This window comes from Rattus rattus, chromosome 2 (assembly GCF_011064425.1).
Source record: "Rattus rattus isolate New Zealand chromosome 2, Rrattus_CSIRO_v1, whole genome shotgun sequence".
Classification (NCBI taxonomy): domain Eukaryota; kingdom Metazoa; phylum Chordata; class Mammalia; order Rodentia; family Muridae; genus Rattus; species Rattus rattus.
In genome coordinates, this window is record NC_046155.1 from 164,295,542 (window position 1) to 164,579,835 (window position 284,294).

General features: G+C 45.8%; 6 protein-coding genes and 1 non-coding gene across 15 annotated transcripts in view; all 7 read left to right on the forward strand.

Annotated features, from left to right (window-relative positions):
- The first annotated feature begins 4,290 nt into the window (after positions 1-4,290).
- Lsm14a (LSM14A mRNA processing body assembly factor) lies at positions 4,291-48,781 on the forward strand. Of its 6 annotated transcripts, none has more exons than XM_032893872.1 (11): positions 4,291-4,599; positions 19,300-19,463; positions 22,891-23,020; positions 28,997-29,119; positions 34,833-35,009; positions 35,341-35,406; positions 39,812-39,994; positions 40,104-40,272; positions 41,924-42,155; positions 45,416-45,472; positions 47,394-48,781. In XM_032893872.1, exons 1-10 carry the CDS (start codon positions 4,479-4,481, stop codon positions 45,437-45,439), a joined length of 1,389 nt encoding a protein of 462 aa, XP_032749763.1. In that variant the 5' UTR covers positions 4,291-4,478; the 3' UTR covers positions 45,440-45,472; positions 47,394-48,781. The 6 variants fall into 6 exon arrangements, with proteins under 6 accessions (XP_032749763.1, XP_032749762.1, XP_032749761.1 ...); XM_032893870.1 differs by having other exon boundaries at positions 4,294-4,599; positions 40,101-40,272; XM_032893871.1 differs by lacking the exon at positions 45,416-45,472 and having other exon boundaries at positions 4,292-4,599.
- Positions 48,782-74,799: 26,018 nt separating this feature from the next.
- On the forward strand, positions 74,800-152,991 carry Garre1 (granule associated Rac and RHOG effector 1). 3 transcript variants are annotated; one of them, XM_032893875.1, is made up of 14 exons: positions 74,800-74,860; positions 100,556-101,801; positions 123,148-123,348; positions 129,363-129,503; positions 129,806-129,901; positions 130,026-130,187; positions 131,102-131,260; positions 133,489-133,586; positions 142,579-142,704; positions 144,768-145,780; positions 147,527-147,692; positions 149,047-149,184; positions 149,850-149,928; positions 150,444-152,991. In XM_032893875.1, the coding sequence occupies exons 2-14, from the start codon at positions 101,307-101,309 to the stop codon at positions 150,750-150,752; spliced, it is 3,183 nt and encodes a 1,060-aa protein (XP_032749766.1). In that variant the 5' UTR covers positions 74,800-74,860; positions 100,556-101,306; the 3' UTR covers positions 150,753-152,991. The 3 variants fall into 3 exon arrangements, with proteins under 3 accessions (XP_032749766.1, XP_032749769.1, XP_032749768.1); XM_032893878.1 differs by having other exon boundaries at positions 74,844-74,865; XM_032893877.1 differs by lacking the exon at positions 74,800-74,860 and adding an exon at positions 99,406-99,638.
- Positions 152,992-158,889: 5,898 nt separating this feature from the next.
- Positions 158,890-187,452, forward strand: Gpi (glucose-6-phosphate isomerase). Its single transcript, XM_032893879.1, has 18 exons — positions 158,890-159,120; positions 159,868-159,958; positions 160,216-160,284; positions 162,294-162,413; positions 168,598-168,681; positions 168,764-168,910; positions 170,455-170,526; positions 171,227-171,271; positions 172,987-173,040; positions 180,724-180,784; positions 181,091-181,134; positions 181,228-181,380; positions 183,458-183,587; positions 183,748-183,824; positions 185,226-185,354; positions 186,656-186,731; positions 186,890-186,956; positions 187,041-187,452. Exons 1-18 carry the CDS (start codon positions 158,999-159,001, stop codon positions 187,174-187,176), a joined length of 1,677 nt encoding a protein of 558 aa, XP_032749770.1. The 5' UTR covers positions 158,890-158,998; the 3' UTR covers positions 187,177-187,452.
- Positions 187,453-193,210: 5,758 nt separating this feature from the next.
- On the forward strand, positions 193,211-206,183 carry Pdcd2l (programmed cell death 2 like). Its single transcript, XM_032893880.1, has 8 exons — positions 193,211-193,353; positions 193,468-193,634; positions 193,790-193,850; positions 197,370-197,738; positions 198,653-198,660; positions 199,246-199,353; positions 203,424-203,572; positions 206,005-206,183. The coding sequence occupies exons 1-8, from the start codon at positions 193,246-193,248 to the stop codon at positions 206,133-206,135; spliced, it is 1,101 nt and encodes a 366-aa protein (XP_032749771.1). The 5' UTR covers positions 193,211-193,245; the 3' UTR covers positions 206,136-206,183.
- Positions 206,184-213,618: 7,435 nt separating this feature from the next.
- Positions 213,619-241,101, forward strand: Uba2 (ubiquitin like modifier activating enzyme 2). 2 transcript variants are annotated; one of them, XM_032893882.1, is made up of 18 exons: positions 213,621-213,818; positions 216,555-216,638; positions 217,599-217,669; positions 218,769-218,833; positions 220,000-220,100; positions 223,895-224,016; positions 224,776-224,843; positions 225,555-225,676; positions 226,760-226,859; positions 227,804-227,967; positions 231,191-231,284; positions 231,376-231,488; positions 234,267-234,422; positions 235,722-235,818; positions 237,525-237,630; positions 239,102-239,238; positions 239,884-239,931; positions 240,290-240,375. In XM_032893882.1, the coding sequence occupies exons 1-17, from the start codon at positions 213,681-213,683 to the stop codon at positions 239,895-239,897; spliced, it is 1,752 nt and encodes a 583-aa protein (XP_032749773.1). In that variant the 5' UTR covers positions 213,621-213,680; the 3' UTR covers positions 239,898-239,931; positions 240,290-240,375. The 2 variants fall into 2 exon arrangements, with proteins under 2 accessions (XP_032749772.1, XP_032749773.1); XM_032893881.1 differs by lacking the exon at positions 239,884-239,931 and having other exon boundaries at positions 213,619-213,818; positions 240,290-241,101.
- A 10,204-nt stretch (positions 241,102-251,305) lies between these two features.
- The window catches only part of Wtip (WT1 interacting protein), a 34,111-nt gene continuing 1,122 nt past the window's right edge, over positions 251,306-284,294 (forward strand). The window contains exons 1-7 of the mRNA XM_032893883.1: positions 251,306-252,048; positions 259,978-260,079; positions 277,140-277,207; positions 277,347-277,409; positions 277,657-277,787; positions 278,781-278,832; positions 279,481-279,549. Coding sequence (XP_032749774.1) covers positions 251,412-252,048; positions 259,978-260,079; positions 277,140-277,207; positions 277,347-277,409; positions 277,657-277,787; positions 278,781-278,832; positions 279,481-279,549 — 1,122 coding nt within the window. The 5' untranslated portion in view covers positions 251,306-251,411. The remainder of the gene's footprint in view (positions 252,049-259,977; positions 260,080-277,139; positions 277,208-277,346; positions 277,410-277,656; positions 277,788-278,780; positions 278,833-279,480; positions 279,550-284,294) is intronic.
- Positions 257,304-257,426, forward strand: LOC116895088. Its single transcript, XR_004387255.1, has one exon. It is a non-coding gene; the product is annotated as a small nucleolar RNA SNORA11 (small nucleolar RNA).

Consider the following 284,294-nt stretch of genomic DNA (forward strand, 5'->3'; position numbering starts at 1 on the left):
CTAGGTAACACTCTGTCACTGAGGGAAGTCAGAGTGGAACCTGGAGGCAGACTCTGATACAGAGGCCATGGAGGAGTGCTGCTTACTTGCTTGCTCTCCATGGCTTGCTCAGCCTGCAAGACAACCAGCCCAGAGATGGCTCCACCCACAGTGGGCTGGTTCTTCCCCCATCAATCACTAATTAAGGAAATGTCCAACAGATCATATGGAAGCATTTTCTCTACTGCTGTTCCCACCTTTCTCTAGCTTGAATCAAGCTGACATAAAACTAGTCAGCACAGTGTGTATGCATGTTACCTCTCTTCCCAAATATTTACTAAGAGAAAAGAAACAACAAAAAAAAAGGAGTTAGATGTGAAGAAATTACTAGTCAGGATCAGAACTTATCAACTTGAACAAAAATACAAAGTTGGGTTGTGGAGATGACTTAGTAAAGTACTTGCTACACAAGTGTGAGGGCATGAGTTCAATTCCCAAGACCCATACCAAAAAGAAGAGAGTTGGTGAAAAACGCTATAATCTAGTACTTGGAGAGGTGGAGACAGGAATACAAACACGGAATTTGCTCGTCAGGCAGTTTAATCAAACCAACAAGTTCCAAGTCGCAATGAGACACCCTGTCTCGTAAAATAAGGTAGAGAACAACTTAAAAGAAAGCCACCTTTGATCTCTGCTCTCCACGTACAAGCATACATGCTCACACCCATGTGAGCATACTTTCAAATACAAGTGTGCACACCATGAACACATACACGAAAAATGCAAAACTTAATTATGTTATTACCAGACACACATCATACACAAAGTTGACTTCACAAAAGGATCATAAAGACCAACCATAATGATAAATTGTGAACTCACAGAATTAACAAGATTGATTACTCAGTAGGTATACCCAGGTAAGAGCCCGGTTTCAGGACTGGACACTGTATTGGCCCATTTTTTCCTTTATGTTGGGTTTTAAGATAGGTTTACATGTAGCATAACCTGGATTTGAACTTGCTATGTGACTGAGGCTGGCCTTGAACACTTGATCTACCTGCCTACACCTCTAAATACAGGGCTACAGGTGAGAGCCACCATACCCCATCATTTCTGCTGTTGTAACAGAATACCCACAACTAGGTACTTTCTAAGCGGAAGAGGATTTGTTTAGCTCACTTTTGAAGACTGCAAACCCAAGATCAGTTGTCTTATTTGTCTGTGAACTCCACTGAGTCACACATAATGCTATCATAGATGAGAGTATACAGCATGTTCAAGAGGGAGAAATGATGAGACAGGAAGCCAGACCACAAGTAAAGGAAGGTCAGCCTTGCTCTGTGTATAACACTTTGCCCCTAGAAGAATTCAATTCTCAGGACCAGCACTCATTTGTCTCTAACAACCCAAGGACGAGATACTAGGCCACACCCCAAAAAGTTCTCCGAGTGCCTTTCGTGCCAGCTTTTGGGAGGCAGAGGCAGGCAGATCTCTGTGAGTCCAAGGTCTACATGGTCTACAGGTCTAGGCCAGAGCAACAGAGTGAGACCTAGCCTTGAAACAAGCAAACAATGACAAAGGGTTCTATTTGTCACCTGGTGAGTTGGCTGTGATGGGTAGAAGCTGCCTGCTGCCAAGCTTGATGACTTGAGTCTGAATCCCAGGATCTATGTGGCGAAGGATAGAATGGATTCTTCCACTGCGGCATGCTCTTACCTCTGCTTGGGTGCAACAACACATGTGTGTGTACACATAAAACATACACACACGCCACTTTTCAATATTGCCCCAGTGAGGATTAAACTTTACATGAATTCTTGGGAGACACATTCAAACCAAAACAGACACAAACCTGGGGCCACTGAAGACCCTAGGAACCATGGATAAAGGCAGTTTATTTGGGGAGGGTAGATACGGTACAGGAGAAGTTATCAAATTGGCAATTAAAGGTACTATAGAATTAGGGCAGGGGTATAGCTCAGGAGTGGAGCACTTAACTAATATGCATGAGGCCCCGAGTTCCATCACCGGCTAGCACTATGGAAGAAAAACCAAGAGAAATGGCAGCCGGGAGATGTGGGAGATGTAAATTTGAGTGTTGGATATCATCAGTTTATAGAAACTGACAGGGGAAAGAATGTGTTCACTGTGGAAGCAAGAGAAGGCAACTTTGGTCTGAGACCTACAGTGAATCCTACAAAGGGAAGGAGAGTCCAAACGTAAATTTGCACACCGAGGTTATGACTTTATGCTGAAGCAGGGACCCCCTTGAAGCCACTGTGCACCAGTCACAGCACAGCTCATCAATCTTTTCTCCTGCTTCCCAGAACACCCAGAGAATCACCGTGCATTTGCTCAGCTCGCCAGACATCCTACTTGCTGCTTGTGCTCAGTTCTTATCCCAGTTGTTCACTCTTGCAGCAAATGTCTACGGAGCAGCTGTCCTGGGATGGTTGCTACACTTGGCCCCAAGGATGATGCAAACAGTGACCAAAACCAAAAACCCTTCCTTAAAATATTTGCATTCTAGCCAACAAGGTAGACAGACACCTATGGCTAGATAGACATACTAGGAGAGATAAATGGTATGTGGGATAGGAGGAAGCAAGCCAAGTAGAGGGGTGTAAATTGAGATCTACCATAGTATTTTGTGGAGAGCTTTTGAAGGAGCCTGTGGGAGGGCCCTGCTCTCCTTTTACAGGCAAGGAAGTGGGCTGGGGTCAGAGGAAAGAGACCTGGCTGAGGTCCCTTGAGGCCAGCCTACCAAGAAGGGAGATGGATGAGAAGTCCCCCGGAAAATTTATGCAGGGCTATGGCCTGGGTTAGAGGTGAGTCAGGACTGCCACCCTACTGGGCTGCCAGAGAGGACACAGGGAAACTGGCTAGGCTGAGACTGAACCTGCCAGATCTCTGGGGTTCCTGAAGAACCAAGTGGCCTTTGGATGTTAGTCTTGTGTTTCTACGGAGGTGATGCATTTTGTCCTAGGCTAACCTGGTTTAGCAGGACTGGGACACCCCAAAGAAGCCAGTTTCCCCTAGAGCTTCCACATCAGGAAGTGAGGGGTTCCCCCAGCCTACTTCTTTGCCTGTAAAAGGAGAGCAGGACCCTCCCACAGGCTTCTTCAAAAGCTCCTCACAGTATTTTAAATAAATCATCTCTTAGGGCGGCTTTGTGTATAATGAACTGTGAAAGCTGTGTGAAGAAGGGATGCTTGGAACAGCATGGAGCTGTGTAGCGAGAAGCTAAATCATAAGCCAAACTAGCAAGTCTGGTTTTCACTTTGTGTAACACGTAATCTGTGGGGAGTAGTGAGTAGAGGGATTTGAACAAGAGTCCACCATCTCTTGCTACTTGGACATGATTCCCCCGACTGCTGTGTTAAGAAAAACGAAGTAGGGCTAAGAGAAGTAGAGAGAATTCTAAGGAAGCTACTGCCAACACTTCTGGCACTGAATTCGTAACTGAAAGAGTAACTGAGACGTCTTGTAGAGCTGTACCGATGGAGATGATCCAGAAGATTTACAGTTAGGACAGGTGTGGAGGTGAAGACAATCCAGGGGTCTTAGTAATTAAGTAAACGGTCCCGGCTCATAGTTAACTCAGAGAACAAGCTAGAGGGATGAGTTTGGAGTAAAACCGAGTACAGTTACACCTCTGGATGCAAAGTTTTAGGATGCCAATTTGGCACCCGATCGGAGAGACGATCGTTAAGAAAGTGGAGTTGACTTTAAGTGGTCAAAGCTGCAGAGAAACATTTGGACTGATGTTTCTTGCATAACTAGCGGCCAGGAGCATCTTGAAAGCTAGAAACCGGGATCAAACCGTATAAAAGGGGTTGGACTCAGCAGGAAGGAAAAAGAGTTTTGGGAACAGAGTCCCAGCGCCGCCTGGAGCAGCAGCCCTGGGGGTGTGAAATTCCTTTGGCGAAGATGGCTGTTCTGGCATTGACAGTGAGAGCTCCATGACCCGCGGAAACCGGCAGCTGGTCAGGGAGCTAGGAAGCGACCGCTTACAAAGACTCTGGGATCGTAACAAAGTACAGCCCGCCTAGAGATGGCGGAGGCCGCAGTCAGCTTCACCAGGCGGGATGAACCCTCATCCAGTTTTCACGCAAGGTCTAGGTGCTGTGAAACATTTCCGTCTCTCCGAAACGCCTACGGAGCGCAAGCTGGCGAGCCAGTCCCATCAACTGGTCTTCGGGCCGCCGTGGAAAGAGCCAGGAACCGTCGGTGAGCTCACCGAGTCTCGCGAGAGAGTGCGCGGCCTCGCCCTCCCGGCATGCCTCGCGCCGCCGCCGCTGCCGCCGCCGCCGCCGCCGCGCCGCGGTTTGAGGGCGGGAGGCTGGGGGGAGGGTAAGCGGAGCCGGCGCAGCCGCCATGTTGGTTCTGAAGAAGCTGCTGTGAGGCGCCGACGGAGCGAGCGGGCGGGCGTGCGGAGCGGCGGGCGCAGCGCGGGATCTGCCTGAGTGCGAGCGGCGGGCGACGGCGGCGGCGCCATGAGCGGGGGCACCCCTTACATCGGCAGCAAGATCAGCCTCATCTCCAAGGCGGAGATCCGCTACGAGGGCATCCTCTACACCATCGACACCGAGAACTCCACTGTAGCCCTCGCCAAAGGTACGGCGGGACGGGCCTCGGGGTTGGGGGGCGCGGGACGGGCGCCCCGCCGCCCTCGCGCTCTTCTCTCTCAGCAGTCCTCACGGGAGGCCGCTCCCTCGGTCCCGGCTCCCGAGCGACAAGGGCCGGGCTGCGGCCTCCCCGGATTCCCCGGGCTTCTTCCCCCGGAGCTCCGCGCCTTCCATCCAGGGAACGAGTGCGCGGCTCCCGGGGCGGGGCGATCTCAAAGTCCCGGGAACCAGCCAGAGAACACACCCAGGTTCGTGTCTTCCAAGACCGAAATTCGGTCGTTCCGTCTTCTGAAGCGCCGAACAAAGCCGGAGGAGTCGAAGAATCTTGACGCCTACCTAGAGTTGAATGCGGATGTGTTGATTCCCCGGGCACCCATTTTCTCAGCGTTCTTCATCTGGGTCGGTGGCGACAGTTCTCGAGTGAACTCCTAAGGAGTGTGCTCCAAACTTTGGGTTTGCGCCGCCGACTTGTGATCTCGAAAGGCCATTTGGTGCCGTCGAGCCGATCGCATCTCGTTTGTCTCCTCTGTGATTGTTACCTGTTAAGCCGGAATTCTTATGCAACCAAAGGGTGCACGTTAAAGTGCTTGCTTGCTGTCCCCACGGGCCTCTTTTCTGGAACCCTGGTAGAAAGGAAAGTTCAAGTTTTGATGATCCGGGACTCTTGTACACTGTTCAGATCAAGTACTGTCTGGCCGCCGACCGACTCCGCTGTACTTGGCGTTCCATGGGGAGAGGAAGTTGTGTTGAAGGGGATCACCCTACCTGCCCCATAGTCTGTACTGTCGATACAGTCAGTTTGTGGGTTTTGTTTCCGTTCACGCGTGCTAGACCTTTGCTGTGCCAGGAAGGCAGAAAGAAAATAAACTTGAGCTTCTGATCTTAGAGGATTTTATCAGTTTTTGATACCAGGGAGGGCTATTTTCCCACCACACCTAGTGGGATTGTTAAGAACTGCGTACATACGCTAGGAAAAGAGGTCCCAGGCATAGCAAGATTCTAAATCTAAAAGTGTCAAATGTTAACTGAATGGAAGAGTCGCTTTACATTACCCAACTAGTTTTAATGACCCCTTTTAAAAACAAAAAAATAAACGGTTCCTTTTAACAGTTTCAGTTTTGGGCCAAGTCGACCTGGATAAGAAAACCTTTTTTAGGGTGTTGAATTGTACCTAATAAGGGTTAAAGGTGTGGCCTGATTGACAGCTCTACCCTAGCAAGTGGGAGATCTGGGTTCCCTCCCCGGAACCACAAAAACAAAGCTTAAAAAAGGTACACTATAAAAGAGTAGGGTGATATTTTCCTTGGTTGCATTGTGATGATACTTATGTAAGTTTTGAGAGTTTACTTTAAAAAAGAAATCCTTGAATCAAATACTGAAAAAGTCAAGGAGTCTGCTTTTTAAAGAGCAGTTTGAGGCCTGGTGCTGTGACACTCCCCTGTAGTCCCAGATATGCAAAAGGCATCTGGAACTAGGGACCTGCTGGACTGCTAAAGCAATACAGCCAGGTCTTCTCAGTTGATATAGTGCTTTCTTAAATGCAGAAAACCCTGCTTGGCTCCCCAGTGAGAAAAACCGGGTGTGGGTGGTGCATGCCTGTGATTCCACCAGGGAGGTGGAGGCAGGTCAGGCATTCAAGATCTGCTTGGTACACATGAAACCCTCAAAAAAGACAAAAACTGAGAAGCCAAGGGCTACGCCATAACTTACTCTTTGCCTTATTGAGTGTTGTGACACATTGCCTGTTAGAGAACCTGCTTTCATCTTTGTGGATGCTCACGGTACTTAAGGGTGTATGATTCTCTTTAGTATTAAAGCCTTGACTAATGGTGTGAGGCTGAGCTTGGTGGCACAGGTGCCACTGCCAGTCAGGAGGTTAGTGACAGGTGGACCTGAGTTCCAGGCAAGCCCCATCAATTTAGGGAGTTCAACTTCAGAGTGAGACACAAGTTAGTTTTGCTTGCCTTTTTTTAATCTGTTCTACAGAGGGAGATTTTGCTTCATGGTGTTAGTTTTAATGACTTTATTAAAGGGTGGATAAAACTCTCTAAGGTTCTTAGTGCTCTCACCAGGTATTCTACACACTGGTTGAGAACAGATTTCTCATTAAAGTGTTTTGTAGAGGCTTGGGGATTATTATTTGCATGGTCTCATGTAGCTTGGGCTGGCTTCAAACTGGATAGGTAGTCAAGGATGACTTTGAAGTATTGCAATGCCAGCTTCCACTTTGAATTCCTAGTCCTCTGGCCACCACCTGTGTGCTAGCCTTATAAGGCATGAGCCAGGCTTAGTAACTTTTTTTAAAATATTTTTTATTTATATGTATGTGGTGCTAAGTGCATGTGAGTAGAGGTACTGGCAGAAGCCACAGGTGTGGACACAGACACAATTACTCTTTAACAGCTGAAATTTCTGTTTTCTTGGGCTGGTCTGTTGGTCATTTGGTTTGTTGGTTATTTGGTCTGCCTGTAACCCAGGCAGTCCTAGAACTCACTATATAAGTAGACTGGCCTTAAATTGTCAGTTGTTCCTTTTACCTCTGCCCTCCAAGTACTGGTACTGCAGGTGTAAGCCCATGCCGGCCTCTGGGTTTCTGAGGTAGGGGTCTCACTGTGTCTTACTGAGGCCTTGGATGAAATTAGACTGCTTGCATCTCCAGGATTACAGACTTGAGCTATCACAGCCCATTTTTAAGATTTTGAATGTATTAAATATTTCTTGATAGTAAACCTATCCTTTTATATCTTAACCAAAAAAAAATTTATGACTCAAAGTTTTTAAAAATGTTTTATTAGAGTAAAATTTTGGGCATCTTATTAGTTTGTAATAAACTATGGTCATTTAATTTATATTTATAACATTGTTATTTAATCCATGTATCAATATATAATTTTTCCCCTTAATGTCTAATACTTAACACTTCATTTTTCTTTTTTTTTTTTTTTTTTTTATGCTACAATAATACACTTTTAATGGTAAAATTCTTGACAGCACAATATCTGGCAAATCTTCTATTCAAGCATCCATCCAGGCACCTCTGGAAAAGGTGCACCCACTGTACTGTCCACTTATCAGAGGAGCCCTTGAAATTCAGAAATGAAGGACCTGTTTGGAAATTTAAAAACTTCATTAGTGCAGTCATTCACCCTCCATTACATTTACACTATTCTTTGGATCTTCTGTTCACTTGTCTCTATGGGGCTCATCTCAATTCCCTTGCTAAGAGGCCTAAGAAAAATTGGTTGCTCACCATACCTAGGGAACTGTATTTTTCACTAAGTGGCACAGGACATGAAACAGTGGATTTGGCCTCAATCACTAGGACCAGCTTTCCATATGCTTCCTAATACTATACAATTCATGGAACACATGACAGCCAGATACATCAGATAGGAACACTTCATTTTTCAAAATTAGAAGTTGGGGACTAGAGGGATAAATAAAGCCTATAACATTTCTGCCACCAAGCCTGGCAGCTTGAGTTCAATTCTAGGATCCATATGGTGGAAAGAGAGAACCAACTTCAGCAAATTGTCCTCAGGCCTTTACAAATGCACACAAAATAACTAATTTTTTTAACCTTTATTTTTATTTTATGTGTATGGATGTTTTGCTTGCATGTCTGTCTGTGTACCACATGTGTGTCTGGTGCCCATGGAAAGGGCGTCAGATCCTCTGGGACTAGAATTACAAGTTGTAGTGAGTACTGGAAGAACAACTACTACTCTTAACCCTGAGACATTTCCCCAGCCCCCGAAATAATTTTTTTAAGTTATCAAAGAGCTGGAGAAATGGTTCAGTTGTTATGAGCACAACAGTTTGAACTTTGTATAAATAGGATGCACTGATGTGTTGAAATCGTTTTGGGGGAGGGCACATACTTTGAATTTGAGTTGCAGGAGCATAGAGAGTATGTGTCTTTACTAAGTAATGCAAAGTAATTTTCTCTAGTAGATGTTTCTGAGTGTTTATTTCAACAGTAAGGATTCTATTTGTTCCATATGTCTCACCAGCAATAGTACTGGGTGCCATATATTTTAATTTTTGTCAGTTTGATGGGTAGGTGGTTCAGTGGGATTTTATTTATTTTTGTTATTAATTGGGTGTGTGGAGGAAGGTGTGTTCACTTGAGTGCAGGTGCCCACAGAGGGCAAAGGTGTGGATACTTCCGGAGCAGGACTTACAGGTGGTTCTGAGCCACCTAATGTGGGTGCTGAGAGTCAGATGTGCCCTTAACTGCTTCAGCCTCTTGAATGTGATTTTAGTCCCTATTTCCCCATCAGCTAATGAGTTTTGGAGATATTTCCATGTCTAAGCCATATGATGTTCATCTTTCCTTAAGTGCCTTTGAAATTATCACTTATTTTCCCACATTTTCTGGAGTTTTAGATTCTAATAACGCATCCTTTGGATGTTTTTATTGCAAGTATCTTTTCCTGCATAGTGGTTTCTTATTGTAGATCTTTATTTTAATTTAGATGTGTTTATTAGGCTTTTCTTTTAGGGCTAGGTGGATAGTGTTTTTCTTTATCCCTGATAATAACATACCTTTTCCTTAATCCAATACTGTGGAAATACTTTATCTTTTGAGAATGCATTTTATTTTGTTTTTTCACATTTAGGTCTATAGTTCATCTAAAACTGGTTTTATATATGGCACAACATATTTAATATCTAATTTAAGGAAAGGATTCACTTGGCTTTTATGGTTTGCATTAGAATTTAGGTCTTTTACATGCTATCACATATAATTATATATGCCTGAAACTATATAATTCATTTGATATTTTGGCTAGTTAACATTTGTATGGTATAGAATTAGGGTGACCATACCTGTAACATTACCTATAGAAAGTCATCATTTATGCTTGCTTTAATGTCAATATTAAAAACATTGCTCTTTTAATATTGCAGTTTGGGCAATAAGTTTTATCGGTCCACAACAATAAAGTAAAAGCCTTATGGGGTGGGACTGGTAATGAATGGTTGGTTTCCCATATATTCTGCTAGAGATAAAAATTAACTCCCTTCTAGAAGGTGAAACCCAGATAAGCTTCATGGCCTTTGACCCTAACAACCTAAGTAAATGTCAAGAAGTCTTAACAGGGCAATCTGAAAAGACATTGACAGCCACCATTTAAGTGTGTTTGTGGATAATCTGGGTCATGGTGTTTTCAGCAGCTGTTTTTAGCAGCTCTTCCAGTTTGCAGTCCTGTGTTATTTTTTTAAAATTAAAATGTCTGGGACTGGAGAGATAGTTCAGAGAGTAAGAGCACTGGCTGTTCTCCCAAAGGACCTGGGTTCCCATCTCAGCACTCACATGGCAGTTAACAGCCATCTGTAACTCCAGTCTCTGGGGATCTGACTGTATCTTCTGGCCTAACATAACATACATACCTCAGGCAAAGTATCCATACACATGTTTTTTCTTTTAAATTAAAGCATAATGATCCCCTAAATGAGAGTATTGTTTAATTTTCATGAGTGGGTATGTAAAAGAAGTTTTATAACAAAGTAGACATTATTAGGAAGGTAAAGCTTTACTCTGTGACTTTCATTTTCACTTAGAAGAATGAGATTCGGATGCTGAAGAAAATTGTAAAGTAAGGGATAGGCCCAATTTTGTGAAATAGTTCTGGTATGTTTGCACTTCACATATGGATGAATACATTTAATAAGCCCAAAGTGCTAAAATGAGAGAAATTCTTACATGAATGGAAAAGTTTTGTATGTTTAGTTAGCTGTCCTGGGGAATCATTCAGGTTGCCATTGCAAAGGGAAAACCTGGAAAAAGAGTGTCAAGTCAGTAGCTTTTAAATGAGTTGCCCTTAAACTGCAGGGGATTTGTGTCAGATACAAAAGTGGTAAACTGTTAACAGAGTCTTTCATTATCTTGAGTCTTGTCAGTTGGCTTAGCTTATCCTCCTGATTGTTTGTTGGCCCCGTAGTCATAAACCACTGTCCCAGTGGAGTGAGCAGGAACGCATCGCATCGGAAGTTCCTGTGAGATATTTTACTGACCTTTTGAGACCGGGTCTTTTTTTTTTTTTTTTTTGTTTTTTTTTTTGGAGCTGGGGACCGAACCCAGGGCCTTGCGCTTCCTAGGTAAGCGCTCTACCCCTGAGCTAAATCCCCAGCCCCGAGACCGGGTCTTTTTATGTAGGCTAGTCTCGAGTTCATGAGATCTACTTGCCTCTGCCTCACAGTGCTGAGATTACAGGCATGTAACCACCACGCTTGGCAGCAACTTGCATGATGGGAAAATATAAATCTAAACTCACAAAATTGCCACCTCAAACAGCAAAGATCTCATGAAATTTAAAGCCCAGATTTCTTTCATTTGCCCTATTTAGAGAAGTTGCCTGAACTAAGGCTTCAAAGTATTTTTGTTGTTGCTCCTATACAAGCTACAGGAATACTGGGTATTTCTAAGAGTCTGAATTCAGGTGCTGTTTTTCTTGAAAGGTGGGTAAGATGAGCCATGACTTTCCGTATGATAATACTGAAAAAACAGTGCACACCAGAAAATAATAGCGGAGAAACATGAAAGCAGAGAAACAGCAAGAGCTGTATTTAACTCAGTGCTGCAGTGATAACAGCAGTAAGCACAGTTGGTTAACCTGAACTTAGTTGTTCTCCAGGAACACTCTGCCCATTCTTTCACAGTACTATAAAGTAATACTTCAGCTATGTTAAAGCATGATTATATTAACATATTCCATGTAAAGTGTGAGTTGGTCAGACTTATTCTAGTTTTATGTGTTTCTAGAAGAGCATGGGACCCAACAGGTTGATTGCCACACAGAGTAAGTACTCCTTGACCATGGACGAGGGTCTTAGCATCTTTTCCATGAGGATGTAGTGCCTCCCTTTTACTCATCCTGATAATTACATAAAGTGTTGCATAAAAAGTAATCAGCTACTTAATGAAATATTAAAGCATTTTTAAGTGCTTAGTGGCTAAAACCCTGACTTTTATCATTTGTTCAGCTTTTCTCACTCATTGCTTTACTATCTTAATTCTGTTTACCTTTCAAGATCAGTCATTAGAGTCAGAGAATTGTACCCTCCTCGTTCCACACCCCCACGCCTCTCTTGTACTCTTATACATATGAGTTTGCAGAAATCACAGCTCTCATTATATAACCATCTTCACTTTTCCTTACTTGGATTCACACACCTCAGCAGTCTTAGCCACTTCGCAGGAGTCATGCTGTATTTCCATCCGCTACTCTTTTCTGTGAGGCTCCTCCTGTGTTCCTGCTCTTCAGACCTTCAACATGTATACCCCATTTTTACTTTCAGTCTCTTGGTTTTTTTTAAACTCAGCAAAGAATAGCAGGCAGTGTGCAGCAGAGAACAGTAATGTGCTATAAATTTCAAAAGACTGGAAACAAGTATTTCGGAAGTTTGACAATAAAGAAAAGTGAAAAAGTCGTTATGTTTAACCTAACATAAACATTACACAATTAGGATCCATGTAACAAAACAGTACATGATACCCCGTTGATATATACAATATCTGTGTTCTTATGTATCAGCTTAAGAATAAACAGTAGAGCCAGGGAGGTGGGTCAGTGCTTAAAGGCACTTGGCTGGGTGACTTGAATACATATAACCTGGGACCAGCGTGAATGAAGGAGAGAACCAGCTTCTGCTCGAGGTCCTCTGACTTCATGCAGTGCGTATGTGTATACACACATAATATACCTGCTGGTCAGTAAGAACAAACCATACCTCCACCCTTCTACCCAAGCACTTTGATCCATTCAGCTCTCCCTATTGTTTTCTTCTCTAATTGCACTTCCAGTTTCCTTGGTTGTATCATTGGGAAATTCAAATACAGTACCAAGCACAAGAAAGAATGCCCAATTGAATTGCAGATTCAATATAAGGCCGGTGTGGCAAACACCTCCCAGCACTGGGGAGGCTGAGGCAAGCAGATTTCTATGAGTTCAGGAGGATAAACAACAAGTAAATGAGTTTAAAGAACAAATTCTTAGTAGAATTGAGCCTTTAAGCTAAGTAGGTAGAAGGTAAAGCTAAGAGGTAACCTGAGCTGTACCCCTGAAAGGCACCCAAAAGGCTCAGAATTGGCATTGGCAAATACAGAGGAAACTAGAATGCTATGAAGTAATCGAGGGTGTCAACAGAGCTAATAACTAAAGGGTTAGCCCAGTTTGTTCAGATAGTGCTTAGACCAGCAAGTTCCTTCTTCATTTATATAACTGGTTACTTTCTCGTTCTCTAGAGACAATAAAGTAAATAATAAAACTGGTTCCAGAGAAACTAGCATTTGAGAGCAGATGGAATGGAGTGAAGATAGCCAACACTGGATGCTGAGAAAACCATGCTCAGTGTGTTCCTCTCCTAAGTTAGGCTTTGCGCTAGTGGGAATTAATGCCTGTGTCCTTTTTGTCCTTTTTGTTTGTTTTTTGAAGGGTCTCATTATAAAGCCCTGGCTGGCTGGGAACTCTGCAGACCAGGCTGGTTTTGAACTTGCCTTAATCAGCCTCTTCCTGAATGCTGGGATTATAAGTATTAACCACCATACCCAACTACAATTAAGTGCTATTCATCAGCTATAATTTTTCTATTATTTTTTAAGAAAATTATTGGATGGAATGTAGTGAATATTACATTACATACATAGTATATAGTTTCCATATATAGTATAAAATTCACCCATTTTAAGTATACAAAGCAGAAAGAGTTATACAGCTATCACCTCTTCTTTTCTACTTCTTTTTTTAGGAGGGTTGATTGACTTACAGTTCAGGGAAAGGTGACGTGGCACGTGTCTGCATAATAGCAGGAGTGTACAGCCGAGACTCCTACCTTGGTAGAATAGGAAGCAGAACTGGAATCTGACTTTGCAACAGTTCTATCAACCTAAAGTTTCTTTGTGTCTGGTTAGTCATATCTACTCTCCTTGAACTCTGCCACTACCACAGAGATACAGTTCCTTTGTTTTTAATATGTAAATTATACTGATGGGTTTTCTAATTCAAATAATTACACTAGAGTCCCCAACTTATTGCCTGTATGTATGTATGTATGTATGTATGTGCATCACACATGTATCTGGTGCTAAAATCAGAAAATATTGGGTTCTCTGGAACTCTAGTTATAGATGTCATGAGTCACCATTTGCTTGGAACCCAGCAACAAGTGCTCTTAACCACTGAGCTATCTCTCCAGCCCTATCTAATAGGATAATCTTAACATGGAGTTATTGAGTAGATTTCATGGGATCTTTGGTCCCCTGAAGTTATAAAATGAATCTTGTTTTGTGTCAGGAAGAGAATTCATAAATTTTTGTAGTTTTCTGAGACAAAAGGAGTAAGACCTTTGCCTAAAAATTTGTTTCGCAGAAATTTTTTCAAAAAAGAGGGGAGAGAAATTTTTCGTGGACTCGAGGTATATGTCTGCCTATGTCTTATTACTGTTCCTACATATGTAGTAACCTGCCTTACCAGCTCTCTTGTCTCTTTGTTCTGCTCCCTTCCCCAGTGCTGGGGATAGGATTTAGGGCTTCACACAAGTTAGGCAAGCATTGTACCACCAAGCTGTCTCTCTAGGTGCCCCTCTTCCCATATACTTTTAAACATTGCTCTGTTGTTTTTCTAGCATTTACTTTTTCAAATAAATTTGGTGCCATTCTGGTTCTTATTTCTGTGTAGAAAACATCTTTCTTTCTTTTTTTTTTAATTTATTTATTTGTTATATATGAGCATACTGTAGCTATCTTCAGACACACCAGAAGAGGGCATAAATCCTGTTACAGATGGTTGTGAGCCAGCATGTGGTTGCTGGGATTTGAACTCAGAACCTGTGGAAGAGCAGTCAGTGCTCCAAACTGCTGAGCTGTCTCTCCAGCACTGGAGAAGCAGATCCTGAAGGATCACCACAAACTGAAGTCTAGCCAGTGGTGTAGATACTGTCTCCAAAAAAAACCCAAAAAACACAAACACATATTATTGGTGAGCTTTCTGGCAGCTTCTATTGGAGCTCTTGGGACTTTTTTTCAACAGTGTATCTTGTACTACAACTTCATGTTGATCCAAGGAAATTAGCCTTTCTAGACCAGGAAAATGTTTGCTCCTTTTCCAGTTGTTGATTTTCATTGTAGATCTCTGCTTTACAAATATTTAGTTTTAAATATTTTTCCTCTGTGTAGTTCTGGCTGGCTGGGTACTTTCTGCATAGTCCAGTCTGTCCTTGAGCTCAGAGAAATCTATCTTGTCTCTGTTGAGTGCTGGGATTAAAGTAAAGGTGAGCATAGCCTTGTAAGTACTTGAAGCTAGGAGAGCATACTGAAGTTTTTTTCAGAGTCGGCTTTCCTGTCCTTGAATAAACAATGAGTGTAATATAACAGCACCTAAAATTTGCCCCTTCCTCAAGGTTGCATGTTGGTGGAACCTTTTTATTTAAAAGAAGATGATTTAGAGGTCTCAGTCTATGGTCAGCTTGCCCCTTTATTGAGGCCGCTGACAGTACAAATGCCTCAGCACCAGGATCCTGTGGCAAACAGGAAGCAAATAGAGAAGAACAAGGAACAAAATAGATCTTCGCAGGGCGTGTTCTTAGGGATCTCCCCCCCAACAGATTTCCAAATAGTGTTGTCATGCTGTGACTCCGTGGAGGGAGGGAGGGATTCATCCATTATTTATGTCGGAGCTCTTAAGATCCGCTCACCTCCCAGAGATAATCATCTGCAGCCATAACCTACTGAGATGTCTTTGACTGACTGCATCTCTACAGTAGCCGGCTTATCCAAGACCCTGCCGCCTTTTACCAGGCCCACTGTGGTCCCTGTTCTGCATGTACTGTGCTAAAGCACGGGAAACCTCAAGTCACATGACTCTGGGAGACAAGTCTTACTGTGATCTTTACTCTTTTGTTCATTATGTTTCTTATCCCATTTTTCATTTCATAACGCGTATCTCTGCCCCAGGGAATTCACCCCTTTACCCCAGAATCATCTTGGAATCTCAGTTCAGATGTTGCACAGTCAAAGCTGCTCTTTGATCTTCATGTGATTTCCTTTAATCCTCATTTTTCTCATTCTTGTCATTCTTTATGAGAGGAGTAGCCACTTCCAGTACGGTCTTTGTGTGGAGTAGTTAAATTAAAATTGGGGAAGGAAAGGCTCAAAACTCTATTAGTTAGTGCTCGCTGTTAAGTTGCTCCCTGTTAAGTTATTGTAAACCCATGGCTTTCCTGGGTTTCCCTCGGATATATTTTTAAGCTCCGTTGATTCTGATTTGTCCTCACACATAATTGGAGTCTACAGCTGTGAACGGCTTGAGTTCCAGCTTATCCATTGTTCTTGGCTTCCATGTCTACATCTGCTTCATTTATCATTTGAGTGGCAGGTTAATGTTTTTTCCTGGTATGCTATAGGGAGCCTTAAAAAGTATTCACCATGCCAAGCAACCAGAGCTTCCAGGGACTAAGCCACTACCTAAAGACTATACATGGACTGACCCTGGACTCTGACCTCATAGGTAGCAATGAATATCCTAGTAAGAGCACCAGTGGAAGAGGAAGCCCTGGGTCCTGCTAAGACTGAACCCCAGTGAACTAGACAGTTGGGGGAGGGCGGCAATAGGGGAGGGTGGGGAGGGGAACACCCATAAGGAAGGGGAGGGGGAGGGGATGTTTGCCCGAAACCGGGAAAGGGAATAACACTCAATGTATATAAGAAATATTCAAGTTAATAATAAAAAAAATAAAAAAAATTAAAAAAAAAGTATTCACCAATAATGACTTATCAGGGTTTAATATAGGAAGTTCATACTGACAGCATTTTGTAAAAGCTGATAGTCTGAATCGGGGAACTGTGCTGTGAGATCAGTTGCACTGTTTTAAGAGGTTGGATTAAACCTAGCTTTGTACTTACCAAGCTTCGTCTTTCCATTTCCCTACAAGACGTCATAGGGGCTATTTATTGATCACATGAGAGGTACTCTTTTGAAAAGTTTTGCCTGGTTGGCATAAGTATGGTTCAAATCTTGATGAGTATGTATGTAGAAGACAGTAGAATGACAATGGCGGGTGTGTGGTCTCACTGTGTAACCCCACTGGCCTCAAATTTCAAATCTTGCCTCAGCTTCCAGAGTGCTGGGGTTACCATCACATCTAACCTGAAGACAATATGGGGGATAATTTTTTCCTCAGATATGCTTACATCAGCTTCCTTTGACTATCCTGTGCCATTTAGAAATGTTTTGAGGTCTCTTAACTGGCAGATCCTTGTAAAAGTTTTACCTTATTATATCACCATGTAAAAACCTCAAGTGTTTGGTTGGGTTTTAACATTTTTGTGTTGTTACTCTAGAACTTTTTATCTATAACAGAATCAGCTCAGTATCTGTCCTGCAACTTTTTTTTTTTTTTTTTTTTTGGTTCTTTTTTTTTGGAGCTGAACCAACCCAGGGCCCTTGCGCTTCCTAGGCAAGCGCTCTACCACTGAGCTAAATCCCAACCCCAAGAACCTTTTTTTTTAAACTTTTCTCCATACCTTCAGTATGTTTTCCTTTATAAACAAGGAAAAGAAGTTTGGGGTTTCTTGTTTTTTTTTGTTTTTTTTTTCTTTGTTCATTCTGTAATTCACCATAGATTCACCTGAATACAGGTTGAAAGGAGGCCTAATTGAGCTCTGGTTTTATAGAAGGGCCTTTGATTTACCACTGTACTTCAGAACAAGCTAATGGCAACTGAGAAACCTGGGATATTATTCGTCGTGGTGGTGATGAAGATGGATTTTGCTTTCTGTTCTTCATCCTTTCATATAGAAAAGGTTGAAGTGGGAACTGGAGAGAGAGCAGTACAGCTTCTGCAGAGGACCCAAGTTTGCTGTCTGCACTCATATCAGGTAGTTTACAACCACCTGTAACTTCATCTCCAAGGCATCCATCTGATGCCCTCTGCTCTCCTCCATGGGCATTTGTCCTCATATGCACATACTTAGGCACGAACATATACAAATACACATAATTTAAAATAAAGCAAATCTTTTTTTTAAGGTCAGAGTCTAAACCTTCTTACTTTTATTACTTTGTGGGGAGGACATGCACCATGCTTCCTGCCTCCTGGCGTATCGTTTGACCATGAGCAAGTGGGCTGAAGAGCGCTGCTCAGCTAATGCTGCTCAGCTAAAGCCTTGTGCATGCGTTTCTTACCGCCTTTGTGTCCTAGCCTCATTTACCTACTTGGTCTGCTGGTGAGATGGTCTTTGGAGGAAGAGTGGGCACGGGATTCTACCTGAGCGTTCTACCCTTGTTCTTCCAGTTGAGACTAAGTCTGCATCCAGAAGATTGTCATCTTTGAGACTAGGTCTCCTTCATTGTATCTAAGGTTGCTCCCCTGAACATAGAGTAAAGGAACATGGAGTATACCACCATGCCTGGGTGTTTAGGTGTTTGGTGTGGTTTGGTTCTGCTGTTGTTTTGTTGTAAGTCTTCTGAGACAGGGTCTCATCATAATCCTGGCCAACCTTGAATTTATGGTCAATCCTTCTGCCTCAACCTCCTAACTGCTAGGATTATAGGTGAGAGCTGGTGGGGTTTGTTTGTTTGTTTGTTTGTTTGTTTGTTTTAGCAATTTTCGGTTTTTTGTTTGTTTGCTTGTTTGTTTTTGTCTGGGGGGGGAGAGAGAGAGAGAGAGAGAGAGAGTGTGTGTGTGTTTTGTTTTGAGCTTCCCTTTGATTTTCATTTCTTTACATTTTAGAGAAGGGCATTCTGCAAACCTAATAATGATGCCATAGTTTTTCTTGAAACATACGTATTAGGAATCTTTAGAGTATGGAAGCAAGACATTAAACTGAAAAAGCATTCATTCTCAATCTAGCTGTGGATCACTTCTATGAAAAATTGACTGCAGACCCATTTCTGACCGCATGCACTCTTGCCATGAACAGTATGTGATCTTTCAAGCTTTCTTATTTGGAACATCACATGGATGCTGACATTTTCAGTAGTTTCTTAAGGTAGTAATCATAAAATAGTATAAGAGACTCAGGAGTGGCTTCAAATGCAGATTCTGAACACTGTTCTCAGAGAGTAATTCAGTGAAGTTCTTCATTTATACCCAACTTACTCTATTGCATGTAAAACATAGTTTAACTTTGATTAATTCCATCTTCAGTGTTAAATATTGAGAGTTAATTGAGCACAACTATTTTAGGTGACAGGCATTTTAATCTTGCCCATGGAAACTTAGCTTCTGGAAGACTTACTGTTCACCAAAGGAAATGTTACCTTCGTTGGTTTCTCCTTGCCTCAAAACTTAAACTTTGGGTTTTGTATACCAGAAAATTGATTGTTGTCACCCCTTCCCAACCAGAAACTATGATGTAAGTTATCAGATCTTTATTTTGCTGAATGGAAACACCAAAAAATAAATAGCAATGAAAAAAGGTCATTTTCATACCTTACCACAGCCACCAAAAATAGAAGTAAAATTGTGAGAACACAGCCTCATGACACTAGGCTTCTAAGTGGAATACATTCTGCTTTGAGCAAAATGTGTTCTATTTTACTCTTTTAAAAATGTTTGACTACATGGTAATAAATATGAATGGTGTTTGAGAACTGATGCTTGGTATTTGGAACAGAATCCTCAGGCCCTTCCTAAATATAATGAGTAGCAAGCATACATCTCATCTCTTCTATTTTCTTACCAGTTCGATCCTTCGGTACAGAAGACAGACCAACAGATCGTCCAATACCGCCTCGAGATGAAGTCTTTGAATATATTATATTCCGGGGGAGTGACATTAAAGACCTCACTGTTTGTGAGCCGCCCAAACCACAGTGTTCTTTGCCTCAGGACCCAGCTATTGTTCAGGTAACTGAAGCAAATTGCCTTTCAGAGGTACAGTTACACCTCAATAGGCTTGCCTTTTTTTTTTTTTTTGGCTTTCTTGAACCTTCATGTAACTTACTAATTAGAAGTTAACTTGAATACATAAAATTACTTGAATAATGTTCTATAGGTCTCTTTAAGGATCTTAAGTTGAAACTGAGAAATAGCTAAGAATTTAAATACATTTTATAATATTTTCTAGTTTCAACACTATGTTGTTACAATGGCTAGCATTTATTGAAAGTTAATTGCATAAGACTTTTTTTTTTTTTTTTTAAATAAAATGCATAGACACTACACTTAAAAGTTGGTCCTCCTGGTACTCTTTCCGCTTGCTATTCAATTCTCTTTTTCTTTTTTAAGTGAGGAATCACAATTTCAATGGATTCAGGTAGTAAGACTCCAGAATCAGGACCCATGCCTCTACACTATACGGATAATGGTTCATATCACAAACCAGGGTACAAATAGCTACTCAGGAATAAAATAATTTTTAAATGGAGGAGGTGCTAAATTATAGTGTGCATTATACAATATACAATGGTATATAGTAAGATATCACAAGCATAGAAGGGTTTTAACATAAATTCTTTAAAGTGACAGGTTAAAAATTAGCCAAAGTATTCTCTTTTAACTTTTTATTGATTCTTTATATTTGTCACATTATGCACCCCAATCCTATTCGTTCCCTTTGTATTCTCCCTCTGCCCTTGCAATATCCCTTCCTCAAAGAAAATAAAATAAGATAGAATAAAAAATAAAAACCATTATCACGGAAGCTGTAATGTGTCACACAGTATATCCTTTTGTTAACACATCTTTACTTGCAAATGAGCATTGCAAGGAGTCCTCAGTCTGCTTTAAGGCCTCTGGTTTCTGATACACTATTAGTACTGAATTCTTATCGGAACTCCTCTTGGACATCCTTTTGTTGCCCTGTGTCGTGGAGATCCTACAGCTTTGGATCTGCAGGACTGGCCTTTTCTCACACAATCCAGCAATTCATAGATGTAGTAGACTTGGTAACTCAAAGCCCTGTATCTGGGAGGTAGCTGAGTTGGTCAGCCCACCAGCTCTTCCTCATACACCACCAGGGCAGGCTCTCCAGCACTGCCCCAGCTAGGCCACCCAATGCTACAGCCAACAAAGGACAGGGCCAGCTCTCTTGGTCTCATATCCCCAGTGCTGGCTCACCTATACCTACTCCACCAGGGGCAGCTCTACTGTACTGCCAGGCAAGCTGCAGGGCCTGCTCTCCCCAGTGCTGCAGCCAATGAGGGGCAGGGCCAGCTCTCTGCTCTCTCACCTGTCTTGGAAGTAGTGAGAGGCTAGGTGGGCATCTCTCCCTTGCCAAAGCCACCCTATGGCAAACTAGTAAGCCAAAGTAGTCTTAGAATTGAATGTTTGCATCTTTTATTAAAAACAGATGTGTGAGCAAGGGTGCCTATACCTGCAACTCCCCAGTTCTTCAGAGGTGCGGGTAGTGTGCACAGCAGGAAACAGGCTTTTCTCCCCTACAGAGTGACCTGTAGGCTATACAGATCTTACCTAGAAACTAAAATAAGCAAAGGTGAGGGAGAAAGCAGGAGATGAGGATTGTAGTCCTCACAGGATTTTTCTCTTGGATACATCTTACAAATTACTTTTAAAATATATATCTTTCCTAAGGTTTTTCTTCTGCCTACTAAAGGAAGATACCTACATAGTCCGTCTAAGTGAAATGAGGCAAAGAGCGTAGCTCAGTAGAGTGTTTGCCTAGCATAAACAAAGTCCTAGGTCTACTCTTTAGTACCAGGGTTAGAAAAAAGAAATATGAAATATTTATTAAAGTGACATTTTTAATAAAAGTACCTTAATAATTTTTCTGAATATAAAAGAAGCTTTTTGATTAGAAATTGGAACTTTCATCTTTGCAAACTAGATCTTTGTCTTTTAATTTTTATTGTGAGGCAACAAAATATAAAGTAACCTTACCAAAACATGAGTCTTTTTTTTTTTTTTTTTTTCTTTTTTTTTTTTTCGGAGCTGGGGACCGAACCCAGGGCCTTGCGCTTCCTAGGCAAGCGCCTACCACTGAGCTAAATCCCCAACCCCAAAACATGAGTCTTTTAAGCTGAGAAAGAAGAGACAATGCTGTACCAGAGGTGGCTCCCATGCCAGATGTGGCTGTTAATTTAGTGTCTTTTACATCTGTCATTCAGTTACCAGTTACTTTGAATATGAGCTTTGTGGAAACAGAAAAGCGTAGGTGAACATAAATCAGATGGTGTTAAGGGACAACTTCAACCATAAATCTTCACTTATGCAACCATGCATATCGAGTCCCTGGAATGTGCTCTTATTAGCAGAGAAGGAAAGGTAAGGTCTGAACTAGCAAGATAGCTAGGTAAATAAATGATCTGATGATGTGAGTTCTATCCCTAGGACAAACAAGGTAGAAGAGGACTGGCTCCCACAAGTTATCCTCCATTCCTCTATTTGCACATCAAAGCATCTCCCCCACACAGCAATACATTTTTTTTTTTTTTTTCTTTTTTTCGGAGCTGGGGACCAAACCCAGGGCCTTGCGTTTGCTAGGCAAGTGCTCTACCACTGAGCTAAATCCCCAACCCCGCAATACATTTTTTTTAAACTTACGATCTTGCCATAAATTAGTAGTCTTCAACAGAAATCACATTTCTATTGTAGGATGTTTTATAAGATCATTTAACACTATATATGTATTATAAATTGTGTGCGTATAAGTTTGGTTTTTTGTTTTGTTTTGTTTTGTTTTTTTTAAATTTAGTAAGTTGATCACTCTATTAGCCTGAAAAATACAGTAAAAGGAGGAAAGGTTTTTATCTTGGCTTATAATTTCAGAATCTTTAGTTCACTTTGTTAGGTCTGTTGAGATCTGAGAGTAGGCACATTTGTCGTTCAACAGGAATATGTAACTGAGGGTGCTCTCCTTGGAATGGCCAAGAAGGAGGGAAAGCGTGTCGATGGTAGAGAGCAGTCATCCTTCATTCTCTTTTGCTCCATCTGGATTTGAGCCTATTGGTGGCAGCCAATTCAGGACAGTTGTCTTCCTTTAGTCACTCAGCTCTGGAGAAGGCTTTCAGAAGATGCTTTACTGATCGTCTGAGTACATCTCAGTACAGTCAAGTTGACTAAGTAAACCACCATGTTACAGTTTATTATAAAATGTTTCTTGACTTAATCTAGAGATCTTAAACCATGAATAGTTTTATGTAGGATGTTGTTTCTGCATCCTTTTCTGTGAATTCGGTATGTACTGTAAGTCATTATAATTAATTGCCTTTTTGTCTAACAGTTAAACTCAGCATGTTTTTAAGAAAGCTTTAAAAATACCTGATCTTTGTTATGAAGCTTTGAACAGAATAACTAACCTGTGGTTTTCTTTCAGTCTTCACTAGGTTCGTCATCTTCCTCGTTCCAGTCAGTGGGTTCCTATGGACCTTTTGGCAGGATGCCAGCATACAGTCAGTTCAGTCCAAGTACATTAGTTGGGCAACAGTTTGGTGCTGTTGGTTTTGGTATGTAGTGATTTTTTTTTTTTTTTTTTCTTTTTTTTTTTCTTTTTTCTTTTTTTCGGAGCTGGGGACCGAACCCAGGGCCTTGCGCTTGCTAGGCAAGCGCTCTACCACTGAGCTAAATCCCCAACCCCCTTCTTTTCTTTTTTTTTTTTTTTTTTTTCTTTCTGTCTCAGTTTCTTAACTACAAAGGTATACAAAACTTTTGAAAATGTTATTTTATCTTTGCTTTAAGATTATAAACACTTGGGGTTGGGGATTTAGTTCAGTGGTAGAGCGCTTGCCTAGCAAGCGCAAGGCCCTGGGTTCAGTCCCCAGCTCCGAAAAAAAAGAAAAAAAAAGAAAAAAAAAAAGACTATAAACACTTAGGTTGTAATGTTGTAAACTGGGCAGCATCTCTATGATCCTAGCACTTGGGAAATGGAGGCAGGAGGATTAGAAGTTCAAGCTCAGGGGTTGGGGATTTAGCTCAGTGGTAGAGCGCTTGCTAGGCAAGGCCCTGGGTTTGGTCCCCAGCTCCGAAAAAAAGAACAACAACAACAAAAAAAAAGAAGTTCAAGCTCACTCTCAGAAACAGCAAGTTTGAGGCTTGTCTAAGATAGAAAATATATGGGACCTTGCTTCGAAAACATACATTATAGTAAATATGTCAAAATACATTTAAGGAGCTGGAGAGATGGTTTAGCGGTTAGAGTACATACTGCTCTTATACAAAACCCAGGTTTGATACCCAGCGCCCCATATAGTATAACCATTTGTAACTCCAGTTCAGGCAATTCAGTGCTCTCTTCAGGCATCCTAGGGTTCTTGCACACATGTGTACCCATCCTCTCAGGCACATACATCTAAACATTTAGTAGATAAAGGAGCAACAAATAAGTGTTTAATCCTCCTAACCCACCAAACATGTTAATGCAGAGTAACGCATTGGTCCAGTTTTAAAAAATGAGTGTAGCCCAAAACCCACTTTCCGTGAAGTACAGAATCTCTTGTATAAATACAGATGACATTTGCAGGCACGATAGGGGTGTGGGAATCTGAAGTATCTTATCACCTGCTAGCTTGGCTGCATATCACATGGTAAAATGGGCACTGTCTGCTCCTCCAATCACATGGCTGACCAAGAGCTTTGGCTTTCTGCATATGACTAGCTAACCTAGGAGATAACTTAAAGAATAATTTCTACTAAATCACCATGCTTTCCAGTTACTATGAAGTAGATTAATTGTAATCAACCATCTTAAGTTTGGAGCTGTTTTAGTATTAGTATTCCTTCATAATAGTTTTATTTACCATTGATTTTACTCCATTGTTACATTATTTAATTTTTATAATGAAAGCTTCTAAAAAATAGTGGAGAAGATCAGCAGTTCAACACAGTTAAGAGTTTGTAACTCACTACAACAAATGTCTAGGGCTGGAGAGTTAACTTAGCCATTAAGGACTGTGAGTTAGCTAATGAGTTCAGATCCCTATTACTTATGTAAAAGCCAGGCACAGCAGTGGAGAAGGGTAGAGAGGCCAAGGGCAGAGATAAATGAATCCCTGGAGCTTGCTGCCAGCCAGCCTAGATGAATTGGTGATTTCAGTTCAAAAAAGAAGATGAGAAACAACTAAGAAAGATACCCAATGTTGACCTCCGGCCTTGACACACACATACTTTGCATATATATGCCTCCTATACACAACATTCATACCTATTAAAAAAAAAAAAAAAAAAAGTCATAGTGACACATTTTATTCCAGCAAGCAGATTTCTGAGTTCAAGGCTAGCCTGGTCAGGGTTGGAGATTTAACTCAGTGGTAGAGCGCTTGCCTAGCAAGTGCAAGGCCCTGGGTTCGGTCCCCAGTTCCGGGGGGGGGGGGAGAACTAAGAGAAAGGCTAGCCTGGTCTATAAAGCCAATTCTAGGACAGCCAGGACTATACAAAAAAAAAAAAACCCTGTTTCCCCGACTCCCTTTACCCCCTGCCACCTCCCAAAAAGAAAAAATGCATAGGTCCCATAAACATGTAAAAAAGGGTGTTTTACCCTTGTGCCCAATTAAAAAAAGTAATACAAAGCCAGAATCTTGGGGTGCAGCACAGTGCTTGCCTTGCATGCAGGAGGCCCTGGGTCTGATGCTCGCACCACATTAACTGGGTGGGCTGGTGCATACTTGAGTGCCCAGCACTGAGGTAGAGGCAAAGGATCTAAAGATTGATTGATTTTTAAATTTATTTATTTAAATTTCGTGTGTGTGTCTGTCTTTCTGCTTGCTTGAATGCATTTATGTACACACATGTGTGCAGGAGCCTATACCATCATGAGAAGCATCACATGCCCTAGGACTGTGGGTGCTGGGGACCAAACCCAGAGCCTCTGCATAAGCAATCATGTTCTCCACTGCTGAGCCATCTATCTAACACTAAGGCAGAGGACGTGGAAAGTGAATAGCTGCCTTCAAAAATAGATAAATCACGCTGAGGCACCCTTTTTTTTGATATCAGTTTGTTTATCCCAGTCGATAAGTTCAACAGGAATAATTAACACAGGTTTGTTTGCTGGTGTGCCATGCTGTGCTGAAGTTCAGTGCTCTTACAGACAGAATGGCAGAATATTGACCCAAATAGACAGACGCTTGCATTTTAGTTGGTTAATCAACCAGCTGTTTGATGGTTCTCTTAGGTTTCTGGTGTTAAATAATATTTTAAAGATTTATTCTATTTGGAAAGGGTGGGGGTGTTCAGAAAAGGATCAAATGCCCTAGAATTGGAGTTACAGGCAGTTGTGAGCCACCTGACATGAGGACTGGGAGCTGAACTCAGGTCTTCTACAGGAGTAATACATATTCTTAACTGCTGGGCCATCTCTCCAGTCCCTTGTATAGATTAATTTTTAATTGGCAAGAGTGGAAAAAGGCACCAAGACAGTGAGAAAGAACAGTCACACACATTGTAACAAAGCTCATAAAGGTCACTACTGCCGTCAGCCTTCATATTGATACAGAGGTCAGTTCATTAGAATTCTGTAACAATCCCAAATAATGGCTGGACATAGCACACCTTTAATTCTAGAAGGAGAAGACAGACAGGCAGGTATCTGAGATTGAGTCCAGCCTGGTCTACATAGTGAGTTCTAGGTCGGCCCATACTACATAGTGAGACCCTGCCTCAAAAAACAAAACTAAATAAAATGCAACCCTAAATGTATGTTAGCTTTTAGAGCCCTCACAGTTGGTGAATATTGGTTCTCTGCAATTAGAAAGCATTGATCCTGTCAGGGGCTACAGACAAGTTCCGTAAGCCACAAAAAATAAATTTGGAATTATAAAGGTAGTTTGAATGAATAAATAATTTGAAATAGTGCAAGCTAGTTGATCGGTAACAGATGAAAGATGGATTCACAAAGACCACCTGCAGAGCACGTTTGCTGGCACCTGATCTGAACAGAGTGTCGGGATATGTGACACAGCACTGCTTCCGGCAGTAGGGCAGTAAGGAGTGCCACATAACCAGGAGTGGAAGACGAAGGGGACTTCTGCAATGGTTTTCCTCATTGGAGATGGACCAAACTGCCCACGTTCTCCACAGGACATTTGACAGTGAAGGGCCAGGACTCCATTTGGGCTTTTAAAAGTAGAGCTGCATTGGCACGTGGTGGGTAGAGAGTCTAGGGTGTGGGACAACTCCTAATAACAAAGCATTGTCTGACCCAGAGTGCAGTGAGTGCTCAAGTTGAGGTCACCCTGCTCCACAGAGAACCACACAACTTCTGAGAGACTAACGCTCTATCTACATAATCCATGCTTACGGTTTGAGAGTCAAAACATGTCAGGTGACACACTCTCCTGAATTGATTCACAGATTCAAGATTCAAGTCAAAAATCTCGGGGCTGGAGAGATGTCTCAGCGGTTAAGAGCACCCGACTGCTCTTCCAGAGGTCCTGAGTTCAATTCCCAGCAACCACATGGTGGCTCACAACCATCTGTGAAGAGATCCGATGCCCTCTTCTGGTGTGTCTGAAGACAGCTACAGTGTACTTATATATAATAAAATGAATAAATCTTAAAAAAAAAAAAAAAAAATCTCATCAGTGGGGTTAGGGATTTAGCTCAGTGGTTAGAGCGCTTGCCTAGGAAGCGCAAGGCCCTGGGTTCGGTCCCCAGCTCCGAAAAAAAGAACCAAAAAAAAAAAAAAAAACAAAACTCATCAGTGTTTTTAAAATGGAAGTTTGAAGTCTATACCATCCAGTTTCAAGAATTACAAAGAATATTAAGAGCTCTGAATTATTAGCATAAAGATAGACAAATATGAATAATTAAAAATAGAGAATAGAAGAAGACCCACCCAAATACTGATTTTTTTTTTTTTCCATAAAGGTATCTATCAGTGGAAAGAAAAATCACCATTTTAACAGATAGTGCTGTAGCAGCTGGGTATCTCCATAGAGAATACAAACCTTAATTGACTCTTCTTAAGCCATGGATAAAAAGTGATTGGGAGGCTCATGCTTATTATTACCCCAGTACTTGGAAAGCTGAGGCAAAAGACTTTGAATTTGAGGCTAGCCTGGCCTACATAGCAAATAATGATTATTGTTTGAGGAGGGAATCAGTAGCAGAGTTGAGTCAAGGACCAGGGGGCAGGTGAGAGGATTACAAGATAGTTTGCTGTCATTGATTGGCACTCCAGCCAGCAGCAAGAGGATTAGAGCTCACACCCTCCAGAGTAAGTGCCTTGATGTTCATCTTGCCTAGCAACACAAGATCTTTAAATATGCTCACTACTTTCCCAGGGTTATGGGCGTGATAGTTGGTTTCTTCCAGAGCTGACCAGCACAGACACCTGACTGGAATGTGCCTGTGTGGGTGAGAATGCGCCCATATGTGAGACTGCTACATTCTGATGGTCCGTTTTTAGGGGGTTGATGAGTAGAGTTTATCAAATTGGAGGGTTCTGGGAGCAACAAAGTGTTTTAAACAGCATGGCTGAAAGTGGTTAGAAGTAGTTGAAAAACTGGAGTTGACTACTATGGAAATGAATAGATTGCATTAAAAGAGCAAAGTGTAGGGGTTGGGGATTTAGCTCAGTGGTAGAGCGCTTGCCTAGCAACCACAAGGCCCTGGGTTCGGTCCCCAGCTCCGAAAAAAAAGAAAAAAAAAATAGAAAAAAGAAAAAAAAATAAGAGCAAAGTGTAAATAAACACTTTACGGTTTACAGGGATTCAAATACACAAAGTGATGTAAGAGGGGCAGGGAACCAGGGCTTTATAAACAGAGGTAGTAGTTTATAAGAGGGGTAATCAAATTTGTACTTTGTAAGAGCTCATTTTAACTGCCATTGTAGAGTGGTATTCAAATGAGAGATGAGATAGAGGTTGCTCAATACAGGAGCAACCTTCCTGGATTGAGTGCTGTCTATATTTGATTCCCACTCTTTGTATCTGCTTTGGGCAGAATGCAGCAGCACAGTTCCTTCAGAGTGGGAAGCATTACAGAGTCTGTTGTCTACTGACTTAAATGGTGGAAAGCTCTAGCAGAAGGATCTGCAGGTTCACCTGTTGGTACAATAATTGAAATTAGTATGTGTCTAATGTATTGTTTCTGCTATTCACCATTTCATTATGTCATTATTTTTGGCAAGTTCCTAAGACAGTGCTACATGTGTTCCAAAAACTGTTTGCTTGAAGGCTATAGGACTACATAGTCCTTTTTTTCCCACTACACTGCTATAGATTTCCCAAATTGTTTTGTATAATTTTAAGGATTATTAATGTTTTTTAAGGTTTATTTATAGTGTTCTGCCTGCATGTATGCCTACAGGCCAGAAGAGGGCACCAGATCTCATTATAGATGAGCTGTGACTTGAACTCAGGACCTCTAGAAGAAAGCCAGTGCTCTTAACCTCTGATCCATCTCAGGATTATTAGTTTTTATAAAGTGCAGAGTGGGTACCTAAACAATCAGGAAAATGCTGATCTTTTAAAAATCTTTTCAAGCTGGGAGCTCCTTGACATCCTTTGGAACAGAAGCATCAAATAGTGGTACCTTATCCCAGAGCAATGCAGTTGGTTCAGCCTTCACGCAGGACACAAGATCTGTAAAACCACAGCTGGCCCAAGGTAAGCTGCTGTGCCCGTTGAGTGCTTGCCACACTTCTGTAGTGGTCTTTGCCTTGCTCTGAAGGTCTGTAAATAGCATGTATCATTGGTGTAAGACAGGGGTTTCATTGCTTATCTTAGGCTAACTCGGTATGACTCGGTATATTCCTGCTTCAGCCTTCTGAGTAGTAGGATTACCTGGCTGGTTCAGGATTTTATTCTTCCTACTTACTGTATTACAATAAATGTTTTGCTGGATGGCTTCCACTATTTTTTTTTTTAAGTTTTACACATTGAAATTGAAATAATATGCAGTTTAACATTTGTTTACAAAGTTTATCAGATTAGTCCCAGATTTGCCACTGAAGGTTGAACTCTGTACTAGGCTAACTTGATAACCCATCAAAAGAAATAAACTGTTGATATGCGTGGTTTTAATCTTACTGAACACCCCACAGACTGTAAAACCATCTGTCTGTGTAATCACAAAAGTGATCTTGTGGTGCCTCTGAAGATGCAAGTCATGATTGAGATCTGGACTGGCAGACACCCTGAAGCCTAGACATTTTAACAATTTAATAAGCTTAAAGGACCCTGTTTTCATTTTGAAAAAGTCTGTCTTTCTACCAGTCTCATAATCTTTAATCACGCAGCCCTGTTTGTGCTGTGTCCATGGCTGCCTTCAGTGTGATAAGGCCATTGTTTTATGTTCAGGATTGAAGTAGATTCACTTCATAAAGGTGGAGCAGTCGCAGAGCAAAGATGAAAAATACCAAAATCAGGCAGTGCTAATAAAGACAGCGCTAATAAAGACAGTCCTGTATGTTTTGTTGTTGTGCATTAAAGTCACTGTAGTCAATGTTGTCCATGCAGCTGACTTACTGATTGTGGAGCTGGAGAAATGGCTCCAGTTAAGAGGACTTAAATTAGTCTTGCCGAGGATCTGAGTTTAGTTCTCAGCACCCACAAGGGACAGCTCAGAACTGTCCATGACCCTCCCCAGTGGGATCTAAACCCATAATCTCTGGTTTCCATGGGCACTGAAATATACCCTCACAAACATAATTAAAAGTAAAAATTTAAATATATATGTGTGTATTATTTTCAAGATTTTCTGTAAATGACTTGGAAATAGAAACATAAGGAATGAAGCAAAGCCATAATCTTGCTTCCTATAAATGAGGATATTTTACATTTTGCTAGTTTTTTCCAGACTTTTCTAGGCTAATATAAATACATATTTATTCTTTATGAAAAAAAAAATAAGCCTTAATTTTCTGAATTATGAAATGGGACTTTTCCTTGGAATAAAGGGAAACATTTAATTTAGGCTGGCTTGTAATTTCAGTTTAGTCCATTATCACCGTGGCAGAACACATGGTGTTATGCAGACAGTCATGATGCTGAAGAAGGAGCTGAGAGGTCTGCATCTTAATCTGCAGGCAGCAGGAGACTGTGTGCTACACTGGGCACAGCTTAAGCATATAAGACCTCAAAGCCTGCCCCAACAGTGACACACTTCCTTCAACAAGGCCACACTTCATAATAGTGCCATTCCCTCTGGCCAAGAATTTAAACACTTGAGAATCTGTGGGGGCCAAACCTATTCAAACTACCACACCTTGTCTTATAAAAAAACAAAAAGAATACGATTTCTTTCCATCTATGCAGTGTTGCTGGCATTAGTTTCTTCCATAGAACATGCTTAGTAAATGGTAGCTTTCTTAATTAATAGCCAATATCAGACTTAATATTAAAGTTCAACAAGAATTTTTGCTAACTTCATAAATATAGATACCTATTCACTGCTACTCATTTAAAGCATCTCTTGCAGAAGACCTAGGTTCAGTTCCCAACATCCCCATTGTGCCTCAATCATCTATAACTTCATTTTCAGGGGAAATCTCATGCCCTCCTCTGGCCTCTGAGGGCATTGCACATGTAGTGCACTTAGGTACACACAGGCAAACACTCCTAACACATAAGTATAAATAAAAAATTTAAGTCTTTAGTTGTCTTAATACAGTCTATATGCTATATTGGAGATAAAAGAAACCGCTCTCAATAATGAGAAATCAAAATTATGTATGAAATATGTTAAGAAATGTAAATCTTCTTTTGAGAAAAGTTTGATGTAATGAGAGAAACCTACCTTGTTCATGAATAAGAATCAGTATTGAGAAGTCTTCTTGTGATATTTAAATGGAATAGTAGAATTTAATATATTTAAAATAAAAATAGGGGGTTGGGGATTTAGCTCAGTGGTAGAGCGCTTGCCTAGGAAGTGCAAGGCCCTGGGTTCGGTCCCCAGCTCCGAAAAAAAGAAGGAAAAAAAAAATAAAAATAAAAATAGAAGTGAGAGGGAGAGGAGAGAATAATAATAAATAGAAATTTGAGAAATAGCTTGGGGGGCGGTGGTTAGAAACATTTGCTGCTTTTTTCCAAGGACCCAGGTTTAATTCCCAACACCCATGTAGAGGTTCACAGTAATGCATAACTCCAACCTCAGGCGTCCAACTCCGTCTTCTATCCTCTGTGGACACTGAGTGTACACGGTACGTACATGCAAGCAGGCAAAACACTAAATACATGAAAATCACAAATAAATTGCTGCAAAAAAATAAATAAACCTGGACATACATCAGAACATAGTTGAAAGATGCAAGTAACAAGCTTACCTACTTGGTATAATAAAACTGTAAGACTTGATTTAGAGACGACTAAAAAGTGGAGTGTTGGAAACAGCTCTGCTCTAAGTGTAAGTGTGATGGCTGGTGGTGCAGTCTAGTGGTAGAGCACTCCCTGGCCTCAGCACAGCTCGGGTGGGGAAGGAGTAGGATTAAGTGGATGATTAGTATTTCTAGGTTAGGTTGGCCAGTGGTGATGCACGCCTTTAATCCTAACACTTGGGAGGCAGCAGCAAGCTGCTCTCTGAGTTTGAGGCTAGCCTGGTCTACATAACCCACAACAGCCAAGGCTACACAGAGAAATTCTGTCTCAAACAAAACAAAACAAGATTTCTAGATTAAATTATAGCGGAGAAAGGTTGGTTATTTCTGTAAGTGATGATGACTTATAGTTTAAAAAAGTAAGGCTGGATTCCTTCACTCATACTAAAGACTTGAAAACAGAAGTATTTATATTAAATTTTGATTGGATATTTACATAAATCTGTGTTACAGAAAGCCTAAGAAACTTCACCAACTAAAATGTTTGGATTTCAGAGGCAGACAGGTGGCTGAGCAAGAGCCCTTGGTGCTCTGGCACAATACCCTTATCTGGTATCAGCCCCACAGGGGACTTCTCCAGGCCACCTGACATCTTCTGGCCTTATGAAGTACTCACTTTTAAGTGCACAACACAAACACATTACAGAATAAAAATAAAATCCATCTTTTTCCAAAAAGTAATAAAGCTGGGAGTGGTAGCACACACCTTTAATCCCAGCACTTGGGGTGCAGAGGCAATGGATCTTAGTTCCAGGCTAGCCAGGGCTACACAATAAGACGCTGTCTCCAAAAAGTTTCTAAATTCACACAAAATACATTAAATTTTCTTTTAACTATGATAAGAATGTGATCTCCACTCAAGGAGGTTGTGCATTTTCTGAAGTTATTTTTGGATTCATTACTAGTCATATACACCACATTTTGTTATTTGTAGCAGAATTAACACCATGATCAGTAAGATGTTAGGAAAGGGGGAGTGTAATGTGCAGCTAATGAGTCAGTAACTGCTCTGTGAGCCCCTTTGTGCCTATTGCTGTACTGCTTCAGAGGCACAGGCCTTCTTCTCAGAAGAGCAGTGATGAAAAAAATGGTATAGATTTGAAAGTCACTTGGTAGAATATTATGAAATGAACTGCAGCAGTAGGCTTTCCTCAATCTTAACACTTCAAACTGCTTGTGATTTCACCAGTAATCTCAGTGTATGGAAAGCGAGGCAGGAATATTGTGGGCTCAAGGACAGCTTTATCTGTTTAACAAGGACTTGGTCTAAAGGGGAAAAAAGAAAATAAACTTAACTCTTTAAAACTGCACTATGACATGTGCCTGTGACCTCTGTTGCATAGGCAAATACATTGGAAGTGGAGGCAGAAGGATCCTTTGAGTCCAGATGTTCAATGCAGCCTGAGCAGCTTAGTCTTCCCCTGTCTCAAACAGAACTTAACCCTCCCTTTATAAGTACTGTACACCGTCTCTTGTGAGCCAAAATATTATAACCAGAAAGAATGAAAACTTAGTGTTTCTATTAATAGTACCTTATGTTTTCAGTATTCTTTGGTAACTAAACTTGTCATTAAAGTAACTTGCCATTAATGTCTGGAAGTGTGTAAACACTGTTACTGCATACTTAGAGCACCTGGGGAATTACCCCGGGTTCTGAGTACTCCACAACCAGAGGTGGGTCAGCACTCACCCTCTTCCCCGGTGAATAGCCTGCACCGCAGCGTAGCTCAGGATTTTCTTTCTTTTTTTTTTTTTTTTAAATTTTATTAATTTACCTCATGTATGGGAGTACACTGTAGCTGTCTTCAGACACACCAGAAGAGGGCGTCAGATCCCATTACAGATGGTTGGAGCCACCATGTGGTTGCTGGGAATCAAAATCAGGACCTCTGGAAGAGCAGTCGGTGCTCTTAACCACTGGGCCATCTCTCCAACCCCCGGGATTTTCTTTTTAAAAAATGAAGAAGGTGATTTTTTAAGCAAAACTCACTATTCTGGTACAACATCATGGAATCTAAGAGCTTCTTTAGAAGTTTAGAGCAAGCATTATAGGAACAAAAACATGAGTAGAGTATTTAATGTCATTCTGACCTCATAGAAAGAAAAATGGAATTTGGTAAGTCAAAGCCATGCTAAGCAGAAACAAGGCACGAGAACGACTAAGAAATGAGGTCACACTGCTCTGCAATTCTCAGAAGCCTTTTTTTTTTCTTCTTTTTTTCTTTTTGCTGGCTTCTTAAATTCTGACGTTTAATTAAATGTCATGTAAACCAAACATGTAAAGCTTCTAAAACCCATCTACTGGGCTGCAGAGGTAGCTCAGTGGTTAAGAGCACTGACTGCTCTCCCAGAAGTCCAGTTCCCAGCAACCACATGGTGGCTCACAGCCATCTGTAATGGGATCTGATGCCCTCTTCTGGTGTGTCTGAAGAGAGTGAGTGTACGTACTCATATATAAAATAAATCTTTAAAAAAAAAAAAATAATATAATTTTTTTTTTTTTTTAAAAAAAGGTACCTGCCATGCTTTTACTGTTCTTTACATTCTTGTAACATACTTTTCCTGCTTTAGTCATTTACATGAACACACACCTAGAATCCTAGCACCAGGTTTTGGAGGCAGGGAGATCAGGAGTTTAAGGCCAGCCTGCGCTGTATGAGATTCTGTCTCCAAAAAGGAAAAGAAAAGGAAACCTCCATTTGGCATGCCTACACTCTGATCTTTGCTGATATTCCTATACTAGATGCAAACATGTAGATAAAGTCATGGCAATAGTGTTACCTTGGGGGTTTTGTTGTTGTTCGGGGGGTTTTGTTTTGTTTCATTAGCTGAATAACCAGCCCACTGAAGATAACCAGGTTTAAACACTGGTTTAATAAAATTAATTCAGTCTTATGCTAAGGATTTAAATTGACAGAATAAAATTCAGTGCGTATTTTAATGAGGTCTAGATGGTTTTGAAATCCCAGGTTAGGGTAGTTTATTATCTTTTGGTTACATTTTAGGTCGATCAAGCCCTCAGTTAGACCCTTTGAGAAAAAGTCCAACCATGGAACAAGCAGTGCAGACCGCCTCGGCCCACTTACCTGCTCCAGCACCTGTTGGGAGAAGGAGCCCTGTACCTGCCAGGCCTTTGCCACCTACCAGCCAGAAAGCAATAGACAACCAAGAGCACAGGCGAGGTAGAGCTGAGCTGCTCCCTGTTCTGCACTGTGACCACTCTCCATCTCCTCATGGCACCAGGACTGTTACTTTATGTGAATGGCGCTAGCAGGCTGAAGCTGACTTGATTGTAATAGTGTTCAGTCTTTCAAATTTGATTCAAAGTGGTGTGTGTGTGTGCGTGTGCGTGTGCGTGTGTGTGTGTGTGTGTGTGTGTGTGTGTGTGTGTGCGCGTGCGTGCGTGCGTGCACGGTGGGTATTGCATGTGTTGTCATCTCCCCCATTCTAACTTACACAAGTTTTTGGTTGTATATTTGGAGTTGATTTGTTACTTTGCATGTCTTTCTGTAGCTGAAGTTCACAAAGTCCCAAGGCCAGAAAATGAGCAACTCAGAAATGACAGCAAGAGGCAAGTAGGTAAGTTACCTGGGTCTAATTGGTTTGGGTTTGCTTGATTTGAAGGGTTTTGTTGTTGGTTGATTGGTTATGACAGGTCCTCGCTGGATAGAGCTAGCTGTCTTGGAACTTGGCCTCCCAAGGGCTGGGATTTAAAGATATGTGCCACCATAGCCAGCAGCAGCTACGGGGTTCTGAAAGCCCTGTGCCATGGTTCTCAATAGGAGATACCATTTCAAAGGACTGATCACAGGGGGAGTGATTTGTTAAGTCTGTACATGTGGCAAACTGTTCCTGGCCTCTACATAAATATGTGTCAGAGATGCTTGTCAGAAATTAATGACATCTGAGTAAGATCCATAGTTTGATTAATTAACTCTGCCAGTGTCTGCTTTCTAGTTTCCTAGTGTGCATTAGTTCAAACGTTACTGTTGGGAATGAAGCTGGAAAATGAACTGTAACCCCACATTGTACTTTTCTTTTCTTCTATCTGTATTTAATTTAATTTTTCTGAAGTACTATTTTTCTGGAAAGGATTGTACTTGACGATGCACAGTTGTCTTTGAGTTTGGGGTGGATGTGCATGTTCTCATGGATGTGTGCAAGCAGGTACATAATGCATATGTGTGCACATGGGGGTCAAGGTCTGAAGACAGTATTAGGTGTCTTGGTCACCCTCCACCTCATTTTTAGAGTCTCTCACTGAACCTGGAATCATTAACTTGCCTGGGATGACTGTCAGCTTCCACCTGTCTTCAGAGCTGGGTCCTCATGCCCATCTGTACATGGGTATGTGCAATTGGAGGCCAGAGGTTGACATTGGCTGTCCTCCTCAGCTACTCTTCATCTTATATATTGGGGGAAGTTTTCTTACTTGAACCTTGAGCTTGCTAAGTTTGCAAGTTTAGCTAGCCAGCTTGCTCCAGGGATCCCCTGTTTCTGCCTCCTGAGAGCTGGGATCACAGGTGTGGGCAGCTTTGTCCTCTCAGCACTTATGTGGGTGCTAGGACTCTGGACTGCAGTCTTCCCTCGTGGTTGTATGGTAAGAGCTTTACCCCAGGAATGCTTCCTCAGCCCTTTTAAGTGTATTGAGTATTTGCCTTCTTGTATGTATACCTGGTGCCCACAGAGGTCAGAAGAGGACGTCAAATCACTTGGAATTGGAGCTACAGAGAGTTGTGGAGTGCCCTGTGAATAGTGGGAACCCTAGGTTTTTTGTTTGTTTGTTTGTTTGTTTGTTTTTGTTTTGTTTTGTTTTTTGTTTTTTCTTTCTTTTTTTCGGAGCTGGGGACCGAACCCAGAGCCTCTACCACTGAGCTAAATCCCCAACCCCGGAACCCCAGGTTTTCTGGAAGGGCAGCCACTATCCGCTTCATTGCTGAGCAATTTCCAGCCCTCAAAATAAAATCTCCTTAGCAATAAATAAATATTTAAGGCACCAGCAAGATAGTTCATCAGATAAAGGTGCTTGCTGCTAAATCTGATGAAATGAGTGTTTCTTTGTTTAAAGGCAATCTTATGAAGCTCAGGCTACCCTGGGAATTATCACACAATCAGGGCTGACAGTGCTGGCCTGCAACTCCTGATTCTGTCTCCCAAGTGCACCACCAGACACAGACCAACAATTTTTGCCTCTTTGTTTTTTAATTTATGTTATGTGTATGAATAGTTTGCATGTATGCATATATGTGTGCCACATGCTCATTGGATCTCCTAGAACTGAAGTTACAGATGTTGGGAACCAAGCATGAGTCATATCTTCAGAGTTCTTAACCCCTGAGCTATTCCCCCAACCCTTTATTATTTTTTTAAGAATTATTTATGTATGTGAGTACACTGTAGCTGTCTTCAGACACACCAAAAGAGGGCATCAGATCCCATTACAGATGCTTGTCCGTCACCATGTGGCTGCTGGGATTTGAAGTCAGGACCTCTGGAAGAGCAGTCAGTGCTCCTAACTGCTGAGCCATCTCTCCAGGCCCCCTTTCTGCTTTTTTTTTTTTTTTTTTTTTTTTTTTTTTCCCCCCAATTTTGTTATTAGAAAAAAGCTCTGGTGGTGTATTAGAGAGCATCCCAAAACCTCCGACAACCCCCAACCCCCCCTTTTTTTTTTTAAATGAAGTATTTATTTAAGAACTTTCCATTTTCTTTCATGATTTTTGATTTAATAAAGTTTTACATTTTTGACAATATTTAGTATGTTTTTGTTAATTTCCAATCTATTAATGGGAAACAAAATGTAGGGGTTGGGGATTTGGCTCAGTGGTAGAGCGCTTACCTAGGAAGGGCAAGGTCCTGGGTTCGGTCCCCAGCCCCAGGAAAAAAAAAAAAAAAAAAACAAAATGTAAAACTTCCAAGTTAAAAACATAACTTAGATGGTGATTAAAAAGTAATCTTTGTATTTATTGTTAGACACCTTAATATGCTTTGGGGGTAGGTTTTGTTTGTTTGTTTGTTTTGAGACAGGGTTATTCTATGTATCCCTGTCTGTCCTGGAACTCACTATGTAGACCAGGTTGGCCTCAAACTCAGAGATCCCCCTGCCTCTCCTAGGGATTAAAGGTAAACACCACCACCAGCCATCTTCAGTGTGCCATTTTTAAGTGTATAAGCATTCTTACTTTTCCTGTACATGTTTGTGAGTGCCATGTGGCCTGGGCTGGCGTGGACCTCCTGAGCTGAAAAGGGCCTTCTTCCTTCACCTCCTGAGTACTTGTTGCTTTCCATGTAGTTTCAGGTGTGTGGCAGGTGAATCTCTTCAGCTGCCCTATTCTTACCATGCAGAGGTTGTACAAAGAGCTGGACAAAGGCCTCCGCAGTTAGAAGCTCTTGCTTCTCTTACAGAGGAGCAGGGCTTGGTTCCTAGTACCACACCTGGTGCTCTCCTAACAGGGAATCCAGCACCCTCCTCTGACTCTGCAGGCTCATAGACATCATACACACATATAAAAACAATACATCTTTTAATAATAGTATGTGAAATAGTAAGTTTATCTTAACAGTATCCTCCAAAACTCACTATATGTGTTAAGAGATAAAACTTAATGGTGGGGGCTGGAGAGATGGCTCAGTGGTTAAGAGCACCGACTGCTCTTCCTGAGGTCCTGAGTTCAAATCCCAGCAACCACATGGTGGCTCACAACCATCTGTAAGAAGTTCTGATGCCCTCTTCTGGTGTATCTGAGGACAGCTACAGTGTACTTATATATAATAAAATAAAATCTTTTAAAAAAAAAACCAAAAACTTAATGGTGGAATGCTTGCCTAATATCCAGAAGGGCTTAGGTCTCCAGTATCACAAAAACAAAAGATAAGCTAAAAGCTTCACTACCGTCCTCCACCACTAAGGGTCACTAACAGAATAGTGAATTTTCTTGCAGTTTCTCCTTGGATTTTACACACATGGATTTTTTTTTTAGAACTTTAAGGTGAATCAGGCCCTGTTTCCTGGCATGTAACTGAGTTACTTTTGATAATAAAATTGAGTGTGTTTCAGACCTGCTCATCGAGACTGGACATGCCTGGGTGTGCTGCTCTGTGGGTTCATGCTCAAACTCAGGCAGTTGGCCATCTTCACCAAACAATGAACACAGACCTGGCACCCTGTAGTCACTTCTTATTTTTGTCAGTATGCTACTCAGCTCACATAACTGTTCAATTTGTACTTCATGAAATTATTAATCCTGCTTTGTGTTCTCCATGGTTTTGAGTTAGACTCACACCCAGATTCTGGGTTGTTTTTTTTTTTTTTTTTTTTTTTTTTTTTTTTTTGGTTCTTTTTTTTTCGAGCTGGGGACCGAACCCAGGGCCTTGCTTCCTAGGCAAGCGCTCTACCACTGAGCTAAATCCCCAACCCCTGGGTTGTTTTTTCTTAGTCATACATGTGTTGGATATTTGTGGTCATAAGTTTTCGCTATGTATTTTGCTACTTTATATTGTTTATTATATCTCAGATAATTGACTACAATCCAGTGGTGATGGTGGTAGAGGTGGGGGGCGCTATGGTGGATGTGGGGGTGAAGGAGGTAGAGGTGGGGGTGAAGGAGGTAGAGGTGGGGATGGAGGTGGGGATGGGGCTGTAGAAAGAGAACACAGAATCAGGAAGACTTGACTACATGGAGTCATCAATCACTCCCTGATTGATGGAGGCATCAATCATTCTCTGGAACTGGGGTTTTGAATGTGAGCCACCATGTGAGTGCTGAGAATTAAACCCAGGTTCTCTGTAAGAACAGCCAGTGTTCTTAACCACAAACCCTTTCTCCAAACCACCCCCATTCCTTATTTTATAGAAATACATATATACTGACATATAGAGACCTTTAAACATTTATATTATAGATTGTTTCATACAAAGACCGCAGTACCGTTCTAAGCCAGCTAATACATACTGAATGTTTATTATAAATATTCTTTATTAACATAGTTCCTGGAGTTCCTTCTGCTCCAAGAAGAGGACGCGGGGGTCATCGAGGTGGCAGGGGAAGATTTGGTATTCGTCGAGATGGTCCAATGAAATTTGAGAAAGACTTTGACTTTGAAAGTGCAAATGCACAGTTTAACAAGGAGGAAATCGACAGAGAGTTTCATAATAAACTTAAATTAAAAGGTAAATTTTTATTTTTCTATTCAAAAAACGATTAACTTAATCTGTAAGTTAAAGGTGGTTTACAGCTTAGATGTGTAGAGTCATAACTTGTGTGTTTTTTCCTTAGAAGATAAACTTGAGAAACAAGAGAAACCTGTAAACGGTGAAGACAAAGGAGACTCGGGAGTCGATACCCAGAACAGTGAGGGGAATGCTGATGAGGAAGACCCGCTTGGGCCCAACTGCTACTACGACAAAACCAAGTCCTTCTTCGACAACATCTCTTGTGATGATAATAGGTACTGGATGGATTCTATAAGATTTATTCAGTTTTATCTTACATATATTGTTTTGGTATTTTGTCTGCATGTGTGTCCATGTACAACACTTTCATGCAGTGCCCACAAGGGCAGCAAAAGGCATCAGATCCCTTGAAATTGGAGTTGGAGATGGTTGTGATCCACCAGCTAGGAGCTTGTTTAACCTAGGTCCTCTGGAAGAGCAGCCAGTGCTCTTCATTAACTATTGAGCCATCTTACCAGCCCCCACAGTTAGGGGGCGTGCGTGCGTGCGTGCGTGCGCACGAGAGTGTGTTTCTTTTCCTAAAGAATGTACTATTTAAAGGTTTTTGATTCTTTTTTTTTTTTTCCCCTATTCTTTTTTTCAGAGCTGGGGTCCGAACCCAGGGCCTTGTGCTTGCTAGGCAAGCGCTCTACCACTGAGCCCAATCCCCAACCCCAAGGTTTTTGATTCTTTGTATGTATGTCTGCATTTGTGCACATTCTATGGAGTAGGTGCAGTAGTCAGAGAACAACTTAGAGAAATCAGTCTCTCCTCCTACCATGTGATTTTTTTCCAGGAATGAAACTCAGATGTTAAGCTTGAATCTTTATCCACAGAGCCATCCCAAAAGTTTATCACCAGCCGAAAAGTTTTAAATTATAATCCTTTTTTTTAAAAAGTAAAAGCTACATGGAGGAATACTTGCCTAGCATATTGCAAGGCCCTGGGTTTTATCCTAGTAACAGAGAAAAGAAAAAGAATCATAGACTTTAACCGGTAATCCCAGCACTTGGGTGAGAGGTGGAGCCAGGAGGATGGGGGTTTAGGGTCACCCTTAGCTATGCCTAGAGCCAGCCTACGTTATGGGAGATCCTGTCCTAAAAACACCTTACACTATTGTTTAAAAATGCAGTCACACCTAGATAAACAAGTGTTTGTGTAGCATAAACCTTTCTGTTACCTGTCTACATTGTAATTCAAGTGAAACCAGACCCAAATGGAAAATACTTCTTCAGAATTAACCCATACAGTAAGACTGACGTATTATAGTAAAAGAAGATCCAGAAAATTTCTAATTGTCAAAAAGAAATGACCTAGAACATTAATCTAAAAGCTGCAGACCTCTGCTGCCCACATCCATCACATTGCCTTTGTCCTGCCTGTAGCTTGGTGTCACCTAGAAGCAACTGCTGGCTTCTGTGTAAGCATGGATAGGGAGGCCTGAGCCCTACTAGGCTTCAGGATTGGCAAAACAGTGTAGACACTTGCTGGGTTAATTTCATCAGGCCCAGAGATTGAGCTAAGATACTAGGACCTCCATCTCCCAGCTTTTCTAAGCCAAGGCTTTCCCTACCAGCTCTGCCCTCTTTTCTATGGCTTGAATGAAATCAATCACAAGCCCTTTTGGGTCTTAATTCTCTTCATAGGAAAGCTTTTAGTAAATTGTATTTGTATGAAACTAGCCTCTGTGTCATGTGAAAACATATTTTAGGAATGTACAGAGTTTGCATGCCATGAGAGCTGGGAAAGTCTAGATTGACTGCTCTGTTTTCTTCAATCGAGCTTGAGAAATCAATTAAGTTTATCAGGAAATGGGGCTGCATAGATTTTCTGGAAGATGCACTTTTTGAGTTGACATATTAATGTTCCTCTGCTGTTACATAACAGAGAAAGGAGACCAACTTGGGCTGAAGAAAGAAGGTTAAATGCTGAAACTTTTGGAATCCCACTTCGTCCAAATCGTGGCCGTGGGGGTTACCGAGGCAGAGGAGGCCTTGGCTTCCGTGGTGGCAGAGGACGTGGTAGTGGCCGAGGAGGAACCTTCACTGCCCCTCGAGGGTTTCGTGCTGGATTCAGAGGCGCTCGTGGGGGTAGGGAGTTTGCAGATTTTGAATATAGGGTAAGTATGGCTGAGTGCTGTGGTGATAGCATTCAGAATGTTTTACTTGTATCTAATTTGGCAGAATTATTCTTAAAACACTAGAATAACTTTTAGTTTAACTTCTTGGAGAACATACATAATTAGATTATTTATTTTAATTTAAAGGACCGTGACTTTTTGGCTAATAAATAGAAAAGAGTTGGGCATGGGTGATGCATATCTTTAACCCCAGCACTGGAGGATCTGTGAATTCCAAGACAACCAGAGCTACACAGTGAGACTTGTCTCAAAGAAAAAGAATACTTTATTGAGTACTTAGTACATCATATTGGACAAAGCAGTAGCTGGAGTGCTGCCTGAAGTCTAACTGCTCTTTCAGACAAAGAAAGGAAGGTGATGAGTTTTGTCTTTTTATTAGAGCCGTGAGTTCAGATATCATGAACCAATAAAATCTCTGAAACACTCCCCTCCCCACAAAAAAAAGGAGTAATCTGCCAGCGGTTAAGTTAGTGTTACCTTTTTTCTGTCTTTCTTTAAAAGAGAAAAGCAAATTTATAGGCTGCACACTGAGGATCACTAAAGCTGTGTGATAACAGGTGACTGTAGTATCACCTGCATTTCCTGTTACTGAATTTCTACACTTTAACACCAAAGGACGCAAAGGACACCTGTACATCTGAAAGCACTGGTGTTGGAATAGTAGTTATGGAGTAGCAGGCATGGTGCTGAATGTTTTCACACTAACTCACTTAAGCCTCATGTCAGCTCTGTGAGATGGGTTCTATTATTATCTAACTTTTACAAAGAAAACAGATACAGAGATATTAAGTAGCTTGTCCAAGGTCACAACCAGAGGGTGATGATGATACTGGGTATTGAGCCGAGTAAGTTGGCCCTTGAGTCACTGCTCTTAATATAGGTTTGTAGAGAACTCACTCGGCTCCTGTTTTCTAATTAAGGCCTGCTCTCCAGAACCGGCTGGTATATTAGCACTCACCAGCAGATGTGAGAGATTCTGTGACTCTGTGTAGCATGTTTTTGTGTATAGTTTTTCCAGTGAAAGGGGCCAGTCAGTTAAGGCAGGCATTGCAGCTAACTTATTAAAGGATCCTAGTTTATTGTCAATGAAAGGAAATAGAAAAGGGCAAGGTCCTATTATACAGAGAGCCACTGATAATAACAAAAGACAGCAAAAATTTGCTGGTGGGAGTTTTGTTGTCTGGTTTTTATAACCAGCCATTGTGGAGGGTCTCTGTGGAAGGACATTGGCAGGCTTTGGGACCAGCTATGTTGATTGTAATATCTTGGATATTGTGCCCAGCCACGCAGTTACAAGACCTTCCAGCTCAGAGCTCCTCACATCATGGAGTGCCTGCCCTTGCTTACCTGATGTCTCAGTTACCAGCGACCCCATCACAGCTCAGTAGCTCTTCCTCGAGTGTTCAACCTCTGGAATGCTTGACACTGATTAGCCACTGACTGTAGGTCTCACTGTCCATCTGTCTAGCTTTCTTCCTTCCTTCTCTTTTTTTTTTTTTTTTTTTCCTTTTGAGACAGGGTGTAACTCTGTAGCCCTGACTGTCCTGAAATTCACTGTGTGGACCAGGCTGACCTCAAGCTCACAGACCCCCAACTCTGGAACTAAAGATGTTTGACCTCTGCCTAGCCTTAATTCCTAATGTGCTTGGGTTTTGTCTAAAACAGCCTGTATGTTGTTTCATGATCTGTTTCTCTCTCCTGGTCAGAAATCTAGCGTTCTGTCTAGTCCTGTTGCCAGTGGGGCTACCCTCTCTGCAGCCTCATGTTTTGAGTGCCCAGAATATTCCTGTCCTAGGGTCTTTCTTGTTTATGGCTTCTTCCTTCCTTCCTTTTTCTTTTTTTTAACCTAATGCCTAGAATGTTTAGATTGGTAGAGGGTATCTTACACGGAGTCAGAAAGAATCTCAGTAGCCAAGGCTGGCCTCAAATTCCTGTGTAGTTGAAGGTGATCATGAACTTGTGATCCTCTTGCCTCTGCCTCCCAAGTGCTGGAATTACAGGCATGGGCCACCGTACTGGATTTTGTGTGGTAGAGATTGAGCTCAGGGCCTCACGAACACTAGGCAAGCACTCCCAACTGAGCTACACCCCCGTCCTCAGTTTTCTTGAGAGAGGAATGAGAGTGAGCTTCTGTGTATGCCAGTTTGCTCAGTCACCCACATTGGCTTTCTTTCTCAGATACTTTCACTCCCTCTTTTGTGAGCTTGTCTGCTTGTGCTTTATAATTTGTTTTTTTGTCTTACACATTGCTTCTGCCATATATTTCTTGGGTTCCACCTACTTTGTAGTCTTAGGCTGACCTTGCCCCTTCTCTGGGTTAGTAAAGCATACACATGGTGAAAGGATGTGACCACCTCACTACATCCATTCGTTTGGAATGTCCCTGCCAACTATACGATGGCCCACGGACAAAAGCAGTGTTTGGCAGGAAGGTTTCTTTAGGCTCACTGTTCAGAGACCACACCGGGAGGGAAGGCGTGGCAGTGGGTGCCTGAGGAGGCCGCTCACACAGCACCTGCAGCTGGGAATTAAAGACAGATGAGCGCCGCTGCTCAGGTCTTCCTCCTTTCAATCCAGGACCCTAGGCCTGTGCAGCCTCAATCCTGTTAAATAGACCATCAGGATTAGCCATCACACCTAAGCTCCGATCATCTGTCACCTTAAACATTTACAGTGATTCTCGTTGTATAACAAGAAGCTTTGCCCCTGAACATGAACTCATTTCTAAAGCATCTTGTCCTGCCCCTTGCCCAGGATGGAAGTTGCTGCTCTAGGCAGCCTTACTGAGATCAGCCCGTATAGTGTGTGAGCACTGACTGATGAGGGGGCTGGATTACGATGTAATGTAGTCCGCTTCTCTCTCATGTGCTACTGTGGCGGGTGAGACTGTACATTTGAGTCTTATATTCTGTCAGAGGGTCCTAAGGCAATGAAGAATTTGGAGGTGACTCACTTTCTGAGGCCCCATGTTTGGTTGCTAGCACCCATGTCATAGCTGCCTGTAACTCCAGTGTCAGGCAGTCTTCTGGCTTCCACAGGAATGCACACAGAAAGACAGATTACATATATATATATATATATATATATATATATATATATATATAAATTTTTTTTTATTTGGGCAGGTGGGGGAAGAATCTAAAATGACTCAGTCTCTTTCCTTCCCCTTTTATTTTCTCCTCCCTCCCTTACCCCCTTTCTCTCCCTCTCTTTCTCCTATCTTTTTTTTAACCTTTCAGAAAACCACGGCTTTTGGACCCTAAAAGGTCTGGATTGGTCATACTGCTTTCTGAAAGGTAAAAAAAGAAAGAAAGAAACTGGGAGGTGTGAAGGTTGGTTTGGTGGGGACAGAGGGCATCTTTAGTTTACTTGTTTGTGCGTCAGTGTAAAGTAACACTGCACACGGTTTGGTGCCGTGCCCTCAGAGGAAGTCTTTCAGCCAGGAAGTAGCTGACCTACTGTGAGTGAGATGTGCATCTGTAAAAGTCCCAGCACTTAGGAGTGGAGGAAGGAGAATCTCTGAATTTCAGGTCAGCCAGGGCTGTTACACAGAAAAAAAAAATAGGTATGGCCGTCATTCTGTGTATAAGGGGAATTGCCTCCAAGATCCCCATGAATCCCCAAATCCGTACATGCTCAAGTGCCTTAAGAATAACATTGTAGTAAATACATAAAATATCCAATAAAAATTGTTTAAAAAGAGCGTTGTATTTACATAGAGCCCATCGTATCCTCTTACCTGTTTTTTTTTTTTTGGTTCTTTTTTTTTTTTTTTTTTTTTCGGAGCTGGGGACCAACCCAGGGCCTTGCGCTTCCTAGGCAAGCGATCTACCACTGAGCTAAATCCCCAACCCCTCCTCTTACCTGTTTATGGGGGCTCGGGACTGAACATGGAGGTTCACTTACGCTACACAGGTGCTTTCTGCTGGGCCTCACTGCCAGCTCCTTGTATTTTAGCCTGCAGGTTACTTGTAATTCAGTCACGCAGTGTGACTGCAGATAGTTATACTCTGCTGGTTAGACCCTAGAGCGTGTAAGTACAAAGAAAGAGATTTCTACATGTTTTCTACCAATGTATACAGATAACACACATGCGTAGTTTTTATCCATACCTGAAAAGATATAGGGAGTGGACTGCGTAGTAACTGCTTGTCTGAGAGGAAATAAAAGCCCCTGACTACAAGTAAGCCTTGAGTTTAGGGTTGATCTCACTGGAACCTTCTTCAGAGCTAGTTTGCGTTTCTTACTGGGTAATTACTGTATAATTTTCCCAGTTAAATTTGTTTTTCAAACTTATTTCAATTTTAAGAGTTTTGTTAATTTTTATTAGCTTACAAAGATTTCTTTAGACCTGATCTTATATGACTTAAAATGGCGGAGAGCCTACTGTGTAACCAAGGATGACTGGATTTTTTCCTGGCTTCACGTCCATAGTGCTGTGACTAGAGGCATGTGCCACCACAGGTTGTTTACATGATGGCGGAGGCAAAGCCTAGGGCTTTCTGCATGCCAGCTGACGCTCTGCTGAGTGAGGGACATCTTAACCCTTTAGGAAGGGGGATTTCAGGGGGCTAGAGAGATAACCTAATAGTTCCGTGTGCCTGCCACTCTTGCAGAAGACTCAAGTGTGGGTTCTAAAACCTTACACCCACCCAAAACTCCAGCTCCAGGGATCCAGTACCACCTTCTGGCCTCTCTGTGAAAACACAGGCATACACACAGATAATAAAAACAAATATATATTTTTTTAAGTTACTTTTTAAAAATCTATTTCAAGACCAATACTGCTTTCCCCTAGCATGCAATTTTAGAGAAATACTGCTTTACCTTCTGGATTATTGTATTGCTTGGTAAAAGATGTCAAAAATTAGGAATTTTATGAAACTTGTTTCAAAAGAGTTTTATGAGTGGCCATGTGAAAGTTCACATAGTTGTTGTGTTTAAGTTGTTAGGGCAACCAAAGGTAGTGGGGTCCCGCTGAATTGCAGAGAGGCGTCCCGCATGTCAGGTCTGCTGAGGGGACGTGCAGCGAGCAGACAGTTGGATGTGGACATTAGAGCAATGCTTCCCAAGAACCAGTGGGACAGAACTTTTCTCTGTGAAAATAAGAGGAAGGGTTTATTTAAGGTAACCTAAAAAAACTTAAGCAGACTAGGAAAAGGTCTTACTAAGGAGCCATGGCTTGGAACATGAACTAATATTGCTTTTCCTTTTCAGAAAGACAACAAAGTTGCTGCATAGTCTACAAACAAGTCTCTGAACATAGGTGACTCCTAGCTCTTCATGGTCCTGGAAAGTGGTTCAGTCTTTGTGAAGAATGAAGAAGTGAAGTTGCTGTCTGTCTGTCACCAGCACTGGGTTTTGTCTGTTTTCTGCTTCATGTCAAAGCTATACTGCAGTTGCTTTGGGGCAGGAAGGCTCGTCTTAAAACACAAGCATAAGTGTGTGTGGAGTAGCAGGTTATGATTCCTTGCTTAGGGTTGAACTAAAGCCAGCTAAATGGAATTGCTAAGTATTTTTTCTTCAATGAAAGGATTTTTCTTATCACTAATTAATTGTATTCGGCAATTACTTTGAGTTGCCTGCAGATAGGCCGTGATACTGTGTTTTGAGCCACAGAAGGTTTTGTTTGTGCGTGCGTGCGTGCGTGTGTGTGTGTGTGTGTGTGTGTGTGTGTGCGCGTGCGTGCGTGTGTGCGTGTGTGTACGTGTGTGTCCCATAATATGAGGTAGCTTATTTCGACACTTAATTAGGGTGCTGGATGGTAGAGAATTTTGTCAGTCAACTATGTACACACAGGTAAATACTGTTTCTTAGGCAAAGGTAACTTTTTTATATAGTTGTAAAATTCCATTATATTCCATTGCCAAAGAAACATTAAGAACTTTGTATAGCTGTATAAAAAGCAACTAATTTTTTAAAGAATAAACGTTTTAAAGTCAGCAAACATACGTGTCCTTGCAGAAGTCAGTGTGCTGAGGAGCAGGGATATGGGTGGGTCTTTTTCCCCTTGCTTTCCAGGCTTAAGGTTTTTGATTTCCTTTGTAATGTTTGGAACACAAATGAAGATTTGATAACTTTATTCCATTATCTAAAAAGCATAAATTATTCATGCATAGTGTATGGACTTCATTTTGTAGCAAATCACAGGATTTGTTCAAATAACAGATATTTTAAGTGAATGTAAATAATCATAGATGAGAATGTACCTTGCTGTATTTTCAAATAAGTAACCTTCTCCTTTTTAAGACATTAAGACTCGTTGATCTATCAGTTGACCCGCTCCTCCTGCTATGCCTGGAATTCTGTTGTGGTAATGCTGACTCCTGTTTTCCGTCAAAAAGATGGAGTTTTCAGAATCATCTGGCACCTGTAAAACATCACTAACATAGTGTGTAGGCCTGCGGCCTACCGATGACTCTGTACACGTTTGTTGCTAACTGTAAATTACTAATAAATCTTTTTTGATATTTAAGCTATAGTGGAAAAAGATCTGGCCACTTTGTGTTTTTAATAAAGGCCATGGAATAAAGGGATCCAAAGATTTCAATATTTTTAACTATATTGGTTTTTGTTAACTTTCTCAATAAAACATTGAGTAGTGATAGACGTGTAGGAAACTGCACTGTAGGAGAATTGGGCTACTTAAGGGTGTCTGATTATTTTTTAATTTTATATCTTTTGTATAGATCAACAAGAAAATGTCTTGTAATTTGGTTTCGTTGTTGAGATCCAGAACTTGACAGCAGTAGTTTGCTGCTCCTGCATGTGAACAACTAGCCCTTTTATAGGGTCCACAAATCGTGAGATAGAACACATGTTTAGACACACTAAGCATCAGAGCACGTGCTGTGGTAATGCTTGCAGACTGAGATGTCCCAACCCAGTTCTCCACGCTCACGCAGAGTGAGCTCACACAGAGCTCACAGCCCCTGGGTCACTGACTGGAGCATTCGTTGTCCAATAATAACCAGCAGCATGGTAACCCCACAGTGCATCTTCCAATGGCAAGGCTTTTAACCTACAGCAGAATAAAACTGTCGATAAAAACTCTTCTCAGAGTTCTTTCACATAGGTAGTGACGTTCTCTTCATGGGAAGAGAATGAAAAGCATCTTGAGTGTGAGATGCTGCCATGGTAATGCTTGCCCTGGAACAGCTAAGCCTTTGTCTAACCACTTGCAACATTTATCTCTTGTCTGTGGTCTAGGAAAGCTAGAATTCCCTTTCTGTCTGAGCATGTGGCACTCACTGATTAAGATCTGTGACATGAGGAGAAAAGATCAGCCACACATAAACGACCCTGGAACACCCTGTCCATAGGGCACCTCTGTGGGCAGATAGGTGTAGGAGGTACCAGTTGTGGGTTGCAGATGTAGCTCAAGTGAGTGGTAGGCAGCTCACCCAGAAGCATAAGGCCTGCACCTCGACACCCAGTTAATGTAGCAGTAAGGATAGGCCCCAAGGTTCCATGCATGCTACGGGAACTCTGCACCAACTAAGCCACTAACTTGTCCCGGCTGAGCATCATTTTGACCATAGGCTCCAATGTGCTGCTCTAAATACCTCAGAGGTTGTCTAGCCTAGGAATCACGCCTCCCAGGCCACTGATGAGCTGACCATCAACGTTGGCTCCTCTGATGGTCCTCTGAAAGCCTTGGTAGAGTCCACACTAGAAAAACTACAATCCCCCCACCCACTTCTGATTCCAAATCCCACTTACCCACGTTGAAGCTGATTAACAAAGCACAAAGAACAGGTTCTCACTGGACTCTCTGCTGGCCATCATACCTCAGCCTTCTTGGGATCACAAATGTTAGCCACCACACCTGGCAAAACAGAAACATGGCTCTACTTTCCTTTGGGGTTTTTTCCCTTTCTCTCTGAGCATGCAACACTCATTAATTAAGATCTGTGACATGAGATCTTTGCATGCAAACTTGTTTGTTCCTAGGAGGTAGCAAATGAGTGTATTTTGTAATCTATCAGAAAGGTGGCTGCCTTTCTCAGCATACAGTGAATGAGAAGCAACTTCTTTTTCTAAGAAGCATTATTTTAAGCTCTTTAATTGTCTCTCCAGGTGCCTTGTCTGCATTTACTGTTATGGGTGCCTGGGCCATACTCAGTATTTAAAGTTTACTGACATTGGGGTGTGTCATGGTGGTGGTAATCAGAGTATTTCTTACAGGAGCCTAGGTGGCACTGCTTGGTGTACCGGTTACAGTGAGCTTTAAAGCCAGGAGTCAGGGCACATACATACCTTTAATCCCAGCATTTGGGAGACAGAGGCAGAAGAACTCTCTGAGTTAGGGGCCAGCCTGGTCTACAGAGCAAGTTCCAGGACAGCCGGGGCTATCCAGAAAGACCCTGTCTTGGAAAAGAGCTAGAAGTATGTACTTTGGTGGCAGAGCACTTGACTAATTCCTACAAAGCTGTGAATTTGAGCCCAGCACCACACAAAAGGTAGAAATCAAAGTCCTGGAATTAACACTATTTACCTCTTGAATCAGGGTGATAAGTGGGGACTTGCCACATAGCCTTGTGGTGACAACTTCCTGGAGGAGGTATCTGAGAAGATGGCAACAAAGGAAGTCATAGTTCTGAGTGTCAGGTGGCCAGCTGTTGATGCCACTGGAACACTAGACAAGCTCCTGTGGCAGTGGCCCTCTGAGGTCTTAGTCCTGTTTGCCAGGTCCACAGTTAGGAAAGGGCCTTGTGGTTTTGAGGTTCCACCAGCTCAGGGCCAGACCTGTGAGCCTGAGCCAGGGTCTCCTAAGTCCCAGCTCAGTCCATATTTAATAAATGTGGCTTACCGATAAAAAATACTTTCATATTAAGTCATAAACCTATCACTAACAGACCCAAAGCTAACTCCAGGGCAGGATGAGGTTGATTTTTAAGGAAATGCCTTAAAATGTGCTGATGCCGTGTTGTGGCTTTTAAGTCCTGGGCTTTCAGGGAAACAAGACGACTGTCTGAGGCAAGAGCATGTTTTGAGTCAGGAGTGAGGCTTTCTTGGGGTGACTCACAGTCACTGGTGCTTTTAGGGGCATAAATCTGCCTAGAGCCACTCAGCCCAGAAAGTTACTTCTCGAAGACTGGCAGTCTGGAAGCGAACAGTGCCAAGGTTGTGTGGAGCCTGGGCCTAGGCAGGGGATGATGAGTCCCAAGTGCCGGCTTTGTACATGTTCTAGAACCAGGGAGAGGGAGGAGCATGTTTACTAGGTGTCTGAAGGGCACCTCTACCATCCTGGTGCTCCCTAATCCAGGTAATCTTCAGCTGCCAGCCTCCCTGGCCTGTCATTGAAAGAGCAGATCCTGGCCGTAGTGCAGGAAACTGCTAAAGGCATTGTGTGGACTCTGGGTTAGCTGGGCAGTGGTGCGCTCTCTCACTCTAGATTTAATAGCATTTCCTTACCCCGTATTAAGTACAGGGAGCACTGCAGGTGGCGGTTTATAAAGTGGAATTAATAGGTGTCCCTTTCCTTGAAGGCACCACATGTAAAAGAGATGTGCATGCTATAGAATTTGTGGGGATTTTGTGGTGGAAACAAGACTCCCATGAAGTCCAGGCTGGCCTTAAATTCGCCACCTTCTTGGCTTAGCTTCCCAGATACTGGAATGCATTTGTACTGTGCAGCCAGAGCTGACCTTGAACTTTAAAAAGTCTGCCTCTACCTCCTAACTCCTAGAATGACCGGTATGCACCAACCTTACTGATTTTGGTATTTTAAGATGGTGTCAACTATGTGGACCTGGCTGGCCTGGAACTTATGTAGGCTGACTTTGAACTTGTAACAGTCGCTCTGCCTCTGCTTCCCAGTTGCTGGGACTGCAAGCATGGCCACCACACCTAACCAGAAGACAGGCTTATAGAAAGGAGAGGAAGAGAAAATGGCATGCTACAGCATCACCTAGAGGTGGGTTAGCTCTGTGAAGCTCACCTTTTTCTTTTAAACTTTATTCTTTGTGAGTTTCACATCTTGCACCCCAGCCCATCTCATGGCCCAGTGCCCTCATATCTACTTTGTGCCCTTGAAGCCTCCCCCCAAAAAACACATAAAGCATTGGACACACCGTGGAAGCTGTAGGGTGTCCCACAGTCTATCTCTCTGTCCACACAGCTTCACTTGCAAATGCTCATTGCAATGTGTCATTGGTCTGGTTCAAGAACTCCGGCTTCTGTGACACCATCAATACTGGATCCTCACCAGATCTCCTGGTTATCCTGTTGTTGCCCTGCGTCATGGAGATCCTGCAACTTTGGATCAGCAGAACTGACCCTTTTACGGGTCAGAGGTCAACAATTGGCATAGGCAGATTGCCAGGCCATCTGTCCCACTCCCAGGAGCCTTCTTTCAAGGCTCACTCCTAATCCTTCCCAACACAGATTTCTTGTTTCTATCCATAGAAATAGGAATGTGCCAGGGGGGGTGTTTTCTGGTGCATGGAACCAGAGGACAACTTGATGAATTCACTGTCCTGCTTTCACCAGTCAATCCCAGGGGTCAAACTCAGGTCATCAGGCCTGGAGGCAACAAGTACCCTTACCCACTGAGCAATTTTGCCACCCTCCCAGATAGTGTGTGCGTGTCTCTCCCTCCATCTCTCCCTCTCCCTCTCCCTCTCTCTCTCCCTCTCCCTCTCCCTCCCTCCCTCCCTCCCTCTGTCTCTGTCTCTCTCCATCTCCCTCTCTTCTGCCCCCCCTTGCTGTGTAGCCCTGGCTGGCCTAGAACTCACTGTAAACAAGCAATAGTGACCTCAAACCTGAAAACTCCCCCCCCACCCCCTGTCTCTATCTCATGCTGAGGTTCCACAGTGTGGGGCTCCCCTGTATTATTACCATCTGGCTTGCAGGCACTTGATTTCTCATTGGAGCACGTTCGATATGTGAACAGACTAGCCCACCTACTCACAGACAATGCCACACCGGATAATGTCTAGCTTCTAGTAACTAAAGTGTGGCTGGGGCAGCCTGTGCCTAAACCAGAGAAGGCTGGATGGGAAGAGAAAACTGACTTGAGCCCTGAGGACCTGAGAAGTCTAGCTGTGTGCATGCCATGTTAGTTTTCTACCCTCAGTCATGTGTCTTTAACCCGATGAACCAGAAACCCTGAGAATGTAGGTCAGGAATGAACTCTGTGTGACCGACTTTCTTTCATATAATATCACTCCGCCTGTCATTTGTCCCCATGGTAGCAGTGAGCTAGGTCTTGCCCTGGAAACACATTCAGTAAGCAGTATGGTAGTCTTGTGTCCTCTCCTGCTTCGAAATACAAAACAAAAACTTTTGGGAGAGGCCTGGTGACACAGGACTTGAATCCCTACGTTCAAGAGGCAGATCTCTGTGAGTTTGAGACCAGCCTGGTCTACATGGTGAGTTCCAGGACAGCCCAGGAGTATACAGTATGACCATCTCAAAAAAGAAACTTGAGTTACCTGATCTTTTTTCACTCTGGGTCATGACTGTCTACTCATGACCACCCTCATCTTATGAAATCCAGTGTCCTCCACTCCCTTCTTTTATTAAGTATGTGGTTATTTTTATTTTGGGGACAGATCCAGGCTGGCATTGAAGTTAAGACACTCACTCTCCCTTCTAAGTGCGGAGCTCAAAGATATATACCACCACCACCCCGAACTCCTCTCTGCCTTTGGGCTGTCTTTGGCTTCTGGCCGGGAGTCCAGGAGATCATTTTTGTGGCCATGGTGTGTTCCTCTGAAAGAATTCAAAGCAGAGGGGAGAGGCCCAGGAGCAGAGTATAAGGCACCAGGCCCAAGCGTTGAAGGGGACTTAGGAAGTAGAGCGTCTCAGGATGTGCCCAGTTCTCCAACATGAAGTATGAGGGTGGAAGGAATGCTGTCTGCCAACAAGGCTTAAGACTCGGTACCCATGGCTTCCACAGTGGGGTGGGGAGGACCGGCTATGTAAGCACCCTCTGCCTGCCTTACACCCAAACGCCACACTTTCAGCAGTAACCACAAGTAAACCACACTGTTTGTGCAGACGGTGTAGAGACAGTGAGCCATTCTTAGCAGTTCTGGAATTGGGGCGCGGGAGGGGCTATCTGGCAGTACACACTTCCAGATGCCGGGCCAGAGGCAGACTTGTGACAGTCCTCCTGAAGCCACAGCAGTCCGACCTGCTGAGTGACCTCAGCCCATCACTGCACTCCCTGACTCCGTCCCTCGCCCGGTGACCTTTTCCTCTCATCCCCTCCTACGCAACAGTGTAGGTACACCTGTCCATCCTCCCCAACCTAAGGAGCTCTGAGTCTTGGCTGTCACTTGTTTTGGTCTTGAGGTGAGGCACCGGGAATGTAACTCCGGGTCTGGGATCTTTCTCGGCTTCATGAGCCTCTTCCTTTCTGTTCCTCCCCCATCGGATCTCCAGCCAGCTTAGACGCCATAACCCATCCTTTATCTTGCAGGTACCCGGAAGTCCCCAGCTCCTCTTGTGAGCTTCTTGTGCTTTTCGCCTGGCAGAAGCCTCAGCTCTGAAAGGATCCACTTGTCTACACAGTCATTCTTCACCAGGAAGAGACTCGTAGTCGAAGGGCAGGGCATGCAGCTTAATGGTGGAACGCTTGCCCAGTGTGCCTGGGTTCCACTCCCAGCAACAAATAGTTGGAGAGTGCGCACTGCTGGAACGGGAGCCTTCCTCTCCTAGGCCGGAACTTGACCAGCAAAGCATGTTTGTGTAATCACCTCTCTGCAGACACCAAGTGATCCGACCAGCTACTTCAAAGAGACCTGGAAGCTGCCGGACAGACTGCTCCCACCATCTAAACCACCCTTGTCTGCCTCCGGCCTTCCCCGGGGACCCAACTTTAAAAAAGACCTGTCAACAGTTTTGCCTGTGCCCTGGCACTGTACCGGCCTCGCAGCCTTAAATTACAGGCTCACCCAGCTTCTTTCGTGAGACGCCTTCCCATTATTACTTAATTACTGTGCTAGCGTACTAGTTTATGTTGCGTACAGAATTATTTTTATACTGTAGTAGATAACGTGGAACATTTGGCTTCGTGCACTTTTTTTTTTTTTTTTTTTTTTTTTTTTTTTGGGCGCTGGGGTTTGAACTCACCATTGTGCTTAGCGGCCAGGCCCTTTACTGCCGAGCTTCACTCCCAGACTGTTCTAGAAAGGGCCCCATTAGGTAGCCTTGGCTGACTTTAAACTTGGAAGTCCCAAATGTGGTAGCTCACAGCCCCCGGTGACTACAGCTCCAGAGGTCTTGTGCTCTCTTCTAGCCTCAGCAGGCACTCAGGCATGTGACACACAGACACAGATACATGAATAAAAAAATTTTTTTTAAGATTTATTTTGTGTGTGAGAATGTTTTGTCTGTAGATATGCATGCCCGGTGCCCATGGAATTGAGAACAAGGTGTTGGATCCCTTGGAACTGGAGTTACGCACGGTTGGGAGCCACGTGGGTGCTGGGACTCGCGCCTGAGGCCTCTGGAAGTGCTTTTCATCACCGAGCCAGCTCTTTAGTTCCCAAAAATAAAAATTAGTCTTTAGAAATTGTATTTTTTTTTAAACTGGGCATGGTGGTGCATGCTTTGAATGAGGAAGCAGAGGCAGATGGATATCTATGAGCTGGAAGCCGGCTTGTTCCGCACGGGAAGTTCCAGATCAGCCACAGATACATAGTGAGACCCGTCTCAAAAAACAAACAACAAACAAACAGCAGAGAGAGACTTCTAAGCTATTGTTATAGGAAAGGTGGGTGTGCCACATGTCTGATTTACATACTTTAGAAGGTCTTGTACCATCACTTGGGGAGGCTAAAGCAGGGGAATAGTGACCTTGGGGCCAGCCTAGGCTACAGAGCAAGACCCTGTATTAAACACCTGGTGAAGGAGAACGTGGGGGAAGGGAGGAGATGCAGCATTGGGGAGGCCGGCATCACCCCACCCCCTGCCTTCAGATTCTGTTTTTGGTCTGTTACTGACTTTGTATGAAAGAGGGAAAAACCTTTATTCAGCAAACATTAAGTTCTTTTATTTTTAAGGTTTTTAAGATTTATATATATATAGCATTCTGCCTGCATGTATGCCAGTGTGCCAGCAGAGGGCACCAGATCTCATTATAAATGGTCATGAGCCACCATGTGGTTGCTGGGAATTGAACTCAGGACCTCTGGAAGAGCAGCCGGTGCTCTTAACCGCTGAGCCATCTCTCTCCAGCCCCAGAGGTTAAGTCCTTATTGTGTAACAACTCTAGTTCTCATTGCAGAGGAAGCAGCAGCAAAAGGAACCAAGCCAGCCCTGGAGGAGACTAACTGAGCACTTACTACACATAAGAGGCTTAAGAGATGGAGAAAGCAGGAAGTGGGCAAGAACGAGAGTGGTACCAGGAGGGGGCTGCTGCCTCCAGCTTTAAGTAGGTGAGGGATGCGTGCGTTTAAAAAGTGACTGCATGGTGCCACACACATTTAATCCCAGCATTTGGAGGCAGTGCCAGGTGAGACCAACCTGGTCTACTTCGTGAGTTCCAGGATGGCCAGGGCTACATAGCGAGACCCTGTTGAGAGGCGGGTGGGGTTGACCTCAAGGGCTGGAGAGACAGCTCAGCAGATCCGTTCACTAGCCGCTCTTCCAGAGGATGTGGGTTAGATTCCCAACATCCACAGGCAAGCTAATTCTTGTCCCAGGGGATCTGAGGCTCATTCCGGCGGAACCCACGTACACAGCACAGACATAGTACACAGACATACATGCAGACAACACACCCATACACATATTTTTTTTTCTTTTAATACTTACGGGAAGAAGGGCATTCAAGCAGAAACAAGAGCAGCTGAAAAGCCCTTGTGGCGGGGGCAACCCTGAACAGCAGCCGTGGAAGTTGGGGTGCAGAACAGGACATTTGAAAGTAGAATGGAGCTGTGGGAAGGATGTGGGGGGGAAGCAGGGCACTCTACCTCAATACTGGCAGGTAGGCTGAACTCTGTCAAGAAAAAAGCTAGGGCTGGGGATTTAGCTCAGTGGTAGAGCGCTTGCCTAGAAAGCGCAAGCCCCTGGGTTCGGGCCCCAGCTCCGAAAAAAAAAAAAAAAAGCTAGCAGGCCAAGAAGCGCGAAGTCCCCTATTATAACCCCAGGTGTCCCTGCTCCCTGTAGTTGGGAGCACGTGGCTTGAATCTATGTTACAATGGCCTTTGTCATAGACCCCAACGTCGAGCAGAGACCCGTGTGACACGCGGTTGAACTAAGGGAACAGTGTTCAGAATCAGACCCCTTCCCATGGGTTAGGCCTGTGTTTACCCAAAGCTAAATTGTTCTCCCCGGTTTTTTTTTTTGTAATCCAGGGAACCCTGTGGTGAAAGACCTTCATTATCATTTCCCGTGTGGGTTTATCTGGAAGAGAAATTCTAAGAACTGGAAATTCTTGGGAACAGCCTGGCTTTGTAATCATAGTAAATACCTGCTCTGTCATCCTCAGAAGACACTGTAGCAGGGACCGCCTCAGTTAGGGTGGGGTTGTGTATTCATATGCTAAAATTCTGTACCCCAAGACCTGGCTGCCCCAAGAGAAGCAAATTCCCATGTACACTAGCCTTTGTCGTATAGGCCTTACCCTCCCCCACCCCCACCCCAATTTAAAACTGGCAAGAGCCAGTTACTGGGGGGAACGGAGAGAGGCTGAGTTTGAGTTACTGGGCTGGGAGTTGCAGGTAGAGACCAGGAAGAGAAGGGGGAGGAGCTCAGAGGAGGAGAACAACGTGCCTGTAGCTGAGTGAAATGGCTCCCCGGGACGCCAGACTGCTGGAGCATAAATAACCCAGGAAGATTCAAACAACAAGTATTGAGGCACACAATTGGGGAAGTAGCCAGTCTAGCATTAGAGAATTAGATGAGGCGTTACCCCCCCCCCCGTAATTGTGCAGAGCCTAATAAATAAATCACAGTTTGAGTCTCATTCAATTGAAGGCAGGTGGGGGCTGAGTATAATTCTCTTATTTTACAGAATTGAACCACATGATCATCAATACGGTGTGAACCAGCTTTGCAAAATCTGTGCTCTGCTGGTGGTGCACACCTTTCATGCCAGCACTTGGGAAGCAGAGGCAGGCAGTTCTCTATGAGTTTGAATTCTAGGGCGGTCCCTACCCTGTCTCAAAAAAAGGGGGTGGAGGGGCTAGTGTCCAGTTCAGTAGTAGTAGAATACTGCCCAGCATGTAACGTGAGTGAGCCTAGGTTCAGTCACCAGTACCACATCGTACCAGACGTGCTCTCGTATACCTGGTCTTTCCCCTGCGCATGCGCATGTCCACAGTATGTCGGTATCATGCATTGGTCTTTGTGAGGTAGGCATTGTTTTATCTTGTAAGCTGCTCGCACTTCCCCTTCTATGAGCTATTTATAAATACTCTGTATTAGGGGAAAGATTTTAATTTTTTAGGATTTATTTTATGTATGTGAGTACACTGTAGCTGTTCAGTCACATCAGAAGAGGGAGGGCATCGGATCCCATTACAGATGTTGTGAGCCACCATGTGGTTGCTAGGAATTGAACTCAGGACCTCTGGAAGAGCAGTCAGTGCTCTTAACCGCTGAGCCATCTCTCCAGCCTGGAAAAGAAAAAAATTTTAACGTGAATATGGTTAACACAAATGAAAAAGTAACGTACAGTTTTGACCCTCACTGGATAAGGAACTGCAAGCCTGAGATCCAGCACCAGAGAGGAAATCAGGAGATGCACAGGAAGTAGAAGGGCAGGACATTCCACTTGGAGGCGGGTTTTTTTTTTGGGGGGGGGGCTTTCCTGCTGGGATGAGAAAAGAACTCATCACACATCTAGTTTCCTTTGTCTTTTTGGACACGCTGATTTTTTTTTTTTTTTTTTTCAGAGCTGAGGACCGAACCCAGGGCCTTGCGCTTGCTAGGCAAACGCTCTACCACTGAGCTAAATCCCCAACCCCACGCTGATTTTTGCATTCATTATCAATGACTGCATTTAGCTCTTGAGGTACAGGAGTTCAAGGCAGGCCATGAGCTTGCTGTAGTAGGTGGAAGGTCTTACTCTGACACTTAACATGAAAGCAGGACTGAGCCTCCAGGGTGCCCTTGAGCTGGTGACAGAGGCTATTCTGCAATCGGGAAAGGTCTCAAAGGGGAGTTATCAATCTCCACAGGGAATTCATGTCTTCATTTATAAGTGTAGGCCAAGTTCAAGGTCTTGATTCTCAGCCGGGGGAACATTCCTTTAGAAAAGGCACCATGGACAAAACACAGCAGCCTCGGGAAGGAGAACAAGCCTTGGATCCAACTAGTGCTCAGAAATCAGAGCCCACGCCCCTTCTTTTAAGACACATGCTATTTGTTGTGTGACCTCAGTTCTTCCAGAAAGCATCTCTGTCTAAGTTGAGGCACGTGTGCACATGCGTGAGAGGTGAGTGTGTGTGTGTGTGTGTGTGTGTGTGTCTCTGCTGGTGTGTACAGAGGAAGGTATTGGATCCCCTGGAGCAGGAGTTATAGGTGGTTGTGAGTCACCTGACATGGAAACTGGGAATCAAACTCAGGTCCTCTCCATAGCAGCACAGACCTGTAATTATTAGGCCAACTCCCCTGCCATGTCCGATGCCTTATTTTGGCTTCTGCAGGCACCCATATATACGTGGCATACACACATATGCACACATACACATAAGAAAAGTTTAGGTGCAGAAGATCCAGGGCTCTATGCTAACCAGGTTAACAGCCTTACGGCGGCGATTAGGTCCCAGGATCACCAAAGACTCAGTTCTAGGGCTGTCGGTATCTCTACAGAAAACAACCGTTGACTCAGTGTTACTGCTGGTCTGGCTTTCCTGCCTCAGCCTCCCCAGGACTCAGATGATGGGTAGGCGACAGCACTCCCAAGCTGCTTTTCCTCTGTTAAAGTCTCCTCATTCTTGCCTGCCACATTGCCTGCCAGATGCCAGGCAGTTGGTCCTTCCTGCACTCCCTGTAATCCTGGTCATAGTTCAAACATCCATCCCCTACCTGGGTCAGCATCCCTCCGAGGGCTTTGGTCAGTCTAGAAAGTCTTGTTAAGAAGTCCTTTCCAGGGCTGGAGAGATGGCTCAGGGGTTAAGAGCACTGACTGCTCTTTCAAAGGTCCTGAGTTCAATTCCCAGCAAACAACATGGTGGCTCACAACCATCTGTAATGGGATCCGATGCCCTCTTCTGGTACATCTAAAGACTACAGTGTACCATGTAAATATAAATCTTAAAAAAAAGTCCTTTCCAAAATAGGAGGAAGAACTAGGAATAGGAACTCCACAGGAAATCCAACAGAATCAAGTAACCTGGACACTTGGGGCTCTCAGAGACTGAACCAACAACCAAAGAACATACTCTGACTGGACCTAGGCCTCCCCACATGTATGCAGCTTGGTCTTCACGTGGGTCCTGAACAACTGGAGTGAGGGCTATCCCAAAAGCTGCTGCCTGTCTGTGGGATGTTCTTCTAGCTGGGCTGCCTTGTCTGGCCTCAGTGGGAAGTGCCTAGCCTCGCAGAAACTTTAAGTGCCAGGGTTGGGGGATACCCAGAGAGGCCCCCACCTGCTCAGAGGCAAAGGAGAGGCTGGGAGAAGGATTGTGGGAGGGGGTGGTAAGGAGTGGGACAATGAGTGGGATATAAAGAGAATAATTAAAATAAATAATAAGTAAGTAAATAAAAGAAGTCCTGGGGCTGGGGATTTGGCTCAGTGGTAGAGTGCTTGCCTAGCAAGCACAAGGCCCTGGGTTCGGTCCCCAGCTCCGAAAAAAAAGAAAAGAAAAGAAAAAAACAAAGAAGTCCTTCCCAGATTTTCCCTGCTTGATTCTACTCAGAAATACCACCTCCTCAGTGTAGTTTTAGGCGGGGAGGGTCTGGTCTGCTCCCGTACATTGGCATGCTTGAGAGGAGGTAGCAGGAGAATCCCAAAGGCCAGTCTGGGCTACCTAGTAAGTTCCGAGCTAGCCTGAGCTACATCGTGAGACTGTCTCAGAAAGAGATATTCTGTTGCCGCAAGTGCCTCTGGGTCGTATGAATGTGATCGTTGTGTGACAGTCAGTGGTGTCCCTAAGAGCCGGTTCTTAGCCAGACAAGATGGTCGTCCCAATGCTCAGAAGGCAGAGCAGGTGGACGTCAGTGAGTCACCAGGCCGCCCTGGTCACATAATAAATTCCAGGAAAGCCAGGGCTACATGGTAAAATCCCTTCCTTAAAACAAAGAAAACAAACAGGCAAACAAGCAGAACCAGTTCCCAGGCATGGATTTCTCTGTGCTGGTCCGAGCCTCTGAGTCACAGACCTAAAAATACACCACAGGGCTGTGACCTAAGCCTCGTTACTGCTCCCCTCTGGGTCTGGGGCTAGCCTGTGATCGCTAGCAGGGAGCCCACACCAGCTCTGCTGCTGCCTCTTGCTCTGAGCATTTCTTTTCTTCTGTTTGTTAATTTTCTTTTTTTTTTTTTTTTTTTTTTTTTTTTTTGGGCTGGGGACCGAACCCAGGGCCTTTCTTTTTTTTGGCAAGCGCTCTACCACTGAGCCAAATCCCAACCCCGTTTGTTAATTTTCTTTTAATTAATTATTTAATTAATTAAATATGGTTATGGTTTTCTTTTAATTAATTATGTAATTAGTTAATGCATATGGGTGTTTTGCCTGCATGTATGTATGTGTACCACATGTGTGCCCCGGTGCCTGTGGAAACCAGAAAAGAGCATCAGGTCCCCTGGGGACTGGAGAGGTAGCTATCAAATGGGAGTCAATTGTAGGGCCTATGGAAGAGCCCCTTCCACCAGCCCCTTCTCATTAAATAGAAGATTGACATAGAGTCTCACCCTGTGGCCCAGCTTGGCTTACAACTCCCTATGAAATCAAGACTCATCCTCCTCCTGCCTCAGCCTCTGGAGTTTGGATATTGTAGACAGGCATTACCAAACCTGGCTCTTGTCTCAATCATCCATTACTGGGATGAATCTCACTGTGTAGGCCAGGCTGGCCTAGAATTTAGGATCCTTCTGACCAACCGTTTTTTTTTTTTTTTTTTTTTTTTTAAGATTTATTTATTTATTATATATAAGTACACTGTTGCTGTCTTCAGACACACCAGAAGAAGGCATCAGCTCCCATGACAGATGGTTGTGAGCCACCATGTGGTCCTGGTTGAACTCAGGACCTCTAGAAGGGCAGTCAGTGCTCTTAACCGCTGAGCCATCTCTCCAGCCCGAACCTTTTTTTTTTTTTTGGTTCTTTTTTTCGGAGCTGGGGACCGAACCCAGGGCCTTGCGCTTCCTAGGCAAGCGCTCTACCACTGAGCTAAATCCCCAACCCCCCGGAACCTTTTTTTTAAAGTTAATTAATTTAGTTACTTACTCATTTTACATCTTGAACACCGCCCCCCCCCTCCTTCAGCTCCTCCCAGTCCTATCCTTACAAACTGCTCCCCACCCGCCATTACTCCCTGCCCTCCTCAGAGAAGGGGAAATCTCCCTTGGGTACCACTCCACCAGAACTAAGTGTTTCCTCTCCCACTGAGGCCAGATCAGGCAGTCTGGCTAGGGGAAAGGGATCCAATGGCAAACAACAGAGTCAGAGACAGCCTCCGCTCCAATTGTTAGAGGATCCCCAAGAAGACCAAACTGCACATCTGCTACAAATGTGTAGGGGGCCCAAGTCCAGCCCCTGCATGCTCTTTGGTTGGTGGTTCCGTTTCTTTGAGCCCCCATGGGTGAGCCCAGGTTAGCTGACTCTGTAGGTCTTTTTTTTTTCCCCCCGGAGCTGGGGACTGAACCCAGGGCCTTGAGCTTGCTAGGCAAGTGCTCTACCACTGAGCTAAATCCCCAACCCCTCTGTAGGTCTTCTTATGGTGTCCTTGAGCCCTCCAGTTGGCTCAAGAACTCAAGCGACAGCACATCCTCAACCTTTTAACTGTTGGGATTCCAGATGTGCAGCCACACCTGGCCTCCGTGCCTTCCTGACAGACAGCACCACGATGAAAGAGAGCAGCCTTCACCTAAGCCAGCCTCTCTTTGGGTCAGACACCTCTCCCCTTGGCCTTCGAGACGGACACAGGACCTGTTCTGCAGCGTTGGCTTTTTTCAACCCAGAGGATGACTTGTGCTTAAGAGATGCCCAGTGCTGGGAACGGTGGCACATGCCTGTAATCCCCTAATCCCAAAGCTGGGGAGGCTGAGGTAGGAAGATTACAAGTTTGAAGCCAGTCTCAGACTTGACGGGGGCTTAGAATACATATGGTGGTGCACACCTTTAATCCCAGCGTGAGGGGAGGCAGAGGTCGCTGGATCTCTGTGAGTTCGAGGCCAGCCTGGTAGTAATAGTCCAGGACACCCAGGGCTATGGAGAGAGACTTGGTCTCAAAATAGGTAAGTAAATAAATATATAAGCATATAAAAAAGAATCTGCTGTAGACCAAGACAAACGAGTCATTCAAACCATCCCTGGTGTCTAGACCGGTTTGTTTCTTCTTCCGGTTATGACCTGCTTTCAACCTGGAAACTGGACTCTTCCTCAGCCGAGTTAAGGTGGACTGCCGAGCCCATAATGTCTGTCTCTAGCACAGTCAGAGAGAGCTGCTGTTCTCGGCTCTTGCCAGGAAGGGAAGTACCTCCCAGACACATCCGCTGCTGACTTATCCCAACTTGAACTTGCCTCGTGCTCACCTAACTGAAGGAGGAATGGAAATTTAGAAGCAAATATTGATGGGTACAACTAAGGTTTGCCACAGCCAACTGCTGGGAAGGATGGCCAGCTAGACAGCTGGCAGAAGTGGCGGGCTGTGGGGGTGTGGCTGGCAGAGGTGGCAGACCTGAGCCCCAGGCTGCCTGCTGGAGCAGGCTAGCAGCTCCTCAAACTAAACTAGGTGGAGGGGGGCAGGTCTCAGAACCTCTCTCCCTGCCTGCGGGTGAGATGTAAGCTCCCCACCTCAATAGTCGTGGACTTACCCTCCGAAACTGTAAGAAGCTCCCAACTAAATGTTTTCTAAAGAAGAAAGAAAGAGAGCAGTGGGGGAAGGAAGGAAGAAAGAAAGGAAGAAATAAAGAAAGAAGGAAGGAAGAAGAAAGAAAGAAAGGAAGGAAGGAAGGAAGAAAGGAAGGAAGAAAGGAAGAAAGAAAGAAAGAAAGAAAGAAAGGAAGAAAGAAAGAAAAAGCAAGCAAGCAAGCAAAGAGAAGAAAAGAAAAAGAACTTTAGATTCAGGTATGGTGGCCAAGTGTATAGTTCTAGAACTTGAGAGGGTCAGGCAAGTCCAAGACTAACCTGGGCTACAAAGAGAGACCTTGTCTCATAAACAAGCCAGCAGAAACCTTAGAGCATTGTGTGCACTGATGATACATAGAATTCTTTGACCTTGACATTGGAAAAAAGCTATGCATCTCAACCCCCATGGCTTCAATTCCATGCTGCATTAGTAGCTGTCTACTGCAGCTGGGCAGGAAAACTAGACCTTACAGTCTTACAATCTTCAGTACAACTGAAAAGATAGAAAAGGGTGGGGAAGCTGGATGTGGTGTCTGTGGTCTTACCACTTCAGAGGGAGAGACAGGAGGATCAAGGCCAGTCTGGGCTATTAGTGAATTCTAGGCTATCCTTAAAAAAAAAAGTAAAGATTGGGAAAGAATGATTTAGAGTATAAAACCTGAACCTGGAAGTCAGGCAGTGTTGGCGCACACCTTTGATTCTGGTACTCAGGAAGCAGAGGCAGGCAGGTCTCTATGAGTTCAAGGCCAACCTGGTCTATAGAGTGAGTTCCAAAACAATCAAGGCTACACAGAGAAAGCCTGTCTCAAAACAAACAAACAAACAACACACACACACACACACACACACACACACACAGAAAGAGACAGAGACAGAGACAGAGAGACAGAGAAAGAGAGAGAGAGTTCATGCTATGTGACTCCATTTACATGAAATTTATAACAGGAAAAACTCATCTATAGTGGTAATGATTGGACTAATAGTCACTGAACCAGTGAGATAGCTCATCTGGTTAAGATAGGTACTCATGGGGTTGGGGATTTAGCTCAGCGGTAGAGCGCTTGCCTAGTGAGCGCAAGGCCCTGGGTTTGGTCCCCAGCTCCGGAGGAAGATAGGTACTCATGGGCTGGAGAGATGGCTCAGCGGTTAAGAGCACCCGACTGCTCTTCCAGAGGTCATGAGTTCAATTCCCAGCAACCACATGGTGGCTCACAACCATCTGTAAAGAGATCCGATGCCCTCTTCTGGTGGGTATGAAGACAACTACAGTGTACTTATATATAATAAATGACTAAATCTTTAAAAAAAAAAAAAAAAAAGATAGGTACTCATGAAGGGGGGAGGGGAAAAAAAAGATAGGTGCTCACAACCCTGACACCCCAAGTTCAATTCGGAGGACCCAATGGTAAGAGGAGACTGTTACAGGTTTCTTCCAACTGCCACAGGTGCACACACAAAGTAAATGCACTGGGGCTGGAGAGATGGCTGAGTGCTTAAAAGCACTGGCTGCTTTCCCAGAGGATGAGCGTTCAGTTCCCAGCACTCACTGAGTTCACACAGCAGCTCACAGCTGTCTGCCACTCCAGTCTCAAGGGCTCTGACGCCCTCTGCTGGCCTCTTCAGGCACTGCATGCACACGATGCACATACAAGCAGGGAAATGCTCAGACAATATAAAATGAAGTAAATAGTAAAAATAAAAGCAAAAGAATTTTTTTAAAGCAGTAGTAATTGTTGGCCCGTGAATTTAGTGACTTTACCTTCTCTCCCTTGTTCTGCCCTCTGATAACACAGAGTCCCGAGTACCCTGCTAACTCCCCAGGGTCCCCATGCTCTCTGCTCTGTCTAACTCTCCGTGGAATTCTTGTTTCTCTTCAAACTGTTCTTCCCAGCCTGCCAAGTATAATCTGGTCCCAGGAGAACTCCCATGGCCTCACATCCTCACAGGAGCCAAATTCCTTGCTTCAGATGCTTCTTACAGGCAGCCCCCTCTGCCTGGAGGCCTCGTCTTCCTCAGCCAATGTCTTCTCATTTTTCCAGTGACAATTTAAATGCTGCACTTCCAGCCTACCTGCAGAACATGGAAGAAGAAGGCATTATGGTTTGCTTGTGACAGGCTTCCAGCACATGTTCTTTTGCTTCATGGCATCATGTCTTAATTGTGCCCACAAGTTTAGGTTATATATTTGTGTTCAAGTCTCCTTTCTTCACCGTGAGTGTAAATACCACCTTTGTCAGCCATGATGACAGCCACAGGAGTCCCTGGCACCCAGGAGGCTGGTGCGGGAGAATTAATAGTTCAAGGCTACCCTGAGCTAAAAGCAAGAGCCTTTACCCAGCACTCAGGAAGCAGACTTAGAAGCCGGCCTTGTCCACAAAGCAAATTCTAAGCCAGCCAGGACTAAATAGTAAGCCTTGTCTCCAAACAAAAAGACAGAGAACAGGGGCTGGAGAGATGGCTCGGCGGTTAAGAGCACTGACTGCTCTTCCAGAGGTCCGGAGTTCAAATCCCAGCAACCACATGGCGGCTCACAACCATCTGTAATGGGATCCGACGCCCCCTTCTGGTGTGTCTGAAGAGAGTAATCCTTACAGAGTGAGTCCCAGGACAGCCAGGGCTACGTGATGAGCTCCTACCTCAAAACAAAACACTAAAAAGACAACCTTATTTTCTTAAAAACAACAACCACCAACTTTACTGTTATTGTGGGTGTGAGTGGAAGCATGTTCTCACCAGTGTGCATGTGTGAAGGTCAGAGGTCAGTTTTGTTTTTTTTTTTTGTTTTGTTTTGTTTTGTTTTTTTTTTTTTTGGTTCTTTTTTTTTGAGCTGGGGACCGAACCCAGGGCCTTGCGCTTCCTAGGCAAGCGCCTACCACTGAGCTAAATCCCCAACCCCTAGAGGTCAGTTTTGTGAAGTCAGCCTTCTCCTTCCGCAGCAAGTGCCTTACCTCCTGAGTAATCTCGCCAACCCTTACCTTTTCCTTTCCCCAATACCTAACACAGTACTGGGGTGCTCGGAAATGTGTTGAATGACTGCATGAGTCGCTTGGTGAACCCCTATGGCTTGCTGGGTGCAGCAGTTACTAGAGACCCAGTGGGATATGAAATGAACGTTACCTATCCTCGTGGAGCACAGGGGCCTTTCCACTACAGTTCTGCGTGATAAATACTATGATTGCAAACTCAGAGTAGGGGACTTGGGGAAGCCTTTTACAGTGGGAGCCCCACGAGTGCATGCCTTCAAGAGGCCATAGCCAGAGACCTGTTTGTAGGGGCAAACAAATTATGAAAACTTTTTAGACTTGGGTCTCTCTAAGGTGCTTTAGTGTGTGTGTGTGTGTGTGTGTGTGTGTGTGTGTGTGTGTGTGTGTGTACATGTCATGTGTATGTCAATCAAAGGATAACTGGCAGGAGTTAGTTTTCTTCTTATACGATATGGGTCCCAGGGCTCTGACGAAGGTCTTCAGGCTCAGTGACCAGTGCCTTTCCCCCCGGCCCTCCTTATTTATAAACATTAGTTGGAAGGAAGCTCAGAGCCACAGTGATTTTAAGGTGGCTTTAGGTTTCACCAGTTCACCGTGAGCCCTTCGCAGAGCCAAATGGTGTCACCCAGACTCATTCCTAACAGTGTGGAGACCGATGGTAGATGGTAGTTAATTATTTTGGACTCTAACAGCAGAGTCAAACCATTGCAGGCTAAGAGTCACTTTTTTGTTTACAAACTTCGCCTTTTCCCAGCTATTTCTCATAACTTGGCTGTGCTCAGCCTTGCCCCTAAAGCAGAACGAATTCCCCTAGCAGCCATGTAGGTTAGAGTTAAGGTTAGGCCCAGCCTTGCCAGGCAGTTCGAGACGCTGGAAGTTCGGCCCCGAATCAATCCCTGCAGAGCACTGGAGGGAGGACGCCCTTCCCCCTTCCCACTCACTGCACTGCCTCGAAGACTGCAGGACCTGCTCCCAATACTGTGTGGGAGGCAGCCAGCTGCCCAGCGCAGGGTATCTGCTGTTGCATAATCCTGCCCTCTAGTACCTACCTCTGAGCTGCTGGATAGAGCTGGGGATGTGGCTACGTTGGTGGACGTGCTTGACGGGCTGCATGAGGCCCTAGGCTGAGGAAGAGGCATGAGGTCACCTGTAATTCCAGTACTTATGAAGTAAATGCAGGAGAGTCAGGGGTTCATGCTATCTTCACCTACATAGTAATTGGTCGGCTTGGGCTACATGATTCCAAAAGAGGGGCTAGGACTTGGTTTGGGAAGGAATTGATGGTTCCAGTCCAGGCTTTGTAACCAGCACCCAAAGTACAGCTAGGGTCACATTGCCACCAGCAACTCAGCCAGTGGCAGTGTTCTTATCCCTTGTTTGCTAGTGATTCAATTGCCATGTGTAGGCTGGCTGTCCTAAGAGCTAATGCATATATCAAGGGTGGGTAGATCAGAGGTAAAACATTTTCCTAGCACATCTAAGGCTCTGGGTTTCATTCTTAGCAACACACACACACACACACACACACACACACACACACACACACACACACACACACCCCTCAATGACTGACTGGAGCCTCCTAGTGACCTCTGAGTTCCTCTGGATGTATGTATGTGGAAGGGATGAAGACTGACCCCTGGAGGCCTCCTCCCTGCTCTGCCCAGAGAGAACTGATAGGCTGTGGGGGAGCCTGCGTGTGAGTTACCCCCAGGCATCAGGACTGTTGCCAAGGACAGTTGTTCCGGTGGCCACAGTGCCTTTTTGTTTGAGCTAATGAATCCCCTGTTGTTCCAGTGACAAGGAGGTGGGGGTTATTACATTTTGACAACCAAAAAGAAAGTCCACCCACAGCCAGGGAAGGCGGGGACAGAGTTCTGGCTATACAACCAGATGGATCTTGTATCCCTCATCCTTAGCCCCTGGGTGGGAAGCTCCAGAAGGTGTTTGACCAAGAACTATTTTTCATTCTGTTTTGAGATAAGGTCTCCTTATGTGGCTTGGGCTGGCCTTGAACTTAAGATCCTCTTGTCTCCAGTTCCCAAATTCTGGAAGTGTAAGTGAATGTCTCCACACTCAACTTCCATCCTGACCTTTTCTTTTCTTTTCTTTTCTTTTTTTTTCTCTGTGTAGCCCTGGCTGTTCTGGAACTCAGTCTGTAGACCAAGCTGACCTCAAACTAAAAAAAAAAAATAAATAAAAAAAAAATCTTCCTGCCTCTGCTTCTCAAGTGCTAGGATAGAAAGAGAAGGAAGAGGAGACACCTAACTCTGGGAGGGCGTGGCTCAGTGGTAGAGCACTTCATCTCTCGTGGACCAGGCTCTGAGTTCAGTCCCTACACCACAAACATAAACAAGCACCACCACCACACGGCTCCATCCTGAACTCTTCCAATGCCGCATCTCCTAGGACCAACAGCATGGATGTCCTTGGTGGTCTTACTGGCCAGGTCCATGCATCATAGGACCTGGGCTCTGTTGGCTCTGAAATAGACAAACTGGAGTCATCCTTGACTTTCAGGAGACCCTCACTCAAGGGCAGAGGCCAAAACACATTTCATTCCTTTTCCTGAACCCCTGGGAGTTTGAAGGGGTTTGAAAAAAAAAATCTCTTTGCTCACTGTGCACCTTTTTTTTTTCTCCATGTGTCTCATTGGCTGTCCTGGAACTTCCTGCATAGTTCAAGGGCTATCCCTGAACTCCCAGAGATCTGCCTCAGGAGTGTTGGGATTAAAGGCATGCATCACCACACATGGCTTTTCTTTTTCTTGTGGGACCTGGTCTCTTGCCTGCAGCCTGGCATGTGCTAAACAAATATGTCATGGCTGCTTGTTTCCCACACCCCCAGCCATCTTCCCACTCTTTACTGTAAAATGGGTCTCACTAAGTTGTTCAGGCTGATCTTGAACTCACTCTGCAGTCCACGCTGACTTTGGTCTTGTGCTCGGCATCCAGACTAGCTGGATTAGAGACACAGAGCCTCAACCTTGGATCAGATTTTCTTTTAGAAAGGTCGGCCTCTTGTCTTAGCTTTAGTCAAAGGAGCTTGGAATCTTGGGGCCAGCCCAGACATTAGGAATTTCCTAGGCTCTTGGCCAGCTCCAAATCCCTACAACAATAAAGCCATCCAGGATCTCAGAAGAGAGGATGAGACAGGAGCCAGACATTCCACTGGATGTGGTGAGATGCACGTGATCCCAGCACTCAGGAGGCTGAGGCCAAGGAATCTGGAGTTCAAGAGCAGCTTGACCTAGACAGTGAGGGTGCCTCAGAGAAAGACAGATCTGGGGCTGGAGAGATGGCTGGGTGGTGAAGAGTGCTGTCTGCTCTTGCAGAGGACCTAGGTTCAGTTCCTAGCGCCAAGATGGTGGCTCACAACCATCTGTAACTCCAGTTCTAGGGGATCTGGTGTCCTCTTCTACAGCCACTAGGCATGCACAAAGTATACATACACATACACATACACACATACATACATACATACATACATACATACATACATACATACAGGCAAAGCACCTATTCGCATTAAATAAGTAAATTTTCATTTTAAAGAAGCCAAGTTCTGTCAGGCAGTGGTGGCAGAGCCTTTAACCTGAGCACTTGGGAGGCAGAGGCAGGCAGAGCTTTGAGTTCGAGGACAGCCAGGGCTACACAGAAAAGCTGAGTCTTGGAAAAAGGAGGAGGAGGAGGAGGAGGACAAGGAAGAAGAGGAAGAAGAGGAGGAGGAAACTCTGGGAGGGTGTGGCTTAGTGGTAGAACACTATCATGGACCAGAATCTGAGTTCGATCCCTACACCAGGAGCATAAACAAGTGCACACACAAATGGCTGTTTGGTTTGAGCCTCTTGGCCTCAACCCCAGCCTGTGGTCAGGGTTGGGACTATTGATCGCTCAGATAGTTATGGGTAGGGGAAAGGCAGTGAAGGCGAGCCTTCCTCAGGGGGAGCAATCTGGAGACTAGGGGAGAGGTTTCCCCATCTGCACACAGCTCACACTGCCCTCAACTCCATCGTAGCCTGTCATGCTGTCTGAGCTAGTGCCTTGGCCTGGCCCCAACTCCCATCCATACTCAGCAGATGCAGCCAGTTGCTCTGTGCCCAGAATGTCTGGCCAGCTCCCTCCAGACCAGCTCCCAAATCCTGTGTTCTCTGGAATGCAGCAACCCACCCGGGAGGGAGCTCGCAATCCATCCTGCAGTGTTCACATCCTGCCCAAGGGAGGCCCCCCAAATACTTCCCTCTCCAGATTTACTCCACTGCTGCCCAGCCCCACCAAGAAGACTTGGCTGTGAAAACCCCTTCCCTGAAGGTTTTTCTTTCAGATGTTCCCACTAAAACTAACACGGAAGAGGCCAGCCTAGAAGCCTGGCTCCCACTGTCTCGAACAAGCTCGGCCAACAGTAATAGCCTCATCTGCTTAGGGAAATCAGCTCTGGAATCCCACAGGCGCCCCTGGATGTGAGACGTTCTCATTTTTCGGTTTCTCTGACATGAGGAATGCGAGGCCCTTATAAAAGCCAGCAAAGCTGCTTTTCCTCTCAGCAGCTCCAGCCAAGGTTGAGGTGCGTGTCTGTGGTCTATCTCACTAAGGCAGGTTCTGGTCCTGCCTGACCCGTTCAGTGTAGAAGCGCTTCTGAATTGAATCCTGTTCAGTTCTCATAGGTGGCAACGACCTCAGAGACAGTCCTGTCACCACATCCAGCTAGAGCTGTTTTCATCTAGACATACAGTAGGCTGCTCGGATGGCACAGTAAGAAAAGACAGACAGACAGACAGAACAATAGACAGAGACAAAGACTGTCATTCTGAGACTGTAGGAGCCAAAAGTGGCCAACCAAATCCTGTTGCCTTCAACCCTGGTGCCTTTCCTGGGCACACCAGTATGATGGCATCGGTATCCAGGAAGCAGCTGCCCGCTTGCTCAGGCTCTACATGCAATCGCCCCTCCCCCAAAGAATCTTGGCTCCCCCTCTGCTTTACCCAGAACTGAGGAGGAAGGTTCCATTCTGAAGCGCTGTCCTGCAGCCTGCCCCGGGATCTCAGGGCTATTGCTCTGTTTCTCCTGTCTGTTCACTTTTCTGTTTTGGTGCCTTTACCGTGAGGCATCACTACGTATTTTTAGAGACTCTGCTCCAGCCTTTGTATTTATTCACGTTTGGTTTCTTGATACAGGGTCTCCTGAAGCCTAGGCTGGCCTCAAACTCCCATATAGCCTAGGATGACTTCTTTTTTGTTTTGTTTTGTTTTGTTTTTTTCTTTTTTTTTTTCTGGAGCTGGGGACCGAACCCAGGGCCTTGCGTTTGCTAGGCAAGCGCTCTACCACTGAGCTAAATCCCCAACCCCGCCTAGGATGACTTTTAATTTTTAAAAATTTGTGTGTAGGGATGTTTTGCCTGTATGTATGTGTACCGTGTGTGTGCAGGGCCCATGGAGGAAAGAAGAAAGGGGTGGATCCCTTGACATTGGAATTAGAGACAGCTTTGGCAGACATGTTAGTGCTGGGAGCTGAACCTTTATCTTCAGAAAAGATGGCTAGTATTTTTTTTTAACCACTTATTTATTTTATGTGTACGAGTACACTGTACCCATCCTCAGACACACCAGAAGAGGGCATCGTAGCCCATTACAGATGGTTGTGAGCCACCATGTGGTTGCTGGGAATTGAACTCAGATCCTCTGGAAGAGCAGTCAGTGTTCTTAACCACCGAACCATCTTTTCAGCCTTGTTTGTTTGTTTGTTTGTTTGTTTAAGACAGGGTTTTTCCGTGTGGTCCTGACTGTCTCAGAACTCAGTGTGTATAGAATATGGTCTTATTTTGTTGACTGGATTTATTTTCTTCTTCTTTTTTTCTTTTTTTTTTCTTTTTTTCGGAGCTGGGGACAGAACCCAGGGCCTTGCGCTTGCTAGGCAAGTGCTCTACCACTGAGCCAAATCCCCAACCCCTGGATTTATTTTCTTTTATGTGTATGAGTGCTTTACTTTCCTGTATGAACGCTGCGAGGGTGCCCGATGCCTGAGGAGGTCAGAAGAGGGCATCAAACCACCTGGAGTTGGAGAAATAGATGATTGTGAACCAGATGTGCCAGAAGCAAATCAAGGTCCTCTGCAGGGGTCCAGGCGCTCTTAACCGCTGAGCCATTGCCAGGCCCAGAATATGGTAAATATGGTACTTTTTCTGCGTGTACCTCCACTACCACCACCCGTTTTTAACTTTTATTTCTCTTTAATAAAGTTTGCCTTCATTTCAGTTGCCCCTGCAAGTGTTTATGTCTTTAATCTTTATCAGCATGAGAAAGTTAACTTTGTAGCCCCTGACCTAGGTGGATCTTTAATAACCACTGAGTATTTTTTTCTTTTTTTCTTTTTTTCGGAGCTGGGGACCGAACCCAGGGCCTTGCGCTTGCTAGGCAGGCGCAATCCCCAACCCCCCCCCCTTTTTTTTAAAGATTTATTTATTTATATATGAGTACACTATAGCTGTTTTCAGACACACCAGAAGAGGGCATCTGATCCCATTACAGATGGTTGTGAGCCACCATGTGGTTGTTGGGAATTGAACTCACGACCTCTGGGAGAGCAGTCAGTTCTCTTAACCGCCGAGCCATCTCTCTAGCCCCAACCACTGAGTCTTTAGCACCCTAGGACCTTGGGCCTAGCATAACCCAGTCCTGATTTTGTTGCTTTCAAAACCTGCATCAAATTCTATGTCCATACTTTCCCCCAATGCTGAGGGTGAACCCAGGGCCTCTCCTGTGTGAGGTAAATGCTCTACTACTAAACTGAACAGCAGTCCCATACATCCATTCTTGCCTCCGGGTTTCAGACCTCCATGTTACAGCAGGAGCAATCATCCCTTGCTTAAAACAGGGAGTTTGGAATGCACTCAGGTAAGTCCTAACTTCTCTGGCTTTCTGACAATGAAACATTTGATAACTAACCTCCATTGTGTTGTCTTGGCTGGCCCTGAATTTGCTATGTAGACCAGGTAGGACTCAAATTCATAGAGATCTGCTTGCTTCTGTCTTTGAGTGGGATTTAAAGGTATGCACCACCACTCCCAGCCTAAAACATTTGTTTCTTAATCTCCCAAACTCTCTTTGCAGAACCCTGGGGCTTTAATACATGTCCCTGACAAGTTGTACTCTATCTCCGAGCTATACCTCGGATCCCTTTCGCTGTGTGCTGTCATGAAGTCTTCCTCAAGGTGTTTAAAATTCCTTTTTCTCTTTTTAGGATCTCAGCTCTTGATCTAACCCTGAGGGTAATTACCTGGACACCCACTTCCACTGGGTCAGGGTACTCTCTCCTTCCCTCTTTTACTTTCCCCTCCTACCATCTGCCACAACTGACACTACATCATCATACTGATTTGTGACAGTAGTAGTCTGTTGCCACCACTCGCGAAGCAATCCGAGGGTGTTAGTACTATACCGCTCCTACACCGTCTGTCAGGTATGATGTCTAGCGATCAATGTTTCAGTCATTAATTTCAACGATAAATCTATGAGGACGCAAGCGAGCTCTCCAGCAGGGTATGGGCTAGGTTTTGAAGCATGGAGGAAAGGCCGAGCTTCGCCGCCGCCCATTCAGCACGAGGGGAGGGTGGGCTCTGGCCGGGGAAACCGCAGCGGCCGCCTGGGGCGGGGGCGGGGCCGACAGCAGACGTCACTTCCGGTGTACACAGCCGGTCCGGGCGGTGCGCCGGGAGCCGGGGCGCGTCGCAGGTGAGGTACGGGCGCCCGCCGGCGCGGGTCGGCGGGCACTGGCTGAGGGTGGCGGGCGGCGAGTCGCAAGAGCGACTGGCATCGAGGCGAGCTCGCGGGGTGCCGCTTTCCTCGGCGCCGTCCCTCTCCCGCCTGCTGTGGAGGACGCCGGGCTCGGCGGGCGCTGGCCGGGCGGACGGAAGCCTGGAGGGGCCTCTCGGCGCGCGCCCGGGACTGAGACCCTGAGGGGCGCGTCGGCTCTGAAGGACGCGGCTGCCTTGGGCCGCCGCGGGGGATCCGTTCCCGGAAGCTCGCGGCACCGTGCGCCAAGGGCTAGCGGCCTGTGGGCGACCTGGGTCCACGGGCACAGGCGGGCGCCGCTGCCCTCAGGCCGCCCCGCGACTGCCCGGCCCGCCGCGCGCCCCTTCCTAGCTCTCGTTGAGCCCGTGGGCGCGGCGGGGGTCAGTGGAGGGCCCAAGCTGGGCTAAGGCTGAGGAAGGACCCACACCCGTAGGGCGAGCGCAGGGGTCAGGGGTGTGTCTTCCTGCTCCGCGTGGAGCAGGGGAAAAAGAGCATGCCTGTTTGGCATGATAAGAATTTTGTTTATACTTTAACCAAAATTGCCTGGGAAACGCTCAGCCCGGGGAGCCCCCAATTTGAAAATGGATTGTCCGTGCCCTTCCACACCCATTGCCATTATGAAAGCAATTCATTCTAATGTCCTTGTAAAAAACACTCGCAACTGTATACAAAGTGTCTGGAGGGAAAATGACCGCGGACCCACCAGCTACGACTCGGTGACAACCACTGCTAACATTTTGGTGACATCAGTAAGTGTGTGTGTGTGTCACTCTTAGAGGTTTTGTAGTAGAGCATCGAGTACCATAATTTATCCAAACCCTGATGAGTATTTGATTGTCTCTGTCACTTGTGGCAAAACGGATTTGATTATTGTCTTAGGCTAAATTTACAAATGGAGGTCAAAGGTAACATTCCATTTTTTTTCTCCTTGTGGATATGCTTGGAAATCTTAAACCCGATATTGTAGAAAATTCAATCTCTTTGTTTCTTGCAATACCTTTAACATTTTTAACCTTTTCTGTTTTTATTTGTTTATTTACTCATATTTATTTTGAACTAGAATCTCACTGTGTAGACCAGATTGACCTTAAGCTCACAGAGATCTCTCTACTTCAGTTTCTCAAGTGCTGGGATTAAAGACGTAGGCCGGCAGGCCTTGCCTTTATGTTTGTTTTTATTTTTAAGGCATATTCCCAAGTGCCAGGATAGTTATCCAGGTAACCATATTGTTGTCTTATTATTATCATCTTATTTTAGGCTTAAAGTTCTAAGAATGTATTTGTAAAGGGCTACTTACAAGTTTGAATTGGTGTGTGTTTGGATGTTTTTATGTGCCTTGAAAATAGTGAGTCTTTCCATTTTGTAATCTTTAAAAAGATCTTTTCCTTTACAAGTTCAGAGAATACTTATATTTGATATATGTGTGTGTGTGATACATATATGTGTAAAATATACATATTTAACAAGATTTCATTGCTGTTTCATTAGCTTTCTTGCTGACAAGATAACAGACTCGATATGAAGAGTGCAAGTTTGTTGTGGCAACTTTTCAGTCTGGCATTTGAGATTCTAATCTTCCTCTATTTTTGCACACGAATACGTAGGTTAGCATTGGAGACCAAGATAGAAAAGTTCTCAGATTCCCTTGGCAAGCCTAGATTTTTTTCAATCTAAAATTATCTCTGGATTTTTGGAAGACAGCATCCTTTAAAAAAACCCAAACCAAATACAAAATATTTTACTAAATACTTATTCTGTTGAGAATGTGAAGCCTACTATACCAGGAGTTGTGTGTCTCCTAGATCTTCTGCGTTCCAGGGAAGTCGTGTGTCCACTCTGTCCGTTCTCCTGTGAGACTTTGTCCTCACTGGAAAATAATGACCTTCCTAGATGGACAAAGAATGTTGGTTAGAACAAGGATTTGCTTTGTTTGGAGTGAGAAGAGCCCATTGCCGGGTTCTCTCAGTATTAATTCAAAAAGAGCCCAAAGCGTCGGTCGAGTTGTGCTCTAAACGTTTTTGGGTAGATATTGTCCATGTAAGGCCCCCTCGTTGGTTCATCTAGTGGTTGCTGCTTGCTTGTTTCTGTTTCTTTTTCATTTTGTTTAGTTGTTTTTCCTCTTTGCCATTTTTTTTTAATGATACAACTCAAGACTTTGAGATTGTATTTATTTTTGTTTTTGTTTTATATGCATGGATGTTTTGTCTGAAGGCTGCATCCTGGGTGTACAGAGCCACTGAAACCAGAAAAGGGCTACCCATCCTCTGGGTCTGAAGTTAAAGATGGTTGTGAGCTGCCATGTGGGTGGTGAGAAGAAACCCAGGTCCTTTGCAAGAGTAGCCAGTGCTCTTAACCGGTGAGCCATCTCTCTTCAGGCCCTGAATTTACAAGTTTGGGCATGCTGGGTGTGCACTATTACCACTGAGCTACCTCCCCAGATGCTGTGACTTTGTAAATACTTGGTGAGGGCAGCCATTCTTGTTACAAACCAGCCTTGCTCTTGACTGCCTACCTTAGAGCAGTAGTGTCTATTTTCTCACCTTGTCTTTATTGCTCCACCTTACCTTGTCTGTCTAGTGCTATTTTCTAAGGCCTAGACTCATGCTTCCTCCCCAACCCTTGATCCATGTTTTTCCCTTCACATCCAGAGTAGATTTGGAGGCAATGACCACTTTACTTCTTTGTCCTTGGGTCCTTGGAGTAACATTTTCTTCCTAACTTCAGCTTTGCTTTTTTTATTGTTTGCTTGTGTGTTTTTTTTTTTTTTTTTTTTTTTTTGGTTCTTTTTTTTGAGCTGGGGACCCAACCCAGGGTGCTTGTGTGTTTTTGAGAGTCTTTTATGTACCCAAGCTGGCCTCCAACTTGAGATCCTTCTGCATCAACTTACCAAGTGTTGGGACTATAAGCAGATGACATCATATCTGGTTTCTCTATGTCAATTCTTTATTTCCTTCTAAATGACCCCTAGATATAGAATCCTTCATTAATTCCTAGGGTGGCCTGTCTGATGAATCTAAAGGTTTGCTAGCTGACATCCCACAATCTTATTTTCCTTCTTGATTTAGATTACTCTTGTCACTTGTATTCTTCCCTACGTCTTTGTTGTTTTACTTTATTTTGAGACAGGTTTTTCTATGTAGCCCTGGCTGTCCTGGAGCTCACTCTGTAGACCAAGCTGGCCTGAAACTTACAGAGATCCATCTGCCTCTGCCTCCTGAGTGCTGGGATTAAAGGCACGGTCCACTGCATCTGGTCTCCCCTAAACCTTGATTTAGATTTTGTATCTTTTTTTCTTAGGGACTGCTCTAGTCCTACTCTGGTTAGGAAGAAAATAACCCAGTGAATTTAGCTAGCTCATAGACACCTATGGTACAGGCCATTATTAGCTAAGAGACACAGCCTGGAGAAGACTGTCTCTGAAGTGTCTCAAGTACCTAGAGAGAGACACCAATAAAGTTGTGCAAGGTTTCAGGATCTTTTTTTTTTTTTTTTTTTTTTGTCCGGAGCTGGGGACTGAACCCAGGGGCCTTGCGCTTGCTAGGCAAGCGCTCTACCACTGAGCAAATCCCAACCCCGTTCACTGTGTTTTCATGGGGTCTAGAACATACTGTTCTGGAAACAATTGAGAATTTGTTGAATCAATGACCATCAGAGAATAAAATAAAAATAATACAAATTTGCTATCTATAGAGGAGATGCAAACATAGGCCAAGAGACATTTTGTAAATAGAGTTTGACAAATTTCAGGGAAAACTTTAAATTCAAGCCAAACTGACCCAGCTATAACCCCAAGGAAGGCATGTTTGGAATGTGTTTGTGGCCAGAAAGCTTAAACCTAATTTTGTATACCCCAAGAAAGACTTGTGTTTCCAGGAGAGGTTTGGGATGATATCTGTAGACTTTGGGGTGGTGGGTGCAAGAGAGCTAGCTTAGCTGGAGTGAGGGTTTCTCTGTGTGGAGTCCTCACCAGGAGTGGTGGTGCATAGTCCTTGCAGTATCAAAGGAGCGGTGTACTTATGTCCTTCCTTATACTGTTCATAATTTCATCTGGAAGTTTCTGCCAGAGAGGTCCAAGCTGTATCCAAAGTACTGTAGTAGCTTCTGGTCTACTAGCTGTAGATGGGGCCAGCACTGCACCTTTCTTTTAGTGTTGCCATGAGATCTTTGAGCTTGGTAAACTTCCAGCTAGGGCTAGCTATTTTGGTACAGATGTGGTTATTGGCCTTCTGGCTAATGCATCAGTCATCTTTGAGCCTAATTCGTCCCCCTGAAACTGTTCCTGGGCTCAGTGACAAAGGTGTTAACCAGAGAGTGGGAAGTGATGACAGACAGGCTCTTCCCAAACTGCTCGGGCAGGAAAGCCAACCTGAATGTGTCAAGGGAAACTTTCTGAAGAAGGCTGAGCTTAGCTGATAGGGTGGGGAGAGTTAGTGACTCCAGCTCCATTGTAAGAGCAGAGGCTGCTTAGACAGGATGGGGACATGAATGAAGCTGCAGAGGTGAGCAAGCCTGGGGTGTATAATTAGTGTTGATATCTGCGTTACTGCCATATCACTTTGCCAGCCAGGGTTACTGCAGTGTTGTGTGTGTTCCTTTGAGTAGTCCTCCCAGCCTTGCGATCCATTCAGAACTGACATGCTGTTACTGTTGCCTCCAGTTAACCTCCATACTGCTTTACATTCTAAATGTATTGTGTACATGTAAGAGCTTTTCACGGATGGTGTTCCCATTGGAGTCTACACCCTTCCCACATCATCTATCTCACGAGACCCCATGTTAAGATGGAAATAGAATGGGGGTCAGCTCAGTGCTTCCACAGCATCTTGAGGGCCCTGGTTGTGATTCTCAATATCCTCAAATTAAGAATTAAATCACTCGGGGTTGGGGATTTAGCTCAGCTGTAGAGCACTTGCCTAGCAAGTGCAAGGCCCTGGGTTCGGTCCCCAGCTCCGGAAAAAAAAAAAAAAAAAAAAAAAGAATTAAATCACTCAGTAAGATCAAGTTTCAGAACAGTGTACTTATGTGCCCGTTTGAATTAGAGAAAGAAATAAATTTCTGAGTGTAGAAAGAAAAGCTGGGGGCAGGTGATAGAAAGAGAACAGGTTGTGTTTGGGATGGGGTGACAGGGAGGGGGTTTGGGGGGGGAAACAAAGCCAAAATACAAAAGCAACAAACAACTCAGGTTGTTAAGTAGTCCAGTCTTCTGTCTCAGCGCCCTGAGTGCTTTTATTACAAGTGTATGTCACCAGACATATCCTCATCTCTTTTTCAAGAAGAACGACGTTTGGCTTATCCACTTAGACGTTCTGTAGTACAAACTTAAGAATAAGTATAGCAGCATAGAACTTTTAATTTTCTTAGAGCATTTTTTTGTGCAAACAGTAAATTTTTAACAGTCTAACATTTTTTAATATTAATTTTGAGACTAGGTCTTGCTGAGTAGCCCATGCTAGCCTCAAATTCAAGATCCTCTTGTCTTAGCCTCTCATACTGGTATATGCCAGCATGCTCATTTTTTTTTTTGTTGTTTATTATTTTCATTTTAAAAATTAATACATTTTTAAAAGAAATGTTTGTGGTATCCAATTATATATATAGGGAGCAGAGAGCAAGGACCAGTCAAACTAAAGTCCTGCTTACTAGTCACTAGCCTCTAAATCACTAAACTTGCTTTACCCAGTATGAAAATAGGAGAGGAAATAATGTTGAGAGTTACAGTGTGATTTTTTTTTTTTTTTTTTTTTTTGAATTTGAGATGCCGTCTCTTTAGCCCAAACTGGCTGGTATGGAACTTTACTGTGTAGCCTAGGCTGATCTCATCTATCAACAGTTCTCCTGCCTCAGTTTCTGGATTCGTGTAGTGTAAGCATGAGCCACCACAGTAAGCTTACAATGCAGTTTTACTGTGTTAATATAAAGCCCTTAGAACAGGTCCCGGTGGGAATGTGTTTTTGTTACACTGGGCAGTACAGTAAAGTGAGCCTGTAGCTTACATCCGTCACAGCATTTGCAGTTCATTTGGTGAGACAAGCACAAGCAGCAGCTACAGCAAAGGCAGCCAGAGCTCAGGAAAAGCTCCACGGGAGTTAAGGTGGTCCAGTCAATATGACTTTAATGAGATAATGAAAGTTTAATTCCAAGCAAGGTTTTACTGTGTAGCCCAAGCTGACCAGGTACTCACTGTGTAGACTAGGATGGCCTTGAACTCAGTGATCCTGTGTCTTAGCATCCCAGATGATGGGATGACAACATATACCAGCAGTACCATTCACAGCTGAGCTAATGGATCTTGAATATAGCTAACTTTGTAGAAAAAATAAAATGAGGGTAAGGGTCTTTTTTGGGGACAAGATCTGGCTAAGTAGCGTATCTTGGCTAGCTGGAAACTATTTTCCCTGTCTGCCTCCTTAGTGCTGGGGTTAAGAGCGTATGTGCCCCGAGCTCACCACAGGCCTTGTTTCAAGGTTGATGTGATGTGTCTCCTAGATAACCAGACACAAAGAATTGAAAACAGGAAAGTTCTCAGAGGGGTCAAAAGTGGGTTATTTTAGTGATGGCATGTCATTGGTGTGTGGCAGCTTTCCTTGCTGTCTGTGTGCTGATGGTAGTACCATTTATAAAATTATACATGTTACTCTTTTTTGTCTTTGAACTCATGTCTAGTTTAGGTAATGAGCCTCTTAATGCAATATATGTGGGTCTCTTCTAAGATGATTCTTGTAGTTCATGGTGCCATTGGTTTTCTTCTCTTCTCTTGTCTTTTCTTTTTGGGACAGGGTTTCACTATGTAGCCCCCGACTGGTGTCATTTGTTTTCTTAACCAAAACCTGTGTATTTAGTGTATGTTTTAAGACTCATCCCTTGATATGGCATTCCTTTAAAAATTCTTTAATTGCATTTGGAAATTTATTTATGTGTATGTGTGGGCATGAGTACCATGACATACATGTGGATGTCAGAGGACAATTTGCAGGAATTGGATTTTGGCTTCTACATTTGTGTGTCTTGGGAATTGGATCATCAGACTTGGAAGCAAGAAACTTAACCCACTGACCCATTGAGCCATCTTACTGGTCCTACTTTTCTTTTAATACCCCCCCCCCAACCCTCTCTGGTGGGGCAAGGGCTCACTATGGAGCTCTGGCAGGCCTGGAACTTGCTGTTTAGACCAGGCTGACCTGGAACTCACAGGGTTCTGTCAGCAATGGGAAGGTTTTAATGTAGAATTAGCATTAGATACTAGAAAAACAATCACATTTTCTTACTAAAAATGACTTGGGAGTTAGATACTAATAAGATTCAGTTATGGTTAAGGAACCTGGGAGAGCTCAATCTTCCCTACCCCATCACCCTGGTTCCAGAGGCAGAGGAAACTTGCCTCCTGGTTCCCAGACTTGGGTGTCCTAGGCAAGGAGAGGTGAAATTGGGCCCTCTGAGCAGCTCCCAAGGACTTGTGCTGCCCCTGAGTCTCCAGGGAGAGGGAGATGCTGTGCTTAAGTAACTTTGTCCTGTGCTTTGTGAAAGGTCATAGTGCCCTGTCCTCAGCTGTGCCCAACACTTCCTTCTAGCTTGGAGCTGAAGGAGGAGACAGTGATGGGCTGAGAAGAGGGAAAGAGCTATGACCTCCTTTTCTGCTGGAGCACACCAGGTGGCACGTTTAGTTTGTTGCCTGGATTTTGGGAATTGGGGCCACAACTGCAGGAAGGTAGGTTCTATTTCTGTGAGTTGTTAACTGTAATGTGGGATTGGGGTGGATTTGTCTAGTGGACCAGAGTGAGGAGTTGCCAAAGATACCCTAAGCTAGCCCAAGGCTCTTGAGGAGTGGCTGTTCCCATTTCCTGGGTCTGGAGATGTGCCAAGTCCTATGCTGTACAGTTTAGCCACTCCGTTCTACTAAGGAAACTGACGCACAAGATTTCAGCTGACTTGTTTAAGGTCATAGAGTTACTACTAATCGCCTTTCACTCTGCTGATGTTTACTGAGAGCAGAAATTCACATCCAGATGATAGGACTGCCCAGGCCATAGCAACAGCCACTGCATTTTGGCAGGACCTGCCTTCCATGTTTTTTTGTATTGGAGCATCTTTCACCTAGCAGCAGGTAAGGGTCTTTCTAGCCCATTGAACTAGGTAGTACTTCTGTATCCCTGATGTCTAGAGAAGGGCTGTGCATACATTTGGGCCTCAGCAATTGAAGGTCTGGGAAAGTGGCAGAGTAGGAAGCCAGCATAAGCCTTTCCTGCCTAGGGAGCCCATGTGAGGTGATATCATTTCTGGCCTTGGGGCGGAGCTCAGTGCAAGAATGTTTGCTTAGGGTTGGGGATTTAGCTCAGTGGTAGAGCGCTTGCCTAGGAAGCGCAAGGTCCTGGGTTCGGTCCCCAGCTCCGTGGGGGTGGGGGTGGGGGAGTGAGGGGGGAGAATGTTTGCTTAGCATGGGCAGAGCCCTGGGTTCGATACCCATCATAGACAGATAGACAAGCAGGCGCACATGCACATACACTCACTTGTACACACACTCTCCCTCTCCCTCTCCCTCTCTCCTGAATTTCTGACTGTGTGACCTGCTGAAATGTTATGGGAAAAACAGGTTCCTAATTTTGTTTCTAACTTGCTGGTCTTCTTGACAGATGACAGGGCTTGTAGGGTATATAACTTAGTAGAGTCAGCGTGCCCAGCTTGGAGGAAAGAGAAACCATAATTATCCATTAGTGAAATCATCTGTGGGTGTTTTACATGTTCTTTTGTTTTTGCAACTAGAGCCTTACTGTGTAGCCCAGGTTGCTCTTAAATTTTCTCTGTCTCTGTGTCTCTGTCTCTGTCTCTGTCTTTCTCTATCTCTCCGTCTCTCTCTCTCCCCCCCCCCTTCTCCCCCCCCTCTCTCTCTGTCTCTGTCTCTGTCTCTGTCTCTGTCTCTCTCTCTCACACAGGGTCTCTACCCTGTCTGTCCTGGTACTCAATATGTAGACCAAGCTGGCCTCAAACTCACAGAGAGTGCTCAGATTAAATTGTGTGCTACTTTGCCCAGCCTAAACTTGATCTTTCTCTGCAAGTGCTGGTGTTAGAGATACGATATTAGGTCTGGCCATAAATTATATTAACTTTTTTTTTTTTTTTTTTTTCGAGCTGGGGACCAACCCAGGGCCTTAAGCGCTTGCTTATATTAACTTTTGAAAGTGTCTAAATTTACATAATACTCCTTAATAGTAAGACAAGTAATTTTAACGTTATTTTTTTGACATATACTACTAAGTAGCAGTGTGGAATTTTAAGTTATCTTGAATAATTTTCTTTTTAAAAGATTTTTATTTTAGGTATATTAGTGTTTTGCCTCTATGTATATATGTACACCATGTAGATGCCTGGTACCTGTGGAGGTCAGAAGAAGGTGTTGGGAGCTGAGTGGTGGCACACATCTTTAATCCCAGTACTCAGGAGGCAGAGGCAGGTGGATCTCTGAGTTCAAGGTCTACAGAGTTGAGTTCTAGGACAGCCAAGACTACACAGAGAAACCATGTTTGAAAAACCAAGTCAAACCAAACAAAACAAAAAAAGAGAAGGTGTTGGCTTTCCTGGAATAGAGTTATAGATGGTTGTGAGCTGTCTTGTGGGTGCTGGGATGGAACCCAAACCCTTTGGAAGAGCAGCCAGTGCTTAGTCATGGAGCCATTTCTCTAGCCTCTTAAATAGTTCTCTAAAGGATACAATAATAAGTTTATACCAATTCAACTTGTTTTGCAAATTTTCAAACTATTTTTTTTCCTTTTCAGACAGTGTCTTCCTGTGCTCAGGTTGGCCTAGAACTCTCTGTGCTCTAGCCTAAGGTTTCTAAGTGCTGGGTTACGTGCATATACCCCCATGCCTGACTTGAAGAGTGTTTTGATGTGATAGTTGTGAAATACCTATTTGAGTTTCTTCCATCTTGGCATACAGCCTCTGAAGTTTGTGGAACCTTTGAACTAATGTTTTTGTATACTAATTAGATCACTGGGCTGGCAGGACCTGGAGAGCTTCAGGCTGGGGGTACTGTTCACCTGAAAAAACCTAGGTGATTTTTGAGGATTAGGACTTAGAGTTTCACCCAGGCCTGTAGGATAGAGAGTGACTGAGTGAACTGGTCATTAGTGGCTGAGGTTTCATGTCCTGCCTGAGTAATGAGGCCTCCATATATGCCAAGGGCTGGGGATCAAGAGCTTCAAGAGGTCTCTAGAGGATGGCACACCTGGAAAGGGCTTGGATGCTTTGTGCTCTTTCCTAAGTGCTCTGCTCTGTGCATCTCCGCGTCTGTGTAGTTGGTGATACCCTTTACCAACTAGTAAATGTGAGTAAGTCAGTTCTGTAAGTTCTATGTGGTATGATAGCAAATTTACTGAACCCCTAGCGTGACAGCATAAGCCTGGATCTCAGCACTTGGGGGATAGGTTGAAGAAGAGGATCATGAGTTCAAGACCAGTTATATAAAGGAACCTGGTATTTTGGTAGAAGATGACAGTCTTTTGGGACAGAATCCTCCTATGGGATCCATTCCCACCTCCAGATAATTAAAGCCATCTCTTTAGCCCTTGTCAAGACCGTCTTAGTTTATAAATGAAAACTTTATCCAAGCAAATGTTTCAGAAGTGTGAAGTGTAAGAGACAATTTTGCCAGGTGTCGTATTGCATACCTTTGCTCCTATACTCTGGATTCTAAGGCAGAAGGATCATGTGCTTAAGTTCTGCCTGGGCTACATAGTAAGATCGTTCCTACCCCCAAAACTCAGCGTTGTCAGCCTTTGTTGATGTCGTAGGTAGATATTTGTGGACAAAACTCTCCTCGAGATTCTGAGACAGAGTCTTTGTATGCCCCAGGCTGGCCTTGAACTCCTGATCCTAGTGCCTACTTCCCAAGTGATGTGATGTCAGGCAGGCTTTGCCCTCATGCCCAGCTCTCCTTTTGAAGATCTCTGTTTGGCAGATTTGTGTTCTGATGTTTGGTTTGCTCTTGTTTCTGTGGTAAAGTTACTTTATAAGTTCCAGTACTTTGCCCAATAGCAGCAAGTTTTAAGAGTTTATAACTCTGAAAAGAGTAAATGCTCATTTTAAATGCAGAGTAATATGAGTCCTTCTGTCATTAGAAAATCAGATGATGACTAGATCTGTCTGCACAAGACCAAGTAATACTTTTTTGGTAACTGTTATTAAATAGGCATTCTTTGTGTGGAATTCCATGCTGATTATCCTATATCTCGTTTACTTTTCTTTTTTTTTTTTTGGTTCTTTTTTTCGGAGCTGGGGACCGAACCCAGGGCCTTGCGCTTCCTAGGCAAGCGCTCTACCACTGAGCTAAATCCCCAACCCCTCGTTTACTTTTCTTTTTGAATTATTTATTTTATGTATGTGAGTACATTGTAGCTGTCTTCAGACGCACCAGAAGAGGGCATCAGATCCCATTACAGATGGTTGTGACCTACCATGTGGAGCTGGGAATTGAACTCAGGACCTCTGGAAGAGCAGTCAGTGCTCTTAACCACTGAGCCATCTCTTCACCCCCAACCCCCACCCCCCCTGTTTACTTTTCTACTACTGATGTAGCAACTGTAGCAACTGTTTAAAAAACAAGTCAGGCTTTGATTTTCCTCTCACCAAAAAAAAAAGCACAAACAAAACTAAAATACAATAAACCCTCAATGTATTTACTTATTAAATATTGTGTGTGTGTGTGTGTGTGTGTGTGTGTGTGTGTGTGTGTGTGTGTATGTATGTATGTATGTATACGCACGCTTGCGTGCCTATGTTTGTTAATGTACACTATGTGCATGCAAGTGCCCCTAGAGGCCAGAGGCCTCCCCTCAAACTAGAGCTACAGGCAGGCAGTTGTAAGCTGCCTGATTTGGGTACTGGGGACCAGGCACTCTTAACCGCTCATCTGTTTCTTCAGCTCCCCAACCCTCAATTTAAACAGAATTAGGCCTGACCCTAAAAAGGACCATTTAACACATTTTGGCATATTTTTTTCCTAAAGCCCTCTTATTTTAGAGTAAATCTCAACTGTGTTGACTTTGTGGTTAGAACAGTTTTTCTTCTTCTTAAATGAAATGATAAGTTGTTTGTAGATCACTAGATATAAAATGCCTCAGAGCCACTAATGATAACCTGCTTTGGTTTTGTGGAGAAATGCCATATTTTGTGGTAAAGCCTGATAGAGCAAGTGTTAGCTCAGAGGCAGTCAGTCCACACCGCCTGTCCCTTTCTACTGTAGGCTGATAGCTGCTTGAAAGCAGGAGCTGTGTCTCTTTTGTTCATGTCTGGGTGACTGGGCTGATTTGGGTGAAGCTTGATCATCTACCTACTTGATGGTGGTGGGGATGGAACCTGAGAGCTCACGTGTGCTGGTCAAGTGCTCTGCCACCAAGTATGGCCCCAGCTTCTGCCACTCTTGCTATTGCTGCTGCTGCTACTACCGCTACTACTTTTTAAATATTTTTTTTTAATTTTACTTGTGAGTGTATGTGTGCCACCTGTGTGTGTGCTCTGAGGTATGGAATCCCCTGGAATTAGAGGAGGTTGTGAAGCTGCCTCACATGGATGCTGGGAACAGGACTCTGGTCCTCTAGAAGAACATCAAGTGCTTTTAATTCCTCAGTCATTTCTCTAGCCCGTCTGCCACGTCTTGACTAGAAAAAAAGTAACTGAGTCTTGACTTCCCTCGACTTTTCATGGACTATGTGCGTTCTTTTTTTTTTTTTTTTTTTTTTTTTTTTTTTTTTTTTTTTTCCGGAGCTGGGGACCGAACCCAGGGCCTTGCGCTTCCTAGGCAAGCGCTCTACCACTGAGCTAAATCCCCAACCCCCCGACTATGTGCGTTCTAATACGATTTCCATTTCAGCAGTCTATGCATTAGTCTTTGAATTAAAATACTTTAGCATACATTTCTGTATAATAGCTGGCATCTGACTTTGTTCAGTTTTTCTGTTAAGACAGCCATTTGTGCACAGAAAATGCTATGGGCTTGGTGGACTGGAAGAGTCATTTCCTCTCCTCTGGCCTTGGCTCTCCCTGCCTGCCTTTCCGTTTAATGATACCCCTCCTTGCTGAGTGATTTGTGTTCAGGAAGCTGGGCCGTGATTACTTTTGTTTCTGCTTTGTGAACTTCCTCCCCCACTTCCTATTTTTACTGGCCTTGAGCAGGAAATGAGGTGGCTCCTGACTGGCTGCTGTTGAGCACTGATTTGAGGTGGCAGATGATGAGGCCTTAAGGTCTAAGACGTGCCACACTTTCCACCTTTGTGCCTTCTTCCTCTGGGAGACACGGGAACATTTTGTGATAGGGTTGAGATGATGTCATGTCCTCTTCAGGCCTTGGGGTTGGGGGAGATTGCTACTCAGAACTCTGTGAGGTGAGGCTTTATTCAGCATGATCAGCATGGCTGCGTGTCCTGGCATGGCAACAAGGGTCAGTTGGAGGGATGGGTTTGCTGCAAGAAAGGATGGGAATGGGGTAGGAAAGGTGGCTGGGTGAGTAAAGCACCCACAGCACAAGCATGAAGTCCTGAGTTAGGATGCCTGGCACCTGAGTAAAAAAGCGTCTGTGGGCAGGGAGCATATAGACGCCGTGCTCACAGCTTGCCAGTCTAGCTGGGTTAGGTCTCTAGGGCTCCCCTTCTTGAATTGTTTCTAAACCACTAAGTTAGCATTTACCCGTCATCTCTTTAATAATGATATCTCTTGATGTCTTGGGAACTTGTTCCTTAATTAATAGAAGAAGGTTGTAACATGTCTCCAGAAAAAGTAAGTTTTTTTTGTTTGTTTGTTTATTTATTTATTTTTTTGAAACAGGGTTTCTCTGTGTAGCCTTCCTGGAACTCCATTGGCCTGGATGGTCTTAAATTGAGCTCAGATTCACCTGCCTCTGCCTTATGAATGCTGAGATGAAAGACATTTGTCATCACTGCTTGGCCAGAAAAAGTAACTTTATTGGGCTTATTTTGAGACAAGACTGCTTTGTAGCTCAGACTACCCTCGAATTCTCATAATCCATTTGCTTTAGCTTTCTTTTTTTTTTTTTTTTTTTGTTTTTTTTTTTCGGGGTTGGGGACCGAACCCAGGGCCTTGCGCTTCTTAGGCAAGCGCTCTACCACTGAGCTAAATCCCCAACCCCTGCTTTAGCTTTCTAAGTATTGAGAAAACAGATATTATGTGCTACCACATGCAGCCAAGAGATAGTTTCATAATGTGTTACCTAATGCATTAGGTAACTTGGAAGTGCTCAAAGCATTTGTGATCAGGGTTTCTCAGTGCTACACTGTTGGCATGTTGGGGTGGAAGATCCCTGCTGCGAAGGCAGCTGTGTATTTTAGAAGATGTTTCTCCGAGTCTCTGGCTTCTATCAGCTAGATGCTACTGGCATTCCCTCAGTTGTGATAACCCAAATGAGTGTGAGAGGCCAGGAAAGAATCACTTTCCCTAATGCCTCGTAGGTAGGTCAGCTCTGGTAAGAACCACTGTGTTAAAGGACTGAGTACTGAGTTTCTAATCTTGTAAGATGGAGTAAAGTCCAATGCTTAGTTCTGTGGCCTTATACTCTCTTGTTTATTTTTTTGAGACTGAACCTCATACTGTAGCTTTGGGTGACTTTAAATTCTGGCATCAAATTCAAAGAGATCATCCTGCCTCTGCCTCTGTCTCTGGACTGGTGGCGGTGAAGACGTGCCGTCATGCTTGGCTTCCTTATTTATTGAGTTAATGCTTGAGTTTTGCTTTCCTCCATGAGCCAGTGTGCGGTGGAAGCGCAGTCTTTCCTGAGGGCTTTCATGGCTGCAGTGGAGCCCAAGCACCAACATCCTCTGTTTCCGATGTTCACAGAAGGCTTTCTCGTGCTGGATGTGCCTTGGTTGGGACCAGTTCAGAGGTAGCCTGTGTGCTGTCTAAAGGAGGCCTCCTTCCTTTTCTCTGACCTTCCCTCCTCTTTTTCTCTCTCCCAGTTTCTTCTTTGATCTTGCTGTACAGCCCAGGTTGCCCTCAGATTCACCATTCTTCTACTATCTCCCAAGTGATTCTTGCATATCTTCTATTTATATGTGTACAGAATGGGTGGGTTATGTGTTTGTACAGATGCTCATGTGTGTTGTGTATATGTGTGTGGGGATCAGAGGTCACCTTGGGTATTACTCTTCAAGAGTCATTTACCCTGGGTCTGTTTTTTTTTTTTTTTTTTTTTTTTTCCACGGGAGAGATTTTTTTTTATTTTTATTTATTTTATTTTATTATATATAAGTACACTGTAGCTGTCTTCAGATACACCAGAAGAGGGCATCAGATCTTTTTACAGATGGTTGTGAGCCACCATGTGGTTGCTGGGAATTGAACTCATGACCTCTGGAAGAGCAGTCGGGTGCTCTTAACCGCTGAGCCATCTCTCCAGCCCACGTGGAGAGATTTAATGAGAGAAGAAGAGTAGAGGACACAAGAGGCAGGCCATGGGCACGTGGTGGGAAATGGGCAAGAACAGAAAAGAACAAAGAGTAAGAGGGAGAAGTAAGAGAGAGCCTGTTTGGTTTTTGAGCCAGAGTCTTTCTCTGGGACTTGGTACTCAGTGATTGGCCAGTGAGCCCCAGGATCTAGGTTGTCTCTCCTTCTGCAGCACTGGGATTGTAAGCATGTATTTACTCTATACCCAGCCTGTTCACCTGGGTATTGGGAAATCAAACTGTGGTCTTGGCTTTCATGGCAAGCACTTTACCTACTATGGCCTCAGCCCTTGATTCTTTTTTTTTTTTCCGAGCTGGGGACCGAACCCAGGGCCTTGTGCTTCCTAGGCAAGCGCTCTACCACTGAGCTAAATCCCCAACCCTTCTAGCCCTTGATTCTTTTTTTTTTTTTTTTTTTTTTTTTTATTAACTTGAGTATTTCTTATATACATTTCGAAAAGTGTTATTCCCTTTCCCGGTTTCCGGGCAAACATCCCTTCCCTGCCCCCTTCCCTTATGGGTGTTCCTCCCCACCCTCCCCCATTGCCGCCCCTCCCCCGACAGTCTAGTTCACTGGGGTTCAGTCTTAGCAGGACCCAGGGCTTCCCCTTCCACTGGTGCTCTTACTAGGATATTCATTGCTACCTATGAGGTCAGAGTCCAGGGTCAGTCCATGTATAGTCTTTAGGTAGTGGCTTAGTCCCTGGAAGCTCTGGTTGCTTGGCATTGTTGTACATATAGGGTCTCAAGCCCCTTCAAGCTCTTCCAGTTCTTTCTCTGATTCCTTCAACGGGGGTCCCGTTCTCAGTTCAGTGGTTTGCTGCTGGCATTCGCCTCTGTATTTGCTGTATTCTGGCTGTGTCTCTCAGGATCGATCTACATCCAGCTCCTGTCGGTCTGCACTTCTTTTGCTTCATCCATCTTGTCTAATTGGGTGGCTGTATATGTATGGGCCACATGTGGGGGCAGGCTCTGAATGGGTGTTCCTTCAGTCTCTGTTTTAATCTTTGCCTCTCTCTTCCCTGCCAAGGGTATTCTTGTTCCCCTTTTAAAGAAGGAGTGAAGCATTCACATTTTGATCATCCGTCTTGAGTTTCATTTGTTCTAGGCATCTAGGGTAATTCAAGCATTTGGGCTAATAGCCACTTATCAGTGAGTGCATACCATGTATGTCTTTCTGTGATTGGGTTAGCTCACTCAGGATGATATTTTCCAGTTCCAACCATTTGCCTACGAATTTCATAAAAGTCGTTGTTTTTGATAGCTGAGTAATATTCCATTGTGTAGATGTACCACATTTTCTGTATCCATTCCTCTGTTGAAGGGCATCTGGGTTCTTTCCAGCTTCTGGCTATTATAAATAAGGCTGCGATGAACATAGTGGAGCACGTGTCTTTTTTATATGTTGGGGCATCTTTTGGGTATATGCCCAAGAGAGGTATAGCTGGATCCTCAGGCAGTTCAATGTCCAATTTTCTGAGGAACCTCCAGACTGATTTCCAGAATGGTTGTACCAGTCTGCAAACCCACCAACAATGGAGGAGTGTTCCTCTTTCTCCGCATCCTCGCCAGCATTTGCTGTCATCTGAGTTTTTGATCTTACAGCCCTTGATTCTTAACTGTCTTGAATGAAGTCAGTGATCTTGTGCCTTGGAGATAGCAGGGACGTACAGGGAGATGGTAAACTGTGTGTTAGGACAGTAATGCTAATGTAGAAACAGTCTGACAGAACACAGTGTGGCCCTCAACTCAATCTTTGTCAAAACTACTTCTGAGCTATCCCAAGAAGCCCAAAGAGCCTTCCACATGCTAGGAGCGAGCATGTAGACTGGTTGTGACAGGGAAAATAGGTCATGAGAAAACTAGGTATTAGGATGCGGAAGGAGGCATGGATGCCTGGGAAGGGCAGTGTTGCACAATCTTCCGTGGGAGGATATGGTTGGTGGTATCAGAAACAACAAGAGTGCCCCACAGGCTCTGAGGAACCATAGCACTTGAAGATGGCTGGGAGTAGGAGGAGAGCTAGGAGGACATGCCCACCAGGGAGCTTCACTTTTAAAGATTTTATTCATTTATTATATATGAGTACACTGTAGCTGTCTTCAGACGCACCAGAAGAGGGCATCAGATCCCATTACAGATGGTTGTGAGCCACCATGTGGTTGCTGGCATCTGAACTCAGGACCTCTGGAAGAGCAGTCGGTGCTCTTAACCGCTGAGCCGTCTCTCCAGCCTGGAGTTTCACTTTTAGATGTGGTCACAGATAAGAGGAACCAAAAGAGAACTGGGATTAAGGAGGGACAGACTAAGGACTGGATCTTCTAAGGTGTCTTCTCTTGCCTGGATAGATATTTTAAATTTATGATTGTTGAGAGTAAAATTTTTCAAAGCATTTTTGTGGAGCTCATTTCTAAATATGGTTTGTGTCAGTCTGAACTGAAAACATGGAAGTGGTTGGGCTTTGAACTTCATAGACAATGACTTAACTAATCTGCCTAAGGAATTTCCTGCAGTGTCTCTCTTTCAGCTCCGGGAGATGTTTGGGTTTTGCTCCTGGGGGGTGGTTTGGAGGGGGTAGGGGGACAGTAGAGAACATTGTGGTGTGCTTCCAAGTTATTTTTCCCTCTTTTAGAAGAAGGAATTGTCTGTGACAGCAGTTCTCAACCTGTGGGTGGTGACCCATTTGGGGGTTGCATATAAGATATTCTGCATATCAGATATTTACATAGCAACAAAATAGTTTTATTGTTGGGGTCACCACACATGAGACACTGTGTTAAAGGGACTAGTAAAGAGGAACTGCATTAGGAAGGTTGAGAACCACTGCTCTATGGCCTCATTATCTTAGTATTTATAACTGTATTGAAATACAACTCACATGCTATAGTTCACACACCATTTACAATTTAGTGGTTTCAAGGCTATTAACAGGTCATGCAGCCATTGACTCTACTAATTTTAGAGTATTTGTGAACCCAGGCAGAACATACTTGTATTCCCAGTATGTGGGAGGCTGAGAGAGGAAGATCATGAATTCACAGCCAGTCTGGACTACATAAAACACTGGATTACACAAGTCTCTGAAAAGATTTTATCCTTTTATCTTTCCCTTGAGCATTACACACTTATCAACCTATCGTTTCAGTGAGCAGTTTGTGATCACAAACTTTGTGCATGTGCGTGTGCATGTAATGTTGGGTATCTTTGTCAACTACTTATCCATAATGCCTAGCTTAAGACTGATATTTTCAATTTAAGTGGATGAAAGGATTTTTATTTAATTTTATATTGTCAACCTATAACACTAGAAAGGTCAAACATGAGGTAACTAAAGTTGGCTATGGTAGCATATGGTATGCTGGCTATCATCACAATCCTAGCACTTGGGAGGATGAGGACCATGAGTTTGAGACTAGCCTGGGCTACATAGTGAGTGCTAGTCTATATAGTGAGAACCTGTCTCAAAAACAAACAAGCAAACAAACAAGCAAACAACACACAGCTGGGTATGGTGACTCACTCTTCTAATCCTGACATTTGGGAGGCCAAGGCAGGAGGGTCACTCACTATAAATTTGAAGTCAGCCTGGACTATATAGCAAGACCCTGTCTTAGGGGGAAAAAAGGAAACACAGCAAAGACAACATGGTATAATTAATTGAGTCCTTTGTCTGCTTATATTTTAGGGATTAAAAACATTGAGTATTTTTAAATTACAGAGCTGGGAAGATAGCTTAGTGGATAAAGTACTTGCTGTGTAAATGTGAGGACTTGAACTTGGATCTCTAGCACCCACATAAGCCAGGCAAGGCACTGTGCATCTGGAATCTGATTGCTGTGGGCAGAGACAGGAGGCCTCAAGGCTAGCTTGTCTGGCTGAGTCAGTGAGCTCCAGGTTGAGTAAAGAGTTACATCTTTCTATACAGGTAAGAATAAAACATACTACAGGTTGAAAGAAATGTGGCTTGTATTCTTGCCTTTGCTTTTCTGTGTACTTTATACGAAGCATTTTCGTTGATTTTAGATTTGTCTTTTTTCTTTTTTTTTTCCCCTACATGCTTGTCCTCAACACTCTTTAAAAAATGTGTGTATATTCCATGTAGAGGGATGGCTCAGTGGGCAGAATCACTTCCTGTGCAAGCATAGGAACCTGAGTTCAGATCACAGAATATATGTAAAAAGTTGAGTGTGAATGTATGTGTGCTCATAACCCCAGCACTTTGAGGGCAGAGACAGGAAGATTTGAGGCTGGTTGACTGCAAGCCTAGCTCCAGGTTCAGTGAGACCTTGTGCCAGAGGGAAAAGGCAGAGAGTGATGGAGCAGGACATACGGCACTGACACCACACTCAACACACATGTGTATGTGTTTGTACCTTATTCCTTCTGTTTCAGTTCTTCCTTTGTCTTTCACCATGTAATCATAGTTTCCTGGGATCAAGTTTCACATGGGGTACCATTCAGAAAATTTTCAGGTGTTTTTCTTCTCTTGCTTTTTTCATTTATGCATTTATGTATTTATTTCCATATTATTTGAGTCAGTGTCTTTCTGTGTAGCTCACACTAGCCTCAAACTCACTGTGTAACTGAGGCCTTGCTTGTACTCAGGATCCTTCTGCCTCAGCCACCTAAGCTCTAGACTTTATGAGTGCATAAGCCTGGTTTTTACAGGTCTTTTTGTAGGGTCTAAAATGCCTACTTCTTGGCTCGGGAGGAGTGTCTGCCTCTCAGGTTTGAAGCTCTGGGTTCACGCCTCAAGACCACATAAAACCAGGCCTAGTGTCACAGCGCTGTAATGCAGCCTCTGGTCTCAGCACTTGAGAGGTGGATGAAGGAGGATCAGAAGTTTAAGATAATTCTCAGCTATTTGAGTTTAAAGTCAGCTTGGGGTATATAATAATACCTTGTCTGTAAAATAAAGTTTATTTTGAGAGAACTGATCTTTTCATCTTAATCTTTTTTATTTATTTTTTTATTTTTTTATTTTCTTTTTTTCGGAGCTGGGGACCGAACCCAAGGCCTTGCGCTTGCTAGGCAAGCGCTCTACCACTGAGCTAAATCCCCAACTCCTCTTTTTTTTTTTAAATTTTTTAATAGCATCTTATTATGAAGCCTAGTCTGCCCTCGAATTCACAGAGACCCTCTGGTCTCTGCCCTCCTTAGTGCATGTGCCATACCTAGTTTAGTCCTTTGAAGACATTTCAGTTTGTCTTCATTAGCGGATGATTACTAATGGGGCTGATGATTAAGAACTCAGGGCTGGCAAGATGACTTAGCAGGCAAAAGTGTCTTCCACCGGGGTTGGAGATTTAGCTCAGTGGGAGAGCACTTGCCTAGCAAGCGCAAGGCCCTGGGTTCGGTCCCCAGCTCCAAAAAAAAAAAAAAAAAAGAAAAAAAAAGTGTCTTCCACCACATGGTGGAAGAAGAGAAACAACTCCAACTCAGCTGACCTCCACACATGCACATACATACACAAAAGAAATATAATAAATGTAGTTTTTAAAAAATGAACTTGTTCGTTAGACTGAAGAGTAGTTCAGTGGTAGAGCTTTGCTTAATTCTATCATAAGCTTAGCCCTTGGTGCCATCCCCTAAAACAACCAACCAGACCTGGGTATATCTAGGTAATTGGCAGTAGGTTCCTCTTTCTGGCAATCCGGTCACCTTTGTGAGAGCTGGCTAACTTGGTAATCAGATGGGAAGTATGGAAGAGACAAGGCTGATTAGATTGTTTCCCACTCCTGACCTCTGTAGCTGCCCATTTAGATCTGGGCACTTACCCAGCTCCTCTAAGCAGTGTTGCTTACCTCATTGTGCCCCTTTGCTGCTGTGGGATCTAGGAAATGGTCAGCTCTGCTGTGTATATCTCAGAATACAACACATTTCCTGAGTTCTCCGTCTTCTTAGTAATGGCTCCCATTTAAATAGACCATGGCTCAAACCTTCCTGTTAGGCTATGATTCTCTCATGAAGAGCTTTACCATTAGGCTACCTGGATGGGGGAGAAAGCCAAGGTAAGCTCATGTGTCCTACAACAAATCTCCTTCTGCCCTTTCATTGCTGACAGCAGAGCTGCTTGCTGCTTGTTGCCTTGGCCGAGGCTAAGGATATAATGTATAGATCAGGGAGAACATTTCCCTACCATGATGAGGTCCTAGATTAATCCCTAACAACTCTCTCTCTCTCTCTCTCTCTGTCTCTCTCACATACACACATATATATACACATATATGTGTGTGTGTGTGTGTGTGTGTGTGTGAGTGAGTGTATATATATCAAATTTTAGTCAAACAGGAATTCATTTCTCTTTGCTTAGTGTATTGAAGTAGACATAGGGTTCATAAAGCATGTGCTACCTCCCATCCTAGGGTAGGTTTCTGTTTGGTTTAGGCGTTAGGTAACTCAACAAAACCTTTGTTGTTTATCAGTAGTGTTTTTCCAGACAAGCAAAGATAATACAGTCTGTTTACCTTCTCTTGTCTTTTTTAAAGATCTATTTATTTATTATATACACAGTGTTCTGCATATATACAGAAGAGGACATCAGATCCCATTACAGATGGATGTGAGCCACCATGTGGTTGCTGGGAATTGAACTCAGGACCTCTGGAAGAGCAATCACTGCTCTCAACCTCTGAGCCATCTCTTCAGCCCCCTTCTCCTGTCTTAGGTGACACCATCAAACATTGCTTAGTATGTTCTAAACATTCTGTTTTTGATATGTATGGGCTCGTTTAATTCAGTAACAGTAGTTACTCTTATTGTCTCTGCCTATATATGATGACACCGAGACAAAGAAACTAAAGAACTTACACCAGGTCATAGCACTGTTCAGTGCTCATGTTGTATATGCATACATTTACTCTATGTACCACTGTGTTAGTAATGAAACCTGACTACATTTAGCATAATATTCACACATTTTATCATCCACAGACTTAGAATTTTATTGTCTTTTAATTCTGTCTGCTAATTTAGAAGCCTAGTATTTATAAAATGAAGTTTATGATTTTCAGTTCTGGGGAATAAACAAAAGACCTTGGGCCTGTTAGGCGAGAGTTGAGGGAGGGGCTCTTGCTCAGTAGTCCAGGTTGGCATTGTTTTCAGGCTATAAGCACAAGATTGGAACTGTCCAAAAGCAAGAGTACAAAAGTCATGAACTGAACATTGTTTTTAACACAAAATTTACATGCTGAAACTAATTTCCAATATCATGCCATTTAGAGGCAAACACTGGCAGGTAACTAGTTAGTCATGATGGCGAAGTCCTCTTGCGTAGGATTACTGCATTTCACATAAATCAGCTGTATCTTAGCATGAGTTTGAGGGGTAGTTTTTAATACTAGTGGTTGACCCCAAGGCCATGTATGGGATACATACATAGTCTACCACTGAATTATACCCTAGCCCAAGTGAGCTGTCTTTAAACTGAAATATGAAACAAGATTATATATTGATTTTTTTTTTCCCTGAAAGTGTTTTGACTGCATGTTCTAAGAAGCCCTACTTCTTAGTTATAGGAACAGAGCTCAGGGTTCAGTGACTGGTGACATTATCTAATGACCATGAGAGTGAAAGCCACCTCTGCTTCTTCATAGCTTCACCTTTAGAAGCTTTGATCCTAATGTGGCTCTCCTGGTCCATCTCACTAGAATGTGTTTATCAGATTTGTGGATTTCTTTTTTTTTTTCGGAGCTGGGGACCGAACCCAGGGCCCTGTGCTTGCTAGGCAAGCGTCTACCACTGAGCCAAATCCCCAACCCCAGATTTGTGGATTTCTTAGTCATCGGTCTTTCAACTACTCCTTGTTAAAGTCACACTTGTATGCTTGATGGTGTCCCATAGATCTCTCCGAGAACCATATAATAGCTTTCTTGTCTTAGTGTTCCTGTCCTTCACCTTCAGAGTTCTGCCCTATCCCCTTCAACTGTCTTACTCTATGGTTCAAGCTGCACTGACACTCACCAAGTACCCGTATGCAGGCTAACCTCAAACCTCTGCGTTCCTTCTGCTCCGGCTTCCCAGGTGCTGGAGTTACAGGCAGAAACCACTTCATAGGTCTCAGGTCCAGAATTTTTATCTGTTTATTTTTGTTTGTTTGATTGTTGAGATTGAGCTAAATCCCCAACCCCAGGACTTTTTTTTTTATCCCAGGCTGCCCTGAAACTTAGCTTGGGCTGGTCTCAGACTCATGGAATTCCTCTTGTCTTGGCCTCCAGAGTGCTATATTTGGTTTTCTTTTTCTTTTTCTTCTCTTACTTTTGTTGTTGTTGCTTTAACAATAAATTAAAATTTTTCCATTTTTTTCCCATCATATCCTTTGCTCTTCCCCTGTATTTGGCTTTTTTAAAAGTAGTTTCTGTGGCAGGAGAGATGGCTCAGCAGTTATGAGCACTGGCTGCTCCTCCAGAGGACCTAAGTTTGATTCTTAGCACTTCTATGGCAGCTCATAACCATTTGTAACTCTAGTTCCAGGGGATCCGATGTCCTCTTCTGGCCTCTGCAGACACCAGACACATTCATAATTCCGAGGCATATGTGCAAACAAAACACTCATACGCATAAAGTAAATACATAAATCATCTTTTTAGAGGATTACTTCTGTCTGGTATGGTGTCCATGTACAGTGGGAAAGTGCTTACTGCCAAGCCTGATTAGGAGTCACATGATAGAAGGAGACAACAGACTCCCACAGGTTGTCTTTAGAATTCCACATAAATAGGCAAATGTGGAATTTTAGAATTGTATTTGTACAAGACACAGTTTTTTCTTGTTATTACCATTAAACAGATTAACAACTGTTCATATAGTGCTTACATATTGCCCTAGATACTCCAAGTCAAATATAAGTGATTTTCCCCTTTGATCGTATAGCCCTGATCTGATTTGATACTTGGCTCTATAATCTATACTGGCCTCAAAACTCAAGGCAATCCTCTGCAACAGCCTCCGAGGACCTGGGATTTTGGGTGTACAGTACTCTGCTTGTGGTTTTTGTTTTGTTTTTTTTTTTCTTTTCTTTTTTTCGGAGCTGGAGACCGAACCCAGGGCCTTGCGCTTGGTAGGCAAGCATTCTACCACTGAGCTAAATCCCTAACCCCCTGCTTGTGTTTTATAGAGCTCATTTAAGTTGTATAGGGGGCTGTACACAGGTGGCATACAAAAATACTATCCCATCTTATATATGTGTCTTCAATACCCTCAGATTTGGGGACCTCCAGGCCCTGAACCCAGTCTCCTATAGATGCCAGGGATCACTCAACTCACCTAATCCTCTGGTAGGTGTTTGTGAGCCCTTTGAAGAGGAAACAAAGGAATGCTAAATGTTGAGTAGGCCCTGTTCAAACACTTAACTAGCTTTAGGTTCATTAGTTGGTCTGAAGTCAGTTAATTTGTTATATTATCTTTGTTAGAATTTGAAGAATTTTTCTTCTTTTTATTTTTTTCTTTTGAGAAGGATTTCCTGTAATCCAGGTTGGCCTGAAATACACTAGGTTAACAATATAACCTTAAACTTCTTATTTTCCTGCCTCCATCTCCTGGATGTTGAGATTAGAGGTGTGAGTCATCACAGCTAGTTTATGCAGTGCTCGGGGTTGAACCTGGGACTTCATGCATGTTGAATCACATCTTTAGCCTCCAGCCTAAGAAATGAGCAAGTTAGCTTGCCTGCTTGCCTGCCTTCCTTCCTTTCTTCCTTTCTTCTTCCACTCCCTTCCCCTCCCTTTCCTTCTCCTCCCCTCCCCTCCCTTTCCTTCCCTGCTCTTCCTTCTTCTTCTCCTTCTTTTCCCGCAAGATACAGTTTCTCTGTATAGCCCTGGGTGTCCTGGAACTCACTCTGTAGCTCAGGTTGGCCTTGAACTCAGAGATCCCACTGCCTCTGTCTCCCAAGTGTGGGGATTAAAGGTATGTGCCGCCACTTCTGGCCCCCAAGGAGCTTTCTAACATTCCTCTTCTCATAGCTGTCTTGCTTTCATGATGCTAATTACGGTGTCCCCCGAGCTGGGGACTGAACCCAGGGCCTTGCGCTCGCTAGGCAAGCGCTCTACTGCTGAGCTAAATCCCCAGCCCCCTAATTACGGTGTCTTGATGTGAAGCTTACCAAAGTGGAGGATGCAGCATTGTAGAAGTGTTCAGAATTGTTCTTTGTCCTACAGCCTCCCTGACTTCGTCTTCCTTCTTTTTCCTCTTACAGGAAATGACTTAGAGGCCTTATGAATACATCTGTGCTTTCTTGCTTCAGACTTTACAACTGCAGGCCAACCCAGTCTGGAAGCACTTTTTATTAATGTTACAAGGAAACTGCTACCTCAGCAAACAAAAGAAAAGAGAAGACACACAGTAACAAATGCCATGTTTAAAGAACACTTGTTCCCAGAAACCGTTGCAGGAGATTTGGAAGTTTTTAGCACTGAGAAGAAGTTTTCCAGGTAAATGGATTTGACAGGCAGGCTCTGTCAGAATTCTGCAGAGGTGTGTTCTTCCTTAAGGACTTCCCGTGAAGTAACCCCTTCCGCCTAAATGCTGTTGACCAGCTGGGGTCCTTTTTGGTATATAAAAGATACATTATATTACATTTTAAAAGTTAAGTTATTTTTCTGCCATTGTAAATGTAAGTATCAAAATATTCTTGCAAAGCAATTATAAATAAACATTTTCCTCAGCAAGCATATCTTCATCGAGGGTAGGATGCTGAACAGTTACAGAGCATTTTGGACACTGTTATTTTTTGTTAGAGTTCCTACCCACACTGAAAATATTAATTATATAAATCTGTTATTTTTCTCACCTTTATGTTGGATCACATGGTCACCTGCCTCATGGAAATAACTTTTTTAAAACTTAGATTTGCAGAACTCCACTATTTTTATACCTAGCCACAGTTTTGGAAAAAAGGACTCAGAGCGCTGACCTGCCAGTGGTCCCTGGGACAGTTTCCCACCCGCATGTATTGCTGCAGTGCCCAGGACAGTAAGATGGACTACAAGCGGCGCTTCCTGCTTGGCGGGTCCAAGCAGAAGGTGCAGCAGCACCAGCAGTACCCGATGCCTGAGCTAGGCCGAGCACTGAGCGCGCCTTTGGCGTCCACGGCCCCCTCTGCTCCACTGGGCAGTCTGACCACTGCAGGCAGCTGCCACCATGCCATGCCCCACTCTACTCCCATTGCTGACATCCAGCAGGGCATCTCTAAGTACCTGGATGCCCTCAATGTCTTTTGCCGTGCTAGTACGTTCCTCACAGATCTCTTCAGCACCGTGTTCAGGAACTCACACTACTCAAAGGCCGCTATGCAGCTCAAAGACGTGCAGGAGCATGTAATGGAAGCAGCCAGCAGGTTGACCTCAGCCATAAAGCCCGAGATTGCCAAGATGCTCATGGAACTCAGTGCTGGGGCTGCAAACTTCACAGATCAGAAGGAATTCAGTCTCCAGGACATTGAGGTAAAGTACTGTCCCCATAGGATGTACCGCAGATGTCAGTGAGGACCCTCAGTTTCTCCAGACCACAGCAATACTAGCCTTGTCCTCTTTCTGTTGATAGAGTCTTCTCGTTAAAAGTTTCGTGCCTGCCAAGGTCTGGCGCTTTCATTTTAAGTAAGTTAAATGAATACTGAGAAGGATTAGAAAGCTGGGGCTCAGTGTTAGAGTCAGTGTTCAGGGTGTGAGGTCTCAGGTCTAATCCCAGCACACACCAAAAAGAAAAAGTTAAACCGATTGTCTGTATTTGATGTTTGCCCTTAATTTTCTCAAATTGGAAACTAATATCCAAATAATATACTATGCAAAGTATGTAGTGAAGGACTGGAGACACGTTACACTGCACTTGCCTAACGTGTACAGCCTAGGCTCAGTCCCTGATACTGCACAAACACACGTGCTTAGGGTTCTAACTGTGATCATGAGTCATATTTTTCAATTTTCAACCCATAGAATCACTAGTTTACGAGAAAGTCCCATGTGTTTATAGAATAAGTTAGTTTTCCACTTCTTTTTTTTTTTTTAATTTTTTTTTAAAGATTTATTTATTATATATAAGTACACTGTCGCTGTCTTCAGACACACCAGAAGAGGGCATCAGATCCCATTACAGATGGTTGTGAGCCACCATGTGGTTGCTGGGATTTGAACTCAGGACCTCTGGGAGAGCAGTCAGTGCTCTTAACCGCTGAGCCGTCTCTCCAGCCCCATAGTTTTCTACTTCTAAACCTAAAACTTTTTTTTCATTCAGATGCATTTGAATCTTAGTGTATTTCTTGGGGGATTTGTAGTAAAAATGAAACACTCTAATTTCGGATTCTAGATTAGAATCAAGTTTTATTCAGAATAAAGATGGCTTTTCCCCTTGACCTCACTGAGGAAATAACTTTTTACTGTTCTTTTTTATTCAGTGGTAGGGATGGAACCCAGAACTTTATGTTTTTACCACAAATGCTGTGCCATTGAGCTACGATGAGTTTCGTTTTGTTTTTTGTTTTAACTTTGATTCTGTTGCATTAGTATTTTTTGTACATGTGTGCATGTGTATGCGCGTGCGTGTGTATGCGCGTGCGTGTGTGTATTTTGCCTGCATGTATGTCTGGTGCTTACAGAGTCTAGAAGAGGGCATCAGATGCCCTAGGGACTAGAGTTATAGATGGTTATCACTGCTGTGTGGGTGCTGGGATCAAACCTGGGTACTCTGGAAGGGTTCTTGTTTGTAATCATGACTGACCTAAACTCCATCTGAAAACCAGGCTTGTCTTTAACTCACAGGGTGCCTCTGCCTCCTGAGTCTTGGGATTAAGTGCTTGTACCATCACACCCTGCTCCAATTACTGAAAAATGTGAAACCATGGAATCTGGAGAGGTGGCTCAGAGGTTCAAAGTGTATACTGCTCTTCCTGAGGACCTGAGTCCAAGTTTGGTTCTCAGCGTTCATATAAGGCAGCTCATAACCACCTGTAATGCCAGAATCTGAGGTCTTGATCTGTCCTCTGGGCACCTACACACATGCACATATCACATATGTGCACATGCACACATGTGTACACACCCACATACATGATTTAAAATAAATCTTTAAAAACCAGACTCTTTTTTTTTTTACTTTATTAAATTTATTTATATGAGTACACTGTAGCTGTCAGACACACCAGAAGAGGTCATCGGATCTCAGATGGTTGTGAGCCACCATGTGGTTGCTGGGAATTGAACTCAGGACCTCTGGAAGAGCAGTCAGTGCTCTTAACCACTGAGCCATCTCTCCAGCCCAAAAACCAGACTCTTTTCATCCAAGGGATTGTGTGTTCAAGTCACTGGATTTGGTCCAGGAGCCATAGTTTGCTTCCTTTGCTGTTACAAATATATAATATTGGGGCGTTTTTTATTTATTTAAATATGAGACAATTTAGGAGTTTGTGTATCATGCTTGTGGAGCCATTACAATCCATTCGGTATCATCCAAGTGTGTGTGTGTGTATGTGTGTGTGTGTTTTTTGGTGTTAGGTCTTAAACCCAAGTCCTTGCACATGTCAGGCCTATACTTTACCACTGAGTTACATACACCATAGGCTTTTTCTGTCTTGAATCTCTCTATTCAGGTATATTTGTAATTTCTGACTATTTTCATGATTTTATAAAATGGTTCATCATAATAAAAGTATTTTTTAAATTATACTTACAGGCTGGGAATGTAGCTCAGGGGTAGAGTGCTTGTTTTGCATGTATGTGCTTTGGACCTGGGTAAATAAATAAAATACTCATTAAATACGTGTAAATTTCCAAAGATATTGAACAGTGAAATGTAAAACTTAGCTAGGTGTAGGTACCACAGGCCTACAATCTTAAATGCTAAAGAGGCAGAGGAGAGGAATTGTGGGTTCAAAATTGTAATCTGGACTGTTGGAAAAAAAATAACAAAGGCTGGACATGCAGCTGGGCGACAGAACACTTGGCCAGTGTTCATGAGACCTCATCCATATCCCCACAACAAATAGACATATTGGGCTTTGTGCTTTTATTTCCATCCTGTTTGTTTCCACCCCAGGATACCTGTGTGCCTGATACATGCCTTTCCTGACTGTCCATGCGTGGATATCTGGTGGAGCACACACGAACAAACTGCTTTGTTCTTTATTGTTTTTGTTTGTTTGCTTGCTTGAGACAGATTCTCACTATGGCTGACCTGAACTTACTGTGTAGTTGAGGCTGGTCTGGAGCTCAAAGCAATCTATGAACCCTCACGCCCACCCTTGTTTTTTATACGAACCATGTTTTCAGCTACAGTTATACTTGGTCATTTCTTGACAAAGATGTGACATTTTGCAAGCACATTGTTACATCTCCCATCTCCCCAGAGGACGTGCAGAACAGTATTAAGCACACACTGTTAGGACTGCCACTGTAAGATGATGGGGCACTTTTAGGTTTATGTAGGGGCCCATGCGAGAGCAGTTTGTGTGAGCCTTACATCTTATGTTACCCATATTACTGTTCTCTTCAAATCATACCCTGGGGTTTGAGAAGATAGCTAGACCCATATGGCTTTGTCGCTAATGATGGAGGACAACAAATGCCTTTGCTTCCTCGTTGGAACAGTTAGAGAACTATGATACACAGGAGCTTAGGGAATCACTGGGGCATGTGTTAATACCTACATTGGGAGTTATTTGATTTTTGGTTTTGTTTTGAGACAGACTCTACCTCCTGAGTGCTGGGATTTTAGGCATGTTTTACCATGTGTTCTATTTTTGATTTGGTTGGCAATATAGCAAGGTATATCACTAACACAGGCTGTCCTTGAACTCGCAGTCTTCTTGCCTCATCCTCCCAAGTGTTGAGATTGCTGTCATGCACTACCTTACTGGGTTGGGATGCTTCTGGCTGTTGCAGTTTACGGTCTTGACTTGGCTTTCCTCATTGAAATGCTGATTAAGGTAGTTGGCCTATTCCCATGAATTTTATACACAATAGACTAAACAGGCTTTTGTTTCCAGTGTTAGTCTGGAAACTACTTGCTCCTTTTGATGGGTTTCGGAATCCATGGGCCTGTTCTATGTAGAACAACTGATTTATAAATTAGTTTTAAAATGTGTCTCAAGCAGTAACATTATAAGTACATTATGTCTGGACTTTATTGCATTTATTTGTGTGTGTATGTATACACATGGCTGGATTATCATGACTCCCACTTGTGGAGGTGAGAGGAGAATGCTCTCCTAAAGCTGGCATTGCATATTGTGACTTGCGGTACTTTGGTGTGCTTGGTGCCCAGCAAATTTATTTCTCATGTATAAGAGTAGAGAAGAACATGAGGCTTTTAGGGTCATTAAACTGATAAGTGCAAACCCCGCCGTTCTTCTTACATGAGTCATAGCTGTAGAAAGACTGGCTTAGTTAGCTGGAGAGTGGGTTGTTACAGAGGGGTTGCTTCTCGTGTTCCTCTCTGCTTGTCCTGCTTTCTGCCAGAAATGCAGCAGTACGTTGCCTTTGGTACTGTGCTGTTGGCTTTCTAGCCTTTAAACTTGCCAGCTAGACTCACTTTTCCTAGTCACATATTGTCACAGCAGCAGAAAGCAGAGTACAACACCTCTACGACAGAAGCAGGATTGTGTATAAAGAAAGCCCTGTAGAAGTATGTAAATGCTCTTACACATTCACATGTTGTGCCCCCATACCCCCATGTGTGTTGTTTTGTTTTTTTTTTTTTAGATATTCTATATATTTACATTTCAAATGTTATCCCCTTCCCCCCTCCCATTGCTTTCCCCCTGCTTCTATGAAGATCTCCCACTCCCACCCACCCACTCTCACCTCAACACCCTGGCATTCCCCTACACTGGGGAAATGAGTCTTCACAGGACCAAAGGCTTCTTCTCCAATCGATGCTAGACAATGCCGTCCTCTGCTACACATGTGGCTAGAGCCATGGGTCCCTCCATGCATGTTCTTAATAGACAAACAGTGGTGCCCAGCTCCAGTGTGCGGCCACTCTGACATCCCTATAGGGCTGTCTTTTGTATGCCATCCAGTGGCTTACTCCTCCTCTGAACGCTGCTGTTGGAGTATGATTTGTGTCTGTGATGGTTCCTAGCTGACTAGCACCTGTGACACTCCCATGCTCCCAGGTGAGCTGTGAGCGTGGAATCGGGTCTGACTGTACAAAATGGCTCTGCTTTTCTGTGCCATACAGCTTGAGTCTCAGTGTGCCTGTCTGCATAATAGAATTAGCACCTACCTTCTAGTGTTCTCGTGAAGATCGGAAGCAGTTAGTACTTGTTAAAAACTGTACCCAGTAAATGGCCTTATTAGCACTACTGCTCCTGACATGGTTTAGCAAGTTCTGGGAGTCCTCTGAGGTATGGAGCACCATTCTGTGCGAGAAAAGTGCCAGCAAGATGTCCTCTAATTGGAACACTCAGCCGTAGAACCAGTTGCTGCTCCAGTACACTGCCTTCTCCAGTGTTTACCTGGCTCCCAAGGCAGCATCTTCCTTTCTCCTTTGTGCTGATTTTCCTGTTGTCTAAAGGTCTCTGCCTGGTGTGGGACTGCTGGGACTTGGACGTTTATTTTTTGAGGCAGGGCTTCCCCCACCCCCTTCTAAAGAATTACTTAATGTATATGAGTACACTGTAGCTGTCTTCAGACACACTAGAAGAGGGCACCAGATCCCCTTATAGATGGTTGTGAACCACCATGCGGTTGCTGGGAATTGAACTCAGGACCTCTGGAAGAGCAGTCAGTGCTCCAGCCCACTCTTTCATTTCAATCAGTTTAAAACTTTCAGTTAAACCTGTAGTTCATAATAGACAGTCCTGTGTCTTAGGTTTGTATTTATTAGGAAGTCATGTAATATTATTAAGTTACATTTGCTTATGATTTATGCAGCAATTCTGCATGTATTAATTTGTTGATGTCCAGTCTGTCACAGCCACAGGGGATCTGTTAGTGAAAAGTCAGGAATCTCTCTCTTCCTGTACTAGAGGATGGTCTGCCCTAGAAAGGTGGTTGGAAGGAAAGTTACTGAGGTGACATGTGAGTAAAGAATAGAAGGTGATGGGGTTGGGGATTTAGCTCAGTGGTAGAACGCTTGCCTAGGAAGCGCAAGGCCCTGGGTTCAGTCCCCAGCTCTGGGGAAAAAAAAAAAAAAAAAAAAAAGAATAGAAGGTGATAAGGGAATAAACCCAAGAGAATGAGGCAGAGGGAGCAGCCTCTGAGATGGAGTCAACCTAGAGTGTTTAAAGGGCAGGCAGCCTCTCCTGTGCTTGAAAGGGGGTGAATAGATGAACAGAAGGGAGAGTTTACAGTTATTTTAAAATTTATATATGTGTGTGTGTGTGCACATATATGTGTATGTATATGTATATATATAAATTATTTGTTTTTTATTATATGTGCATTGGTGTTTTGTCTGCATGTATGTTGGAGTGAGGGAGTTGGATCCCCTGGAAGAGGAGTCATAGACAGTTGTGAGTTACCATGTGGATGCTGGGAACTGAACCTGGGTTCTCTGGAAGAGCAGCCAGTGCTCTTAACCTAGAGATTCAACCCTTGTCAGGCTTGGCAGTCAGCCCCTTTACTTTCTCAGCCAACCCACAGACAGCCCTAAGGTGAGTTAGATGGAAGGTGCTGCTTTATTATTTTTTTTTTTCCTCTCTCTTAGGCCAGAGACGGGGCAGGGTGAGTGAAGAGAATGTCCAAAGGGGTTGGGAGGGAAGGCAGCAGGATGTGCTCACTGACCTTTTGTATTAAGTGGATGCTGCTTACCCACTGGCAGTCATCACCCAGCTGACGGCTGCAAGGTTCTGGTTTCACTTTGGGTCCTCAGTGTCTTAAGTGCCAGGTCCCTGGGCAGGTGCTATGAAGACAGTCCAGAAACCCAGTATAGCTGCAGGCTCTCAGAATTCATGTGCTTTGAGGGGGTTGTACATTTTTTTTACTGGATTTTCAAGTCCCACAGGCAGACATGAAGTCTCATCTTTACCTCCCTGAAGCTTGGCTCCTACTTGACACACAGTCAGGGTCCTGGGACTCCTATGATTGCCCATGAGTGTGTCTGAGTACCTTCCGTACTGGCTTACTCTTCACAGCCTTAGTTTAGGTGTGTAGCCATTTGTCAGATACATGCTAAAACTACTGTACAGCAACAGCAATGGAAAATAGTAGAAATTGTTTAAAAATGGGATTTTCATGAGCCTTATGGAATTAACTATGCATAGGCTGTGGCTTTCCCCCCCTTCTAAAGGTAAAAATCCATTGTGTGTCTTTGTTTTGTCTAGTAGTCTTTTTTAATTTTCGGAGGTAAGGTTTCTCTGAGTAACCTTGGTTGACCTAGAACTCACTATGTAGGCAACACTGGCCTCAAATTCACAGATTTGCTTGCCTCTGCCTCCTGAGTACTGAGATTAAAAGTGTGTGCCACGATGCCTAGTATTAGCTAGTAGATCTTTTATAGCAAACTATACTGAACTATTTCCTAACTATATATGCCAGATGAAAATCCAGAGTGTTACTGTTAATGAGAAAATGAAGTTTCTGCTGGGTAGCGATGGCATATACCTTTAATCCCAGCACTTGAGAGACAGAAGCAAGTATTTCTGAATTTGATGCCAGCCTGGTCTATAGAGCGAGTCCCGAGACAGCCAGGGCTACACAGAGAAACCTTGTCTCAACCAAACCAAACCAAACCAAACCAAACCAAACCAAACCAAACCAAACCAAACCAAACCAAACCAAATGTTCTTGTATGGCTTATGTGGGGTTGGATGCGATGGCACATGCTTTTATCCTAGAACTAGGAGTCAGAGGCAGGAGGATGAGAGTTCGGGTCCAGACTGGTTTACATAGTAAAATATAGGCCAGTTGGGGGTATATAATAAGACCTTTTCTTTTTTTTCCTTTTTTTTTTTTAAAGTGAAACCAATTCAGTTCTTCCCCCCAAGACCTCCTGGAACTTACTGTGTAGACAAGGCCGGTCTCAAACTCACAGAGATCCATTTGCCTCTACCTGCTGAGTGCTGGGATTAAAGATGTCCATCACCACCACCTGGCTCCAACTCAATTTGTAAAAATAATTTTTTTTTAGCCTGATGGTGGTGGCGGCACATGCCATTAATCCCAGCATTTGTGAGGCAGAGGCAGGTGGGTCTCTGTGAGCTTGAGGGCAGTCTGGTTAACAGAGGGAGTTCCTGGCTAGCAGGGTTACCCAGAGTATCCTGTCTCGAGCAACCGAAACAAACAAACAAACAATAGCAGCTTGTTTTTAAGATTACAGTCATCTCACATTCCTCGTCCTCCTTCTTAACCCTCCCATGTACACACACCCTCTTTGTTCTGTTTTAAATGTGTGACCTGTTTTTCTTAAATTGTTACATGTATGCATGCATACATTTCCCCCTAAATATACATACAACTTGCTCAGTTTGTATGATGTTACTTGTATGTATGTTTTTAGGGCTGATCACGTGATCATTTGGTATTGGAGAATGGATTACTGTGCTCTTCCCTGGAAACTTTGTGTGCCCCCTGCCGCCATCACATTAGCATGTTTGTTGGTGGTGTCCTTGTTCAGGTCTTGTTTAGGCAGCCATGTTGGTGAGGCTTTGTGGTGGAACTTGTGACATTTGCTATGACGCACATGGTCTTAGCAACTCCTGTGCCTTTGGCTTTTCGCCCCACTGTCTGCCATGATCCCTAGGTGCAGGAGCTGTACTGCAGCTGTATCTCCCAGCCCTGCGTTTTAACTGGTTATGTAGTGGTCTCCATCTGTGGCAAAGAGATGTTCCTTGATGAGGGATGAGAGCTGTACTTACCTGTGGGTATAAAGACAAATATTTAGGACATAGGGATTATGCTGGGTTAGTTAAATGGTAGTTGAAAGTTCTCCTTCAAGATACATGGCTTCCTTATCCCTTGACAGTTGGCTGAGTTTCCAGTACCAGGCATGATTTCCCTTTGTTGACTGGGACTTAAGTTTAATTAGCGAACTGTTGGTTACTGTCGGGGTGTGCTTGCCACTATGGTACCTTTAGTGTCATTCTAATCATTTCAGTTCATAGGCATCATAGCTAGGTAGGACTATTGGTTTATTTCTCTCCTTTGGAAGCTTGGAAAAATTGGAACATTTTATTTAAAAATTTTATACACGCACACACACACACACACACACACACACACACACACACACACCCCACATATATATATTGTAGATATGTTTAGTCCTTAGGACTCTTTCAGACATTCTATTATGCTGCTCCCTTTTTGTGTTTATCTTCTCCCTCTTATATCCCTAACTTAAAGTCCCTCCCCCTTTCTCCCTTTAGATCCTTTGCACCCTGCTGTTCCCTCTCTATTGTTACTTTTCCCACTTCCACAATGGGTCCTTTTTACTTTCCTAGTTTCTGCAGTTAATCAAATCAACTCAGGAGATCAATAGTTATAAGGTTGAAAAGTGGCCAGTCCGGGTCTCCATTAATCTCAACACTGAGGAAGCAGAGGCAGGAGGAACTCTGCCAGTTCTAGGCCAGCCTGACCTGCATAGCAAGTCCCAAACCAAGGCCTGCCTCAAAACAAAACAGGGGTGGGAGAGATGGCTCATCAGTTAAGAGCACTGGCTCTTAACTCTTCTGGAGGATCAAGGTTCAATTCCCAGCAACCACATGGCAGCTACAACTGTTAGTAACTGTAGTTCTAGGGCTGGGGATTTAGCTCAGCAGTAGAGCGCTTACCTAGGAAGCGCAAGGCCCTGGGTTCGGTCCCCAGCTCCGAAAAAAAGAAAAAAAAAAAAAAAAACAAAAAAACTGTAGTTCTAGAGGATCTGGTGCCCTCACACAGACAGCAGGCAAAACAATGCACATAAAAATAAATCTTTAAAACCCAACAAAACACCAGTAACAATAGTAAATAGAGAAAATTAAGGAATTAAGCAGATTTTGCTTTTCTGGTATGTTATATAAGAACCGAGTAGCCCAGCTGGGTTAAAGAAACTTCTCTATAAAAGCATCTCAGCACTCTTTAGTGTGAAAATAACAGCACAGTTAGAAAAGACATTTTGTTGACCATGAGGAATTCAGTTACTCAAACAGTGGCTGATAATAGAGCCATTTGGTGAAAGGTTGCTGAGGGATTACATAAAGGAAGGATTAGGTCTTCTGTACCCAAATCCCAGTGATCATTCTCAGGGGTCACTGTCAACAGAATCAAGGCAGATGATGTCTCCCAGTGTGAAAGCTACACAGTATGAAAATTATGTCTCCACATAATTTTCTTTCCCTCCCTCCCTCCCTCCCTCCCTCCCTCCCTCCCTCCCTCCCCCCTTCCTTCCTTCCTTCCTTCCTTCCTTCCTTCCTTCCTTCCTTCGTCCCTTTCTTCCTTTCTTTTTGTACTGGAATGAAACCAGGAGCAGATGTGTGTTTTACTGCTGAGTTATACTTCTAGTCTCCTCATCATATAGTCTTGTACTGCTTCCTCTTGTTTGAAAAAAAAAATACAAAAACCAGGAAGAAACCCTGAAATAATCTAGTCAAACTTCTAAAATGAACTTTGGGTCTGTAGAAATATGGGGTATAGTGTACTAAGTTACACAATACCACAAGTAACTAATCTGACAGGAGGTAGAATATTCTGTAGTTAGTTGACCTGATTTGTTCAAGTCAGTTGTATGAAAATAGGTAAAGGTACTATCTTAGATTAAAAGAGAATTAAGAGAGATAACAATTAAGCAAAATGACCTTTTGGGAAGCAGAATTCAGACACTGATTAATTTGAGTTGGTCAGGTGGTGGTGGCTAATGCCTTTAATCCCAGCACTCAGGAGGCAGAGGCAGGTAGATCTCTCTGACATTGAGGCCAGCCTGGTCTACAGAGAGAATTCCTGCACAGCCAAGGATACACAGAGACCCTGTCTCAAAAACAATAGTTAATTTGAGTTACGTTTGAATGTGTATTGGCTCCTAATTGATTGGATTTTACTTCAAGACAAAAAGGGATGGAAGATGGGCATAGGTAAGGACAGGATAGGTGAAAATTATGTTCATGATGTAAGATGGAAGCCTTTTGATAGATACATAGTGACATTCTCTGCTTTGCTTTTGTGTATGCTTGGACATTTTCCAAGTGTGTAAAACTAGAGAACATTACAAATGCATGAAAGGAGTGCTGAAGACCTAGTGGTTATTATATTTCTTGGAGGGGTTAGTGCATGTGTACCGGTCTTCTAACAGTCCAGGCTGTTAGTAAGTAATTTAGGAAGTTTAGGAAGTCAAGCATGGTACTGCACACCTGCATTCCCAGCAAGAGACTAAGAGATAAGGATGGTGAGTTGCAGGCCAGCCTAGGCGACACAGGGAGGCCCTGTTGAAAGACAGAGAGAGAAAGGAAGAGAAAAGGAAGGAAGAAAGAAAAACCCAAGGGAAAATCAGATTTTTATGGGAAAATAATAAGTAATCAGAAATAAAAAGAGTTCAGAGAGTATAATTTAGGTAGGACTAGCTTTTCTGAATTAATGCTTATGGCTGCTGGTCAGTTTAGATTTCATATGATTGATTAATGACATATTCTTGCCAGCCTCTCTCTTCTTTAAAAATAGATCATCTGTAAAATAGTTGCCTAAAATCCTCTGGGCAGGATCTGGGTTCTATATTCAGCACCACAAAAATCAACCATATTTAACACACAGGAGTTAAGAGTCCTATACAGCTGGTCCCTCTCCAGCGCCTAAGGCCATTGCTGTGTACACACAGAGCACATCCCTTCATGGCAACTAGGCTTCCTGCCACCCAGGCTAATGGTAAAGTGCTCAGAACTAGGAAAGTGTAAGAAGCTGGATGTGGAGGAACCCTGTGAACACTTCTTGACTGTAGAAGTCCTGAGCAGGTCCTAGCCAGCTGTCCTGCTTTGCTTTTTGTTCTCTGTACCAGCCACCCTCTCGATAAATACAGGGGAGGTAGCTGCCACTTTGCAGAGATGCAGAAAGTGCTCCAGGCCTGGTAGACCAGACAGATAGAAAAGTCTCTGTCACTGGGTGTGAAAAGTGCTGTACTGCAAATGGAAAATGGCCTCAAGCCTGGCTTCCAGTTTGGCTTTCAGACACCCTGTATCCCATTCTTCTCCACCCCAGACACAGACACCCACACTCATATATTCTCATTCATATTCTTCTCTTCTCTCTCCTCCTCCTCCTCTCTCTCTCTCTCTCTCTCTCTCTCTCTCTCTCTCTCTCTCTCTCTCTCTGCAAGGAGAGGCTGTAAATCGCTCTGCAGTGTCTAGTCCCCTTTCAGCCATGTTGTTTCAGGATTACCCTTCATAGTCTCCTGACAGCTGACAGTGGTACTTATAAGTCGACCTGACACAGGAAGTACTAGATGAGACAACTAGGTCTCCTTACAGGGAAAGAAGAGTGCTCCTTCATCTCCTCCACGTTCTACAACTTGTTCAGGATGCAGGCAGAACAACTGAAGTACAATCAATTCAGGGAGTTGTTATTAGAGGTAAACTTGGTATTAGTGAGTGCAGGTGGTTAGAGGCCATAACAGTGATCCAGGCAAGACATTGTAATAGCTAAGAATGGAATGGTTGTATAGGAAACAAACAAGTAGGTATTGTTGTTACTAGTTTTTTTGTTTTGGTTTTTTTGGATATGGGAGGAGTTGTCTGTTTTTTTAAGACAGGGTCTTTTATATAGCCCAGGCTGGCCTTGAACTCACTGAATAGCTGAGGATCATTGAGTCGCTCCTGCTTCTACTTCGCAGGGTATCAATTATACCATATCTGGTTTAGGACTAGATTTTTATAAGGTAAAATTCTTGTAATTCACATGGTGTGTAGCCACCACCACCATCTATCTCTTGAACTTTACGTATCTTGTGAAACTCTGAAAACGAGTTGAGGGGTTTGAATGTAATCATTTGTTTTGTGAGTAGGAATGTGACTGTAGGTGAGCATGTGCCACTGTACACATGTAGGGGTCAGAGAACATCTGGGAGTTGGTTCTCACCTTCCTCCTTATTGAGGCAGGGTCGCTTTTGGTTTTGCTACTGCCCCACATGCTCTAGGCTAGCTGACTTGGAACTTTTTGTCTCCAACTCTCATCTTGCCATACGAGTGCTGGATTTCAAGTGGATGTTACCACATTGGGTTTTTGCATGGGTTCTGTGGATTAGGTCTATATAGTTGGGTAGCAGTTGTGTGGGTTCTTTGGTTGCTTAATTTATTTTGGTTTGGTTGTTGTTGTTTTTTTTTTTTTTTCCAAGACAAGGATTTTCTGTGTAGTCCTGGCTGACCTAGAACACGATCTGTAGACCAGGCTGGTCTTAGACTCAGACATCTATCTGCCTCTTCCTCCTGAATACTGGGATTAAAGGTGTTCAATACCATTGCCCAGCTAGTCATGTGGGTTTTTTCTGTCTGTTTTGAGATAAGAGTCTCTTAGTGGAGCTCCTGGGTGAGTAGACCAGGCTGGCCTTAGACATACAAAGATTTGTCTGCTTCTGCCTCTCAAGTGCTGGAATTATATGTAATGCTGAGTTTTGTGTGTGTGTGTGTGTGTGTGTGTGTGTGTAGAGAGAGAGAGAGAGAGAGAGAGAGAGAGAGAGAGAGAGAGAGAGAGAGAGAGAGAATATGAATGAGAATATATCAAAGTTGCCTCCAGGGTTTCTTTCTATATCTGGGTCTCTTCCTAGTACTGCCCTTGACTGAGATAAGAGCAGTAGGAAGGAGGAGACACAGAATAATAGATCTGGGTTACCTGTTTAAGGTGTGGTTTTCAGTAGATAGGCAAATACTTTGTAGCTGAGGTCCACAGCTACAGAATGTGGGAACTGCCGGCTAGTGGATGGTATTTAAAGCTAGAAAACTGGATGTGGCTATCAAGTGAGTGGTGCCGAAGCAGCAGCAAGCCTTAGAGTACTCCAGCGTGTTGAGGGCAGAAGATGACTGGGAAGCAGCCAGGGAGTCTGAAACTGGATCAGCTGAAAAGCCAGGAGAGATTGAAGCCAGTATAGTATTTTGCATGTTGGATGTCAGGCAAAGGAAATCAGTCAAGGCAGAGGAGGAGGTTTACCCTCTCCGCATTGCTGGGACAGGACAGGCTTCTCTGACCTATCCAAGACCAGCCAAAGAATCACCAGTTAGATTGAGGGGTGGGGGGATGGGAGTGGGTAACGTAGCTTAGTGTTCCTGACAGATGGGGGTGGGAGTCCTAGTCTCAGTGAGGCAGCTCCTGAAGCAGTTAGGGGCTTTGTTGTTGTTGAACACAGCTTGGCTTCAAACTCATGCATTTGAATGAACCTCTTTCCTCCACCTCCTGTAAAGCTGAGACTACCGGTGTATACTACCCTTTAAAGCATTCTTAAGGGCAATGACAACTTTTTAACAAAAATATACTCAGTTCAACAAAAAAAATTTCCTAAATTTTTTTTTTTTTTATTTGGTTCTTTTTTTTCGGAGCTGGGGACCGAACCCAGGGCCTTGCGCTTCCTAGGCAAGCGCTGTACCACTGAGCCAAATCCCCAACCCCAAAAATTTCCTAAATTTTATGGGGCTTGTTGGCCATATGATGTGTGGTGACTTGGATATATTTTTGATCTGCCCCATATAAACATACAATATAACTTTGGTTATAGAAAAAATTTGCATCTGAAATGGGGAAAGAGTTTAAGAGCAGATAGATGCTGTCTTTGATTTACCATAATTAATGTGGACTTAGATACTTACCTTCTGTAGCCGTTCCCTGGATAATCTTTTCTTTTTTTTTTTATTTGTTTTAAAATTTATAGCAATATAGCTGAAATATGAATGACTTCTTGTGAGGTTGGAGAGGTGGCTCTGAGGTTAAGAGCAAGTATTGTTTTTACAGAGGACCTGAGTTTGGCTTCCCAGCATCCATGGTGGGTGGTTCACAACCACCTGTAACTCCAGCTCTAGGGGACCTTTGGAGTCTGTGGGAACCTATACTTGGATGGACACATAGCATATGCATATTTTTTAAAGATCTTGAAAAAAATGGTTAGGTGTACTGGGACAAACCTTTATCCCAGCATTAGGGAAAGCAGAGGCAAACTGATCTCTTTATGTCTGAGTATGAGGCCAGCCTGGTTTATATAATAATTTCTAGGCCAGCCAGGGCTACATTGTGAGACCCTGCCTCAAAAGTAAGAAGACAGATTTCTTACATATTTAGCACATATTACATGGTAGTAAGTTAGATTCAGGACCCTGTATATACTACGACAGGAGCTCAGCTTTTGACCCATAACCTCAGCCTGGCAAGATGGTTTTTGGTATAATTTATTTTGGGAAATGAACAACAAAAGAACATATAATAACATCTAGATTTTACTAAAATATCCAAAGTACAAGTCTGGGATGTGCAGGAAATGGTACAGTTGCTGGTTATGGTTGTTCAGGAATAGTTAGTACTTTTATTTTTTAGCAGAACCCACACCTCTTCAAGTCCTGTCTAGTTAAAAGTGAAGATGTATCATCACCATTAAAGCCTTTGTATGTCATGGTACTTAGCCCATGTGGCAGATGGGAGCTCAGAAACCACGTCGGCTGTTTTTATTGGCAATATAGCCCTTGTCCAGTTCAGAATGTACTTTTCGTCTGAGTTGGTAGCATTTGGTGTTGTAGGCATATGCTGACTTTTTGACATTCTCTGGTAGTTCCACCTTATGCACAGCATGGCTTTTCTCTGTGAGTGAAAATTCTGGCTGCAAAAAGATTCATAGATTTTTTTGTTGTTGTTGTTAATCAAAAGAAACCACACCCATGGAATGGAAATCTGAGTGTTCCGTGATCAGCAGGCATTCTGCCACAGTGCAGCACCAGCAGTCTCTTGTCAGGGTTTTGCATGTATGTTCAGTAAGCTTGTTTTTTTCTCTTCTGTCCCCCCCCCCCGGAGCTGGGAACCCCCGCTAGGCAAGCGCTCTACCCCCGAGCTAAATCCCCAACCCCTTTTCCTTCCGTCTTTAACCTGTAGTAGAGTTTTCATAAGTACTCTCCATAGTCTACAAGTAGTCTGCATTCTCTTGTTTCTCCCAGGACACATTTAGATAGCAATATCATGGTCTGGTCTGTGGGTTGGGTCATTGTGTAATGACTCTGGAATTACCAAAAGGACAATAAACTGTATTCAAAACAAGGTTGTGGACACTAAAAATCAAATGGAATGCGTAAGGTGTATGAGTACTGGAGAGAGGGAAATGATGGGGTGGCTTTGGAATTTCAAATGGAAGCAGCCAGTCTGGAGCTTCTTTCACTCTGGAGACTTTTCATCTGATGAGACATAAGGCACAGGATGGCTTATTAGTTCTCGCCTTGCTGGAGATCTGAGGAAGATGAACTCGTAAGTAGAGTTAAGCAGCAGTGAACTTTAGGTCTGTCCATTCTGTTAATATGGAAAAAGGTAAGCTGTTTGGGAGATGAGGTTGAGCTAGGCACCACAGCTCCACTTACAAGCAGGTAGAGAGTGCTGCATTGGGCCGGACCCTAGGAAGGAGTAGCTGTAGCAAAATTTCAGAACTCGTAGGCTGACCCTCAGCAACTATGATGGTGTAGAAAGGATGTCTTAGTTCTCAGACAGGACGGCCTTAAATTAGACCCTTCGTAATCTGCTTAAGATATCAAACTAGAAAGAGGACATGGTGGCCCAGTCCTATAATCTCAGTACAAGGTCACCCTTGCACTAGTGAGGCCAGTCCAGATGAATTGTTCCCTCAAGACACATGCAAATGGGGTGGAGAGACGGCTGCTTTTGAAGAAGACCTGAGTTCAGTTCCCAGCTCCTATGTGGCAGTTTATACTGCCTGTAGTTCCAGTTCCAGGGGATCTGGCCTTTTCAGTGCTAGGCATACACATGGTGTACATATGTATATGTAGACAAGCACACACATAAAAATATTAACAGCAGCATCAAACAACTAAGCATGTACACCGAGAAGACAGGGCACTCTGGTTATACCCGTGGCTACAACACGGCAGAGACTGTGCGTACAGTATAAGACAGGTTCATGTGCTCTGTTGTTCTGCTTTGAGAGCCGGTCTCACTCTGTGACCATGTGGATTTTGAATTTGTGGATCTCATGTCTCAGCCTCCTGAGTGCTAGGATCATAGGTATATACCATAGCACCAGGCTTATGATACACCCTTCTTCACCAGGAATTCCCAGTAAGCAGGGTTCTGTTTCAGTAGCTCCCTGATGATTATCTGTTTTCCAGAATGTCTTCTCTTTGGTACCTACCCACTGTTGTTTTTACATCCTGGATCTTGTCACAGGCAGACAGGACAGCCTGGTGATCAGAAATATCTTTTGGAGTGAGACAGACATTCCTCACTTAAACCTACTTGACATTAAGCAAATTTATCTTTTTGAGCCTGTTTTATCATCTGTAAAATGGGTTATTTTACCATGTGTGGGGCTCCTGGCATGGATTAAGGTGGTGGCTGTTGGTAGAGCTTCAGTGCTATTTTACACTTAAGTGCCTGGCCTTGACTGTTCCACTCACCCATTCTCCAGCTTACCCAATCTGTTCTGAAGCCTCACATGCCCTGAGTCTGTGATCTGAGAGAGCTGTCTGTGACCCTGGTACACATTCTTCCAAACCTGTGTAAGGACAGTCCTCCAGAACTGGCTCATCCCGGAGTCAGGGAGGGTGATGTCTATCATGGGGGTTGAGGGCTGGGCTAGGAAGTGAGACAAGATAAAAGATGAGCAGAGTCGAGAGCTCTGTCTTCTCAGAAGGTGATGTTTAGTCTGTTACTTGAGGTGACGTTTTATAATAATAGTCACTGAAACCAGTTTCCAAGGTTCGGTTGGCCTTTAATTATTTACAATGTATATTTTGTCATAGTCTTAATTGGTTTGATGCTTTACACACCGTGGGAAAGAAGAGGGCAGTTCTTACAAAGAACACTGCAGATTAAATGACTCCTCACGTAAGGTCAAGCACATACTAAAGAGCAGAGACAGCAGACTGGCAGCCCTTCGTCCTCTCTCGCATCTCTTCTCCCACCGCATCCTGCAGCAGGATTTCCCCTGCACCATTCTAGCTGTGCATCAGGAGGACCCAAGCCCAACCCCATGCTTCTGTGGTCCAGACAACAGGCTTCACTGCCATTTCTCAGAATATTCCTTTCAGAGTAGGAAGTGAGGCTTTCTTCCTTGGTTTATCCTCAGAGAGCCTTTTCCTCACCACCTGCCAGGCGCCTTGTTCTCCAGCTGCATCTGACCTTGTGTCTATTTCTGGCTTTGTTGTCTCCCAGTCCCATTAGTAAGTATGTAACTCTCATAGGCACAGGGACTTTCTCATTCTCCTTCTGTGTACCCTCAGGGTTTTTGAGCTTTGTACATATTAGGCATTCACGTATTATATATTTATTATTAGAAGGAGCAAGTAATTTTCATTGGTCAGAAGCTGTGAGAATGTGACTCCAGAGCAGAATGGCATCTTCACTTCCCCTCCTTTTCTTTCTCTCATAGCTTGCCAAGAGGCTAAGAAAGAGGGGAGAGAGTATGACCTGGAGAAACCAACCGGGCTCCTCTGTGACGGCACTGTGGGGAGCTTCCTTGTTCCCTCAGCCAGTGCCAGTTAAGCCTGAATTTCTGTTGGTGCCTTGTTGTGTACTGCCACCCTCTGTTAGTCAGGGTGTTAAAAGTGTTGAAGGCATTCTTGTTAAATGTAGAATGAAGAGACTACTCTGTCTGTTTTGTGACATGACTTTTGTGTCTGGTTTCATAACTTGTCTAGCTTCAGTCTTTTTCTCTGTAACGTGGAGATGACTTCTTACGGGTGTTCTGGGATTGTGACACAATCCATATGAAATCTGTAGTGTAGACCAGGCACATGCTCAATGCTTAGTTAAAGCTGACTGGTAGTGTGTATGGCACTAGGCCTATGGTGTTTATTCACGTCAGGAGTCTCTAGCTGGATTCCTAGGTCTGCTACCTCTCACCCTCACCCTACCCTTCATAGCCACAGCCTTAATGGGGAGGAGCTCTGAGGAAAGGGGCAGTGGAAACCCACGAGGGTTCAGCTTCAATTTAGCTGCTCACTATAGAGGGTGGACACTTCGGTGTAAGCTGTTTGTTTGTTTGTTTGTTTGTTTTGCTTTGCTTTAGTTTTGGATGAAGCTTTTTTTTTTTTTTTTTTTTTTGAGAGAAAGAGATTGATTTTTTCTCTAAGTTTTGTTATTCTAGAGAACCCTGACTAATACAGTTGGGGATATAGTTGAGTGCTAGAGTGCTTACCTTGCATGCTTGAAGTTTCAGATTCAATTCTCAGTATTACAAAACAAACAAGAAAAATCCTCACAACTACAAAATGATTCTGTTTCTACTCAAATACATTCTATCAAGCCTGAAACATTATAAAGTAAAGTAGGGATTTAGAACCATACATTTTTTTTTTTTCAGGACAATTAACCTATGACAGAATTTTATTTTTAAGGATTTTATTCTTTAATAATTTCAGACATATATATAATGAATTTGGCCTTTTCCAACCCTCAATAAGCTTTCTCATCCCCTTCATAAGGCAGAGGAGAGGGTAGAAAGAAGAGTTAACCTTGCCATAATTCTTTTTTTTTTATTAACTTGAGTATTTCTTATTTACATTTCGAGTGTTATTCCCTTTCCCGGTTTCCAGGCCAACATCCCCCTAACCCTTCCCCCTCCCCTTTATATGGGTGCTCCCCTCCCCCCATTACCGCCCTCCCCCCAACAATCACGTTTACTGGGGGTTCAGTCTTAGCAGGACCAAGGGCTTCCCCTTCCACTGGTGCTCTTACTAGGCTATTCATTGCTGCCTATGAGGTTGGAGCCCAGGGTCAGCCCATGTGTAGTCTTTGGGTAGTGGCTTAGTCCCTGAAAGCTCTGGTTGGTTGGCATTGTTGTTCATATGGGGTCTGGAGCCCCTTCAAGCTCTTCCACTCCTTTCTCTGATTCCTTCAACGGGGGTCCCGTTCTCAATGAATGAAGCTTTAAATTGACGTGTTTGCTCTGGTGCTTTCCACTGGGGAGAAATCATTTAGAGGGAGTAGGTATTACTTTGGGAGCTGGCCTGTCCTGGTTTCTTCATCAAAGCAGCTCTGTTGTGTGAAGCTGGATTGGGTTTGTGGTTAAGGGCAGCATCTGACTTGGATGTGGCTGAGTCTTTTAGGCTGCTCCAAGGTACAAGATAAGGTGAGAGCATCGGGACTCTCTTGGATGTTAGATCTTTGTAGAAAACAGCCCAGACAGTTGGAACAGATGGGATCTCACCAGATTGCCCAGGCTGGCTTTGAACTTTGAGTTCTTCAAGCTCAGTATCTTTTCAGCTAGCAGTTTCTCCTTCTGCTTTACAGAAAGAAAAAAAAAAAACATAGAAAATCATAACAAACATCATAGCTGTGCCCAAGTTAGAAAAACCAGACTGGGAGTTGTACACTCCTGAAATCTAAGAAACTCAAGATGCTGAGGCAGGAGGATTGCAAGTCCAAAGCCAGCCTGAGCTACTTAGTGAGACCCTCCTGTCTTAAAGTACAAAGATAAAAAGGACTGAGGATGTTAGCTCTTTTTCATTCTGCTCCAGACCCTGGGATAGCTTCAGTACCACTAAAAACATGAAGAGGAAGTAAGTGGGGGATGTGGAAGTGGTGAACACCTTTAGTACTAGCACTTGGGAGGCAGAGACAGGTGGATCTCTGAGTTCGAGGCCAGCTTGGTTTACAGATTGAGTTCCAGGACAGCCAGGGTTACCTGAAAGGAGAAACAAACAAACAAACAGAAAAAAAAGGAGGAAGTAAAGGCACTAGGAAGCAAGAAAGAGAACAGCTGCCCTGGTCTCCAGGCAGATATTCTTTCATGGCTTATAGTGTTCATTGGGCTAACAATTTAGAACACTTGTCTATTAGCAGTGTGAGTTTGGCTTCTGTTATTATTGCTGTTTTGAAGTAGGGGAAGGATGCCTTCTAACTCTTCTTTGTAGACCAGGCTGATCTTGAACTCAAGATGCATCTACTTAATAAGTGTTCCAAGTGCTAGAATTATCTGAATGTATCACCACATCTGGCAGATTTATTTTTTGAAAAAAAAAATTCTGGTTGGATTTGGTGACACATGCCTTTAATCCCAGTACTTGGGAGGAAGAGACAGGCAGATTGCTGTGAGTTTGAGGCCAGCCTGGCCTACAGAGCACGTTTCAGGACAGCCAGGGCTTTGTAGTAAGACCCTACTTAAATTATAAATGACACAACCACTGGTCTGTGTCAGATTAGTGAGCTTCTGCCTTGTTGATAGAATTGTCTCCTGTTTTTTGTTGACTCCTGAAAGACTGGTCTGTCAGCTTTGTTTCGTTATGAGTAGGAACATGACAGACAGCTGTATTCATAACAATATTAGCACAGCTTGGAAACAACCATATCTTTGGGTTTCATTCCCAGTGGAATATTTTCATCTAGGACAAGCCAACCTTTCAGATTTTTACTCACATGCCATGACTTTTCCTTTGCGTTCTGAATACTCTGTGGCCATAATTGAGATTATGAATGGCTCTGGCCCACAGGAACTCAAAGACAGGCTCTAGACACGGGAAGTGAGGACAGGTGGAGGGACGTTGGAAGACCCACTTGTGCCTGAGGCTTACTGCTTGCTTTGAAATGTTTTGACTTTTACATTTCTAGTACCAAGGCCCAAGAGGCAGGCACTTGTAAAGCAGGAGGACGTTGTAGCATTGCATGCTTTTATGATTCCAGATCTGTCGACGGTTGAGAATGTATTGTACTAATCCATGAGCAACCCACAGCCTAAAATCCCCTGGCTCTCTTGTTTTCACAGGTGTTGGGGCGATGTTTTTTGACAGTGGTGCAAGTCCATTTCCAGTTTTTGACTCACGCCTTACAGAAAGTCCAGCCAGTGGCTCACTCTTGCTTTGCAGAGGTAGTTGTGCCAGAAAAAAAGAACAGCAGTAGTCTGTCTGGCATGGGCCACACACCCGAACTGGAGGAAGCTGTGCGATCCTGGCGAGGGGCTGCTGAGGTAACTGACCTGGGAGATCTGTCTGTGTTCCAATGGAAGAGGCTGCTGGGGCTCTTTGTTTGTTGGCTCCCAGAAGAGCCACTCACTTTAGACATTAAGTTGTAAACCACTAGCTTGCTTATTCTTGTGACAGCAAATGTCTTTAAGAACACTTACTTTGGGCTGGAGAGATGGCTCAGTGGTTAAGAGCACTGACTGCTCTTCCAGAGGTCCTGAGTTCCTGGCACCTAAGTCAGGAATGACACAATATGAGAGACCAAATCTTTTGGGTTCAGAATCCATCTTAGAGAACCTGACATAAGGTTAAGCTCAAGTTAACTAACAGGCCAGTACCTAGCACCAGTTTCTAGGCTACCCCTCATCAAGACCTACATCTAGGTTGTTCCCCAACAAATCTGCACTCCCAGGTTACGTGCCTGCCCCTGACACTTCACTTCTTAACAACCACCAATCACAGAAGTTAAGTTTATGGTTTAGCTCCCAGCACCAGCCAAGTGTGTTAAAGGCCATAATGGCCCCCCAGTCAGATATGTACCAGGCAAGAGAACCCCTTCTTGCCTATATAAATGCTTGTCTAAAATCAGTCTCAGGGCTCCACCCTCCTACTGTATAAGGGTTGGTGGGGAGCCCAAGCTCAAGCTCAAATAAAGAGACCCTAATGCAGTTGCATCGGATCTGGCTCCTTGGTGGTCTTCTTGGGGTTCATAAACGCTTCCTGGCACAAGTGGAGCTGGCCAGGAAAGTGAGTGCTTAGTAGGCATCCAGGTAGACTAGGTAACAGGAGTGTTTGGCAAGGTGAACCTCACAAATACCCGGGTTTCAGGAATGTGCCACCATGGCTGGTCTTATGGTAGAATTGGAACCTGGGACTTACCTGCATGCCTAGGTAAACACCCCACCTACTGAGCCCTGTTTGAGGTATTTTGGTTTTTTAATTAATTAATTTTGTTTTCACTCTTTGTGTAGCCCTGGATGTCTTGGAGCTCACTTTGTAGTTTAGACTGCCCTTGAGCTCGCTCAGAGATCAGCCTTCCTGGGTCTGAAAAGTACTGGGATTAAAGGTGTTTGCCACCACCTTCCAGATATTGTTGTTTTTATTTTAAAGTCTTATTTGAAGTCGTGTGTTGGGGGAATGGTATGTGCATGTGAGTGCAGGTGTCTGTGGAGGCCAGAGAGAAGCATCTCATCCCTTGAAGCTGGAGTTCAGAGGTTCACAAGCTGCTTTTGTGGATGCTAGAAACTAAATTCAGGTCCTCTGCGAGGCAGTACACACTTTTAATCTCTGAGCCATCTCTCCATCCCTGTTGTTGTTGTCGTTGTTATTATTATTATTATTGTTTTGTTTTTTTGTTTTTGTTTTTTGAGATAAATTCTCACTCCCAGACTGGCCTCTGACTCACGGCAGCTCTGCTTTGGTCCTCCAACTGCTGGGTCACAGGCCTGAGTGGCTTCTGTAGTCCTCTCCTCTTAGAAGCACGTGGGATCTTTGTAATTCGTGCTCTGCAGCTATGAGGACAGAGTTTGGATCTCCAGGTTGATCACTGGGGTTTATCAGCATAACCAACAGCGATTGCAGCAAAATCCTTAAATACCAAAATGATCTTAAGGGTCAGGAAGACTCTGCTACAGAGGACCGTGACAGTGAATGAGTGATAGTGGATGACACCCGGGGCTGCCTCTACCTCTCTCTGCTTGGGCACCCTTTCTTTTTTCTTTTTCTTTCTTTTTTTTTTTTTTTTTTTGTAGCTGGGGACCAAACCCAGGGCCTTTTGCTTACTAGGCAAGTGCTCTTCCACTGAGCCATATCCCCAACCCGGGTACCCTTTCAAACACACACATAAGTTAAAAAAATCATAAAGAGTCTTTACGTAAACCAGACTCAGAAAGATAAACACAGAATACTTTCTCTGGTATACAAAGCCTAGATTTAAATCTCTGTAGATTGCGTATATGTGTGTGTGTGTGTGTGTGTGTGTGTGTGTGTTTGTGATGAAAGGGGGCCATGATAGGCGAGGAAGAGGAAGGAAGAAAGTCAAATGATACATGTGACATGAAAGTGGGGGTGGGCAGGGTGGGGTGGCAAGGGCATGCAGGCAGGGATTGGGAGCAGGTGAGGGCAGTGGACAGGTGACGTAGAGCAAACTGTAGTGGCAAATGCAGAAAAGTGCTTTGATGAAGCCCATTGCTGTGTATGCTAACTCTGATACCTCAGAAAAGTGAGTAGAAAAAGATGCTTAGCTGGCCTAATCCTAGAGTCTCATTATCGCTTGTGTTTCATGTGATTGAACCATTTTTATATTAATTTACTTGACACATGAAGCCTTCTATTTTTTAAAAGATCAGCTGCTACCTAGCCCAGCTTCACTGGGTAGACAAGCTTGAGTGGGGTAGAATGGCATAGTGGTCAGATTTGGGGAGGGGACATGTTGGTGTACAGTGAGCATTGCTTCTGATTACATACATCCTCTTGGCTGAGGACCTGCTGTAGAAATGGCTTCAGGCCCTCTCCAAACCTGTTCATGGAGCATTCTGCCTAGTGTACAATTCCTCCTCTGGCCACTCTAGCATGTTATTCTTTAGTCAGCCTGTGGGTCTCAACCTTTTTGGGGGGTTGATCCTTTTACACGGTGCCTATGACTCTCCAAAACCACAGATATTTGCATTGTAATTTATAACAATAGTGAAATTAGAGTTATGAAGTAGCAATGAAATAATTTTGTGGTTGGGGGTCACCACAACATGAGGAACTATATTAAAGGGCCGTAGCATTGGGAAGGTTGAGAACTAGCCCTTCTCTACACCCAGAACTTAAACTTGGATAAAAGCAAATTAGAAATAGTTCATTAACTGGCAAGGCGGCTCAGTGGGTGAAGGTGTTTGCCATCAACCTGATTGTCCTGACTTTCACAAGTGTACATACAGGCATGCAGGCATACATGTAGAAAAATTTGTGGGCTACACTGAGGACCAGGTTGTCTCCTGCAATTTCAGCAGCAACTCCCACTCTTCCACCTTTGATGCTGGGGCTGGCATTGCTCTCAATGGCAACTTTATGAAGCTCACTTCCTGGTATGACAATGATTATGGGTACAGTAACAGGGTGGTGGACCTCATGGCCTACATGGCCTCCAGGGAGTATAAAACTCTGGACCCCAGCAAAGGACACTGAGAGCAAGAGAGAAGCCCTCAGTTGCTGAGGAGTCCCTGTCCAGACTTGGCCCCCAACACTGAGTTTCCATCCCAGACCCCCATAATAACAGGAGGGGCCTGCATGAGGCAAACGCACCCTACTTATTATTTCATCATCTATCTAAGAAATCCTCAATACTTAGGCTCCCAGGACCGTGCTTCTGCTCCTCCTCCTCTCCTATAGGGTCCATCTTGTCTCCTCCCTGTCTCCTCCTGTCTCCCTGTCCCTCTGTACTCATCTCTAAGATTCTCAGCTGACCTTCCTTTTCCACTGCCCAGTACAGACCCCCGCCTTTCACGTGCCTGCCTCACCTGCATAAGACAGCAGTCCACATCACAGCACTTGGGAGGTGAAGCACAAGGAACAGGAGCTCAGTCAAGCTCCTCCTCCTTTACACAGTGCGTTCAAGGCCATCTTGGGATATATGAGGAGCCCTGCTTCAAAACAAACAACAGGAATTCTCATCCTCCACCTCTTCCTTGTTCCCAGAGAGTTGTTCAGGTTTCACACTGTGCCACTTTTGATGTTGCAGTACTCTGTTGTACTGCTGTCTGTCCCTTTTCCTCTTGCTGTTTGTTTGACTTTCTCTTCCCTGTGAAAGACTTTCCTCAGAAAGACCCTCAATGGCAGTTAGAGGTTAAGTTGGAGGTGGCCCTTACTACTGTCCTTTTCCCCTGCTGGGGTGGGTTCAGGCCTTTGTAATCTGGCTTCATAGCCTTCTGTCATTATTGCTTCCAGATGAGCCTACAGAATATTCCCTTTACACTCTGAAACTTCAGTGCCACTTCACTGATCTTCTCCCCTGCCCACTTCCACGTGTCCAGTGCCCTCTGCCCACTGCTTCCTCTGGGTGCCCATTCCCATACTACTGTGAAAATGGAATCTCCTGTGTAGTCTCCTTGCATGGCTAGAACAGTACCACTTCCCCAGCTCACCTCCACCCCATCTGTCCCTTTCCTTTTATGACAACAGAGGTACCCTTTTCTGAGGTCCACGGCTCACCTTGCCATTATCTTATTTCCATTCTCAAGAAACTGGCCTCTGCCATGGCACCCAGCATTTTCCCTCTCAATACTTTTGTCCTTCCAACCTAAAAGTCTATCTGTTTCTTTGCTCTTTGGACAGTCAACTTCTTGGAGTTGTCTTTTCCTCACCTTTTTTATTCATTATGAAAACCATACATTTTCTAATTTCTCCCAAATCTTTCACCTTTAATCATGAAGTACTCTAAGCTTATAAAATATGTTATGTATTAGCAGGGTTGATACAGAAACCTGATGATGAGTTTTGTTTTGTGCAATAGAGTCAAAGGAGAGAACCAATTCCCCAAAAGTTGCCTTCCAAACTTTACATGCAGAATGTGGCACATGTGAGCCCAGTTTCAGACTCAACACTAAGTAGATATAGATAAGCATTTGGAATTAAAGTTAAGGAAAAAGTTGCCTTCTTTGCTCTGAGCTGATCTTTATCTGCTTTGCTGACTCTCGTTGAGCTTCTTGTCGTTCAGTGCTGGGTTCCCTTCTCCCTAGGGAATCTTGGCCCAGTGTGGTGTTTCTCTCATGCCATCCCCACGAGAGTCAGTGATGCCATCTGACACCAGGCCATGCATCCAAGACTCAAACTGGCCTTTCAGTTTCCCGTCATGTCTGCACCCATTTGGCTTATTAGGGAGCCAGGTTCGTCCGCCATTCCACCAGCTCACTCACCCCTCCTATCTCGATCTATTGTCACTCCCTAATTTTGGAGGGTGGGTCATACTTCCTTCTGAACTGCATTCTCCCATTTCTGCCTCACCATTCTGATTTTAAAGTGAGACATCATTGCTTCTCATTTTGTTCAGGTCCAATATGGATACCTCACATACTGAGTCCTGCCACATGAGACTCCTGCCTTGCCTCCGGCTATTTTCTTGCTCGATCCTTAGACTTTGTGGAGTTCCTTAGAGTGTTCTGCTCCTTCACTTTGGATTGCTGTGGATGTTAGGGCTTGCCAGCGCCTTGGCATACCCTCACCTGCCCTGAGCACATTCAACTTTCAACCTAAGTTGTCTTTTTATGAGACAGGCTCTTGTTTTGTAGTCCAGTTTGGCCTGGAGCTCATAATCCTTTACTTTAGAGTATGGCGGGAACAGGTGTGGACCACTGAAGATGGTCCCTAGATGCCACTTTCAGTGTCTGCTGTGCTCGCTACTACAGTTCTAGTTACTAAGTTCACCTTTGGCTGCTGAGGCATAATCTCCAGGAAGGCAGGGACCAGACTTTATTCTCTAGGTTTGGGGTAGGAGCTAGCACAACTCCTGTAGACTTAGCATTTCACTGGAAGATTCTTAGAAGTCAGCTGGTTTTAATCTTAAGTCTACTAGGTTTCAGGGCTTGGTTAGACAGGTCGGCTGGTGAAACGAAAACCTTAAACTTGACAGCATTGAAGCTGCTAGTTTTCTTCCCTGTAGTTCTGTGTGTTTTGTAAATATTAACATTCTATCCTGACTTAGGAGAACAGAGACTAATACCTAGAAATATTATTTGGCCGGGGGTACAGGCTTATTTGGTTGGTACAGGCTTGTAGTCCTAGTTCGTAGGAGGCTGAGGCATGCCAGTTGTAAGTTTGAGGCCAGCCTGGGTTACATGGTAAAACCATCTCCAAAAAGTTAAGTCCATAGAGTTTCAGTCTGTGACTTTGTAGTGTGACCTGTCCAACACCCTGGTGTATGTTCAACTCACGTAGTTCATTTTAGGTATGGGATTTGTTGCTACTGGTAGTGTTTGAATTTTACTAGGAACTATAATTGGCCTTCTTTACCTACTAGTTATTATTTATGCCATAGGCGACATCTAGATTAAGAGAGAGAGGCTGCGATGGACGGCTGGCGGGAATAGAAGTCCAACAACTCTTTTGTTCTCAAAGTGCAGCAATTCCTGAGCACCAGCTGAAAGAGCTAAACTTAAAAATTGACAGTGCTTTGCAGGTAAGTGTCTCAGTACTGTAGGATGCATAGAGAAATGAGTCCACCAAGGGGGAAGATTAGAGTCATGAAGTTGGACCACTCAAAAAGGAAACAAAGTAATAATATGTCATCAAGTCTCAAAAATTGTAGAAAAATTTTAACAGCGTATTTAGTTTTCGAGAATTCCATGTATGCAGTGTATTCACCCCATTCTCCTTTCTTAATTCTTTCCAGATCCACTCCTGACAACTGTAGAAAGTTTAAGTTCTTATTCTTATTGGACTTTGTCATATTCTAATCTGTCATGATCTTTATTCTTATAGGCATATAAAATAGCTTTGGAAAGCTTAGGCCACTGTGAATATGCAATGAAAGCTGGCTTCCACCTAAACCCAAAGGCCATTGAAGCAAGTTTGCAGGTACACTTTTCTCTCCAGCGGCTCCGGGGGTTTGTGGGACTTGTTCACTCAGTCCTGTGGGAATCAAAGGCTTTATCACGTGAGCTGTGTGTCACCTCCACTCTCCTGTCCAAACCCTTTCTAGGGCTGCTGTAGTGAGGCGGAAGCTCAGCAGACGGGGCGAAGGCAGACACCCCCACAGCCTATGCAGTGTGAGCTCCCCACGGTCCCTGTGCAAATAGGATCGCATTTCCTGAAGGGGGTCTCCTTTAATGAGTCGGCTGCTGACAATCTGAAGCTTAAGACGGTATCTTTCTGTGGATTCCCTGGGTTCTAGTAACTGAGCGTGAACTTAGAAATGAAACTGAGCTGTTAGGGTACTAACTCAAGGGCTTTTGAAGGTTGTAGATTAAAAAACAAAAGTGGAAATCGTGGAAGGGGGCTCTAACTTTCTGAGTACAGCGATGGCCAAATGTAGGCTTATGATGTCTCTTCCTTTTCTGTGTATGGTGCTAGGGGTTGAACTGTGCTTCACACATGCAAAGCAAGCACTAGGCCACACCTGACCGTGGGATAACGTGATAAGACATTTACTAAGCAAGTTTTATTGGGCTGCTCTAGTGAGGTGGAAGCTCAGCAGAAGGGCAAGGTTTGAATAAAAAACAAATCATTTTGTTCAGATGTTTAAGAGTTTGAGAGTGCACCATGAACTGTTGTTGGTGCTTAATGGTTGCTGGTGGAACTTTGAGAATTAAGTAACTGAAGTCTTAGTACAATAGTAACAGCTGTGAAGCATTGTGGGTGCAGGAAATACAACAAAGTGCTTCCCTTCCCATACATGTATTTTAGTGTCTCATTGGGGCATGGACATTCCCCATTCCATTTCGACAAAGGAACTGAAGCCCAAAGTAATCTACCTAGAAATTAGGACACCTGGAACTTGGGCTCACTCAGTATATTGCAGAGCCTACGACATCATCTGAAAAGTTGAGATTGGGCTAAGCAAACCTTTAATCCCAGCACTCTGGAGGCATAGCCAGGTGGATCTTACAGAGAGTTCTAGGCCAGCTGAGGACACAGTGAGATCCTGTGTGGGATGATCTGGGTGCTCTCAGAGCTTGTCTCTTGAGGATGGTTGCATGAATGCACTCCTGCACGTTTTGGAACCTTGCCAGTGTTACTCTTGAGACGTAAGCTGTCCTCTCTCTTGTCAATCTGTAGCATACCATGTTCCAGCTCATCAAGGAAGCGGGCTGCTACAATGGAATCACACCTAGGGATGACCTTCCTGTGACTGAAGTCCTGAATCAGGTGTGCCCATCCACGTGGCGGGGCGCCTGTAAGACTGCCGTGCAGCTGCTGTTTGGCCAGGCCGGGCTGGTGAGTAAATGTGAGAGGGTGAGAACTTATGGGGTGGCACATATGCAAAACACTGCACAGGCTGAGGCAAAAGGAGGGATTGCAGGCCAGCCTGAGATACATAGGAAGACCCTGCTCTCCCTTCAGAACTGAAAGTTTTGGGTTGTTTGTTTGTTTGTTTGTTTGCTTTAATTGATAACCTGTACTTGCTGGAAATCTACTTGAAAATGGTGGTGTTGTAGGCTTTCCTCATCATAAGGAAACAAACGTAGCACTGCCTGGGTGGCTGGGCCTGGCCTGGCCTGGCCACTCTGCTACAGCTCTGGAGGTTCCTGCTGCTCAAGGGAGCGGGGCTGCTGGCCTCCTACCGCAGTCCATTTGCAAGGGAGGGCCCCAACCCAAACATTTCCTATCCTAGCTCTCTACGTATTACCTTTTGTGCAAGAAAATGATAGTATCTGCTTTGGCTTAAAATCTACTTTTTACCTGTCAGAGAAAAGGGAAAGGAAAATAAAAAACTTCATGTGGAGTTGGACCAGGCCCCCAGCTCAGCATCTGTGACCACTGTTTTTATTATCTGCCACATCAACCCAGGTAGCTTATGTGTACTTGTTTCCACCTCATAGTCATGGTTAGAGAGTGAGACTCTGTCTCAAAAAAATGTATTTTTAAAGTACTCTTTGTAGTCTGATTTCTACTTTATTCACGAAAGGACAGAGTAGAATTGTGTTTGTCGCTGTTTCATGAAGATTACTTCAGGGACAGCCAGCCTGTACAGAGCTGGGCTTGTTTCTATCGAAAGAAAAGCAAGAAACAAGGGTCCCTCTGCTAAACTACGGTAGAGAGGCTGAGCCTGTTTCCTGGAGGCCGGGGCTGTCTCAGCTGATGCTGGAACTATGGCAGTGTGTGCCCCAGGACAGAGCACAGAAGAAGGCTGTTTTGAGAGACTAGTTTAGGCTAAGGGGGAAAATGTGATCATACCCAGCATCCAGGGACTTTTTACTTCCTACCCACTGATGGTAGGGCCTTTGTTGTAGCTGACAAAGACATTTAGGACCATAGTCATAGGAGTAGGAGGAGAAAGGAAACACCTGTCAGGTCCAACAAAGGCTGTTCCATGGACAGGAAACGTTTCTCAAAGGTCCAGCTGTTTATTTATAACAGTGGAAATGGACAGCATAACTGGAAGCTGTGTTTGCAATTATGAGAAGTACCTATGAGTAGTTTAACCCCTTCTAAAATGAAAATATGTTTTTCTACTAGTGAGCATATCCCCAGCCCTTGAATTTATAATCTTTCTGCCTCACTCTTGCAAGTAGCTTAGATAACGGGTTTGCATCACCAGGCCCAGCTTGGTTCAGTTTTCTGACATTTTTTCTTTTGCGTATATAAAAAAAACACTAAAATAGCTGTGTCGTGGTGCACACCTTTAATCTCAGCATCTAAATGAGAGGCAGGTGGACCCCCGAATTTGAGGCCAGCCTGGCCTATAGATCAAGGTCTAGGACAGCCAGAGCTACACAGAGGAATCCTACCTTGAAAAGACCAAAACAACAACAAACCCCTAAAGTAAAAGATGTATAATCTCTCCTCCCTTTCTCTTTTCTCTTATCCTTCACTTTCTTCTCCTTTCTCCAATCCTTTTCTTTACCTGTCCTATTTAAAAATTTATCTTAATTGAGTTGTGTGGTGTGGGGTGTGTGTGTGTGTGTGTGTGTGTGTGTGTGTGTGTGCGCATGTGTACAGTGCCTTTGGAGGCCAAAAGAGAGCATTGGATCTTCTGGAACTGGAGTTGCAGGTGGCATTGAGGACCTGATGTATGTGCTGGGACTCAAGTCCTCTGAAAGAACAGGAAGTACACTCAGCATATGAGCCCGCTCGCCACACTCATTTATTTCTTCATTTTGAGATAGGATCACATATTGCACAGGCAGACTGCAAACTCACAACGTATCTATCTGCCTTGGCCTCACAGGTCTTGGGATGACAGGAATATACAACCAAACTCATGTTGAATAATTTGTAATTATAACAAGTACAGTGTAGAAAATGCCTACTTATTTGAGTGGATCCCATAATTAGAATTTGGTTTCTGTGTATTTTCACATCATTGCTTGCTGTCATCTCTGGGGACCTCGCTGGACTTGGTACAGATGTGCTGCAGACAGTGTCTGACATGCTTATGTATTTGGATGTTTGATACTGAAAGCGCTCTCTGAACTTGGTGGTTGTCTTTGTTTCTTTTCTAGGTAGTTGTTGACACAGCACAGATTGAAAATAAAGAAGCCTATGCACCCCAGATCAGTCTTGAAGGCTCCAGAATTGTGGTTCAAGTCCCATCCACATGGTAACATGACTCTTTTTAACAGAAGCCTAAACTCTGAAGGCTATGTATCTTTCACTTCTTTGAAAACTGACATAGCAGTGTTTGCTACCTGTGCACCCTCTAGGCAGTGGGCCTGTGTTGAGGTCTGTTTGTCTTGGTTATTGGTCAATGTGGTGGAATCTTAAGACCTCTGAGAAAGAGCTCCTTTGACCTGAAGGACTGGAATATAAGTAACAGATCATAGTGAGCAGTGTTATAGTATTACTGAAACCACGGGGTTTAGTGTCTTTTCCCTACTAAATCACCCATTGTTTTTCTGAAGCTGAGTAGAGACTGTAGAAATTCTCTCTCAAGTCTGTCTGTTCCAGTCACAACCCTGATAAACTTGAGCTAATATCATTATATATTCATTCTTGTTGTAAATCTGGGGACAAGCAAAACTCTTTTTAGTTAAATTTGTAACACTTCAAAAGATAAAGGGTTATTCATAGTTTGTTTTCTAAGAAAAAAGCTCCTATAAACAAGGAAGCAGGCCCATATGTCAGAAAAGAAGACACAGTGCACAAGGAGATGAGAAAACGTATAACCTCATGCAGTGATCACAGCAAGTGAAGATCATAGATGGATTTTGCCCAAAAAATTAGGTTCACTTAGAATAACAATAAGAGATATTGGCAAGTACTGATTTGAGCTAGACTACAGAAACAGGCCAAGAGACTTTTGGATTGAGAAGTAACCACACAAGGTTTTTGAAGGGGAGTTTATATAGTATCTGAAACTGAAACTTAACTTTTTACATTTACCTGGAGTCCGCGGACACCCTGCAGGTGCAGTTCCTTCTTTCCCTCTGTCTTTGCAGGTTCTGGGGACTGAATTTGGGTCATTAGATTTGCTGGCAAGTTCTAATATCTGTCTGTCTGTCTGTCTTCTGTCTGTCTGTCGATGGTGTCTCATGTATTCCAGGCTGGTCTGAACTTGCTTTGTAGTGGAGGAAAACCTTGTAGCTAAGGATAGCCTTGAACTTCTGATCCTCCTGCTTCCACTTCCTAAGCGTTGGGATTAGAGGTATACAGTACAAGCTCAGTTTTATATGATGCTGGGGACCAAACCCAGGACCATACATCCTGGGCCAGCAGTCTACAATTTGAATTTCTAATTTAAATTCTCATTTAAAAGTTTTTTTTTTTTTAAGATTTATTCATTTATTATATATCAGTACACTGTAGCTGTCTTCAGACACACCAGAAGAGGGCATCGGATCTCTTTACAGATGGTTGTGAGCCACCATGTGGTTGCTGGGAATTGAACTCAGGACCTCTGGAAGAGCAGTCAGTGCTCTTAACTGCTGAGCCATCTCTCCACCCAAAAGTTATTATTTTTGTTGTTGAGACAGAGTCTTACATAACACAAGGTGGCCTGAAAGCTCACTGTGTATCTTAAGAATGACCTTGAACTGATTCTGTTGCCTCCACCTCTTGAACTGGGATTACCTATGTATGTTATCATACTTAACTCAGGAAAACATTAAACTTTCTATGAATTCTCATTTTGAGGAAAGCAGACATACTTTTATATAATTGGGTGATCGTAAGCAGCTTCTACTGAACTAGTTTATTTTTCTCCCTTGGGTCAGAAGTGATTGGCAGCTCCAAGTCTTTGAGGCCTGCTTTCTCAAACTTTGAAGGTAGCAGACCCCTGGGAGGCAGCTGAAGATGGAGATTTCTGACACTCAGGGGATGCTGGCAATCTGTATTTGTTTAATCAGCACCTCAGATAATCCTGGTGCGGGTGGCCAAAGGCCACACTTGGGAAAACACAGTCTGAAGGTTGTCACCCAGTCTGAAGGTTGTCAGTCCTGCATGTGGGAAAGGCATGAGGCTTGCAGGCTGAGAACAAAACTGACAGAACACTGCCTGTGTGGTTCATTTCCTGAAATGGCATTGTATGCTGGTATTGCTTGCAATGGCTCCCTCTGCTGTCTGTTTTTTGTAATAATAAAAAGTGGTTTTTGGTTTGAGATTTTGTTTTTTTTTTCTCTTGGAAGCCAAGATCAAATGTCTCTGACACGAAATGCTGGAGACCAGAAGTATTTCAGACCCCATTTGGTTTTGTTTTAAAAGTGTTTGCACATGGATATGATGAGGTATCCTGAGAATGAAGTGTAAATACAGAATGGCTTATGTCCGGACTGCCGTGCCTTAGGCCAGTGCTCGTTTGCATAGCATTTGTAGTGCTATGAGTTTTCACTGTGACTTTCCACTTGAGATCAGTTGTGGAATTCTCCTCTTGTGTTGTCCCTGTAGTACAGAAAGTTTGCATTTTGAACATTTCATGTTTTCCGGTGAGAGATGTTGGACCTGTACAAGCATGTGCTCATTGGGAAGGCTAAAGTGGGGCCATGTTACTTCATTTTTAGGAAAATAATTGTCAGCAAACTAGTCAAGAGTTTATTTAGCCAGTCTTAGTAGTTACATGTATGTCTTGCTGTCCCTTAGGAGGCTGACAGAGGATCCCCAAACTTAAGCCATTATGGGCTATGTAAACAAGACATCCTTCCCCCTGTGTCAGTCTGTCTGTCTCACACACACATACATATTTTATTACGTTCTCCACACAGGCCAATACATGACATAACTTCAGGAGGATGACTGTTTGGATAGTGAGTGGGGAGTTAGAGAGGAAATATAATAAGCAAAGCACAGTGGCAGGAGTGTATGAATGTCGTGATACAGCATGGGCCAGCAAATGAGATCAGTGTATAAAGCAACTACTGAGCCGGGGCGAAGACCTGTTTTATCCCCGAGCCCATGTAAGAGTGACCAAGAACCAATTCCACAGGCCTGTTACCTCCACATCAGTGTGTAGCACAGAGAACACACCTTTTCTTCTTCGTCTTCTTCTTTAAAAAGGAATATAGTTACAGGGCTAGAAAGATGGCTCAGTGGTTAAGGGCAGTGGCTGCTTTTCCAGAGGACCTAGGTTCAATTCCCAGTGCTCACATGGCAGCTCATGGCTGTCTGTAACTCCAGGACACTACACCCTCATACAGACATATGTGCAGGCAAAACACCAATGCACATAAAATAAAGAAGAAATAAGAAGGAAACATGGCTGGCAAGATGACTCAACTCTTAAGAACACTTACTTTAGAGGACCTGAGTTTAATTCCCATACTGAGTAGTTCACAACCACCTCTCACTCCAGTTCCAGGGCAGCTGATGCGTCTGGTCTCCTTAGACGCTGGCAGTCACCCATACAGACTCACACACATTCATAATTAAAGATAATAAAGCCAGGCATAGTGGTACAGTCTTTAATCTTAGCACTCAGAAGAGACAGAAGGCCTTGTTAGTTTGAGGTCAGCCAGGACTATGTAATGAAATCTTATCAATAATAATAACAATAATAAATCTTAAGAGTTATGTTATTTTGGTATGAAAGTTGTTTTTAAAAAGTTAATCCCAGTACTCAGGAATTAAAGGCAGGAGGACCAGCTGTATAGCAACTTTAAGGCTACATGAGCTTCTAACAGAACAAAGTAAGCCCTGTGCAATGACTAAACAGGCGCTTGACACTGAGTCTGATAACTTGAGTGTAATTCCTGGGACCTTTGTGGTGGAAGGGAGTACCAGCTCCTACACGCTATCCTCACACGACTCTTTGCACTCAACGTATACATCTGCACACACATGCACAAAATGCACATATGCACAGCCACAATGTTAAAACAAACAAAAAACTTAGAGCAAGCAGGATCGCTCATTCTGTAAAGGTCTCTAGTCCTGACAGTCTCGACTCAGTTCCTGGAGCCCACGTGAAGGAAAGAGCCAGCTCCTGAAAGGAGCCTGCTGGTCTCTGGGCACTCACATCCACACTCACACACACACAGTAAGTGATGTAAATTTAACGTCTATTCTAAAGCCAGGGGTGGTGGAGCACAGCTTTAATCTCAGGACTCAGGAGGCAGAAGCAGGCAGATCTCTTGAGTTTGAAATCATCCTGGTCTAGAGTCAGTTTTGGGGGATGGGGGTGGGTGTTATTCCATATAGGCCAGGAGCCAGGCTCATTCTTGTAACCCTAGTACTTAGGAAGTAGATGGGGAGTCATGAGTTTGATATTAACCTGGATTACAAAGCAGGAGCTCGAGAAATGCCTCAGACATGAAGAACATTTGCTGCTCTTGCAGAGGACATGGGTTCATTTCCTAGGACCTTCATGGCAGCTCACAGCTATCCATAAGCACAGTTCGGGGCAATCCTACACCCTCTTCAGCACTGGTGAGCACCAGATATACCCATGGTGCATGTACATTTATTTATGCAAAAATTCATACACATTAAGCAGAAAAGAATTGTTAAAAATACATAATCCATTATGAATGTATACACACACACACACACACACACACACAAATGCTTTTTAGTGTCTAATTACTAGGTAATTTCTTACTTCTAAATATATAGCTGGGCTAGAGAAGTGGTTCAGTGGTTAAGAGCACTGATTGCTCTTCCAGGGGTCTTGAGTTCAATTCCCAGCAACCACATGGTAGCTCACTGGGTTGGGGATTAAATGAAGGAAGGATGAATAGATGGATAGATGATGAGAGAGAGAGAGAGAGAGAGAGAGCGCAAGCGCGAGAGAACAGGAGCACCACTTGTAGCCAGGCGTGATGGTTTACACTTGTTATCCAAGAATTAAGAAGCGTTAAACAGGAGCATCATTATGAATTTGATGCTGGACTTGCTATACTTCACAGCAAGTTCCAAGGCTGGGATACAGAAGGAAACCCTGTCTAGCGAGTGAAGGAAGGGGAAAACTTATTGTCACTTTTCATATTTTAAGCCTTTGTTCTGTCTTTGAACATATGCTTATGGATTATTTGCTGTGTACCAAATACTCCTCTTCAAGTTGATTGTAAGACAGATGAGCCTTCCTTTATACAGTTGAGTATCTTTGTAAGGGAGAAAGAAGAGTCATACAAAAAGTGACTTGGGAAGGACAAGGGGGTGCTTTGTATCATAGAGAAGGGAACGGGCCTATTTTGGATAGTGAGGTGAGTCAGAAAGCATCCCTTTGGGGTTGTGATACTTAATTGGATGTGAGAGGCCATGCTGAGAACATTTTGGAAAGGCAGACAAGAAGGAACAGTTACTGTAAAGGTGTGGGGAGCAAACTGTCATGGTTAGCAATAGTAGTGGGGAACTGGAGCAGCCAAGACCTCCAGGACCTTGAGGAAGCTGGAGTTTTGATTGAAATACTGGTAGAAGTTTTAAGCAAGTCTCAGGGTTTGTCATTTAGACACCTGGTCAATCTTTAAAAAAAGATTTATTCATTTAATATGTGTGAGTACACTGTCACTATCTTCAGACACCAGAAGAGGGCATTGGATCCCATTACAGATGGTTGTGAGCCACCACGTGGTTGCTGGGAATTGAACTCAGAACCTCTGGAAGAACAGTCAGTTAACCTCTGAGCCATCTCTCCAGCCCTGTACCCGGTCAGTCTTCTTCTTTTTTTTTTTTTTTAAACTTTTTTTTTTTTTATTAACTTTAGTATTTCTTATATACATTTCGAGTGTTATTCCCTTTCCCGGTTTCCGGGCAAACATTCCCCTCCCCCCTCCCCTTCTTTGTGGGTATTCCCCTCCCCATCCTCCCCCCCCTTGCCACCCTCCCCCCAGCAATCTAGTTCACTGGGGATTCAGTCTTAGCAGTACCCAGGGCTGCCCCTTCCATTGGTGCTCTTACTAGGATATTCATTGCTACCTATGAGGTCAGAGTCCAGGGTCAGTCCATGTATAGTCTTTAGGTAGTGGCTCAGTCCCTGGGTGTACCCGGTCAGTCTTAAGGTGTTTTTATTGGTCTGCTTTCAAGACTGATGCATAAACTAAAACTTAATTTGTCAATTTCTCAGAAAAAAGAAAAATAAATTACCAGGAACAATAGAGTTCCCTTTTGTCTGAGCAACAAATGATCTCTCAGTGAAACCACACTGGCAAGCCCACACTCAACCAGACATGGCTGAGGGACATGGAACAGGTGTGTCCTGGTGACTAGTTGTTGAAGCTAAGGAAATTGGGTATCTAAACCTTGGCCTGTTTGGGTAAGCAGGCTTTCCTAGGACTCCAAGGTCCAGCTATTTTTGTTGGCGTTCTTGTCTCCATACTTAAATTTCTTTCCTAGCCAAGTCATATGGGAGCACTGCTGCCCACTTTCAGTGGTTGCAAAACGCCCAGGAACTGGCAGGAAGCCTGTTTCTCAGACAGTTAGCTCTCCAATCCAGAAGATACTTGTGGTGGAAAGACCAGACTGGACAATGGAGATGGCAAGAGGTAGTTGGCTGTTCTGAGAGCTGTGCAGGCAAAGACAACAGCAGAGCAAAGTCCCTTAGGTGTGGCAAACCTAGTCAGGACAGGAGAAGACCTTAGGGGCAAGTGACAGAGGCTCTTGAGAGCCATATTGAGAGGAGAGAATAATATGGAGAAGATAAAGACCTTGTCATGGGCTTTGTCTTGAGTTTGGTAAAAAGCTATCTAAGCCAGATTTTGTGGCCTACACCTCTTGTCCTAGCACTCAGAAGGCTGAGGTAGACAGATTATAAATTTGAGGACAGGAGTGGAGAGATGGCACAGCAGTTAAGAACACTGACTGCTCTTCCAGAGGCCTCGAGTTCAATTCCCAGCAACCACATGGTGGCTCACAACCATCTGTAATGGGATCTGATGCCCTCTTCTGGTGTCTGAAGACAGTGACAGTGTACTCATATACATAAAATAAGTAAATAATTCTTTTAAGAAATAAATAAATTTGAGGACAACCAGTACAGTTTGGTTGATTATAAGTTGCTCTGGAGCTCTTCCTTCCACATAGGTTGGGGGAGTGATCTTGAAGTTCTTCCCAAAGTTCTAGTGGTAACCTGGTCTTTCTGTTGACTAGCCCCATCCTGTTAACTACCCAGGAGTCCATCAAAAAGTAATCTCAATAGAATGAAAGGTAGTCTAGTGCTAGGTTACAGCTAGATGTGTGTCCAACATCTGTGCTGTGTGTTCCCAATCCCCAGCACTACCAAAACACCCATGTTACCTAGGAAATTCCAAATGCTTTAAGCGCTGTATGTCAGGGACCTAACATAAGAACAAAAGGGATGCTGCCTCTAGCATCCCTATCACTCTGGAAACTGAGTTTAGAAGGTCAGTGTTGGGAGCTGGAGGCAGATGTGTGCAGATCACAGCTGCTGTAACAAGAGCACAACCTACTTTTACTGTCATTCAGGAAACTATAGCTGGGTGTGGTGGCAGGTAACTAATCGTAGCAGAGCTACAAAGAGAAACCCTGGCTTAGAGGAGAAATTACATGAAACAGGAAGTGAGTTTTGTAAGGTGTCTTAATTACGGTTTTACTTCTGTGAACAGACACCATGACCAAGGCAAATCTTAGAAGGACATTTAATTGGGGCTAGCTTACAGGTTCAGAGGTTTAGTCCATTATCATCAAGGTGGGAGCATAGCAGCGTCCATGCAGGCATGGTGTAGGCAGAGCCGAGAGTTCTACATCTTCATCTGAAGGCAGACAAGAGAAAACTGACTCCCAGGCAGCTAGGTATTAAGGCCCACGCCCACAGTGGCACACCTATTCCAATAAGGCCACACCTCCTAATAGTACCACTTCCTGGGCCAAGTGTATTCAAACCACCACAAAAGAAGAGGCTTGTTACATGATCCCTAGTTTCAGGCTAATGTACGCATTCAAAAGAACCAGATTCAGGTAAAACTTTCTTTATTTAGATATGTACTAGATACTTTGAAAAAAAATTGACAGGATTCCACTCTGACTGTCCTTGATGGAAACCTCCTACCTCATCCTCGAAGTGTTGGGATTTATATAGGCATGACCCTCCCTAAATTTGAAAATTACATGAGTATGCATGTGTGTATAGTGGTCCGTAAGACCCTCATTGTAGAGAAAATCTCTTATGAGCATCACCTGTCAATAAAAAAGCTGATGGCCAATGAGCTGAGGTAGGAAATAGGAGGGGGGACACTGGCAAGAAGAGAGGATTCTGGGAAATAGAGGCATGAGAGATTTGCCTAGGAACATAGAAGCAGTCAGAAACATCGGCATCTATTAAATAATTAGTCTCAGAGTCATCTGAGGAATCAGGAAAGGCTGGGGAGGAAAAAAATTTTTTTACACCACAAGTGTTTCATTTTTAAATTGTATTCCATCCTTATTTTGTTTTTTGAGAGGGTCTCTAATAGCCCTAGCTATCCTACAACTGTTGTAGACCAAGCTGACCTTGAACTCAATATCTATCTGCCTCTCCTTCCCAAGCTACCCTTACTTTTTGAGACAGGGTCTCACTGAAGCTGCAGCTAGACTGACCTGCTGTCTGAGGAGCTTCAGGGGACCTGCTGTCTCCATGCCTAGCCACCCCACACTGAAGCTGCAGTAATACCCATGCCCAGCTTTTTTCAGGGCTCTGGGCGTTCCAGCTCAGGTCCTCTTTATTCACTCACATCCACGCACATTGGCGCATGCACCTGTGTTTTTGAAATACAGTGCTTCCTCTTACAATGAAAAGTTTAGCTTATTTTAGATATGTTCTTCTATAGCCATGCTGCCCTGTGTGCATCATGTGTTGTCTAAGCTCTTTATTGGAGCTTGGTCCTATTAAGAGACCCATGATGCCTCTGTTTCCTCTCCCTTTGCACAGGAGTGCAACAGACTTGTTGGTGTACTCTCTAGGTTGGTTAGTTGATGTACTCCCTGGGTTTGTTCTTTGTTGCCGTGGCTGTCCTTGACTGGCCTGTAGCACTTATGTATACCAGGATGATCTTAAACTCCCAGAGATCTGCCAGCTCGGACTAAAAGGCACATGCACCTCCACACCCAGCACTCCTGGGCTCTTTTTGGATGCTAAAAGTACTTAAGTTATAGTTTTTTTCATAATGCTTTCTCTGAATACCTTTTCAGAGAAGTGCAGTCAAGGCTAATGTGACCTGGTTTGTGCCTAGGTGCCTGAAGGAAGACCCTGCCACCATGTCCCTGTTGCAGAGAAGCCTGGATCCTGAGAAGACCCTCAGTCTGGTGGATGTACTCTATACAGCCGTGCTGGACCTAAACCGCTGGAGAACAGGGAGGTTGGTGTCTCCTGCACCTACTTGAAGGAGCTATAAATATGGTTTGCATTTTAGAGCCATAGCCAGGAGCACATAAAATACAATCCTTGTACGCTCATGCCACTGAGAATATGTGGGTAACTAAAGCAAGAAAGAGGGGTTGGGGATTTAGCTCAGTGGTAGAGCGCTTGCTTAGCAAGTGCAAGGCCCTGGGTTCGGTCCCCAGCTCCGAAAAAAACAAAACCAAAAAAAAAAAACCACTTAAAGCAAGAAAGAGAACTTTTTGGTAACTTTATTTCAAGATGGGTCAAACATGCAGATAAGATGCAATAATTTCTCCATTACCCACATTTCTTAATCTGTTAATACTAGGACTTCCTTCTTTTAATCAGAGAGTATGATCATGGAAAGAACTCTTAACCCAGTTCTCATTCCTGTACAAAAAAGCAGAGAAATGTTTAGAACATTTATTTGTATTCTTCATGAAGTTTATTTGTACTTAGAAATAGCTGAGTTACAAACTCTGTGAGTTGCTTGTTTTAGCACTGGTAGGGACTGGAAACATCTACCCATGCCCTCATCTCTTTTCCTTTCCTCTCCTGACAGACCGTCCATTTGTACCTCAGGCTGGCCTCAGACTTACTAGGTAGTCCAAATTGTCTTGAGCTTTTGAAAGCATTTTGTTTTGACTCCTAGGGATAAGAAGCTATCATACCCAGCTTTCTCCTCGTAACAGAGTTCAGTGTAGTGTCTTGTCAAGGGTTACAGCAGCCAACTGCCTTGTCCCCTGCTTCACGGCATTTTATCTATATATTCTACTGTTGTAGAAAGAGTACTCAGGGCCCAGTGTGGTGACAAATACCTTTATTCACAGTACTCAGTGGCAGGCTGATCTCTCTTTTTTTTTTTTTTTCGGAGCTGGGGACCGAACCCAGGGCCTTGGGCTTGCTAGGCAAGCGCTCTACCACTGAGCTAAATCCCCAACCCCCAGGCTGATCTCTTAATTCAGGGTCAGCAGGCTTGGTCTATGTGGTTAGTTCCAGAAAGTCAAAAGAAAGAGGGAGAAGAGGGGCAGTGGGGGAAAGAGGACTCAAAACTCCTTGGAAGGAATAGCTGTGCATGCCACAGCAGCAATGCGAGTGACCGTCAGCCTCCTCCTCACCACCCCGTCGTTTGCGTATGTCCATCGCTTCTCTGGTGAATCTGTCTGTCTCACTACCACACTAGCCAGGTATTGCACCCCTGTGCTGCAGTTAGCTTTCCCTCTGCCCCAGATGCTACTGTTCCACAGCCTTATGTGAGGCACTGAGTGGTCATTTCTCTATGTATAAAGCACAGGAACCCAGGACCTGCCTGACCAAGTTTATCTTCTGTTACTCTGATAAAGACCACGATCGAAAGCAACTAGGGGAGTAAAGGGGTTGTTTGCCTTACAGATTCTACAGTCCGTCATCTAGGGAAGTCAAGGCGAGAACCTGGAGGTGGGATTTTTTAAAGATTTATTCATTTATTATATATAAGTATACTGTAGCTGTCTTCAGATACACCAGAAGAGGGCATCGGATCTCTTTACAGATGGTTGTGAGCCACCATGTGGTTGCTGGGAATTGAACTCAGGACCTCTGGAAGAGTAGTCGGGTGCTCTTAACCGCTGAGCCATCTCTCCAGCCCAGGAGCATTCTTATATAACCCAGAATCACTGGCCCAGGGATGGTACGGCTCACAGTGGCCTGGGCCCTCCCTCATCAATCAAAGATCAAACCACTGTCTTACTTGTAGGATTGCCTCTCAATGGAGGTTCCAATTCTAAGATAATTAGCTTGTGTGTCACATTGACCAAAAACCCCAAACAAAAACACCGACCAGGATACCACCAGTGAGGTCTTTTTTCAAACCCAGGCAAGTTTGAATCCCTTCTCTACTCTTTCCTCCCTGACTCCCGTAGCTTACTTGCTCACTCTGCAGTGCTGGAGCTTCAGACACCATCATGCCAGTAATCAGTGTCGAGAACTCAGTAGTATCTGTCCTCAGGCTCTCCAACTTGTTTGTCTTTTTTCTCTTTTGTTTTTTTCCTGTTCAAATAGGGAACAGGCTTTACCCTGTATACAGATCCAGCTGCAAAGGGATATCTGTGATTTTGGGAATCAGGCTGACCTGCCATCTGGAAATGGAAGCAAATCCTCAGGCCTGCAGAAGACTTTCTCCAAACTGACATCCCGGTTCACAAAGAAAGTGTCATGCACCAACTCCGGCAGCACACACTATTCCAAAAACATCTTCACAGCTGGTTGTTCAGAGGAGAAGGCCAAAATGCTGGGCAGTAACATTGATACACGGTTACAGAGCATTTTGAACATTGGTAACTTTCCTAGGACTACAGACCCTTCACAGTCATCTCAGAATTCCAGTAATCCAATGGTCAATGGCTTTCTCCTGGAGAGACGTGAGAACTTCCTGCATGGGGACGATGGCAAGGATGAGAAGGGCATGAACTTACCCACTGATCAGGAAATGCAGGAAGTGATAGATTTTCTCTCAGGCTTTAACATGGGCCAGTCCCATCAGGGGTCCCCACTGGTGACAAGGCGCAACTCTACTGCCACTGCCATGGTGACTGAGCAGAAGACAGGAACCATGCAACCACAGCAGCCATCACTGCCGTTGGCCCCTCCACTACGGCCACCCCAGGCTGGAGCACACACGCCTCTGGCAGCCCAGCAAGGTCTGGCTCCTCAGCAGCAGTCCCCAAAGCAGCAGCAGCCCCAAGTCCAGTTCTACCAGCACCTGCTGCAACCCATTGGATCACAGCAGACGCCACCCCAGTCCCGGGCGCCTGGTAAATGGGGACATGGCTCATCTCAGCACCCATCACAACCCATGGCAGCGGGTCTGTCTCCTCTTGGTCAGTGGCCTGGCATATCTGATCTCAGCTCTGACTTGTACAGCTTGGGTCTAGTGAGCAGCTATATGGACAATATGATGTCAGAAGTTTTGGGACAGAAGCCACAGGGACCTAGGAATAACACCTGGCCAAATCGTGACCAAAGTGATGGAGTCTTTGGAATGCTGGGAGAGATTTTGCCTTTTGATCCTGCAGGTAGGTGAGGCCTTCCCACTGCTCACCCCATTGAAAAGTTCATTCAGTACAGTCACTGAGGAATTCTTAGAGGCCTGTCTACCTCAGCCTTATAAGGTGCAGCACGTGGATGTACTAGTGTGCTCTACTAGTAAGTACCTCCCAGACCCCGTTTGCTAGGACTCATTGTCTGGAGCAGGGAGATGTAGCAAGAATGGGAAGCAGATTAGGAAAGTGTCTGAGAAGGGAGCACCTTAATCCATCTAGAGTGCCCGGGTGTTTTTTAATTCTATTTTTTAATTTTATTTTACTTTTTGTGGTACTGAGTATTGAACACAGGGCTTCCCTCATACATGGTAATCAAGTATGCTACCACTGAGTCATATACTCAGCCTGCCTTTCTTATTCATTCTCTCCCCCCCCCCTTTCTTTCTTAATTAGAAAGTCTCACTAATTTGCCAAGTTGATCTCAAACTTATTCTCTAGCCACAGTCAGGTTTTGAATTTGGGATCATAAGCTGGAAAGATGGCTTACTTGCTCAAGTTTAGCTTGGGTGGCAGAGACATGTAACCTCTATCTGGCTTTGGTAAACTCCATGATGAAGTTGATGAGAAATCATCATGTGATTCTCTAAAGTTATTAAATGCTACAAATTCATAGTAGCAAGAAACTAGAAAACATAATTTAGTTTGTAGAGATAGCTGGGCTGTTATGAGCATCTACTGTGTTTAGTTCCCACAGGGCAGTTCAAACACCCCTGTAACCCCAGCTCCTAAGGCTCCAAGGCTATTGGCTGACTTCCAGACACCCATAGGGCATGCACATTAACACATTTAATATTTTTAAAAAACGTCTTATGCCCCCGTCTGGGTGATTGGAAGCAAACCTGGGTCCTCTACAAAATCAACAGAAACTCTTAATCACAAATCCTCTCTCCAACCCAATACACAAATTTTTGAAAAATAATTTGTGTTTATTTTTACGTTTTGTTTTGAGAAGGCTCTCACTATGTAGCCTTTGGCTAGTTCGGAACTTATTGTAGAGCAGCCTGGCCTTGAACTCACAAATCCACCTGTCTCTGCCTCCTGATTGCTAAGATTTAAAGCCATGTATTACCATGTATGGCCTAGATTTTTATGTGTATGAATGTGTACCTCATGAGTGCCTAGGAGTTACGGATGGTTGTGAGCTATCAGGTGGGTGCTAGAAATTGAACCCAGGCCTAATGCAGGAGCAACAAGTACTCTTTACTGCTGAGCCTTGCTTCTGTTAACAATTTAGCTTTGGGGGACTAAAGAGATGGTTCTGTGGTTAGGAGCATAGGCTGCTCTGCCAAAGGACCTGGGTTCAATTTCCAGTACTCACATGGCAGCTCACAACTGTCTGTAACTCCATATCTAATACCCTCACACAGACATGCATGCAGGTAAACACCAGTGCACAGTGAGCTCTGGGAGACAGACAGTCTGTGCTGTGTAGTTGTTGCTTTATGGGTACATAAGCAAAGTAATTGTGGGTAGTTCAGACCTTTGTTCCTTGTCTTCTCGTCACATCCAGCCCTTGCCTACGCCCACCCCAACCTCAGACATGTGTGCTATAAGCCCTGTCTCATTCAGGAAATGGCCACAGCCTGCAGCCAACCAATGGGACAGTTACCTGCTAGGTTCTCACCACTTTACTGTGTATATGACCAGTTCATCCTCAGGGGAGGAAAAGAAGAGGTCAATTTGCCCTTAAATCCTGCCTTTTCCTTTGTCTCAACACAGTGGGCTCAGACCCAGAGTTCGCACGCTACGTGGCAGGAGTGAGCCAGGCAATGCAGCAGAAGCGGCAAGCCCAACATGGCCGCCGGCCAGGCAACCCCCGGGGCAACTGGCCGCCCATGGATGATGCTCATAGGACCTGGCCTTTGCCAGAGTTCTTCACAGAAGGGTAAGTTCTGCCTAGAGCAAGGAAGCAACATTTGGGATCTAGATGCCTCTTACAGCCTTGGTTTGAGGGGAAGCTTACTGGCCGCCTTTCATGTTTCCTGTGCAAAAAGTGTAATGTGGCTAAATCTTGTTGGGTTCAGATTCTAATAGGATGTTACGGGGTGGGATGTGTCCACATAAACACACCTGCTGTGAATAACTTAAGACAGCCTCTTGTAAAAGCAATACATGTATATGAGATTTTAAAACTATTTCTCATTAAAATATTTAAAATATCTAAAATTATAAATATGGGGACTAAAATAATATAAAATATATATATATATATATTATACACACACACACACACACACACACACACACACACACACACTAACTTCTATAAAAAATTATAAATACTAACTTAGGAGTAAAGCCAGAGAAAACAAAAGAGCCCTTTCCTCTCGGAGCAGGGATCTTATTTGACAGTGTGGTCTTTCTGGTGAAAAGAGCATGGGTATTAAAACCCAGTGAGTATCGGATGCTGTTACTATGCCCACAGAAAGCAAAGTAGGCAGGCTGGGGTGTGTGGCTCAGCAGTAGCATGCTTACTTAGCATGTGCAAGGCCCTGAGCTCAACCCCCGGAACAGCAAAGACCAAGGCACATGCTTCAACTCTAGTGTATCGGAAAAACGGCAGGGCACAGTAGGCACCTGTGCTCTCAGCCTGTGGGAGGCAGGCACACAGCAGTTTTCGTGAGTTCAGGTTAGCAAGGGCTATAGTTGGAGGCTAGCCTGAATTACCTATAGAAAACTTATTTCAGGAAAACAGACAAACCAAAAACCATAGGCTGGAGAGATGGCTGAATGATGTAAGAGTCCTTACTACCTTTGCTGAGGACTCAAATGAGTCCCAGCACCCAAATGGTGGCTCATAACCGTTTCCAGTTCAGGCCAGGCAGTGATGGTGCTTTCCTTTCATCTCAGCAATTGGGAGATGGAGGCAGGCAGATCTCTTGAGTTTGAGGCCAGCTTGGCCTATAGAGCCAGTTCTAGGACAGCCAGGGCTACATAGAGTAACCCTGTCTGAAAACAAAACAAAACCAAACATCCAGTTCATCAGGAAATTGACCCCCTACTTCTGGTCTCTGAGGGCACCTGCACACAGACAGGCATACACATATACATAAAAACTTAAGTCTTTAAGAAAATTATGAGTTTGTGATTCAGATTACCTCCTGGTTAATAAATGTAGAAAGTGAAAGAGCATCCCCACTTTGTTTTCCTCCAAAATCAGCCATATATCAGCAGTCATAGGCTTCTGAGAGCTAAAAGGAAGTAGTGACTAAGTCTGACCGATTTGTCTGCATTCTCAGGGACAGCCTGCACAGTGGCTGGTCAGGTGCTCAGGGAGACTCGGCCAGCTCCAGTGATGAGACCTCTTCAGCCAATGGGGACAGCCTGTTTTCCATGTTTTCAGGGCCTGACCTTGTTGCTGCTGTCAAACAGAGAAGGTAGGAAATCGCTAAACCAAGGATTGGAGAGCCACCACTCTGCCTCTGGGGAAGCCAGAAGCCCTTCTGTTTGCCCTGTGACAGGACAAAGGCTTCTGGAGGCATTTTCAAAAGGTGTCTTCCACTATGAAAATCTGTGCTGGGCTGGTGGGACATTGGCTTTAGGCTGTGTGAGAGCAGGAAGCCCCCTCTGTCGGGTCTGTGCCTGTACACAGAGCTCTGGCTCAGATCTGCTGTCTGCCCTTTTACTCATCAGTGTAAAGCAAGCATGCCTTCCTCTCTTTTTCTTCTTTTTGGGATATTTTATTCTTTGACAGTTTCATACATGTATACAGTGTATACTTATCCATCACAAAGCATTCTTTTAAAGGCCCAGATACACCCAGTGCATGTTAAACACTTTGAGTAAATACTGAATGGAATAAATTAATAAAAAGCCAAAGGGGGTTAACTTAGCTGTGAAAACACTCTCCATGCTGGCTGCAGCTCCCACCCACTTCTTGCACGAGCCTTACAGGTATGCTGCCTCCCAGGGCACACTGACCTCGGTGGACCCAAGGCCTCAGCACCTAGACTGCAGACCTAGAGACCAGAGCCAAGCACTTAATCTCCGTCCCACACAATGAAGCCAAGTGGTCATTGCTCTGAACTCTAAATTCTTTCAGGAAACACAGCAGTGGAGAGCAGGAGACCAGCACACTGCCCTCACCACCTCTCCTGACCACAGTGGAGGATGTGAACCAGGTATTGTGAGCTAACTCATGCTAAAAACCTTGGGTCTCAAAGTCGTAAAGGTTGTCTCTGTGAATTATTTTCTCATGATTTTTGTGTAAATGGGCAGATCTAATCACCTCAGCTGACACAGCCATGTTGGAAAGGAGGCGCTGAGTCTATATATTAATTAATATGAGCCACACAGCACACTCGCTCACTGTTCAGATCAGTTAAAGTAAGGGCTGGAGATATACGAGTGTTGGGAGGCCCTATAAATATTGAGCTATGAAAGTTAGACACATATCTAAGTGTACATGTGTAGAAACTGCAATACCACAGTTGGGCTACAAGAATGTTGTGTGGATTGTGCAGGCATTGAGCATTAATGTCTCTGTAGGAACTTCTCCGTACCAAGCTGTGGAGGGTGGCTGCTCTCACCCTGTCCACTAGCTAGAAAGAAGAGTGGGAGTTCTGGGGGTTGGGTGGAGTATGACACAATGGCAATTCACCTGAAATGCCACTAAAATCTCTCTTCTGTTTCTCAGGATAACAAAACCAAAACGTGGCCACCCAAAGCACCATGGCAGCACCCTTCCCCGCTGCCCAGCACGCTGCCCAGCCCAGCTGCACCACTCTATGCAGTTGCCAGTCCTGGCAGCCAGTGGAATGACACCATGCAGATGCTGCAGTCCCCAGTGTGGGCTGCAGCCAGTGACTGCAATACCACCTCCTTCACCTATGTTCAGACACCACCACAGCCCCCACCTCCACCAGCACATAAGGCAGCACCCAAGGGCTTCAAGGCCTTCCCTGGGAAGGCGGAACGGAGGCCAGCCTATTTGCCCCAGTACTGACCACAGCTAGCCTGCTGCCCATCAAAGCTGTTGGGGCAACTGTCCCCAGGGCTAACTAGCTGATACTAGCCCCCAGAAGGACCAGTGCACCCTGCCCCAGGGACAGAAATAATCCTTGGGTCAGAAGTGATTGGCAGCTCCAAGTCTTTGAGGCCTGCTTTCTCAAACTTTGAAGGTAGCAGACCCCTGGGAGGCAGCTGAAGATGGAGATTTCTGACACTCAGGGGATGCTGGCAGTCTATATTTGTTTAATAAGCACCTCAGATAATCCTGGTGCGGGTGGCAAAGGGCCACACTTGGGAAAACACAGTCTGAAGGTTGTCAGTCCTGCATGTGGGAAAGGCATGAGGCCTGCAGGCTGAGAACAAAACTGACCATTCTTTGAAGCTCTCTCTTTAACATACTGAGTGGGACCCACACCCATCACTGATTTTATAGATATTTCTCATGTAGGCTTTCACTTAAAAATGTCTCCTGCCTAAAATGCAGTGGTATCTTAAGATCCCAGGTACACTGGCTAGAGGTTAGTTAGCTCAGCACTGTCTTTGGTTAAGCTTAGACAAGATGCTAGTGATCAGAAGCAGCCCTCTGGCTTCCCATGGCCGGTAGCTCCTCTGAAGCGCTCAGGGGTGCAGGTTCGTGTAATTCACAGAGCAGGACTGGGAACTGCTGTCAGCATATTCTGGCTGCCCGCCCGCCCGCCCAGGGGGTGCAGCTGGTGCATGCCGAGTCGTGAAGCTACAGCCGCTGCCCTCATTTCTTTTCTTTCACCATGACCAGGGCAGCACTAGCACCATGCTCCTCGACGGAAGGGACTGGGAGGGGAGGGACTGCACCAAGACCCCCACACTCAGAACCACAGTGACATTTGTGAGCTGGCTCAAAGACAAAGGAATTATGGTGTAGACAGGAATTCAAAATCTTTGTTTAGTCACCAACAAAAAAAACCTCACTTTTAGTTAACATGTGCCATTAAACAAATGACACTCCGTGGGTTTGGGGAGATTTTCCAGCTAGGATGGATCCAGAATAATTGAATGGTGCTTAAATTGAGAAATAATAAATATATCTATATAGAGTAGACATTTCCCACTATATATTAATTGAGGTTGCATAAAGTTCTTTATATAAAACTTATTTAAAATTTTCATATTTCATCTTTGAAAATGTCTAATTGAGAAAAATTCATGATATTTTCTGGTATGAAAGTTTGACAGTATTAATTTTTTTATATTTTCTTAAATCATTAAACCATTTTAATATATGTTAACTACTAATAAATGGTTTATTCTTTCTAACTCCATGTAAGCTTTTCCAACGAAGATTGTAATAACACATTTATGTTCTCATTTTTCTACAGATAAATTTATATTTAAAAATACCAAAAAAAAACCCCTATGTATACACACCACACATGCACACACACATTCACACACAAGAAAATTATTGAGGACCTGTAGGGTGTCTGAGCCCAGCCACCTGCGTCTTTAGTACTGTGTCTCTAGGCTGCCTGAGGCCTCAGCTGTTGTCATTCATGCTGTGGGTGCCATGTCTGCCTGTCCTGACGATCCTTCTCAGTGGCTTCGGAATATTCACCTCACCATGTTTACAGAGAACTATTTTGTATATAGAGTTTTCCAGGCACGTACTTTGCACCAGCCCTGCGTGGCTGCTGTCTGTGTTAGCTGTCACAGTGTGCACACTAATCTGTTCAAAGTTCTTGTGGCTGTTTTACTTGTAAAAACTTTCTATTTCCTTCAGTAATGTGTCCACAGTGCCCTGTGTTTCGAGTTCTAGTCTACTGCAGTACTCTCATTGTCATAGTGCCTCCCTGAAGACCTCACCCTGGGCCAAGGTCGCTCCTCGGTGCCCCAGCACAGGTGACACTGCTAATTGTCATCTCTGGTCTGTTTTTCTCTATTAAGGACAACGTTTTGTCTCCGTGGCTGTGAGACTGTGTGAATCGGTTTGTGTGGTCTCCACGTAGGTGCTGTCTGCACACCACCTGCTCTAAACACTGGTAATTCCAGGTGCTGCGCTTGGCAGAGGCATCTCTCCAAAGCGCATGTATGTGTGAGTGTCCTTAGCACGGCCAAGCATGGCTGCCTTGCTCGGCATCAGCAGGACATCATGTGACTAGTTGTGACCTTCCAAACTGGAACTCTACATTTTGTATCTTACTTTTAAAGCTCCTATAAGTAAAATAACTTGGCTTTATTAAAATATACATTTAATAATACTCTGCATCTTTTTTAAAATTAACTGCTGCAGATGTGTTAGAAGCAGTGGCTCTCAGAAGAGCTGTGCAGGAGCTGGTGTCTGGGTCATCTTGCCCTAGTCTCTCATCTGTCAACAGGGAGGCCTATTCAAGGGATGGGATTGATCAGACAGTCAGGGGCAGAGCTGAAGGCACAACCTAAAGGCCATTGGCCTCTCTAAGGTCCTGAGGCCTCTGCATGGGCAGGTGAAGACTGTCCCCTGGAAGAATGAGGGCTCTTTTCTGGAGATGGTCCTGCTAGCACCCCCATCCTACCAATCAGGATGCTGTGACCTGCCCCAACAGCCTTTCTAAAGAAAACCCTTTCCCCTCAGCAAACTTATCTGTAATCTGGGCACTTAAGAGGCTGAGGCAGGAATGGTACATTCCTGTAATCCTGGCAATTTGGAGATAGATACTAGAGGATCAGTTCAAGGTCCTTGTGGCTACATAATTGAAGGCCACGCTGGACTACATAAGACCCTATCTCAAACAAAACTACAGGCTGGAGAGATGGCTCAGGGGTTAAGAGCACTGACGGCTCTTCCAGAGGTCCTGAGTTCAATTCCCAGCAACCACACGGTGGCTCACAACCATCTGGGATCTGATGTCCTCTTCTGGTGTGTCTAACAGCTACAGTATACTCTTATAAATAAAATAAACAAAACTACAGGTAATTGACTTATAGTTAAATGTCGTAGAACACTTGATCCGCAAGCCCAAGGCCCAGAGTTGAGTCCCCAGCGCCAATAAGTAAAGAATTAGCTGGAGAACTAGCTGGAGACAAAACACTGAGTGTGTTCCCATTTGACCTGAGTGCCCAGCGCTCTGTCTACATCAGTGGTGATAAATAGAGCATGGTATACCTCCTCTGTCCTGTACGGGTTGGGGCAATGGCAGAGAAGGTATTTCCTGAGCTGGAGAGCTTGGGGAGGGAGGCCTCAGCCAGCCTGGGAAATGGAGGAGCCATCTGTTCAGGTCCTTAGGAGGCCACATGGGTGAGCAGCATGCCTGAGGAGTCGAGGGGATCAGTGATGCAATTGGCCTTACAATTTTCCCACAGCTCCAAGGGCAGGCAGGCATGTGTTCTTCCTTGGGTACTGCCTGAGTTGGGAATGTGGGCTTAAGTGACAAGAACAATCTCATGTTCATTTCCCCTGGGTCAGGTCCTGCTATAAAGCCAAATTGCATTCAAAGACTTGTGCAGTTCTTGTTCTTGCAGGGGAAACAGCCCCATTTTCCCCATCCTTGGTAAGAGTACAGACAACCATCCTAGAAAGTAAATCAGCTGGCCATTTTAAGAGTGTCCTCAAGCACACCCGTATCACTTTAAGTCACTGCCATCAGAGTTTCCTACCCACCCAACCCTCCTCACGTGTCAGCTTGCCCACACTGCCTTACCCTGCTCCCTCCAACTCCTTGCCCTGTTGCTTTGAAGTCTAAAACTGGGTAGAGACCCCTCTGGGGGGTGAAATTACCCTTTCACAAGGGTGCCTTAAGACCATTGGCAAACACATTGAAGTTACATTTCATAACAGCAAAATTAAGTAAGAAAATTTTATGGTTGGGGTCACAATATGAGGAACTATGGTTTAAAAAAGGGTCGCAGAATTGTCAAAGTTGGGAACCACAGAGTCTCTCTGCCTTTGCTTGCCATTACAACAGTCAGCACTGCCGGGAATCCTGTATTTGCGTTTGTTACTCCCAATAGAAGGCCCCGGGAGAGCAAAGACTGAATCCTGTTAGAGCCACAGGCCATTGTTAAGCATCTTGTAGCTGATGCTGCTAGGGCCAGGATTTGCTAATTCTAATATAGAGTGAAAAATCAGACCTGGTAAGGCTCTCGCGCTGAACCAAAGCCTTGTTCACCATAATTCTATCAGGACTGCTAAGAATTACCATAGGGAGCTTCGCATCAAAATTAAGTGCCGTTTTATATTTGTTTTTAACGAGAGGGCTCACACTGTAGCCCAAGCTGGACTAAGTACTCACTATAGAGCCTAGGCTGGCATCTAACACGCCTGCTTCAGCCTCCCAGTCCTGAGACCACAGGTGTAAAACGCCACGCCCTGCTACCACACTCGTCATTCCTGGAGAGCGCGTGTGCACAACCGCCCCTCAACTGGGGCATGCGCACTGCAGAGTATTTCAACCATCTCAGACGTGCAAATACAGGCGTTTTCTAATTCACCCAGCTCCGACCTGCGTCCGCACATGCGCACATGCGCTCTCCCTACCCCTCCGCCCCCGAACGTGCCAGCCTACACGCAGCCAGCTTAGGTGCTGCGCGTGCTCGCGGCCTCCATGCGCGTGGTCTCTTCCGCCGCCCCAGAATGTACGTGCGCGTGCCTGGAGCTCCGCCCCCGCAGGAAGGCGCGCTCCCCCGCCTTCCGCCCAGTGACTCAGCATCTCAGACAAACTCAGCGGTATAGGAACTGCGAAGTGCCAGTATCACAAAACTCAAGGGCTTTGCTGAGGCCTTGTAGTAGAGAATTTCGACATTTCCTGGACTTTCTAAACTTGTCTCCACTGTCTGATCCTCCTAGGATCCGGTGCACGGGCTAGGTCATCTTGCTGAAGAAGGCACTTGAGGCTGATTTCGGCAGGCTCTTGTTCGCTTTCTGCACCAGGTTCAGATTGTGCTTAATCTGTGGCTGTGGATCCCAAGAACGGTCTCCAGCTCGCGGACCTGTTGATTTTTTACTCTGCGGTTTGCATTGCTTGGCAAAAAAATCCCTTGGCTGTTGAATTACTCGAGACAGGTCCTTGTTATGTAGCCCTGGCTGTCCTGGAATTGGCAATGTAGACCAGAGTGCTGGAATTTAAGGCTGCACCAACGTTCAGTTCCTATCAGGAGTAAGTAGGTGAAACACCCCTAAGATCTTTGGGGGAACTTATGGGTGTACCCACGTGTGGTCGTGCAGACCGACAACAGCTCCAGCACTCTAGAAGCCTTGGCTACATCTTTTTTTGTTTTTTTATGGTGGGATTTCTCTGTAGCCCTGGCTGTCCTGGAATCCTCTATAGACCAGACTGTCCTCGAACTCAGAGATATGCCTGTATCTGCCTACCCAGTGCTGGGGTTAAAGGCTAGGGACTGACTCCTCAGTTGGACTTTAGCTTTTAAAAAGTAGTAAACAAGAGCTCAGAACAGCATAAAAATCCAGGGGGAACCCTACCTGTAGGGGTCATTCTCTTGTTTCCCTTAAAACTGAAGCTCAGGGCAGAGAAGATGGCTCAACCCGAAAGTCCGTCAGTCCTGAGAACATTGATCTCTGACAGTTCGTGGGAACAGGGAGAGAGGACAGAAGGAAAGCTTCACAACCCCTACCAGAACGGAGTCTGTGGACACTGCTGGGCCAGTCTGAGGACCCCTGGGACAGCAGCAACTAAGAGTGACTTTCTTGCTAGTTGAGGTTCAGGGTGGGAGTGGTGTGTGCGCGCGCGCATGCACAATTCACATAGAGGCCAGAGGACAACTTGAGCACTGTTCCTTAGGAATGCTGTCCACCGTTTTATATTTAATTAGACTTACTCATTTGAAGGGGTGTGCCACAGCATGCCTGTGCTCAAAGAACAATTTGTGGGAGCTCATTCTTCTATTTTGTGGATTTCAGGGATTGGATTTCGGTTATCAGCCTTGATCCCAAATACCTTTGACCCATGAGCTATTTTTGTCAGTCCCACTTCTCCCTCCCCCTCTTTTTTGGGATAGGGTCTCTCTATACATTCCTGGCTGTCCTGAAACTCACTCTGTAGACCAGGTTGGCCCTGAACTTAGAGATCTGCCTGCCCCTGCCTCCTGAGTGCTTGGATTAGAGGTGCGCGCCACCACTGCCCTGCTTTTTTTCGCCAGCACCCCCCCCCGTAATAATATATTTTATTAATTTTTCAGCTTCATTTTTGAGTCAGGGTCTGTTGGTGAGACCTAGAGCTCACGGCTGAGGCCAGACTGGTCACTGAACATTAGGATCCTGCTGTTTCTGCCTCTCTAGCACTGAGATTGCAAGAGGCCACATGTGCAGGTTTTTACAAGGGCTCTGGAGAGCAAACATGTCCTCATGCTTCTGCGGCAAGTGCTTTAAAAACTCTTCTCAGCTCCCGGGTTTTGTTTTTCAGCCATGATGGCTTCAGACTCTTATGTTGCTGATACTGGCCTTGAACTCTCGATCTTCCTGCCTTTCCTCCCCACATGATGGGATTATAGTGCCACCCCAGTGCCTGCCACCCTGGTGCTAGATGTCCAGCACTGTTTTGGAAGCTTAGCAAGTATTAAAAATTACACACATTTCCCCCAGGCCCCACAAACACTTCACTTCACCTAGTCTTCCTCATTAGACGTCTTCTTCCTTGTTCCTTGGACTTGTGGATGAGAACTCCATTTTTTTTTTTCTAGGAAGTTGAAGCCTAGACTGGATATCTTGACCTTTCACTCCAGGCAGTCATGGATCCCTCACTCCTTCCGTCCTCTGTGTCCATATCCTCCTGCCTTGACTGAAGCTGCCTCCTTTAGGACCTGCTTCACTTCACTGAGCTCCTGCTTTACTCTGACCCTTTATACAGTGTGTCAGACAAAGTCCCTGCTTTGTCCGTGTAGACTCTTTCAGTGGCTCCTCATCTCTAAGCAAAAATCGAGATCTTCACAATGATTTGCAAGCCACTGGGTGGATTTCCTTTTCTCCGATGTCACCTCTACGATTTCTTCCCCTCATCGGCTCCACTCCAGCCACATGTACCTTCCATTTGTGGGACACCTCTGAGTGCTCTTGTCTCAGATTTTATGGTGTCTCTTCCCTTTGATAGACCACTTTCCTTCCAGGTAGCAAACTGGCTCATTTTTGCCCCTTCATGCTTTTACTCAAATGTAATAAAAGCCGATTATTTTCTTAACCATCTGCTTAAAGGAAATGCTTATTTCCAAAATGTATATATTTCTGATATGTATATATTTTAAAATATGTATATATTTTAAAAATTTGTACATATGGGCTGGTAAGATGGCTCAGTGGTTAAGAGCACTGAGTGCTCTCCCAGACGTCCTGAGTTCAAATCCCAGCAACCACATGGTGGCTCACAACCATCTGTAATGAGATTCGATGCCCTCTTCTGGTGTGTCTGAAGACAGCTACAGTATACTCATGTATAATAAATAAAGAAATCTTTTTAAAAAAATATATACATATACTTTCATTTTTATTATTATGTGTGTGGTGGACATTTTATTAATTATGTTCATTTTTATTATTATGTGTGGAGTGGACATACAATTTTATTATTAGTTTTGTGTGTGAGGTGGATATATAATCTTAGTATTAATTATATGTGTAGGGTGGGTATGTGCATGAGAATGCAAGTGCCGTTGGTATTCAAAGTACCTGCAGCGGGAGTTACAGACAGTTATGAGTGCTGGAGACTCAATTCAGGTCCTCTGCAAGAGAACTATGTTTTCTTAACCACAGATTCATCTCTCATGCCTCATCCAGTTTGCCTCTTCTTAGAAGCACTTGCCAGATCTGAAATCCCATAAATTTTCTTTACTTATTTGGCTCACGTACTCACAACACTTGCCTTAACCAGGAACACTTCCTCTAACCAGGAAGGCGTTCCATAGAGTTCTGCTGAATTGAATACAAGAATGAATGAAAGAAGCAAGCAGACCCGGCAAGAGAAACTCCGCCTCTGCCCTTCAAGTCACTTCCGCGCAGAAGCCAGCCAAGGGACGTTCGCTAGTGGCTACGCTTCTGTTACAGAGAGGCCAGCAGAGGCCCCCAGATCTGCAGCTGCCGGCAAGGTCGTCTAGCGGGCGCAGAGGACAGAGGCGGGCCGGGGCGGGGTCGAGGCGGGCCGGAGGAGGGACTCGGAGGGGCGGGGCCGACGTCTGCGCCATAAAGCTGGCTGCGCGCACTGGTACTGACTTGCTGCGCGCTGCCGCTCCTCTTTCCTTCCTCTTCCGTGCACGTCCTGCTCCGTGTACTTCTCGGGTCCCGCCATGGCTGCGCTCACCCGGAACCCGGAGTTCCAGAAGCTGCTGGAGTGGCACCGGGAGAACTCTGCCAACCTCAAGCTGCGCGAACTTTTTGAGTCAGATCCGGAGCGCTTCAACCACTTCAGGTGCACGCACGGAGCCTGGGCTCCCGGGGACCCCCAGCCGCCCCGCAGGGCCCAGACTGGGGCCGCACTTTGTCCTTGATGCCTCCTTGGAATGGGTACTTGGGACCCGCGTGCTAGCCAGAGGGCCGAGGCTGCTTAGTCATTAGAAGGAATCGGCTCCTCCTTGGGGACCCCCTCGCCCCCGCCTCTCTGTCTCAGCCATTTGAATAGGGATTTCTAACCACCCGTGAGGAGGAGGAGCCGTTGCTGGCGCGATAGGCACGAGAGAGCTGTCTCCTCCCACCTGTTCCTAGGGGGCTTTGGTCGGGCAGGGTGGGTAGCTGAGATTTCCTGGGAGCCACGGTGTAAAAATAGAGCGGAGGAGGCACGATGCAGAGGCCAGAGAGACCTGTGAACAACTGGGAAATAGAAGGGAGGGCGGAAGAAATCTTAAACATGATGCATCCCTGCGTGCCTTGCCACTGATGCCGGGAGGAGAGGGACACGGGATGACCACCTGTGGTTCCTCACTCGAAGTCCCTGATACCTCTCCACGGGTGTTCTCTAGTAAGTTTGAGACAAGGAGCTTGAAGGGGGAAGCTCTGCGGTTCTGCAGGGCAGCTGCACCCTCCTCCATCTAAACCATGCTCCTGCCTCAGGATCTGTCTACATCTGTTGCATGGCTTCCTACACTATACTGGTCAGCCTTTGTGGCCAGCCAGGCACTGTCGCTGGGGTGTGACCAGCAGCTTTTGCATCTTCCTGCAGCTTGAACCTCAACACCAACCATGGGCATATTCTGTTGGATTACTCCAAGAACCTTGTGAACAAGGAGGTGTTGCACATGCTGGTGGACCTGGTAATCTTCTGATTGGGGAACTGTGATGTCTGGTTTGGGTGTGAGGGCCTGGGGTTTGTTTTGGGTTCTAGGTCTAGGCGGGGAGAGGTAGCCTAGGGATCTCCAGGCCCCACTGTTTGAGCAGACTCTTCGAAGGCGGTGGAAAAGGAATCTGGCTGTAAAATCTGTCATCCTCACTGGCCGTGGCGGGTGGGGTTGGACTTGCGATGATAGCCAGTGAGGTTGGGATACAAGGCCTCAATGGCTTCTCTTCCTAGGCCAAGTCCAGAGGCGTGGAGGCCGCGCGGGACAACATGTTCAGTGGTTTGAAGATCAACTCCACCGAGGTGAGCAGGTCCCCACCCGAGGCCTCTTCCTTCCCTTTGCGCATGAGACCGTTATCAGCATCACCCCGTGTCCTCACCCTTACTCTTAAGCAATGCTTTTGCCTCCTGGAGGTGCTCAAGGCTTTACCGTGGGGGGGGGGTTTGCAGAGGTTTGGGGCGTGGCTTCTCCGAGACTGGCAGCCTGGACTTGGCGAGCGAATTGGCACAGTTCCTGGTGTCCAGGGAGGGGCACCCAGCCTGAAGGGAGGGATTTGCTTAAGGCTGAGACATCTTCTTGGAAGACTTCAGCCTCGATACTCTGGTGGATCCTTGCTGCTTGTATCATTGACGAGAATCCTGTCACCAGAGCCCTTGGTTTCCTTGGCAGTAAATAAGAGGCGAGGGTTGGAAAATCCTGGCCCTGACTTGGTGTGGAAGCCTGCAGGCATAGTAAACATTCTACACTGAGAATTCTCCGTGTTGATTTTTTTTCTAGAAGTTATTATTTCATTGAATGATCTAAATTCCACCCCACTTTGGTTTTCTGTTTTTTTTTTTATTTTTTTTGATTCACATCATGCATCCTAATCCTACTAATTTCCCTGTCCCTTCATATCCGCCCTCTGCCCTTGCACCTCCCCCCAAAAGAAAACAAACAAAAATCAGTGTCTACTTTTTTTAAAGGTTTATTTACTTATTATATATGAGTACACTGTAGCTGTCTTCAGACACACCAGAAGAGGGCATCAGATCCCATTACAGATGGTTGTGAGCCACCATGTGGTTGCTGGGAATTGAACTCAGGACCTCTGGAAGAGCAGTGCTCTTAACAGCTGAGCCGTCTCTGCAGCCCACTTTTTTTCTTTTAGTTATGAGTGTGTCGGTGTGTGTACATGAGTACAGGTGCCTACAGAGCTGTCAGGTTCTCCCAGAACTGGAGTTAGAGATGGTTGGGAGCCACCCAGTGTGTGTATGCACTGGGACTCCAACTCTGCCTTTTGGAAGGGTTGTATGTGCTCTTTTTTGTTTGTTTGTTTGGTTGGTTTTTGACACAGTTTCTCTGTGTAGCCCTGACTGTCCTGGAATTCACTCTGTAGACCAGGCTGGCCTCGAACTCAGAGAGATCTTCCTGCCTCTGCTTCCTGAGTGCTGGGACTAGAGGCGTGCGCCGCCACCTGGCAAGTGCGTGCTCTTACCCGCCGAGCCATCTCTTCACCCTGGGTTTTCTTTTACACGTGAGGAGTCTAAGGCTTAGAGGTCAGAGGTGCAGTTAGAAGCAGCTGATCTTGCACAGCTGGGCTTGTGTGATATAAGGGAGGCCACAGTGAAAGAGGGCTTCCTCTGAGGGGGAAGGGTGTTGTGCATTTGCTTAAGGAACATGGGAAGGAGATATAGGGTAGGTGGGGTGGCCTCAGACCGTCCCACACACGGGGATTGAAGTCGGTGTCCTGACCATCTGGGACCTTTATACCTGCTTCCTTCCAAGGCTGCTATTGTCTTTAGCTGCCTGGGCCCTTTTGCCATCGTGGCCAGGTAAGCTGCTTGGCACCTGTCGCAGCAGACGTCTGTTCCGGTTTAGTTTGTGGCAGTTGTGAGGCTGTTTGGTGAGGGAAGCTTTCTGCTGCTTGTCTTGCTTCACATCCTGAGGCCTTGGGACATTTTTAGAAGGTGCCAGAAACAAGAAGCTCTCCTCAGGAGGGCCGAGTTGGCTGACAGAGATTATTGCCCATCTCTGGTCTGTGTTGGCGGCACCAGCACGGTACATCATTCTCTTCAGTCAGGCCTTTCGTGCCCTGGGGTCCCTCAGGCCCTTAGAGGTTGTCTTTAGTTCAGGTCCTGCTGTATCTACTTCATACAGGGGTCACAGAATGGCTTTCCCTCCCGGGCCCTCTGTACATCTGACAGCGATGTTAGTGGATGCCTAGACCAGCTTGTCCTGTGCAGAGGGCCGATTTACGCTGTATTTACCCCATCTGGGACCACTCGAGCTCTAGGGTCGGTGCTGCTCCTCATTCTCTGACCTTTTCTAGGACCGGGCGGTGCTGCACGTGGCCCTTCGGAACCGGTCCAACAGATCCATCATGATGGACGGCAAAGACGTGATGCCAGAGGTCAACAAGGTGCTGGACAAGATGAAGTCTTTCTGCCAGGTGAGCTAATGCTAGCCTCGACGGGCCGTTGCCCACGTGGTGTGTGTGTGTTCCGGAGTCTGACCCTGCTGCTCTCCCTAGAGGCAGGACTTAGGACGTGTAGCGGCCTCAGGCAGGGGTGACCTGTGTGGTAGCTGACCCTGCCATCTCTCTGCTGAGGACTGAATTCCCCTCAGCTCTTCTCAGAATGAGCACACTCTCTTCATCCCCCAGGTCTGGACTATAGGTGTGCACCACCATGGGCTGTCACGTGGTGCTGGGAGCGAGCGGTGGGTGGGGGTTGTCAAACTTGAGGCTTTATGCAGTAGGAAAGCAAGCTACCAGCTGAGCTACACTTCCCTCCCCACGGCTTATGTGCAGTATAAAGTGTAAAGCTTGTCCCAGGTCCATACCAAAGCACATAACCACACCACACTCAGACCCCCTTGTTTTCCACCCTCCCTTCTGTCAGTCCGTCCTAGCAGGGTCTCACTGTGTAACCCTGACTAGCCTAGACCAGACCGACCTCGGACTCACAGAGATCTGCCTGCCTCTGCCTTCCTAATTCTGGGATTAAAGACCATTATATCGTGCCCTGCCGGCTTCCCACACGATCTATGTATATGGGGTTGGGGGTGGGAGGCAGGATGGGTTGCCTTAGAGACCAGCTAACTTAACCTTCATAAACCTTTGCGTCCTCAGTGTGTACTCCTGGGGTAACCCTGCAAGGGTCGGCTAGCAGATCTTATCAAGTCTGGAGTACAGGGGTGATTCGTGGGCACTGTGGGAGTGTGTGTGTGGTGTGGGCGTGTATGTGTGTGTCTGTATGGGCTAGGCATGCTCAGAGAGTGATCATCTGGTCGGCTGTAAGCATTCTGGACTTGTGCCTGAAAGCTCCCACGTGTGGCTGGTCAAAGTCGACTTGCCTTGGCCAAGAGCCATTTTCAGACCTGAAATTAAGACCTTTATCTTAAAGGCCTGATGATGCCTGCCTATAGGGCTTCCTGGGAAGAGGAAAGCCAGAAACCCCCGGTGGGACTCTGGGTTTCAGAATGTCCCTGATGTTTTGAGTGTGAAGGGCATTCCTGGCTCTGTGTGGCAGAGTAGGAGGCTCTGATCGAGCCGTGTGAGCCCAGGCACGCTGGTTAGTCCCCTCCCGTGCTGTTGCAGGATGACAATGCCTTAAACCTGGCTCTTGGATTGCTGACTCTAGACTGACCAGATATTTTTAGTTCAAAATGCACAGCTTGGGTGTGGTGGATCATGCCTGTAATCCTAGCACAGGGGACCTGGAGTAGGAAGACTTACCAGTCCTGGGCCAGCCTGGGCTGTGTGGGAGACCCTGTCTCAAAGCAAAAAGCCCAGAGAAAAGGCACACAAAGCAGGAGATCCCAGTGAGGAATCTGCTTCCTGTGACCGGTCCTCTCAAAAGTAAACAGTACAGTCAGGCAGAGTGCTGCTGATCCCAGCGGTGGGAAAGCTGAGGCAGGAGGGTCAGAGGTCAGGGCCAGCGAGCCTGGCATGTGACAGGCTAGCACTCGAGAAGTGATAACTGTTTGAAACAATGGATATCCCAGTTACTCTGACCTGATTCTTACTTAAATCCATATATCAAAATGTCACATGATGGGGCTGGAGCACTGACTATTCTCCCAGAGGTCCTGAGTTCAATTCCCAGCAACCACATGGTGGCTCACAACCATCTGTAATGAGATCTGATGCCCTCTTCTGGTGTGTCTGAAGACAGCGACAGTGTACTCACATACATAAAATAAATAAATCTTTTTAAAAAAAGAATAATATTAAAAAAAATCTGAGTGGTGGCTTGCATCTATAATGTTAGCACTTGGGAGGCTGAAGCAGAAGGGTTGTCCTGGGTTCAAGGCCATCCTGAGGTTAGGGTTAGAACCTGACTCAAAAAAGCAGACAAAGGGGCTGGAGAGATGGCTCAGCTCTTCCACTGACTGCTCTTCCAGAGGTCCTGAGTTCAATTCCCAGCAACCACAAGGTGGCTCACAACCATCTGTAATGAAATCTGATGCCCTCTTCTGGTGTGTCTGAAGACAGCAACAGTGTACTCATATATATAATAAATATTTTTTAAAAAAAGCAGACAAAGTTCCACTCACTTTCTCTGGAGACCTTCCTTATATAACCCATTACAGTAGCAGACAGAGACATAGGGTCAACTAAGCCAGATGCGTGGATACACAACGTGTTTCCTTTCACGCACCTCTGAAGTACCATCTCACATTTGAAGATGAGGTATAGAGACACCTGGCCACCCTGCCCTCATCTCCTTCCTGAGTGCCAGAAATGTAGGCGGCAGGTAACACCATGCCTAGCTGGTTCATGCAGTTCTGTAATTCAGCAAACAGGACATGGCTTGACAGTCCATTCAGTCAGTTCATTCTCACGGCTTGGGAATGAGTCTTTAACGCCCTTGGCTTCCTGAAACTCATTTTTTTCCTGGTAAAATATAGCCTGTGCCTACAACTGCCTGGTTTTCTCAGCCTCCTACTATCTGTGGAAATATGGATGTCTAAAGGTCTCTATCTAGTGTGTCTGCTTTGCTTAGCTTCATTCGGTTCAAGAAGATACAGTTTCAGACACTGGTTCTTATAAAAGCTTAATGCGTCTTAAAAGACTCCATAAGAAGCTTACGTGGGGCTGTCAGACAGTAGCTGCATGCACGGATTCCTTCACTATGAGAGCGGGGTGTGTGCGCGCGCGCGCGCGTGCGTGCGTGCGTGCGTGTGTGCGTGTGTGTATCTATAAACCTGATATTCTCACATGTATTTATTTGTACTCCGCATACATGTGCCACAGTGCATGTGAAGGTCAGAGTACAGCTCGTGGGAATCCATTCTCATGCACCATGTGATTCCCAGGGATTGAACTCAGGAGGTCAGGCTTGGTTGGTGGCAAGCACTCAACACCGTTCATGTCACTGGTCCAAGATAAACTCCTTTGTGTTTTTGCTTCTGAGCCCACTGAGATGGGACCATGATGCCACTTGGGAACCTCCTTGTGTTTGACTGAACATTTGTGTATATCTACCTTACCTCTCTGAAGATTTTGGCTTCGAATATTTTTTTTTCTTGTTTTTTTTGAGACAGGGTTTCTCTCTGTAGCCCTGGCTATCCTGGAACCCACTTTGTAGACCAAGCTGGCCTGGAACTCACAGAGATCTGACCGTCTCTGCCTCCTGAGTGCTGGGATTACAGGTGTACACTTTAAACCTGGCCTACGAAATGCCCTACAATTTGCAGCAATATTTCCTGCCTTTCCTTTTTTTTTATTCTTCTCATATATTACATTCTGTCTGAACTTCCCCGCTCTCCTCTCCCCTAGTCTATTCTGGACACTTCCCCTCTCCCCCAGACCCACCTTTCCTCCTCTGCCTCCCCTCAGAAAAGAGCAGCCTCCCAGGGACATCAGCCAAACATAGAACAGCAGGCTATACTATGACTGGGAACATACCCTCCTATCAAGGCCGGACAAGGGGGTTGGAGAGACAGCTCAGAGGTTAAGAGCACTGACTGCTCTTCCACAGGTCCTGAGTTCAATTCCCAGCACCCACATGGTGACTCACAACCATCTGTAATGGGATCCGATGCCCTCTTCTGGTGTGTCTGACGACAGCTACAGTGTGGTGCTCATATGCAGTAAATAAATAAATCTTAAAAATAAAGGCTCAGGCATCCCCGTAGTTAAAGGTCCCCAGAGTATTCCCACCTTTTCTTTAAACCCATGCCGGCAGCCTCCTCAGGGGTGTCTAATCGGTTTTAGGATTTCACTTACTCTTAAAGCTCCTGTCAGGGGGTTGGGGATTTAGCTCAGTGGTAGAGCGCTTGCCTAGGAAGCGCAAGGCCCTGGGTTCAGTCCCCAGCTCCGAAAAAAAAAAAAAAAAAGAAAAAGAAAGCTTCTGTCAGTTTGTTTAGAGGCACAGTGGTCCTAGCCTCATGACAGTCCAGCCTCCCATGTGGCGTAAGCTACCGCGGACACAGTTTGTTTATCTTATTTATGTGTTAACATACAGTGCCCCCTGAGGCGAGTAGAGTGTGTAAATTCCCTGGGGCTGGAGCTACGGATGGTGGTGAGCTGCCATGTGGATGCCGGCAGTTGGACCAGGGTCCTCTGCAAGAGCAGCCAGGTGCTCTCAACTGCTGAGCCCCCCTCTCCAGCTCCTTGTTGAGGTTTTTCACTAGGACCCTGTCCTGAGACTTGCACCGTTCTCCATCATCGTAGGAATCGCACCAGAACTCAGCTCGCAGCAACAGCTGTTTCACATGGCATGTCTGGGTCAGAAGCCGGGGAGCAGTTCTACCTGTGTTGTTCTTGTTTTTGTCCAGGGGGCTCTGTGCTTAACAGTGTAGTCAGAGTGTTGGCCCCTGTTGCGGTTCTCTGAAGGTATCAATTCTGGAAGATTCTCTCTGAATGGCAAGTTGACGCTGCCTGTTGGAAGGAATCCTCAGTTCATTTCCACGTGGGCTGAGTGTCCTGACAGCATGGTAGCTGGACTTGCTTGAAGAGAGAGATCAGAGGGCTGGAGAGATGCTGCTTCGGTGGTTAAGAGCGCTAGCTGCTCTTGCTGAGAACCTGGATTCAGTTCCCAGCACCCACATGGCAACTCACAACCCTCTGTGACTACAGTTCTGGGGCACCTGATGGCCTCTTCTGGCCTCCACGGGCATAGTACACATGTGGTACACAGATGTGCATCCATGCAGGCCAAACAGTCATGAACAACAATAAAAGTACATCGATCAGGGGAGGGGTCGTAGAGCAAAGCAGAGGTTGTGTGACCAAGCTTCCCGTTCACGTTAGGTCATCATTACAGCACCGTTGTAGGGACACAAGCCAGCACTATTAAGCACAGTGGGAGTGTGCTACACGGGGATGCGTGTCAGGAAGGCAAGAATCGTTTGGAAGCAGCTGCACCTACTAACATACGTTATGATCTCAGTAATGAGGAGGCTGAAGCAGGGGATTGCCAGTACGTGGTCAGCCTGGACTATATACATAAGATTGTGTCTCGGACCCTATGGGCTGTGGATTAAGCTCAGTGGTAGAGTACTTGCCAAGTGTGTGCAAGGCCCAGGATTTGACCCACATTTATTTGGATCTCTATGTAGAGGCTGTCGGCTTGTCTCCCATCAGGACCCGTCAAAAGAGTTGGTCTCTGGCCAAGTGTCACTGTGAGACCACTGTGAGTTCCACTTTGGCAGTGAGGACCTAACAGGCCATCTATCTGGTCGGGAATGCTTTCAGACACAGAATGGTTCACAACACGCATGCTTTTGGTCTTTGAGTAAGCGGGTTTATTAAGTATGTAGCAAGCGAAAGTTAAGAACAGCAGATAACAGAACGTCGTGGAATCGGATGCTGTAAGCACCCGCAGAGCAGCTGGAGTGGGCCAGTTGGTTGAACAAGCAAAAGCAATGTTACCAATGCAGGTGCTTAGGACACCCAGCAGAAATGACAGAAGCCCTGCAGAGGCAGTTATGGTACAGTGGCTGGGTGTGAGAAGATCAGAACATCTCAGCCTTCTGTCCGTGTGCGTGAGTGCTTGTGGGCACGTCTGTGCACCAGGTGTGTGTGTGGTGCTGATGGAGCTCAGAAAACATCATCAGATCCTGGGATCCAGAGTTTCAGGTGTTGCGAGCTGCCACACGGGTTCTGGAAACTGAACCGGGCCCCTCTGGAAGAGCAACCCTTGCTCTTAACAACTGAGCTGTCTCTCCAGCCCTGTGCAAGCATTTTTATGCCATGAGATAAACAGGGGAGGGGCCCTCCTTTCTGTCACAGGAAGCCAGCCTGCCTTGGGACAGGGAGTTTTGGAGGCCATTTGAAATAAACCTTGGGGAGTCTAGAGCAAGAAAGTTGTTTCTTGGGTTGAGGCTTTAGCTCAGTGGTAGAGCGCTTGCCTAGCAAGCACAAGGCCTTGGGTTCGGTCCCCAGCTCTGAAAAAAAAGAAAAGAAAAAAAAAAGAAAGAAAGTTGTTTCTCCTAGAGTCTGTTTAAGCAGTGTACAGCAGACTACCAGGAGAATATGTCACAGAATGTGACAGGGATCTGGTTCTGTGACCTCCAAAGGCTCCTGACAGGGCCTAGCAGTTGTCATATAGGTAAAGGGACACAACACAGGAGGGGTGACATTTTGAGCTGTGCATTTGGGTTAATCACATCTGGTTCTGTGACAGCGGGTCCGGAGTGGTGACTGGAAAGGGTACACCGGCAAAGCTATCACGGACATCATCAACATCGGCATCGGAGGCTCCGACCTGGTAAGAAGCGCCCAGCTCACCTTGGAATGGGGTGAAGATTGGGAACAGTCTCTCCCTAGAACCTTGCCCTCTCTTCCTGCAGGGACCCCTCATGGTGACTGAAGCTCTCAAGCCTTACTCTAAAGGAGGTCCCAGAGTCTGGTTTGTCTCCAACATTGATGGGACCCACATTGCCAAAACATTGGCCAACCTGAACCCTGAGTCTTCCCTCTTTATAATCGCTTCCAAGGTACGGCAGTGGGGGTGGGAAGGATGGGTGGATTGCCCTGGGCAATGGAGTCTCAGGAAGGATGCTGAGTGAATGGCGCTTTGTGGATCTGGTTAGCACAGCTGCCCTCAGGTGGTTTCCATGTCTGGCAGCAAACGAGGGTTACCTCGTAAAACCCTGAAGCTGTTCAGTCTGGATTCTTGTCATAGGGCATACCCACTTACTTTATGTGCACTTTCGCCTGCATGTGTGTGACCTCAGGGTGACACACAAGCTCGGCCAGTACTCGACACTGGACCACACGGCCAGCCTTTATACTGAGATAGGTTCTCTCGGTTATTCGGCAAGCCTTGAATTCACACTGGAGTCCGCTTTTGATATTCCTGCCTCAGCTGCTCAAGTACATTACAGACAGGTCCTGGTCACCAACATGTGTCTGAAACTACCTCACCCTACCACAGCCCCCTTACCCCCACCTCCCTCCCCTAGTTGTGACAGTTTCTTTGTGTAGCCTTGGCTGTCTTGAAACTCAGAGGTCTGCCTTGCCTCTGCCTCTGCCTCCCTAAGTACTGAGTCACTCACTCTTTCTTTCTCTCTTTCTCTCTCTCTCTCTCTCTCTCTCTCTCTCTCTCTCTTTCTTTCTTTCTTCTTTCTTGATTTATTTTATGTGTATTAGTGCTACATCTGTGTGTACACCTACACACCAGAAGAGGGCAAGTTACAGATGGTTGTGAGCCTCATGTGGTTGCTGGGAATTGAACTCAGGACCTCTGGAAGAGCAGTCAGTGCTCTTAGCCCCTGAGCCCCGATATTTCTTTCCTAACAGATTGTCTATTCCCTTCTCTCTCCCTCAGTTTTTGTCCCCACCCTCCCTTTTCAGGGTTTTGAGGCAGGGTCTTTACTAGCTGCATGTGGTCTCTGTCAGCCCCCTGAGCCCTGGGGTTGCAGACTTGTACCACCACACCTGACATGTTCATGCCTTTCTGATTTCAGAGCCTTGCCTTGATAACATACGGTTTATTTATTATCCTGTATACCTCATGTACCCTAATACACACAAAATAATAAAACGTCCACCTGAGGGTCGGTAAGATGGCTCAGAGCAGGTAAAGGGGCTTTGCCATTACGCCGGATGACTTGATTCTGGGTCCCATGTGGTAGGACAGAAATATTCCCCGAAAGTTGTCTCCTCATCCCCACCACATGTGCTGTGGCACTCTCATGCCTGTACACACACACACACACACACACACACACACACACACACACACACACACACACACATGCTGAATAAGTGTAATAAACTTGAAAAGTAGAATTTCCCTCTGAATTGTGAGATCCAGCCGAGGCTGGACTAGAGAAAGCTGAGGTATACTCAGCTCGTCCCTGGGAGATGCAGTGGGGCCCTTCCATGCCTAGATGTAATAAGAGGGTGCTGTTAGATGCACTGCTGTGACGTCTGCTTGTGGATGCCTGTAGTGAGTGTTGCTATATGCTAACCAGTAGCCAGTGTGACCTCTGCTGCCCATCCTGGACTGGACTGACTGCCACATGTTCCGTTACAGACCTTCACCACCCAGGAGACCATCACCAACGCAGAGACTGCCAAAGAGTGGTTTCTCCAAGCTGCCAAGGATGTGAGTGGGTGGGGCCAAGGATGTGAGTGGGTGGGGTCTCCTGGAGGTGGTGGGGAATCCGAGTTCTCCCACTGACCAAGTTTGGTAGGAGATGCAGTGCATGTCCTGTGTTCCTTCCCCCTCCCTCAGTAGCCCTTTTTGCTGAGGTATAAACAGGAGGAGGCCTTTCTGGCTTCCTTTCGTCAGAGCTTTGGCATTAGCAGAACCTGTTCTCACTGCCTAAGAGCCCTTTGTTTCTTCCATTCATTTTCAATAGTTTCCATATTGTGACTGAGGATCCTTTCTTTAGGTCCCTTGGCCTTTGGGTCATCTTTGCTCCTGGGAGCCACACCCACTTACACTGGGTGTCATTTTACTCCTTGGCCATGTGTGCCTTTGAGGGGGGATGGGCAGGCTTGATTGTGGCCCTTATATACCTTTCTTTGGTTTGTGACAGGGTCTTGGCTATGTCGTCCAGGCTGGTCTTGAGCTCATGGCAACCCTCCAGCCTCAGTCTCCTTGGCGTTAGGATTATAGTTCTGGCACCATCTTCCTGCCCTCTTGACCTTGACCTTTTGTGGGTTCCTCTAACAGCCTCAGGGCCAAAGAGAGAGAATAGTTAGTCCTGTGTGGAATCTGGTTTTCTCCAGTGATGGGGGATCCCCACCCTTAGTGGCCCCTCTGGGATGGGTTTGGTATAACCTGCTTCTGTCTCTTGTAGCCGTCTGCAGTTGCAAAGCACTTTGTTGCCCTGTCTACGAACACGGTAAGTGCTTGTTCTGCATGCCCTCATGGGAAAGCCCGGGCTGTGAGAAAATCTCTGTCTCTCAGAATCCGCCGAGCTCAGGTGTCTGGTTCTGGGCAGCATCATGGCCGGGCTGCTCATGTAGAAGGCTCACTGAGAGCCAATTGGCCTTTCCTACCGTCTCCGTTCAGCCTCTGGGATCCTGAGGAAGGACAGGCAGTCAGTGGGATAAAGTCCTCACCTACCTCTCAGGCCAGACCGATGCATGAGTCTCCCTGGTCTCCGCACCCTGCCCACATAAGATGTGCAGAAATCTTGTTCCTCCCTAAAGCTGTTAGGCCTGGTAAAAGATTATGTTTTTTTTCTTGTTACTGTTGTTTTGGTTTTCTTTCCTTTTTCCTTTTTTGAGATGGCTTTTCCGTATAGCCCTGGCTCTCATGGAACTTCTTTCTCTATAAACTATGCTGGCCTCAGACTCACAGAAATCCACCTGCCTCTGCCTCCGAGTGCTGGGATTAAAGGCCTACACCACTACTGATCACCTTTTTTTTTTTTTTTTAAAGATTTATTTATTTTACTTTATGTGTATGTTCTGCATGCATGTCTGCATACCACATGCATGTCAGGTACCCACAGAGGTCAGAAGAAAGCATTAGATCCTCAAACTCACAGAGGGCCACCCACATTTGCCTCCTAAGTGCTGGGATTAAGGCATTTGCCACATTGCCATGGCTTTTTTCTTGTAATTATTTATTTTTATTTTATGTGTTGGGGTGGGTAGGTATGGGCGTGCGTGAGTGCAGATGCCCTCAGAGGCCAGAAGAGGGCGAAGGATCCCCTGGAACTGGAGTTACAGTTGGTTCTGGGCTGCCTGGTGTCTGTGCAGGAGCTCAGGCAGGGCCGGCTCTTACCTGCCGAGTCATCCCTCCAGCACTCCCAGATTTGTTTGGCTAAATGGACAATGCGAGGTGACAATAATGGTGTCAGAGCCCAGCTCATGTCTGCCGTCTCACAGTTGGCCTGGCCTTGAGCCTGTATGAGGTGGGGGACGCTCAGCATGGCCCCGCAGGTCAGAGTGAGGTCTGCTCTAGGAAGCCCAGCCCCCGTGGGCTTGAGCACAGCCATGTGGTGGTTCTGTGCCAGGCAGAGCTGGGAACCACCGACACCTCGGTCCTTCTGAACACCCTTTGCCTCCCTCCTTCCCGCCTCAACCTCCAATGCCAGATACCATGGGGCTGCTACTCTGTGTCTTCTCTGCCTTCTGCCAGCAGAGCTCATTCTGTCAGTGGGCATCTCCACTGAGGATAGGTACGGGGCGTTGGGCTTGGCCTGCTGAGGGCCTGGACACCGAGAACAAGAACTGTCCCCTTAGGGATCTCTCGGGTGGCCTCATCCTCAGGAGGGGGGCTGGGTAGTGATCCAGGTTTTGTTTCTGGCCTGGGGAATGGCCTCTGGGTTTGAGTGCCGTATGCTGAGGACAGGGTGTGCGGTTGGTCTACATCTCTGGTTCTTACACACCAGGTTCTGTAGCCTCAGGACCCCTGGTGTGTCGGAGGGGAGCTAGCTTGGTGTGCAGTTCTGAGTGAGCAATCTGGGGTGCTACCCTCTACTCAGAGCCTGCTCCCTGGGGTTGGAAGGAAGGTGGGGGGGGTTCCCGGAGCTCATCATTCCTCCCTCCCTGCAGCTCCTCTAATCTGACAGATATTCCCTCACCTCTCTTCCTTTGTATATTCCAGGACAAAGTGAAGGAGTTTGGAATTGACCCTAAAAACATGTTCGAGTTCTGGGATGTAAGTACGGGCACCTTGTGCTGTGTGCTTGGTGTGTCCTTTGCCGAGTCTTGGCCGCTGAGCCAACAGGAGGGGCCTATGAGGTCAGGTCAGCATTTATTGAGCACTTGCTGCATGTCCGTCTCCCTTTCGGAAAGGCAGAGAGACCCTTAGGGAGGGCTCATTCTGTGGGCAAGTTCCTAGTTTACAAGGAGAAGCGATATTCCCCTGGGTGCCTTCCAGCTGTACCCACTGTGAGGTAACCAGAGCCACCCTGCTCTCTCGATTAGCTGAGGCGAGTTATTCTCAGGCCTGACCTTTCTCCAGGCTGCAGCCCCAGTTTGTAAAGGCCAAAGGGCAGGGTAAGGTAGGTCCTGGACCTGGTAGGCTGAGAAGAAACCTCAGGGACAGCTGGAGGGGGTGGGGGGCAGGGAGGAGGCAGTAGACCTGGAGTCTCGGCAGCTTGCACAGCAAACCCCACTTTGGTAGGCCTGCGTGCAGGTCACCCTGTAGGTGACAGTCCTGTGGACTTGGGCCAGGCTTGACTAGGAACTGGCCTCGCTGCTGTGAGGAAGGGCTATGAAGACTAAGTGCAGGGCTGCTGTGTGGGTGTGGTGCGTGTCCTGTGAGGGCAGTGGCTGTGGCTGGGCAGAGGAGGGTTCTCAGTGAGATATCTGGGGTACACTTAAGAAGGTGGGCATTCTCCCCTTTTAAAGGAGTTTTGAAACAAGGCTCTCCATGTTTGCCCAAGCTAACCTATAGCTTACAGTGTAGCACAGACTGGTCTTGAACTTGTGATTCTCTTGCCTTGGCTTCCCAAGTACTAGATTACAGGTGTGACCGCCACAGTTGTCTAATCTGTAGGAGAGAATGGTGCCCGCCGCCCTGTGCCGTCTGCTGTGTCTGAGTTAACTCCTTTGTAGGTGGACCAGTTGTTACCATCCTTGGCACACATCCTGTGGTTCAGACGAGAAATCCCCGGTGGGAAACTGTGGCTTCTAACAGTTGTTCCTGCATGGTAAAGGAGGCGGGGACTTTGCCCTTCCTCCCTAAGCTTTGGCACCTGAGCAAATGGTGGTAGGAGAGGAGCAGGTGCCCCCTGCTAGCCAGGGAGCCCAACAAAGTGGGACGTCCGTTGTAACTGTCCAGCATACAGAAAAATTGATGGGATGTGACAGAGACATTTGAGTCTTGAGGGCAGGGACAAAGAGTGGTATTTAGGTACACGTAACAGGAGTTCGGGGCTGGCCGTGCTGGCAGTGGAGACGTTGTGGGTCAGGCCACAGAGAACAGCATGAGAAGGGGTGCGGATAGAGGTGGTGATGTCTGTGGAGCCCAGGAGCAGGGCTGGGGGGAAGGGCCAGTCCTCAAGGCCGGTCCAGTAAGGTATGTGTGAGTGCTGCAGTCTGACTTGACCTGGCCTGGTGTGTCTGGCGACTGGGCCAGCACAGGTAACGCTGCTGAGCTTAGAGTCTCTCTAACAGCCTGAGTCCAACATCACAAAACTGGTTTTGGCGTCTGAGACCGACATTCGAAAGTTTATCTTTCCTCAGGTATGTCTATGATGGAGTCTCTGAGATGTGTGCAGTCACGGCTGAGGCCTAGGAGCTAGAATCCTGTCTGAAAAGGAGTGAGGGAGTTGGGGATTTAGCTCAATGGTAGAGCACTTGCCTAGGAAGCACAAGGCCCTGGGTTTGGTCTCCAGCTCCGAAGAAAAGGAAAAAAAAAAAAAAAAAGAAAAGGAGCGAGGATGTGTGCTCCAGGGGATGAGGAGAGTCCGGCTGTGATTAAGCCAGTCATGCATCTCCGTACTCTCAGGAGCTTGAGACAGGATCACAAGTTGAAGGCCAGCCTGGGCTACATAGTGGGTTCTGGGCTAGCCAGAGCTATGTAGTAAGATCTTGTTTTTAAACAACCAAAAAAGAATGGGTCTAGCAATCGAGGTCTGAAGACATGTGAAAAGACATGGCCCGGCCATGGAGGAAGAGGCTGGGTGGTCTCAAATGTGCCCATAGTGGGGTCTCTAGTGGCTTCTGCAAAGGGAGGATTGGATAGTAGTGAGCTGACTGCTCGGATGAGGTGACCCCAGGCCTCAATGCCCTTGCCAGCTCTTCCGAGCTGTCCCAGGCTGCTCTCTGTCATCAGGTGTGTAGGGTGCGGTTGTGAGGAGGGCAGGAGTAGACAGGCCATTAAGAGGTGAGGCCTGGGGCAGGGATAGGTCGAACACAGGCAGGGACACTTGCGGTACTATGTCATTACGTGCAGTTCAAGAAGTTCATGGGGGTTGGGGATTTAGCTCAGGGGTTAGAGCACTTGCCTAGCAAGCGCAAGGCCCTGGGTTCGATCCCCAGCCCCAAAAAAAAAAAAAAAGGAAAAAAAAAAAAAAAAAAAAGAAGTTCATGAAACTTAAGGGTTGGGAGACCATGGTCTTCAGAGAGAACATGATAGCCAAGGCCCAACTCACGCTCGGGAAGCAGGAAACCCTGAGATTTGGCACATGGAAGACTCTGCTCTGATGTGGTGTCATGGCTAAGGTCTCCGGTGCTGGGATCAAATAAAAGTGAGTGGCTGGGTTTGCCCCTGGAACAGAGTAGCCAGGCTGGGCACATGTAAGAAGGCAAGCATGGCAAGCAGATACTGCAGGGAGGGAGACAGAGCTCCTTGGCTTGGTCCAGCTCCCAGCATCACAGGAAATGGGAGGGGACAAGTGGAGCTAAGCCTCACCAATAGGGACTGAAGTGCTGTGATTGAAACCAGGCCAAAACCGTGTGGTCAGGTGCTGAACGGTTCTGGTAGTGCACAGGCAGTTGATGATTTGGGGTCTCAGGCCTGATGGAGAGTGGCATCCGTCCAGAGAGCACTGAAGCCAGGTCCTAAGCAGTGTGTGCGGTAAAGCTGACAGAGGAGGTGGCTTCCTGGTCTTCTAGGTGAGGTACGGTAGAGGCTGCTGAGGTTAAACCCAACCTCGAACCTCAAGTCTGCAGGATTTGGCTAAGCACAGTGACCGCGTCTGTGGAGCCAGTAGAGAGATTGGTTGATGTGAGACACTGCCGTTAGTCAGTGAATCCTCTCCTGGGTCAGTCTGGCTGAGCAAAGTAGGCAGAGCCAATCTGTCAGGTGAGGCCTCAGAGCCAAAGAAGAGCGGATCTTTGAGGCTGTGTGAGGAAACGAAGGTGAGTGGAACGCACGTCCGAGAGGAGAACTAAGGGCGTGAGGTGGGGCGTGAGTGGGTGTCTCTGTGTTTTCCAGTTATGGTCATGCCCAGTGTGTGAAGAAACTTCACCTGGTAAAGTTGAAGTGTGGCCAGGCACGGGAACGTGGGGGCCAATTTTTTGGGTAAGGCCTGCGGAACCTTTCCCTGGCACGAGGTTGGCTTCTTGGGAGTGCCAATCTGGAGCGAGATTAGCAGGTTGGTAGATAAGTTTGTTCGTGAGGGTCCGTGGAGACCCGAGTTCACAAAACTGGCTGTGCTGGTGAGATATGAAGTCGTAGTCAAACCCGGGGAAGAAAATGCATTAGGTCAGCTCGGTGGAGCTGGCCTGTCAGGTGGACGGAGTGTTGTGCATTCAGGGTCAGGTACACATGAAGAACTGAAAGCCCAGGATCACAGAACAGGTACAGTAGGGCTAGCCCGTCTGGTGTGTGGTCGGTGAGCTGAGGCATGTTTTTCTGGCCTTCTGGGTATGGTCTGGAACCATGGTCACCATCGTGTTCGACACCCCTGACTCACCAAGGACGTGCAGAGGAACCAGGTACAGAGTGTTATCTGTAGGCTAGAACTCGATTTGTAGACCAGGCTGGCTGCGAGCTCAGAGATCTGCCTGCCCCTGCCTCCCGAGTGCTGCGATTAAAGGTGCGTTCTGTCTCCCCCAGCCTGTTTGATACAGTTTGAAGTGTGAGGACTGGAGGTGAGTTCCTTTAGGTGGAACTGACTTATCAGATCTGCTCTGAGGGGCCAGCATCAGAAGTAGACAGTTGATCTGCCAGGTTTAGACCACTGAGGCCTGAGGCGTTGAACACAGGTAGGTGTTGGATTCAGTCAAAGGTAGGAGTTGCCTCTGGGTCTTGATGGCGGCAGAGCCTGAAGAAGAGTGGTCAAGGTCAAGGTAACTTGAGAAGCCAGGGCCATGCTGAGGTAAGGTCACCTGCCAGGTATGCTCTGGAGAGGCACGCTCAAATACTGTTAGGTAAAGCTGTGGTCTGAGGAACTTAGGGTCCAGCATAGAGGGGTGGACCTGGTCTTCCAGATGCGGATTGAGCTAAGATCAAACACAGGCAGACAGAACTGGCCTGGGAGGTGAGGGCGGGAGAACCAAGGTCAAACTAAGAGGAAGGACATTTGTCTCACTGTGCAACATCAGAAGGCGCCATCATGGAACACAGGTGGGCAAGCTGGCCCAGCATTGCCTCTGTGAGCAGTCACAGGTGCTCTGCCAGATGTAGTCTTGAGGAGAAGTTCAAGTTGAACGTGGGTAGGTAGGGTTGGGTTGGTAACAGGATTCCGGCAAGGGTAAGGATGTACCTGGATCTTTGTGGAGAAGCTGGAGGAGCCGTGGTTAAGTTCAAGTGGGTCGGAGTGACATCTTCAATCAGACATAGAGCACTTTCCGTAAAATAGACAAGTACTGTTGGTCTGTCAGGCTATTTGCACACCGTAATGTAAGCATGCATACATATATAGATAGACTCCTCCAAGCAAGGACTTTGGAGCTAGAGCTAAACACCTGGGATTATTCAGTTTGTGGAGCTTGGCTCTGGATGGGTTGTGTCAGCCTGCTTCTTTGAGGTAAGGTCCAAGTGTGCCTGAGTAAGTCTCCCCTTAGTAGAAGCACACGTCAGGTGGGTCAGGTGGACTGCACATGTTGGGACGGTGCTGTTAACTGGCGAAGTCCAGGCTCGATGCTGGTGCTGTGGTCGAGCCAAGGTTGGTGGTGCTGGTACGAGAAGCTCTGCTAGACTTGTTGGGAGACCACTGAAATCACAACAAAGTGCATAGAGCTGGGTCCCCACCAAGGTTAAGGAGTCTCAACTTACTCTTAGGGAGATGGACCTGCGACAGTTGGCTTAGGTAGAGGGTCGAGATTGTTCAGCGGCACTGGCTGTATCCACGGAGCTGGCTACAGGTAGGTGGGGCCAGGCCTCCCAGGTGAAGCTGTGGTAATTGATCCATGCTGCTGTTTACCCAGCCTTCCCTGTCAATCTTTGGATCCAAGAAGAGGTGTCCTTATCACCTGGGCTCAGACACAGAAGTACCTTAGGTTCGTTAAGTGAAATGTGTTGGGCAGCCTAGCCCAGGAATACGATTATGGCTGGCCAGACCTGAGGGGTTGGTCAGACGTAGTTGTGTAAGAGAACCATAATGGGGCTGGTGAGATGGGTCAGCAGGTTCAGATATCCAATGACCTGAACTGCATTCCTAAGACCCACCATGGGGTGGGGAGAGAATACACACACAGACACACCAGTCAGTAAACAACTGAAACAGAACAGAAGAAAAACCATAAAGCATCGAGGCAGATCTTCTAACCCTAATACTCAGGAGGCTAGACAGGAAGATCAAGCGTTTGAGGCCCGCCTGGGCTACACAATGAGACCTTGACACAAAACACAAGGAGGGAAGAAAGGTGGGCGGGCAGGTGAAACAACAGTTACGGCAATGTGTGTGTCTGGGTCAACCTGGAGGTCAGAGGTCAGATAGAGGAGGTGGGATGCTCTAAGCCAGTCCACTACCTGTCCTCACCAGGTAAGGCTTGGGGCTGTTGGCAGAGACCTGGGGATCTGCAGCCCCCTAGCCTGAGTCTTTCCCTAGCCTGAGTCGCTAGTGTGTGGCCTTTGGCCTCACTTTCTCTTTAGTGTATAGTCTGAGTCGCCCTAGGGATACTCATGGTACAATATGAGGGCTCAGGGGCTTGGGTCAGACCCTGCCTAGAATTGGTAGCTAAGGTCAGAAGCTTGACTTGTCAGTCAGGGCTGCTGACCACCGGATCGCCATTCTAAAACTGTCCATTAGACGAGATCCGAGAGTCCATGTACCACCTAATGAGGCCTGTGAGATGGTCGCTGTAGCAAAGCTCTTCTGAAGCCTGAGTCTTTCAGTTCGGCCTGTGTGAACTTCCTGTGTTGGCCCTCTTCAAACCCCAGTCATCATCTCAGGATAACCTCAGGGTCCTTGGGAGTTTCTCTTCTTCATTCGTGCCTAGCTCTCTGACTGCAGCTCTCAGCTTCGTGTCTCTCACCCTTCTTCACATTACACACTGTGCTGTGCTTCCTCGAAGCCTCTCACCTCGGGCCTCCAGAAGATACATCCAAACAGCTGACAGATATGTGGTCTAGCACCTCTCCCTTACAGCTAGTGACGTTCTAGTCCAGTGTCTGAGAGACTTGAAAGCGCCTGTTGTTTCCTGAGTTTTTATTCTCTGTTGTATAAGGCTACTCCTGCCACAGGATTCTTATAAACGCTGCTCTGGATGACAGTGTTTATTCAGATCCAAGGTAGACAATGGGTAGGAAGGAGGCTCTGGGTCTGTCAGTGGCTGAGGAAACAGACAAGGTACGCATAGGCACAAAGCTATGGAGTCTGTCAGTATGTGAGGAGACACGATGGGTAAAGTATTAGTCACTGTGTCTAATCTGGACCAACATGGCAGTGGGCACAGATCTGGGTGTGTCAGTGACCAAGAAGACCTGGTAGGTACAGGGCTGGGATTCTGGATCTGTCCTTTTATGAGTAGACAGGATAGGTAGAGGTCTGAGCTCTGGTCTGTCAGTGTCTTAGGAGATGGTAAGTAAAGACGTGAGGTTCTGGGTCTGTTACTGACTTAAAAGACAGGTTAGATAGGCATGAGTTAATGGGTCTGTCCTTGATCCAGGAGACAAGGCGGGCACAGGAATGAGGCGCTGGTCTACCAATTTCTGAGGAGACAGTAGGATAGGTATGAGGCTCTGTCAGTGTCTGAGGAGACAGGGGAGGCACAGGTATGAGGCTCTGGGTCTGTCAGGGTCTGAGGAGACAGAAGGCACAACTGTGGTTTGGAGTCTGTTAGTGTCTGAGGGGACAAGTCCTGGGTCTCTCGGTGTTTCAACAGGTAAGTTCAGTAGAAGTATGAGTGCTTGGTTTGCTGTCATCTGAGGAGATGAGGCATGGCACAGGTATGAGAGGTACTAAATTTCCCGACCAGTGTCTGAGGCAATAAGGTAGCACAGGTATGAGGGCTTGGTCTGCCAGCGTCTGAGGAGATGGCATTGCGAACAGGTCTGAAGGTCTGTGAAGAAGGCGTCTGAGGGAACAGGTTTAGTTTAGCACAGATTGGGAGGTCTTTTGTCAGCACTGATGGAAGTAGGAACTGCCACAGGTCACGATGAGGCAGCTTAAGCACAGGTATGAAGCCCTGGCTCTGTCAACACTGAGAAGGCAAAGCTGTCTGTCTGCCAGTGCTGAGGAGACAGGAGCTGACGGATGACAGAGGTATGAGGCCTTTGGTCTGCCAGGAAGAAAAGGCCAACCCTGGTAACATCTCTGGCAATGGCTTTGATCGGTGCCGTGTGGAGAGTCACTACCACTGGGCTGCTGACTCTAGAAGAGTTGTGTTGGGTCAAGCCCTACAGGCTGTACTCGTGGAAGAGTGGCTTTGCTGGAACAGGTGTGGCCGGAGGGAGGGGTAGGGTGTGCCTGCCCTCCTTCAATGCCCTCTCCTTCTCTCCTAGTGGGTAGGTGGCCGCTACTCGCTGTGGTCAGCCATTGGACTCTCCATCGCACTGCATGTGGGTGAGTTTTCCTGAGCCGCCTGCAGGGGGCAGCACTGCAGTGTGGGGTTGACAGAGCCATGAATTCCTTGCATATCCCACACACAGGCTTCTGGCTCTGTGCTCCTGCCTACAAACATTTATCTTTTAGTACTGGGAGAAGGAACCGGAGGGTCAATATCATGCTCAGGGCCAGCTCTGAAGACAGAGGGCTTTCTTCGGGCCCCTTCTCCCGGGTCTCACTTTTCCTGGTTTCAGAAGAAACTATAGCCAACCTCCGGAGGGACATGGGAGTGGCACTTGTGCTGACGCTGCTTTTGTGTCACAGGTTTTGACCACTTTGAGCAGCTGCTGTCCGGGGCTCACTGGATGGTGAGTGCTTGGGTGACCTGAGATGTATGGGTCCTGCCCATCCTTCCTCTCCCTGCCAGCCGCTCAGCCCCATTCACCTTACTGTTCTTTCAGGACCAGCACTTCATGAAGACGCCCCTGGATAAGAATGCCCCCGTCCTGCTGGCTCTCCTGGGCATCTGGTATATCAACTGCTACGGCTGTGAGACCCACGCCATGCTGCCCTATGACCAGTACATGCACCGCTTTGCTGCCTATTTCCAGCAGGTACCAGCCTCTGGGCGGGGCTTCAGGGGGTCGGGTAGCAGGTGCCAGTGCCTTGCCTTGTGCTTGGGTATGGCTGTGGTTCATCTGTCTCTGCTGCTGGGTTCATGGCACATCTTGGTACCCAAGTCCTGTTCCACCCATGTTATCAGCTGGATTTCACCACTGTGAGAGGCACCCAAGCCAGACACCTCCTGGATTGGTTGTGGGCATGTGTCTTCCTCTTTGGCTCTCTTCTGTCATTGCTGTTTTTGGGTGGTGGTGTGAGCTAGGACCTGTGACCTATGCTGTGACCCAGGTGTGCTTTGTTCACCTGGATGGATGTGTCCCAGAGAATTTTCAGCCAAACCTTTCCGTATTTGTAAGCACATGTGACAAAAATTAGCACTCTTTGGGGCCTCTGATTCCGTGACCGGCCCTATTGTTCGGTCTGGGCACACCTACCTGCTCACAGTCTCCTCTCTCTCCTTTTCCTTTAACGCGCCTTTGTATGTTTCTGTGTGACTGAATGCCACATGGGTTCAAGGTGCCCATGGAGGCCAGCAGAGCTCAATGGAGCCCTGGGAACTGGAGTGACTTACTTGGCTGAGTAATTGTCTCACTGCCTCCGTCTGCTAACCTCGGCCTAGTCCTGGAAGCTTCTAGCCTCCGCACAATCTTATCTGGGCCTTGAATGTTTCAGCCTCTGAAACTTCCTGCTCAAAAAGCTCACTCCTTCCTCGTTCTTTCTGAGCTCTGGCTGGCTGATTCAACTCAGTTGTTGGAGTTCAAACTCCTCTCCAGGCTGACTGCTTCAATCTGGCTTCTCTCGGTTTCTTACTGAATTGCTCTCATTGAGCTCATATTGACTCTGGCGATCCGTTCTAGTCCTCTGGCTCCTTCTCATGCTCTGGCCCGTTCTGTCTTCACCTGTGTCTAGCTTGTTCTCTCTGTAACCTGTCTCTGTAAAACTCTCCCAGTCAAACTGCGTCCTTCTCTTTTCTGCACTGTCCCCGAGTAGCTTTTCTTTTCCTCTCTCTTCTCATGAGAGTTGGGCATATCCTAGTCTGTCGAATATTTCTTTTTTTTTTTTAACATTTATTTATTTTATGTATGTGAGTACACTGTAGCTGTCTTCAGACACACCAGAAGAGGGCATCAGATCTCATTACAGATGGTTGTGAGCCACCATGTGGTTGCTGGGATTTGAACTCAGGATCTCAGGAAGAGCGGTCAAAGCTCTTAACCACTGAGCCATCTCTCCAGCCCCTGTCGAATATTTCTGATTCATCACTTTGTCTGCCACTCAACTAGACATCGCTTTCAAACATGGGTGCTTCCTTCTACAAACTAACTTTACCTTCACAGTTTGGGATTAAAAGTGTGTGCCGGGTTGGGGATTTAGCCGAGGGGTAGAGCACTTGCCTAGGAAGCGCAAGGCCCTGGGTTAGATCCCCAGCTCCAAAAAAAAAAAAAAAAAAAAGTGGGTGCCAAGAGCCAAGCCACACTACAACTAGAAACATGTTTTGTCAGTAAATTTCACAATCTTGGGGTTCACAGTGTGATCAAATATCCTGCAACATGGGGCTGGAGAGACGGCTCAGCAGGTAAGAGCACTGACTGCTCTTCCAGAGGTCCTGAGTTCAATTCCCAGCAACCACATGGTGGCTCACAACCATCCGTAATAAAATCTAATGCCCTCTGCAATTGTGTCTGAATACAGTGACAGTATAAATATAAATAAATAAATAATTTAAAAAAAAAAAAAAATATCCTGCAACAACCTTCCATGCATCTTCACAGTAAATACGTTTTGACTTCTCAATTCACATGATTTTCTGGGTCAAGAGAGCAGTGGGCCGTCTTCCTGGGCTACCGTAGGCCACCTATAGGAAGGACAAATAAAGAGATCCTCCTCCTGTCTCCAGGTCCATCTCGTGGTCCTTATAGTAGTCTTAACAACAAAAAGCTCAGGAGACCGAGGCCCCACATTTACAGGAGTCCCCCCATGAAGCTGACTAAGGCACCCCAGGAAGGATCCAGGCAGTTCGTGACAGGCACATCTTACGGGTATAGAATTGAGCCTTTGTCCTCATTACAGGGTGACATGGAATCCAATGGGAAGTACATCACCAAGTCTGGAGCCCGGGTTGACTACCAGACAGGCCCCATTGTGTGGGGGGAGCCAGGGACCAACGGTCAGCATGCATTCTACCAGCTCATCCACCAAGGTAGGGCCGTCTGTCCTGGGCAAGTGATGCGATGCCTGGCAGGATGGGGATGGGACGGCAGGGACCTCCCGCTTAGGGTCGTGGCTTCCTATCGGCTGCTTGGGTAGCTTCCATGAGCTTAGGGTTGTATGGATGACTACTGTCCCCTTGCCCTTAACAGGCACCAAGATGATACCCTGTGATTTCCTCATCCCTGTTCAGACCCAGCACCCCATACGGAATGGTCTGCATCACAAGGTAAGAGGCCTGCCTGGACAGTTCTTGTACTTCTTAGGATCGTGGGAAAGCCCTCCTGCAACTGCCCCTCTCAGCAGCTAGATTAAGTCTCTCACTGCCATAGCAGATGACTACAGGTTTACTGCCTTGAAACCAGAGAATTAGAAGCCCGGTTGGAGGGGTTGGGGATTTAGCTCAGTGGTAGAGCGCTTGCTAGGCCCTGGGTTTGGTACCCAGCTCTGGAAAAAAAGAAAGAAAGAAAAAAAAAAAAGAAGCCCAGTTGGGTTCCTATCTTATAGAAGTATGGGCCAAACTGAAGCTGAATTAATTTCATCTCTGCTACTGTGAGAAAAGACTAAGCAAAAGCAACCCTGGGGCTTACAGTCCATGATTGGGAGAAGCAAGGGCAAGAACTTAAAGTAGAAACCATGGATGAATCCTGTTTGCTGGCTTCTTCTTGGGCTCATGCTTAAGATAGTTTTCTTGTACAGTCAGGCACCTCCTACGTAGGGATGGTGCTGCCCACGGTGGGCTGGGCCTTCGTGTATCAATTAACAATCATGATAATCCCCCACAGACCAATCTGAACTGGGCAGACTCAATTGACCCTCACATTTCAGGTGACTTTAGGCTAAGTCAGGTTGACAAGTCAAAGCCTAGAAAACAGGGGTTGGGGATTTAGCTCAGCGGTAGGGCGGTTGCCTAGTGAGCGCAAGGCCCTGGGTTCGGTCCCCAGCTCCGAAAAAAAAGAAAAAAGAAAAAAAAAAAAAAAGCCTAGAAAACAGCCAGACTTGGAAAATACTTGTTCATTCAGGTTTCAGGCAGAACCTTCTTCTCTGAGGACCAGTGTTCTGGTTCCTTACTGGCGGCCGAGTGTCTTCGTGTCTTTTTGTTTTGTAACAGGGTCACACAGTGCAACTCAGCCTGGCCTTGAACTTGGTAATCCTCTCCTTTGGCCTTGTGAGGGTATCGATTGGGAGGCGTGTGTCCGCTGTACTGGGATACAGCACTATTGACTTGATTCAACTAGAAAAGGGAGTCAATGCCTCTCCCTCTTAAAGTCTTAAAAGACGGTCATTAGCAGGATCCCTTATTACGTACTGAGTATTCCATTAGGCAGCTTGATGAGGTGGTGTACACCGTGATTGTAGGTGTTCAGGAGATGGAGAAAGAGGATCTGCCAGTTGAGGGCGGCCTGAGTAACTTAGCAAAAACCTGTCTCAAATTTAAGAAAGGATAGACTTGTAGCTTAGTAGAGGGCACTTGGATTCCATCCCCTGAAGAAAAAAATGAATAGTTTTCACTGTCACCCTCCTGTGTCATCCCATGTGGCCTCCTTCCTCCAGCCGAGCTAGGCAGTGAGTGGACTGGCCCATCTGTGTTGGCGCTTGCTACTGTAACTATGTGTCTCTTTCTTGTCAGATCCTCCTGGCCAACTTCTTGGCCCAGACTGAGGCCCTGATGAAGGGGAAGTCGCCAGAAGAGGCCAGGAAGGAGCTCCAGGCTGCCGGAAAGAGCCCAGAAGAACTGGAGAAACTCTTGCCACACAAGGTCAGCCTTCCTCCTGAACTTCAGCCTTAGGGTGACGTGCAGGGGCCAGAGGGATGACATCGGGGTCAGGGTGGGGGTCCATGGTTGTTTGTCCTACACAGCCGGAGGGTCTGTTTCCCCAGAGTAAATGTTCCACTCTCTGGGGTGGAGTGCCTTCCTCTTCAAAAGCTTGGGGACCAGAATTAGCCTGGGGACTTTCTCCCCTGCCCACTATATTTTGGCAATATTCTTTCTCTTCTTTCAGTTCCTCCCAGATCCACCTACCCAACCAACTTTATATTCTTCCTATAAATAGGTAGTAGGTAGGTAGGTAGGTAGGTGTGGGTGGATGGATGGATAGATGGATAGATAGATAGATAGATAGATAGATAGATAGATAGATAGATAGATAGATGATAGATACATACATACATACATATATACATAGATAGATAGATAGATGATAGATAGATACATACATATATACATAGATAGATGATAGATACATACATATATACATAGATAGATAGATGATAGATAGATAGATAGATAGATAGATTAAATTAGATTAGATTAACAGATAGTGTTTTAGTTAGATTTTTACTGCTATGAACAGACACCATGACCCAGGTTCAGAGCTTCAGTCCAGCATCATCTTTAAAGAGGACAGCATGGCAGCATGTAGGCAGCCATGGTGTAGGAGGAGCTAAGAGTTCTATGATTCTGAAGGCAAACAGAAGACTGGCTCCCAGGCAGCTAGAACCAGGCTCTTAAAGCCCATGCCTACAGTGACACACGTACGCCAACAAGGCCACAACTACTCCAAGGCCTCACCTCCTACTAGTGCCACTCCCTGGGCCAAGCACAAACTACCACAGACCGACAGACAGGCAGAAAAAGCAGAAGAAGTTATTGAAAACAACAAAATAAAACCATGGAGTCTGTTTTCTGTTGACCCGTGCTGTTCCTTGGTGTGTGTCTGGTCCTGGAATGGGTTCATAGATTTAGTGTCACTGTTTTGAAGAAAACCCATTTCCCCTTTCCCAGCAGCTAATTTTGCAGCTAGTTTATAGGCCGGACTTCCTGTCTGCTTTTCCTCCTCTGTGGTGGAATTCTGAGTTTCTAAGTGCATTGGCTCTGTTGGGTCTGGAAGACACCGTTTCCTTAAAGTCATCCACCACCTTTGCTCTTAGAATCTTTCCAGCTCCTCTTCTGCAGAGACTCCCGAGCCTTGAGGGGCGGGATGTGTATAGACACCTCATGTAGGGCTGAGTGCTCCCAAGCCTCTGCCCATCACGGAGGACGTTTCTTGTTTCCTGCAGGTCTTTGAAGGAAACCGGCCGACCAACTCAATTGTGTTTACCAAGCTAACACCCTTCATTCTGGGAGCACTGATTGGTGAGTGGGGAGGGGAAGGATGGGCTGGCTCGCTTGGGGTCACTGGATGGGGAAAGAGACGGGGCTGGAGGATTGGGAAAGGAGGAGAGAGAGGAGAGAGAAGAGAGAGAGAGAGAGAGGCGCGTTTTCATAGGCACTGTCTGCTGTTTCCTCTGCAGCCATGTATGAGCACAAGATCTTCGTTCAGGGCATCATCTGGGACATCAACAGCTTCGACCAGTGGGGGTGAGTTGCTGAGGGATCCCCCTTGTGCTTTTGGGTCGTCTCTAGAATGTGGCTCATCCTCCTCTTCCACCCTCCCCCTCACAGAGTGGAGCTGGGGAAGCAGCTGGCCAAGAAAATTGAGCCAGAGCTGGACGGCAGCTCTGCCGTGACCTCCCATGACTCCTCCACTAATGGACTGATCGGCTTCATCAAGCTGCAGCGCGACACCAAAACAGATTAAGTCCAGCCTCGGCCCTCCTGACTTCGTGTCCCTTCTCGCCTATGCACTGCATGGTCCTGCCCCTCCCTGCCCAGAGTGCGCACCACGACTTGGACTACGAGGCTTTGGGAGAAGCTGGTCTGGGCTAGCTGCTGTCCTTCCCCCCTCTGTACACCCTCCCCTGTTGAAGCAGGCGGAAGGGCTCTGATGCTGACGCCATGTTGTTCTGACCTGTATTCCCATCCCAGCTAGAATAAAGACACCCAGAGGAGGCATGGGCTCAGCCTCTCAAGTTTACTGAGGTGGTGCTTTATCTGTCGGGTGTGGGTGACCCTGCCTCTGCGTCGGTTGGCTCTTTACTCAGTGGTGGGCTGGTCCAGGAGAAGAGGGGACAGCTGGGTGATAGGGGTGCACGCTTTTAATCCCAGCACTTGGGAGGCAGAGGCAGGCCTAAGTTCAAGGCCAACCTGGTCCACAGAGTGAGTTCCAGGATAGCCGGGGCTACACGGAGAAACCCTGTATACAAAAACAAGCAAAAAAAAAAAAAAAAAAAAAGGGCTTGGGTAGGGTGGGGACAGGGATCTGCAGTTGATCAACTTGATCTGCGGGGTAACTTGATCTCTAGTCAAGTGTTCACCTCCTACTCCTCACCTTGGTGATGTGGAAGAAGTAATTCTGCTTCACTGGGCAAGTTTTTGTTGCTTTTTTGTTTCTATTTGGTTTTGGTATTAAAACCGGGAAATGGGGCTGGAGAGACGGTTAAGAGCACTGACTGCTCTTCTAGACGTCCTGAGTTCAATTCCCACATGGTGGTTCTCCAACCATCTATAATGGGATCCAATAACCTCTTCTGGTGTGTCTGAAGACAGGGACAGTGTACTCACATACATAAAATAAACAAATCTTTAAAACAAAAAACCCTTAAACCCTTCAAAAGACAGTTTGAGCAGGGTGTCATTACTCTCACACTCACATCCTGGCTGTCAGTGAGTCCCTGTGAGACTGACAGTCTCGTCATTCTACTTTCCTCCGAGTTAATTAGGCCCAGGGGATGGCCAGTCAGTAAAAAGACTTGGTACACGTCTTGGGGTTTCACTGCTGTGGAGAGACACCGTGACCATGGCAGCTTGTATAAAGGACAACATTTCGTTGGGGTTGGCTTACAGTCCATAGTCCATGTCATGGCAGAAAACATGGTGCTGGAGAAGGGGCTGAGAGTTCAACATCTTGATCTGAAGGCTGCAGAAGGAGTGCTACACTAGGCCTAGCTAGAGCAAGTTAAAGCCCTCCCCACTGCCTCACCCCCACCCTGCAGTGACACACCCTTCAGCAAAGCCTCACTTCCTAATACTGCCACTCCCTGTGGGCTAAGCATTCAAACTGGAGTCTAAGGGGCTGGGGGGCCATTCCTATCCAACCCACCACTGTACACAAAGCTTGGTCACTGAAGGGGTCTTTCTGCCATGCTTTGGAGGAAAAAGGACACAACAACCATGTGAGGTCTAGAGTGTGGCCACTGCTACCATCCAAGGAGACCAAGGATGTTTGACAGGGGCAAGGTGGGACTAGTCACTGGATTTAGGGCAGGTGGAGAGATGGAGATGATAAATTGGTAAGTGAATGCTTTTCCAGGCGGGAGATATCTGCACACAGCAATTCTGTGGGCAAGTTGTACAGTAACAAACTGCCTTTTATACACTGATTAAAGGGTAAAGGGAAGCTCAGGAGAGGTCCTGTGGGACACCTCCTGGAGCTAAAGGCGGATAGGACAAAAGGGAAGCCGGGTGGGGGTTGGAAGCTCTTCCAGGGTCCGGGAGCAAAACGCAGTAGTAGCATTTAAAACTACACACAAGTCACCTGAATTTGATCTATGACACCTACATAAAGGAATATGGGGTGAATTGATCCTAAACAACTTAGTCATATATATTATGGCAAGCACACACACACACATGCACGCACACACACTCACACACATGCACTCACACGTGCATGTTCATGCACACACACATCCAGTAACAAAATGTAAATGGTACTTAATTTAAGGCTAGCATGGGCTGTGTGAGCAAGTTCCAGGTTTGTCTACACAGTGGATATGTGTCTCGAGAAAAGGGTGCTAGGTCGTAGGGTCTCAGGTATAGGTCAGTGGTAGAGCATACTCAAGGATGAGTGTGAGAGGTGTCCCACACGACCTCTCCTGAGCTTCCCTTTACCCTTTAATCAGTGTATAAAAGGCAGTTTGTTACTGTTCAATCTATTATGTGCACACACAGGCATGACTACTTGTGGGGTAAACAGTTTCTCCAAGGGTTATGTGTTAAAAGCATGTGACCAGCAGGTGGCACTATTGGAAAGTAGAAGGTGAGGCTAGGAGAAAAATGACTCCCTTGAGAGGGAAAGCGGTGACTTTGAGAGGTTTTGCTGCTGAGTCTTCTTTCCCTGTATCCTGGCTGCCACCTTTGTGTAAATGACAGTCTCTAACATTCTTACACTGCCATGGTTTCTCAAAGCAGTGGAACCTATGTGTGCTAGTTCCCTATCTGTTCCTGTGACTAAACATCGAGGAGGAGAGGGTTTATTTGGCTTATACTTCCCGGTCATGATCTATTATTGAGGGAAATAGGTCCTAGAAGGAGTCAACTGTTTGCTGGCTTGCTCCCCGGCATGCGTGAGCACGTGTGTGTGTGTGTGTGTGTGTGTGTGTGTGTGTGTGTGTGTGCGCGCGCGCGCGCGCGCGCACGCGAGCGTGTGTTACAGTAGGCATTAACTACCTTGATCTATGTAATTCCTGGATTGAGGATTCTCAGGTAACTCTAGGCTGTGCTAAGGTAACAAGGCTAACCAGGACACCACGACCTGACAACCATAAAGAAGAACAAATCGTGACTTCGTTAAGTGGGCTTTTCACAGTAATAAAAACAAATACTGGCCCCATGAGTGTTACTGCAGCAAAACCGGAAGAGTCTACAATGTCACCCAGCACGCCTCGGGCATCACTGTAAACAAGCAAGTTAAGGGCAAGATTCTAGCCAAGAGGATCAATGTGTGGCAGATTGAGCACATCAAGCACTCGAAGAGCGGAAACAGCTTCCTGGAGCGGGTGAAGGAGAACGATCAGAAGAAAGAGGAAGCCAAAGAGAAGGGCAGCTGGGTTCAGCTGAAGCGCCAGCCTGCACCACCCAGAGAAGCCCACTTTGTGAGGACTAACAGAAGACAGCCTGAGCTGCTGGAGTCCATTCCATACGAATTCACGGCCTAATGGACAAAAAGGAAATAAAGGACCCGGACTGCAAAGTGTTTTCAAAAAACAAACAAAGAAAGAAGCAAATACTGGGCTGGCAAGAATGAGACTTTTATCTGATTTTTTTTTTTTAAGTTTTACTTATGTATACAGCGTTGTACCTGCATGTACAGCATGTAAAGCCATCTCTCCAGCTCCCTTTATCTGATTCTTATATGGATTTAAAAAATACACCTTAGGCTGGAGAGATGGTTCAGTGGTTAAGAGCACTGACTGCTCTTCCAGAGGTCCTGAGTTCAATTCCCAGCAACCACATGGTGGCTCACAACCATCTATAATGCACATCCAATGCCCTCTTCTGGTGTGTCTGAAGACAGCGACAGTGTTCTCACATACATACAATAAATAAATCTTTAAAAAAAATAAATAAAAAATAAAAAAATAAAAAATACACCTTGAGATCAAAAACACAGCTCAGGGGTTAAGAGTAGATTCTGCTCTTGCCGAGGACCCAGTTGTGTTCGGTCACCCCAGCTTGCAGCTCACAACCACATAGAACTCCAGCTCCAGAGGATCCAGTGCCTTCAGGTAACCTGCACTGATATGCACAGACATAGACATACGTGCACACTCACACAAATGAAAAGTCTATCTCATCTGTCTATTCATCCCTTCTAATTGCAATTCCCAGCACATGTGACCACACACACATACACTCTACATCTTGAGAAACACTAGCTGAGATAAGACACACAAGCCAACTTTGCTGATTCACCTGAAGTGAACGTCACAGTCAGACTTTACAGAGCCTCGAGTCTGCCACTTTAGTAAGGGGATAAACCAAGACCGATCATCAGAACAAGCCAGTTTCACCTCTAAGCTCTGGATGGACAGGGCTGAGGACAATCATTGTAAGGCGTGTGGTGTCCTCCACTCAGGTTAAAACAACACTGTCCCAGCATTTGGAAAGTAGTATTTATAGCTTCTTTTTACTTGCTGTCGTGTGTGTGTGTGTGTGTGTGTGTGTGTGTGTGTGTGTGTGTGTGTGTGTGTGTGTGTGTGTGTGTGTAGGACACAGGATAACTTCACGTGTCATTCCTCTGGTCCTGTCAGTCTTTCTGTTTATAAAGACAGGGTCTCGGGCTGGAGAGATGGCTCAGTGGTTAGGTTAAGAGCACCCAACTAGGGGTTGGGGATTTAGCTCAGTGGTAGAGCGCTTGCCTAGGAAGTGCAAGGCCCTGGGTTCGGTCCCCAGCTACGGAAAAGAAAGAAAAGAAAAAAAAAAAAAAAAAAAGAGCACCACTCTTCCAGAGGTCCTGAGTTCAATTCCCAGCAACCACATGGTGGTTCTCAACCATCTGTAAAGAGATCTGATGCCCTCTTCTGGTGTATCTGAAGACAGCTACAGTGTAATAAATGAATAAATCTTTAAAAAAAAAAAAAAAAAAAAAAAGGGGTTGGGGATTTAGCCCAGTGGTAGAGCGCTTGCCTAGCAAAAAAAGGCCCTGGGTTCAAAAAAAAGCTCCGAAAAAAAAAAAAAAGAAGAAAAAAAAAAAAAAAAAAAGACAGGGTCCTAGTAGCCTGAAAGTTACTGATCAGGTTGGTTGATCCAGTCCCAATTTCAGTGTTGTCTATTTGTTTGCTTTGAGATACTCTCAAACCATAACCAGGACTGGCCTGAGTTTCATTCACTCTGAAGTCCAAACTGTACCCAGAGTTCACCCTGACCTGGCAATACATGTTTTTCAAATGTGCTTATTTTGTTTAGTAAAACACCACTAAAGTTTTCATTATTTTCTTTCACCTGCACCGTGTGTGTTCCTGGTACTCGAGGAGGCCAAAAGAAAGAATTGGCATTGGATCCCCTCCCTACCCTCCTCCGAATACTGGAGTTGTAAGCAGTTGTGAGTAACCTATGTATATGATCAACTTTTTTTGTTTTGTTTTGTTTTGCCAGGCACGGTTTCTCTGTAACAGTCCTGGACTCGTTTTGTAGTCTGCTGGCCTCGATCTCATGGACGTTTGCCTGCTGCGAGCAACCATGCTCCAGCGCATGCTCAATCTTCACGTCTTTTTTTTTTTTTTTTTTTTTTTTTCTCGGAGCTGAGGACCGAACCCAGCTAGGCTCTACCACTGAGCTAAATCCCCAACCCCACATGCTCAATCTTTTTTTTTTGGTTCTTTTTTTTTTTTTCCGGAGCTGGGGACCGAACCCAGGGCCTTGCGCTTCCTAGGCAAGCGCCCTACCACTGAGCTAAATCCCAACTCCCACATGCTCAATCTTAACCTCATTCTTCATACGCATTTTAAATCTTTCAAAATTAAGAGATTGGGGGGTGGGGGCTGGAGGTTGACTCAGGAGTCAAGAGCACTGACTGCTCTTCCAGAGGATCCAGATTCAATTCCCAGCACCCACAGGGCAGCTCATAATTAGTGAAACTCCAAGAACTGACACCCTCACACAGACATACATGCAGGCAAAACACCAATACACACGAAATTTTAAAAAAAAAATAACAGGGGTTGGGGATTTAGATCAGTGGTAGAGCGCTTGCCTAGGGCAAGCACAAGGCCCTGGGTTCGGTCCCCAGCTCCGAAAAAAAGAAAAGAAAAAAAAATTACAAAAAAAATTAAGGGCTTTTTTGTTAGTTCCTTGTTGATTGCCAATACCGCCATACTGTTTTCAGTTGTCAATTTCTGGTTAAATCTTTTTGGAGACCCTTTCTCAGGCTATCGGAAGTAAAACAGGTGGTCTCCGCCCAGGACACGGGCCAGTCGGAGCGCGTGCGCGGATAACGCTCCCTGTCAGCCACCGTAGCTCACGCTGTCACGTGGAGAACCCAGTTGTTATGGCGGCCGTCAGGAAGCGGGTGCTGCTGGGACTTCGAGACTCGGCGGTGAAGGGCTGCCCCAAGGGACCCGCCGCCTGGACGGCTAGCAAGATGGGCGGCGTTCCGGTGAGTGTGGCTGCGAAGCCTTGGCGGAGGCCGTGACGGGGCCGGTGGGGAGGGTGTCCCTCGGGAGGGAGCGAAGTGAGTCCCCGGGGTCTGAGCAGCTGCCCCGCTCCCCAGGACGCCCTGCCGGCCGTTACTGCCCCGGGCCCGCGGTGTGGCCGCTGTGCACAGCCGCTCACGCTCGTCGTGCAGGTGTACTGCCCGCTGGAAGGCTCCCCGTTCCATCGGCTTCTGTACGTGTTCGCCTGTGCCCGTCGAGGCTGCAACGACAACCAGACGCGCAGGTAGGCGAGTTAGTCCGGTAGTGAAGGCTCTTCCCAGGTTGGGGCGGGACGGGCCGGGGCGGGCCGGGGCGGGCCGGGGCGGGCCGGGGCGGGTAACGCTAGGTGAGGCTGAGCCTCCCGGGTGGAACCCTCACTGCAAATGTCTTGCCTCTAAGCTGGAAGGTGTTCCGCTCCCAGTGCCTGCAAGTGCCAGAGAAAGAGACTCGGAACGGACAGGTAAAGCGACTCTGATCGGCACACTATGTTTTTCTATAATTTGAGGATCTTTTCGAGCAACTCGTTGTAAACTTCTGTCGGTCTGTTTTTGAGACACAGCCTACCCCTCTCTAGCCCAAGCTGGCCTTTAACTCTCAGAAATAAGTTGGCTTAAATCTTCCCTGGTCCTGTGATTACCGCCATGAACCACCACGTCGTATTTAAGACAGTTAAAAAGTATTTATATACTGTATGTATGAATGATCTATCTGTATATACACTTGCATGCCAGAAGAGGGCATCAGACTCAGTGTAGATGGTGAACCCACATGAGGTTGTTGGGAATTGAATTCAGGATCTCATGAAGAGAGGACAGTGCTCTTAACCAGTGAGCCATCTCTTAAGTCCCTTAAGACAGTTTTTAAAAAGATTGTTTTCTTTTAAAAAAGAGATGGTTCGGCAGCTAAGATTGCTTGTTGTTCTTTCAGAGGACTCTGGATCAAATTTCAGCACTCAGATGGCAGTTCAAAATCATCTGTAGGCTGGAGAGATGGCCCAGTGGTTAAGATCACTGATTGCTCTTCCAGAGGTCCTGAGTTCAAATTCTAACAATCACATGGTGGCTCACAACCATCTGTAATGAGATCTGATGTACTCTTCTGGTGTGTCTGAAGACAGCTACAATGTACTTACATATAATAAATAAATTTTTAAAAGAAAGTTTAAAAAATCATCTGTAACTCTAGTTCCAGGGGTTCCTTTTTTTTTTTTTTTTTGAGCTGGGGACCTGAACAGGGCCTTGCGCTTGCTAGGCAAGCGCCTACCACTGAGCTAATCCCCAACCCCTGTTCCAGGGGTTCCAATGCTTTCTTCTGGCCTCACTGGCACCAGGCACATAGTGGTGCACAGACATTCATTCAGGAAAAACACCCACACACATAAAATAAAAGGGAATCTAGGCCAAGTGGTGATAGCACATGTCTTTAAGCCCAGGACTCCGGAGACAGAGGAAGGTGGATTTCTGAGTTTGAGGCCAACCTGGTCTACAGAGCGAAGCGAGTTTTAGAATGGCCAGGGCTACACAGAGAAACCCTGTCTGGAAAAGAGATTGTTTATGTATATGTGTCACACTGTGTGTGTGTGTGTGTGTGTGTGTGTGTGTGTGTGTGTGTGTGTGTGTGAGAGAGAGAGAGAGAGAGAGAGAGAGAGAGAGAGAGAGATCTTTGAGCTGGAGTTACAGGTGTTTTGAGAGCTGCTTAATGTAGGTGCTGAGCCATTTCTCCATGCCCTTGTTACAAAACTTTTAAACCTGGTTCTTTAAAGTGCAATGGAATGAACTTTAGTCTTTCAGAATCGTCAAATGCTATTCCCTCACAGTTTTGTGACCTTTTCTTAAGATTTAACTTTCAGGGTTGGGGATTTGGCTCAGCGGTAGAGCGCTTACCTAGGAAGTGCAAGGTCCTGGGTTCGGTCCCCAACCCCGGAAAAAAAAAAAAAAGAAAAAGATTTAACCTTCAGTTACACATATATGCATGCATTTATGTGATCATCAGTGCAGGTGTCTGTGGAGACAGTGGGTCTTCTGGGCTGCCTGGTATGGGTGCTGGGAATTGAACCCTGGTCCTCTGCAAGGGAAGCCAGTGTTCTTAATCACCAAGCCATCTCTCCAGCTTTTGTGATTTTCTTTTAGTTTATACTTGAGACATGTAGGTTACTGATTTTCTCATTTGAGTAAGTATAGGAAAGTGTACATATGCATGAATGTGGATGGCACACATGGTTGTGTGTGAGGCAGAAAAATAATTCTTTGATTTTTTTTTTTTTTTTTTTTTGGAGCTGGGGACCCAACCCAGGGCCTTTGTGCTTAGGCAAACGCTCTGCCACTGAGCTAAATCCCCAACCCTGATTTTTTTTTTTTTTTTTTTTTTTTTAAATATGGTTAACTCTTTTTTTTATCTTATTTATTTATTTATTTATTTATTTATTTATTTATTTATTTATTATGTATACATCATACAGCTTTCTGCCTGCATGTATTCCTGCAGTCCAGAAGAGGGCATTGGATGTGCATTATAGATGGTTGTGAGCCACCATGTGGTTGCTGGGAATTGAACTCAGGACCTCTGGAAGAGCAGTCAGTGCTCTTAACCCCTGAGCCATCTCTCCAGCCCGATTTTTTTTCTTAAGCTAAGACATTTAAATCTTTTTTTTTTTTTTGACCCAATTGATAAGATATAATTGCCCACTTAATCATACAAAGCCTGGTGCCATCCATCCCTTAAGAACATTAATAACAACCTGTAAATACACAGAGCGGAATCTTAACATCAGCCTTCATTGTCCTGCCACAGCTTCTCTCCTTCTCCCTCTTCGACATTTAAATCTTTACTAGCTAACTTGATAGCCTTGGGAAAAAGTCCAGCAAGGACTTGTGGAAGCACATCTCCAAACTGGCCCACCTGGCATGCTACTTCCTGCAGTCAGGATGCTTAGTGTGGTTTGATGAGTGGACGCTGCCCTTGTCACAGAGCCTGGTATGTTGTCTTTATCCACCTGTGTTTTCAGAACAACTTTGCCTCTCTCATGTATCTCTTCTTCTTGTCTCTCTTTCTCTGCTTAGTTTAGAGACAGGGTCTGAATCCATACCTCAGAGTAGCCTGGAAATCCATGTCACCCAGACTGACATCAAACTCATAGCCATCATCCTGCCTCAACCTTTCCAGAGTTGACATGAGCTACCGTGTCCAGCCTGCTTCATGGCATTGCTCTCCATTGCACTCTTGTCTCTTAGGCAGACCTAAGAGCAGCTAACCCCTGAATACATCTAATCTAACATCCCAGCTGCTAAGGAGTCTGGGAAATGTAGTCCTTTCAATTTTTTAGTCCCTATAATACATGAAGGACAACAGAAAGATTGTGGGTCAGATGAGTGAAGATACTTCGACCTATGTGTGCCACGTTGCCCTAGAGAAGAAAAGACAGTGTTTAAGTCATCTGTTGAATGATTGCGGTTTTATCTGGTTTTGGAATTATTTCACTCTACATGTATCCAGTGCTTACCTCAATGAGTATATGTGCACCACATGCACAGCTGGTATATTTGGAGGTCAGAAGGGGGCAGTGGATTCCCTGGAACTAGAGTTACAGATAGTTGTGAACTGCCCGATCTTGGGTCTTCTTAGATCTCTTAAGAACTCTTAAGAACAAGTGCTCTTAATCACTGAGCCATCTCTTTCACTCCAGTTTTGTTGTTTGTGTGTGTGTTTTGAGACAGGGTTTTTACTCTGGGGCCCAGGCTGGCCTGGAACTCACAGAGCTCCATCTGCCTTGCCTTGCATGCGCTTGGATTAAATGGATACAGCACCACACGTAACCTTAACATGTTTTTGAGTGGGTAGAATCCAGGAAGTGTAATTGTGCCAGAGAGGAAGGGGCTGATATGCAGGCTCCCTGGGAAAGGCACAGGAATGGGAGGGAAGCTGACGGTATCGATGACGTCACTAAAGTGTGATTGGCCTGTCTCATTGTCTGTTCTTCTAGAATCAGGGTGAAGGCCTTGCAGCTGAGAACTGGTGTGAGGGCTCACATGACTGGGGAAGTGATACCGAGGAGACGCCTCCGCCACCACCCCCATCAGATTTGGGAAGGGATTCTAATGATGCCAGAGCGCTAGACTGGACTGACAAGCTCCAAGCTCTTCACCTGCAGGACAGTGCCCTGGCTGTTTCCTGCCCTTCCCCTTCAGGGGAAGGGCCCTCAGTCCCCACGGAAGTGCCACAGTTCCAGCCCTATTACATCAGTGTTGCCGAAGAGGACGAGTATGGCAACGCTGCGGATCTTGATCATGCCCACAGCCTCCTGCAGGAGTACCAGCAGAGAGAAGGTGTTGACATGCAGCAGCTGCTCTCCGTGGGGTGAGAGCGTGCACCAAGCTTGAGAGATGCAGGCAGGAACCTGCCACGGTGGTTCCCTTTTGCTTGGCTCCTCTGGAAAGTTCTAGAGAGGAGGGTTGTGATCGGCTTTTCTGTTTTGCTCCCCTTAGATGAGAAGAGCAGATGCTGGCCTGGGCTATCTGTGTCAGCCAGCCTGCACTACCCACAGGCCTGCTGCTGAGTGCCCTCAAGAACTGGGCCCAGATGAGCAAACAGAAGTCATCGTTGTGACTAACAGGCCGAGCATTTGCTTGGCTTCCTTTTCTGTTCTTTTGTTTGCTCATTTGTTTCTGGGTGTTCTGGGTGCTAGGGTTGGAACTAGAGCCTGGAGCATGTTACGTGAGGATCTTACCACTGAGCTGTGCGCATGTCCACACGGAGTGCACACGTAGACGTCAGACATGGGAGGGGTCTGCTCTCCTTTCCTGTCCTCTTGTGGGCTGTGGGAAAGGGAGCAAGCACCTGGGCCCACTGAGACATCTGGACCCTGTTTTGATTTTGTTGTCTTGTTTCTGAGACAGAGTCTCATGTAGATCAGGTTGGCCTCAAACTCTGTAGTCAAGGATGACCTTGAATTCCTGATCCTTCTGCCTCCACTGTCTGAGATTGCCACAGCAGGTTGTATGAGGGCTGGGGACTGAACCCAGGCCTTTTTAACTGGTGGGCAACACCCTTCCAGCTGGGCTACATCCACAGCCTCTTGTCTGACTTTTCTTTTTTTCTTTTTTGAGACAGGGTTTCCCTGTGTAGCCCTGGCTGTCCTGGAACTCATTTTGTAGACCAGACTGGCCTCCAATTCTCAGCGATCCACCTGCCTTTGCCCCGAGTGCTAGGATCAAAGGCGTGCACTACCATCCCCTGGCTCTGATTTCGTTTTTTTAAAATTCCTAGCAAGGAATGTGTGTGTGCATTTGTTTATGGGTGCAGGTATGCACGTGCTGCCACAGTTCATGACTGAAATTCAGAGGACCCCTTGTAGGAGCCTTTTCTCTTTTTTTCAGCATGTGCAGTGCATTCTGGGGATTGAACTCAAGTCTTAAAGAATAAGTGCCATCGTGCTGAGCCATCGTGCTGGCTGCCTTCTGTTTTCAGTCTTTAGAGCAGAGGCAGATGATTGAGAAGAGATGCGCCTTGTTTGGTGGCTCTGCTGTGAGTCCAGAACTGCCTCGGACCCTGAGGCCATGGCAGAGTTTCAGCTCTCACCTACAAAACGAGAGGGCAGTGCTGTTTCTGTTCTCACAAGCTCTGGTGGATCCAGTGAGGGCTCCGATCTAGAAAGACCAAAGCACTAAAGAAGGCAGGAACTGTTGCTTGAAAATTAGCCTCTGACCTCTGTAGCAGAGCCATGGCACCTGTGACCAACCCCCAGCACACACACGACAATTAACGCATTACAGAAAGAGGAAAAGTATGTTGTTCCTCTTGCAAATGCTCCAGGTCCCCAGACACTGATAGTCTCGTGTGGTCTCTGCTTCTCTCGTTAGTTCTAATGGTGGGGATGAAAAATACGAGAAGACCAAAGTTAGCAGTGGAGATCCAACGTTTTACAAGTTCATGAAGAGGATCTCTGTTTGCCAGGAGCAGATTCTGAGGTAAGGAAGACACGTTCTCTTTCTGTTGACTGTAGCGCTGGCATGCTGGTGAGCACCGAGTGGTCCAGGGGCTCATCAAGGTAAGGTGGGAGGGTCACCTGGCCAGCCTTAGAAGCAGTGAGGCACTCATCCTCTTACAGTTTGCTTTCATTATTTTAACTGTGCTGTGTGTTTGTGCACATGACTGCAGGTGCCCATGGAATCCGGAAGAGACAGGTGGTGGTGAGCTGGTCCATGTGGGTGCTGGGAACTTTTCTGTCTTGGAACTGTCTGTAAAGCAGCTCCCTGACTCACACTGAGCCCGGTACAGTCAGCATCAGTTAGGATGCTTTTTCCCGTGTGTCTGCCACATGTGCACATGCTACACTGGAGGCTAGAGGAGAATTCCGGGTATCTTACTCGATCACTTTCCCCCTGGTTTATATTTTTATGTGTACATGGGTGAGTTCACGTGCACCATGTGCATGAGGAGCCTGTAGAGGTCAGACGAGGGCTTCAGACCTCCTGGAACTAGAATTCCAGATGGATGTGAGCCACCTTGAGGATGCTGGAAAACAAACCCGGGTCCTCGGCAAGGGCAGGCAGTGCTCTTTTTCTTCGGAGCTGGGGACCGAACCCAGGGCCTTGCACATGCTAGGCAAGCGCTCTACCGCTGAGCTAAATCCCCAACCCCCAGGCAGTGCTCTTAACAACTGAGCCCATTGCGATTGGTATTTTTGTGCATTTGTCTGTGGTTCTGTTTCTCAGTTCATGCTCATCAAAGAAAACAGTAACTCTAAAGACATTAAACAGAGGGGTTGGGGATTTAGCTCAGTGGTAGAGCGCCTGCCTAGCAAGCGCAAGGCCCTGGGTTCGGTCCCCAGCTCCGAAAAAAAAGAAAAAAAAAAAAAAGACAGAAAACAGAGAAAAATGCTATTTGAGCTGTTGTCTTTCTCTGCAGCTGATTGGTTCACTAACCACGCCCAGGCTGGTCTAGAGGATTTCTTAGGTTGCTTCCCAGATGCTTCAAGTGTAGGAAGGACAAGAGGACCTTATGAGGGTGGAGGGCACTCCTGCATATAGGCTGAGTTCTCCCTCAGAACGGGCCCAGCTCTGAAAAACCTCATCCAGAAGCTAAGCTAACAGACAGCCTTCCCAGGAGACTGGACGTGTGCTCCACAAAACAAGTTCTAATAGGAACTTAGGCTGCTGAGTGGAGGAAGTTAAGAGCTACAGGGTTTTCACCCAGTGTAACAACCCTGTCCTTCTATGTGGTACACACACACACACACACACACACACACACACACACACACACAAACGCAGGCAAAACATCCCTACACATAAATAAATAAATACTTTGAAAAAAATTCTGATCATCTTGCCTTCATCTCCAGAGCAATGAGGTATATAGGCCTGCATTGCCATGTTCAGTTTATACAGTATATAGGCCTGCGTTACCGTACTCAGTTTATACAGTATATAGGCCTGCGTTACCGTACTCAGTTTATACAGTATATAGGCCTGCGTTACCGTACTCAGTTTATACAGTATATAGGCCTGCGTTACTGTACTCAGTTTATACCCCGTATATAGGCCTGCGTTACGCACTCAGTTTATACAGTATATAGGCCTGCGTTGTACTCAGTTTATGCAGTATATAGGCTGCATTGCCATGTTCAGTTTATACAGTATATAGGCCTGCGTTACCGTACTCAGTTTATACAGTATATAGGCCTGCGTTACCGTACTCAGTTTATACAGTATATAGGCCTGCGTTACCGTACTCAGTTTATACAGTATATAGGCCTGCGTTACCGTACTCAGTTTATACAGTATATAGGCCTGCGTTACCGTACTCAGTTTATACAGTATATAGGCCTGCGTTACCGTACTCAGTTTATACAGTATATAGGCCTGCATTGCCATGTTCAGTTTATACAGTATATAGGCCTGCGTTACCGTACTCAGTTTATACAGTATATAGGCCTGCATTGCCATGTTCAGTTTATACAGTATATAGGCCTGCGTTACCGTACTCAGTTTATACAGTATATAGGCCTGCATTGCCATGTTCAGTTTATACAGTATATAGGCCTGCGTTACCGTACTCAGTTTATACAGTATATAGGCCTGCGTTACCGTACTCAGTTTATACAGTATATAGGCCTGCGTTACTGTACTCAGTTTACTCAGTGCTAGGCATCAGACCCAGAGCTGCACACATTAAGTAGATAGTCTTGGCACACACATCCTCAGCTTGTGTGTATAATTGTCCCCAACTCCAATTTGTGTGTGTTGGGAATAAAAAAACAAAACAAAACAAAACAAAACCATGAATGGCAAGCAAGGGTGCTCCCCTAGCCTCTGTTCACACTTTAGGGTGTGTGTGTACGTGCGTGTGTGTGCGCCAACAGTGTCAGAGGCCAGAAGAGGCTGTCAAATACCCTGGAGCTGAAGTTAAAAGCAACTGATGTGGGTGCTAGGAGATGAACGCTGCTCCTGGAGGAGGAGCTCCCACACTTAACCACCGAGCCATCTCTCCAGCTCTAGGATGAAAATCTTGAACTGTGTATCTGTGGGGTTCTTTCCTTTAATTCTACCTGCTGTCACATGGATGATCATCAAACTCTGCTTCTCAGACACGGTAGCAAGTGTCTTCACTTGCTGAACTCTCTCGATGACCCTGACTTTGAACTTCCTGCCTCAACTTCCAAAATATAGGATTTCATTTATGTACCCCATGCCTAGATTTAAAAAAATATACATAAGAGGGGGTTATACTGGCTTTAGTTAGCCAAATAATATCCATTTCCCTTGATAGCTGGCTGTTGGTAAACATGGGTTATTTGATTTAGGTCTTAATCATAATAAGGTTCCATATTATGCAGTACCTGCAGGTGCATATATGTGCACATATGTGGACATACATCTCTGTGGGTTACATAATGGCTCCGGAAGGGTAATGAAGCCTTACTGGAGGCAGGAAGATCCCAGTGAAGTCACTGTGATGTTTGGGTATGAAGATAACAGATCAGGTGGTGAGCTTTTTTTTTTTTTTTTTTTTTTTTTTGGTTCTTTTTTTTTTTGGAGCTGGGGACCCAACCCAGGGCCTTATGCTTCCTAGGCAAGCGCTCTACCACTGAGCTAAATCCCCAACCCCAGGTAGTGAGCTTTTACAGACATCCCACCAAGCTGCAGAGGCAAGGTGCAGGACCTTGGAGGCCGTGGAGCTGAGGAACAGCACTGGGTTTCCTGGGACTGAGGGTACCTTCCCGTAAGTCATGTCTGAGTCAGGGCCCAGCTGAGCTGAAGACCCTGCACAGTTGGCAATGTACACCAAGAGTCCTGTAACAGGCGGTGGTCAGTCAGCCGGGAGCAGTTTGCAGTCAAAGTGAAGCAAGGGCATGGCTCAGCCTGAAGCTGTTCCCTACTCTATGAAGTAACTTAGGGCAGGGCTCCAAGACCAGCCTGTTAGTGTCTTGTCCAACCCATCTCACCCCCTCAAGGCTGAGGATAAGTCATTATCCTAACTATACAGTCACCTCGGATTCCTGGACGAGCAGTCTTTGAGAATAGAAGGCCCTTCCCGATGAGAGTGAGGGTGAGGCTGTACCCTGGACAGAGATCCTCTGAGAACTGCTCTGCCCTTAAGCAAGGAGGACTCTTTTCCAGACCTCCATTCAGGAGCAGGACAGTTTCAATAAGATGGTGTGTTGTAACTAAGTAATTAGGGAGGTGGGTCTCTTTAGTCTGGTCTACATAGCGTGCTCTAGTCCAGCATCTACATAATGAGACCCTGTCTCAAAATAAATAGTAGTTATGGAAAGCAGAAAAAGGAGACAACACATTAGGGAGAGTATCATATAAAGGGGTTCAGTGACCCCCAAGCTCATCCCTTTATGGCTTTTGGTGGCACTGAGCCCAGTGCTAACAAGTCTTCAGTCCCCTCAGTGTTCTCCACAGTCAGCAGTGATGCCTTGCCCCAGTGTGGCTTTCCCTGTTGTCTGGTTCTGCTCTTGGTGCTGACAGTGGCCTAGATGTGTTGTGTGTTTTGCTCTGATGAATGATTCTCCTGTTCCTTGCCCTAGGTATTCATGGAGTGGAGAGCCTCTCTTTCTGTCCTGCCCCACATTTGAAGTCTCAGAGGTCCCAGTCTGCAGTGTCTGCGGAGGCCAGAGGGCGTTTGAGTTTCAGCTTATGCCAGCACTGGTCAGCATGCTCAACAGTGCTAATCTAGGTAAGAAGGCCTTTACTGAGCTTGTCTATCTCTGACTTTAGTATGGAATTAAAATAAAATGTTTTTTGTTAATTAATTATAGATATTATAAAAGGATTGAGAAGTTAAATTATAAGAAATTTGTATCCCAGCAAAATTCTAATTCCATACTAACAACCATTTTGTCAATTTGAGACTGAACAAGCTAATTTACACATAAGGGGTGGAACTATGTAGAGAACCGCCGCTACAGAATTATCCTCTGATCCCAGATGTGCAGCTACACAGGTACACACACACCCATGCAGGACAAGTATAAGCTAATTATGTACACTGCTTGTGTGGGCTAGGTATTGCTTCTAGTCCTCCTTTCTCAGGAAACTGAGGCAGGACAGTGCTTGAGGACAATGCATTGAGACTTTCAAAAAGAGAACAAATGAAGGTAGGGTAGGATGGTCAGGTCCGGTCTCCTTTGGGGCTGGAGAGAGGGCCCAGTGGTTAAGAAAGAGCACTGGCTGCTCATCCAGAGGACCCAAGCTCAACTCCCAGCACCTACAAGGCAGCTCACACTACCTGTCATCACTGTGTAAGGGATCTGATGTTCTCTCTGACTTCCTTAAGCTCATGCATGCATGTGGTACATATATATATATATATGAAATAAAAAATATAGTTTTACAACAAATTAATATATTGTCAGTTTCATATTCCTATAGTGAAATGTCTGAGGCTGGGGTGGCCCAGCATGGTGGCCCAGTCTGCCCTACATAGAAATTCCAGGAAAAGCTAACCAGGTTAGCCCTAAGTCTCTGGGCTACACATCATGGCAGAACCACGTGATTAGCGAGGAAACATGTGAGACAGGGCAGGACAGGTCAGGTCTGGTCTCTTAGATTATGACCTGATGACCTAAAGACCTGCCCCACTGGGCCCATCTCCACAAGTTCCCCTCCTCCAAGCCTTCCAGGAGCATCATCTTGGGATTCTGGCCTTGTCTTACCTTTTTGGTATTTATGTAGCTGCTGTGGCTGGCCTGGGACTCACTGGGGAGGCTTTTTTTGTTTTTGGTTTTTGTTTTTTTCCATTTTCCAGGGCTAGGTATTAAAGCTCAGCACTTTCCCTTCCTGTTTCCTTCCTTTTGTTTTTGCAGCCCTGGGCATGGAACCTGCAGCTTGTCCATGCTGGGCAGGTGCTGTGCTGCTGAGCTGTAGCCCTGACGTACAGTCTTCTGTTTTTGTGTTTTTCTTTTTTTTTTTTCTTTTCTTTTTTTTCGGAGCTGGGGATCGAACCCAGGGCCTTGTGCTTGCTAGGCAAGCGCTCTACCGCTGAGCTAAATCCCCAACCCCGTTTTTGTGTTTTTCTGAGACAGGGTTTTTCTGTTTAGCTCTGGCTATCCTGGAACTCACTCTGTAGACCAGGCTGGCCTCGAACTCAGAGATCACCTGCCTCTGCCTCTGAGTGCAGGGATCAAAGGTGTGTGTCATCTCCACCAATTGAACCTCTTTTTTCTTTTCTTTTTTTTTTAAAGATTTATTTATTTATTTTACATATGTGAGTGCACTGTAGCTGTCTTGAGACACCAGAAGAGGGCATCGGATCCCCATTACAGATGGTTGTGAGCCACCATGTGGTTGCTGGGAATTGAACTCAGGACCTCTGGAAGATCAGTTAGTGCCCTTAACCACTGAGCCATCTCTCCAGCTCAAATTTCTTTTTTCCTTAATATTTGTTTATATATGTGCACAGATGTGTGAGTGTGCTCATATGCTACAGCACATATGTGGAAATCAGAGGGCAAGCCCAGGCACTTTATCCGAGGCAGGCCTTTCTCAGTTGCTGTAGTCCTTGTATTCAGGTTAGCCGGCTTGGGATATCTCAGTCTCTACCTCCCAGCTCTAGGGGGACTAGTATTACAGACCTTGCCTTGTCTGCCTTTGTTTCAGTTTTTCCAAGACAGGAGTTTCTCTCGATAACCCTGGCTGTCCAGAAACCAGAAATGCTGTCAAATTCAGAGATCCACCTACCTCTGCCTTCTGAGTGCTAGGATTAAAAGTGTGCACCAGGACACCCAACCCACCTGGCTTTGTCCGTGGTTCCTGGTCATCCAAACTCAGATGTTAGGCTTGAGCAGCGTGAGCTTTGACTTGCTGGCGTTTCTGGGGTTTTGGTTTTATTCTAAGGAACATTAGTTTATTTGTTATGGCAGTTTACACATACATGTAGATGTAGATGTACATATCCCCACAGCATACATTTACACACGCATCTCGGTGTAGATGTAGTTTCCTTTGGTCTTTGTTTTAGGAAGCAAGGGCATGGTATAGCCTGGGCAGCTTGAACTGCCTGTGTAGTCAGGGGTCACCTTGGACTTCTGAGGCTCCAGTGGTCACCTCACTATGAATGCACCTTTTAACTTTCTCCTTGTGGAATCTAGAGCAAGTGATATTTTTCAGGTCTCACTGTGGAATTTGGGACGATTCTGGTTTACACCTGTAAGCAGAGTTGCTGGCCTCCAAATCAGCAGATGCCCGTGGAAGAATTCTGTGTTATACAAGAAGACCCAGATGCATTTTTATTTAAGTAGAACACTTCGTCTTATTTATACAAATTAAAACAAGTTTTCATATTCAAATATTTGTATGTTTACCTCACTTTAGCATCTCCCTTCCCTTGAGACAGGGCCTCACTGTATGTACCCTTAGCTGGACTTGAGCTTGTGGTGTTCCTCCTGCCTCAGACTCCCAAGTGCTGGGATCCCAAGGCCACCATGCCTAACTTTAACTGTTAACATTATTTTTTATTTGGAGACAGGGTTTCTCTGTGTAGCCCTGACTGTCCTGGAACTCACTCTGTAGACGAGGCTGGCCTTGAACTCAGAGATCCACCTGCCTCTGCCTCCTGAGTACTGGCCTGTGCCACCACCACCCAGCTATTAACTTTTCATTTTAATATTGCTCTTTATTTTGGAGATGGAGCTGGCTGGGTTTGAACCACCACCTTCTGTCTACAGGATTATGATCGTCTGCATGGTAGTAATTACAAAATGGTCGCTCTTGGCCTGGAGGCCAGTGTTCTCATCCAGCAGACTCCCAAGTGGGCATTCTGTCTCCAGTTTTGTAGTCAGCATCTTCCCATCCCCTACCTGTGTACCTCACTGCACCCTTTCTCAGCCTTCCAGAGCATCCTGCCCTAAGACCTTAGCTGCTTAGACTTGCCCTGTGCTCCCCCGTCCTCCTCCTCAGCAGTCTGCTCCTATAGCATCCCAAGCAGGATCTCGGCCACTGGCCCACCACCCGACTTCCCACTTCCTGCCCAGTCTCCCCTTCCTGCATTCAGTCTCTGTGTTACTAACCCCTCGTTGCATTTTGACAGCAGTATGGGAACACTCCTAGGAATCATGTTCCAGCACGCTCTTGACCCTGTCAAAGAGAGTGAGCCCTGATGAACATGGGTGGGGTCACGTGCACAGTGTAGCTGGTGAGAGCTCTTTCTGAGGGAAAGCGGCTGTACACAAACTGAAGGTTCTGGTCAGTGAGGCTCCAGCGGGGTTTGACTGAGTATAGCACTGTAGAGAGAGAGCTGTTCACTCCTCTTTCTCTGCCAAGCCAGAAGTCTGTCCATGTCCTGCCCTTCCCCCGCACTCCCCCCACCACACCTGTGCTATAGACAGTGACTGCCTCAGCCTGCTAGACCAGTTACTCCAACTGGAACAGAAAGTGACTGAGCACATGCAGAGCTCAGATGGCCAGGGAGATCCCCACTGCGCTCAAGATGGTCAAGAAGGGTTGACAACGGGTCTAGCTGCGCTGGGAAGTTGCTCAGTGTAGAGTTTGGCAAGGCTCCAGACTTCATCCCTAACACTACCAAAAAAAAAAAAAGTTCACAGCTTTTTGGATCATTACAGGTTACATTGCTAAGATCCCTGCTTAGGCAGGGTCTTGTACTGTCCAGGCTGACCTCCAATTTTCTGCACAGCTAATGATGACTTTGAACTTCTAATCTTACTTCCACTTCCAAAGTTACGCAATGTACTGTCATGCTTGGTTTACGGAGTATTGGGAATCAAACCCAGGGCCTTATGCATGCTAGGCAAGCACTCTGCCAACGTGCCTACAACCTTACATCCCTTTTTAATTCTTCCGAGACACAGTCCCAGGCTGGCCTCATACTAACCCGTTGTTTCTCTGCCTGGTGTGTGTGTCTGTCTGTCTGCCTGCATGTTTGTGTGTCTTTGTAAGTGTAGATGTACACAAAGGTCAGAAGAGGCCACTGTCTGATTCTCCATCTTAATTGATGTACACAGTCTCTCCCTGAACCTGGAGCTCATGTGGTTTTGCCTGTTCTGGCAACCAGTGAGCCCCAGTGATCTCCCAGTTTGTGCCCTGTCAGAGCTATGGGCCTGCATAGACCACACCCCGCTTGTTATGTGGGATGTGAGCTCAGGGCCCCATGCTTACACAGAAAGTGTTCCTGCACACTGAACATCTCTCCGTCCCTGACCAAGCATCCTTGAGTTTGGTTATATATGCTTGTGTTTGGTCTTCCTTAAGTGAACCATACAGTTGGACAGGCCTTTTCTACAGTCCTTCAAGAACATGTTTATGACGTGAAGAAAGTGAGATGCAAGGAAACAACTCTGCTATAAACCCATTTATGTGCGCCCTGTGCGTGAGGCCGTGGGTCACAGACCTAGCAATGTCAAAAAAGGAAGACGCACACTCAGTGCTCTGTCACAAACTCAGGGACAGACAGACATGGCAGTACAGGGTTACTGTGTTGAGGAACAAGCCTATCGCTATTCCTCCACTTAGGAGCCCAAGTGCCTATTAATATGCAGGGCAAACACGTTGGGGATCGGTTCTAATGCTTTGATTTAATTGGGAATTTGTGTGTCCAAATGCTGAAGGTCCTTGTCCTCAATTGGGTTTTGATTGATCAATAAAATTGTCAGCAGCTAATGGCTGGGCAAAGGCAGATGGGGTGGGGCCCTTAGATTTTCATGGACTAGGACAAGGGGGTGGGGCAGAGAATCCCCGGGTTTCAGAGAGAGACAGATCAGATTTAGAGCTGCAGAAGGAAAATTATCCAAAATGTAAGGGAGAGGGAATGAGGCCCCTGGGAAGGCTGCCCAGAAGCATCTTGGGCAGCAATGACTAGGGGGGCCCGCCCAGAAGGAACAGGGCAGGAAAGATAGATCATAGATTTAGAGGGTGTTGAGTCAGGAGTACTGGATGGAAATCTATGATAGCTGGGCGAGGATTAGAACTGCCCAGCCTCTGAGCTATCCAAGGCATTTCAAAAACAAGCTGTGTGTGTGTGTGTGTGTGTGTGTGTGTGTGTGTGTGTGTGTGTGTGTGTGTGTGTCTTCGATGATCCAAAGGGTTCCTTGGGCGGGCGGTGGTGCAGTGTGTAACCTTCCAGGAGCCAGAGTGACACACAAAACTCAACACTACAGATGGCCCCAACGAGGTAGGTGAGAACTCACTTTAAAGACAATACTTAGAAATTCTATACATACATGCAAATGTTATAAGTCCGGGAGTGGAGCCGAGTCATGTCACGTGGTTCCTGCACAAGCCTTGAAACTAAAACAAAGGAATACAGCCCCGACCAGAGAAGCCTCAGCTCTGAGATGCTGGGAACCCCTGCTGTGCAAAGAGGCTGGCTGGTTCCCTGACAAGGTGCTGGGAGGAACACAGTGAGAAGCAGACAATAAAAGCTGTCTGCCTCCAGTCACCAGATAAAGGATAGAGATTTATAGATTTGTTTTTAAGGATAAGGGAGTATATAGATTTTGCCTGAGCCATGAGGGGATTTCTTCCTGCGGGTTCTAAACTAATACAAAGAGCTTGAGCTGAGAAGCTGGGGGCCCTGCTGTGCAAAGAGTCCTGCTGGCTGCTAGGAAGAAGAGCGGGAGAGCCAGATGGCAGATGCAGCCTGCTTCCACAAGCAAATAATCAAAGGATAGGGATAAATAAACTTGATTTAACTTTTTAGGGTCAGAAGGGTTAAGTTAGGAAGATTAAATCAAAAAAATTATTTAAAGAAATTTAAGGGGGCTGGACAGCTGGCTCAGTAGTTAAGAGCACTGACTGCTCTTCCAGAGGACCTGAGTTCAAATCCCAGCAACCACATGGTGGCTCACAACCATCTGTAATGGAATCCAATGTCCTCTTCTGGTGTGTCTGGAGAGAGTAACAGTGTACTCATGTAAATAAAATAAATAAAAGTAGGTTTAAAAAAAGACAAGAGTCAGTAGGTACTATCAGCATCTAGCTGCTTTTGTTGGGTCCCATCAGTGCCCAGGTTATACAGGAGCCATCAGCTCTGGCTTTAATTGTGTACTGGCTGGTTTTGTGAGTCAACTTGACACAAGCTAGAATTATCAGAGAAAGGAGCCTCAGTTAAGGAAATGCCTCCATGATTTCCAGCTGTAAGGCATTTTCTCAATTAGTGATCAAGGAGGGAGGACCCAGCCCTTTGTGGGTGGTGCAGCCTCTGGGGTGATGCAGCCCCTGGGCTGGTGGTCCTGGATTCTATAAGAGAGCAAACTGAGCAAGCCAGGGGAAGCAAGGCAGTAAGTAACATCCCTCCATGGCCTCTGCCTCAGCTCCTGCTTCTTGCCCTGTGTGAGTTCCAGTCCTGACTTCCTTTGGTGATGAACAGCAATGTGGAAGTGTAAACTGTATAAACCCTTTCCTCCCCAACTTGCTTCTTGATCACGATGTTTGAGCAGGAATAGAAGCCCTAAGATAAGCTGCCTGCTGCCATCAGCAGAGGCTGAATGTTAGGTGTCCTCAGTGCATAGTTGTCCCATCCCGAGAGATACCTACAAAAGCACTCATTTCCCTAAGTTACATAGATGTATAAATAACTTTGTCCTTAATCTCATGTTGGTTGGGCAAGTGATGATGGAGGAGCGCTGTCTCAACAGATGATATTTGTTTAGATTGCTTTAATTGCTTTTAATTGTTTTAATTACCAGAATGTGTGTGGTTATAAGTTTGGTTATTAAAATTCCCCTGGGAGAGAGATCAAGCTATACCTTTAATGATTTCTGGTTACTGGACTAAGGACATGCTAATTTGGGAGAGAGGCTCTGTAATTATGTTGACAGGAAAGGAGCCAAGGCTTTGGACCCCAACCAGAGTGGTATGGATCAGATATGGCAGGGGTAGAGCCCCTGAAGATCTTGGCAACAGAAGAAAAATTTGAGCAAATCAAACAGGACAGGTAACTTGATTTGCTGATTCCTCGACATGGGAACTGCCCAGTGACTGGCTCAGCGGTTAAGAGCACTGCCTGCCCTTGCCGAGGACCCGGGTTTGTTTCCCAACATCCTCAAGGTGGCTCCCAACCATCTGGAATTCTAGTTCCAGGAGGTCTGAAGCCCTCGTCTGACCTCTACAGGCTCCTCATGCACATGGTGCACGTGAACTCACCCATGTACACATAAAAATATAAACCAGGGGAAAAGTGATCGAGTAAGATACCCGAATTCTCCTCTAGCCTCCAGTGTAGCATGTGCACATGTGGCAGACACACGGGAAAAAGCATCCTAACTGATGCTGACTGTACCGGGCTCAGTGTGAGTCAGGGAGCTGCTTTACAGACAGTTCCAAGACAGAAAAGTAGAGGAAAATTAGTGTTTCTGTGACCTGATTTCCATCAGAGGCATTCTAGCTCCATGGCCTGTCCTGAGACTGTTAGCAGCCACGAAAGGCTGACAAAAGCCATAATATAACTCCTCAGTTTTGTGGGCGCAAATAACAGCAGTTTTTGCATTGCTGAAATTTTCTGTTTAATATTGTAAGCTTTATTTTCATTTTTTCTATGTGTATGAGAATGTATTTGTGTGAATGTATGCAGTGTGTGTGTGTGTGTGTCTGTTTTCCTGCCGAGGCCAGAAGAGGGTGTTAGATCCCCAGTAGGTGTAGGTGCAGGTAGTGCTGAGCTGCCTAATACAAATGCTGAGAGCTGAACTCAGGTCCTCTGCAGTAACAGTATGAGCTCTTGACCTCCGAGTCATCTGTCCAGGTCATAGAGCATAGTGATAAATGTGGCTATGTTGAATGACAGTTTAATATGTGTTTCCTGCTTTTGTTCCTAATGTCTTGCTTGTACTTTATATTTCTTCTCTATTATGAAAATTATGTTAGAGAAAAGCGGATTCAAGTAAGGTTGTGATTTGAGTTGAGAGCGGGGGTCAAAGCAGCAGAGATGACACAATAACGACGCATTTGATTGGCTGAGTAACATTTCAGGAAGTGGCAGTTCAGGAACTGCTCACCGATATTCCACACAGTGGTTGGTCATTTAGGAACTGCTAACTAACTCCCCTGCAGTGGTGGTTCAGGAAGTTCTGCAAAGGCAGCAGGAGAAAGCTTTGATGGTAAGGACAAGGACTGTTATGGCTGACATCAGGAGTTGACAGCTGCAGAGCAGTTGTCTGAGTTGGGGTTCACTGCTGTGAAAAGACACCATGACCAAGGCAAGTCTTACAAAGGAAAGCAAAACATCAAGGAAAACGGAGTTTCAGAGGTTCAGTCCACTATCGTCATGCTGGGAAGCATGGCAGCCTGCAGGCAGACGTGGTGCTGAAGTGGCCTAGAATTCTACATCTTGATCCACAGGCAGCGGAAGGGGACTGTCCTCAGCAGTCAGCCAGGAAGAAGTTCTGTTCCACACTGGCCTTAGTATAAGTATAGGAGAACTCAAAACCTATCCCCACAGTGACCCACTTCCTCCAAAAGGCCACACCTCCTAACTGTGCCACTTCCTTTGGGCCAAGCAGTCAAACATATGACGTCCACACCTATTCCAACCACCACAGTAGTTTTCAAAGAGTTCAACATGGACCATCCAACCAAGTCCTTTGCCAACTGAAGTAAGTTGGGAAAATGGAAACGCTTGATGAGCGCATGCCGGCAGGTGAAAATCCACAAAGTGGTTTTGGATTGTCATCCGTCTTCTCCTATTCTACACAATGAGCCATTTCACAGTTGGATTGTTGACATGATGAAAAGGTGGACTTAAGCTTTTCTCCTCAGCATCTGTCTCAGTAAGGCTGCAGTGGTTGTTACTGCTCTCCGAGCTTCGCCGCACTTCCCGTGGATGACAAGGATGACAAGGCCAGCAAGTTAGCCAAGACAGACAAAGGGCCACTAAACCAGTCTCTGGGCAAGACCAAAAAGGAGAGCTGGTAGTCCAAAGGCTAAGTCCAGGACAGGCTAAGCCACCTAAAACTAGTTAACAACACTATATTTGACAAACTAAGGAAATTCCCAACCGTAGGCTTTTTACCCCAGCTCTGGTTTCAGATCCAAGGTTGCCTGGCCAGGAACATCCTGCAGGAGCTTCTTAGCAAAGCGTTTATCAGGCTGATTTCAAAGCTTAGAGCTCAAGTAATTTACACCAGAAACAATGGGTGGAGACGCCCCAGCTGCTGTCAGAAGATGCAGGAACATGTTCAATCAATTGTGCATTTGGAAAAACAAAACTTTATAAAAATTAAAAAAAAAATGGAAGGTATACAGCAACCAACTATGATCAGGCCAGTGGCTGGCCTGAGAAGAAACTCCAATATACTCCTGAAAGCAAAACTTGAAAGTTTGGGGTTGGGGATTTAGCTCAGTGGTAGAGCGCTTGCCTAGCAAGCGCAAGGCCCTGGGTTTGATCCCCAGCTCCGAAAAAAAGAAAAAAAAACTTGAAAGTTTGGAAACTAAGACAGCATCTATGTTGTCCGATGTTGTTCAATTTACACACCCACCCACACACCCACACCCACACCCACACACCTACCTACCCACCCCGCTTAATTTGAAAATGCTCCTTACGTGTAGGGTCATAGCTTTTTTTAACCCCTAAATAAGGAACTTTTGTTCGGAGTTCAAACTGAGATCTTTAGAAGGCGACCCTAGGCATCTCAGGCTGAGAGCTGATCTGTCCTCTTCTGGAATTGTGTGATAGGAAATCCCAGGTCTCAGGGTGTTCCCTGGTCCCATCCCCGGACCCGCTGGCGGCCGCAGTGCGCAGGAGCGGAAGCTGCGCCTCCCTTCCCCCACCGACTTCCGGCCTCCACTCTGCTTCTCCCGCCTCCGAGTGTGCGGCGGCTCGTGGAAGTCCCGCCATGGCTCTGTCGCGGGGGTTACCCCGGGAGCTGGCCGAGGCGGTGTCCGGCGGCCGGGTCCTGGTGGTTGGCGCGGGTGGTATCGGCTGTGAGCTACTTAAGAATCTGGTGCTCACTGGCTTCTCCCACATCGACCTGGTGAGGCCCGGGCTCGGGGTGAATGGCGGTCTTCCTGCGGGGCCTGGGTTCTGGGCCGGAGTCAGGGCGGCGCGGCCCGAGAGGCCAGGGGTTGGGGATCACCACGCGGGAAGTGGGTTGGTGAGACGTCGGACTCTGGCTCCGCGGACGCGGGACTCCGCTCCTGGGGCCTACGCGCGCCGCCTCCCGAGGCAGTTTCCCCATTTACACTGGGATGATGCAAGAAGAGACCCCTGTAGATGCTGTGACTTTAATTCGAATATACCTCTAACTTAAAATAACGATCTCGCGGCAGAGCGGTTTGCAGCCACCAGCCGCAGCACCCCGGGCGAGTACACATGCATTCATTCCGGAGTCTGCCACCGGCCTCCAGGTTGCAAGTGCTGTCTGCATCCCGTTTTATTTTTAACAGATGAGGAAAGTGAGACGCTATGAGGTTGAGTAACTTACCCTGGGGGCACGCCGCAAGTGTCTGGATAGACTCCTTTGGGGCTCGCGTGCTTCCAGGCCGGGCCGGTGTTTATGTTATTAAAGATACTCCCTGGGGTTTGCACGATTGGGTGACAACCTGTAATCCATGCAATCGGGAGTCTGTAGGTTCGGAAGTTTTGAGATCCGCTTGGGCTACATAGCAACATTTTACCCAAGAAATTTTTTTTTTTTTTTGGTTGTTAGGATTCTTAAGTTTTGTGTCAGTGTAATGTGCAATGACAGGAAGCTGCTGTAATTTGTGAGTGTGTTGGAGTGTGTATCTGAACCTTGAATATGAATTGAACATGCCTTAAGGTTTAGCAGAAACACGGGATAAAATTGCAGGCGTCAGGGTTTAAGCCGACGTAGAATTGGAGGGAAGCGTTCGTCATTTGTCAGGCTTCACACCCAGTTTTGGTCCATAGAAAGTACAGCATGCTAGTGACGCTTGATGGCTTGATGCTGTTTTAAGAGTAGATTTTGGGGGTTGGGGATTTAGCTCAGTGGTAGAGCGCTTGCCTAGCAAGCGCAAGGCCCTGGGTTCGGTCCCCAGCTCCGAAAAAAAAAAAAAAAAAAAAAAAAAAAAAAAAAAAAAAAAAAAAAAAAAAGTAGATTTTGCAGACAGGAGTGAATTGGAAAATAAATGCTTGTTCTCTGTTTTGTCTCTCTTTTGGTTAAATTTTTGTAGTGAGCTTTGAAGTATAAATGAATATTTCAATGATTATATTTTGTAGTTTTCACAAATTTCTCTAAACTGTTAGGATGTTTCATGATGCGGACATTTTGTCGTTTATGTAAGTTTATTGAAATAGAATGCAAATGATGTTCACTATTTTTTCTTTCAAGTTGCTATTAGATTAAATTTTATTTTTACTTTAAAAATTTTCCCTTTAGTTTATGCGAATGGGCCTTTTGCCTGCTTTGTGCCTGTGTGTGGTTCCTCCAGAGGCCAGAAGGGGGCGTTGCATCCCTCCCAGCTGTGTTAGCAATGGCTGTGACCCACCATGATGGAACTGAGAATTGAGCTCTTGATCCAATGCAAGAGGAACCAGCATTCTTTTAACTATTGAGCCACCTCCAGCTCCTAGATTAGATTTTAAATTTGACCTATTTATTTATTTGTTTGTTTGTTTTTACCATGCATAGGACATTTCCTTCAACAGCCCTCGAGTAGTCCTGAGTGAATGTGTATATAAAGAATTCAAATGAGTGTGGTGCAGAGGCAGGTTAATCTCTGTATGTTCCAGGCCAGCCTGGTCTACAAAGAGAGTTCCAGGAGAAACAAGGCTGTTACACAGAGAAACCATCTCAAAAAACCAAAGAGATAGTAACCAACATGAAAAATGACATGGCACAGTAAATTAGAGATTATCAGACAGATGGGTGTTTGTGTATGTGGAGATTGGAGGACAACTTCAAGGGCTGTGCTCTTGGGGCAGCGTTGTCTGGCAGTTTGGAGACAGGGTCTCTTGCTGCCCTGGAACTCTGCAGATGACTAGGCTGACTGGCTAGTGGGCCCCACCGCCCTGGCTCTGGGATTGTAAAGACTTGCCGCTGTGCCCAGTTTGTTTTAATGTTCTGGGGTATCAAACCCTGCTCCTTGTAGCTGGCAGGATGACGACTTTACTTCCTTCAGTCTCCTTTGCCTGGAAAACTTGATTTATTCACTATTTTGAGGCAGAGTCTCTGTGTAGCCCTGTTTGGTCTGGAACTCATTCCGGGGACTGGGCTGACCTCCAACCAACAGGTAACCGTGTGTACTACCTCCTTGCCCACCCAGAAATTTTACATTTTTAATCAAAGCTTTTTAAAAAAATAAAAGATTTATTTATTTATTTATAAGTACACTGTAGCTGTCTTCAGACACACCAGAAGAGGGCATCAGATCTCATTACAGATGGTTGTGAGCCACCATGTGGTTGCTGGGATTTGAACTCAGGACCTCTGGAAGAGCAGTCAGTGCTCTTAACCGCTGAGCCATCTCTCCAGCCCCAAGGCTTTTTATGATATCTAAGGAGTTCCCTAAAATATTTTCAAGGATCATGATTAAATAAACAAAAATATTAGCTATGCTTAATGCATTCTTGAGGTTACCCTTGACTTAATCGCTGGTCTTCCAGTGATCTTTAAATGCAGTTCTTATCCGTTTAACAGTTTGGGTGTGACTCGTCCAGGAAAGCACTTTGGCTGCTGGTAGGCTCCGGGTTACAAATGCTGAAGATAGTGATTGAAGATGGTGACTTTCCTTTATTTCTGTATTTCTAGATTGATCTGGACACTATTGACGTCAGCAACCTCAACAGGCAGTTCTTGTTTCAAAAGAAACATGTCGGAAGATCAAAGGCTCAGGTAACCTGGCCATGCTGTGCTCAGGACCCTTTGACCAAGGTTTCAGATGGGTAGAGGGAGAGCCGGGTGAAGCTAGCTCTTCTTATTTTTATTTTTATCTCTAGGATTAACATTTTATTTACCTATTTTGGGGCACCGTGCGCCTCATTTGCATGAATGGAAGTCAGGACAACTGAGTCTCACCTCCTCCTCCCACCATTAGGGTCCTAGGGGTTGAACCAGGCTCTACTCACTGAGCCTTCACCACTTGCGCACCTGCCTCTCCAGGAGAATGAATCCTGGAGAGTGAAAGGAATAAGGGAGTGGCCCAAGGAACAAAAGCAGCTGTGCTTAGTCCTGTAATTGAGATGCCTTTTGTATCCTCTTCATATTTAAGTTTTTGTTCCTTTACATCTCAGAGGCCAGCTTCTCCTGTGTTGCTAGAAAAGATATTATCTCTCCTGGCTTGGTGAGGTCAGAGGTCAGAGAAAATTCTTATTTTCTGCCTAAGCATACCCCCACCCCCAATGCCATTGTTTCTTATTTTTTTCTATTGCAGCTCCCTTCCCAACAGATGTTTTTGCTGTGTTGACCTTTTTGACTAAGTTCTTCCTGTGGTAGCAGCCTTCCTAAGCTTTGTCGTTATGTGTACCTGGATGGATACAGGCTTCTTAGGCTCTTCTGTGGCAGTTTAGCTTAGCTTAGTTTTGTGCTGCGGGAATATGCAAATGCTCTTCCTGAGTTAGTGCCCCGCCTCACCGTGTCTTTTTTTTTCTTCCTGAAGCTTGCCATTCATGTAAAAGTGTGTATGATGACATGGGGGAAAATTAATTTTATGAATACAGATATACTTGATGAGATCTTACCACAGTTTTTGTACATAAATAAGATCACGTTATAAGTGAAGCATCCATGTATATATCAGTCAGATTTCAAATGCCAACACTAATGTTAACAGTGATTTGCTGTTGCTTTTCCCAGGTTGCCAAAGAAAGTGTGCTCCAGTTCCACCCCCAAGCGAACATCGAGGCCCACCATGACAGCATCATGAAGTATGCACATCATTTTGTTACAAAGCTGTTTGCTATCAATTTTTAATTGATTGTTTAAAGTGTAAGACTAGGGTCCTTCATTTCCTCCTTTGTCTTGTACAAGCTCCGATCTTGGAGCCGTGCTGGGTGGGGGGTCTCTGGTGACTAACTCATTTCTTTAGGTCCTGTCCTCAGGGTCTCACAGGGTCTAAAGGTCAACAATAGCAGAACAAATGGGGGGTGGAGGAGTCTCCTGCAAGTGACATAAGGTATTTTTATCTGGCATGTGTGTCAGCCCAGAGTCATTCAGTCTTTCTAGGATGATGTCTGGATACTTACACGATGAGTCTGTGCCCACATCAGTGCCCTTGTTATTACCATTTGGTGTGCACTGGGATGATTTAGCTAAGAGATGTTTCAGTGTCAGTAAGAAGCTTAGTTGAAGCTCAGAGAGAACTGCGCTTTGGCTGAGGAGCCTCTGCGGCTGTGTGTAGTGAGTGTCTGACTGTTCTTCAGTGATAACAGATGTCTGTCCTTGTGGAGGTGTCAGAGCAAGGATCTGTGGGTCGCCCCCTACACTAGTCCCTATATGAAGGGCTAGAATTAGCGAGAGCCTTACACTTTCTCAGGGCATTTATCTCTTGGGCAATTTCTAACTTTCTGGATGTTTGCTTTGCAGACCTGCCTCTTGCCCTATGACTCTTACCCTGTGCCTCTTTCCCATTGCTGCTAAAAGCAGAGCCCCTTGGGGCCTGAACTCGGGCTGATGGTGACCATGTGAGGTGAAGCCTTAGGCCCAGCAAATCCTGGGAATGTACTCCTAGTACGTTCCCAGGCCTTGCTGCCCGGAGAGGGCGGTGTGGAGGGAGGCACAAGTGAGGCTATGCCAGCTTTCTGACAGTTGAAGAGTTTGTTTTGGTGCCTTAGGTCAGAAAGGAGAGATTTGAGAACAGTTCCTTTACAATGTGTTTATGTTAGGAAGGAGCCAGCCGTCTTGTTCATGGCATATACTCCCACCAACAGTTACTTTTACAGTTGTTTATCCTTTTCAGGACTACACTGAGAAAACCATCCATAAGCTCAGTTTGGGTGACCTTTTTCCCCCCATTTTGCTTTCCAGCCCAGACTATAATGTGGAGTTTTTCCGACAGTTTATATTGGTTATGAACGCATTAGATAACAGAGGTAAGATGATTACGTGTCTCATTGCTTCCTCTTCCCATTGCACAGTGTCAGAGTTAGTGCCCAAGTGTGAGTTGAAACTAGGACCAAACGAAACAAAGACAGCTGGGGTTGGGGGCGGGTGATGGTCTTACTCTACCCCAAGCTAGTTTGGAGCTCACTATGTTCCCCAAGACTGGCCTTAAACTGGTAGCAATCCTCCTGCCTCAGTCTTTGGCCTAAGCTTCTGCCTCCCAGTTTCGGCTATTTCAGTTAAGGGCTATGACTCTACAATTACTCTAGCTGTGCCTGTACTATAAGATCCTAGAGCAGGTGTGACATCTGTTTCTGGAAAGCCAGGCCTAGTAGGCATGTCTTTATCCCAGGACTTAGGAGGCAGATGTAGGCGGAGCTCTGTAAGTTCAAATCTAGTCTACCCTGGTGGCAAGCTGCAGGCCAGCCAGGGACTATGGTGAAGCAACAAAGTAGTGTGCAAAGTAATGATTACTAAAAGGGAGGAAAGCCGGAAGGACTCTTGGACCGTGCTCCGTCTTCTGTCTCCCTCATCCACCATGGATTCTATGACAGTAGCGTAGGAGCTACAGAATGCATTGAAATGGTTTGTGCAGCCCACACCTTAGCTTCTTGATGGCTTTCCTTTAAATTAGTGTATGTATTTGAATGGGTCTGTTGTCTGCATTTATATAATGTATACTGTCCCAGTGTTCAAAGACTCCAAAAGAGAGGAGGCTAGATCCTGTGGACGGGAGTTACATGCAGTTTTGAGCCACCGTGTAGGTGCTGGGAACTGAACCCTGGGTTCTCTGGCTGGAAGAAGAATAGTATTGTTAACTCCTGAGCCATTTCTCTAACCCTACTTGGGATCTTATAGAAGTACCTTGAGTCACACCCAAGGCCTTACACACACCAGGCAGGCTGCACTCAGCAGCCCCAGCACTTGGGAATGTGTCTAGAAGTCTTTCTAGAGTACATTTGCAATATTAATTCCTCACCTGTAGCTTTGCTGAGTGTCCCTCCCTGTAATGACCAAGGCTGAAGCCCAGTGTTGCGGCAGAAGTGGTTAAGTTACAGTCAAGATACAGTCTCATGTGCTTTATTGAAAGCAAGAAATTGTCATCTGAACTTGTTGGTGTCATCAGAGACTCTTGCTAACTACTGTTTTCTTTCAGCTGCACGAAACCATGTGAATAGGATGTGTCTGGCAGCTGACGTGCCTCTCATTGAGAGTGGGACTGCTGGGTATCTTGGACAGGTGACCACAATCAAGAAGGTGAAGAGACAGTGTCTTATTTTCCACTTACTTGAGACCTGGGAAGGAAAGAAACTTTGGGTTTGTATAGAGGAAACAGGTCAGCAGCCAAGGTGTAGAGATTCCATGCCAGATAAGACATGGTGATGCTTGGGTCTCTGGGATCATTCAGTTCCCAGCAAATCCTTACCCTCAAATAAAGCCTGGGATGAGCTAAGGCAAAGGAAGAGAGCTTTTGACTCTGTACTGTTTTGTTACCTGAATTTATTTAGTAAAATCCTTGGACCAAACTGGGTGTGGTGACTTACAACTTTAATCACAGCACTTGGGAGGCAGAGGCAGGTGGAACACTGAGTTCAAGGGCAGCCTGGTCTACAGAGTGAGTGCCAAGATAGCCAGGGCTACACAGAGAAACCCTGTCTCAGATAACAAAAACAAAAAAGAAAGATCAAAACTAACAACAACAAGAAATCCTTTGACTGACTGACATAACAAATTGTAAAAAAACTTTTTTTTATTGGTTATTTTATTTATTTACATTTCAAATGTTATCCTCTTTCCGGGTTTCCCCTCTGGAAATCCCCTATCCCATTCTCCCTCCCTCTGCTTCTGTAATGGTGTCTTCTCACTCACCCACCCACTCCCACCTCCCCACCCTGGCATTCCCCTGCACGTCAAGCCTTCCCAGGACCAAGGGCCTCTCCCCCCATTGATATCTGGCAGGGTCATCCTCTGCTACATATACAGCTGGAGCCATGGGTCTGTCCATGTATTCTTTGGATGGTGGTTTAGTCCCTGGGAGCTCTGGTGGGAAGGGTGTCTGGTTGGTTGATATTGTTGTTCTTCCTATGGGTTTCTTCTTTCAGTCTTTTCTCTAACTCCTCCTCATCCGCCTCTGTATTTGTCAGGCTCTGGCAGAGCCTCTCAGGAGACAGCTATATCAGGCTTCTGTCAGCATGCACTTGGCATCTGCTGTAGTGTCTGGGCTTGGTGTTTGTGTATGGGATGGATCCCCAGATGGGGCAGGCTCTGGTTGGCCTTTTCTTCAGTCTCTGTTCTACACTTTGTCTCCATATCTCCTCCCTTGAATCTTTTGTTCCTCCTTCTAAGGAGGACTGAAGCATCCACACTTTGGTCTTCCTTCTTGAACTTCAAGTGGTCTGTGAATTGTATCTTGGTGATGGGCTAATATCATTTATCAGTGAGTGCATACCATGTGTGTTCTTTTGTGACTGGGTTACCTCACTCAGGATGATATTTTCTATTTCCATTTGCCTAAGAATTTCATGTAGTCATTGTTTTTAATAGTTGAGTAGTACTCCACTGTATAGATGTACCACATTTTCTGTATCCATTCCTCTGTTGAAGGGCATCTGGGTTCTTTCCAGCTTCTGGCTATTATAAATAAGGCTGCTATGAACATAGTGGAGCATGTGTCCTTGTTGTATGTTGGAGCATCTTTTGGGTATATGCCCAGGAGTGGTATAGCAGGTTCCTCAGGTTGTACTATGTCCAATTTCCTGAGGAACCTCCAGACCGATTTCCAAAGGGGTTGTACCAGCTTGCAATCCCACCAACAGTGGAGGAATGTTCTTCTTTTTCCACATCCTTGCCAGCATCTGCTGTCACCTGAGTGTGAGGTGTAATCTCGGGGTTGTTTTGATTTGCATTTCCCCGATGACTAAGGATGTTGAACATTTCTTTAGGTGCTTCTTGGATATTCAATATTCCTGAGTTGAGAATTCTTTGTTTAGCTCTGTACCCCATTTTTTTTAATGGGGTTATTTGATTCTAACTAAAGAGTCTAACTTCTTTAGTTCTTTGTATATTTTGGATATAAGTCCTCTATCAGATGTAGGATTGGTAAAGATCTTTTCCCAATCTGTTGGTTGCCATTTTGTCCTAATGACAGTGTCCTTTGCCTTACAGAAGCTTTGCAGTTTTGAGATCCCATTTGTCGATTCTTGAATTTAGAGTATAAGCCATTGTTCTGTTCAGGAAATTTTCTGTAGTGCCCATGTGTTTGAGATTCTTCCTCACTTTTCTTCTATTAGTTTCAGTAAATCTGGTTTGATGTGGAGGTCCTTGATCCACTTAGACTTAAGCTTTGTACAGGGTGATAAGAATGGATTGATTTGCATTCTTCTATATGCTGACTGCCAGTTGAACCAGCACCATTTGTTGAAAATGCTGTCTTTTTTTCCCACTGGATGGTCTTAGCTCCTTTGTCAAAGATCAAGTGACCATAGTTGTGTGGGATTTCAAGGCCAGCCTGGTCTAGATAGTGAGCGTCTGTCTCAGTACAAATGGAACTTGCTGACCAGCTAGGGCACCTGATCTTGAGCCCTTGACCCACATGTGGGAGGAGAAAACAAACTCCCACAAGCTGCCCTCTAGGGTTCACATAAAGGCAGTGCTGCTCCTGTGAACGTGCATGCGCACACACATAATAAATGTAATAAATCAAGTTAACTTTTGGGTTTGGGAGTCTAGTTCAGCTTAGAATTGGTTAGTTGTAAATCCAGGTCAGTGACATTAGTCTTACCTGCAGGTGTCTGGGTGTGCAGGTCTGAAGAGCACTGAGACCACTGCGTGCATTTGTGAGATAGTTTAAATAAGCATTTCAGTAAAACTGAGAGCAAAAAGGGATGGTGAGCACTCGTGGCCTCTGACCCTGGAATCGGAATTGGTTTGCTCTTTAGGAATAAACACTAAAGAATTTGACGAATTCCTTTGCAGGTTTGAAGCTATTTTTTAAAAGTACCTAAAATGGGCTGGCTTGTCTGGTATTTTATTTAATTAATTAATTAATTAATTAATTTTTTGACCAAGGGTATGTGTGTTACAAGGCGGCCCTTCTGGTGTAGCTTAGTCTTGGACACTTGCTCTGTGTATTCTCCAGGGGTTGTTGTGTGGGGTGTAGAATCAGTGGGGGATTTGCTGTATCAAAGCAGTTGCTCTCTTTGTTCCCCCACTGTGACACAAACTGTAGCGGCTTGTCAGTGGCCTCGACCAAGACATTTTGTTGGAAGATGAAGGGCACAACAGTATTATGGAGCAAGTCCTGAGTCCACCATTAGTGCATACTAAAACCGCCTTTGTGGGCTTTGACTCTTGAACTGTTAGTGAGAAGACATTTTTTTTTATGCTTCTGTGTGAAGGCTAAGGCTGAGGTGTGCTGAGGTAAAAAGGGAGTCATCTGATGGTCCCACATCAGGGATACCTGGGCGTTTCATGCATCTTGGAGTCTGTTGAGATTGACAGTCATCCTGGTGTACTTGTTTTTATGAGACTTTATGGGTATCAGGGTATTGGGATATGAAGATATTCAGGATATTAACAAATCAAAATTTGTTAACTTTGACATCTTTAAATACATGGCTAGAAAGCTCTTGGTTTTTTTTTTTGTTGTTGTTGTTTTTGTTTTTGTTTTTTAAGATTTATTCCGTGTATGTGAGTACACTGTCGCTGTCTTCAGACACACCTGAAGCCCCATTGCAGATGGCTGTGAGCCACCATGTGGTTGCTGGGAACTGAACTCAGGACCTCTGGAAGAGCAGTCAGCGTTCTTAACTTCTGTGCTGTCTCTCCAGCCCTCCTTATAGTGGGGAGTCCTGATTCCATCTTAGCTATGGTCACTTCATTAGCCTTTATATTCTGACTGGACTCTTCATGTGTACAGTAAGGATTTTGCGGTCGTTAATATCTGTAATTATTCTTGACAACACAAAGCCCAGTTGGAACGTGAGTGAAGAGGTGGAGTGTCTATCTTAGAGGCATCGAGGGTTAACCACTTCCCATGTCTAATGTTACAGGGTGTGACTGAGTGTTACGAATGTCATCCTAAGCCGACCCAGAGAACGTTCCCTGGCTGTACGATTCGGAACACACCTTCAGAACCTATCCATTGCATCGTATGGGCCAAGTATTTGTTCAAGTAAGAGTTACATATTTCTGGCATAGTTTTCAGACCTGATCATGGAAAGTGAGGCCATTTTTACTTAAATACTCTTAAAAAGTCGTGATTACAGTTAAATATGGTGAAGAGAGAGCAGTGGCTTTCCTGGGTCTCAGACAGCATTCTTAGCATGTCGTGGGTGAAACTTTAGATGTTTAGTCTGGTATTGGACACAGGCATGCAACTAAGTTCGTGCGAGTGTATATATTTGGAAATAGGAAAACATACTTATAAATAACCCATTGGTTAAACAAGCAATCACAATGGAAGTTAACAATATGAGTGGGTCTGGGGTGAAACTCAGTGGCATAGCAGTGGCCTGGTACGCCTGAGGCCGTGGTTCGGATCTCTCACCCTGTTCAATAACCACCCACAACCAACTCTAATGTGTGATGTTTGTGGAACAGCTAGCCAAGGGTGCCTGGTAAGTGTCTGGTGCTCGAATGTTCTTTGACAAGGGGCCTTGCTCACCTCTGCTAGCACAAGCACACTTTCATGTCTGAGGACGTGGAGCCGAGCCGATAGCTGTGGGTGCCACCTCAGATCAGCCTTAGTGCCGTGAGCAAGCAGGATGAGGAGATTAGTGTCCCGATAGTCCTAGAATTGTGGAGTGAGAGTCATAATTGTTACTGTACCCCTGATAAGAATGTGGACTATCGTAAATTGGCTACTTGTGGAGCAGTAATGGCATTGGTTCCAAATGTCTGTACCTAAAAGTTTACTATTCTGAAATTGTAGCCAGCTGTTTGGAGAGGAAGATGCTGATCAAGAAGTGTCTCCTGACAGAGCTGACCCTGAAGCTGCTTGTAAGTGACTGGTGCCTCTTTCTGCTCATTCATTGATTGGTTGTGGTATATTTAACAGCGATGCCTTATAGAAAGGTCATCGTATGTGGCCCTTATCTCGGAACTCTTAGGTGGACCAGCTCAGAGAGGTTCATCTGCCTCTGCCTCCCAGAGTGCAGGGAGCAAAGGTGTGTGCTACTGCGCCCATCCTCTCATTGCCTTTTAAAAACCTTTTAACATAGGAGTAGCTGCATTTCACTGATAGGAAATCTGGACGAGACATTTCTCAGTCTAATCAGTTGGGCTGCTGGTACTAGTCCTGTTCTATTATAGGGCTGTGCTTTGCACTGTTGCTCATGTGCTCTTAGAGACCGAGTCGCGGGGCTGGAGAGACGGCTCGGGTTCAGAGTACTGTCTGCTCCTCTAGAGGAACTGGGTTCAATTCCCAGCATCCACAAGCTTTTGTAACTCCAGTTCCAAGGGATGTCATATCCTCTTCTGGCCTCCGAGGGCAAAGTCAGTGCACATACACACATGCAGCTCAAAGCACCCCTGAATGTAAAGGGAAATTCTAAATTAGATTCACAAAAACATTGAGGCACGAAAAGACACTGGTGCTCACATTACTGCCCTGGAGCTCTGAATGTGTCACACACATCTGATTTCAGAGAATGACTTTTTCCTCCCATGGTGAGAACTTAATCAGGGTAAAATACGATGCTTGTTTTGTAGGGGAACCAACAGAGGCTGAAGCCAGAGCCCGAGCATCCAATGAAGATGGAGACATTAAGCGGATTTCCACTAAGGAATGGGCTAAGTCAACTGGATACGATCCAGTTAAACTTTTTACCAAGGTTAGGCGTCTTTTCTTCTGTATCGCTCTTCCTATCTAATTGGATCTCCCCTCCCTCTTTTTTACAATTTACTTGCATGCAAGTGTATGTGCACCACGTGTGTGCTGGTGTTCAGCTCAGAAGTGGGGTCTGAGGAGAGGGCAAACTAGAGTTATGGATGGTAAGGAGCCACCACGTGCGTGCTGGGAATTGAACCCCAGTCCTCTGCAAAGGCAACAAGAGTTCTCACCAGGTGCTGGTGGTATATGCCTCTGATCCCAGCACTCAGGAAGCAGAGGCAGGAGGATCTCTGTGAGTTCATGAACAGTCAGGGCTACACAGAGAAATCTTCACAAATACCAAAAAAGGTGTTCTTAACCCTGAAGCATCTCTCCAGCCCGGGCTTGCACCTCTGATCCGCGTGGCACCAGTGAGCTGTACCTCAGCAGCGCTTACTTCCTTTCTCTATTAACTGAATGCGATGTACTTAAGAAGTCTCGCACCCCTGCCCTGCTCAGATCCTCTCAGCTACTGCTCTAAGTCACCCTCGAGTGCTAAGCCCTTTGTTCTTGGTGCACACTGCTGTCTGCTGGCTGTTTGCTTGGCAGTCTGCCCACTGTTTGTGATTGGACCCTTAGTTACTGCTCAAGCCAGGCCTCACTTCTGTTGTTTTTCATAATTACAGAGCTCTTAGCTCTTCTTAGCCACTCCTGAATCTCTTAACTATTTATAAGTTTAGGGTGTTCGTAACCCCAATCCCAAAACAAAAAGGGCAGAAATGGAGCACAGAGCCTCTGAACTATTACTATGCACAGAGTATGGAGAGACTGAGCTGTGGTGTGTTGAGCCCTTCAGTTTGTGTCATTGGGCTTCCGACTGAGCTGTGGAGTGGTCGTGGGGTTGCAGGAGGGCCTGGGCGGCCACTGAACTGAGGGTGCTGTACTCCTGCTGCAAACATTTGATCTTTTTCTGTGATGTTGGGAACTGTTATTCTGCTTATGCTGAGCCTTTAGACCTGATTTCATGGCATAATCTTATAAGTTAACTTAATTTGATCTGTATCAACTTGGGTGCTATGGGGTTAATGGGATTTGTTTATTTCAGCTTTTTAAAGATGATATTAGGTATCTGCTGACAATGGACAAACTCTGGCGCAAGAGGAAACCTCCAGTTCCACTGGACTGGGCTGAAGTGCAGAGTCAAGGTAAAGAATGTTCCTCCCCTACCTACCCAGGGAGCTGTCAGCTGAAGTGCTGTGTGTCTACATAGGGGTGGTTGGGTGCAACCCGCTTCAGCAGGAGCTGCTGCCACCCTCGTGGACACCCCAGCAGAGCCCTGCTCGCTCTCACAAGCTGGCTCCTGTCTCTGTTTTGTTTAGGACATCATGGCTTCATTATTCCTGAAAGTGTGGCGGTTGCTACAGATCTGCCTTTATACTCTTGTGATTGTTTAAGATTTACTTTAGAAACATAATTTTAAAGTTTATATTCAAGGAAATAAAACAATTGTAGTGACTTTTTCCTTGTCACTGGGGTACTGTGCTTTATGTGAAATGTGCTGCAGCTCACAGCATGGTTGAACTTAGTAAACAGGAACATTGGACATGTGGAATCGTGACTGATAGCTTCCACTTACGAGTGTTAATCGTGCTGGGCATAACTTGATGCTCACCCTTCCCCTTCATATTTTTTTGCCAACTATGGATATGGGTTCTCACCACGGCCAGAAGAGCAGCCAGTTCTCATAGCTGCAGTCATGTCTCCACCCTGCCATTATAGTCTTGAATGTCCCCCAAATACATGAGATCCTGACGTGCTGTTAGAGGGTCTGAAGTTTCCTTGAACACATGTTCACAGTGACAATATCGAGAAATCTATCTCTTTAAATTTTTTTTTTAAAGATTTGTTTATTTATGAGTGTACTGTAGTTGTTCAGACACACCAGAAGAGGGCATCAGATCCCATTACAGATGGTTGTGAGCCACCATGTGGTTACTGGGAATTGAACTCAGGATCTCTGGAAGAGCAGTCAGTGCTTTTAATCACTGAGCCATCGCTCCAGCCCTCTTTTTGTAAATCTTAATGTACACAAGTTGAGTCTGTTGAATAGAGCAAGATAAGTTTATTAAACATTCTTGTTCATTTTAAGGAGAAGAAGCCAATGCTGATCAACAAAGTGAGCCCCAGTTGGGTTTGAAAGACCAGCAGGTTCTGGATGTAAAGAGCTACGCAAGTCTGTTCTCAAAGAGCATCGAGACCCTGAGAGTCCGTTTAGCCGAGAAGGGAGATGGAGCTGAGCTCATCTGGGATAAGGTTCGTTTTGAAATGTGTCCATCACTTAGATACCTCACTTGTACTGTTCCTGTGCTCCAAGAGAAGCTAAGGTTGGGGTGTTTCCTATTTCATTTGAATGCCTTCTCCAGTTCTATCAGAATTCAAATTTTCTGTGCATAAATTTAAATATCAGAAAATTTTATTTTGGCTTCTAGTAATACACATGTGTTTTATGGTTATATTGACTGGAACATAATTTATTCCAGTTGAAAGCATGGCCGCCATACTCAGCTCTAAGATTGCCTGTCTGTTGAAGTGAGTATGGTATTTCAGAAGTCTGGGAGAGAACAGTTAGGTCTGGCCCACTCCTGTACTCCCAGCACTTGGGAAGCTGAGGTAGACCACCATGTTTGAGGCCGTCTTAGACTATAGAGTGAGCCTGTCTCAAAAGCAAATCAGAAAGGCATCTCAGTACACAAATAACATGACATTGTTTTGGTTTTGTTGTGTCTAGATAGTGTCTCTCCTCCTGGCCGGTCTCCAAGGCCTATCACATATGTGTGTCACGTTGCCCAGGTCAAGTGATGCTGGAGACTGAATTCAGAGCCTCATACATGTTGTTCTTGGAAAGATGTAGTTTTACTTAAGTGAGAGTTAATTGAAATTAACCGGTGTTTTAATTGCAGGTGAAATTGGTTACATGACAAAGTTTGTTCCTGCAGTGACAAAGTTTTGCAGTGGGGGCTGGGATGTGTCTGTAGCTCTGTAGTGGAATGCTTACTTGCCTGGTGTGCATGGGCTCTGGGTTTGATCTCCAGCATGGGAAGGGAAGGGAAGGTTTGCTGTGGGTCTCAGAATAAGAAGAAATGAGTGGCCATTTTTAGAATCCTCAAATAACACTGTGTCCACAAACTTTGAAACTTTGGTAGAATCACATCTAAAGACATTTACAACAAAGCTAGTGAATTTAGATTTTTGAAATTCTTATAAACACTAGTCTCTGGGTTTATGTGATATAAATGGTAGATTTTTAAATATTTTTTGTCGTTGTTGTTATTCTAGTGATTTGGAAAGTTTTTGTACTTCACTGAGGCCATATAAGGAGCTGAGCGCTGCTGCCTTGTAATTGCGCCTAGTGGTGTCAGGGCAGTTCTGGAGATGTGTTTTGTGTTTTGCTTTTTATGTATGTGATGCGCATTGCTTGTGTGTGTGCGTGCATGTGCATGTGCAAGACATGCATGCCTGGTACCCACATAGGCAGAGCCCTGGAACTGGAGTACAGGTGGGTTGGTTGTGAGCCATCGTGTGCTGGTTGGCAATTGAAATCGGGATCTTCAGAAAGCAGCCAGTGCTCTAAACCTGAGCTCCCCCTCTGATCGAATCCCTCAGGCTATTTCTTTAAGAATTAAGGCTTGGGGCTGGAGAGATGGCTCAGTGGTTAAGAGCACTGACTGCTCTTCCAGAGGTCCTGAGTTCAATTCCCAGCAACCACATGGTGGCTCACATCCATCTCTAATCGGATCTGATGCCCTCTTCTGGTGTTTAAAGACCAGAGACACTGTACTCATAGATAATTACATCGGGAGAGAGAGAGACAGACAGCGTGCACGTGCGAGAGAGAGAGAGAGAGAGAGAGAGAGAGAGAGAGAGAGAGAGAGAGAGAGAGAGAGAGAGAGCGTGCGAGCGAGCGAGCAGGCAGGCTTGCAGCCAGAAACGGTGGTGCATATCGTTACTCCCAGCACTCAAGAGGCAGGGGCAGGTGGATCTCTGTGAGCTGAGACAAACCTGGTCTACAGCCCTGAGTTCCAGGACAGCCAGGGCTACCCAGAGGAACTCTGTCTCCAACAGCAACAAAAATAAGCCAGTTTCTAGAGCAAGCCAGTTACATCTCATTACCAAAATAGAAGTAGGCAGCCAGACATGATGGCTCATGTCTTAAGTCCCAGTGCTCAGAGGCATACGCAGATAGGTCTGAGTTTGAACATTCATAGTAAGTTCCAGGATAGCCAGGGCTGTGTGGTGAGACACTCCCCCCACTCCCCTTCCCCCAAAAAGACTTCCACTTAGTCATTTCTCAGCAGCTTCACTGTGCACAGGGTATCTGTTCAGCTCTAGCCTGAAGGTTCACAGCCACACCTCGGGAAGACCCTGCTGGTGGGGCTTTGCAGATACTGAGACAAGTCATTCTTGCCTGGATTCTATGAATGTCTAGCAGCTTTACTACTAATGGGCCCGGAAAGTGCATTTGATTTTGTTGTGGGTGTTTTAGTTTTTTGAAACAAGGTTTCTCTGTGTACTCCTGGCTCACCTGGAACTCACTGTATAGATCAGGCTGTCCTCAACTCATAGAGATCCCCCTGCCCCTTGCCCCTGGCCCTGGCCCTGCCCCTGCCCCTGCCCCTGCTGCCCCTGCCCTTTCCCCTGCCCCTGCCCCTGCTCCTGCCTCCTGAGTGCTGGGATTAAAGATATGCACCACTATGCCTGGCTACAAGCCTTCTTTCTTTTCTTTTCTTCTCTCTCTCTCTCTCTCTCTCTCTCTCTCTCTCTCTCTCTCTCTCTGTCTCTCTCGATGTATTTACTTTATGTCTGTGAGTATACTGTTGCTGTCTTCAGACACACCAGAAGAGGGCATCAGATCCCATTACAGATGGTTGTGAGCCACCATGTGGTTGCTGGGAATTGAACTCAGGACCTCTGGAAGAACAGTTGATGCTCTTAACCTCTGAGTCATCTCTCCAGTCCCAGTTTTGTTCCTTTTAAAGATACCTTTATTTTTCATCTCATATGTATGAGTGTTGTGCTTACACATGTATATGTGTTCCCTGTGTGTCTGTGTCCTGCAACGGTCTGAGGGCAGTATTGAATCTCCTGAACTGTTAAGATGCATGTTATGACTACCACATGAATGTTGGGAGCTGAGCTCTGGTCCTCTAGAAGGCCTGCAAGTGCTGGTAGCCGACCATTGGAACACCCTTCCAGTTCATAATGTATTTGTTTGAGCAGGGATGCTTTCCTAGCAAGCATGGAGGTTATAAATGTTCTTGGCAGACTATCCTCCTGGGCCAGAGAACCAGATTGGCTCCTGTCCCCACAGTTAGCCTGTTACTTGCTGTGAGGCCTCATGTGTGTCAGGCCCTGGTTTAGGTCTCCCTTGTCCTGGCTGTGTGGCTACGACATTACATACCTTAAATGTGGCTCTTTGGAAGGTAATGCCGGTGAAATGACTGACTGGACAAAGCTTTGTCATTTGTGCTCTTGGCAGGACGACCCACCTGCAATGGATTTTGTCACGTCTGCTGCAAACCTCAGGATGCACATTTTCAGCATGAACATGAAGAGCAGGTTTGACATAAAATGTAAGCTGTTTGTACCTGAGCTTGTATCATCTACAGATCCATGTACAATTTCCCTTTTGACCGCTAACCACAGTGTCTCTCTGCCCTCTAGCAATGGCGGGGAACATCATCCCTGCTATAGCCACCACTAACGCAGTGATCGCCGGCTTGATAGTGTTGGAAGGATTAAAGATTTTATCTGGAAAAATAGACCAGTGTAGAACTGTGAGTAATCTTGTTTCCTTTTGGTTCTTGAGATAATGTCTCACTATGTTGTCCTGGCTGATCTGTATGGACCATGCTGTCTTGAACTAACAGGGATCCACCTGCCTCTGCCTCCTGAGTTCTGAGATCTAAGGTGTGCGCCTCTCTAAGGCACACAGAGAAGAAATGCCTTTGGAATTTTCAGACTAAGTCTCATGTAGCCCAGTCTAGCCTTGAACTCACTGTACCTGAGGATGGTTTGAGAAGGCCCTGAGAGTGTGCACCTCTCACCCAACTCCCAGCCTGACTTATTTTTTATTTACTTTTATTTTAGGCTGACATGTTTTTAATCTAAGAATTTTTTCATGAACTTTTTTTTTTAAAGATTTAAAGATTTTTTTTTTAAAGATTGTTACTGTCGTCAGACACAGCAGAAGAGGGCATCAGATCTCATTACAAATGGTTGTGAGCCACCATGTACTTGCTGGGAATTGAACTCAGGACCTCTGGAAGAGCAGTCTGTGCTCTTAACACTAAGCCATCTCTCCAGCCTTTTTATGAACGTTTTATAGCAGACAATGCTGGCTGTTAACCTTATGGAACTATCTATTTGATGGCTGATTGTGCTTAACTTGGAAATAGCCTAAGTGCTAGCAATAATTCTGACTTCCCTTCGTTGGATGCTGGCATTAAAGGTAGCTTTTGTGCATAGTAAGCATGTACTCTGCCATGTGTTGTGGCTGTGGCTTCAGTTGTGTTACTACTGCTGACTGTCTTGCTTCACGCTGTCTTGTGCAACCTCAGGTCACATGGGTCTCTTCTCACCTTGATGCCCGACCTTGTTCTGTGCCCAAGATTCATTATAGGGAAAAGCTACAGACTGGGCTGTGGTTCAGCTCAGCTGTTCTGACCCAGACTCCTTTCTACACTGATTCAACCTGGCTTCTCAGCTTCTGACTGAATTGCTCTGTTTGACCTCAAACTAACTCTAGCAATATATTCTAATCTTCTGGCTCCTTATTCTCCTGTGTCTAGCTTGTTCTATCTCTGTGCAACTCTCCTAGTAACAACTACCTTCGCCCTCCCCTTCCCTCCCCTCCCCTCCCCTACCGCCACCCTCCCTCTCTACTGCTCCCTCAAATAGCTTCCCTTTCCTTTCTCATGAGAGTTGGGCATATTTTATTCTGTCAAACCTTTCTCTGAATCATCACTTTGTCACTCAATCAGACCTCACTTTCAGACATGGCTGCTACAAACTATCTTTACCTTCATTGTTTGGGGTTAAGAGGGGGTGTCTGTATTTCAGCCAGAGTAGCCATTTTGCTAAAATCCCTTTACATTGTTGGGGGATTTTTAGTTGGGGCTTTATTACTGTGAAGAAACACCATAACCACAGCAATTCTTAAAAAGGAAAACATTGGGGTTGGGGATTTAGCTCAGCGGAAGAGCGCTTGCCTAGCGAGCGCAAGGCCCTGGGTTCGGTCCCCAGCTCCGAAAAAAAAAAAAAAAGGAAAACATTGGTTGGGGCTGGCTTAAGAGTTCAGAAGCTTAGTCCAGTACCATCATGGTGGAAAGCATGGTGACGTGCAGGTAGACATGGGCTGGAGAGGTAGCTATGGTCCTGTGTCTGGATGGGCAGGTAGCAGGGAAGGAAGAGACGCACGAGTCCTGGCTTGAGCATCTGAGACCTTAAAACCTGCCCCCAGTTACACACCTCCTCCAGCAAGGCCATACCTCCCAATAGCGCCAGTCTTTAGGAGCCTAGAGGGGACATTTTCATTGACACTATGGGGCCAAAAATTTTTCTCTTTTTTAGGTTTATTTAGTGTATGAATGTTTTTCCGTGTGTGTGTGTGTGTGTGTGTGTGTGTGTGTGTGTGTGTGTGTGTGTGTGTGTGTGTGTTCCTAGTACCTTCAGAGGTCAGAAGAGGGTGTCAGGTCATTTGGTGTCAGATTAGGTGTTAAGACGCCATGCAAGTGCCAGGATTCGAGCCCAGGTCCTTTGAATGGTCTTAACTGCGGAGTCACCTCTCCAGTCCCCAGGGAGGTTGGCTTTTTGAGACCATACTGGCTGGTCTCAAGGCTCGAGGCCCTCTTTCTGTCTCCCAGGTTCTGGGATGAAGGTGTGTACCATCACCCCAGCTTCATTTTTAGTTTTTAAACTTGCTTGCTCCTTAATTTTGTTACTGTTATTTGTTTGGGTAATAGTCATGGTATTACTATAAGAAATACATCGTTTTTCTTCATAAAAATGTTAGTTAGCATAATCATCGGTTTTTGTTAGGGAATTCCTGGCACCTGAAAGCATGGTCGTTGACCGCCTCGGTGAGTCGGTCTTGTTGACAAGTACAAGGAGGCACAAGCCCTTGTGGTGGCTCCATCCTTACTTTTGCTTCATGTAAGTTATATGTCTGGGGTGTGTGCTGTACCAAGGAGATACTTTTCCATTAAGCCCAGCCTTCCCCACGGTAACTGATGCCTCTTACAACGTCATGATTTCCTATAGCCCTTTTGACAAGTAGAGAATATTGAAGCCATTTATGATTGGGTATACAAGAAGCAAGATTTTAAAGCTGGGCCGTGGCGGCATATACTTTTTATCTCCGCACCTGAGAGGCTACGGCAGGGGGATCCCAGTTGGAGGCCGGAGGCCTGAGGCCTGGTCTACAGAGCAATTTCGGGATAGGCCAAAAGGAAAGAAAGAAAAGATTTTTAGATTTATCTATAAAAATAGTAACTCAATGTTTCTGATTCCTGCTTGTGTGTTTTTTTTGTTGTTGTTTGTTTTTCCCTCTGAAGATATTTTTGAATAAGCAGCCAAACCCGAGAAAGAAGCTCTTGGTGCCCTGTGCACTAGATCCTCCCAACACCAACTGTTACGTTTGTGCCAGCAAGCCAGAGGTGACCGTGCGGCTGAATGTCCACAAAGTGACTGTCCTCACCTTACAGGATAAGGCAAGTGCAAGGACTGCTTCTTTCCCGTTTAGCAGTGAGTCCAGGGTAGGATTGGCCCTGGACCACCCTGGCTGCTGGGTGGGTAGAGCTTCTCCTGTGGACAGCTTCCCAGTCCAGATCCCTGCCAGCCTCTCTGTCTGTGTTTGTGGGTGTACTTGCTGGACTGTGTCACAGCATGTCTGTCATGGCTGTTGAAGAGCAGGAGACAGGCAGTCGGTGAAGTCCAGGTGTCTGAGGGGTGACACGGTCTGCTTGGGGTTGAACAAGGGGACAGATACTTGAGTAAGGCCGGGTACCTTCACTTTCTCTCAGGACAAAGACCCAGTGTGACCTCACCTTGCAGGGTGTGTGTCTTGCTGTTTCCTAGGGCACAGTGTTGGTTTTTGTTTTTGTTTTGTGTGTGTGTGTGTGGGGGGGTGGCTAAAAGGACTGAATGTGATGCTGACACAGGGAGAGTTTCTGTTTTTACTAGGTGGGATTTGACAGTGTTTTTTTTTTTTTTTTTTTTTTTTAATTTATTTGAGTACACTGCTTTCTCCAGATACACCAGATGGCATTGGCTCCCATTACAGGTGGTTGTGAGCCACCATGTGGTTGCTGGGATTTGAACTCAGGACCTCTGGAAGAGCAGTCGGTGCTCTTAACCACTGAGCCATCTCTCCAGCCCCAACTTTTTTGTGCCTTACATTGCATCTTGGAACATAAAGGGAGACACTGTTTGAAGTGGGAAAGGTTATCTGAGGATCCACTTAGGCATTCTTTTTTGTTGTCAAACACTTTCCATGGCAGGGGTTGACATGGAAACTGAGATGGAAAGTGTCAGATGTGAAGCCTGAGCCCTCGTGTGTGTGAGGGTGGGGTGTGGGGGGGGTGAGGGTGTGTGTGTGGGGGGGTGAGGGTGGGAAGTGAGGGTAGGGGGTGGGGGATCTCTCCAAATCTCAGGCTGAACCTGCCCTGCATCCATTGGCAGATGTGGGGGGGGGGGCGACCTCTCTGCAGCCATGTTACCATGTAGGTAAGACTGCATGCATGTGTGTGTACACATGACTCAGTGGGTCAGATAAACCTGAAGACCCAGCCCCTTGATGAACGGAGGGACCCAGTTCCAAAAGCTTTTGTCTGGTCTCTGCATGTGTACTATAGCACTTGTGTATACACACATGCATATAGTGCACACTCAGAGTACATATTATGGAATAAGTAACTCTCCAGTGGAAAAGTGAACTTGTATAGAAAAGCAATGTAGGTTTCTTACTGTCTTTAATTACCTCCATTAATTTTTAATTTTTCCACTTTTAGATAGTGAAAGAAAAGTTTGCTATGGTGGCACCAGATGTCCAAATTGAAGATGGGAAAGGCACAATCCTGATATCTTCAGAAGAGGGAGAGACAGAAGGTACCGCACTCACTCTTCTCCTTACCTGCAACTTGGTGGGTGGGGAGATGGGCTCATTGCATGTAATAGTGTGGTGCTTGCTCTCACAGTCACGGCAGAGGCTGCTTGTGGGAGGTCTTCAGATTCAGAAGCTTTCTGGTGTAGGGTTACTCAGGGACTTGTCAGTGACCCGACGCACAGATTCTGGCAGTGCACACATTGAAATACTTTGTATTCATGTCTGAGGTTGCTCTGCCTGTGTCTTGGGCCCTAGGGCTTGGTTGGTGGTGAGCATGATCTTGAGGCTGTTAGGCACACTGAGGGGTGTAAACCTTAGGGTCTTTCTCAAGAGTGGCAAAGGTCAGACCACACACAGACTGGCGCCTGCTAGGTTAATTGCTGTACAACTGAGCTGAGCTCCAGCTCTAGCCTTCATTGAGACTTCATGTCAGGGCAGGAATACAGTCGGTGGGTAGAATGTCAGCTTGGCGTGCATGAACACTTAGGTTCCACCTGAGCAGTGCATAAGCCAGGGGTGCTGGCACGCACCTGTCCCATCCGCAACAGGGAAAGGAAGCAGGAACATCAGAAGGTCAGGGCCAGTCTGCCTGCTTGGGAAATCTGAAGCCAGCCAGGCATGGGAGTACATGTCGTGATCCTGGCACTTAGGACACAGAGGCCGAAGGACCTGTGAGTTCGAGACCATCTTGGTCTATAAAGTTAGATCTTATCTCCCTTAAAAAGGCATCAGGATTTTTTTTTGGGGGTGGGGGTTCTTTTTTTCGGAGCTGGGGACCGAACCCAGGGCCTTGCGCTTCCTAGGCAAGCGCTCTACCACTGAGCTAAATCCCCAACCCGGCATCAGGATTCTTGCTGATTGTAGTTTTGCTTGTTGAGAAATTATTTGAGGTATTATTTAGGTCATGTGTAATTAGAGGTCATGTGTTGGCTGACTATTTTGGGAGTATGGTTTAATATTGGAGCCATATTCCAGACAGTTATCCTCACCCTGAAGAAGTTGGCCTGCTGTTCTGTACTGTTAGTTACTAAAGAATTCATTGAGCTATTGTAGATCGTCTTGGGAGTGGAGTGTTGTAACACACGCTGTCAGAACTCTACCTCCCCCGGACTCCGGAATCAGTTTGAATGGGATGTTTTTGTGGGTCCTTTGTCCTCCTGCCACTTGAAGTGCTTGTGGTAGATGAGTCTTCAGGGCTGAATTCCTCAGTGCCTGTTAGCATGCTTAGCTTGTGGTAACTGAAAGTACCACAGCCTAGGGCCCTGAACCATCAGAAACTTGACATGGAGCTCTCCCCTCATTTTGTCTTCATGTGGCCTCTGTGACAGGGTGTGTACCCTACTGTAAGTGGCCAGACTTTCTCTGCATGGACACTGTTTGTTTGCTTGTTTGTTTTAAATATAAGTAAAAGTATTGTGTAGCCCAGCCTGGCCCAGAGAATAACCTTGGCCTTTTGATCCCCTGCCTCCACCTCCCAGATTCCAGGGTTCAGGCATTTAGCTTAACTAGTTACCACTTGTTTAACTAGTTACCACTTGTGTAAAGCTGTGTCTTCAAACAGTCACTTTCTTGGGCACTGTGGGTCAGAACTTGAGAATGCCAGCTTCTGAGGAACACAGTCCAGCCATGATGAATTTGGCTTTTTAATAACTAACTTGCCCACACTATGAAAGGATAATTATAACATCTTCATTCTGTTCACACCTAGCTAATAACCCCAAGAAGTTGTCTGATTTTGGAATTAGAAACGGCAGCCGGCTTCAAGCAGACGACTTCCTCCAGGACTACACTTTGCTGATCAACATTCTTCATAGGTAGGCACTTAGTTCTGGAGTGTAAGACACGAGAGAGGGTGAGCCAGGGATTTCTATGTGGCGCTCCACTGCTGGGTGGAGCTGGACAGGGGTTGTGCCTACAGGAGAATGCTAGGATTCAGAGCTACAAGGATAAAGAGCAAAGCAGTTTCAGGATGAGTAGAGGCTGACAGGATGGCTGACCATCATCTCTGGCGCCTGGAGATGCTAGGATTAACCGGGTTTGCAGACCTGAGTTCAGTTCCTAGGGTACGTTGGCGGAAGGAAGAGATCCACTCCCATAGGTCTGCTGACTCTGTATGGGTGCTATGAGGAACATGGGAAATAAATGTTTTAAATCTTAAGGTATAAAATAATAAACTTTTGAGGTAAATTTGTAAAGGTACATTTATTTTCATAATTCAACTATAGTAAGATCTTGCTGGGGTTTTTTTCACATTTTAAAAATGTCGTGTGTTCTGTCTGTGTCTGAGAGTGCATAAGTATGCGCACCTTCATGTGCACCATGCAGTACAGATGCAGAAGTCAGAACAGCTGGCTTCAGGCCGCTGAAGTGGGTGTTTGGTTTTTTGTTTTTAATCTTAGGTATGTAGGTGTGTTTGTTGTGTCTGCATGTCTCTCTGTGCGCCATGTTTGGGCAGTGACCAAACAGGGCATTGGGTTCCCTGGAACTAGAGTTCCGGGTGGTTGTGAGCTGCCGTGTGGGTGCTAGGAGTGGAGCCGAGGTCGGCTGGAAGGGCCGCCAGTGAGCGCTCTGACTTCAGAGCCATCTCTCCAGGCCGTGTAAACGGACTTCAGATGTGGTCTCGCCTGGTGTTCAGAGGTTGGTAGGACTATAAATTCTAGTAACGTTGGACTCGAAGCTAGCTGGCAGTGCTGTGCTCTCCCTGGGTTCACAGGGACACTAGCTGGGGAGCAGTGGCAGCTTGTGCTTCCATGTGAAGGAAAACATGAGGAAAGGACAGAGCGGTCAAGTGTCTGAGGAACAGCACAGCTATGGCGCGTTTGTTTGTCTTTCTTACCCTATGTGTTAACACTCAGACAAAACTGCCTTTAAAAATGCGTGTCCTTTGTTCACCTTGATGCATAAAATTTGATGCACGTTTTGGAACTCGTGTATGAGAGAGAGCAGGGAGTTGTCTATAAAGCTGGGGAGACCCAGAAAGCATGTCACCCCATCCCTGAACACTCAGGTTGGATCACAAGTGGAGAGAAGGATCTTTGGGCAGAGCAGTCAGAGAAAGGACACAGACTTGCTAGGCTGCGGGACTCCTGCCTTAGTTCTCCTCATGAGCAAGATGGAAAGGAGACTCAGCCTCTCTCACTGCAGTTAGAAGACTCTGGTCTCTTCTGGAGAGTATTCTGGAAATCAGAACATTCCGGAGGTCGCGGAGTGCGTCCTGAGCTGTGAGGATGACCCTGCTCCTTTACGTGTACTGTGTAGTCTGTTTACAGCCTGTTTCTCTTTCAGCGAAGATCTAGGAAAGGATGTTGAATTTGAGGTAGTTGGTGACACCCCTGAAAAAGTGGGTCCAAAACAAGCTGAAGACGCTGCCAAAAGCATTGCCAACGGCAGCGATGATGGCGCCCAGCCTTCCACCTCCACAGGTGAGCCACCTCCTAGCAGAGGACAGAACAGGCTGGTCCTCCTCGGATGGACAGTGTGAAATACTGGTTTGGAATTGGTTGTTTAGCAGGGCTTTGAGTTTTACGAGTCGTGAAGACCTTGAGGACCAGGGACAGTCCTAGAGGGATTGGGAGCGGCTTCTGAATCCCCACAGCAGGCTGTGGGCTCAGTTCCCCGTCCCTGGTCTGTCCTGCTTGAGCTGCCTCCTTAAGCTGTGCGCCTGCTCTTGGAGCAGGTGCTTCCGGGGTAGGGATAGGCTTCCAGGAAGGCAGGGGCCTACGTAAGCCACCTCAGAGTTTCCCCTTATGTAAGCACTTGTCTTTCGGAGTTCTTTAAATGTTTACTGTGGCCTGTAGCATTTTCTGAGAACCAGAGGTTGTAGAACTGGCCTCAACGTGTCTGGTCTGTTCTCTCCCCTCAGCAGGAGCATCTTCTGTACCCTGGCCCTTTACTGTGGGCAGGAAAGTGCAGTTCTGTTTTTAAGTTTGCACATGAGAACACATTGTCTTTGGGGGTAGGGTTAAACAGCACAAGTGTGGGGGGTCTCTGCTGTGACTCTAGGGAGCCCATCTCTGTCCCTCTGTTTCCTTTCTGGAAGTGGGATAATAATGTTGTCTTCTTTATAGGGATGATTAGATGAGGTTGCACAGTGCTCAGAGCAGTCCCTGGCGGTTGTAAGTGGCTTGTTGCTGTTGCTGCTCTTTCCTCTATTAGGGTGCCCCTCTCCTTCTCATGGGGACCTCAGAAGGCATGATGATGCATTTATTTGAATTATATGCTAGTCATAATTTTTTTGTTTTGCTTGGAAAAAAGATAGGAAATTGCCCTGGGTCAGTTCTGCTCCCCAGTAACAACCCTTCTTCTAAATGGAGAAGTGCTTGTTGTTACAGCAAACAAACACCAAGACAGCTTCCCTGAGGGTGGCCAGTGCGGGTGGCTTGGATTCATAGTGAGCTTTCTGCGCGTGAGGCCTTGGTGAGCCACTGACCTCTCCCACACATCACTCTTCTTTGCTTTGTTTTCCAAAACAAGCACAAGAACAAGATGATGTGCTCATAGTTGATTCGGATGAAGAAGGCCCTTCAAATAGTGCCGACGGTAGCAGGGACGATAGGACCCGCAAGCGGAAACTGGAAGAGAATGAGGGTGCCAGTACCAAGAAGTCCCGCTTGGAGCAGGTAGAAGATCAGGATGACGTCATAGCATTAGACTGAGCAGGCTCCTGCCCTGGATCTGGTCAGAACCGGAAGTTATATCCTTTGTTGCAGAGGGTGAGCACAGGCTGCAGTGGCTTTGGTGGTTCTGCCCCTGTGAAAGCGTTCATTTGCTGAGACTGTTAGAGACTGTTGCTGTGTTGAAGTAGGAATAGAATTTGCGACCCTTTGAGCAAAGCTGGGTGGACCAGTGATGAGCTGAAAGAATGCGGGCGTGCATGTTGCCTTCCCTGTAAATAGCCTTAGCTATCATTTCCTAGTGGAAAACACTGTGGGGTAGGAGCGCTGCAACCTGGGTATAAATATTATGCCTTTATTTTTGGCTAGAGAAGAGTTATTTTTAGCCTAGATCTAACCATTTTCATACTCTTACCTGAAAGATTCACAGAAGTGTCAAGTGCTATGCATTGAAACTTGTTTTTTAAACGTTACCTGACACTGTGTATATTAATGTAAAACAATGTTAATTTACTCAGATTTTCAGTTTGTACTGCCTGGTATGTCTGTGAAAGAAGCCAATTTTTGTGTATTTGTTACAGTTTCAGGTTATTTATATTTGATGTTTTGTAAACTCAAACAACAAATATACTGTACTTATGGACCAAATAAATGATGTCTGCATACTTGTCATCTGCCTTGGTTGCCTTAGTGGGTTTGTGTCTGCCACGGCCTGAGTGCTCCCTCCATACCTATGCATGTATGGAAGCCTGAGTTTGACCTCTAGCACCCGGTTAAAAAGAGCTGGGCATGGGGTTGGGGATTTGGCTCAGTGGTAGAGCGCTTGCCTAGGAAGCGCAAGGTCCTGGGTTCGGTCCCCAGCCCCGGAAAAAAAAAAAAAAAAAAAGAGCTGGGCACACCATGGTGGCACACTGCGTAATCTCAGCACTGGAGAGGCAGACAGGGACGTTCTGTGGCTCACTGGCCAGCGTAGCCTACTCTGCAGACTCCAGGCCAGTAAGTGACCTGATCTCACCAACCAAGATAGATGGCTTCTGAGAACTATCACCCAGAGTTGGCCTCCAGACATACACAGGTGACAGAAGACTTCCCTCCCCTGGGTGCCACTACACACCTGGGATCTCAGGAACAGTTGATCTTGCAGAAGACCTCATATCACAGCCACCTGTCACATCAGCGCCAGGAGAGCTGACACTCTTTGCCCCCTAAGGCATGTGTATAAGTTCAAAAAGATTTAAAGATGAAGAATTCAGGGTCATATATAGCTTTATGATATGGAGTCTGAAATCAGCATGAGCCTCCCAAGACCATCTCTAAAAACCCAACCAACAGATACTCCACAGGTTCCAGCACACATGGCATTCACATGGCACATACACGTGAATAAAGTGCTAAAAATGAATATAAACTGGGCATGGTGGTGAATGCCTTTAATCTCAGAACTCAGGCAGTGAGTTCGAAGCCAGCCTGGTCTACATCCCAGGACACATCCTGACTCAAAATTCCAAAACCAAATCAAAATCCTGGGGCTATCTGGGGTGTAACCAGTGCTGTGGAAGTGTGGGAGAGGCCATGGGTTTGATAACCTCAACACTTTACCACAAAAAAAAGTACAGATTTAAAACTGGACTAGCAGTGTGGCTCTGGGTGAAGGTGCTGGCCAGAAGCCTGACAAGGTCAGGTCAATCCCAGGACCTACACGTTCGAGAATCAGCTTCTCTACTTTGTCCTCTGACCGCCACACATGATCTTTGCCAGTTCCCGTAACTTGAGTTTTGGAGATGACTGTCCCTGCATGGGCTCCTTTGCAGTGTGCATGGCCCAGATGGAACCACAGTCTTATTTCCTCTTCTGCCCTCTGGGTCTCACTCCTGAGAATACCTTCATTCCATGCCATACGGTACACAGAATTATCAATCATGCTTTTAAAAACACCGAGGGGGCTTCAGAGACGGCTCAGTGGCGAAAGGGCCAGAGTTTGGAATCCCCAGAACTCATCTAAGTACCAGGTAGGCATAGCTGCCGGCTTGTAATTTCATCCTAGGAAGGCTGGCTGTCACGGTAAGTGGTGTGGAGCTAGAAAGATGGCTCAGCAGTTACGGGTTGAACTGCTCAGGTACAAACCCACACTCAGACATGTATGCATAATTGAAAGTCAGACATGGGTGGGTGGAGAGATGGCTCAGGGGTTAAAAGCACTGGCTGCTCTTCCAGAGACCCCGAGTTCACTTCCCAGCAACCACATGGTGGCTCACGACCATCTGTAATGAGATCTGGTGTGTCTGAAGACAGCTACTGTGTACTCATAAATAAATAAATCTTTAAAAAAAAAGGGGGGGTTGGGGATTTAGCTCAGTGGTAGAGCGCTTGCCTAGGAAGCGAAAGGCCCTGGGTTCGGTCCCCAGCTCCTAAAAAAAAAAAAGAAAAAAAAAAAAAAAAAAAGACATGGGCTAGGGAGATGGTTCAGCATTGATGGCTCTTTTGGAGAACCTGAGCTTGGTTTCCAGCACCCCATAGCTCCCATTTCATTCCAGAGGATCCAACACATCTGTGATCTGCTGGTACCAGGGTAGCTGGAGTTAAAGCAGGTAAGAGCCACTCAACATGGCCGCTGGGCTTATGCTCTTCAGCAATCAATGAGCCGTCTCTACAACCCTCTCCAGGGCTTTGGGTTTTTTTGTTGTTGTTTTGTTTTGTTTTTGGTCAATTGTTTAAAGACTTTAAGGTTTGTCATCTCTGGAAACAAAAGTAATAATCATAAAATAATATGAATTTAGATTTTAAGATTAATGCATAGGAATGCTTGCTAGCTTTGCGTTAGTCTCCCAAGAACTGGGATTGCAGAGCTGTGTCTGGTGACACTTAGGATCTTACCATAGATCCTGACCTTTTGGGTATGATGGCCTATGCCTTTAATCTCAGCCTTTTGGCCGTTTGATTTGGTTTTGGATTTTTGAGGCAGGATCTGTCCTGAAACCACCATGTCGACCAGGCTGGCTTTGAACTCACTGCACCTGATTTCTGAGATTAAAGGCACAGGTCACCATGCCCAGTATATAGATTCATTTTTAGTATCTTTAGTCAAACGTGCATGTGAGAGTGAATGCCATGTATACCGGAACCTGTGGCGTCAAACAGTGTAGCTGGAGTTACAGCAGGTAAGAGCCACCCAACATGGCCGCTGGGCTTATGCTCTTCAGCAATCAATGAGCCGTCTCTCCAGCCTTCTCCAGGGCTTTGATTTTTTGTTGTTGTTGTTTTGTTTTGTTTTTGGTCAACTGTTTAAAGACTTTAAGGTTTGTCATCTCTGGAAACATTATTTTGACCCAAAGGGTGTTGGAAAAGAATATCCCCAGTGGGGATGGTGGCACAAGCCTTCAGTCCCAGCACTTGAGAAGTAGGGCAGACTGATCCCTGAGTTCCAGAACATCCAGAGCTACACAGAGAAATTCTTTCTTGGGGGGAAAAAAGAATATTCCCTATGTTATGTCACCCCAAAAGACATGAGCAAATCAGAAGTAATTTTAGCAAAGTAATTGGCTTTTCCAAAAGAGTTCCCAGAGACCTAACCTAGTCGGGCAAGCATTCAGCCGGAAGTTTATGTAGTTCTTATCTGACTGCAGGGTAGTGATCTTGTTTTACCTCCTCGGTGGGGACTAGCTCTCACGCTCAAACCTGGTGGCTGTCCACATTTATTCCTATGGGTGCAAATGTGGGTAAGTAGAGTCCACCCCGGGAACATCTGGGTTGGGGTTGTGGGGAGGTGAACAGAAAAATTGCACAGAATGGGAGAGGTGTTTGGAACACTGGCCTTTGGCAAAAGCCTTTTTTTTTTTTTTTTTTTTTTTTTAAAGATATTTTTAGCCAGGCATAGGCACACACCTATAATCTCAGCACCAAAGAAGCACAGGCAGGTGGATCTCTGTGAGTTCCAGAACAGGCTGGTCCAAATAGTGAGATCCAGGACGCATAGAGCTATATTATAGAGATCCTCTCTTATAAAAGAACAAAGATTTATTTTATGTGTATGGATGTGTTGCTGGCATGTATGTGTGTGTGTACTATGTGCGGGCCTCAAAGGCCAGAAGATGTCACTTCTCACAGTTGTTAGCTGGCATGTGCTGGGAATGGAGCCTGGGTCCTCAAGAATAGTCAGTGTGGTTAACTGTTGAGTCATCTCTCCAGCACCTTCCATCCATCCGTCCGTCCATCTGTCTATCCACCTATCCATCTGTCTGTCCATCTATCCATCCATCCCTCTCTATCAATCTATCAATCTATCAATCTACCAAATCTATCTATCTATCTATCTATCTATCTATCTATCTATCTATCTATCTATCTAGGTTTTCTGAGACAAGGTTTCTTTGTGTACCACTGGCTGTCCTAGAACTAGCTCTGTAGACCAGGCTGGCCTTGAACTCACAGAGACTCACCTACTCTGTCTCTCAAGTGATGGTGTTAAAAGTGTTCACTACCAGGCCTGGTTTTTTTTTTTTTTTTTTATTTTTTATTTTTTTTGGTTCTTTTTTTTTTTTCGAGCTGGGGCCCGAACCCAGGCCCTTGCGCTTCCTTGGCAAGTGCTCTCCCACTGAGCTAAATCCCCAACCCCTTTTCACGTGTTTTTAAAGACAGCATTTCACTTCATAGTTCAGGATAGCATTAACTTGCTGGTGAATAGGGAAGACAGTTCGGTGGGTAAGGTGCTTGCTGTGCCTGGTCTGGGTCTCTGGAACCCACATGAATCTGGACACAGTAACAAATCCGTAATCCGTCTCAACCAGGCACTTCTAGCACTGTCGTATAATCCCAGCACTTGGGAGGCAGAGGCAGGTGGATCTCTCTGAGTTAAAGACCAGTCTGGTCTACAGAGTGAGTTACAGGACAGCCGAAGCTACATAGAGAACCCTGTCTCAAAATGAAAACTTGAGTATTTTTTAAATCGAGAGGAGAGAGAGAAACTGTCTTATACAAGGTGGTGGGTAAGAACTAACAGCCAAAGTTGTCCTATGTCCTTCGTACACATGCACATGTGCCATGGCATGTGCACAGTCAAACATACACAGATGAAAAGAATTTTTTCTTTTTAACAAAGTTCATGTGTGTGTGTGTGTGTGTGTGTGTGTGTGTGTGTGTGTGTGTGTGTGTGTGTGTGTGTAGTTTCTGTACATAAGGGTGCCTGAAGGAAGCCTCAGACATTGTTTTCACTGGAGCTTGGGTTACAGGCAATTGTCAGCCATGGCTGCTGGGAACCTATCTGGTGTCCTCTGCAAGAGGAGAATGCATTCTTTAGCCAACATCTTCCCCAGCCTCAAAGAAATTTATATTACTTTAAAAGGGTTTCGTTTTGTAGGTGACTGGAGAGATGGCTCAGTGCTTAAGAGCACGGGCTAAGAGCACTGACGTGCTGGATGCTCTGAGAGAGGACCTGGGTTTAGTTCCCTGCACCCATGGAGTGGCTCAGGACCTTTTCTAACTCCAGTTCTAGGGGATCTGGCACCTTCTGACCTGCACTGCTCCCAGGCACACATGTGGTATACATATGTACGTGCAGATGAACTCTCATACATATAAAAAAAACTAAAAATAATGTGTGTATATATGCTTGTGTGTGTGTGTGTGTGTGTGTGTGTGTGTGTGTGTGTGTGTGTGTACATGCACATGCCAAGCATTTGTGTGGAGGTCAGAGGATAAGCATTTTAAAGCAGAATTCCAGAGGGCCAGAATTCTCCATTTGGCTGTTTTTAGGGAGGATATATTTAGAGAAGTATTTTTATAGATACTTTTATACTGGGAATCTGCTTCTTGAATTCTACACATAGAAGGAACATTTTCCTCCTGTATTCAATTCAACAGGACAAGTCTTAGCCCAAAGCTTATTTGGGACATTTAACTGCCGTCACTAAAGGAAACAAATTTGAGCTGAACTTGGTAGTACATGCCTTTAATCCTGCACCAGAGAGGCAAAGACAGGTGGATCATCTGCTCAGTCATTGTTGGCGACATAGAGAGTTTGAGGCCAGCCTGGGTTGAAAAGAAAGACGGAGGGAGGGAGGGAGAGAAGGAGAGAGGGAAAAAGAAAACCAACTAAGCTGAATTGTAGGGCTACAGTTCTGTTTAACTATATTCTGAACATAATTTCTGCTTGATAAAGTAACTTTTTTTAAGAAGTGTTGCTCTGGCTGGGGCCCTGGACTGATAAAAAGGAGAAAACGAGTGAATGAACTGAATGCCAGCATTCATCTCTCCCTGCATCCTGAGTGTCGATGCATGTATAGTATGGCCATGTCCTCCTACTCTACCACTGAGCTTCTCTACCATGGTGTACCTCTAAAGCCTGAGCCAGTGTAAGCCTTCTCTTCCTTAGGCTGCTTTTGCATGCATTTCATCACAGCAATGAGAAGAGCCACTAATACAGCCAACCACACCAACAGTAACATTGAAAGAGCTGAACGTTGGGCTGGAGAGATGGCTCAGCGGTTAAGATCACGGACTGCTCTTCCAGAGGTCCTGAGTTCAAATCCCAGCAATCACATGGTGGCTCACAACTGTCTGTAATGGAATTCAATGCTAAAATCTCTTTTAAAATGTTGAGAGTTGTGGTGCATGTCTTTAACCCCAGCACTGGGGAGACAGAGGCAGGTGGATCTCTGTGAGTTCAAGGCTGGCCTGGTCCCAGACAGCCAGGCTGTACAGAGAAACCCTGTCACAAACAAAAGCCCACCCTTTTACTTTATGTGTATGGTTGTTTAGCCTGTATGTGTGACGGTTCATCATGTGCTTGTCTGGGTCCCACAAGGTCACAAGAAGCGGTCACTTGTCCTGGAACTGGAGTTACAGACAGTTGTGAGCTGCAGTATAGGAACCGGGAACCTAACTTGGTTCCTTCAGACGAGCAGCAAGTACTTTTAAAACTGCTGAGCCAGCTCTCCAACCCCCCAAAATAACTTCTATTCTTACGAAGTCACATGAAAAGGAGAAGACGCAAATTAGTAGAAAGTATTTGTAAGCATGGTACACTGGTATTCAAAATATGTAACAAACTCTTATAACTCAGTGAAATAAAATGATTACTAAAGGTGTGAAACACCAGGACCCACTTGGTTTCTGTAAATAATGTACACACACACACACACACACACACACACACACACACAAGTTCATTTGTGGTACTGAGGGTTCCAACGAGGCTTTCACATCTATCTATCCATCTACCTATCATCTACTTATCATCTCTATCCATTTATCACTTATCTATCATCTATATCTACCTAATCTATATCTACCACCCACCCATCCATCCATCCATCCATCCATCCACCCATCCACCCATCCATTCATCCATCCATCTACCCATCCACCTATCCATCCATCTATCCATCCATCTACCCTATCTATCTATCTATCTATCTATCTATCTATCTATCTATCTATCTATCTATCTATCTATCTATCCATCCATCCATCCATCCATCCATCCATCCATCCATCCATCCATCCATCCATCCATCCATCCATCCATCATCTATCTATCTATCTATCTATCTATCTATCTATCTATCTATCTATCTATCTATCTGGTGTGACCAGAAGATGACTACAACTTTCAGATGAGGGGGTTCTCCTATCTTATGAGTCCCAGGGATTGAACTCCAGTAACCAGACTTGGTGGCAAGTGCCTTTGCCCTGAACCCTCTCCCTGGCCCCAGCTCCTTTTATGATTTTTTTTTTCTTTTGATCTAGAGTCTCACTACACTGATCAGACTGACTTGGAATTTGCTCTGGAGCTGAGGCAAGCCTTGATCGTGTGTTCCTTTTGCTTCAGTCTTCCAGCCGGCCTCTGTTTCTCCAGTGCTAGGATGCGAAGCACTGGTTCATCTGTAAACAAAGGATCCCACGGAAGTTGTTTATTCTATTATCCCACATTTGATCTGTAAACAAAGGATCCCACGGAAGTTGTTTATTCTATTATCCCACATTTGATCTGTAAACAAAGGATCCCACGGAAGTTGTTTATTCTATTATCCCACATTTGATCTGTAAACAAAGGATCCCACGGAAGTTGTTTATTCTATTATCCCACATTTGATCTGTAAACAAAGGATCCCACGGAAGTTGTTTATTCTATTATCCCACATTTGGGCCTTTTAGGTCGCTTTACTTTTAGGTTTTCTTATTTCTACAGTAATGGATTTTAGTTGACCCTGGACACTAATGTATTATTTAACTTTTGAAGGTTCTAACTGGGAAAGTTGGACTGAAACATTTACTTAATAACTAGGGGGGGCTTCTTGCTATGCAGCCTGGGCTGATTTCAAAAGTGATCCTCCTGCCTCGACCTCCTGATTACAGCCATGCACAATCATAACCTAGAATAGATGTTTTAAAAGAAATTACTGCTTATAATTTTGTAGTAGTTCAGTAATCTGTGTGTACGCATGTACATATGTGGATGTGCTTGTACCACGGTGTGTGTGTGGAAGTCTGAGAAGAACTTATGCCGTCAATTGGTGTGTGAGTCCAGGGAATGTATTGTAGGTGGTCAGGTATATCAACGAGCCCTTCACCAGCCCTGTTCTGTGTCCGTGTGGCGGCCGTCAGAACACAACTTTCAGGAACTGGTTCTTTCCCTTTGCTGTGGGTTCTGAGGACTGACCTAGGTAAGGTATTAGGCATATACAAGAGGTGGTTTTTACCTTCCGGAGGCTTTTCACTGCCCCCCAACATTTTCACTTTTAAGTGGCTGATAAATGTGACCAATGAAATGTGATCATTCGTCAGACGGTTTCTCCTTTCTCATCAGACAGGTGGGTAGACCATGAGGTGGCTCTCCTGGGCATTTGCTCCCCAAATATTTGCTTCCACACCTTGTGTGGGTGAGGCAAGGCTGGAATTCCTTAGATCCTAGGAGGTAGGGTGTGTGTGTGTGTGTGTGTGTGTGTGTGTTGGGGGCAGGGACGGGCCAGACACTTTGTTTCCCTTCCATCTGGAAAGCAGGTGTCCCAGCCGCTCTTTGCACAGTGGAGGCCAGGCTTCTGCATAGGTCAGTCTGCAACCAACTAGCTCCCTTCCCTTGGTACTAGGGTATTTTACAGTCACCCTCTGAGAAAAGGGTGCCTGGAATCAAGGGAACTTTCACTTAAAACTGTTTCCTGGATCATTGGACACAACACATAAGGTTTGGTTTTCTTTTCTTTTTTTTTTTTTTACTTTTCATTTTATCAGATTTTTAAAATTTACATTTCAAATGTTATTTCCTTTCCTGGTTTCCTGTCCATAAACCCCCTATCTCATCCTCTTTCCCCCTTCTTCTATGAGGGTGTTCCCCTGCCCAACCACCCACCCCTCCCCCGCTCCCCACCCCTGACATTCTCCTTGGTTTTCTTTCCCATAAGAGCACTTGCAGGGTAAGACAGATTTTTTTGTTTGTTTTGTTTTTGTTTGTGGATTTGGGGACAGGGCCCCACCTGTGTGGCCACATCACAATACTGCCCAGATGTTTAGAAGCATCCTTTCGGCATGCCCTAAATCTGAGGCGGGTACTGTGGAAGACGAGCCCTGGCATTTCAAGGGGACTCTTACCATTGTCACACTAGCCTTGGCCAGACCTTTCAGGTGCCAAGGAGATGCGGTATGCAGTGACAAAGCTCCTATTTTTTAGTGCTGTTCACAGCCAAAGTCTCTAAGGCCAACAAATTGTCATTGGCTGCAGGTTGCTGGGCCCCGTCCAATAGCCATGAATGAGAAGGACTATGCTGTATGTCCCCTTTAGTTCAATCTATATACTGAAAAACTCTAGAACAAACGAAAGAAAAGCAACACTAGAGAATCCTGGCCTGTCAACCAGTTTCCAGACTTGAGCTCGTTATGACCCAGAAGCCCTTGAAGGAAGGCCAGGTCCCCTGGAGTAAGAGGCATGTTACAATATAAGAGTCTTATTGTTAGCCATTCTGCATCCTTCTACCAGGGTAACTGTATCTGAGAAAAGGAAGCAACAGGATTTTCCAAGGCCTAGTGGAAACTGGTTCTACACTGGCAATAATTCTGAGATTCTCCTCACATGGGGTGGGGGAGGGGAACCTAAGATTCATTATGGTTCTCCAGTTAAAGTAGGGACTTATGGATGTCAGGTGATAAACGGGCTTTTGTTTTTAGATTGTTTTTTTATTTGTATGAGTTTTTTGCCTGAATGTGCATTTATGCACCCCGTTCATGCCTAGTGGATGGAAGAGGTGGAACTCCGTTAGAACTGAAGTTAAGGAGAGCTGCGAACCATCTTGTCTGTGAATTGGGTCCCCTGCAAGAGCAACAAATGCTCCTAACTATTCTGAGCCTAAGAGAATTTTGGTGGAAGTCACACTCACAATGGGTCCTGGAACTTGACCCATATTTCTTTTCTAAGTCTTAGAATGTGTAATTGGGACGGTTATACCTAGAAGTTGCTAGAATCCTTAAATTGATTGGTGTTCCCGTTTCTTTTTTTTGAAACTGCCATAATTCCCACGTTGGTGTCACATCCATGTGGCACAAAGCAGGCAGCATCAGGCTGTGCTCTTTTAGCAGAGAGCCTGGTAGGAATGAGGAGGATGTGGGCTTAGAGCTCAGCCTGAGGGGGAATCTGGAATGTGCCCTGAGGCCCCGGGGTGGACCAGAGCTTGGGCCACCGCTGGCCCGCCCGCGTCCCTGCGCAGTCTGCACACCCCTCGGCCCGGCCGTCGCCGCCCCCCCACATTCCACAGGCCGCTGCGCAGTCTCCTTCCTCACATTCCTGACGGGGCAAAGGAGTCCCTCCGCTCCCCCCCGCCCCCCGCGCGCGGCCTCCGAGCGGAGGGGGCGCGGCCCCGAGTTGCGCGCGCATTCCTTCGCCGCGCGTCTCCGTCCCTCCCCGCCACGGCCCCGCGCGAGCGCGCGGCCCACGCCGAGCGACCGCGACCCCGCCCCTGCGCCCAGGGGTCCCGGGGCGGGCTGCGGGCCGGCGGACGATGCGGCGCGCTGCCGGAGCGGCGGCGGCGGCGGGAGGCGGAGGTGACGCGCCGCGGCGGGCCGACGGCCATGCAGCGCTCGCGGACAGCCGCGGACGACGCGGCTCTGCTCCTGGCCGGGCTGGGCCTGCGCGAGTCGTTGCCGACCGCCGGCTCCCCAGGGGCGCGTGCGGCGGGCCGCGGGCAGCGGACGAGACGGCGCCAGTGTCGGGCCGCAGAGGCAAGGGCGGAGGCGGCCCGGAGGCCGCGCCTGACGTCCCGAGCCGCCCTGAGCGAGGCCCGCGCGCCAGCCTGGCGGGCTCGGACGGCGGCAGCGCGCGCTCCAGCGGCATCAGCCTGGGCTACGACCAGCGCCATGGCCCCGGCCCCGGGCCGCCGTCGGGGGGCAGCGCGCGCTCCAGCGTGTCCAGCCTGGGCTCCCGCGGCTCAGCGGGCGCCTGTGCAGACCTGCTGCCGCCCGGCGTCGGCCCCACGCCCGCTCGCTCCCCGGAGCCTGCCCAGTTCCCCTTCCCATTGCCGTCGCTGCCGCTGCCCCCGGGCCGGGAGGGCGGCCCGAGTGCGGCCGAACGGCGGCTGGAGGCGCTCACGCGGGAACTGGAGCGCGCGCTCGAGGCGCGCACGGCGCGAGACTACTTTGGTGAGCGTGCGCGGGCCGGGGTCCGGGTCGGGGGTGGGGGGGTCTGGGGTGCGCGAGGCTCTGGTAGGGGCTGTTCTCCCGCTAGGGATTCAGAGATGCCCGGCGCTTCCTTACTTGAAGTTGGAGACCCAGACAAAATCAGGCTGATTGACAGCCTAGGCTATTTTCTAGTATTAGAGACAAGGTTTCACTATGTAGTTTTGGCTGGCTTGGAACTCACAGTTATCTTCCTGCCCCTGTCTCTCGAGTGCTGGGTTTAGAAACTTATGAACTCTACAAAAGATTTAATTAGGTGTGTGTGAAAGTACCCTGGGAAGTCAGACGGCGTCAGATCCCTTGAAACTGGAGTAGCCGTCGGTTGTGAGCAGAAGTGGGTATGGGGAACTGAATTTAAGTCTTCTGCAAGAGCACCAAGTTCTTACTGAAAACCCATTCTTCAGCCCCTGTTGCTGGGCATTCTTCTTCATCCTTAGCATTGCTCCTACTCACCCTACTAACCTTTGATGAAGAGCAGAACGGAAGTGACCCTCCCCTTCTAACTGTGAGGCATGGATAGGGACAGAAAGATGTGTTCCCTGGGTACCCCAGAAACTGTGTGACTGAGGCTTCAGTGCTGGTAGTGGCTGCAGGTGGGACTGTGTAAGGCCACAGGACCAAGCCAGGCATTCCAAGCTTCTCTGGGCTAGGCTATACACGGGATATTTCCGACAGGAATTCTGAGCTAGGCGTGTAGCTCTGCCATAGAGCACTTGCCTATCACTGCCCTAGGTTTGTTTCTCAGCAAGGCAAAGCAGATTAACGAAACCACCGACCAACCTTACAGCTGGTTACATATATAGAAAAAAAAATAACTAAGAAAAATACGCATCCAGACTTTACCGTTTAGCTACCATGGTTGGTACAGACCTGTAATCCCTGCACTGGGGGATTCAGGAACGGTAGTAGAGTTTAAAGCCAGCCTGGTCTGCATGTAGTTCTGAACCACTCAAGACCACATAGCCAGACTGTGTTTCAAAATGTGGCAATAGAAAGTGAAGGTTATACCATTAAATACCAAAGAAAGGGAATCTGACTCATAACAGCCCTGGTAAAGAAATCACACGCATTAGCAAGACCCCAAAGTCTGATGGCTTTCCTTGGCACAGCAGTTAGGTGAGTGTGGTAGAGGGAGTGAAGCTCCTGGCTTGGGGATGTGCGTGGTTAGCAAGTCTGGGACAGGCCTGGCTGATTTTGGGCTGTCTCAAATTCAGTAGAGCTAGCAGCTCCAGGTTGCTTTGAAGTAGATCTTAGGGGAGTAGAGGCTGCACTTAGCAGGTCAGATGGGTGCATTCCAGAGTGGAGGAAGAGAGTGAGGGTTTGAGAAGGTGGTAGCCTAAGATGGCCAAGGGCATGCCTGTCTTTGGAGTAGAGGTGCTTGATCCACGTGAGAAGTCAGGATGGAGAATCTGGCTTGGCTGAGGTGATGGCTGCTGTAAACGGCCTGGGAGTAGGTGAGTGAGAAGCTGGACTTCTGCCAGGAGCCGAACAGCTCAGCTGGGTACTCTCTGTGCTCTTGGTTGAGCATCTGATCATCTTCTGGCCCGAGCACACCTAGAGGCTGAGCATTGGTCTGTGTTGGCCCCCGTGACCACTCTCAGGTCTGTGTATTACACTGTGATTTAATGGGGAAATAAAGGGACCAATAGCCAAAACAGGCGGAGGTGGGGGTCTGTTCTAAGAGCATCGAGGGCTCAGCTTTAGCCCTTTTAGCCACACAGGAGATTGAGCTGGCTGATTGTAGACGTTCCCTTCTCTGAGTAAAGTCTCGTCTAGCGCAGGCTGCTCCAGAGTGTGCTCTGTAGCCGAGGACAGCCTTTGTCTCCTGCCTTCACCCCCAGCACTGGGATTACAGCTGTGCACCAGCACAGATAGACTATGGGGTGGTGAGGATGGAACCTGGGGCTTCATGCGTGCAATGCAAGTACTCTGTCAACTGAACCGTATCTTCAGTCCCCTTGTTTAGGTAGGGTCTTGCTCTGTCTACCGACCTGGCCTCCAAGTAACTATCTTCCTGCCTCACTCTTCCTGAATGCTGGAATTACAGGTTTGAGCCACTATACCTACTCTAAATGCTAGCTTTCATCCCCTAAACCAAAAATAGACCTTTTTTCCTGGTTCTTAAAAAATGGGCAATATTGGTTAATCTGTATCTGATAATAATTTATGTTTTTGAGATACAGAAATGGCAGTTTCTAGTGTTGTAAACAGCTGTAATCCAAGCATTTGGAAAATCGAAGCAGAAGGGTTATGTATTTCAGGCCAGCCTGTGCTACAAAATGAGACCTGGACAGCAAAACAGAAAGCAGAAATATGTTAATTTCTTTAAAAAATTAATTTAAAGGCCAGAGTCTTAGCCTAGGTTAGCCTTGAACTCTTCCTGCTTTAGCCTCCCAAGTGCTGGGATTATAAGCACATGCTATCCTATCCAGCTTGCAATTTAAAAAATCTCAAGTCTTTTGACCTGAGTAAATACCTCTTACAGAAGGAAGTCTGACTTCTATAAACCTTGTCTGGAGTGTGTTCCTCTGCCTGTGCCATCCCTAGCTCCCTCCTCCATAGGCTCTGTGTCAGCTGACCTCTTGCTACCCCAGTTCTGCTGTCTAACGGAGGTCGACAGCCTCTGGCTCCTGAACCAGTCATCTGCTGCTAAGGCTCCTAGGCCTTTCTCTGTTTTTGCTTCTCTTAGCTTTTGGTTCCAGCTCCTGTTTGATTCTTCACAGGAAATGCCCCCCTCCACACACTCTGAATTGCTGGAGTGACCCCCAGTGTGTGTGTGTGTGTGTGTGTGTGTGTGTATGTATTGGTGTAGACACATGAATGCTGTGGCATGTATGTAGAGGTCAGAGACTAGCTGGAGTTGGTTTTTTTCCTTTACCATGTAGATTTTGAGGCTTGAACCTAGGTTGTCAGGCTTAATTGAAAGACCTGAGCCATTTCTCTGGCCTGTTTTTGACCTCAGTGGGTTTGTAAGACTTTGTGTGTTGCCCTTAGCCTTATTCACTTTGCTTTTATGTTCCCTCAACAACCTTCTGGTCGCCTGACACCCATCCTGCTTCCCACTTCACTCAGAATGTTAAGGTCTCCAAGTGCAGTCTTGGCTTCCTGTTTCTCCCGCCATGCCTCAGTACATGGCCAGCCTGCCACCTGAGAGGGTACCATTCTGCTCTCTCTGACCTCTACCTCCAACTTAAGTTTTCCTCTTTCCATTGGCCCTTCTCTTTTGGTTATAAGTCTGTAGAAGGATCTTTCACACACACACACACACACACACACACACACACACACACACACACACACACACGGGGCGGGGGTGAGATGGCTCAGAGGCTAAAGAAGCCGTTTGTTCCCAAGCCAGAGAGAACTGACTCCTGTAAGTTGTCTTCTGATCATGCATGTATCATTGCACATGTACACAAATTAGTGTTTCTTAAAAAGCATAAACATATCTAAATCCATAGAGCATCAAGTCCCTCTGCCCTTTCATCTTACCTCCTTCCCATCTCAGTTCTTTGTGTGTTATTTTGTTTGTTCATTGTTTTTCAAGATGGGGTTTCTCTGTGTAGCCTTGGCTGACCTGGGACTCACTACATAAACCAGACTGGCCTTGAACTCAGAGAGATCCGCCTGCCTCTGCCTCCCGAGTGTGCAACTTATTTTCTTTTAAAAAGATTTTTATTAATTATATATATATATGAATATTTTGCCCGCATGTATGTATGTGCACCATGTGTGTGCCTCGTGCCCACAGAGGTCAGAAGACCGTGTCAGGTCCCCCAGGACTGGACTTACACATGGTTGTAAGCATCTATTTTGGTGTTGGGAGTCAAACCCCAGCCAGTCCTGTTCAAGAGCAGCCAGTCAGCCAGTGCTCCTAACCAGTGCTCCTAATCAGTGCTCCTAACCAGTGCTCCTAACCAGTGCTCCTAATCAGTGCTCCTAACCAGTGCTCTTAACCAGTGTTCTCCAGAACCTCATTTTTCTATATTTTGAGACAGCATCTTGTTGTTGTCTAGCCTTAGCTGATCTAGAACTTAGTGAGTAGACCAGGCTGGCCTCAAAGTCATAGGGATCTGCCAGCCTCTGCCTCCCAAGTGGTGAACTACCATACCTGGCCTCCCCACCCCCGACTTACTCCAGTAAGAGAGTCTGGCAGTGCATCAGGAGTGATTATTGGGGCCTTAATGGCATGCAAATTACACCCTGAATCAGGGCTGAAGGAAAGGAGTGGAGTCAAGATGAGGAAGAGACAGGTGTGGTGGCGCCTAGCCTAACACGCTCTGCTTGGGAGACAGATTGAGAGTGCTTAAACCCAGGGTATGCAAGCCAGCTGGAGAAATGCAGAGAGGACTGGAGAGATGACTCCTTGTGTTACGGCCGTTTCTACTAAGCCTGATCTGAGTTCACTTCTCCAGGACCCACTTTAAAGTAGAGTGTTAGAGTGCATGATGGTGGACGAAGGCCTGGCCTCAGAACAGCCGAGAGCTCACGGCTTTTGTTTTTTTGTGAAATGGTTTTTACCAGCCCTGGCTGACCTGGAACTCACAAGTTGGCCTGTTTCTGTCTCCTGAGTGCTGGGATTAAAGGCAATACCACCACACCTGGCTGAGAGCTCACATGATGATTTGAAAGCAGGAGGCAGAGAAAACACACTGGAAATGGCCTGAGTCTTTTGAAAACCTCAAGCCCCTCCCAGTGACCCATCTGCTCCAGCAAGGCCACATCTCCTGATCCTTCCCAAATACTTTCACTAATTGGGGGTCAAGTGTTCAAACACATAAGCTTATGGGCCATTCTTTTTTTTTTTTTTTTTTTTTTTATAGAATTTTTATTTATTTTATGTATGTGAGTACACTGCAGCTGTCTTCAGACACATCAGAAGAGGGCATCAGATCCCATTACAGATGGTTGTGAGCCACCATGTGGTTGCTGGGAATTGAACTCAGGACCTCTGGAAGAGCAGTCAGTGCTCTAACCACTGAACTATCTCTCCAGGGGGCCATTCTTATGCAAACAACCAGAGATACTGGGTAACTGAAGACAGCAGCTTTTTGGGTCTCCTGGATACCTGGGTTAATAGTACACAAGGCTTGGAGCCAGGCCTCCTCCTGACACTGCTTCTTAGTCCTCTGTCCCCTCTCCGAATCTGGCCTGCTGAGTGGTCCCCAGTTCCATCCAGCATCCCTGGATCCCTGCATAGCATAGAAAGTACTGTTCTTGGGGTGTGCTCAGAGCAGAGGGCCTGAAGAATGGCTTCTCTGTTTACAACACACCCAAGAAGAATCTGGGACCATTGAAATGTGGGGCACAAGCAGTTCCTCTGTGTGTGGATCCCCATGTGTAAAAAAAAAAAAAAAAAAAAGTCCTGTTCTTTCAGCTCATGGTGTAAAGACCCCTGTGTAAAAATCACACACCTCCAGGTGTGTGGGTCGGGGAGGGCTCACACATGTCACACACTGAGCTGAAACCCTAAGCCCCTAGATTTATTATGAGTTTATAGACCAGATCATGCTATGCAGCTAGCTGTGCTTTTCTGGAACTTTCCATGGAGCCCAGACTGACCCTGAGCATGAGATACTCCTACTTCGGCCTGAATTAGAGGCATGAATCAATATACCTGGTCTAGATTTTTTTCTTTGTTTTGTTTGAACTGAGCCCATGCTGGCCGCCAGCCCATTATAAGGCTGTCCAGTCTCCTTCAGGCATGCACCACCGTGCCCAACTCTCATAGAATTACGTATTCTTTAAAGATTCTTTGTCAAGTTTTATTTACTTTTACTTTTATTGGTGTGTGAGTGTGTGTGGCTGCTTACCTGTGTGTGCACTATGTGTATGCAGTGACTGAGGAGGACAGAAGAGGACGTTTGATGTTCTGGAGCTGGAGTTACGGTGGCTGGGAGAGGCCATGTGTGTACTGGGATGTGTTCTTAACCACCGAGCTATCTCCTCAGCCCTGTGATTTATCATATATAAGTACACTGTTAGTGTCGTCAGACACACCAGAAGAGGGCATCAGATCTCATTACAGATGGTTGTGAGCCACCATGTGGTTGCTGGGAATTGAACTCAGGACCTCTGGAAGAGCAGTCAGTGTTCTTAACCACTGAGCCATCTCTCCAGCCCCGTGGTTTTTTTTTTTTTTTTTTCCGATTGATATTTATTTATTTATTTATTTATTTATTCTTTCTTTTTTTCGAGCTGGGGACCGAACCCAGGGCCTTGCGTTTGCTAGACAAGCGCTCTACCACTGATAAATCCCCAACCCCTGATTCATTTTTTATGTGTGAGTGTTCTGCCTGTATGTATGTAGGTATGTGCACCATTTGCATGCCTGGTGCCCCAGAGGCTAAAAGAGGGCATTGGACCCTCTGAAACCAGAGTTATGGATAGGTGTGAACTAAGTGGGTGCTGGGAATTGAACCCAGGTCCTCTGCAAGAGCAGTCAGCAGTTTTGACTGCTGAGACACCTCTCTAGCCCCTTGATTTATTATTGTGAGCCTACTTTTCTCCACAGCACTTGTTTCCAGCTGACAGTGCCGTCATCCTCATTACTGTTTGTTGTTTTTCTGTTGTTGTTGTTTGAGATAGCGTCTCCATATAGACCCTTGGCTAGCCTCCAACTTGCTGTGCAGCCCAGGCTGGCCTGGAACTTTGAGCTATCCTCTTGCCTAGGTCTCCTGATTACTGGGGTCACAGGTGTGCGTCGTCTGACATCGTGTGACTTGTGCTGTATGCCCCTTCCCTGGAATAGTCTGTCCTGGGGCTGGGGGTTTTTCTGCACTACAGTTTTGGCAGACAGGCAGGCAGGCAGGCGGGCGGGCGGGCGGGCAGCATGTGTCAATGTCTGTGGAATGGCCTAGGGAATGCGCAGAGCTTGTACAGCTGGGGAAAGGACACCGGCCAAGGGCAGGGATGCCTTTGAGTGTACCTGTGTGGTGTGCACATTTATTCTGAAGAGTTCAGAGGCAGCAGGAAGGTTGTCTCTCAGTCGGAGGTAGAGGGGCATGGAGTGCCATTTCTAGTTCTCATGCTGATACCCTTCATAGCTGACGGCAGATGTCAGGCAGGCTCGTGCTTGGTAAGGCTCTTTGGGTGCTCAGGCAGCAGTAGCAGACCGAGCACTGTCTGTGTATGATGCCTTCTAGTCACTGGGCAGCTCCCTGCTGGGACCACTTCAAGGAAGAAGCGACTGTGACTGTAATGTGACAAGGAAGGTGTGCTGGCTGGTGCTGCCCTGCTGGTGATGGCAGCGCCATGGGGGCAGGGTCTTGTGCCTCAGTGAATTAGAAAGATGAATGTTTGCCCCAAAAAGCAGAGTTGAGCTGCCACCTCCAAGACCTAGTGGCCTGTCCCAGCAGCCAGGCACCATGTCCCGTCCCTACATTTCCTAACTTTTCAAAAGAGTGCCACCAGCCAGGTGCCTAAAACGTGGGCCTGTGGGGACCTCGCACGCTGACTTAGAGTATCGTCCCCTGTATCGTCCCTGTATCGCCTCTGTATCGCCTGTGCCCCTGTATCGCTCAGATCGCCCCCTGACGTCCCCAGGACGCTTCAGACGCTTCAGACGCTTCAGACGCTTCTGCATTGTCGTCCCCATCGTCCCCTGTATCGCCCCTGTATCGTCCCTTTGCATCGCCCCCCTGTATCGCCTCTGTATCGCCCCCTGTATCGTCTCCTGTATCGCCCCTGTATCGCCTCTGTATCGCCCCCTGTATCATTTCCCTGCACGCCCCTGCACGCCCCTGTAGCTGGAGAGCGGAGTTGTCAGGAACCTGGTGACACTGGCCTTGGGAGGTCAGCTTGGGAGGGTCGGGCAGGTGGACACCTGACCAGGAGCCACCCACCTGTGTAGTGGGTGGTACCAGCCGCTGCTCTCCTGCTCCTCCCTCACAGGCATTTGTATCAAGTGTGGGCTTGGCATCTACGGAGCGAGGCAGGCGTGCCAGGCGATGGGGAGCCTGTATCACACCGACTGCTTCATCTGCGACTCCTGCGGTAGGTAACACCCCACCCGTCCCTCTGCCTCTGTCCTTCCCTTGCACCCAAGTCTCGGCAAGAGGAAACACTCAGCTCTGGGGCAGAAGGAGGCTGTCATAGTCACTCATTCTCCCGGTGCACATGGTTTGTGGCCCCTTGGTTTCTGGGCCTGCCTGGCCCATGTGAGAGGCCTGGGCATGGGGAAGAAGCCTTTGCTGGCTGTCAGAAAGGCTCCTCTCCAGTCCTTGGCCATGGTGCTTCTAGTCACACAGGGGAGGGATGGGGGCATGGGGTGAGGGAGCTTGAACCTGTCTGCCCATGGGGTTAATGTTTTTAAATGGCTTTTTAAAAGATTTGCTTGTTTTACTTTGTGTTCATGAGTGTGCACCATGTGTGCCTGTTGGATCCCCTGGAACTGGGGTTGTGAATGGGTGTGAACACCGCGTGAGTGTTCAAGGTGAAGCTGGGTTCTCTGTAAGAGCAGCAAATGCTCTTAACTACTAAGCTGTCTTCAGCCTATGCATGGAATATTTTGATATATATGTATATATGTGTATATACACACACATATATACACATATGTATATATAAAATATATATGTGCACGCATGTATATATATTTATTTATTTATCACAGTATATATATCTTAGGGTTTCAATGCTGCAGTGAAACACTGTGACAAAAGGGCAAGTGGGGAAGAAATGGGTTTATTCAGCTCACACTTCTACATTGCTGTTTGTTCATCACTGAAGGAAGTCAGACAGGAACTCAGACAGGGCAGGAACCTGGAGGCAGGAGCTGATGCAGAGGCCATGGGGTGCTGCTTACTGGCTTGCTCCTCAGGCTTCCTCAGCCTACCTTATAGAAGCTAGGACCACCAGCCCAGGGATGGCACCACCCATAATGGGTTGGGCCCTCCCCCAGTGTTCATTAATTGAGGAAATACCTTACAGCTGGATGTCGTGGAGGCATTTCCTTACCTGGTGCTCCTTCCTCTCTGATGACTCTAGCTCGTGTCAGGGTGACACACAAAACCAGCCGGTACACAGTGTAACGGATGCCTAGTATTGAGTTAAGTAAAGCTGCTTTCCGGAGAGCGTGAAGACATCAAGACCGTTGCTGTAATACTAGCAGTCAGGAAGGGAGGCCTAGGTAGAAGCAGAGTCCAAGGCCAGCCCAGGAGATGTAGAGCCTTTCTCAAAAAGCAACAGCAGACCCACCCTTCTGCTTTTAGGGTGCACTACCGTTGCTCCAGGGCTCAGTTTAGACCAGTCTACTCACTTTACTGTGAGGTAAGAAATCCTGTCAGGCCTCACACTCCACCGTCCTTTGGTCAGGTCAGTCATCCACACCTAGCTTATTCCCGCTGCGTAAATGTGGTCTACAACAGAATCTAGTATACTAGGGTTAAGTCTATTTTTTAAATTGCTTTTTTAAAAAAAGATTTTCTTTAAAATAAAGGGGAGGCGAGAGGGGTGGGGCAGGAGAAAGCTCGTCAATAAAGTATTTACTGCACAAAGGAGAGAACCTGAGCTTGAGCCCCAGCATCCATGTAAAAAGCTGTGGTAAATGAGATCCCAGGGCCAGGGAGGTGGACACAGAAGGTCTTGCTGGCCTGCTCATCTGCCATGGGTGAGCTCCAGTGTGAGGAAGAGGCTCTGTCTAAAGGACTCAGATGGGGAACAATCAGGGCAGACATCCAGTGCTAACCTCTGGCTTTTATGAGCACATGCACATGTATACATTTTTTTTTCAAAGATTTTTTAATTTAATTTTTATTAATCATTCCATTCATTTACATCTCAAATGATATCCTACTTCCTGGTTACCCCCTTCACCAACTGCCCATCCATGATAGCCCACTTCCCGGTTTCCCCTCCATCAACCCCCCCCATCCATCCCACATCTGCCCTCTTGCTTCCCCTTTGCCTATATGAGAATGCTCCCCCACCCACCCACACTCTCCTGCCCCACCGCTCCAGCATCAGGCATCAAGCCTCCCCGGGACCCAGGGCATCCACTCCCCTTGCTGTCAGGCAAGGCCATCCTCTGCTCCATGTGTATCTGGAGCCATGGATCCCTCCAGCTACACTCCTTGGTTCGTGGTCTAGACTCTGGGAGAACTGGGTGGTCAGGCCAGCCTATGTTGTTCTTCCAATGGGGTTGGGGTTGCAGTCCCCCTCTGCTCTTCCAGTCCTTCTGCCAGCTCACCCACCAGGTTCCTGAGCTCAGTCTGATGATTGGCTCCAAACATCCACATCTGCATTGGTCAGTTGCTGGCTGGACTTGCTCAAGAACCGCCACACTAGGTTCCTGTCAGCAGGCGCCTCTTGACCACTGCAATAGTGTTGGGTTTGGTGTCTGCAGACAAGATGGATCCCCAGGTGGGGCAGTCCCTGGTTAGCCCTTCCTTCAGTCTCTGTTCCATTTTTTGTCCCTGTTCTTCCTTTGGACAGGAACATTTCTGGGTTAAAAACCTTTGAGATGGGTGGGTGGCCACGCCTATCTATTGGACGTGGTCTCCACAGGTTCTGTCTCTCCCTTCTCTGCGTATTACAGCCAACGTCAATCCCGTTGGGTCCAGGGAGCCTCACATTTCTCTGGTGTTTGGGACCTTCCAGTGGTGATCCCTAGTTCCTCATCCTCCCTGCTACCTATTTTTGTTCAATTTCCTGACCCTCTTGTACCTCTTTCAGTCTCCTCCAGTTTCTGATACTGCCACTCTTATTTCCTCCCCCTCCTTTCTCCCTCCCTTGTCCTCCTCTCCTTCTACCTCCCACAATCGTCCTGTTCCCCCCAATGCAGGACTGAACCATCCACCCCCTGGTCTTCCTTCCTTCTCCATATGGTCTGTAGCTTGTATCATGGGCATTGTGAGCTTTTGGGCTAGTATCCACTTATCAGTGAGTGCATACCATGTGTGTTCTTTTGTGTCTGGGTTACCTCACTCAGGATGATATTTTCAAGTTCCATCCATTTACCTGAGAATTTCCTGAAGTTATTATTTTTGATCATTGTGTAGTACTCCATTGTGTAGATGTGCCACATTTTCTGTATCCATGCTTCTGTTGAGGGACATCTGGGTTGTTTCCAGCTTCTGGCTATTACAGATAAGACTGCTATGAACATAGTGAAGCATGTGTCCTTGTTATATGTTGGAACATAATTTGAGTATATGCCCAGGAGTGGTGTAGCTGGGTCCTCAGGTAGAACTATTTCCAATTTTCCCAATTTCTAAAGTGGTTTTATCAGCTTGCAGTCCCACTAGCAATGGAGGAGTGTTCCTCTTTTTCCACATCCTCACTAACATCTGCTGTCACCAATGTTTTTGATTTTAGTCATTCTGACTAGTGTGAGGTGGAATTTCAGGGTCGTTTTGATTTGCATTTCCCTGATGACTAAGAATGTTGGACATTTCTTTTTTTTTTTAAAGATTTATTTATTTATTATATATAAGTACACTGTAGCTGTCTTCAGATACACCAGAAGAGAGCATTAGATCTCATTACAGATGACTGTGAGCCACCATGTGGTTGCTGGGAATTGAACTCAGGACCTCTGGAAGAGTAGTCGGTGCTCTTAACCGCTGAGCCATCTCTCCAGCCCTGGACATTTCTTTAAGTGCTTTTCGGCCATTCGAGATTCCTCAGTTGAGAATTCTCTGTTTAGCTCTGTACTCCACTTTTAAATAGGATTATTAGGTTCTCTGGAGTCTACTTTCTTGAGTTCTTTGTACATTTTGGATATTAGCCCTCTATTGAGTGTAGGGTTGGTAAATATCTTTTCCCAATCTGTGGGTTGGTATTTTGTCCTAATTAACAGTGTCCTTTGCCTTACAGAAGCTTTGCGATTTTATGAGGTTTCATTTGTCAATTGTTCTTAAAGCTTAAGCCATTGGTGATCTGTTCAGGAAGTTTTCCCCTGTGCCCAAGTATTCCAGGCTCTTCCCCACTTTCTCTTCTATTAGAATCTAGTTTTATGTGGAGGTCCTTGATCCACTTGGACTTGAGCTTTATACAGGGTGATAAGAATGGATCGATTTGCATTCTTCTACATGCAGACCTCCAGTTGAACCAGCACCATTTGTTGAAAATGCTGTTTTTTGTCTATTGGATGCTTTAGCTCCTTTGTCAAAGATCAAGTGACCATAGGTGTGTGGGTTCATTTCTGGGTCTTCAGTTCTTTTTCACTAGTCTACTCGCTTGTCTCTGTACCAATACCATGCTGTTTTAACCACTGTTGCTATATACTATTCCCCCAGAAGTTCTTTTATTGTGGAGAATAGTTTTCGCTCTCGGAGGTTTTTTGTTATTCCAAATGAATTTGAGAATTGCTCTTTCTAACTCTATGAAGAATTGAGTGGGGATTTTGATGAGGATTGCATTGAATCTGTAGATTGCTTTTGGTAAGATGGCTATTTTTATTATATTAATTCTCCCAATCCATGAACACAGGAGATCTTTCCATCTTCTGAGGTCTTCTTTGATTTTTTTCTTCAGGGATTTGACGTTCTTGTCATACAGCTCTTTCACTTGCTTGGTTAGAGTCACACTGAGGTATTTATATTATTTGTGACTATTGTGAAGGGTGTTGTTCCCCTAATTTCTTTCTCAGTTCTTTTATCAAGGCTACTGATTTATTTGAGTTAATTTTATATCCAGCTACTTTGCTGAAGTTGTTTATCAGCTGTAGGAGCTCTCTGGTAGCATTTTTGGGGTCATTTATGCATACTATCATATCATCCGCAAATAGTGACATCTTGACTCCTCCCTCCCAATTTGTATCCCTTTGATCTCTTTTTGTTGTCTGATTGCTCTGACTAGAATTTTGAGTGCTATATTGAATAAGTAAGGAGAGAGTGGGCAGCCTTGTCTTGTTCCTGATTTTAATGGGATTGCTTCAAGTTTCTCTCCATATAGTTTGATGTTGGCTGCTGGTTTGCTGTATATGGCTTTTACTATGTTTAGGTTTGCACTTTGAATTCCTGATCTCTCCAGTACTTCTAACATGAATGGGTATTGTTTTTTATCAAAGGCTTTTTCAGAATCTAATGAGATGATCATGTGGTTCTTTTCTTTGAGTTTGTTTATATAGTGGATTACATTGATGGATTTCCATATATTAAACCATCCCTGAATCCTTGGAATGAAGCCTATGTGATCATGGTGGATGATTGTTTTGATGTGTTCTAGGATTCGGTTTGCACGAATTTTATTGAGTATTTTTGCATTGATATTGATAAGGGAAATTGGTCTGAAGTTTTCTTTCTTTGTTGGGTGTTTTTGTGGTTTAGGTATCAGTGTAACTGTGGCTTCATAGAAGGAATTAGGTCGTGCTCCGTCTGTTTCTATTTTGTGGAAGAGTTTGAGGAGTGCTGGTATTAGGTCTTCTGTGAAGGTCTGATAGAATCTTGTACTAAGACCATCTGACCCTGGGATTTTTTTGGTTGGGAGACTTCTAATGACTGCTTCTATTTCCTTGGGGGTTATGGGACTGTTTAGATGGCTTAACTGATCCTGATTTAACTTTGGTACCTGGTATCTGTCTAGAAAATTGCCCATTTCATCCAGGTTTTCCAGTTTTGTTGAGTATAGACTTTTGTAGTAGGATCTGATGATTTTTTGAATTTTCTCAGTTTCTGTTGTTATGTCTCCCTTTTCATTCCTGATTTCATTAATTTGGATACTGTTTCTATGCCTTCTGGTTAGTCTGGCTAAGGGTTTATCTATCTTGTTGATTTTCTCAAAGAACCAGATCCTGGTTTTGTTGATTCTTTTTATAGTCCTTTTTGTTTCTACTTGGTTGATTTCAGCCCTGAGTTTGATTATATCCTGCTGTCTAGTCCTCTTGGGTGTATTTGCTTCTTTTTGTTCTAGAGCTTTCAGATGAGCTGTTAAGCTGCTAGTGTATGATCTTTCCAATTTTTTTATGGAGGCACTCAGAGCTATGAGTTTTCCTCTTAGCACTGCTTTCATTGTGTCCCATAAGTTTGGGTATGCTGTGCCTTCATTTTCATTGAATCTAAAAAGTCTTTAATATCTTTATTTCTTCTCTGAAGAAGTTGTCACTGAGTAGATAATTTTTCTGCGTCCACACGTATGTGGGTTTCCGTTGTTTGTGTTGCTATTGAGGATCAGCCTTGGTCCGTGGTGGTCTGACAGGGTACATGGGGTTAATTCAGTGTTCTTGTATCTGTTGTGGTTTGTTTTGTGTTTGAGTATATGGTCGATTTTTGAGAAGGTACCATGAGGTGCTGAGAAGAAGGTATATTCTTTTGTTTTAGGGTGAAATGTTTTGTAAATATCAGTTGAATCCACTTGGTTCATAATTTTTTTTAGTTTCACCGTGTCTCTGTTTTTATGATCTGTCCATTGGAGAGAGTGGGTGTTGAGTTCTCCCACTGTTGTGTGAAGTGCAGTGTGTGCTTGAGCTTTAGTAAGGTTTCCTTTGCAAATGTGGGTGTCCTTGCATTTGGGGTATAGGTGTTGAGAACTGAGAGTTCATCTTGGTGGATTTTTCCTTTGATGAGTATGTAGTGTCCTTCCCCATCCTTTTTGATAACTTTTGGTTGAAAGCCTATTTTGATGGATATTAGAATGGCTACTCCAGCTCGTTTCTTGGGACCATTTGCTTGGAAAAAATTTTCCCATCCTTTTGCTTTAGGTAATACTGTCTTTGACTCTGAGGTGTGTTTCCTGTATACACCAAAACGCTGGGTCCTGTTTACATATCCAGTCTGTTAGCCTGTGTCTTTTTATTGGGGAGTTGAGTCCATTGATGTTGAGCGATATTAAGGACCAATCATTGTCGCTTCCTGTTGTTGTTACAAGGGCAGTTATGTTTGTGTGTTTCTCTTCTTTTCGGTTTGTTGTGAAAAGATTACTTTCTTGCTTTTTCTTGGGTGTAGTTTCCCTCCTTGTGTTGGACTCTTCCTTCTATTATCCTCTGCAGGGCTGGGTTGGAAAGATGTGTGAATTTGGTTTTGTCATTGAATACCTTGGTTTCTCCATCTGTGGTAATGAGTTTTGCTGGATACAGTAGCCTGGGATGGCATTTGTGTTCTCTTAGGGTCTGTATGACATCTGTCTAGGATCTTCTGGCTTTCATAGTTTCTGTTGAGAAATCTGTTGTAATTCTGATAGGTCTGCCTTTATATATTACTTGACCTTTTCCCCTTACTGCTTTCAATATTCTTTCTTTGTTGTGTGCATTTGGTATTTTAATTATTATTTGACGGGAGGAATTTCTTTTCTAGTCTCATCTGTTTGGAGTTCTGTAGACTTCTGATATGTTTCTGGGCATTTCTTTCTTTAGGTTAGGAAAGTTTTCTTCTATAATTTTGTTGTAGATGTTTGCTAACCCTGTAAGTTGGGATTCTTCACTCTCTTCTATACCTGTTATTTTCAGAGTTGATCTTTTCATTTGTCCTGGATTTCTTGAATGTTTTGAGATAGGAGTTCTTTTCTTTTTGTATTTTCCTTGACTGTTGTGTTGATGTCTTCTATCTTTTGCCCCTGAGCTTCTCTCTTCTATCTCTTGTATTCTGTTGGTGATGCTTGCATCTATGACTCCTGATCTCTTTCATAGGTTTTCCGTCTCTAGGGCTGTCTCCCCTTGTGTTTTCTTTAAATGTTTTTTTTTTTTCCACTTTTAGATCCTGGACAGTTTTTTTCAATTCTTTCACCTGTTTGATTGTGTTCTGTATTTCTTTAAGGGATTTACGTGTTTCCTCTTTAAGGGCTTCTACTTGTTTACTTGTGTTCTCTTGTATTTCTTTAAGGGAGTTATTTATGTCCTTTTAAAAACCCTCTGTCCTCTTCATGAAATGAGAGGTTAGATCTGAATTTAGCTTTATAGGTGTGTTGGGGTATCCAGGACTTGCTGTGGTGGGAAAACTGGGTTCTGATGTTGCCAAGTCAAATTTGTTTCTGTTGCTTATGTTCTTGTGCTTGCCTCTTGCCATCTGGTTATCTCTGATATTATCTGGCCTCCCTGTCTCTGACTGGAGCCTCTCTTTCCTGTGAGCCTGTGATCTTGGATGTGTCAGAATACCTGGGGAATCGAACTTTACTGGGTTCTGGGCTGTGTGATCCGGTCCAGAGCACAGGTTCTGGTGCCTGGCACAGGTGGGAACCAGAAGGCGGGCGGGTCTTTAGCTGGGCAGGGAATCTGCATCCCCAGGTCGCAGGAGTCTTGGTACACATATTTTTTATTTTATGTATGTGAGTACAGTGTGGTTGTCTTCAGATACATCAGAAGGGCATCAGATCCCGTTACAGATGGCTGTGAGCCACCATGTGGATGCTGGGGATTGAACTTAGGACCTCTGGAAGAGCAGTCAGTGCTCTTAGTCTCTGAGCCATCTCTTCAGCCCCACATTTTTTTTTTACTCCCCCTTATTTTGTCTTATTCAACTATAACCTCAGAACAGTTCTCTTTCAGTGGGACTTTAAGTCAGGCTCTCTGCTGAGCGACCACTAGGAGCCGCTGGTTAGCTGGGGCTGTGCTCTAGACTTGTATAGAACACTACTTGCCTTCTGTGAACAGCCTCTGGGCTGAATCTTCACCATTCCCGGGAAGCTTTTAGCTCCTGAGGATGCTGCAGCTCTGAGACAAGTCTGGGCTGAGGCAGGGCTATCCTCAGGCTGTCAGCAGCCCTTAGGTTTGGCTTTATCCTTAGGGCAGCTGTTCTCAGGGTAGTGATTTTCCTTTTAATCTGTGTTGCATGTGTCAGTGGTGTACTCCTGACTGCCAGACAGAAATCCACTGTGTGAACAGCCCACAGCCTGATTCTTCACGTAGTCGTAGAGTTCACTCTTCCGCGTGTTTTCATTTCCCTTGAGTAAATTGCAAGGAGTAGGTTTTTCTGGTCATAGGATGTGCGTATGTTTAGCTGCCAAATTGTCTTCCCAAGGAACTGAACCCTTGGCAGTCACTTTAGAAACCCGAGTCACACTGTTCTGCACATTTGCCAAGAATTGGCACTGATGCCTCCTAAGTGACAGTCGTGCTGAGTGGGATATCATCGTGGGTTTAAAATGTAATTTCCGGTAAACATCTTAGTGTTTGCTTTTTTGACCATTAATACATTTTCTTTTTAAAAAATACTCATATTTTTATTATGTGCACGCATGCCTATGAGCTTGCATGTATGTCAGGAGGTGGAACGGAACCTGCAGGAATCAGTTCTTTCCTCCCTCGTGTGGTTCCAGGCATCAAACTCAGGCCGTCGGCTGTGGCAGCACCTTTGTTGCTGAGACATTCGCCAGCCTGATGTATGTTCAAGCTTCTGCTTGTTTTTATAGAATTGGGAGTTACTGGCCTTTTTGTTTGGGGTTTTATCTTTTAATTATTGTGAGTGTTTATGTGCATGTTTTGAGTGGGGACTATGTATTTGTGAGCACAGGTGCGTGCCCAAGGAGCCCAGAGGTGTCGGATCCTCTGGAGTTACACGTGACCGGCGGCCATCCCTTGTGGATGCTGGAAACTGACCTCAGGCTATCTGCAATGCTCTTAGCCACTGAGCCATCTCTGAACCCATGTTTGAGTTTTTTGTGTTTGAGGCAGCTACCTAGCTAACCCTGGCTGGCCTGGAACTTGTTGTGTAGACCAGGCTGGGCCTCAAACTCACAGAGACCCTTTTGACTGTGCCTCCTGATTATGTGCCTTTTGATTACTGAGTTGTAGAAGTTTACTGACAAACATTTAGGTCCAAATTATTTGGCAGATGTATGTTTTCTGAATTATTTCTCTTAGCATGATTTAAAAACTTATTTAGTGATTCTTTTGTTAAGAGATGTTAAATTTTGACTAAGCCCAGCTCATTGGTTTTGTGTGATGGGGTTACAGGTGTGAGTCAGTTTACACTGTTCATATTCATGTTTAGGTTGGTAACAGTTTCATGTTAGAGTTGTGTGTGTACAGAGGTCAGCCCCAGGTTGTGTTTCTTAGGAACTTTTTTTTTTGAGGCCGGGTCTGTCACTGGGACCCGAGGTTTGCCCACTGGGCCAGTGCACCTGACCAGCAAGCTGCGAGTGCCTCTGTGTTCACCTCCTCAGCTCTGGGATTACAGTGGTACGCCGCCATACTTGGCTTTTTATGTTGATGCTGGACATTGAACTTGATCACATGTATGTGTGAGTACTTCACTGACTGAGCCACCTCCCGGCCCTTCTGACCACTTCTTTTAAAATTGATTTCTACAAAAAATAAAAGATGCAGAGATTGGGCAGCATCTGAAAGTGAACACGGCTGTTGTGAGCTGGGAAGTGTCCAGAATTTTACCCTGAAGCACGCTGGCAGGTAACCCCCGTTCTTCATGATGCTGGCAGAAGATGCGCACTTCTGGGTCAGAGTCTTCACATGCACGTCCTGCTCTGCTTGGCTCTTGACTCCCGTGGGATGGAATGTACTCCTGGTAGATGCCGCACACTCTGCCTAGAAACCTCAAGTTTAGGAATTACAATTAAAAACATTTTTCTTTTTGATGTGGGATCATATGACCTCAAACTTTTTGGTTCAAGCAAGCCTCTTGCCTCAGCTTCTTGGGAAGCTGGAACTCCAGCAAGCCCTACCACACAGAGCTTGAGGAACCCCCACATTTTACAGCAGACTGTCAGCAAATTTCCTTGACCTTGACCCAGAGGCATAGCTCATCTTTGTAATGCTGCACAGCAAACAAACTCATTCTCCCCAAGGGAGATGCTCTCTGTCTCCTGAGGACTTTACTCTGCAAACATTCTTGAAAAAGAGAAACCAGATTGAGAGCTGCCAGCTTTGCCTACAAGATGTGTAAAATGAGCTAGGACATTGGCTCCCTGCTCTCTGTACCTGTCTCTTGGATTTCTCTGGGCCAAGTCTGACTTCATACTGCTACAGCATAGCTTCTCCATGTGTTTATGTACTTACTGTCACTAAAGGCCAGGAGAGCATCAGATCTCTGCAGCTGGAATTACAGCCAGTTATGGGCCACCTAATGAGAGTGCTGGGGACCTAATTTGGCTCCTCCGTAAGAGCATTGTCCAATCTTAAGTCATCATCTTCTCCAGCCTCATAAATGCAGTTTTAAAAATCATAGCCTCGGGGTTGGGGATTTAGCTCAGTGGTAGAGCGCTTGCCTAGGAAGCGCAAGGCCCTGGGTTCGGTCCCCAGCTCCGAAAAAAAGAAGCAAAAAAAAAAAAAAATCATAGCCTCATTATTATCAATATTGGTTGCCAGAATAAAAATGCATTGGGAGCCCGGTGGTGGTGGCAGTGGTGCACACCTTTAATCCCAGAACTCAGGAGGCATCTCTGTGAGTTCAAGGCTAGCCTGGTCTACAGAGAGAGTTTCAGGACAGCCAGGGTTACATAGAGAAACTGTCTTGAGAAACAAACAAACAAACAAACCCAACAAAAATTCATTTGGTTCTCATATGCTGGCCTTCAACCCCATCCTACAATTACAGTAAACTTATTAGGGTTATTGAGTTACTACTGGTGTTCTGTGCAACACAATCATGATTGTGTTTGTGCTAATCATGTGGTAATACCTCTGCAGTTATAGATGACTTTACTTCTGTCTATCCTCTCCCACCACTAGCTCCACATGTCTCATTATCATACACTGACTAGAGCTAGCGCAAGACTGAACCTTTTTGCCTGTTTTGTGGTACTGGAAATCTAACCCAGAGCCACAGACCAGTCCCTCATGGGAATTCTAGGCAGGGGCTGTACCACTGAGCCACGCCCCCAGCCCCTCACTGGGGGATTCTAGGCAGGGGCTGTACCACTGAGCCACACCCCCAGCCCCTCACTGGAGGATTCTAGGCAGGGGCTCTACCACTGAGCCACGCCCCCAGCCCCTCACTGGGGGATTCTAGGCAGGGGCTCTACCACTGAGCCACACCCCAGCCACTCACTGGGGGATTCTAGGCAGGGGCTCTACCACTGAGCCATGCCCCCAGCCACTCACTGGGGGATTCTAGGCAGGGGCTCTACCACTGAGCCACGCCCCCAGCCCCTCACTGGGGGATTCTAGGCAGGGGCTTTACCACTGAGCCACGCCCCCAGCCCCTCACTGGGGGATTCTAGGCAGGGGCTCTACCACTGAGCCACGCCCCCAGCCCCTCACTGGGGGATTCTAGGCAGGGGCTCTACCACTGAGCCACACCCCAGCCCCTCCCTGGGGGACTCTAGGCAGGGGCTCTACCACTGAGCCACACCCCCAGCCACTCACTGGGGGATTCTAGGCAGGGGCTCTACCACTGAGCCACACCCCAGCCACTCACTGGGGGATTCTAGGCAGGGGCTCTACCACTGAGCCACGCCCCCAGCCACTCACTGGGGGATTCTAGGCAGGGGCTCTACCACTGAGCCACGCCCCAGCCCCTCACTGGGGGATTCTAGGCAGGGCTCTACCACTGAGCCACGCCCCCAGCCCCTCACTGGGGGATTCTAGGCAGGGGCTCTACCACTGAGCCACGCCCCAGCCCCTCACTGGGGGATTCTAGGCAGGGGCTCTACCACTGAGCCACACCCCAGTCCCTCACTGGGGGATTCTAGGCAGGGGCTCTACCACTGAGCCATGCCCCCAGCCACTCACTGGGGGATTCTAGGCAGGGGCTCTACCACTGAGCCACGCCCCCAGCCCCTCACTGGGGGATTCTAGGCAGGGGCTCTACCACTGAGCCACGCCCCCAGCCCCTCACTGGGGGATTCTAGGCAGGGGCTCTACCACTGAGCCACGCCCCCAGCCCCTCACTGGGGGATTCTAGGCAGGTGCTCTACCACTGAGCCATGTGGCAGCCTATATGTGCCCCCAAATCTGAGGTTTTTTCCAACAGGATGTTCAAGTGTATCTCAAGCTGGCCTTGAACTTTTACTGCCTCTGCTTCTGCCTCTTAAGATCTGAAATTTTAGGTGTGGGCTACCATACTCTGCTCCAAAGCTGTTTAAGAGGAAAACTACTTAATATTTTACTAAAGTGCTTGATGTGGCTGCATGTTTTTCACAACACCCTTACCAGGCTGTAGTTCCTTCTAGTTGCAGTAGCTCTCAGCACTCCTGACAGATGGGGATGTCAGGTGAGCAGTAGAAAGGTAAAGGTACAGTGGCAGAGGTGTGGGGGGCCTCCCTGCATTTGCTTTGGCTATCGTTTTGTCGACTGTTGTAGTTCCTTCTGAAATAACTTATTTTTGTTTGGGGGACGTCTTATAGCCCAGGTTGGCCTCCAGCAAGGCCTTGTCGCCAAGAGTGTCACTGAACTTCAGGTTCCTGTGGCTTTTCTAAGGCAGGTCCTAGGCTGTAGCCTAGACTGTCCTCAGACTTTCAGGTCCTACTGTCACAAGGGTGAACCATCATTGTGGCTTGGACTGTTTATTTATTTTTTTAATTTTATTTTTCTTGGATATTTTATGTATTTACATTTCAAATGTTATCCCCTTTCCCCCTCCCATGCTGCCCCTCCCCCCACTTTTATGAGGGTGCTCCTGCTCCCACCTACCCACTCCCACTTCAGCACCCTGGCGTTCCCTTACATTGGGGAAACAAGCCTTCACAGGACCAGGGGCTTTTCCTTGTATTGAATCTGGACAATGACATCCTCTGCTACATATGCAGCTGGAGCCATGGCTCCCTCCATGTATATACATTGGTTGGAGGTTTAGTCCCTGGGAGCTCTGGTGTGGTCTGGTTGGTTGATGTTGTTCCTCCTATGGTGTTACAAACCCCTTCAGCTCCTTCTGTCCTTTCTCCACTCCTCCAGTGGGGCCCTTTGTTCAGTCAGTGGTTAACTTCAAGCATCCTCATCTGTATAAACAGGACTCTGGCAGAGCCTCTCAGGAGACAACCGTATCAGGCTCCTGGCTCCTGTCAGCAATCACTTCTTGGCATCAGCAATAGTGACTGGGTTTGGTGGTTGCATATGGGATGGATCCCCAGGTGGGACAGGCTCTGGATGACCTGTTCTTCAGTCCCTGCTCCTCTCTTTGTCTCTGTGTTTCCTCCCATGAGTATTTTCTTCTCCCTTCTAAGAAGGACTGAAGTATCCACACTTCGGTCTTCCTTTTTCTTGAACTTCATATGGTCTGTGAATTTTTTCTTAGGTATTCCCAGCTTTTGGGCTAATATCCACTGTGAGTGCATAACATGTGTGTTTTTTTGTGATTGGGTTACCTCACTCAGGATGATATTTTCTAGTTCCATCCATTTGCCTAAGAATTTCATAAAGTCGTTTTTAATAGCTGAGTAGTACTCCATTGTGTAAATGTACCACATATTTTTATGCATTCCTCTGTTGAAAGACATCTGGGTTGTTTCCAGATTTTGGCTGTTACAAATAAGGCTGCCTTTGCAGTATAATAAAAAAGGTCACGACCAGTTCCTTCGTGTCACCGCTTCACACTGGGCCCCTGGTTCTCTCCGACCTGGGCGGTCTCATCCTGGCATTAGTTCTGGTACCGTAGGGCCATATGGAACTAACCGTAATTTATCTCAGTGGCGGCTGGGTTCAGTGAGGCACCATGCCACATTAGCCTAACTGGCTCCAGCGGTCCCTCCACTCCCATTGCTAGTCACCATGGCCAGCCGGGGACTCTGGTCCCAGTTACCCAGTAATATCAAGACTCAACAAACTGTAACCCAGCAACCAGATTTATATGTTAAATACTCAACGTACAGTACATCCACACAATAAACTTACAACCAATTGATAAACTGCCCACCTAGATAAGATATAATTTGTTCATCTAGACATACAAAATCCTGTACACATGTATCCCTTAAGAATAGTCATAACAACCTGTAAATGTGCAGAGAGAAATCTTAACATCACTGCCATGTTCTCTGCGCTGCTCCCTTTCCTTGCTCTGGTCTCCTCTGTCTCTAAAACTTTTCTCCCGCCCATCCTTTCTTCTCGTCCAATGTTCTGTAGATATCTGTTAAATCCATTTGGTTCATAGCTTCTGTTAGCTTCACTGTGTCACTGTTTTAGCTTCTGTTTATATGATCTGTTCACTGATGGGTGTTGAATTCTCCCACTTTTACTGTGTGAGGTGCAGTGTGTGCTTTGAGCTTCAGTAAGGTTTCTTTTACAAATGTGGGCGCCCTTGCATTTGGGCTATAGATGTTCAGAAATGAGAGTTCATCTTGGTAGATTTTTCCTTTGATGAGTAGGAAGTGTCCTTCCTTATCTTTTTTGATAACTTTTGGTTGAAAGTCAATTTTATTCAATATTAGAATGACTACTCTAGCTTGTTTCTCGGGACCATTTGCTTGTCAATTTTTTTCCCAGTCTTCTACTCTTAGGTAGTGTCTGTGTCACCAAGGTGTGTTTCCTGTATGCAGCAAAATGCTGGTTCCTCTTTAGTATCCACTCTGTTACTCTGTTACAATGGGTCCATTGATGTTAACAGATATTAAGGAATAGTGATTGTTGTTTGCTGTTATTTTTGTTGTTAGAGGTGTGGCTCTCTTCTTTTGGGTTTGTTGCAAGAAGATCACTTTTTTGCTTTTTCTACAGTGCAGTTTCCCTCCTTTTGGTAGAGTTTTCCATATGTTATCCTTTGTAGGGCTGGATTTGTGAAAATATATTGTGTAAATTTGATTTTGTCATGGAATATCTTGGTTTCTCCATCTATGTTGATTGATAGTTTTGCTGGATACAGTAGCCTAGGCTGGCATTTGTGTTCTCTTAGGGTCTGTATGACATCTTCCCAGGATCTTCTGGCTTTCATAGTCTCTGGTGAGAAATCTGGTGTAATTCTTATAGGTCTGCCTTTATTTGTTACCTAACCTTTTTCCCTTACTGCTTTTTAATATTCTTTGTTTTGTGTACTTGGTGCTTTGACTATTATGTGATGGGAGGAATTTCTTTTCTAGTTTAGTCTATTTTGAGTTCTGTAGGCTTCTTGTATGTTCATGAGCATCTCTTTCTTTAGGTTAGGGAAGTTTTCTTCATAATTTTGTTGAAGATATTTACTGGCCGTTTAAGTTGGGAATCTTCACTCTTTTCTGTATCTATTATCCTTAGGTTTGCTCTTCTCATTGTGTCCTGGATTTCCTGGATGTTTTGGGTAGGAACTTTTTGTGTTTTGCATTTTCTTAGACTGCTGTGTCAATGTTTTCTATGGTATCTTCTGCCCCTGAGATTCTCTCTTCTATCTCTTGTATTTTGTTGGTGATGCTTGCATCTGTGACTCCTGATCCCTTTCCTAGGTTTTCTATCTCCAGGGTTGTCTCCCTTTGTGATTTCTTTATTGTTTCTATTTCCATTTTTAGATCCTGGATGGTTTTGTTCAATTCCTTCACCTGTTTGGTTGTGTTTTCCTGTAATTCTTTTTAAGGGATTTTTGTGTTTCTCCCTTAAGGGCTTCTACCTGTTTACCTGTGTTGTCCTGTACTTCTTTAAGGGAGTTATTTATGTCCTTCTTAAAGTCCTCTATCATCACCATGAGATGTGGTTTTAAATTCAACTCTTGCTCTTCCCGTGAGTTGGAATATCCAGTATTTGCATTGGTGGGAGAACTGGGTTCTGACAATGCCAAGTGGCCTTGGTTTCTGTTGTTTAGGCTCTTGTGCTTGCCTCACCATCTGGTTATCTCTGCTGTTAGTTGGTCTTGCTGTCTCTGACTGGAGCTTGTCCCTCCTGTGGGCCTGTGAACTTGTGATCTTAGGAGAGCGCTCAGCTCTCTCTGGGCAGGTTTTGGGTCTGGAGGGCTGTGGGACAGCTTTAGCTCTGGGTGCAGATAGAGACTGAAATGGTCCTGTCCCAGACCACCTTGCGTCTCCTGTGCCCTGAACGCTCCCAGCAGGTCTCTTCTTGGGCAGTCAATGGAGAGAAAGTGGGGTCCCACCTGTGGGCTGTGGGCTTAGGAGTGAGAGCACTCCTGCAGACCAGCTCTCTGGGCAGGTTTTGGGTCCGAGAGCTGTGAGACAGCCCCAGCTCTGGGCGGAGATGGAGACTAGAAGGCGTTTGTAGTGTTTATAACAACAGCATAGCATTACAGGGTGTTTAGAGACGCTCCTTTTTACGTTGGTGAGTACTGAGATCTGAGCCACGCTCTGACCGTGGTTGCAGCATTTCCCTCCTTACCTTCCAGGGAGACGGCTCCGCGGGAAGGCCTTCTATAACGTGGGTGAGAAAGTGTACTGCCAGGAGGACTTCCTGGTGAGTCTCCACTGTGCTGCTGGCCGAGCTGGGTGGGAGCAGGGCGGGAACCTCCTTCGGACTCACATGCAGACCTGAGGCCAGCGACAGTGAGTGCCCCTTTGTCACGTGACGTCCTGGATCCTGTGTCCCCTCTCAGTACTCCGGGTTCCAGCAAACAGCTGACAAGTGTAGCGTGTGTGGACACCTCATCATGGAGATGGTGAGAACCTCCCCGGTCTCCTGGAATCCCCCACCCCTCTCCTGTTCCAGACCCGGTAGGGCCCTGAGCCATATCCTCTTGGGGGCAGTGCTGAGTGTCCTGACTGTACTGACCTTGCAGCGCCTCCCATAACCTCTTGGGGGCAGTGCTGAGTGTCCTGACTGTACTGACCTTGCAGCGCCTCCCATAACCTCTTGGGGGCAGTGCTGAGTGTTCTGCTTGCACTGACCTTTTGGCACCTCCTCAGATCCTGCAGGCCCTTGGCAAGTCCTACCACCCGGGCTGCTTCCGCTGCTCAGTGTGCAACGAGTGCCTAGATGGGGTTCCCTTTACTGTGGATGTGGAGAACAACATTTACTGCGTTCGAGACTATCATACGTGAGTTTCCCCTGCTGGAGCAGTGTGGTCCTGCCTACCCTCTGCCTCTCTGGTTCTTGCTTCTTTTTTCTTTGGTCTGCCACTCTGTGTTTTCTCAGTTGTTGGGGTAGGTGTATTAGTGACTTTTCCCATGTGGTGACAGAGTCCTTCCCACAACAGTATGAGGAGGAGAGGTTTATTGTGGCTTACAGTTTCAGAAGACAGTCCATCATGATAGCAAGGCCTGGCGTCGAAGGCCTGGTGTTGGGTGTTGACAGCTCTAGCTTTGGTGACAGGAGCAGGGAGATGGGACTCCTTAACATCTCGGGGCAGAAAGAAGACATCAGGAAGGAACCTGGACTGAGCTGTAACTGTTAAGCTCCTTCCCCTAGAGATTCACCTTCCCTACCTCCAAAGGCTCCCCAGCCTCCCAAGCCAGCACCCTCTGCTGGGAGCAAATGTTCCAACATGAGCCTAGGGGTTCAAATTGAACTGGAAGGGCAGGGCAGGGGCATTTGTGCTTTCTGATCCTTCTCATGGGTATTCTGGCCACCAGTCACCCTGCCTTCGCCTACACGTACCCCTCTTCTTCCTAGTGAGCTCATGTGGCTGCCGGCCTTTTGCTTCTCAAGAGAGAAAGGCCAGAGTGACATGAGCAGCCACACTGTCTCTATGCTGTGGCTCCAGGCTTTTGCCTGGCAGCGCTGGCCCTGCACTGCTGCTGAGCTTGGGCATTGGTGCCAGCAGCATTTGTACTTGGTACTCAGGGAAGAGCAGATGTCTGTCTGCCTTACGGATGGCTTCAGTCTGCCTAGGAGGGGCCAGCGGATACACAGGAGACGGCTAGAGAGCCTGAAGCCATTCTGGGGGAGGCAAATAGGAACTATATCAGCTGTTTGCACCAAGAAGGCAAAAGCCACATTAGCTGGTGTCCACGCAGGAGGGTGGGTGGGGCAGTGCCCTTGCCTCTGCTCACTCACATTCTCACCCATCCATTTTCCTCTATTCTTTCAGGGTGTTTGCACCAAAATGTGCCTCCTGCGCCCGCCCCATCCTCCCTGCACAGGTAGGAACACTTCACCTGGAAGCAGCAGGCGCCTGACTCTGAGGCTCTGCCTGCTCCGGCCTGCTCAGCCTCAGATCCTGGCCTCAGTAGGAGTGGTTGAAGGGGACCATACTTTACATTCCTCGGGGCTGAGGAACAAGTAGGGCGTTTGGGCAGGGCGTGGGACAGGTGTGCCCTGGAGAATTACAAGGAAGCAGTGGCCTGCTTCTAGCTTGTCCCACTACAGTACTCCATTACCTGTAATAGGGAAAGGGCTGCACACTGGGCCCATTCAGTTTTGCAGTGGGCGTTGGGTGGTCTAGGGCCAGAGGAACAGATGAGGAACTCTTGGCCTATGTATCTCTAATTTTGGGTCTTTCTGCATGGATTTTTTATGTTCAAGTCAGCTTCCTGAGGAATCAGGACTGGTAGTGGGAGTCCCTGGCTCTGAAGAAGTGAAGATAGTGTGTGTGATCCGGCACCCATGTGACTTTCTTATTGTCATATGCCATGGTGGAAGATGCCCAGTGCACATGCATACTTCACTCTTGGACATCTGCCAGTGTGCCATGTCTACCGGCTGGGGCACATTTTAGAGAGGTGTCTTAGGACAGGTCATAGTGCTTCAGGTTCAGGAAGAATGTCTGTGAATCCTGCCTTTTCCTCCAGGGCTGTGAGACAACCATTCGTGTGGTGTCCATGGACAGAGACTACCATGTGGAGTGTTACCACTGTGAGGTAAGCCCCAGACTCCCCCACACAGGCGCCACAGCCTGTGCACGCACTGTTGCCCCTCTACCCTGGGTGTCCACATGTCCTCTGTGGCTTCTATTCCAAAACTTTCCTTCTTAGTGGACACAGGCTCCACCTGTACCCATTTTTATTTCACATAGTCACACTTTTACTAGGTAGGATATTTAGTAGAATGGCTGGGAAATTAGACTTGGCAGTGTCCACATGAGGTGATGTGTGCTGTTGAAGGGGTTGTCAGAACCTTGGAAAATCACAGTTTTTTTGGGAGGAGGTAACACCCAGGCGAAGATTTGAACAGTGAATAAGAATTAGCAGCTTGAGGTAGTGAAAGTGTATGTGTGGGGAGGGGGAGAGGGAGAGAAAGAGAGATACTTTATTTTGCTGGTGAAGCTGCCAGAGGTTAGGATAGAGGCCACGGAGGCTTCAGAGTACTGACTTCCCTAGGGCAGCAGGGGAAAATTCTACACAGCCCAAGCTGGCTCAGAACTTGGTTGTATAGCTCAGTCTGGCCCAGAAGTACTCTAGTTTTTCAATCAGGGTTTCACTGTGTAGCTCTGGCTGTCCTAGAACTTGGTATGTAGATCAGGCTGGCCTTAAACTAGGAGATCTGCCGGCCTCTGCCTCCTGAGTGCTGGGGTTAAAGGCGTGCAGCCCTAGAACTTGCGCTCTTAACTGCCTTAGCTCCCCGAGTGCTGTGTTTACCTCACTACCCAGCCTCCATACCCAGCATGCCTGTGATCCCAGCACTCAAGATGCCGAGACCGCACTATTGCAAGTCAAGGCTAGCTAGGCTACATATCAGTCCTGGCTTACCAAGCAAAGCATCAGCAAATCACATGTGATTGTGGAAGAGAGGGACTTACAGGGAGGGACCCGTGAGGAAGCTGGTTGAGTCGAGGGACAGTGGGGATGCAGATGGCTTGGGTAGGTGACTGGGTGTGGCAGCACAGGAGATGAAATGTGTCTGTCAGATTCTACAGAGGACGACATGCTGTCAGTTTCTGTTACAGTAACAGACCCTGGTGTCCCCAACTTAACAAGTAAAGGTTTATTTAGCTCAGTTTTAGGGCTTATCCCAAGATGGTGGATTGGCTACATTGCTTTGGCCCTGTGGTACACCAAAGCTGCTTACCTCATAACTGGAATGTAAAAGAGTGAGGAAGAGAGGAGTTGGAGAGACCTTTGAGATGGCTCAGCAGGAAAGGACATCTACTCCTGTCTTAGTTTGGGTTTATTGCTATAAGAAGACACCATGACCAAGGCAGCTCTTATAAAGGCAAACATTTAACTGAATGGAACCTGAGCATGGGAGGCCTCAAAGCCCACCTACACAGACACACTTCCTCCAGCAAGACACCCCTTCCTCATAGCCAAGCATTCAACACAGGAGTTTATGGAAGGCCAAACCTATTCAAATGAACGCATTCCACTCCCTGGTCCCCACGGGCTTGTAGCCGTAATGTAATGCAGAATGCATTTAGTTCAACTTAATGATCTACCATAGTCTCAAAAATGTTTAGAAGTCCAAAGTCTCTTCTGATATTCATATAATCCTTTAACTGTTAATCCCCTATAAAGTCAAAGCCAAAATAAAAAGCATATACTTCCAACATAGCAGGATATACATTAGCATTCCAAAACCTAAGAGTGAGGAAATACTGGACCAGACAAGATCAGAACCAGCTGGTCAGACTCCACACTGTGCACTCCGTGTGTGATCTCCAACTCCTTTCAGCTTTGTTGACTGCAACACAGTTCTTTCAGTTGGGCTGGCTGCACTCCCTGTTAGCAGCTCTCCTCAGATACCATAGCTCTGGCAGCTCTCACATTTTTGGGGTCTCCAAGGCAGCTTCAACTTCACAACTTCTTGTCCCAATGTCTGGGATCCACACACGATCTGGGCTGTAATGTAGCACTCTCTGTTCTGGTTGACTCCACTCCACTGCTGCTGCTTGTTGTTCTTGGCGGTCATCCCATGGTCCTGGGGTCTTCCCCTGAAACTAAGCTGCACTTTCACCAGTAGCCTCTCATAGGCTCTCTTCATAGAGCCAAATCTCAAATTCTTTGCATGACCCCTTCAGTCCTGGGCCGTCAACTGCAACAGAGGCTGCACCTTCACCATATTGACCAAGCCCACTCAGTCAGTCAACAGGGTCTCCAGGGAAGGGAGTGAGGATGAAAGAAAAAAGACAATTAGACAGTAATATAGCATGACCCCAGCAAGTGCTGAAGCAAGTTTATTTTTTTCCCAAGCTGCTTTTATACCATTCTAAGTAAATGCAAAGAATAGGGAGGTCAGTTCTAGGTCAATGACAAACAAGACATAAACAAAAGTCCCATGGCCACTGCATTCAGGGACTTAGCAAGATGATCAAGATGCTAGAAAGATTCCTCAGCTGTATTTTCCTTGAGCCTACTTCCTTGTCCTAGCCCAATGTAAATATTCTCACCAATTTCCTAGACGTGGCACCAAGAGCTCTCCTTCATGGCCTCACACAGGCCAAGCCTCAGCTGCTCTCCATGACCCCTTCATGCCTTCAAAACCAGTGCCACCTGCTGACTCACACACATTAACAAGTACACTGCAGCATGAGGTACAACCTTGGCTGTCTCTGGAACACAGCTCCTTTGTGCTCTTAGAAAACACTTCCCGGAAGATTCCACCTCAGTGATGCTGGTCTCTTCTTAATCACCACTAATTTCTTAGGTCCAGCTCACCAGCATCAATTGTCCCAGTAACCCCTTCCTCTCTTATCTGTAAAGCCAAAGCCAGGTTGCTGAAGCTGCCAGGTTCTGCTGCTTTCTGGGGGCTGGAACAGTTCCTTGTTCTATTTCACCTTATTCAGAGATCTGCATGGTCTGTTGCCTGAGTGCTGGGATTAAAGATGCATACCAACACGCTTGACCTAGGCTTTTCTTTACCTGGAATTTGCTCTGTCCCAGGCTAGCATTGAAATGAGAGATCTGCTTGCCTCTGTCTCCTGGGATTAAAGGTGTGTACTACCATCTCTGAGTTGTAGTTCACTCTAGAAAGAGCCATCACAATCCATCCCTTGTCAGTTTGATACACAGTCATATCTCCTTATGTCCGAATGAACAACAACCAGGCAATAATAATGCCTAACATGATATAACTGTCCCTCAACAACAAGCTTAGGAGGACAGGGTCTTGCTCTGAGGTCCCTTAATCTGTTTCTCTCCTTGAACACAGTGTTCAGCTCCATTCTACTTCCTAGCACCCTTTAATACTTGAACCATACATTTTGTATTTTCTTTTCTATGCTTGCTATTCTTCATCAAAACGCTCTTTGTAAGAGTAACCCACAGGACAGAGTCTATGCTAGGCTGTTTTGAGACTTCCTTCCCTAATGCAGTTAGTCTAAATCTCTTGATTTTAACCTCCAGCACTCTTCAGACAAGGGCAAAAAGCAGCCACATTCTTCACCAAACTATCACAAGAACGATCTCTAGGCTGCATGCTGACATTCTCCACTGAAACCTTTTAAGCCGGTCCTGCAGAGTTCAGACCACCCTCAGCACCATTGTCTCCCATATTCCCACTAGGATGGCCCATTAAGCCCCATTTAAAACATTCCATTGCTTTCAGTATCCAAAGTCCCAAAATCCATATTCTTCCAAACAAAAGCATGGTCAGGCCTAACACAGCAGTGCCCCAGTCCCTGGTACCAGCTTAGTTAGGGTTTCCATTACAGTGAAGAGACACCATGACCAAGGCAACTCTTACAAAGGCAAGCATTTCATTGGGGCTGGCTTACAGTTTCAAAGGTTCAGTCCATTCTCATCATGGGGGAATCTTGGCAGTGTCCAGGGTGACGCCGTGCTGGAGAAGGAGCTGAGAGCACTGCATCTTGATCCAAACGTACTGGATGGAGCCTGAGCATAGGAGACGTCAAAGCCCGCCTACACAGTGACACACTTCCTCCAACAAGGCCACATCTACTCCAGTAAGGCCACATCTCCTAGCAGGGCCACTCACTGTGGCCACATATTCAAATACATGAATGAATCTATGGGGCCAAACCTATTCAAACCACCAGAGCTACTAAGTCTTAGGATTTGAGTTTAATCCCTTGGACCCACGTGGAAAAAGAGACAAGTGATTTCTGCAAGTTGACCTCTGACCTACACAGGCATGCCATAGCATACTCACACAAATAACTCTGTATGAAAAGAAGGAGCCCAAAGTTCCCGAGACCCATTGAAGACATACGCCCAAGGACCCAAAAATCTCTTTAATTTCTCAACCACTTCCTCCATGGACAAGGGACCAAGCCTTCATTTTCTCGGTTCTTTGGTTTTTCTGAATAGGGTCTCACCGTGTGGCCCTGGCTGTCTTAGAACTCCCTCCCTGTGTATCTGCACTGGGACACAGATCCTGCATGTGCCGTTAGTACTCTATTGCTGAGCGAGATCTCCAGCCTTTGGATTATTTTGATAATCCAGGCTGGACTCAAAGCCAGTCTCCTACTTCAGCCTCCTGGGGTCACAGCCTGATAAATGTGCTGGGAATTTTGTCCTTTGAGACACGGTCTTGCTATATAGCAATGGCCGTCCTGGAACTTGAATTTCTGCTTCTGTTTCTGCCACTGAAGTGCTGGGGTTACAGATGTGCTACCATACTTGGCTGTTAGCTGTTGCTTTGTTAATTTTTTCTAATCATTATTAAAGATTTTAAAGTTTTATGTGTGTGTGCGTGTGTGTGTGGGGTA

Bases quoted from the DNA above. Each gene is read 5' to 3' on its own strand.
- Garre1 (XM_032893875.1), top strand. From the start codon at position 101,307: ATGTATTGCTGCAGTGCCCAGGACAGTAAGATGGACTACAAGCGGCGC. The intron at 123,349-129,362 runs GTAACTGACCTG...TTTATGCCATAG, and splicing joins CCTGGCGAGGGGCTGCTGAG to GCGACATCTAGATTAAGAGA. The intron at 130,188-131,101 runs GTATCTTTCTGT...GTCAATCTGTAG, and splicing joins ACAATCTGAAGCTTAAGACG to CATACCATGTTCCAGCTCAT.
- Lsm14a (XM_032893870.1), top strand. From the start codon at position 4,479: ATGAGCGGGGGCACCCCTTACATCGGCAGCAAGATCAGCCTCATCTCC. The intron at 35,407-39,811 runs GTAAGTTACCTG...TTATTAACATAG, and splicing joins TGACAGCAAGAGGCAAGTAG to TTCCTGGAGTTCCTTCTGCT. The intron at 42,156-45,415 runs GTAAGTATGGCT...TTAACCTTTCAG, and splicing joins TTGCAGATTTTGAATATAGG to AAAACCACGGCTTTTGGACC.
- Pdcd2l (XM_032893880.1), top strand. From the start codon at position 193,246: ATGGCGGCCGTCAGGAAGCGGGTGCTGCTGGGACTTCGAGACTCGGCG. The intron at 193,635-193,789 runs GTAGGCGAGTTA...CTTGCCTCTAAG, and splicing joins AACGACAACCAGACGCGCAG to CTGGAAGGTGTTCCGCTCCC. The intron at 193,851-197,369 runs GTAAAGCGACTC...CTGTTCTTCTAG, and splicing joins AAGAGACTCGGAACGGACAG to AATCAGGGTGAAGGCCTTGC.
- Gpi (XM_032893879.1), top strand. From the start codon at position 158,999: ATGGCTGCGCTCACCCGGAACCCGGAGTTCCAGAAGCTGCTGGAGTGG. The intron at 170,527-171,226 runs GTGAGTGGGTGG...TGTCTCTTGTAG, and splicing joins TTCTCCAAGCTGCCAAGGAT to CCGTCTGCAGTTGCAAAGCA. The intron at 186,957-187,040 runs GTGAGTTGCTGA...TCCCCCTCACAG, and splicing joins AACAGCTTCGACCAGTGGGG to AGTGGAGCTGGGGAAGCAGC.
- Uba2 (XM_032893881.1), top strand. From the start codon at position 213,681: ATGGCTCTGTCGCGGGGGTTACCCCGGGAGCTGGCCGAGGCGGTGTCC. The intron at 220,101-223,894 runs GTGAAGAGACAG...CTAATGTTACAG, and splicing joins AGGTGACCACAATCAAGAAG to GGTGTGACTGAGTGTTACGA. The intron at 235,819-237,524 runs GTACCGCACTCA...GTTCACACCTAG, and splicing joins AGAAGAGGGAGAGACAGAAG to CTAATAACCCCAAGAAGTTG.